This window comes from Aotus nancymaae, unplaced genomic scaffold, assembly GCF_030222135.1.
Source record: "Aotus nancymaae isolate 86718 unplaced genomic scaffold, 86718_ANA_hifiasm-v0.15.2.pri h1tg000022l_1, whole genome shotgun sequence".
NCBI lineage: Eukaryota > Metazoa > Chordata > Mammalia > Primates > Aotidae > Aotus > Aotus nancymaae.
This window is the reverse complement of record NW_026988435.1, coordinates 35,436,465-35,691,891: the sequence shown is the minus strand read 5'-3', so window position 1 is coordinate 35,691,891 and position 255,427 is coordinate 35,436,465. Positions and strand designations below refer to the sequence as shown.

The 255,427-nt window shown below is 44.2% G+C and overlaps 3 protein-coding genes and 1 non-coding gene across 9 annotated transcripts; 3 read left to right on the top strand and 1 right to left on the bottom strand.

The window, feature by feature from the left end:
* Positions 1 to 17,110: 17,110 nt before the first annotated feature.
* URB1 (URB1 ribosome biogenesis homolog) lies at positions 17,111 to 93,397 on the top strand. 5 transcript variants are annotated; one of them, XM_012446454.2, is made up of 39 exons: positions 17,111 to 17,326; positions 22,294 to 22,433; positions 23,179 to 23,330; positions 24,196 to 24,328; positions 29,173 to 29,269; positions 32,452 to 32,537; positions 33,977 to 34,102; positions 35,139 to 35,263; positions 39,406 to 39,601; positions 41,174 to 41,311; positions 44,550 to 44,723; positions 45,821 to 45,950; positions 46,669 to 46,785; positions 47,899 to 48,011; positions 50,203 to 50,322; positions 52,284 to 52,400; positions 52,855 to 52,993; positions 53,747 to 53,917; positions 54,930 to 55,123; positions 56,841 to 57,059; positions 57,953 to 58,132; positions 59,635 to 60,490; positions 61,905 to 62,106; positions 62,722 to 62,911; positions 65,868 to 65,926; positions 68,089 to 68,279; positions 69,435 to 69,545; positions 69,891 to 69,954; positions 72,992 to 73,163; positions 73,901 to 74,003; positions 82,041 to 82,201; positions 82,813 to 82,924; positions 84,848 to 84,954; positions 85,511 to 85,654; positions 86,770 to 86,879; positions 88,010 to 88,207; positions 89,468 to 89,709; positions 90,340 to 90,939; positions 92,288 to 93,397. In XM_012446454.2, exons 1-39 carry the CDS (start codon positions 17,185 to 17,187, stop codon positions 92,467 to 92,469), a joined length of 6,813 nt encoding a protein of 2,270 aa, XP_012301877.2. In that variant the 5' UTR covers positions 17,111 to 17,184; the 3' UTR covers positions 92,470 to 93,397. The 5 variants fall into 5 exon arrangements, with proteins under 5 accessions (XP_012301877.2, XP_012301872.2, XP_012301886.2 ...); XM_012446449.2 differs by having other exon boundaries at positions 54,927 to 55,123; XM_012446463.2 differs by lacking the exon at positions 41,174 to 41,311 and having other exon boundaries at positions 54,927 to 55,123.
* LOC135276426 (small nucleolar RNA SNORA42/SNORA80 family) lies at positions 30,360 to 30,495 on the top strand. Its single transcript, XR_010343968.1, has one exon. It is a non-coding gene; the product is annotated as a small nucleolar RNA SNORA42/SNORA80 family (small nucleolar RNA).
* MRAP (melanocortin 2 receptor accessory protein) lies at positions 92,434 to 117,554 on the bottom strand. Of its 2 annotated transcripts, XM_012446502.3 has the most exons (4): positions 117,101 to 117,534; positions 101,317 to 101,416; positions 95,287 to 95,992; positions 94,458 to 94,757 (listed from the first exon to the last, which is right to left on the bottom strand). In XM_012446502.3, the coding sequence occupies exons 1-3, from the start codon at positions 117,204 to 117,206 to the stop codon at positions 95,674 to 95,676; spliced, it is 525 nt and encodes a 174-aa protein (XP_012301925.2). In that variant the 5' UTR covers positions 117,207 to 117,534; the 3' UTR covers positions 94,458 to 94,757; positions 95,287 to 95,673. The 2 variants fall into 2 exon arrangements, with proteins under 2 accessions (XP_012301938.2, XP_012301925.2); XM_012446515.3 differs by lacking the exons at positions 94,458 to 94,757; positions 95,287 to 95,992 and adding an exon at positions 92,434 to 92,790 and having other exon boundaries at positions 117,101 to 117,554.
* Positions 117,555 to 135,188: 17,634 nt separating this feature from the next.
* On the top strand, positions 135,189 to 145,927 carry MIS18A (MIS18 kinetochore protein A). The gene is made up of 5 exons (XM_021669464.2): positions 135,189 to 135,531; positions 138,728 to 138,794; positions 142,850 to 142,972; positions 143,907 to 144,003; positions 144,603 to 145,927. Exons 1-5 carry the CDS (start codon positions 135,198 to 135,200, stop codon positions 144,681 to 144,683), a joined length of 702 nt encoding a protein of 233 aa, XP_021525139.2. The 5' UTR covers positions 135,189 to 135,197; the 3' UTR covers positions 144,684 to 145,927.
* The last annotated feature ends 109,500 nt before the right edge of the window (positions 145,928 to 255,427 follow it).

Here is a 255,427-nt window from a genome sequence, read left to right as displayed (position 1 = left end):
TTTCAAAATATCAGGCTAAATCTATACTGATTCTTTTCATTCCTGAATGTTTTCTTAAATATATATTCTCCCTTATCTTTTGTACATGCTATTTGTTTATACGTGAATCATTGTCTTTGTAAAAGAAGAATGCAGCATGTGCAAACTCTTAGAGGTTTCGAAGCCTTGTGAATGATTGAATTCAGATTCATAGGAGATTTTCAAGGCCGAGTGCAGTGGCTCACACCTGTAATCCCAACACTCTTAGGCCAAGGCGGGAGAATCACTTTAGATCAAGAGTTCAAGACCAGCCTGGCCAACATTGGGAAATCTCGTCTCTACAAAAAAATGCAAAAATTAGCCAGGAGTGGTGTCGCACACCTATATAGTCCCAGCTACTTGGGAGGCTGAGGAAGGAGAATCGCTTGAACCTGGTGGGTAGAGATTGCAGTGAGCCGAGATGGTGGCATTGCACTCCAGCTTGGATGACAGAGCAAGACTCCATCTCAAAAAAAAAAACAAAAACAAAAACAAAAAAACCCGCCATGGGGATTTTTCAGTGTGGGAATTCCCCAGTGTTCTAAGTGGTACACTCAGTTTCTGGAGTACGCCACGGTTTCCAGCCTGGAGGGAGCAGGCACCTTTTCCCCACCAAGGGAGGCAGGAAGGTACTGGTTTCAACAGAAGCCCTGAGATGCCAGTGACCTACTGCCTTCAGCAAATGCTACAGGGAGCCAGGCCAGCCTGAGCTCTACCCGGGAACAAAGAGCAGAAACTCCCACTCCTTCTCTCCACGCTCCTTATTGCTCCTCCCTTCTATCTGGGGACCAGGCACTCTTCCAACCCAGTGCTCTGCCATCATTAAGGAAAATGTGCTGAAGGAAGGAAACTTCCTAGAACGTTAGAAAGAAGCAGCTCTGGTTCTGCTAAGCCCAGCTCGCCTGGTCATGGTATAGGGCAGTGGTTATTGGTTTGGGCTCTGTGGTCAGAGATCAAAGATTCAAATCTCAGCTCTGCCATGACCAGCAGTTGTGTTGTGGATTGTGATGGAGTTTAGAGCTTAACGAGTCAGGCTGGGCGCAGTGGCTCACACCTGTTATCTCAGCATTTCGGGAGGCCAAGGCAGGTGGATCACCTGAGGTCAGGAGTTCGAGACCAGCCTGGCTAACATGGTGAAACCCATCTCTAATAAAAATATAAAAATTAGCCAGGCATGGTGGTGCACACCTGTAGTCCCAGCTACTCAGGAGGCTAAGGCAGGATAATTGCTTGAACCTAGTAGGCGGAAGTTGCAGTGAGCTGAGATCATGCCACTGTACTCCAGCCTGGGAGACAGAGGGAGACTCCGTCTCGAAAAAAAAAAAAAAAAAAAAAAAAAAGCCAGTCAGAGTAAAAGCTTCATACATGGGTAGCCATGACAATAAATGTAATCATTAAATAGACTTTGAGTATTATTTTTTATTTGGTATAAGACAGTGTTTGGTTTTAATTTATTTTTTTAAATTTTGTTTTGTTTGGTTTTTGAGACAGTCTCACTCACTCTGTCGCCCAGGCTCAAGTACAGTGGCACAATCACAGCTCACTGCTGTCCAGGCTTCTGGCCTCAAATGATCCTCCTGCCTCAGCCTCCTGAGTGACTGGGAACACAGGCATACACCACCACATCTGGCTAATTAAAAAAAAATTGTTTTAGTAGAGATGAGGTCTTATTATGTTGCCCAGGCTGATCTCAAACTCCTGAGCTCAAGTGATCCACCCACTTTGGCCTCTCAAAGTGCTGGGATTACAAGTGTGAGCCACCACGTTTGGTTTTAATTTGAACTCTTAGGAACATTTTGTGGTTCAATACACTTTGCCTTCTTAGACAATGGTGGAAACAGCTTCCAACTTGTTCCTCTGAGTGACAGCAGCCCTGATCTTCTAGTGTAGGGATCCCCAATCCTGGGCCATGGACCATACTGGTGAGAAAAGTGAGAGAAGCTTCATTTGTATTTACAGATGCTCCCCATGGCTCACATGACTGCCTGGCCTCTGCCTCCTGTCAGATGAGTGGCAGCAGTAGAGTCTCATAGGAGCGTGAGCCCTATTGTGAACTGCTCATGCGAGGGACCTAGGTTGCGCGCTCCTTATGAGACTCTAGGCTGGACGTGGTGGCTCACACCTGTAATCCCAGCACTTTGGGAGAAGGCTGAGGCGGACAAATCACAAGGTCAGGAATTTGAGACCAGCCTGCCCAATGTGGTGAAACCCAGTCTCTACCAAAAACACAAAAAAATTAGCTGAGCGTGGTGGTGCATGCCTGTAATCCTAACTACTCAGGAGGCTGAGGCAGAATTGCTTGAACCCAGGAGGCGGAGGTTGCAGTGAGCAGAGATCACGCCACTGCACTCCAGCCTGGGTGACAGAATGAAACTCCGTCTCAAAGAAAAAAAAAAAGGGGGAATTTAATACCCGATAATCTGTCACTGTCTCCCATCACCCCCAGATGAGACCATCTAGCTGCAGGAAAATAAGCTCAAGGCTCCCACTGATTCTACATAATAGTGAGTTGCATAATTATTTCATTATATAACACAATGTAATAGTAACAGAAATAAGTGCACAATAAACAGAATGCACTTGAATCATCCCCAAACCATCTCCATCTCCCCAGTCCCCATCTTTGGAAAAACTGTCTTCCACAAAATTGGTCTCCATGTCAGGCGTGGTGATTCACACCTGTAATCCCAGCACTTTGGGAGGCCAAGGTAGGTGGATCACCTGAGGTCAGGAGTTCAAGACCAGCCTGGGCTACATTGGGAAAACCTGTCTCTACTAAAAATACAAAATTAGCTGGGCAAGGTGGTATAGTCCTAGCTACTCCAGCTGAGGAAGGAGGAGAATTGCTTGATCCCAGGAGGCAGAGGTTGCAGTGAGCCTAGATTGTGTCACTGTACTCCAGCCTGGATGACAGAACAAAACTCCACCTCAAAAAAAATAAAAATAAAAATAAAAATAAAAATAATAAAAAGAGAGAGAGAGAAAGAAGGAAACTGGTCCTTGGTACCAAAAAGGGTGGGAACCGCTGCTCTAGTGGGACACTGGAATGGGCTTTTCCACCAGAATTTTCTGTTCTTCTTCCCGTGAACTGGAAGGACACTCTCCTCAACCCTGGTTTTTGAATACCCGCTTCCCTCCCCACCTCTGGCCCACTCGGGCCAGCCTTATCCCCTCATCCTCTCCCTCTGTTCAACAGCATCCCTGTCCCTGAGCCCTCTGTGACATACCTGAGTTTTAGGGGCCTGGATTTCCTCTGAAATCCCAGCCAAATCTGATTTGAGCTCTTCAGGTCCTCAAGGACCTGATACCACACACACACACACACACACACACACACACACACACACACACACATACCCGTGTGTGGTAAAATATATGTAACATAAAATTTACCATTTTAACCTTTTTTTTTTTTTTCGGGACAGAGTTTTACTCTGTTGCTTAGGCTAGAGTGCAGTTCCGTGATCTGGGCTCACTGCAGCCTCCACCTCCCAGGTTCAAGTGATTCTCCTGCCTCAGCCTCCTGAGTAGCTGGGATTACACATGCTGCCACCAGGCCTGGTTAATTTTTGTATTTTTAGTAGAGACAGGGTTTCACCATGTTGACCAGGCTGGTCTCGAACTCCTGACCTCAAGAGATTCACCTGCCTCAGCCTCCCAAAGTGCTGCTATTACAGGTGTGAGCCACTGCGCTTGGCCCATTTTAACCATTTTTAAGTGTACAGTTCAGTGGTATTAGGTATATTCGCATTCTTGTGCAGCCATCACCACCCTGTATCCATAGAACTCTTTTCATTTTGCTAAACTGAAGCTCTGCACCCATTACACACCAACTCCCCATCCCCACCTCTCCCCAGCCCTGGCAGCCACCATTCTACTTCTGTCTCTACAGATCTGACTTCTCTAGGTAGCTCGTATTAGTCGAATCATACAGGATTAATTGGCACATTTCACTTAACATCATGACCTCGGGTGCATCCCGGTTGTAGCATATGTCAGAATATCTTTCCTTCCTGAGGTTGAATGCTATCTTGTTGTATGTAGGTGCCCCATTAGCTCCTTTAGTGCCTTTCCTGGAAGGAAGAAAAGAGAGAGGTAATCATGGATATGCCTGGTCTGTTTCCCTCTGCTCAGCAGCAGTTTAAAAAACAAACAACAAATGAAAACCTCAGCAAACGTCTCAGAAGGGTGAGAGAGAGGTGGGAAGGCTGAGGACTGTTGCACAGGCAGGTGGCGGGGGAAGGAAAAGGCTGGAGCTTCAGGCCGTTGTGGGTTCCACACACCCAGCCCTTGAATGCCACTAGGAGCTGTCAGTGGTGCCCTCTGTAGGTGGGAATCTTAATTTATGTCTTAGGAGTCATGACTGTGGTCCATGAATTTCAAAAATATATTTTTATTATGGTGAAATATACGTAACATAAAATTTACCATATTAGCCATCTTAACTGTAAAGTTCAGTAACATTAAGTATGTTCACATGGTTGTGCAGCCACCATCAACATCCATCTCGAGAGCTCTTCATCTTCCAGAATTGAATCTCTGCACCCATTTAAACACCAACTCTCCACTCCTCCTTCTCCTAGCCCCTGGCAACCACCATTTCACTTTCTGTCTCTCTGAATTTGACTACTGTAGGTACCTCGTATAAGTGGAATTATACAGTATTTCTCCTTTGTGCCTAGCTTATTTCACTTAGCATAATGTTTTCAAGGTTGTGAGAATTGTATCCCTTTTAAGACTGAAAAATAGTCCATGGTACGTACATACCACATTTTGTGTATCCGTTCATCCGTTGATGGACACGGGTGGCTTCCACCTTTTGGCTGCCGTGATAATGCTGCTATGAACATGGATGTACAAAAGCTTTATGAGTTTTAAATGCTTGTTCTCAAAGCAAAGCTTAAGTCTACAGAAAAGAAAATGAATCAAAGTTCACAAAGGGAATTTAGAATTAATAAAAGTGAGCTCTGATTAAAGATACAGACCAGAGTTTCTCAATCTTTCTCAGTTCATGGCACCTTTAGTGTCTCAATAATTTTTCAAGTGTCCCAGGACAAAACCCAAACTCAAACCTGAACTGTTGTGTTTATTAAATAGCTATATCCAGGGCTGGGTGCGGTGGCTCACACCTGTAATCCCAGCACTTTGGGAGGCCAAGGCGGGTGGATCACGAGGTCAAGAGATCGAGACCATCCTGGTCAACATGGTGAAACCCCGTCTCTACTAAAAATACATAAAATTAGCTGGGCATGGTGGCGCGTACCTGTAATCCCAGCTACTCAGGAGGCTGAGGCAGGAGAATTGCCTGAACCCAGGAGGCGGAGGTTGCGGTGAGCCGAGATCGCGCCATTGTACTCCAGCCTGGGTAACAAGAGTGAAACTCCGTCTCAAAAAAAAAAAAAAAAAAAAAAAAAAGCTATATCCAAACAACCTAAGTATGTGTGTTCTAGTAATAAAGAAGCAGTTTACATATCTACGTAAATACATATAGATGGAAATAAAAATGTTTTTATTTATTTATTTTCACTTTTTGAAACAGAGTCTCCCTCTGTCTCCCAGACTGGAGTGCAACAGAATCTCTCTCTGCCTCCGGGGTTCAAGCAATTCTCCTGCCTCAGCCTCCCAAGTAGCTGGGACTATAGGTGCATGCCACCACACCCAGCTGATTTTTGTATTTTTGGTAGAGATGGGGTTTCACAATGTTGGCCAGGGTAGTCTTGAACTCCTGACCTCAGAAGATCCGCCCGCATTGGCCTCCAAAAGTGCTGGGATTAGAGGCATGAGCCACCATGCCCAGCCCTCCTTTATCCTTAAATAAGCACATATATTTACTAATGGGGTGTGTGTGCCTGCTGGACATGTCACTATTTCTTCAACGTTGAAATCAGATTGGACATCACGCTCTCATTTCCTGTCCTGTGTTGATTTTAGCTTGGTGCTTGCTTTTTTTTTTTTTTTTTTTTTTTTTGAGGCAGGGTCTTGCTTTGTTCCCCAGGCTAGAGTTCAGTGTCTTGATCAGTTCACTACAACCTTGAACTCCTGGACTCAAGCCATCCTCCTGCCTTAGCCTCCCAAAGTGCTGGGATTACAGGTGTGAGTCACCATGCCTGGCCTTGACTACACTTTTCATTTTGAAATGACTCTAGATTTGCAGAACATTTGAAAAAATTCCTTATACTTTCAGCCAGTTTCATGTAATGTTTTACATTTCTCTCAGTTGTATGGTACATTTGCTAACTAAGAAACCAGCATTGGGACGTTACCATGAACTAAAAGCCAGACTGTATTTTCTTGTGCTTTTCTAGTTTTTCCCTAGTGGCCTTTTTCTGCTCCAGGGTACAACTGTGCATTTCATCATCATGTCTTCCATCACATCTGGTCTGTGGTAGTGTTTCAGTTCTTCATTGATTTTATGACCTTGACAGTTTTAAAGGTCATGTACTTTTTAGACTGTCCCTCAGTTTAGGTTTGTCTGATGTTTTCATAATGAGATTATGAATTTTGGGAAGGATATACAGAGACAAAGCATCTTCATCATATCACATCAGGGGTACATAACAGTAACATGATTTATGTACATCTAGCAGCATATACATGACATTAACTCTGATCCCTTGGATAAGGCAGTGTTTGTCATGCTTCTCTATTATAAAGGTACCATTTTTCCCTTTTCATATTCCAGTCTTTAGAAGTAGGTCCTAAACCTACACTGGGGAAGTGGGCAGGAGTATGTGAATTAAGCTCCACCTCTTGAAGCAGGAAGTATCTATATGCATTATTTGGATTATTTTTGTAAGAAAGGTTTATCTCTTCTCCCCCATTTATTTACTTAACAATCAATTTATCTTTATTTTATTATTATTATTTCTTTTTCTCTTTTGAGATGGAGTTTCTGTCTTGTTGCCCAGGCTGGGGTGCAATGGCACAGTCTTGGCTCACTGCAACCTCTGCCTCCCGGGTTCAAGTGATTCTCCTGCCTCCCAAGTATCTGGGATTACAGGCATGCACCACCACGCCTTGCTAATTTTGTATTTTTAGTAGAGGTGGGGGTTTTTCCATGTTGGTCAGGCTGGTTTCGAACTCCCAACCTCAGCTAATCCTCCCACCTCGGCCTCCCAAAGTGCTGGGATTACAGGAGTGAACCACGTGCCCAGCCTATTATTATTATTCCTTTTAGAGATGGGGTCTTGCTAAACTGTTGCCCAGGCTGGACCCAAACTCCTGGGCTCTAGTGATCCTCCTGCCTCAGCCTCCCAAGATGCTAGGATTATAGGCATGAACCACCATGCCTGGTGATCATCATTTTTTATATCAGCATAGACTTATGTATATTTATTTAATACCCTAGGTTATAATCCAATGCTATATTATTCATTTTGTCACCAAAACTGTTCCATTGGGAGTTCTTTCAACTTGGTTCATGTGACTCTTTGACATAGTTCCATTCTTTTGTTTTTGAAGCATTTCTTACTTTCTGGTACCACAAGATGCTCTAGGCTCACCCTATGTGTTCCCTGTCCCAGAATGGCTGTCCTAGAATCAGCCATTTCTCTAAGGAGCCCTGGTTCTTTTTATTTTTATGGGTTTTTTTTGTTTTATTTTTTCCTTTTCCTTTTCTTTTCTTTTTTTTTCTGAGATGGAGTTTCACTCTGTCACCCAGGCTGCAGTGCTGTGGTGCAATCTCTGCTCACTGTGACCTCCACCTCCCAGGTTCAAGAAATTCTCCTGCCTCAGCCTCCTAAGTAGCTGGATTACAGGCACATGCCACCACACCCAGCTAATTTTTGTATTTTTGGATGGGTTTTTGCTGTGTTAGCCAGGCTGGTTTTGAACTCCTGACCTCAGTGATCCACCCACCTAGGCCTCCCAAAGTGTTGGGATTACAGGTGTAGGCCACCACACCCAGCCTGGTTTTTTATTTGATAATGGTATTAGAAACCAAGATCTGGGCATTGAGTGTGCTCATTGTTACTGCGGTGTGACCGCTTCTAGGCCCTACCAGTGAACAGAGCTAGGAAATATACACACGTGTACAAACCCAGGTAGAATATGTATCTACACTTATTTCTGTATCTATCCATCTCTACCTATATTAAACTAAACATGAAATCATGCTGATGTCTCCAACTCTAATCCAGTATCACAGGGTCCATTCTAGCCTTACCTCTTGCTTATATGTCACTGCCTTTCCCAACAGTGTGAAACCTGGCTCTCACCACCCTTTATCCATTTACTTATTTTTCAATTTCAGGATATGTAAAAAGAAGTTTCAGATTTGTTAACCTACACCTTCATTATGTAGGTCTGTTTTGGGGTATGTATTCCATTCCACTGGGCTATTTGTCTGTTCTTTCGCCACTGCCATTCTAATCTGACTATTGTAACGTTGAGATATGTCTTCATATATGAGGTAAGATCCCCTTTAGTTTTGTCAAGCTGACTTAGCTATTCCTGGATTGTTATTTTTCCATAAAAATATATATATATTTTAAATTTAATTTTTATTGGAATGATAATGGTTTATGGCTGATTTAGGAAAAATTAAAGTTTTACAGTGGGAAGACATTCCTCCATGAACATAGTATGTCTCTTTATTTAACCAAATATTATTTTATAATTTTGTCCTTAAAGCCATTGCATAGTCATTTTTAGTTCAATTCTGAGATAATTTATAGAGTTTTTTCTTTCTACATGGTGTTTTGTTTTCTACCATATATTTATTTATTTATTTTTATTTTTTTTATTTTTTGAGACAGGGTCTCCCTCTCTTGCCCTGGCTGGAGTGGAGTGGTGCAACCCAGCTCACTGCAGCCTCAGTCTTCTGGGCTCAAGCAATCCTCACATCTTGGCATCCTGACTAGTGTGCACCACCACAACCAGCTACTTAATTTTTTTTTTTTTTTTTTTTTTTGTAGAGACAAGGTCCCACTATGTTGCTCCTGAGCTTAAGCAAGTGATCCTCCCACCTCAGTCTCCCAAAGCACTGGGATTACAGGCATGAGTCACCACACCCAGCTTCTCCAACATATTTAAATTAGCTATTGCTAATGTAAAGGTAATGCTACCAATTTTGGTAACTGATTTTTATGTCTGACAACCTTTGCTAAACTCTTATTTAGTTTGTATTTCTGCTGAATTTTCTAATTAGATGACAGTTTCATCTCTTATTTCTTTGTCTTGCCTTATTTCACTAGCCACAACCTCTCATAATAGATAGTGGCATGGTGGACATCCCTGTATTTCCTGTTGTTCCTAGTCATAATTCAAGTGCATATGAAGTTTTCCCATTGTGCATGATGGTTGCTACAGGTTTTTGGTATATAATCTTTACCAAGTTAAGGAAAGTCCTTCTATTCTCAGTTTTATGTGAATTTAAAAAATCATAGACTGGCATTTTTTCAAATGTCTTTTTCCATCTATTAATGTGATGAGTTATATAAGAAAGATATTATTATCCTTATATTTTTTGTGTTTTTTTTTTCAAGTGCAGTTTTATATTCAGTTAGCTAATATTCTATTTACACATATTTACATCCATAACTGAAATTTTCATCATTTTCATACTTTGTATTACCCTTAGCTTGTTCTGTATTTAAGGTTAGATGAGCCTCATAAAAGATGTTGGGATAGTTTCTTTTTTATTTTGTGGAACAAACTGCACAAGGTGAGAATGATCTGTTTCTGAAAAGATGGTCAGAGCTTAACTGAAAAATTATCTTTCCTTGGGAAAGTGCTATGGTTTGAATGTTTGTGTCCTCCTCAAATTCATTATGTTGAAACGCCATCCCCAATGTGATATTACTTGGTGAAGGGCCTTTTGCGAGGTGATTCGTTCATGAGGGTGGAGCCCTTAGATGGAATTAGTGAGTGTCTTTATAACATAGGCCCAAGGGAGCTCTTTACCCCTTCTACCATATAAGGACAGAGCAGGAAGGCACCTTCTAGGAGCCAGGCCACCAGCCCTCTCCAGGCACGGAAACTGCTGACCATTGATGTTGGACTTTGTAGCTTCCACAGCGGTGAGAAATAGACTTCTGTTGTTTATAAACTACCCAGTTTACAGTATTCTGTTACAGGAACCAGAACAAAGAAAGGTTTATGATTTTCTTTGATGATTATTGATTTATTAAGTACCAGAAATCTTCTGGTACTTTTTGAGCCAATTTTGAGGTTATTACCCTTTTTTTTTCAGAAATTTGTCCATTTCTTTTTGTGTTAAAAGCTTTGGGTAGACAATTATTTATAATATTCTTTTATTATTTTATATATTTATTTTGAGATAGAGTCTCACTGTCAGCCAGGCTGGAGTGCAATGGCACGATCCCAACTCACCTCAACCTCCACCTCCCAAGTTCAAGTGATCCTCATGCCTCAGCCTCCAGAATTGCTGGGGTTATAGGCATGAGCCACCACGCCCGGCTAATTTTTGTATATTTAGTAGAGACAGGGTTTCGCCATGTTGGACAGGCTGGTCTCAAACTTCTGACCTCAAGTGATCTGCCTGCTTCAGCCTCCCAAAGTGCTGTTCTTTTATTATTTTATAGTTTATACTGTTCCTTCACTAATCTTCCCCTTTGCTTCTGTATTGTGTGTGTGTGTGTGTGTGTGTGTGTGTTTTGCATCTTTCTTTTAATCCTCACAATTCATCTTGCAACACGTTTGTTTGTCTGATCTAAAAAGCAGAAACAACCAGCTTTTGGGTTTTGAATATTCTTTAGTGTTTTTTTCATTCTCTTTGTAAAGAATTTTTGTTCTTATCTTTGTTTCTTTTTCTTTCTGATTTTTTTGGGTTGTTTCTATTGTACTTTTACAATTTCTTGATACAAACAATTTCTTGTTTTTTATTATTAGTTCATTTGTTTTCAATCTTTCTTGCTGAAAAAGTAATATTGTATAAAAAAGTACAATATTTATTTTTTATTATTAGTTGATTTGTTTTCAATCTTTCTTGCTTTCTAATACATGTATTTAAAGCAATAAATTTTATCGTAAGCACTGCATCCCACAGATTTTGTTATATAAAGGTTTTATCTCATTGCATTTGAAGTCTTTCATAATTTTCCTTATGCCTTACAAGGATTTAGTAGAAAATTCCCCCATCCCTTGCCAGATCTATGGGACTTAAAAAAAATAAAAACAACCTATCTTCTTATTATCAAAGTCCAGTTTTATTCCTTTATGGCCAGAAAATATGGTGTCTGTATGATGTTGGGATGTTTGGGAATTTTTAAGAATGTGGCCAATTTTCATGACCATTCCATATTTACTTAAAAAGAACATATATTCCCTGTTTGTGGGTATAAAGTTAACTTGCACTTTATTAATTTAAATACAGTGTTATTCAAATTTTTATTTCTTGATATTTGTCTAATGATTAAGACATTAGACCAGTTTACACAATAGCTTTGAAATTTGTCATTTGACCTTTTAATCTCTAAACTGGATATAGATTTTGGAGACATTTTGCTATTTTAAAAATAAGGCCATCAATCCAACAATGTAGTTTTTTTTGTTGTTGTTTTTGTTTTTTTTTAGACGGAGTTTCGCTCTTGTTACCCAGGCTGGAGTACAACGGCGCGATCTCGGCTCACCGCAACCTCCGCCTCCTGGGTTCAGGCAATTCTCCTGCCTCAGCCTCCTGAGTAGCTGGGATTAGAGGCACGCGCCACTATGCCCAGCTAATTTTTTGTATTTTTAGTAGAGACGGGGTTTCACCATGTTGACCAGGATGGTCTCGATCTCTTGACCTTGTGATCCACCCGCCTCGGCCTCCCAAAGTGACAATGTAGTATTTTTGAGGCATATGGCTCCTTCTCAGAATGAATACTTCTCAGAAAGGCATACTTCTCAGAATGAATCTGAAAGTATATTTTTAAAAATTGAAGCAGGTCCCCAAATTATAAAATATAGAATGATGGCTGAAATTCACAGGCAGATTTATGAAAAGTTTAGAAGCTCTTCTTCTCCTTTGACCAATGACCTGCCTCCTCACCCCAGCACCAGCATGACTAGATCACAACTACAAGAAATTCATCTGGGGGGTTGTGATTGCCTAGAGTTCTCTTTTAAAGTGTAAAACCATTCGTAGGTAGGCTGCAAATTGATATTATTCTACAACCACCTTATGGTGAATTTATCAAATTTCTTTTTTCTCTGATAGCTGGCTAAAAACACTTTTGTAAGGGAACAGGTTATAGAGGAGAAGCAGGGGCAAGAAGGGGAATTTAGCCTAGAGAGGGAGGTGAAAAAAAACAAATAATTCTGGAGGAGGCATTTCCCAGGAAGATTAGTTCTGGCAAAGTTGCAGCAGTGGGGACTTTGAAAGATGGGGGCAACAAGAAAGTGCTGTGGGGAGGGGCGAAGCGGGGAGGAGGCGGGTGAGTGGAGTGGACTTGGAAAGATTGAAGGAGACAAACTTCATCTATGTCATCATTCTTATCAAGATTGGCCTCTCTGGCCAGGTGCGGTGGCTCACCTGGGAGGCTGAGGCAGGTAGATCGCTTGAGCTCAGGAATTTGAGACCAGCCTGGTCAAAAAGGATGAAACCCCATTCCTACAACAATACAAAAATTAGCTGGGTGTTGTGGCATGTGACTGAGGTCCCATGTACTCAGGAGGCTGAGGTGGGAGGATGGTTTGAGCCCAGAAGCTCGAGGCTGCAATGAGCCAAGATTGTGCCACTGCACTCCAGCCTGAGTGACAGAGTGAGAACCTATCTCAAACAAACAAACAAAAAACCAACAAAAAAGATTAGCTTCACGCTTGTGGCCATTTTATTAAATATTGGGCAAGAGGAGAACATTTTCTACTTCTTCAGTTTTGCTTCAGAGGAGAAAAAAAGACAAGCTTGATGCTTTAGGTTTTTTTTCCCTCTGCTTTACTCTAATTTCTGTAAGAAGTGCATAGCAATGTAACCTGGATTACGCTAACATGATGTGTCCATCCATCAGATAATTCATTTAATTCTCACATGAACTTGCAACATCTCGTATCATCTTGGATTCTTGGTTACCTACTTTGTGGCTGAGGAATTTATCAGGTGCGTCATATTTTGAAAGATACTAGAAGTCCCTTGGGAGTAGGTATAGTGCGTTATACTTTTTTGGGGTCTATTACGGCTGGTTGTATAATGTAATGCCCACAGCGGATATTGGTGGATATTGGTGTTTTGTTGACTTGAACTGAGGAGAAGCTAGAGACTTACCTCTCTTTTCTAGACTGTGGACACTGTGTCCTTCACTGGGGTTTATAGTGACTGTCTTTGAAATAATGGTTCATTCTTTTCCTTGCTAAACAAGCAGATAATTGAACTGTCCTGATCTTGGTAAATGCCACACTAAAACATTTGTCACTAAAGAGATTCAAACTCACATCAGAAGACAGAAAGCAACTCTGCACCTCTCCTCTCTAGGATGTGATCATATCAACGAGCTTTTATCTAGATGAAATAGTATGGGGTAAACCAACAACTTCATCTTGTGTACAGTAATTTGTACTTCTCACATTCTGAGCGTCCATGATAAACATGCTTTAATATGAATTTGAACTTGATATGGATTCAGATTGAGCTTGTCATTTTACCTCTTTCCAGAACTTGAATTCAACTTATAAAATTAAAATGCTTAAGGAACAACACATACACCTAACAGGTGTGAATAAGAAATGTGTCCACTGGAGATGAACTGGCTGGCTTCTAGAGGGTGAATGCTTCCTGCGTCTAATTCACCATAATGCAGGGGTCAGTTCACATTTTGTAGTCTCAGAAACCTGCATCCAGGCTGGGCACAGTGGCTCACACCTATAATCTCAGCACTTTGGGAGGCCAAGGCGGGTGAATCACGAAGTCAGGAGCTTGAGACCAGCCTGGCCAAGATGGAAACCCCGTCTCTACTAAAAATACAAAAATTAGCCGAGCGCAGTGGCAGGTATTTGTAATCCCAGCTACTTGGGAGGCTGAAGCAGAAGAATCACTTGAACTGGGAAGCGGAAGTTGCAGTGAGCCGAGATCCTGCCACTGAACTCTAGCCTGGGCAACAGAGCAAGACTCTGTCTCAAAAAAAAAAGAAATCTGCATCTTGAGGCTTATTGACAGCATTCCAATAATCAACCTACCTTTTAGGATAGACAGACATTAACCAAGCTCAAAACCTGTGTCTATGTATTCGTAATTACAGGCATTTATTTACCAAAAAAATATTTAATGAACCCTGGTGTTTTTAGCCATGGGAATGAAGCACTGGACTGTTGTTTTGTACCGTTATCTGGTGCACATTTTAGCAAAATAATTTGACAAACAAATGAATATTTAGCATCACTAGTAGATGGTAACGGCAATCAAAGAAAATCAAGAAAGGTCAGGAGACAGAGAGTGAGGTAGAAAAAGGAAGAGTCACGTGAAGTGACAATCTGAGCCACTTGAGCTCTGGGCAAAGAGTTTCAAAGAGAGGGAACAAGTACACAAGGCACTTGGGTTGTTTTCCCTCAGCTTAGAATGTCCTAGAAGCAGTACCACATAGTCTCCGACAAACCAGAATGCTCCTGGAGGTGAATAATGCAAGGCTTCGATATGGAAAGCCAAGTCACTCTCCAGAGATTGGCGAGCCTCCTATCTGAACAAAGGGTTAACCCAGCATCAATGATTCATGGCATTTAGTCTATAGCATCCAGCTGTACTTCTGAGTCACACATGCCATCACACACATCTCTGGCTAAGGCTGTGATGGGCACTGCCAACTTCTGTTGCTTTGCTTTTAATTTGGGACTAGGATACACTGGGTGAGTCCTGGTTCCACCAGTTATTAGCTGGGTAATCCTGGGAAGTTCCTCCTGCCATCTAATTCTTTGTAAAGCAAACTGGCCCAGAGAGATGGTCATTTGCCCAAGGTCATACAGAAACCGAACTTAGGGCTTTTGACTGTTTCCTACCTCTCTCTGCTAACTCTTTGGTTGGGACCACCATGGCAGAAAACAAAGTTGCCTGTTAGCGACTAACCCGAGAAGAGGACCAGTGTGGGAAGTAGAAAAGTTCCTTTTTAAAGTTTCCTTTCTTGTTAAAGAATAAGTGTACTAATAACTTTGTTAAGCCCTATCCTATGTAGCTGTTAAACATGCCAGGCTTACAGGCACATAGTACATTCTTTGTCCTTGCACTTTAACCAAGATATCTGTGCTGGACGTGCTCACAGGCACGTCCCAGCTCTCCATTGCTTTTACCCGTTTAGAAAAGTTTTAAGTTATTCACCAGTCGGGTTTTAGTTTAGATTGTGAGGTCTGGCTCCAACCAACGGAGATCAGACACAGCACTAAAGACAACTGCAAACGTGTAAGGGATAAATTTGTTTTCCTTTGTTCATTGTACTCTCGTGGCACGATGGCTGGCGAAGGTACCCTTCATGCAGTCCAGGAAGTAAAAATTGCATTGCTGAAAGATCCTTTGTCTCAGTGCTAACTTTTCTTCGTAGCACCGAGCATCTATTTCCTACAACCAGTATAGATAATCAGTCAGAATTAAGTCTGTCTTCACTAATGAGTGTTGCCTTTTACAGGTGGCTTTTTGAGTATAACCCCCTCTCAATACTGCTGCATTAGCTCAAATCTGCTGGGGGGGACACCCTCTCTCTGACCTGCCTACAACATAGATACCTCCACAGGCACAATAATCTTGTCAAGAAAGAGGGCTCAGTGTCAACACAATATGCTTTTTCTATTAGAAACTCTGAAAGCCCAACAGTCCACAAAAGGTCACATCCTCAGATGTTCAAAACACATCTGCCTACAGAATATGAAACACTATTCTCTTAGACTAGAGGACCACCTGATGGAGAATATTAGTGATCACCAAGTTACTTATCTAATGAGCTGGTTCATGATTGATTTGGACACATACCCAAGTATCGATGAAGTCATATTAAAAAATGTACCAGCCTGTTTTTACTTATTTTTAATTTCATTTCAGAGCATTTAATGCGGTTCACAAGTCAATAACATCTTCCAAAAACACACTGTACTTTTTTCCACGTCAAAGCGGTTTTTCACACGTTGCATCATGTGCTGTTCATAGTAGCCCCAAGGACAGGATTGGGTTGGCTTTGCTGTCTCCATTTTAATGACGGGAACTTAGATGTGGAGGCCTTACGCTGTGCAGCAAGGGGTTTTACAGACGTTACTTCGTTTAGTCTTCTCCCTCACCCTCCAGGGCACAAAGAGCCCATCAGGCCGGGTTCGGTGGCTCACCTGTAATCCCAGCACTATAGGAGGCTGAGGCGGGTGGATCACCTGAGGTTAGGAGTTCGAGACCAGCCTGGTCAACATGGTAAAACCCCCGTCTCTACTAGAAATAAAAAATTAGCTAGGCGTGGTGGCACGCGCCTGTAGTCCCAGTCGCTCGGGAGGCTGAGGCAGAGAATCGCTTGAACCCGGGAGGCGGCAGTTGCAGTGAGCCGAGATCGCGCCACTGAACTCCAGCCCCTGCCCCCACCAAAAAGCCAATCAGTTTGAGGAAGCCTGGGGTGGAGGCAGTCTGGAGTGACATCCTACCAGACTAGTCGACCTGGTTCGGGCCGTGACAAAAGCTAGGGGTCGAAGTCAGGGGCACCCGCACAGCCAAGGCGAATCCACCTTCCCGGCAGTTATCGGAGACTCAAATTGGCAAAGTATCAAATCCTGTTGTGTGTGAAGCAAGCTCTTCAAGTGACACCGTCAGGGTGACCTCGGGTCAAGAACTAACTACTCATTGTGCTGCCCGGACGCGCCGGGGCCCGGGTCGTCGCGGTCCCAGGGCCAGGAGTGAAAGATCTGGGAGTTCTTCCAGTCAAGAGCCCCGGAGAGCGCCGCCGAGATCAGGAGCGCGCCCCAGTGGACCCCAAACCCCGCAGCCGGGCGGGGTGTCCGCTCCCCGAGCCAACCCGGACTGCCAACGCACCTGCAGACCCAGGACTCCGGCTCCCCGCCGGCCCGCCCCTTCCATAGGCCACGCCCCTTCCGCCGGTTCCTGCGCCACGCGGGCCCGCCTCTTCCGCCAGCCTTTTCCCCGAACCCCGCCTCTTCCGCCAGCCCCGCCCCTTCCTGCCCATTTGTGGGCCTGAAGCGCGTGTCTGCTGTGTGTGCCTGTGCTCCTGCCGGGTCCCCCAGGTGTGTCGTTTCGGTCTCGCTCCCGTCGTCTCTGCCATGGGGGTCCCCAAGAGGAAGGTCCGAGGCGGCCAGGACGGCGCTGCTTCCTCCGCGGGCGCAGCCAAGCGGGCCCGCAAAGAAGAGCTCACAGGCGTGCGGTTCAAGGCTCACTTGAAGGACCCACAGGGCCCCGGGCCTGGTGAGTGCGGGGCGGCGGGTGCAGGGTCGGCAGCACGGGCTGGCGAGGCGGCCTCCGTGTGCCAGGCACAGCCTCTCCTTTGCAGCTTTCGGGTCACCTAGGGTCAGTGCCAAGCCTCTGGCTTTGCAGAAAACTGGGGTCCAGGACTGCTCTGTACTTCCTTACCTTGGGCTGTCAGTGACGGCGAGAGAGCCCCGACTTGCTTGGTTGGGACCGTTTCATGTTACAACACATGTCCCTTGCCCAGGCAGCATCCCTCAGCGAGCTCTAAAACCTCTTTATTGCAGTTGTCAGGGACGTAAATGAAGTGTCCTTCTCTATTGAGTCCTTACTGAGTCAGCTCAGGACGGTTCATGAGACAGTTTGCTATTTCTTGGGTTGTCAGCACCGTTTTAAATAGCGTCCGTCCCCCACCACTCACACTGACTTGATAACTTGTAACAAGCTGCTGGAAGCCCCCACAACTACTTGTCAGTTGACCAGGAATGGTCCGGTGACTGAGATGGAGCCGCCTCTATAATTTAATTGCACTTTTTGTAAAGTGTGACCACCCTTCACGACTACTTGTAATCGTTTGGAAAGTAACATCGTTTGGGAAAAACGCAATTGAACTTGATGCCATGTGGATGCATTGCTCTAAAATAAAACAGTAGCAGCGTTTCTCCCAGGTTAAATACATTATTAAATTAACCACCACTATATCTTCGACTTCTAATTTTTGTCCCACAGATTTTTTTTTTTTTAACCAACAGGGTCTTGCTCTGTTGCCCAGGCTGAAGTGCAGTGGCATGATTATAGCTCACTTCAGCCTTGAACTTCTGGGCTTAAGCTGTCCTCTCACCTCAGCCTCCCAAGTAGCTGAGACTGCAGGTGCACACCACCATGCTCAGCTACGTTTTTTTTACTTTTTTTGTAGAGATGGAATCTCACTATGTTGTCCAGGCTGGCCTTGAACTCCCAGTCTCAAGCATTCCTCCCACCTTGTCTTCTCAAAGGGCTGGAATATAGGCATGAGCCACCACACCTGGCCTGTTTTTAAACTTTTGATACCTGTACTTACTAGTCACAGCTAGTAAGATGATACTTTAGCACAGAATTACATATTTCAGTATTCATTAAGTATTAGTAGAGGCTATTATTTGCTAGGGTAGAAATAAAGTGATGAATAAAAATCCCAGAAAGCCCCTGCCATCGTGGGGCTTACAAAGAGTCAAGTGGGGAAGGCCGATATCAGTCAGTAGAATCGCATACATACAGTTTCAAGCAAAGCTTTCCAAAGGAGAGGTACATGTTACCTGAGGGTGTTTAACAGGCCTGGAATGTGGTCTCACCCTCTGCCCGCCCCATACTTATTTTTACTATTATTAATAATAGGTTCAGCATTACTTCTTCAGAGGAAACCTTCCCAGCCCTCTAATCTAGATCGTGTTCCCTAGTTACAGCCCTCATTACACTCTTGATGTTTGCTTCATAGCACTTACTACAGGTGCTTTGTGTATTTAAGTGATTGCGGTAGGTGCTTAGTAAATATTCATGAAGTGAATATTGGTCTCTATTATTAGATTGTAAGCACCATGTGGGTTGAGGCCATTTCTGACTTGTTCACCAGCATGTCTCAGGCACCCCCTGTGACGCCTGGAGCACCTGGTAGGTGCCCACTAAATGGTGTATGGAAAGAAAGATGAACCCATAAAGGGATGGCAAATGTAACAGGCCAGCGATTTCTACCCTGTAATACCCTGGAATGCCAAGAGTTACATGCTAGAGTTTGGCTAATAATTCCTTAAAAAAGAGTAAGTAGTAACACTGTTCTTTCTGCGTAAACAGCCCTTGCTATCAGTTGCATCCTGTGTTTTCGTCTTCTTTTTTTTTTTTTTTTTTTTTGAGGCAGAGTCTTGCTCTATTGCCCAGGCTGGAGTGCAGTAGGGGGATCTCAGCTCACTGCAACCTCCACCTCCCAGGTTCAAGCAATTCTGCCTCAGCCTCGAGAGTAGCTGGGATTACAGGTGCATACCACCACACCCAGCCAATTTTTGTGTTATTAGCAGAGATGACCAACCATGTTGGTCAGACTGGTCTCGAACTCCACTCCTGACCTCATGATCCACTTACCTCAGCCTCCCGAAGTGCTGGGATTACAGGTGTGAGCCACCGCCCCCAGCCTACATTCTGTGTTTTCTTGAGGGACAGAGTAGGTATTATGCATGACTCCAGGGTGCCTGTGCTGATTGAGCTCCTGTGACCACAGCGACCTTGGCCAGAACACCCATGGCTCTTGTTCATAATCACCTCCAGACCACGCTGCAGACAGCAGCGATGGAGTCTGGCCCCAGTGCTCAGAGCGCCTGGCACAGCAGATGCCCTCGCTCGTGACTGTTAAAGGAATGACGGTGGTTGCTTCGGAAAATGTTGCAGCATAAAATGGATCTGAAAACACCTTGTGAGGCTGGCAGAGGCCGAATGTGACTGGATTTTCACTGCTGCTGCTGAGGACATCTGGGGGGCTTCTTATGTTTTGAGGGTTTTCCTTGCCATCAGTGCGATGCCGGGTACTTTATGTGTAAATTAGCCTTTTTATGCTTCATACATACCCTGTCAGGTACGTTCTGTTCTTGTTCCGTTATACAGGTGAGTTACCCAAAGCTCAGCGTTCAGTGCCTTATTCAGTACCCTGCAGCTAGTAAGTGGCCGAGTGGGGATGCATGCCCAGGAGTCTGGCCCCAGTTTATGTTCTCACTTGGTATGTCTTTGGCATAATCCTGCTCACGTGTCTCCAGGCAGATGTTGCTTAGCAGCATCAGGACTTGAATCTGAGACACCCGGAATTGCTGTCCAAGAGGAAGGATGTGTTGGTCTGCTCTGCTCAGCTAGTGGCGCTCACCGCCAGTGCCAAGCCTTGTTCTGAGCCTCATGCTTCAAGGGAACATAGAGAGTGATCTGAACACAAAAGGATCTCGAAACTGTAATTTCTGGAGAGAGGTTGAGGAAGTGTTTGGTCTTCAGAGGTGCCGACTAGGGTGATGGCAAAGAGGGATTAGATCCATTGCCTGTGGCCCCAAGGCAGAGGAGGAAGGACCCCTGGGGATGCCCGGGCACGCCCTAAAGCAGGCCACCCTGTTCTCACGTTTCTATGAAGACTATAATGTATTTCTTAAAGGTCATGGCCTTTTACATTTTACTATATTGATAACTACTAAGTGTGTTTTAATAGAAATATTTAGTCCCTTCCTCTGTTTTTTTCTAGTAAGGTAAAGTCCCCATTTCCCCAGAAGAGATGAAGGCCCCAATAAGACGTGTCACCTTTAGCTTATGCTCTCATGTGGCTTCCAGCCTACTGCCATGCCCTGCCTTCCTAGTTCTGAGAAGTATGGCCTAAGAGTAGAGCCAGAGAGAGGCAGTTTTGTAAAACAGGTTCTGCTGGAGAATTCTGTGGGCAGCAGGCACACAGGTGGCTCTCCGTTGGTAGGGTGGGGTTGTGGTGGGGGTTCAGATTCAGAGATCAGTGGTTGGGGAGGGAGGTTGTATAAGGGTAGTAGAATCCTCAGGCTGTTGAGAGATTTTTGAGCGGGGAACTTCTGGGGTGGCCTTATGGGGAAATACTTGAGTGGTGTTCCCCCACTTTGGGTTTTGAAGAACACTGATGTCAGCTGACGCGCTTGGCATGCTGACCGTGGACCAGGCACAGCACGGACACTCTGTGCCACTGCACTCACAGCAGCAGATGTCAGCTCCATGGCATGGGCAGAAATTGTCCGGCTTGTGAAGGGAGAACATAGGCTCTGGAACCAGACTGCCTGGATTGGAGTCCTGGCTCTGCCTCTTCGAAGCTGTGTACCTTTGGACAAGGGCCTGAGTCTCCTCATCTGTGAAATGCTAGTACCTAGAGAAAAACATACTGGTACCTAGGGTGGAGGGTTGCAGTGAGAATGAACTGATGTCATGTAAGTAAAACTCTTAGTAATGTTTCAGTACCATGTTCTGTATGGTTTTTCTTGTTATACCCATTCTATAGTTGAGGGAACAAAAGCTAGAAGGGGATCCAGGCGAGTCATTGCCAGAGTGAGTACTCAAACCTGGGAGTCACATTGGCTCTCAGTTTGTCACATTCCTGTATTGCCTTCATGGTGTCTAAGTGTGTTCGTAATGTCTGTATGGATTAATCTACTAGGGCGGCCATAACAATACTGTGCACTGGGTGGCTTAAACAGGAGAAATTTATTTTCTCACAGTTCTGAAGGCCACGTCCACGTCCATGATCAAGATGTTAGCCTAGTCACATCCTGGTAAGGGCACATCCTGGCTTGCAGACAGCTGCCCTCTTGCTGTGTCCCCACATGACCTTTCCTCTGCAGAGAGGGAGCTCTCTGATATCTCTTCCTTCTCTTATAAGAAAACCAATCCTATTAGACTAGGACCTCACCCTCATGAGCTCATTTAACCTGAATTATCTCCTTAAAGGCTTTATCCCCAAATACTGTCTTGTTAGGGCTTAGGGTTTCTTTCTTTCTCTTTTTTTCTTTCTTTTTTTTTTGAGTGCAGTGGCACAATCTTGGCTCACTGCAACCTCTGCCTCCCGGGTTCAAGCAGTTCTCCTGCCTCAGCCTCCCAAGTAGCTGGGACTACAGGTATGTGCCACCATGCCCGGCTAATTTTTGTATTTTTAGTAGAGATGGGGTTTCACCATGTTGGCCAAGCTGGTCTTGAATTCCTGATCTCAGGAGATCTACCCACCTCAACCTCCCAAAGTGCTTGGATTACAGGCGTGAACCACCATGCCCGGCCAGGCTTAGGGTTTCAACGTGAATTTTGGAGAGAAACAGTTAAGTTGGTAGCATTCACAGTAGTTTCTGTGCAGTGTAGGTGTACTGGGGAAGGCCACAGAACAGGGAAGGCAGGTTGCAGTGGTGGCTGTGATTGTTTCTAAGGAGACTGACCCTGTTAACATTTGAACATAACTTTTATTTCAGGCTTGGAAGCGTTTGTGTCTGCTGCCAAGAAGCTACCACGAGAAGACGTGTATGATGTTGTGGAAGGCTATATAAAGATTTCTGTTGAGTGTGCTGAAATTTTCCAGCTCCTGAGTGGAGAGAAACGACCTGAAAGTGAAGTATGTTGTTCCTTCCTGGCTTGATAGAGAAGAAAAGCTTGTTTTGCTGTAAAGTTTGTTGAGGAAAAATGTGATATGAATTTCCACGACCAACTTTCTGTAGAAAATGATGCTTTGTCCCTGTGCTGTAGGAATAGATTCGTTTTTGCCTCCATGACCTTTGAAAGCATTTTAGTGGAAAATTCTCACTTATTACTAACATTTGATGAGTGATACCAGAAGGAAGGATCATAAATTCCTAATCAAAATGTACTTGGTTTCAGTGTGGTTTATTTAAACAAAATGAAAGCAGATAAACACGTGGTGTCACAGACTCACAACACATAATGAATTGATGATTGTTTTCTGATTCCAAAGAGATTGAACATGGGGATATTTATGTAGCTGTTGATATCTCAGGGTTATTGCTATAAGGGTGTAGACCTGAATATCTGCAAAGCAATGAGGCCCAGCCATTAAGAGAATTTTCTTCTTTCATTTGGTTTTCTGTAATTGTAAACAAGCCATTCTTTTTCGCTAGACTGTGGAATTAGGGCTACCTGCAGAGCCTGGGTCCTGCAGGTCAGCCTGCCAAGCTGTCACCTTCCCGCCTGTGTCACCTTTGACTCAGGATCTGAGTGGGCCTCATCCTGCATGCTGAAGGCTTTAACCCTGCAAGTAACTATATCTAAGACAAAAGGAGCATATATGTGCAGGAAGAAAAGAAATGAGAGGATTCCTAAGCATTTCAGTTCTGTCTTTGCAGATGATATTAATATTTCAAGTTTTCGAGGCCATATTATTGCGGACAGCAAGTGATCTGTCACATTTTCATGTTGTGGGAACCAACATCGTGAAAAAGCTGGTGAACAACCACATGAAGCTCATCTGTGAGTCCCTGTATGCCTCGGGTTACAGGTAGGCTGGCTCCCTTCGCGCTTTTGGGTTTGGTCTGCATTCAGTCTCTGCGAGTGCATTTGGTCTTTACCTTTATGCCTAAGGAGAGCTGAGTTGTTTCCGCGGCCATGTTGACCGAATCTCTGCCCCCTTCCTGTGTGGACCGGTCCTGGCTGTCCCTGACTCTGCTCTTACCCTGTGAACCTCTTGTCCTGCCTGCTACTGTCCTTGCTGCTGTATCTGTTGACTGACTCCCTCTACTGGAATCCAAGGTGCCTGCGGCAGGGCCTTGCCTGTGTTATAAAATGCCACCTTCCCAGCAGCTAGAACAGGGCCTGGCATGTCGCAGCTGCTGAGAAAACCACAGAATCTGGATAACTGAAGAATGGAAAGACAGCCAAGAGCCTAGGTTCGGAGAGGCCTTTGTGAAGACGTCGTCCTCTGTGTCCTGCAGTCACAGGGACTGAGGTGGTCTGTTGATCACACAATGGCTTACTCCAGAGAGAAATTTCCATCTTCTTCATATTTTGTGTTTTATATTCTTAATGCTACTTAGTTTTAATTTTTAGCCTTATTTTGAATCTTTATGCTTTTTTTCCCCTTAAAAAAAGAGCATGTCTTCTTCCGTCCTTTTTCTGGTTTGGGGGTGGCAAATAACACAGCCAGCTTGCAGCGGGCTTGTGCTGAGGCGGCTCCGGGCTTCTGTGTTCCTCTTGCAGTGGGCTTTGTGCTGAGGCGGCTCTGGGCTTCTGTGTTCCTCTTGCAGTGGGCTTTGTGCTGAGGCAGCTCTGGGCTTCTGTGTTTCTCTTGCAGTGGGCTTTGTGCTGAGGCGGCTCCGGGCTTCTGTGTTCCACACATGTCCTATTTCCTCCGGTTCCCTGTGCAGGTTGGCTCGTGCCTGCCTGAGCCTGATGGCTGCCATGGTGACCCAGGGTCCGGAAGCTGCCAGGGACGTCTGCAGCCATTTTGATTTGAATAAAAAGACCTTGTACACCCTGGTGACCAAGAGGGATTCAAAGGTGAGGGGACCTGAGTGTCTGTGCTTTCCTTGAGTCTCCTTCCCTTGGAGGACTGTAGTGGTTTTTCCTCCTTTCTCTGGCCCTGATCCCCACACAGATGAAATGGGAGGTGTCTGTGCAGAAGGGTGTGTCTCAGCAGCCACAGGATCTGTCTGTGAGGACAGGACTCACTCCGGGCTGGTGATGGGCCAGCACCTGGCAGAGCTGAACACTGGGGAATTCTGAGGAAGCCTCTGGGGGCTCAGTGGCATGGGGCGTTCCTGGCTGTGAGGATGACAGCTTGTGGGTATCTCCTCTCCTGAGTAAACATACCCTCCATGTGCCCATGGTGCTGAAGCTTGTAGTGTGTTCCAGTCCTCTGCTCGCATTCTACCCACCTTGGAGAAAGCCCTTGAAGCTCTCAGCCAGTGATGTCCTCAAAGAAGACCTTTATGGCTTTTTAATAAGTGACTTTTGCCTCCCAGTTACAATCTCGTGATGGGTAAGGATTGGATTGTGCCCAAGAGAATGGGAGTGTGGATGGTTGGTTTTCAGGAAACCTGTGAAAGGAAAATTCCCCGGTGGCTTTTGAACTTTCACTTGGGTTTAGAAAGTTTCATGAAGAGCAGGCACAGTTTGAGGATTACTTGAGAGAGGGCATCCTCCGTCGTGGGTGCTGGGTACAGGTTGTCTGTCAAAGGGCCTCTTCTGGTTGCCATATCAGCTCCCCTGCTGGAGTTCAGTGCTGTGACAGCCCTGGCCAGAGTCTCACCCTCCTCCCGAACGTAAAGAACGGGTGACGGGTATCAGCCCATCTGCCTCGGTGGAGAACCACACTAGAATAATTCACTTCTCTAACCATGTACTGCTTTGTTCTGTCGGTATCCCTGGGAACTAAGAGTTTCTACATTGCCAGGAACTGGACTAAAGGGTTGATAATAGCAAATAGTTTTTACGGCTCTGTGAGATTGGCCCGGTGTTGAGGGTTTTACTGGAATTACAAATAAGATATTCTCTAAGGAAAAAAATTCCAGGTCTTAATGTCTCTTAGACATTAAGCTTAGACATTAGCTTTATCAATGTGTCAACAAATTCCATTCAATGAGTAATGGCTCCTGACATTTAAATACATTTCCAATAAAAAGAATGTGTGTGCTATTTGCACACTAGAGCAAATATCACGGTTCTTTGGTCTTACCTGGCAGTAAGCCTGGCAGTAATTATCCATCAGATGCCCTCCCCTCTTCACCCCATCTCTTTCGATCTCAGCCCTCCCAGGCATCTAAGTAAAATAGACTTCAGGAGCCCAGACAATGTGGGAAAGGCCGACTAGGGCTTCCCGTCCTGAACGCCAGCTGCAAGGCCACGCACGAGCTGTTTCGTCTCAGGGTCTCAGGGCGTGTTACTTTATCTCTCCAGGATCTGTAAAATGGGAGTTACAGTCAAGTTGAAAGTTTTTTTACTTTCGTTGTATAATCTATAATAAGTATCTTAGATACCGTATATGTTATAGGAAATGGAGTTGAGACATTACATTTAATAAGGAAGGGTTAAGAACATTCAAAAATAGAGCAGCATGAGGAAGCCTGTACCAGCCATCCAGAGTCCCCACCCCTCCACCTTTTCAGTTTGTTCTGGGGCAGTCAATTATAGCAAATCCCAGACATGAATCATATTTCACTATAAATATTTCAGCATGTACGCTAACAGAAAAAGACCTTTTAAAGAACAGAAACCACAGTACCATTATCACGCCTAATACATTAATAATTTCTCACTATCATCTGTTACTCAGTTTGGTCTCAGGTTTTTTCTGTCTCAAAAATGTTTTTACACCTTGTGGTTCAGATCAGGATCCAAACGAAGTCAACATGCTGCATTCGGCTGGTATGTTTCTTAAATATCTTTGATCCCTTTTGAGTCTCTTTTTTTCTCCCTCATGCCATCCCCTGCTTTTTTTTTTTAAATGCCATTTAGTTGTCAAAGTGCTGGCAGGGATTTTTTTTTTTTAATGAATATATGTTAATATTTTGAAGGAAATTGTTAAAGCCTCATGAAGAAGGAAGATTATAGATAATATTCATCCAGCCAAAGAAAGCATTGTTAAAATCCTGTGCCAAAGAGCAGTTTTACCAAATATGTTTTGGTCTATTTTAGACAGTGTTTTGCAGAACAAGCTCTGAAGAGTTCAGGACGTTTTCTTCCCGGGATGATAGCCCTGTGAGGTCCCAGGGTGGGAATGAAGAGTCGGCATGTGGTCCACTTGCAGTAGGAGTGGGATGGCTTTGTTGGAGTGGGCTTGGAGACGAAGGGTAGAGGCCCAGGAGGCCACGGCAATGGCCAGAGCCTAGAGCAAGCAGCTCCTGTGTCCTGGGGATCTTACCCAGTTCTTCCATCATGTCAGGGCAGGAAGTTTGGAGTTGTCTGAGACATAAAAGATGGAAGCCAGGAGGTGATAACCAAATCCCTTTTCATTTAGAAATTCATTGCTGGAGGGACCCACAGGAGGTCTAGTTCTGCTATATACTGGCGTGATAGAAAGCTCTAGAATGGCAGAAAACCTGGACCAGCATGCCAGGGCCCTGACTGCCAGTACTGTTACTTCAGTGGACCAAAAAATAAACACACAGGAACTTACCACTAGCAAGGAAAAGACAGAATTGAATTGAATTTTGCCAGGCAAGTTTTTTAGCGTTTTACCAGCATTCATTTGGAACACAAGGCATGTGGAGATCAAGAAAAGTAACTGCTTGAATTAGGTGACATGTTTATTTGAACAGTGAGGCACTGAGATAGCTTGGGAGCAGCTTAAGCTTCCTGGGACCAAGGACAACATCTTGGTTAACTTTGCACCCTCTTGGCCTGAGTTGACAGCATCTTGAACACAATGAGTGTTGTGTAAAACTGAATTGGTGGGTTAAGGCACTGGATCGTTGCTGACACTGTGAAAGTGCTGTACACTCTCAGCACCAGTGATCATTGTCTTCAAACTCCTTATTGTGATGAGACACACAGATAGGTCCTCAGAACACAGAGGATAGTTTGAAGCCGACAGTTTTGGAAGAAACCCACATTGGTGTAGTAAGATCTTGCTGAGATGCTATGTGACATGGACAGTGATAGACTCAATAAATGTAATGAGTGTGAGGCCTTGATCCACATAATAGAGAGCATGGGTTGGATAGCCTTCGTTTTCTCCAGGAGAAACACAGACCCAACAAAATGAGATGGAATTCATTCAAGATGTGCACAGAGACCTACTGGTACCAAGTATGGTCCTTGTACCCTCAGAAAAAGTGAAATGAAAATGGAAAATGCCACAGAATCCTGTGAAGAAGGAAGAGCTTCTCTGTAGTTGAACATAAGTAGCCTGTTTGTACAGTTATTTCTTATCTCAGTTCTGGTACTTAATTAGCTGTGTGACTGCCAGTGAATTTTTTTTTTTTGAAACAGAGTCTAGCTCTTGTCGCCCAGGCTGGAGTGCAGTGATGCAATCTCTGCTCACTGTAACCTCTGCCTCCCAGGCTCAAGCAATTCTCCTGTCTCAGCCTCCCAAGTTGCTGGGATTACAGGTGCCCACCACCACACCCAGCTAATTTTTCTACTTTTAGTAGATACGGGTTTTACCACGTTGGCCAGGCTATTTTCAAACTTGACCTCAAGTGATCTGCCCTCTTTGGCCTCCCCAAGTGTTGGGATTACAGGTGCGAGCCACCGTGCTTGGCTATATTTTTGAACCCTCAATTCTCTCATCTGTAAAGTAGGTGAGGTGTGGCATTTCCCCCTCAGGCTGTGATGAGAAGTAAATGCGATAACGGATGTGCAGCATTTGGTGTAGTGCTGGCACATAGCAAGTGCTCGATAAACGTTGTCCTCCTCTCTCATCATCACCACTGCTACTGCCACCACCTCTCCTGCTACTACTAAGTGGAACAGAACTATCTGGAAGGCAGAGATTACTCCTTAATTTTCCAAGGCATTTGGGACAATGATTTATTGTGATCTTAACTTATTTCTTGGCAGTGAATGAAGGTACCTGTGGAGTAACTGTAAAGTAGAGAATAGTGCTGGGTGTAAGCAATGGAGGATCTAGGTAGACCTGCTAGTTCTGGAATAGCTGAGGAGAGACTGGCATGACCACATGCCTTAGATGTGAAACAAGGAGTGATGTGACACAGCTTTGATTTAATGATACTAGGAGGGGAAACTGATCAGTGACTTCCCTAGAGACATTGGCTGCTGTCACGGCATTGGGGCCCTCCCTGGGTGTGCCCACTGCCCTGGGTGTGACTGATGCCTGCTGGCTACAACCCTGGGAAGGCCTAACAGGGTTGGTGACATGACAGCATCTGTGCTTTGGTTTGCGGTATAAGCTAATAAGTTATTTATAATATCCAATAAAAACCAGACATCACCACATTGATGTCTCATCAAAAGCAGTACCAGTCATTTCATCATCTCTGGATTTTCACAAACATAGGTTATTTTCATCAGCAAGTGGGAGGAGATGGATCTAGGCAGGCTGAGAGTCTTGCTGTTCACCAAAGTGGCCAGGAAACTAAAATTTATGTGTTTTAGTCAGGGAAGGGAACACAACGATTTTTTACCCATACTTTTGTGTTGAGAATAGGGCTTGAAAGAGAAGGAAGAGTAGAGAAGATTACCGGGGAAAGAGAATAGAAAAAACTATTTACTTTCGTAAAGAATGAGCATTGGTTGCAGACATGCATCCCCTGGTGACTGGGGACAAGGCTGGGGGACTGATGATGTTGGGACGGGAGGGGCGTGCGTGGCCACTGTGTTGCTGATTCCTTTGCCTCTATGTGAAATATGCATGTGACATGGAGGTCTCCTTTCTCCTCCAGGGAGTGCACGACGTTCGGCAGGCCTATGTTCAGTTTGCTCTCTCCTTTCTAATTGCGGGTGATGACAGCACTATAGTGCAAGTGTTGGAAGTGAAAGGTAGGTGTACTCCTTTGTCCCTTAGGAAAGCCCATTTGTTTTGAAAAACCTGCTGCAAACCATTTCTTCCAAGTTAGAAAAATGTCTGCAGCCTTTGCAGCTGCTCTGTATGCTGGATTGAAGCATGTGGGGCAGGAAGGCGGGTGAGGGGGTGCAAAGCTTTGGTCAGTACCATTTTGATATCACTGGTCAGAGTGAACAGAGGTGTTCCTGTTGTGCCGTCTGGAATGCTGAGCGATGCTGTAACAGAAGATAAATGCAGACCTTAGAGAGGCATCGAGCAAACAAAGGAGGCTTTATGGCTCTGGATTATACTCAGGCTCAGCCCTGGCTACCTGGCTTTCCTTGGGAACTGTTGTTTTAAAAAATAAAGTTAGTTTCTTTGGTGGCTTAGCCCTGTGTTATGAGAATATCAGTAACAGGGCTTCAGAGAATTCCAACTTGACCACCTTCTGGTGGCTGTTACCCTAGAGTGAGGCTTGGGATCATTTAATCTGTTAGGGCTCCTTGCATTTTACCAAGAGATTCAGTAAGATGATAAATGGCAGCACTTAGCTCAGCACATGGCAGTTGCTCAGTGAGATTCCCTGGAATCCTGACCTGTCTAGAGGTGAGGAGCAGTCCTATGTCCTGGCCAGAACTCTGGGAGTTATTGAGGAGGAGTAGCAGGGTGCAGTACCCTGTGTGGCTGGGTCTCCAGCACTTCTCCCTCCCAGGGTGGGAGATCTGAACTGCCCCAGGAACATGACTCTGGCACCATTTAGGAGAAGAGTGCGGTGGTCACCCTGTGTGTGGTCAGCCTGGTCTCTGCAGGCGCTCCATCACTGCTGTGGTAGAAGTGGTCTCTGCATGATGCCACAGACAGATTTTTTTTTTTCCTACTTGTTACCAGGAACTAGGTTCAGGATGTCTTGCTGCTGCCAGGGCCAGTCATTTCTTTAAAATCCCCCTGGGTCATTTCAGCTGTCTGGCCTTTTATTCAAGGAAGGGTGGTACCATTTACACTGTTGAAGGGGGCTGGAATGTACTACAGTTTAATGTTTCTGCTGGGAAGTTTGGCCGTACACATCAAAACGTTTAAGATGCTCATGCATGGGTTTGGATTTATGATGGGCCCGTCCCCCTGGGCCTCTCATAGTACCCCATGCCAGAGCAAACTGTAGCCCCAAACCATTGCCTGGCCTGAGTGCTCGTAGGCTGCTGGCACTGACGCGGGTTGCACATGGATAAGGAAGAAAAGATAAAAAAACTTAAGATCCTTGATCCAGCAGTTCCATGTCTAGTCAATTATCCCGGTGAAGTAATTAAGGATGTGAGTAGAGGTTTTGTTAGGGAATATTCTTTATATTAGCTAGAAATGGGACTTCTAACTGTCCACCAGTAAGGGATTAGCTGAGCAAATTGGAAACTGGTCATAAGATGGAATGCAGTGATTAGAAATATTATAGAGGCTGGCCGTGGTGGCTCACGCCTGTAATCCCAGCACTTTAGGAGGTGGAGGTGGGAGGGTTGCTTGAGCGAAGGAATTCTTGAGACCATCCTGGGCAACATAGTGAGATTCTGTTTCTACAAAAAAAAAAATACAAAAGTTAGCTGGGCATGTTGGTGTGTGTTGTCTTAGCTACTTGGGCGGCTGAGGTGGGAGAATTGCTTGAGCCTGGAGTGTCGAGGCTGTAGTAAGTCAAGATTGTGCTGCTGCATTCTAGCCTGGAGGACAGGGAGGCCTGGTCTCAAAAAGGAGAAAAAATGCTGTACTTAATGATTTCAGAGTTTTTAGTGATATATGATCAGCGTAAACTGAGTTATAAAACTATAAAGTACTATCTCATTTTACTCAAATAGAATAACATGAATACATCAGAAGGTTAGTAGTTAACTCAGGTGATGTTAACAGTGTTAACTTTTCGGTAGTGAGGCTTCGACTTATTCTTTTGGTTTGTCTGGTATTTTCTGATTTTTCCTTTTTCACAAATAATGAATTTGCTTTTGTAGAGATTCTGTGTGCACAGTAAGCGTGTGTGGAGCAAGGAAAATTGTCATTGCTTTGCTGCTTCTGCCCAGTGTCACCACTGCATTAATAATGCTACAGTGTCAAGCCCTGGTGGCTGTTTCCCTGGGGATTGAAAAGTAGGAAGAAAAAACAAAAAGTAAATAAACTAAATTACCCAAAATTCTAATACCAACCTGTAAAATGATGCTCATCTCTTTAAACGTATCTCAGCAAGTCTAAGCAAGAGAGAAATTTTATTAGTCTGTTATACTATACATTCTCTTTCAAATAGTATTTATTTAATTTTTTTGTTTGTTTGTTTTTTGAGATGGGATTTCGCTCTTGTTGCCCAGGCTGGAGTGCAATGGCACAATCTTGGCTCATTGCAACCTCCACCTCCTGGGTTCAAGCGATTCTCCTGCCTCAGCCTCCCAAGTAGCTGGGATTACAGGGATGTGCCACCATGCCCAGCTAATTTTGTATTTTAGTAGAGATGGGCTTTCTCCGTGTTGGTCAGGCTGGTCTTGAACTCCTGAACTCAGGTGATCTGCCTGCCTCGGCTTCCCAAAGTGCTGGGATTACAGGCGTGAGCGATTACCCCGGCCTTTAGTTAATTTTAATGTGAGAAAAAAGTAAAACTGAGCTAAAGACCTACTGAACTTCTTTAAAAGTTCTGTCATTGGTTCACCTTTAGGTGCTTTTGATTTCTTCTTTTTTCCTTTTTGTTTGTTTGGAGACAGGGTTTTGCTCTGTGCCTGGTTGGAGTGCAGTGGTGCGATCATGACTTACTGCAACCTCAAACTCCTGGGTACTGGTGATCTTGCCACCTCAACCTCCTAGGTAGCTAAGACTACTGTAAGACTGCAAGTGTGCACCACCATACACAGCTAATTTTTAAACTTTTTATAGAGATGGGGTCTTACTACACTGCCAAGGCTGGTCTTGAACTCCTGGCCTCAAGGAATCCTCCCACCTTGGCCTCCCAAAGTGCTGGGCTTACAGGCATGAGCCACTGTGCCTGGCTTCTTGATTTCTTATGTCACGGAAGTGGTTATTCCTACTGAGAACTTGTATAGTTAAAAAACTAAAAAGGTGAATAGCATTGTTTGCTGTACCAGTTAAACAGTAATATTCTCTCATTCTCATTTTCAAAATATTTTTGAATTTAATGCTTTGAAACTTTTACTTTCAGAATTTATTCCTTGCATTTTTAGCTCAGGGATAAAGGAAGATAGGATCTCTACCGTCAATATTTTGTTATCCACACTGAAAACAAAGGTATGTGCTTGGTAATCAATGTTTCTGTTGTCTGTTCTCCCTTGGGAGTCAGATACTGTCTGGTGTTTTACAGGACTGTATAACTACAGCATCTTATGTTACATAGATTGTCGTGTTGGTTGAGTGGAAAACTCTTTTTTAAGCAGAAACCTGTTCTTGTTGATGAGCATATGCCGGGACTAGCAGGTCAAAGAATAGCTGAAGCAGCCAGTGATGTCCAGACATGGCTGCTGTTTATTACAGCAGCAGAAAAGCTGCTGGTCAATGTTTCACAGCAACCCAAAGTAATAATTGTGAGCTGTAAACTTATAAATAATACTTCATTCACATATCTAGCAAAACGTTGTTTTGTGTCATGTTCCATATTCTGCCTTTTGCAAGCATCTGAGCAATATTGTAAAACTTGCTAAAAGGAAACACCTTAGATCATCAGTAAGAAACACTGGGGGCAATTTTGCCTTCTATGGGACATTTGGCAATCTCCGAAGACATTTTGTCATAACTGGGAAGGTACAACTGGTGCCTAGTGGATAGACATCAGGGATGCTGCCAGATGTCCTAATGCCCAGGATGGCCCCATAATTGTCTGGCCCCAAATGTCAATAGAGCTGAGATTGAGAAACCCTAATTTAAAGTAATGCAAATAATGACATACAGAATTTTTTTTTTTTTGCCTACTAAAATAGCATCGAATTTTAAAAACAGTGATGTTCAGTGCTAGCAGGGATGTTTTGAGTCAGATACTTTGTTGAGGAGGAAGTGTTGGATCCCCTGTGGAAGATAACCGTTCTGACAGGATGTGTCAAAGGTCTTAAATATATTCATGGACCCTGACGAGGGTTGCATCAGAACCGCTAGGGGAATGTATTTGAAATATATATACCTAGGCCACACCCCTAGGGATTCTGGGAGTAGGTTTGGGTGGAGCTGAGGATTTGTGCCACAATTCCACTTGGAGGAACCAGTGTCAAGTCCAAAGTCAGATGCAGTGAAGAATAGCCAGAATTTAGAAACAACTAATTGTAAACAGCAGGGGAATGGAATGGTTAAATAAGTTGTGGTTTACTCATAGGATAGAATGGTATTTAGTCCCCCAAAATGTTCTAAAGGGATTTTTAATGATGTGGAAAAGGCTTATGCTTCATAAGTAATCATACATGAATAAAAGGCAAAAAATAACTAATTCATACACACATACACCACATACACATGCATATTGTGTAGGTGTGGGTGGTGACAAAGGAAATATATCAAAATAGTAACTAAGTATGCTAGCATGGTTGGGAATATTGGTGAATTTCCCTTGATGTTTTTCCTTTTTTTAAACCACATTTTCTGCTAGTAGCATGCATTATTTTTATGATGATGAGAAAACAGTAAGCACCATTTAAAAAATAATTGAATTCCATGAACTTCGTTTGTTTTATTATTATTTTCAGGTAGTTCACAATAAAAATATCACAAAAACCCAGAAGGTGCGTTTCTTTACGGGGCAGTTATTGATCCACATAGCATCGCTGTACAACTGGAATGGGATTACCGATGTGAACCCAGAAGATGTCAAGGTGCAGTCAGTTTTCTCGTTGGAATTTGATCCTCAGGGTCGGGAGAGGGAGGATTCTCAATGCTGCAGCAGATGTGAAGTCCCCTCATTTGATCTGTTTCTTTTGCCCATCGTTATGTGGCTGTATTAATAAGATTTTTTTCCCCTGATTTCTTAACAGTCGCGCTAGTAAACTGTACTTTTTTTTTTTTTTAATTAGAGAACTATGATTTCCTTTGGCTGAGCCGTATCCTAGTTTTCCCTGCAGCACTTTCCTGTTAGACCTGCAGGGTCACCCCGGCCCTCTCTTCTCCTCTCGCTTCACCTCTGACTTCCCGTCCTTCCATTCTTTCATGTCCAGTTGGAGTTTCAAGGCTTGTTGTGTTTTTGTTTTTGTTCTAACTCAGGGTCCTGACTGTCTCGGAGCCTCACCTACTGGCATGTATAATTGATTTTGTTCTAGTTAACTCGTGCTAAATTAAAACAGCCGCCCTCACATTGACCCGCTGCCAGTGTATATTTTAATTTTCCTCAGGGTGTTACTGAACATGGACTTGGCCAGGGTAATAAAGGCACAGACTTCCTGTTAACATTACAATAACTCACCTCTCAAGAGCCTACTATTTTACTTCCTTTTATCTTGGAGACTTGCCCAGGCCCTCTTGTTTTGAACATGTTTTTGTATACTCCAGAACCAGCAAGCCTCAGAGGCTGGATCAAAACACTCCCAAATGTGGAATTTTATTCAAATGGACAAGAGACATTAGATCACTTTAAAGCTTTTACAAATACAGGTTTCAACACACCCCTCTTCAGAGTATTCTTTTATCTTGATTGTGTATCTTTTGTTGTTGCTGTTGTTTTCATTTATTGTTTGGGATGATACCAAGTGTTTAAAATGTTTTCTGTTTTCGTTTGTTGTTTGGAATGGTATCAGGTGTTTAAAATGTTTTCTCAGTTGTCATCAGGCAGTTGATATTGTCCTTGTTTTTATTCTGTATCTCTTACTAAAGTGTATGAGCTTGGAATTTTCATTGAATTTTTAAAAATCTTCATAGGTTTCTGCTGAAGAAGCAGGGAAAACCATGGTGCGGGAGCTCGTTCATAACTTCCTTATGGATCTTTGCTGTTCACTCAAGCATGGAATTAATTTTTATGATGCATCTTTGGGTACCTTTGGCAGGTAAAGTGTAACACTCTTGTGGACCCCAGGATGTGTGTGTTCCTCAGAAGTCATCACATACATGAGTGTCTAGTGGAACAGTAGTAGGTTAGGGCTAGAATTGTGGACGTTATCTAACTCATTTCAGGACTGAACAGTTGTAGACTTGGGGAACTTCTATTTGTTGCATGTCCTCAGGGCAGAGTTCTGAGAGTAGCTGTCTATTAACACTCAGGTAGATCATGGGCTATTTCTCCCAGAGAAGTACTGCAGGTGTTTACCTAAAGACAGTGTTTGTCGACTGGAGCTCAGAAAAGGCATCTGCCTTCCCAGAGAGGGCTGGGCCTGACATGGGCCTCACAGCCGTCCTGAGGCAGGTACCGTTGTTAGGCCAACTTTGCAGAGGAGGAAAGGGTTCCAGAGAGGTCAAGACACTTACCTGGTTAAATGGCAGAGCTGGCATTGGAATCCAGGAAGTCTGGCTCCAAACTGATACTAAACAGTCCTCCCTCTCCTCGACAGGCTGCCCATGAGTCAAGATTTCAAAATTGTTTTTTTATGTTTTGTTTTATATTTCACAATTGTGATAACATTTCATCAGTAAGGAAGCATAAAGTTCAAATCTACCAGTTTTGATTATATTTTTTGAGCCTATCTTTTTGTAGTCATATAATATAGGTCTATGTAATTTTTTTTAATAACAAAAATGCTTACTAGTGCTCATCCGTCTGCTTTTTTCTATTTGACAATAAAAATATTGGCTATGTTTTCTGGTCATTGTAAATGATTTATTTTTTACTCCTTGCTATTCTATTATAGCATTATATCACAAGGATTCAGGCGGTCTAATTTACTTCTAATTTCAGCCAGTCAGGAAATCAGGTGATTCCTTCAGAATGGAATAATATGGTGGGAACTTTTCTGCTTCTGATGTTGGACATGTTTTGATTCTGAGGTTACTGTGATTTCACTTGCCACCTCATTTCTTTTTTTCTTTCATCAGTAAGAATGAGCTCATTTTCCTCCTAAAACATAACAGCAGACTTCTATAGTTGAATAGAATATTACACTTGTGCTTAACACATGCACCGTTCCCCCCTTTTAAAGCATTTTTCCTCCATAACTAGGCCCATTAAGTAGATGATCATTTAATGAGCATATTGAATCAACTTGTGGGTATGGGTCTGTTTGCAGTAAGCTGCGATTTATGTGAATTTTGAAGCCATGGGCAAAAGACAAGTGTTTGTTAATAAGGGAAAGGAAGGAGATTTGTTTGTGGATGGTAGGGGAGAGCTTTGAGAGCACCCTGAATTGCATCATTTCCTGTTACCCAGTAGACATGCGGCTCACTCCTTATCTTATTCCGGTTCCTGTGCAGATGTCACCGCTTCAGGGAGGCCCTCCCCGGCAGCCCTTTCTGAAATAGCCCCTCCACTGTCCCTGTGCTTTTGCCTGGCTTAGGCTTCTGACTGTTCATTCATTTATTTGCCAATTTATTTATTTGCTTGTTCATTATCAGATTGGTAAGAAGTGGTAAGAACAGACGCTGGTCTGTTATAGGCCCCCAGTCCCTATGACAGTGCCAGGCACATAGAAGGTGTTCACTGAAAGCTGATGTTACTGCATAGGACAAGGATTGGCAAACTTTTTCTACAAAGGGCCAGATCATATTTTAGGCTTGGCATCCTATAATGTCTGTTGTGACTACTCAGTTGTGCCATCAGAGCATCCATAGATATAAATAAGCAGGCTTACCTGTGTCCCAATAAAGTTTACAGTGATAGGTATTGGGCCCCAGTTTCAGTCCCTGGTGGAGGTTAAGAGAGCAGACAGCTGGGTGTCAATCCTAACTTAGCTCTGAGACCTTCAGTGGGTTAGGCACCCCCCTTGCCTTCATTATCTCGTCTATAAAGTGAGAATAAAAGTAGTGCCTGTCGCAGAGAGGTGGGTGGTAACTGCCTAGAGCAGGGTCTGGCATGTATTGTGTGCTACGTAAATATCAGTGCTCTCCATTTTATTACATTGTTGATTAAAATAAAGTGTGTGTAGTATTTTTAGCACTCTTTGTAGATTTAATATCCTTTTCATTTGTCAGCACAAACTATATTTGTTTTGTTCATTACATTTTCATCTTAAAGGATATCTTCATATTCTTTTGTAAAAGATAGCTTTCTGATCAAAATTATACTTTCTAATTTGGTTTTTAAAAAACTTACTTTACGGGCCGGGCGCAGTGGCTCAAGCCTGTAAACCCAGCACTTTGGGAGGCCGAGGCGGGCGGATCACGAGGTCAAGAGATCGAGACCATCCTGGTCAACATGGTGAAACCCTGTCTCTACTAAAAATACAAAAAATTAGCTGGGCACGGTGGTGTGTGCCTGTAATTCCAGCTACTCAGGAGGCTGAGGCAGGAGAATTGCCTGAACCCGGGAGGCAGAGGTTGCGGTGAGCCGAGATCGCGCCATTGCACTCCAGCCTGGGTAACAAGAGTGAAACTCCGTCTCAAAAAAAAAAAAAAATTACTTTACTATATGTAAAGCCGTCATATAGCATTGTAGTTTTACTTAATGTATAAGGGGATACAAGACACTGGGGACCCTAGAAACCATCACTGTGGCATGCATGTGAGGCAGAGTCTGAGGGTTTTCTGGATGTTTTGACTTCCCAGGGTCAAGCAGATAGGAAAAGGTGTATTTTCTAAAAAGACTTGGAGGCAGGTGAAGCCTAGTGTCCTGGGGCTTTGGCTGTGTGGATCCTGGGGTTTTACTCCCTTTATGCAAGCTTTAGTCTCTGCAGACTTTCCTGCTGCTTACTTCTTTTTCTTCTGAGATGGAGTCTTGCTTTGTTGCTCAGGATGGAAGGTAGTGGCACAGTCATAGCTCACTACAGCTTCGAACTCCTGGGCTCACCTGCTTCTTTTATCTTCTCATACCTTTGAAAACTGTCCACTTTGAGAACTTTTCGATATTTTTCTACAGTAGATTTTTTTTCCCCATCCTTGCTTCTTTCAGCTGCTAAATGGAGATGAAGGAATTTGAAATAAGCTAGAAACAGGGAAGGCAGAAGGCCTCTGCAAAGACCTTGTGCTGTCTTGTCAGGTTTCTTGTCAAGAAATAATTTGATAGCACTCTGGAGCTGCAGCAACTCATGAGCACTTCATATAAAAAGAAACTTGATTGCCAGGTGTGGTGATGCATACCTCTAGTCCCAGCTACTCAGGAGGCTGAGGCTGGAGGATCACTTGAGCCCAGGAGTTCGAGGCTGCAGTGAGCTATGGTCACACCACTGCACTCTGGATGACAGAGCAAGACCCTGTCTCTAAATAAATAAATAAAAAATAAAAAATTTTAAAAGTTAAAACAAGTCCTCTTTTCGAGAGAAAAATGTCTTATCTGCATTTTTTTATATTCACACTCATATGTATTTACATAGTGCTTTTTTTTTTCCAGACAGAGCCTCACTCCGTTGCCCAGGCTGGAGTGCAGTGGTGCAATCTTGGCTCACTGCAACCTCCACCTTTCTGGTTCAAGCAATTATCCTGCCTCAGCTCCTTGAGTAGCTAGGATGATAGGCGGGGCCACCATACCTAGCTAATTTTTTTTGTATTTTTAGTAGAGACAGGGTTTCACCATGTCTCAGATGATCCTCCCGCCTTGACCTCCCAAAGGGCTGGGATTGCAGGTGTGAGTTACCGCATCCAGCCCTACATAGTGCTTTTTCACGTGTGGCTGGAGGAGGGATGTCAGTAAAATTTCAAAATGAAATTTGGGGCATGGATTCCTCCCTGCTGGTTTTGCCCTTTCTTTTCAGTAGCCTTGACTTCTAGGCAGACTGGTAGGTGGCTGAGGTAGAGAGAGAATGGTTTTCAACCTTTTCTTTAGAAGGAATTGAACTCAAGGGAAGGAGGTAGGAAAGAAGAACGGGATCAGGACAATCAGAGACTTTTTCAGCCACTGAGAAGTGGAGGATGAGAGGGAGGCCCTCAGTGGAGAGCTGGAACCCCACAGGCCAGGGAACTCCCACTTTATGTCCTGGGGAAAATTCCCCACGCTGTTACTGCTGTGTTCACTGAGGGCTATTCTGCAGAGCTGCCTGTCACCATGAACTCTCAGGATGCTTTGAACATTTTGTGCTGACCTCTCCTCTTGTCTCTTCTCTAACAGAGGTGGAAACCTGACACTCTTGCACTTCTTGCTGGGTTTGAAAACTGCAGCTGACGATAATCTGGTGGCTGACCTTGTGGTGAACATCCTCAAAGTGTGCCCGGACTTACTGAAGAAATACTTCAAGGAAGTAACGTTCTCCTTTATCCCACGAGTGAAGTCTACGTGGCTAAATAATATCAAACTACTAAACAAGGTAAAATAACATGATATTTAAAAGTCTGTTAGCTAGGCTGGGCATGGTGGCTCATGCCTGTAATCCCAGCACTTTGGGAGGCCAAGGCAGGCGGATCACCTGAGGTCAGCAGTTTGAGACCAGCCTAACCAACATGACGAAACCTGTCTCTACTAAAAATACAAAAATTAGCCGGGTGTGGTGGTGTGCACCTGTAATCCCAGCTACTTGGGAGGCTGAGGCAGGAAAATTGCTTGAACTTGGGAGGCAGAGGTTGTAGTAAACTGAGATCGCACCATTGCACTCCAGTCTGGGCGAGGGCACAGGGAGTTGGGGGACCAGCAGACATTCTGATCTGGTAAACTGTGCAACATGAAGACCTTTCAGGGATAAAAAGGGATATTTTAGATCATATAAATTTGGTGTCCTTATCTTCTATAGCATTTTGCCTTTCACTGAGCTGAATTTGAGGTTTGTTCCTTTAGAATCTTTTGAGCCCATTTATCTTGTTCATCAAGAATTTGCTCGGACTGAAATCTTGTTGAGTCTCAGCATAGTTAGACTGGACTTGATGAAATGCCTGATTATCTTTTCCCCATCTGGGCTCATCAGAAAATAACATGAAATGTCTGATTTGTAGGATGGTTTTTAAAGGTTGCTGTTTCGATTAGTTAGAACAACTTGAAATAAGCTATGAAGTGGTGTTCTGCTGGTTTAAGTAGATGTGTGTTACCTTCCTTTTGATCATGGTGTCATCATCTGCCCATTTACAAATGGAGGCACCTACTGTTTTTGGGCACTAATGCCTGACTCATTTGAACCCTCTGTCACTGATTTTTGGTTTGCCTAGTGGTAAAATACCTGGGATTGTTTCTTGTGCCTCTTCCTGGGCCTGGCATTATCTGTAAAACCAGTTTTTATTCTGCTTGAGTGCCTAGGTGCACAGTCTCCACATTTACCTTGGGATGAGGAGGATGTACTCCACCCCTCATTTTGGTACAGATAGTCCTGGGGCCAGCACCCCTGTTGGGAGCTGCATCTAATGCAGGGGAGGGGTGAGTGTGTGGTCTTCCTAGGCCCAGGTTTGAGTCCTTGCTTGGCTGCCTGCTAGCTATGTGGCCTTAGGGAAATTACCTAACCTCACTGAGATCCAGTTTTTTGACCTATGAATATATTTTTGTTTTCGTGTTAAGTGTCCCTATCCCAAAGGGTTATCAGGCAGCTTTGAGAAGATGGCTTCCTGACATCCCTTCCTGACATAATCTGTCAGGCGCCTGTCAAGTGCAGCAGGAACTGATAATACCATTGGTAGTTCTAGCAGTGATTTATTTGCCATCAGAGGTTTTAAGAGACTCTGCAGACCACAGGTCAAGTTCTGCTCTGAAGGTCCTTTCTCTGTTAACAGCCAGTCTCCTGGCCTGATTTGTCTTTGACAAGTAGATTTGGGGGTTAATCTTCCACTCAGCCTGTGGGGAGTCTGGGACCTTTATCACTATAATTATTTGATTGAATGGCTTCACCTTTGACGACAGCTAGTCTCAGGTTTGAAACTTACTTCCAGCACCAACTAAATCTCTTTTTTGCTTTTCCTAGATCTATGAGGCTCAGCCACAGATTTCCCGGGCATTTCAGACCAGAGAGTTTATACCCTTGCCTCGGCTCCTGGCAATGGTGATGGTGACCACCGTGCCCGTGGTGTGCAATAAGAGCATGTTCACCCAGGCATTAAACGTAAGCTCATGTGGTTGTCCCACTTCTGGAACTGTCTCCGGCTAAACTCACTGGCTGCGTGATGTGATTATTCTGAGAATACCGGCCTGGATGTATTTGATTGCATTTTGTCAGGAAGCCTCTGAGGCTTCCAGGACAGAGACTGTAATTTGAAATAGCTATGAGTGACAGGTCCACTGACGTGGGTAAGGACCTTGGAGCAGAGACACTTACATGTCCTTGGCCCTGCTTCATCACACAGCAGGGACCCCTGCATCCCTCCAAGCCTTTCTAGTCCTGCCTGAGGGTGGAAGAATGTCAGAATCAGGAGAAAGAAAGGTCATCATTAAAATCTCATTAGTTTAGAATTTCCAGACATGATAGGACTGAAATTCACCTAGCAGATTCTTTCTTTGATAGTTTAAGTGAATGGTGTTAAGATGCCTGGGGAACATATACTTTGAAGGCCAGCTGTTTTCAGGCGTTTTGGGGAGGACATGTTCTCTTTCAGGCGTTTTTGGGAGGATGCTGTTTTCAGGCATTTTTTGAGGACATTCATGGAAGAAATTGGTACTTAAATTTCACATCACTATTTATTATAAAGGTCCCCATGTCCCATCAGAAGCCACATTCGGAGGGGTTCACGTGTCTTTCACCACAGCATCACAGGCCTAGGTGAATGGCTGTGAGCTGTTGGCACACCTGGGTCCTGGGCCCTGCTAGCCCCTCCTAACCCCGGGTTGCCTGAGATACCTGGGGGAGTCCAGGTATTCGGAGGGGTGTCTTCATCCTTCTAAGCAGGCTGAGTTGTTGGTGGCTTCAGTAGGAGCAGGGTTGGCAGTGGTGGGTTGCACAGGCAGGGGTTGGCCCTGTGGTCGTGAGCACAGTCACTGTAAAGTGGGTGGACTCCTGAGGCCGTGTGGTGAGATTCACCATGTTCTGATACCCCTCTGCGGGTTTATGCTGAGCATGGGTGATGGTGTGAGGAGTAGAGAGGAAGCCTGTGTGGGAGTAGGTGGAAAGGTCTTGTGTTGTGTTTGTCAAATCATCATATGCAAAATTAGCACCTAGCTAGCTTGCCCAACTGTTTTAATTAATGTGGGAGGCATCTGTATTTCTCAAGGGACTTATAGGAAAACCAGATTGAAAGGATTAGTCTGATGAACCTCCCTTATTTTTTATTAAAAAAAAAATTTGTTTTTTGAGACAGGGTCTTGTTCTGTTGCCTAGGCTGGAATACAGTGGTGTGATCATAGCTCGTTGCAGCCTCAAGCTCTTGGACTCAAGTGTTCCTCCCACCTCAGCCTTCTGAGTAGTGGGGACTACAGGTGTGCACCACCACACCCAGCTAATTTTCTTATTTTTATTTTTTGTAGAGATAGGGTCTCGCTATGTTGCGCAGGCCAGTTTTGAACTCCTGGCCTCATGCAATTTTCCCACTTCCACCTCCCGAAGTGTTGGGATTACAGGTCTGAGCCGCCACACCCAGCCAGATGTGCCTCCTCTGTGGGCTGCGTTTGCTCTCCCTTCCAAGCTTGCTCCTGGTAGTCTGGGAGAGAAAAGCCTGTCTTCTCCTCCTCTCACAGTGTTGCTTCAAGACAAAGGGATGTGACCCTAGAGGGGTGTTCTGTCTCCTGCAGGGAGTGGCTCCAAGGAAGGAGTGTCAGAGGACACAGCCTCCTCTCCCCTGTGCAGGGCCAGGGCCACGGCCACTGAGCCCAGCCGTGCCTTCATTCCACAGGTGCCCTTTCTGAGACCCAAGACTGTGTTTTTATATAATTACGGATCTAGGGGCTGGAGTTAGATGATGTTTGTCTTGTTTCTTTCATTTCTTACGGTTTTATCTAAAAAACTTTTAATAGTATACATTTTAGAATCGGGAAGAGATGCTTTCGCCTGTTTCAGAAACGGGAAACGAGAAAGCGTTTGGAGGCAGGACCCCAGGCTGTTGGTTGAGCTTTGTGCCCTCAGCTTCTTGGGTGTGGTGTGCATGCTTTGTGTGGGGCCTGCGTTTGAATCGATTGTGGAGCCAGGCCGTTCTTGCCTTAAGATACTTCCTGTAGTCCTGATTGAGTATGCAGTGTACACAGAGTGAGGCCCCAGCTGACCGGAATGCTGGGGCTCTGGGGTGTTGTGGTTACTGAGCTAAAAGTCAACCAGGAGACCTCTTTGTTTCTACCTCACTGCCAGTCTGCAGTATCCCAGCCAGGGCTTCTCAGACTTCGGTGTCGGAGGGCTCTCCTGGGGATTGTATGAAATGCAGATTCTGTGTGCGTTGTCTGGGCTGGGCCCTGGGATTCTGCATTTCTCCTGAGTGCTGGGAGCTGCCATCACATGATGCTGCTGGGACTCTTTTCCTGTTGTTGGTAGTAGCACTGGTTCTTGAACCCTACCTAGTCTCTGCAGTGAGTGACTCTCCCAGCCATCATTCTTACTGGAAGTCAAGGCTCTGGATGTCACAGGCCTGTGATGTGGGTTACTAGCTCACTGAGCTTGGAGGTGGATTTTAATTCTAAAGTACCTGATGCATTCTTTTTGCCATCCTTCCACCTGATATTAATGTTTTTAATACTGGTGGAATCCTGGGCAACATAGCAAGACCCTGTCTTTACAAAAGAAAAAAAAATGGCTAGGCACAGTGGTTCACACTCATAATCCCAGTGCTTTGGGAGACTGAGGCAGGAGGATTGCTTGAGGCCAGGAGGTTGAGGCCAGCCTGGGCAACGTAGTGAGACTCATCTCTTAAAAACAAAAAAAAAAAGATTAGCCAGAAGTGGTAGGTGCCTGTAGTCCTGGCTACTTGGGAGGCTGAGGCGGGAGGATTACCTGAGCCCTGGAGCTTGAGGCTGTGGTGAGCTATGATCACACCACTGCACTCCAGCCTGGGAAACAGAGTAAGACCCTGACTCAAAATAAAAAAACAGTGGTGAAGTAGTGGGTTCTGGTGAGAGCTATTGTTAATAGAGAACATTCATGATAGCTGAGTGGTTGTCTCAAGGCTTACCAAAGAGCAGATGACAAAAATGAAACTACTGCTAGACTCTACCATTAGTGGGCGCTTTCCTGGCAATTGCGGATGTCAGGAGGGCGAGGTACCCAGGTCACCTCTTCTCACAGTGTAGAGACCAGCTGTTTCATGCAGCTTCCCCTGCGAGTCACCTGAGGAGGGGCAAATGCCAGCCAAGTCCATGGCCTAGCAAATCTGTGTCCACCAGTGTATCCTAGAGACATTTGTGCATTTAACTCTTTTTCTTCTCAGTTGGACAGCACGTCAGTGAGGCACACGGCCTTATCCCTTATTTCTGTCATTTTGAAGAGGGCATTAAAAACTATTGACCACTGCCTGAATAAAGAGGCGTGGCAGGAATCAGGCGTCTACACAGCGGTGATGATGGAAGAATTCGTGCAGCTCTTCAGAGAAGCCCTGAGCAAGGTAGGCTCTGGCCCAGGTTTGGGCTTTCCTTCCAGACCTCGCCAGGTGGAAAGGCCATTCTGGGAGCACAGTGGGCGGAAGTCAAGTGAGATGTCCTTGGAGCTGCAGGGTTAGGCCAGTGAGCAGTGTGGTAGCAGGGGTGCTGAGGGTCAGCTGAGAAGACCTACCGCTTGTGATTATAGGCAGTGATGTCACAGAGTGTGGTCCAAGAGTCCTTGTGCAGAGTAAGAATTTAGACCATATACATGTTCTCTCATGGGGGTTCTGGCTCTGGTGGGACCTCATGTTTAATTAGGAGCCATGGTGATGTTGTCGAGGGGTAGGCTGTGTCCTTACCCCTCACGCATGGCTGCAGGCACACACAGACTGCACTGTGGCCCAGTGAGAAGGGAGGCAGTGGCTCAGGAAGCCCCTCTTGCTTCCTATGGCTGAGGGCTAGGCTTCTGTAAACTGGCTGGCTGCTCTGAAAGCCCCAGTCACACAGGGGAGCTTTCCTGGAGCTGCTCCTGAGAAAGTGTTTCTTTGTTCCCTGTGTCTTTTGCTCAGGTGAATGAGGCTTAAAATGTTTGTTTGAATGATCAGAACTCGTCTGTTCACCAAATCCTTACTACATTTTTAGAAATTATACTGCAGAACACAGTCGGGTGCGGTGGCTCACCCCTGTAATCCCAGCACTTTGGGAGGCTGAGGTGGGTGTGACCAGCTTGGCCAACATGGTGAAACCCTATCTCTACTAAAAATACAAAAAATTAGCCGGGTGTGGTCGTGCATGCCTGTAGTCCCAGCTCCCCAGGAGGCTGAGCCACGAGAATCACTTGAACCTGGGAGGTGGAGGTTGCAGCGAACTGAGGTTGCCCCACTGCACTCCAGCCTGGGCAACAGAGTGAGACTCCATCTCAGAAAAAGAAAGAAATTATACTGCAGAACAGAGCTTACAGTAGACGTGGGCCTGTTTTCGCACCACTCTTCCGTCTCCTTACACACGCTCCCGTAGACTCACACCTCCCCCGTTTTTTGCATCTTGTTAGTATGTTCAGTTCATTTGTCTCCCTTTGTTGTTGAATACAACTAATTTTTTGCTTCTTTTTCCCTTTTAGATTTTGCCAGATCTGAACACTATTGTGTGGGTCTGGCAGTCACTTAAAAAGCAAGAGACCAAACAGGATGATGAGAAAGCGAAGAAAAGGAGTGCCGGGCCCCCAGCTGCCTGCGAGGCTCGCCAGTGCGGTGAGGGCTTGCCGGGGGTCAGGGGCTCTGCTGTTTGCAGGAGATGGAGCTGACACTGGCAGCCCAGGATAGCTACCATCCAGAGGGTCCTGGAGCAATTCTCATTTCAAGGCACCTCTGGCTGTGAATGTGTCTGTGTCTTTTTTTTGCTTAGGAAGAAGAATTGGAAGGGAACTGTAGATTGAATTTTAGTATCTGTTAGAAATGTGACCATCTTTATGCAAGCTCTGTGTCTCTGAAAACTTGAGTGTTAGGCGCCATGTACTCTGGCCTTTCCAGGGACAGCAGTGTGGGGGTGCTGTCTCTTGCTGTGCGGACAGAGCTCAGATCCTTGTTGGTCAGGCACTGGGCTTTGTACCTTATATCTGTATTGTATTCCATCCTTACAGCAGCTCTGCAAGGCCCTGCTGCATATCCCTAGTGCTCAGATGAGGACACGAAAGCAGAGGGAGATAGAGTGGCCGGAGCCTGTGCAAGGTCACAGCAGTGACATGAGGTTTTCACGCAGACCCTCTGAACAGTGTAAACATCTTTATTAACCTCTTCAGTACCTTAGATCCGGGTACTGAGCGGTCTGCCTGTAGCCTCGGTGTGCAGCATGCAGTTGGTTGCAATGTGGTGCCACAGCCGGTTCAGCTGCTCAAGGACAAAGAACCAGTATGTTGCCTAATTCAAGCTGTTTTCTTTTTCTTTCTTTCCTTTTCTTTTTTTGGTGCAGATGATGCGGAAACCATTCTTTTGAAAGCTGTTCTGCTCCAGGTCATATGCCTCTACCAGAAGGTGGTCCCCCACGTGGTCATGCAGTACAACTTTGACTTCAGCAAGCTCCTGAAAGGTGGGTTTTAAGGGCTTATAGACAAGCTGCCACCGTTCCTGCCAGTGTGGGTGGAGGAAGTGCCGATAAACCAGAGCAGAGCCCTGGAGCTAGGAATCAGGCAGGCTGGTGGATAGTTGGCTGCGTGCTCATCCATCAGCCTGAGAACTTTTACTTGCAGGAGTATTTTTTAAATAGCTGGTCTTCCTTATCAGATCAACACTTGGTAGCAGTGAGAACAGTGGAAGAAGCCAGCTGGTTTCCAAGCGCTGAGTGACCTGCATGGGTGGCCCACAAATCCGATCATGTGACATTAACTCTAAAGTCACTTTTCAAGGGAGCAGAGGTGCAGAGGGTATAGCAGAAACGAGAGTTCTACAGAAGGGACATCTGTTCATGCAGAGACACTTGACATAATGACTTCATCTTTGACCCCACTGAGTCAGGTTCAAACTCGGAAAAGTAACATGCTTGTCTGGTCATGTTTCCTGGATAGTAAAGTTTGTCTGATCCTCTATAATTGGGCCTACGGGAGAAGACTTGCAAAAATATCATTCTTGGAATTTATATAAGCTAGTGAAATACTCCTTTTCAAAAGCTGCAATTCACTTCTTAACCATTTGAAGGTGAAAGGTTCTCTTTGCTGTGGAAATATGAAATTTACTAGAATGTGGCCTTTTGGTATTAAGTAGCAAGGAAAAAACCCAAAGAGCAGGGTAGAGGAGTATGCAGTCTCAGGCGCAGGTGGCTGCAGTCTCTACCCACAAAATGCTTGCTGTCTGGGGAGCAAGGGAGAACGTTAGCGAGAGCCCACCCCTGGAGGGCTCATGGTGGGTGCGGTGATTCCAGTTGTATGGGGTCAGTGTCAGTGTGGGCTGTGGGGCAGGGGAGGGCTTCAGACAGTGGGATTTGGGCTTTTTGTTGAAAGATTTGGACAGACCAGGGCATGGGGGGACATCAGGTGAGATGTGCCATGTGAGGGTGAGCACAGGACAGAGAAATGGAACCCCGCATCCTCCTTTGTCTTTCTCCATGGTGAGTTCTGGTGAGTTCCTTGTTCTCTGGCCAGGGCAGCAGTTGCTGGGCACCCGCGTCCACGTGCCTTTTTTCAATTTGCCTCTTTTTCACCCATAGGCATCATCTCCGAGCAGGGCCTTCTAGAGGAGGTGCCTCCCATTCTGCAGCACCACATGCTGAAGGTGGCCCTGGAGCTGCCGGCTAACAAGTTTCTGTGGTTAAAGGCACAGGTAGGAAGCAGAGCTCCCGGTTTTCTGCCCTAAGCTAACCTGCTGGGCCTGGGGGCCTCTTGGCCTGATGAATCGCTAACTGGCTCAGAACCTGACAGGGCAAGATGGAAGAGGTTAACAGTTCTCATTTTAGAGAGACCCACAGCAGAGGTCCTGATTCATGACGAGGAGGCCTGGGAACCCGCTTGCTTTTGTAAAATAGGGTACTTAACATGGCCTTGCTGCAAATACATTGTTGCTGGGTCCAGAAAGTTTCATTTATCTCAACTCATTTTTACATTTTTCTCATGTTTTAAATAATACATTTTTCTCAATTTTAAATAATAAAACAAAATACGTTCCTTTTCCTTTGTCCTCATCCTCGAAGAACTAACAATGAGATGAGAATAGATACCAAGTCAGGAGAGGGTTGAGGCTGGTGGAAGAATCGGTAGTCATTGCCAGCATTTTTTTCTGGGTCTTTAATAAAATATCTTCTAGAATGTTTTGGAGAACATAATGTTAAATCATAAAGGGAAGCTCGGGATGTCACAGATAGTTACCCCAGGCTTAAGCACAGGTTGCTGCATCACTTGTGCAAAGAGAGGAGGGAACATGATCAAGCAAAATTAAGCATTGTCCAAGTGTTTCTCATAATCTGAGCTGATTTATTTTTCAATGACTTAGATCTTATATGGAAGCAATAGGATGGAAATGTATGTTGGCATTTTTACATGCGACATTTCCTGGAAGACTTAAGAATGCTGTGCCTCTGGGACTATGTGCCTCTCCCTCCAGTCCCCGTCCTGAGGCTCCCCTGTATAGCTGAGGATCATTCTTACTGAGAACTGACTTGCGTGCTGGGTAGGATACGGGTGCTTCATGCGGCTGCTTGGTTCATGCTGCTCAAAGATGAGGCAGCTCGGCACAGAGTGTCAGAACCTTCTCCTTTCCGTCAGTGGTGGGTCCAGGATGGGACCCAGGCGGTGCCATCTGGAACCCTGCTTGCCACCATTACACTGAGATGTGAGGTCACTGCCACCGATCCCAGGGAGGTGACAAGCTGGGCACTATTGATTGGTTTTCACTCCAGCTGAACTGGGCTCAAGGGATCTTGATAATTTAGTTGGAAAGTGAACAGAGGCACTCTAGCTGAACTGGGCTCAAGGGATCTTGATAATTTAGTTGGAAAGTGAAAGAGCTGGTATGAATTTATATCCTGTGCCCCACCTTATCCTTATCAGATACATCTGCTGGCTTTGCTTGAGCTAACCAGCACTTCACCATGTTCAGTGTTGTCCTCATTGCCAAGGGCTGCAGCGAGACACACGGGCTCAGCAGAGTTTGGGTTGGGGATCTGGAGCTCCACATACTTATTAAGACATGTGTTTATAGCCCAAAAGTCTTTTGAGGAGGATAAGTTATGCATAAGCAATCCATTCTATCAGCACTGGCATCCTGATGAAAGTAACAAGGACATCTTTTGATGGACTCAGATGGCCCTGAGGTCCCTCCCTCCCCACCATCCACCAGACAGCACAGCACCTGCCTTGGTTCCCAGTAAACAGCCAGGTACCTTCTCTGTGCCTCAGTTTCCACATATGTAAAGTAGGGTAACAACAATACCCACCTCATGGGGTGGGTATTGTGAGTCAGTGTAAGCTGGGCCCCTGGGATGGCACCGGCAGAGGAGCAGGGCTGCCAGAGGGGTAGGGCTGCCTGTGCTTACTCTTGCTACTCTTCCTGTCAAGCTGTGGTTAAAATGCGATGAGGTAAGGACCTGGCGGCATACTGTGTGTTCAGCAAGTGATGTCTCCTTTATGTTTTGTTTTTTGTTTCTGGAGATGAAGTCTCACTCTGTTGCGCAGTCTGGAGTGCAGTGGCGTCATCTGGGCTCACTGCAACCTCCGCCTCCTGGATTCAAGTGATTCTCCTGACTCAGCCTCCCAAGTAGCTGGGACTGCAGGCATGCGCCACCATGCCTAGCTAATTTTTGTATTTTTAGTAGAGGCAGGATTTCGCCATGTTGGCCAGGCTGGTCTCGAACTCCTGACCTTAGGTGATCCACCCGCTTTGGCCTCCCAAAGTGCTGAGATTACAGGTGTGAGCCACCATGCCTGGCCCCGTGTTATGTTTCTAATGTATAACCATATATTCAAATACTATGTGTAATTATATATATTAAAAATACATCATATTGTTTAAACTCTAGGAAGGCCCAGATGCAGAAATTATTGGAGGTGAACGATCAGTATTTTACTTACTAATGAAAATGTTTGTGACCAGTAGTCATTTACAGCTGAAGTCCTCAACCAAGCTTCTAATCATGAAGGTGAGCATTTTCTACAAGTTTCTAGCTCTGAAAAGCATTTTGTGTAGACTTTCATTATGGTAAGTGCTTAGTCAACAGTTGTTGAGTTCAGGAGGTATTGGGATTGTTTTTAGTTTTAAGGTAGAAGGTTTTATGGCAGTTTATTGTCTTACACTTAGCTACATTCCTGAGAGGCAGCCTGGTGAATTGGAAAAACTCTTTTATGGGGGGTAGGTCATTTCTAGCTTGTAGGCTCAACAAATACTGGATGTTGGCCTCTCGGGGAGGTGTTTATCAGGCAACGCCTCTTTCCTCTTTCTCAGTCTCCAGCCTTCTCCAGGACTTTCAGCCTTTTTGCTAGAATCCATCACCCAGAGCCCACGGGTCATCAAAGCAAGTGGAAGAGAATAGGAATTTATTTCCTTCTCTTTTTTGTCCTTGATACTCCTGTTTCCAGAGCTGTCAGGTCTTGTGATAGCAGTAGGACATCTAGTCTTCATTTCTGCTGTGCAGCAAACATCTCGGGGGATACACTATGTTTAGGGTATAGGTTTGACCTTTGACTTTCATTGAATTGCTGATAACCTTGCTGCACTTACAGCCTCTCCTGAGCTGCTTAAAGAATGTGGCTGTCTAAGTCTTAACCTCTGTAGGTTGCCATTTCCTTCCAGGTATGCAGCTGTGAACCTGACCCCAGCCAAATTCCATGGTCACTGACTGCAAATAGATGAAATTGGCACGGTCAGGCCTTTCTTCAGCCTATGCTGTTGCAGGGCTCTGTGCTGTGAGGCCTCTTAGACCCTGAGTTTTTGTTGTCAGACCATTTAGGGGAATCATTTCATCACTTCTACTCATTCAAGTCCTGCCTCATACCAGCTTCTGTTCTGTTGGAAATAGTGGATGCTTCTCCCTCAGGTCTGAGTCTTGAGGTCCATGTTGAAGTGATAGGATGTGACTGGCTCGTGATCTTGGAGAATTTCATACAGGCTGAGGGTTGAGTAGCTATGAGGGGTCAGGTTTTACGTATTTACCTGAGTCTTTGTGAAAATCCAGAGGTCTTTGGCTCCTAAGTAGTTCCCTTCTTTTTATTTAGGAAATGAGGATAAAGGATATGCAGCCACAAGAGAAGGGATTAGATTGTCTTGTTTGTTTGTTTGAAACAGGCTCTCGCCCTGTTACCCAGGCTGGAGTGCACTGGTACAATCATGGTTCACTGCCATCTTCACCTTCTGGGCCCAAGTGATCTTCCCACCTCAGCCTCCTGAGTAGCTAGGACCACATGTGCACACCACCACTAACCTGGCTAGTTTTTTAATTACTATTTTTTGTATAGACAGAGTCTCAACTATGTTGCCCCTGCTGATCTCAAGCTCCTGGGCTCAAGCAGTTCTCACACTTCAACTGCCTGAAGTGCTGAGATTATAGGCATGAGCCACTGCACCTGGCCAGATTATATTGTCTTTGAGAGAGAATAGAATGATTTCTTTTCCTTGTTTCCCTCAACAATAGGGATGTTATTTTGAAAGACTAACTTCCAGAGAAAAATGGGATGAAACTTTCACCCCCTGTGTGCTTCTTGGGCATGTTGCTGGAGCACAATAAAACTGCTTGAACTCCCACAGAAAGTGGGTTCTGTAGGCTGGGTGTGGTGGCTCATGCCTGTAATCCCAGCACTTTGGGAGGCCAGTGTGGGCAGATCACTTGAAGCTAGGAGTTTGATACCAACCTGGTCAATGTGGTGAGACTTTGTCTCTACTAAAAAATTGCAAAAATCAGCCAGATGTGTTGGCACATGCCTATAATCCCAGCTACTCAAGAGGCTGAGGCAGGAGAATTGCTTGAACCCGGGAGGCACAGGTTGCAGTGAGCTGAGATCATGCCATGCACTCCAGCCCAGGTGACAGAGTGAGGCCCTGTCTCAAAAAAAAAGAAAGCAAGTGGGTTCTGTTCTGACTTTTTCACTGGTGCCTCCTTCCTGGCAGATTCTGCGGGACACGGGGGTGTTTGAGCACACCTGGAAGGAGCTGGAACTCTGGCTGGAGCATTTAGAGAACACCGTGGAAGAAAACAAAGAGACTGTGATTCAGTTTCTGGAACGTGTAAGCACATATTCCCCATATAAAGGAGCATGCTCAGAGAAAATTATACTACTCCTTAGCATAATGGAGGCATTTTTGATGCACCAGCGCCAAAAGGCTTCTTGTCCTGGCTTACTTCCTAATTCTGGCTGAGATTTCAGAATCTGCTTAGTTTTAGAATCTGTAAAATAGGGATATGTTACAGCATGCTGTTTCATTTCCTTTTGGGAATTTGTTTTTGCATAGCGGAGTGGGAGTATACCGAAAGCGGTATTAAAAGCAGTGCTGTACTAAAAGGAGATATTTTTTTAGAATTCCACAACAAAAAGTTAAGACCCAACTTCATAGTGAAGCTATTCTGATTAAGGATTGAACATACTATCACTTCCCTTGATTTTGACCAGTGACATTTTCTGGCTTTTTCATTTCACCTGTGACCATCTGAATGTTTTCCACTTGACTCTTTAATGCCCAGATTTTATTGACATTGGTGGCGAATCCCTATTCATACACAGACAAAGCATCTGACTTTGTCCAAGAAGCGAGCACGCTGCAGGCCACCATGACGAAGCAAGAAGCCGATGACATGAGCATTCCCATCTCCCACATTGATGGTATGTTCTGACCTGTTCTGCGCTGCTCAGAGGTCTGAAGACCAAGCTGCAGTGACGTGTTAAGAGATAGAGAGCAAGAACTGCACTAATGCCCTGGGCCACGTGCACACAGTCCCTTTGCAGCAAAGACCAGCCTGCTCTGCAAATGAAATCTCCTACCTGTTCATACAATGGGAAACACTTGTTGTTTTATTTGTGTAGTATTTACTGTGTGCCATGTAGGGTTTTAAGCTCTTTATAAATCCTATCTCATGTAAATCTCATAAGCAACCCCAAGAGAGAAGGGTATTATTGTTCTCCTCATTTTATGTAGAGATAATGCGACTGGGGCACAGAGAGGTTTAGTATAAAGACTTGCTCAAGCTCAGACAGCTGCTACATAGCAAAGTCAGGATTTGAACCCTACTCTGGCTCTGGCCTGTGCTTTAACCCTCATGCTACTTTGCCTCTCAGATTTTGGTTTGTTTGCCTGAATATCTGGGCTAAAGTTCCTGCGCTTCTTGTGTCATATGAGGAAACTTCAACCTATTATCTCCTCAGCTGAATATCCTGCATTTTATCAGACAAAGATATTAAAGATTTCATAGGCAATGTCTTTGTCTGTTTAGGGTCAAACTATATTAAATACTCCCCCTGAGAGGATTTTGACTTTTTTCTTTTTGCGTGTATTCTGCTCCTGCCTCCCTGTGGGTATTTGCAGTGAAACCCTTCGGTGGCTGTCACATCAGCTGGATTCCCCTCTTTCTGTCTCAGATGTCCTCGACATGGTGGATGTCCTGGTGGAGGGCAGTGAAGGTTTGGATGAGGAAATCGGGTTCTCTCTAAATGAAGACATGATCCTGCTCACCTTTCCATTCAGTGCTGTGGTCCCCGCGGCCCTGGAAGCCAGAAATAAGTTGCTTCTGGGGACAGGCAATGAAGCAGGTACCTGTGTACAGTCAGGATGTGCTGGCTGCATCAGGCCAGCTGGTCTGTGCACAGTGGGAGGTTCTGGGGGCTCTGCAGCCAATTGCTGAGAACCCACAGCAACAAGAGGTCAGAGCCCCCAGAGTGATAGCCACCTAGCCAGCAGAGCAGTACAGGGGTAGGGATCTTGGGGCTGGCTAGGCTGTTGGGAAATTGGTCATTTCAGCATGAGTCTGAAATAATGTGTTTGCCTGGCTGCGCAGACAGCCTCTGTACCTGTGATGTTTTCTGTCAACATTTATTCTTGATACGTTGATGCAAAGGATGAATCGTTCATACTTGTTACATTTTCCAGACAACTTAGACCCAAGGAAGTGCTCACAGATTGTGATAGCGTAATTGGTTAGGAGAGCTCAGGCTTTGCTGCAGTAACAAATAAGCCCTGACTTGTCAGTGGTTTAATAAATAAAGGTCTGTTTCTAGACCTTCCTATGGTCGAGTACAGGCCAGGTGGCTCTTCTGGTTGGCTGTTCTCCAGGAATTTGGGCGGGGATCCAGGCTGCTCCCATTTTGTAGCTATGCCATCTCAACATGTGGCTTCCAAGATTACCATGGAAAGGGAAGAGAGGGTAGACAGTCAAGCAAGGGGTGTTATGGCCTGGAAGGGACTAAACCAGGCATGTGGTCCCAGCCTACCCACAAGAGAGGCTTGTTGCCAAGACAGAGGAAACGGATTGGCGAGCACCTGGCAAGTCCTGGTTTCAGGTGGCTTTTGCCTGGCCTCTTGCCTGAGTCTTCACTCCTGGGCCTCAGGAGTGGATGTCTGACTGAACGCTACATGTTTAATAAAGCAGATCCTAACATAGTCTCCAACAGTAGCACCTCCTTCCCTCTAGTTATGCATCCCCTCGTGGAGTTGCATGAATTTTTCTGGGTCTTGCATGTATGTGGGAGAAGGTGGTGTTGGTAGGTCATAGAAGGGTCTGCCCAGCCAGCCTCTTCCCACATGCATCTCATTCCTTTGCAGCAGAAAACATTGTGACATATCTGACAGCAGTGCTGACCGACCTCCTCCACACCCAGAGGGACCCTCTGGCTCTGTGTCTGCTGCTCCAGGCGTATGACAAGCTGGAGCCTCCATGCCCAGTGCCTTACTGCCACCAGCTCTCTCGGTTTAACAGATACTACAGCCTTTGGATCCCGGAGCAAGCCCGAGAGGCCTGGGTGAGCTGCAGCCACAGCTGTGGTTACTGCTTTCGTGCAGGGTTCTTTGTGGGTCACAGCTGGCTGGGCCACAGCTGTGCAGCTGGATAGCCATACAGCAGGGTGAAATTTCTTACCCTGAAGTCCCCTGCATAAGAGAGGAAGCTAAGTAGTATCCCTGGTGCTCAGCTGACATAGCTGAACACGTAAGACTCAGTGATGCAGCCAAGTTAAATTTCCCACTGGCTGCCTGATAATGATAATTGATTAATCCCTCTCTCAGCCTGGCGCAGGATGCTGCCTTTTCCTTTTTTCCTTACCTTGTTGTCTATGCGTGATTGTCTCCTGGCTCTCCTCTGCGGACCTTAGTAGGGCCCTAGGCAGACTGCTCAGCTGTCACACCTGGCCCCTCAGGGGCTCCATCAGTGTCTCTTCTGCTAAAGCTGGGGAAGGAAAGGAACAAAATGGATTTTCTTGTAATGGGATTCTGGCTCCAATGCAGAGTATTTACAGTGGTTTGTGGGGCAAGAAATGAACTTCATGGTATGCATTTTTGTGCGTTCATTTCATTTTAGCTGTATTCGAAAAAGCGGACAGCCTAGGCCCTCCTTGTCTTGTAATATTGGTAGCAACAGCCAACAGTGATCACATGCTTTCTGTGTGTTTTTTGGAGGCATGCCAGGTCATATATTAAGTGTACTACATGTATTTTTGGCTGTTTAATCCTCACCGCAACTCTAAAAGTTGGTCTGCCATCTTTAATACACAGGGAAACTGAGGCGCAGAGCGGTTCCAACACCAGTCGGTGGATTCAGGATTTGGCCCAGGCAGCTTGGCTCCAGAGCCCTCACCCATAAGGCTGTTGCCACCTTCCTCCCCACGTATGCCACACTGGTAGCCAGACATCAGCTTATGTGGGGGTGTTCAGAGCTCTGTTCTGCCCCTCATGATTGCTCAGAGTGGGTGTGTCCTTCTGTGGAGTAAGACTCAGCAGTGGTTCTCATCCTGTAGGGTGTACTGGAATTTCCCAGAGGACCCATTCAAACTGGACTGCTGGGTTCCAGCCACACAGTGTCTGACCCTGCAGATCTGGGTGGAGCCCGAGAATTTGCATTTCTCACATATTCCCCTGATGCTGCCGCAGGCCTGGGGACCACTGACAACCACCAAGTTTCAGGGCATGTTACAGCCTTGGGTGTTATTAGCCTATGGAAGTCAAATAGAGTTATAGCAACATAAGCCACATGGAATAAATAAAGAAGGCAGCTTGGTAGTTACGTTAGAAGAAATGAATAACTTCAGTTTGAGGCAGAAGGGCTCCTGAAATTTCTCTGTGTTCTGCCCATTTTCTGTCCTTCTAACAAGATATTTGACCCGTGGCTCCCTGGAAGGTCTTCCGAAGGCAGGCCACTCAGAGAGCGGACTCCTCTGTGGGTGGGTTGCCCCCTCACTAGTGATTCTTGTGATTCTCATCCTGCCTCTGTTGCACGTGGCTCCTGCCTGTGATTCGGGCCTTCACATGCGGCCAGCGGGAACGCTCTAGGAAAGTGTGCATGACATGGCACTGGAACTTACTTTACTGAAGTAGAATGCCCCATGGGCCCATATTTGTTAGTCCTAGCCCAGCCTGTGCTTCTTTGTGAAATGTCCCTTTGTTGTGTGTTACCCTTGCCTATGGCCGTTTTCATCTGTGGTGATGTGTCCTTCTCTTCCCCGGCCTTTCCGCTGTCTCCTTCAGCTGCTGCAGCCAGGGGGCAGCCCCCCACCCCCTGCCCTTCCCTCAGCCTCCTCCTTCACAGCCCTGCTGCAGACAGCCTATGAGAGCCAGACACTCCGGGACAAGGACATCCAGGCGCAGCTGCAGGCCACCATGCCACACCTCCCCATGCAGCAGGTCCTGCGCGCAACCAAACAGGTGCTGCTCTACCTGCGGAGCACCGTGGAGAACTTCGGCCAGGTCAGCACTGCCTCATCCTCCACGTGCTGCAGAGCCCTGCCACCAGAGCTCGGCCTTTTCTGAGTCAGGCCCCCAGCTCAGCACATTCTTGCTCCCTGGAGCCCACTGCAGAGGCATTTTAGTGCTGTTCTGCCCAGACCTCAGCTGCAAACTCTGCGTGTCCCTCAGCAGCTGCAGATGGGAGCCAGGTGCAGCCTGACTTTGTTTTCAGGGCAGCTCTGGTCAAGACAGGGTCCTTCCTACAGTAGACTGGGTTGGTGGCACTGCCGGGCCTTCTTTTCTTCTTTTTGTCGCCAAGCCTGGAGTGTACTGGTGCGTCATAGCTCACTGCAGCCTTGACCTCAGTGGACTCAAGCCACCCTCCCACCTCAACCTCCCGAGTAGCTGGGACTATGGGCATGCACCACCATGCCCACCTAAGTTTTGTGGTTTTTGTAGAGATGGGGTCTCGCCATGTTGCCCGGACTGGTCTCAAACTCCTGGACTCAAAGCGATCTGCCTGCCTCAGCCTTCCACGGTGCTGGGATTGCAGGTGTGAGCCACTGTGTCCGGCCCAGCCCTACCTCTTTCTTAAATTTATTAGTTCAGTAGTTGGCGCTTGAATTTCTGCTCTTGATGTGGTTGGAGGGTTTTTTGTTTAAGTTTTGAGGTGGGCCTGTCACTTTCAGTTTAATCAAAACAACCTTTGTGTTTCACCAAAGCTTAGGAAGACACATCTCTTATTTGAGAAATGGCATTGCGTTGACAGGTGTCTCACACACTCTGTGTGAGGAGTTGCCATCTCAGCCTGCCTCCCAAGTCTCCTGCTCTGAATACCCGGGCCGTGGAAGCCACTGCCTGGTGGCTGTGAGCCCTTCTCTTCCCTGCTGAGGCTCGTGCTCTCGTTCTCACAGCTGGGCAGAAGCGCGGGCTTGCCCCTCCTGCAGCTCTTCCTGGATCTCCTCAGGCGCCTGGTTGTCCACTGTGAGCAGCTGGATATCCAGAACCAGCAGAGATGCGAGGCTGCCCGGGCCGAAGCTGACCTCTTCCTGGACATGGAGTCTGTGGCCTCGCTGGAGTTGGCCAATGACCAGGTACCGCCACCCTCCTCCACAGGTCGCCTGTTAGCCTTTTCTCAGCGTCATGGATAGTGGCTTTCTCTCCACTTCTGATTCAAAACAAACATGCATCCATTGTGGAAAAATAGGGAAATGCAGAAACTCCAGCAGAGATCATAAAAACTTCTAGCTCCGCCGAGTGTGCGGTTTAATTTGGGTGTTTCTCTTTCCAGTTGCTTCTCTATGCAGACAGCTTCTCCCTGCAGACAGCTTTCTCTCACGCTGCACGAGGTGGGCCTGCTGAGAAACAGTAGCTGCAGCCCACGTTGAGTGGTAGCTGGGCAGCGGGTACTGCTTTCCACGGTAAATACACAGGAAATAGATCCTGCTCTGACAAGCAGTGGCCTTTCTCTCCTGTTAGGAGTCTTGGGGAGGAGGCTGTTTAATTGGGGCCAGGATGACTATTTCTCTCACAGTTTGCCGTGTAACCTGTTTTACTGGGTTCAGGAGGCAGACCTGTTTTTTGTTTCACAATCTAATTGAAATACACACTTTCTTCCTTTGAGCTCCGAGTTGCCTTTCTGGGAGGTATTTGCTTGGGTGGGACCACCTATTAGCCAGTCACCATGGGGCAAAGCATTCTTAATATGTAATCGTGCTTTGCTGTTTTTAACTGGCAGAGCTTGAGTGGAGACTGTGATAGGCTCCTCTTTCCTTCCCTTTAGAATAAATAAGTAAAGAAAATTCCTTCCTGTCTCTGAGAACTGGTAGAGCATCATTGGTGAAGAATCGGTTCAGCAGGGCTGTGAGGAACGACTGAATGAAATTATTCTCTAATCCAGCAAGGATGCTTAGCTGTGTTCTGTTCAATGTGTACTCAGTTGGCCAGGTCAGAACTAGTTTGGGGGTTTTGTGGGGTCACTCGAGGCCCAGCTCCTCCTGACCTGGAGACAGGATTGCTTTTAATTCAGGATTGCAGACACACAGTGGCTTAATGCCAGCCCACTTTTCCTGGACCCAAGGTCTCATCTAAACTGACATCACCCCACCCCAGCTGTAAGTAGACATCCTTGTCCCTCAACTGGATTTATTTAGGAGGGCAAGGCCGCTGAGGAGAAGCCAGCAGCCGATTGATCTTATGCACACGGTAGTGTTTCTGCACGGGCCGCCCCCAACAGCAAGTGACCATAGAGAGCACTTTTCCCATGCTGGAAATTCACCCAGGCTGGGTCCTTCAGACATGCACAGGCAAGTTTGGGTGGGGCATCAGCCAGGTCACAGTCCAGGCCTTCTGGGTCAGGTGGAGTGCCATCAGATGGGTATGGTACAATGGGATGACAGCTGTGGCTGGGCTTGGCCAGGATGCCATCGGCAACCCTGAGAGGGGCATGGAAATGTGGGCTTGAGAATGGAATGGGTTAGGAAAGGGGCCTTCTGCTCTCTGTCCCGCTAACAACAGTGAATACTTGTGTGTGGCAGCTACCCCTCTCTTAGCCCTGTGCCTTGCGTGACATCTTTGCCTCATCACTGCCTTTCAGACACTGGAGGAGGTGCTTATGGCTGTCCTCAGGCATCCCACCCTGGAGGGCTGGTTCCTGGCCCTGGAGCAGCAGGCCCTCCCGCCGCACACTCTCAGCCCTGTCGTCGTGAAGCTTCTGGCCACCCACTTTAGTGCAGGGGTCCTTCAGCTGCTGGTGGCGAGTGCCCCGATCCTCCGGAACATTGGGCAGCTCGGGCTCCTGGCCAGGTACTTGGAGGCCGTCACCCAGAGTGTGCTGAAGGAACTTCGGAGCAGGAGGGCAGGCCCGGCCACATCACCACTGAAGACCCCGCTACAGCTGGAGGCCCTGCAGGAGCTGCATCCGTACATGGGGGGTGCCCAGCTCCGTGAGGTCACCATGGCCCTACTGAGCCTGCCTGAGGCCCACCTGGTGACCCAGCAACCCACAAAATCCCCCAGGAAAGAAAGACACCTGAATGCTCTCGGGAAGACCCTGGTGCAGCTTCTGACCTGCAGCCCCCAGGATCAGCTGCAGAGTGGTGAGCTCCTGTGGTCCTCTGAGTACGTCAGAGGCCTGGGGGCTCTGCTGCCCATGCTGGTGGTGGACGAGCTGGACACCGTGCTCCTCCACACTCTGCAGAGAGACCCTGTGCTGGCCCCCACAGTCAGGGCGGATCTGCTTGACTACTGTCTGGCCCGGCGCACGCAGGCGGCCCTCAGCATCGCTGCCCTGCTTCTCCAGCAGAGCTGCACCCACCTGCTGTGGTTCGAGCGGTGGTGCCTGCAGGCTGGCCCAGGGCTCGGCCTCCAGGGAGACATGGACGACTTCCTCCCCCTCATCCATGTGTACCTCCAGTGCAGGATGCAGGGCCACTTCACACGCCCAGCAGGAGGTAAGGGAAAGACTAGCTTTGGGTAGCTGGAAGTCTTCAGTTGCGTGGGCTAAGAAGGTGAACTGCATGGCCATTTTTAAACCCTAGAACTTCACGTTCTGGTATGTGGGTTAGTTTCTAGTGTCTGACACAACTCTGAAGGTAGAGAAAGGTGGAGTAACTCTCCCCAATACCCTGTCTCCCTCCAGTCTTCCTACCTTGTGGCTTGAGGCACAGCCCCTCGTGCCCATCAGGTCTGAGTTCCCCCACATGCAGCTAAGGGGTGGGGTGCAGTAGCTGGGGTTATTTAGGGCTGTCCTGTTCTATTGAAGGAGTTCTGTGCGATTCCATCCCATGTCCGTCCTGGGTTCCCCACCCTCTGGGGAGATGTTGGTGAACTGAGGTTGAGTCAAGGCAGCTTGGGCTCTGCTCTCTCTTCTGTCTCCAGTCACTGGGATTCAGAGTTGAGGCACTTTTTCATTACCCCAAATTTAATATAATTCCATTTTGTTGAATGCATGAATGATTTTGACTCCCTGTTTTGCCTCTGTTGTGTGTAATTTTGTATCAGTGATGACAGAGGTTTTAAAAAGTGAGACAGCACCCTGCAGCCAGGAGTCTTCTAGTCAGTGGTGCTTGACATACCTCTCCTTGGGCACGTAGTCCATTTAACATTGCATAAAGGAATACCCAGGGCTGAGTAATTCATAAAGAAAAGAAGCTTGTTTGGCCCATGCTTCTGCAGGCTGTACAGGAACCATGGAGCTAGCATCTGCTTCCTGTGAGGGCCTCAGGCTGCTTCCACTCATGGTGGAAGACAAAGCGGAGCCAGCTCTGCAGAGATCACGTGGCCAGAGGGGAAGCAAGAGGCATAGGAGGTAGCAGGCTTTTTAACACCTGGCTCTTAGGGAACTAATAGAGTGAGCCAGAACTCACTCAATCTACTGCAGGAACTCCACCAAGCCATTCATGAGGGACCTGCCTCCATGACCCGAACACCTCTCATTAGACCCCACCTCCAACACTGGGGATCACATTTCATCATGAGATTTGGAGGGGCCAAACATCCAAACCATAGCAGCTACCCTCTCTATTCCATGGCTTTGAAGAATGAATCCCATATAAATTGAGAACATTGGCACTTATGGCCTTATCTTGAGCTTAGAAATAGGGGCTGTAGCCAGGGCCCCCCCGGGTTGAAGAGTCTATCCATCAAGAATGTTGACTGATGAGATGGGGAGGACCATTGAAGGAGACAGGTGTGCCAGTTTTCATGGTGTCAGTACTCCTGCCATGGCCAGTTTCAAGCCACCAGTGTGGCATCGTCAAAGTCACAGGATTGCTAAAATACAGCAGCCAGTTCCTATGAGCTGGTCCAAGCTGGCTCCAGCCCACCATTACATGTGATGATTTCTCCTTTGTGACTGTGCCCTAGTGTCCTCTGCTGTCATTCCTGTCTTGAGGAAGACCCTGTGGAGGCAGCTACAGAACAGGCTTCTGAGCACTGACAGTCCCCCAGCATCTGGGCTGTACCAGGAGATCCTGGCACAGCTGGTCCCGTTTGCTCGAGCCAAGGATCTCAGCGTCCTCATGGAACGCCTGCCCAGCTTGCTGCACACCCCAAACAGTCACAAGAGGTATGAAGGTTTGGGTTGGTTCTGGGATGTTCTCCTCTCAGCTCCACTTTTCTCTTTTTTAAATTCATGGAGTAAGTCAGTGAAAAACTGCTGCATTGCTATTGTGCCCTCTCTGTGATCAGGCAGTTCCTATGAGAACTCTTCTTCCAACCATCCTGCCTGGAGCTTGTACATCTCCACAAGTGGATGGCTGGGTCAGGTTTCCTGAGAGCCATGGATCTCAGCTGGGTGTGATTTTCTCCCAGGGGATGATGGACAATGTCTGACATCCTTTATTGTCACAACTAGGATGAGAGGGTGTTGCTTCTGGCTTCCAAAGGGTAGAATTATCTGTCCCAAAATGTCAATAGCACTGAGGTTGAGAAAATCCTGATTTAGACAAAATCTGGAAATACATATCCTTTTCTTGCCCTACTAATATTATTTCCCTTGTAAAAATTCTGATATATATTTGGCATTTGAATAAGAGTCCAGGGAAGCCTGTGGTTCCTGTGAGTGGGTAGTGTAGGGAGCAGAACTCAGCATCTATCCCATATGCCTCTTTGTGATACTGGATTGTATGTAAAGTCAGAGGATTTAAGCATGCTCTCTGTCTCTGACTGTCATCTCCTGCAGCAGGTGGATCGTGGCTGACTCCATTTCATCAGCTCTGGAAGGGTCGACAGAAGAGCTGTGTGCCTGGAGAAGGATCCTTTTGGAGTCCTGTGTGAAGTGGCTGATCGTGTCTTTCAGTGGTGGCCAGCAAGATGATGACAGTACTCAAGATCAGGAGAAGCAAATGCTGCTTAGATTAAATGAGTTGTTGGTAGGTGTCTTTTCTTAGAGATCTAGGTTAAATTTCTGTGGGTAAGAGTATGCTGGACTCTTAGATGCATTTCACACCAGGTGACATGAATATGGCACTGTACTCCTACAGTGCCAGAGGGGCTATGTCTGGGGCAGAGTGGCAGATGCCAGGTAAGCCCAGAATTGATGAACCATCTTTTATCAGGAATGGATGTTGGATTTTGTCAAATGTTTTTTTGCATCTAGAGATGTTATGTAATGTCTTGTTTTTTGATTAGTCTACTAATAAGATGAATTATATTAACAAATATTTGAATGTTAAACCAACCTTGCATTCCTGTGATAAACCTGCTTGATTCTGATGTATTATTTTTATATATTGTTTGATTTTTTGTTAAGAATTTTTGCATCTGTGTGCATGAGGGATGTTTGTAATTTTATTTTCCTATAATGTCTTCGGTCTTAAGGATTAGGTAATGCTGGCCTCATAGAACAAGTTGAGAAGAGTTTCACTGGGTAGAAAATTCTAGGTTGATAGTTTTTTCCTCTTTTAAGTATTTCAAACTTGTTGCTTTTCTGTCTTCTGGCCTGCTTTGCTTCCAGTAAGAAACCTGCCTTTCTTACCTTTGTTCCTCTGTGTGTTATGTCTTTTTTCTCTGACTGATTGTAGGAATTTTTTTTTTGGACATGGTTTAAAGCAGTTTGATAATGATGCACTTCAGGGTAGTTTTATTCAAGTTTCTTGTACTTTGGGTTCAGTGAGCTTGGGTTTATAGTTTTCACTAAATTTGGAAATATTTGGCCATTATTCCCCTCCACCCAGTGGGTAGCTTGATGATGGAGTGACAGACTGGGCTCTTTTAGAGGGTTGCCTCCCTCCTTCCCTGTCTTTTCTTTTGAGGTGAGTTTACATATTTTGAAATGTACAGAAATACGTGTATTTCATATATCTGTGTACCCCGCTCCTATCCAAGGAGATTTTCATCATCCCAGAAAGTTTCTTGCACATCTTCCCAAAATCCCCTTCCCTCCAAAGCAACTACTCCTTTGATTTCTGTCACCCTGAGGTTATTTTGCCTCTTCAAGACCTTTGTAGACTTGGAACTGTGCAGTATAATCATACAGTGTGTGCACTGTGGTGCGTTTCACTTCTTTCAGTTCAGTGATGCCTTCCAGATTCATCCATCTGGTGGGAATGAGTAGTTTCTTAGTTTTAGTTGCTGAGTCGGATTCCACTATATGATGTCCACCCTCCTCTACCACCCATAAAATTTAGAATTACAGAGTTTTGTGATCATAAGGCTGAAAGACATACTCATTGCAAGTATTAACACTGCAAAAAATAGAGAAGAAAATAAAAAAAAAAACTACCCAGAATCCATCTCATTATAAGTTTGGTGAATTTTCCTCTAGAGATCTTTTTATGTATCTCTGTGTGTATGATAAAATTATATGTAATCTTATATGTTAATGGAATATTATGCATGCTATGTATAGCCTGGTCTTTTGTTTGTTTTTAGCATAATACCATATTTAGAGATTTTTTTGTTCCCACCCAGTGACTGTGGACTTGCCATGACTTTGTTAGTGGTCAGTGGTAGATGGGCAGATGTATCATGACATATTTAACAGTTGTATGATGCTGGACCTGTGGATGGTTTTCTGGTTTTTATTATGATAACGAATGCTGTTATGAACATCTTTGCACGGTCCATTTCTGCACACTTGACCAGTTATGTCCAGCTTCAGGAAATGCTGGAGCAAAGAGAACATGTATTTAAAAATGTGATGAGCCAGGCATGGTGACACGTGCCTGTAGTTCCAGTTTCTCAGGAGGCTGAGGCAGGAGGATTGCTTGAGCCCAGAGGTTCTGAGCTATAGTGCACTATGCTTGTCGGGTTTCTTCACCAAGTTTGGCATCAGTATGGTGACCTCCTGGAGCAGGAGACAACCAGGTTGCCTAAGGAGGGGTGGACTGGCCTAGGTTGGAAACAGCAGGTCCAAACTCCTATGCTGATCAGTAGTGAATTGTGCCTATGAATAGCCATTGCACTCCAGGCTTAGCAACCTAGCAAGACCTAATCTCTTAAAAAAAAATGTGATGAGTGTGAGATGTGCCTCAGCTGATGACTGGTCCAGCTGCTCCTTGGATCTCCTTGTGATTTCTAGAACTGTGGCCTCCACTGCACAGCTAGCCTGGTGGGAGGCAGCAGCCTGCACATACAGCCTTTAGCTGGTCTCTCTGGAGCACAGACCTCTTCATGTCATCCAACCCTGTGTCCTGGGGGCTGGGTGAAGGTGTCACACTAGTGGTTTTCATTGACTATTTAATAAAAGGCTAATTACAAATCTGTTAGTGCTGTTTGAAATGGTAGGCAAAGGAAAAAAATAACAGGACTACTCAGGAAATTTCCTTTGACCATTTGATAACCATAATTCTGCTGATAAAATGTCAGTGCTACTAGCAGAGATAAGCAAACAATTTTTTTAAATTAAAAAAAAAAAACCCAAAACCTGCGTGCTTTTGTGGATTGTTTGGATGACTGTGTTTTGTATTTATTGAATGACTCTAAGTGTAATTCCATATTCTGCATTTTAGTTTTTGTTTTAAGATGAATCTTGGCTCTGCTCTCTGCTCCTGTAAGTTTGAGCTATCACATGCTTGTCAAGAATTGTGCAAACAAAAGTAACTGCTCAGTGATTTTTCCCATGTACATTAATAAATTTGTATGCCTATATTGAAAAAAAAAAAAGAATTGCACAAAGAGTCCGGAACAGAGGAGCTGCTGGGTAGAATCACAAGCGTTGGAGCAGGAGGGGACACCAGCGCTCCTCTTTTCAACCCTTTGCATGGGTTTTACAGAGGAAGAATCAGGCCCACGGAGGCAGTTTCCTTCCTGAAGGCTCTGCAGCCGGGGCCTTTTAGTATTTTGTAAATTGAGATGTTTCATGTGTATTTCTTATTTTATTCATAGCATGCACTTAATGAAGTTGATCCTGGTGATTGGCAGAAATTTGTGAAGACGGGACTCAAGTAAGTTGATTTTATTTTCTTGTGCCCTTTAGTAAAGGTGTGAATGTCGTTCATCATGCACAGCCTCTTTTATAGCTTGTTATTAGCATAATCCACGTGGTAGAGCGGATGTCAGCTCGTTTTTAGAAATAGATGTTGGAGAAGTTAGATGAGTTGCCTCTTGACACACAGGGTGCTTCTGATGATGAGAGAAGCAGTCTTTTTTTTTTTTTAAAGGACTATTTAAGAAATACAGAAATGTGCAGAGAATAATAGTAGCCCCCACATTTAATAAATGCTGGTAGTGTTCTGTGTTTGTCCAGTTTCTCATCCCTGTCTAACCAAAGGTCAACAGGCTTCTGAGGCTCTGCTTTGTCTTGTCAGTATGTTATTTTGTATTTCATACACTGAGTGTTGTTAAACAATATTATATAGAGTGTAACATTTTACATTAATGTATCATTCTTTATACATGCTTTTGTTAGCTGAGATGTATCTAATTTACCCATGTTGATACTTGTAGATCTAAGTCGTTCATTTTTACTGCTGTAGAATACTCGGTCTTCTGACTGTATTCCAGTTTATTTAGCCAGTCCTGTACTGACAAACATCTGGGCTGTTCTCCCTATTCTCCCCTTTACATCTCTCTTTTCCTCTCTCTCTGTCTCATTCTCTCATTCTCTCGCATTATAGTCTTGCGGTCTCTATCATGTCTCTTGGTGCACGGGCAACAGTTTCTTGGGGTGGACTGGGTACTTACTGGCTTCTAGTGTGGGTGCATCTTCAGTTATACTGCTCTCCAACGTTGTTGAGTAAATTTTTTGTTTTTGTTTTCGAGACTGAATTTCACTCTTGTTGCCCAGTTTGGAGTACAATGGTGTGATCTTGGCTCACTGCAACCTCCTTCTCCGGGTTCAAGTGATTCTCCTGCCTCAGCCTCCTGAGTAGTTGGGACCACAGGCACACACCACCACGGCTGGCTACTTTTTTGCATTTTTAGTAGAGACGGGGTTTCACCATGTTGCCCAGACTGGTCTGGAACTCCTGACCTCAAATAATCACCCACTTTGGCCTTCCAAAGTGTTGGGATTATAGGCATGAGCCACCACGCCCAGCCAAAGAATTTGAACTCGCAACATAGTGTGTGTGAGGGTTCATTTTCCCTCACATCCTCCCTGACACTTGAGACATTCCAACTCTTCAGTTTGGAGCAGTCATATAGTCATGAATTGTTTTCATTTCCCTGACCATCCCATGAACTTGAAACAGTCAGAGAAAAGTATTTCACACGAGAGGAGAGAGAGGAAGTGAGGGTGGGTCCTAGGTTAATGACAACTGTAGGTTACCATGATGGAATGATGACATTTCTTTCCATCTCAGGTTAAAGTTATTCATGTAGGACTGAAAAACACTTTTTTTTAGAGCATGTTGCTTTCCTTTCCTTGGTGGGTTTTGAAGGGATTTAGGACGTAGAAGGCTTCTGAACCATTTGATGGAAGTTCTAAGTAGAGGAGAGTGAAGAAGGAGGGAGGCCGGGCAAGGTGACCTGGGAGGCACTAAGTCGCCTCTTTCTCAGGCACAGCTGTTCTCATGCCTCCTGGCGTTTCCACTAAGCAGGAAGTTCGTCTAGTGTTTGAGTAGTAAAGAAAATAAATGCACTGCATCTCTCCTTTGTTTTCAGAAGCGCTCCCTGTGTCAGTGGACAGACAGGACCGTGATAGAGCCATGTAATGCCACATCAGTGGTAGAGCCTAGATGATGACTATAGGACATTCGCTCTAAAATTCTCAGCGGTGGCTCACACCGGTAATCCCTGCACTTTAGGAGGCTGAGGTGGGCGGATCACCTGAGGTCAGGAATTCAAGCCCAATCTGGCCAACATAGTGAAACCCCGTCTCTACCAAAAAATACAAAAATTAGCCAGGCATGGTGGTGCCTGCCTGTAATCCCAGGTACTCGGGAGGCTGAGGCAGGAGAATCACTTGAACCTGGGAGGCAGGGACTGCAGTGAGCTGAGATGGTGCCACTGCACTCCAGCCTGGGCGATAGAATGAATGAGACTCCATCTCAAAAATAAACAAACAAACAAATAAAATGCTGAGAAAAAGAATTTTTATTGTTACCTGTAAAATAAATTTTTCCCGTTTAGCAAAGTTCTTTTCCCTTTGACTCTCACGTCCTAGATTTCGGTACCAGGACCACACATTTTTAAAGACGCTCCTCACCGCCATACAGCTCCTGTACGGCCCAGAAAGCTCCGTACGCACGAAGCTCATCCAGCTCCCGGTGGTCCACATGATGCTCATGCAGCACTCGCTGTTTCTGCCAACTCTACTGAAGTCTGGAGAGGAGAGCCCAGACAGCAAAGTAAAAGGTGACCCTCTCACCCCAACCCTTTCATTCCAGATCCAGATTTCATCTCCTGATTTCTTTACACCAGCTGCACTGAAGCTCATCTCCCTTGGGCTCTCGGAGCTAAGGAAGCATCACCAAGACAGTCTCGGAATGTTTTAATTCTGTCAAATCCAGGGTCAAGAAATGTCTCTGCTAACTTGTGGTCAAACAGCAAATACAAACCTGCTTCCAAGGCCTTAACTGGCTTACAGAAGTTATGTTTGAGATCTTAGTGCTGTATCATGGGCTCGGGTTAAAATCTGGGATCAAGGGGAATTTAGGTGTGGGAGAAAAGTGGGGATGTCTGACCTGAGAGAAATTGATTAGCTGTATGAAATCTCTGCTTGGGAAGATTGAAACTTTTATCAAGGGGAAAAGGTTAGAACTTGCCTGTTGACACTTCAGTGCTAAAACACTTCAAAAGCCCAAGTGTAGGCTCCATCCCTAATTCAGTAAGTGCTCACTTTAGTGCTCACAGGTCAGATGTCAGAGAAGGTAATCTGAGGGTACCTGCCGTCTTGAAGCCACGCTCTGTTTAGACAGACAAAATTAACACCTGGAAGTATTAGCAATCACCACAGGGTCGGACTATAACAACCATTAGCTACATCGCTGGTATGGGTAGTAGAAAAACTAAAAAGGGCTCCACCCTTTAATTCAGGCAAGAGTAGACAGAGTAGAGGTTTTGGTAGCACAATCATGGGGAGAACATGCCTGGATTAAAAGTCTATTGGCTTAACATTTGGGAGGGGGAATGAGCGGGGACTGATATTCAGCCTTGTCAAAGGCCTAGGAAGAAAGGTGATTGTGGAGATGTCTTCATTGAAAAGGTGGGGGGCTGGGCGCGGTAGCTCATGCCTTTAATCCCAGCACTTTGAGATGCTAAGGAGGATCTCTTGAGCTAAGGAGTTCAAGACCAGCCTGGGCAACAAAGCACGACCCCATCTCAAAAAAAAAAAAAAAAGAAAATAACAACAGAAATAAGTGGGAAAGGGATTATTAGGTGGCAGTCCAAACACCAGTATTACTCAGAGGAGGAGATTTCAAGCATTTAAATGTTCCCTGGAAGGCTCTTTACTGGTATTCAGTGTGTCCACCCCAGCATGCCGTGTGTTTCAGGGTTGTTTTCTTGCAGAAGTGCTGGTGGACCTGATGTTGACAGTGGTGGAGATGTGCCCCTCTGTCTGTGAGAGCAGCCACTTTGCAGTGCTTCTTGGGGCCTATGGCGCCACTCTCAGCGTCCTAGGTGAGGGCGTGAGGGCTGGGTGGTTTGAGCAGGGGGAGGGAGTAAGGGCCAGGAGGTGTGAGCAGGGGGAGGGAGTGAGGGCCAGGGGGAGGGAGTGAGGGCCAGGGGGTGTGAGCAGGGGGAGGGAGTAAGGGCGGGGATGTTTTGGGGATAGGGAGTTAGGATCTGGGGGTGTGAGCAAGGGGGTTGTAAACAGGGGAAGGATATGAGGACCTGGTGGTGAGAGCAGGGTGAAGATGTGAGGACTGGGTCATTTGCACAGGGGAGGGTATGTGGGCAGGTGGTGTGAGCAGCAGGAGGGTGTCGGGTTCAGCTTTCTAAACCCATCCTGCGTTGACTTTGTAGACCAGAAGATTTTACTTCTGCTTCGAGCGTATGAGCAGAACAAGCTCAGCCTCATCAACTTCAGGTGAGTGTTGGGCTAGAGGTGGACTAGGCCTTGAGGTCACAGCCCCCTCTCCACGCAGTAAGCTTGAGATTCCTCTCATTTCATTTTGGTTCTCAGGGAAAGAGTGAGGCAGACAGCACTCCCCTGACTCACAGGCTTCCCCGTAGGCTGCTCTGGGGAAGCTTGGCCTCTTGCCATAAGGCACCTGGGCGGGCCGCTCCAGCTGACCGATGGGTGCCTGTCCGTCTGGAATTGCCCCAGGCTCACTTTTGGGTAGACTGTGGTGTTTCGTTTGGTTGATTTTTCTGAAAACTTTTCTCCTCATCCGTTACTTTAAGTAGACTGACTTATGCCATAGGGATTTCAGGGGAAGTGTCAGGGCCTAACTACATAAAATCTACTTTTTTGTCTGTGTGTGCGTGCGTGCGTATGTCTGTGTGTGTGTACACGTGTGCGTGCGTGCTTGCCTATATGTGTATGTGTGTGCATGGGTGCGTGTGTTTGTGCACACACACGCGAGAGTGTGTCTGTCTTTCCTGGGCTCCCAGTCTCTTGGTCAGACAGGCTTTGGTCCTGCAGGGCTGGGTGTGACACTTTTCCCTGTGGGCCCTGCCTCACCTCTGCAAGTGCCGCAGCTAAGCATTGGGATCCTCTTTGCTGCCCTAGAGCCTTCTTTTCTCCTTGCCATTTGGGACTAGCACCTGCACATCTGCTCAATGTGTATGTGTGTGTGTGTTCAGACAGGAGGTGGGCTGACTGGGCCAAGGAAGATCGTTCAGGAGAGCTCACAGGGAGGAGAAAACAATTTCTACTGCACAGTACTTTGTTTAAAGATAAGAGCTGGATCAGCTCAGAAGCTGTCTCCCCACCCCACTCCCCGCAAAAAAAAACAAAAGGGAAATTAAAACACTTTTTTCTGTCTCTTAAGAATGCCCAGGGCTTGCATAGAAACTCTTTTCCTTTCTCCTGCGCCAGCCTTGCTCTCGGCATCGGAGCTGGTGCTCTGTCAGTGACGTCCGTTCTGGAGTAGAACGGTCCTTTTTTTTTTTTTGGAGACAGAGTCTCACTCTGTTGCCCAGGCTGGAGTGCCGTGGTGCAATCTCAGCTCACTGCAACCTCTCCCTCCTGGGTTCAAGCAATTCTCCTGCCTTAGCCTCCTGAGTAGCTGGGACTACAGGCGTGTGCCACCACGCCCGGCTAATTTTTTGTATTTTTAGTAGAGACAGGGTTTCACCATGTTAGCCAGGATGATCTCGATCTCTTGACCTTGTGATCTGTCTGCTTCGGCCTCGGCCTCCGAAAGTGCTGGGATTACAGGTGTGAGCCACCATGCCCGGCGAACAGTCCTTATGTGAGGGAGAGGGGAGAACAAATCGCAGGCGGGTTTTACCACAGTGAGGCATTGTTCCAGCTGCCCATTTCTGCAGGAGAACACCCGCTAACACAGAGCAATGAAAGCCCAGCCAGGCTGCCCAGGGTGTCGCAGGTTAGGGCTGGTTGTGAAGGGAATCTAGTTTCAGCTCCCAGGGGAAGAGTGAATCAAGGATGTGCAGCTCACCGGCTCTGTGGCTCTAAGGGGCACAGAGCATTTCCGCAAACAAAGTAAACGTCCCATCCTTAGATGAGGGAGCAGGCCTGAGCTCGAGGAACTGTGCTGGGGACCCTGGACGCTCCGTGGTGGTTCTCCCGCCTGTCAGTGGTGGGCAGTCTGCTGAGTGTGCCTGGCACATGGGCTGCCTGCCTGCCAGAAACCGGGGTGAACAGGGAGCATCCCTGAAAGGATGATTCCTTTTCTAACATTAGTGACTGTTGTTGACTTGCACAGAAGTGAGTCTGGATTTAGAAGAATTTTGTTTAGAAGTATTTAGCACCATAGATGCTCCTTGAGTGCCTGGAGGCGCTGGGCTCAGTGCTCTCAGGAAAACCTACAGGAATGAGCCACAGTCTTCCTGTCTGCTGAAGGTATCAGACTGTCAGAAATTTAGCCCTTTTTAAAGTGGCAGCTGACTCATGCCCCATGGTGTAAACCAGCTCTTCCAGGAGCCCCAAGAGCCAGGCCCTGTGTGCCCGGGGATCGACAGGGAGTGCTTTGTGCCAGGGTTAGCATTTGGCCAGTCAGGGGGATTTAATTGAGGTGAGGTTGGCAGAGGGGCCTGAGGCAGCAGGAGGGGGAAACAGCATGCATGAGGTGGAAAATCAGGACATTTGGGGAAAGGGTGAGTGGGCCGGCTTATCGGGGTCATAGGATGTGTGCAGGGAAGCAGGCAATGGGAAGGCCTAATGGGTTGGCAGTGGAAGGTGGAAGTACCAGATGGAAGCATTTCCATTCCATCTGGGAGACAGCAGAGACTTGGTCCTCATCAGAGCTGGGCTTCAGGAGCAGCCGTGCAGTGGATAGGGAGAGGCAGGAGGATAGATTGGGGAAGCAGGAGGCTGGAGTTATTTTCTAGGAGGAAGGCAAGGTGGCCTCTGACAGCTGCGGTGGCATTTGTGGCGTGAAGGTTGTGTACAGCATACACATGGTGGACTTAGCTGAAAGGCCTGTGCAGACAGACCTGGTTCACTTGTGGCCACGTGTGAGCAGTGAGAGATCAGGATTCTGCCGCTGTGGTCTAGCATGGACTCAGGAGCCAGACTTCCTGAGTCTGGATCCCAGCCCTGCAGCATACCTTCTGGGCAAGTGACCAGCTGAGCAACTGCTTAATCCTCTCTGCACCTCTTTCCCCCATTTGCACAAGGGGGATGTTAATAGTACCCACCTTATGGAGTTGTTGTGTGGATTGAGTGAATTGATCTACGTGAAGGGCTGAGAACAGGGCCTGCACGTCGTAAGCTCTGTGTAGACGCTGGCTTCTGTCATCATAACCGACACTGTCACCCACCCTCAGCATCACCATCAGCACCACTCACTTCATAAGCTGTGATGGGATTGAGCGATGTAACACACCACATGCCCAGAACAGTGCCTGACAACTGCTACCTGTTGTGGTCATTACTGTGATTAATTCTGTTCCCGGCGGGGCCTGTGACCAGTCTCTTTTCCCTTTTCTGGCTCTAGGGTGCTGCTGTGGGGCCCAGCGGCCGTGGAGCATCACAAGACGTGCCGGAGCCTGGGCAAGTCGCTGTGGCAGCAGCCAAGTGTCGGGGACATCCTCCGCCTGCTGGACCGGGACCGGATGATGCAGACCATCCTGCACTTTCCTCAGAACCGGAGGCTGCTGCCCGCTGAGGTGCGGTTGCTACTGTTCTGTCCCTACCCAGCGCCCCCACCCCAGCCACAGGAGCTCCATCTGCACCCTCAGCTTCATTTTTCTTGTTGTTTACCTTTTTATTAAGTAAAAATCTTATCATATATAAAAGTACAGAGACCAGACCCTCATAAGCCACCACCCAGCTGCAACGATGGTCTGCACTGGCCCCACTTGTTCTGTTTATACCTCTCCCCTCCCCTGCCCCAAAAAGGTGATTTTGCAGCACATCCCAAGGACCTATCATTTCACGTGCAAGCACTGCTTTTTACAGAGCACTTTGTTTTATGCCCTGAAATATTCCAAATAATTTGAGGTCTGGCAATAGCAGGTAAACTGTTATGTCATACAGTTTGAGAATCTCTAATCTGAAAATCCCAAATCCGAAATGCTCCAAAATTTGAAGCTTTTTGAGTGCTAACATGAGATAGTGATACCCTTTGCTTTCCTGAGGTTCAGTGTACAGAGACTTTGTTTCATGCACAAAATTACCTTCAATTCCTATATAAAGTTACCTGCAGACTGTGTATATTATGGGCATATGAAATAGATGATTTGTGTGTTTAGACTTGGCTCCCATCCCCAAGATACCTCATTATGTATGAAAATATTCCAAAATCTGAAACTTCTGATCCCAAGTGTTTCAGATAAGGGATGCTCAACCTGCGTTACATTTGTGAGGTTGAGTCACACATTTTTGTTGGTTTTGGCTCTTTCAGGACGCACAGGAGCCGATTTTCAAAGACAAGAGCAGGGTGGAGCTTGATGGCCTCTACGACCCCTGCTTTCTCCTCCAGCTCTTCAGTGAGCTGACCAGGCCAGGTAACTTCAGCCTTCTCTGGGGTCAGGGCCTGCTATGCATGACTTCTCAGAGGTCAGGTCAATTATGGTAATTATTGCCATAATTACCAGATGAGGACCTGAATCTTGGAAATCATTCTTAAGGGATCTTCAGCCATCCTCTCGTCTGTTCATTCCAGTGGTTTTCAGCAAAGTCATAGTTAGTGTTTTGAACATACAGTGATTTAAAAAAAATGTAATTTTAAAATCTGGGAATGTCCGTTTGTCCTTGATGTTTTCCTAATTCCTAATGATGAGCATTTTCTGAATTTTTACTAGTTACTGGTCAAATGCCAACAGAAATGAGAAATGTGATTCCTGAAAAGGAGTCAGCCTGCTGAGGTTGCCTTTTTCTTCGCTTAAGTACGTTTTGGAAATTATAGTTTGTGTCTAGTAGCCTCAGAGTGGGAGTTTTTGTGGGTAAAGGGGTTGTGGGGAGAGAGGGAAACATGTCCATGTAACATGCATTGACAAACACTGAGATTGGTCTTCCCAGGCTGGTCAGGTCTGTTGGTTGAGACATTCTCACAGTGTATAGGGACAGCTCACTGTGGCTTGAATTTGCATTTTTCTAACGGCTAAGGATGTTGAATGTCCTGTGGCTTATTTGCTATCTGCACATCCTCTTTGGGGAAATGTCTGTTCATGCCTTTTGCCTATTTTCTAATGGGTTTTTTTGTTTTTTGAACTATTGAGTTTTGGGATTTTTTGTGTGTTTGTATTTCATTTTTTTTTTTAATTTAAACTGTTGAGTTTTGAGTGTTCTTTGTATATTCTAGATACTAGTCCTTGAAAGGATTTGTGGTTTACAAATATCTAACAATCTGTAGCTTATCTGTTAATTCTCTTAACAGGCTCTTTCACAGAGCAAAACCTTTTAATTTTGATGAATTATTGTATGTCAGTTTTTCCTTTATGGATCATGCTTTTGGCATCTAAGAACTCTGTCTACCCCTAGGTCCTGAGGAATTTGTCTTCTGTTTCTATCTAAAAGTTTCTAGTCTTACTCTTTACATTTAAGCCCGGGCTCTGTTTCGAGCTCATTCTTCTGTGAGGTGTGAGATTTGGGTCCTGGTTCATACTGCTTCGCCTGCTGTTGTCAGTTGTTACAGCCTCCGTGTGTTGAAAAGTCCATCTGGCCCCCTTGTGACTGCTGCCCAGGTGGGGATCCCAGCTGCCCACTGGGACTCCGCAGGTCTTTCCTGGTGGGGAGGGGTAAAAGTGGGGGCAGCCATGTCACTGCTGGGCATGCTGAAAGTCCTTGCTCTCTGCTAGGCTTCCTCTGACACCCCAGTTGGGGCAGAAGGAGTGTACTGTCACTGCCCAGGAGAAGAACACCCTGCCTCCCTACTTGGCATTCTCTGATGCCACCCCAACAGGGATTTGGGGCTCCTTCTTCCAGCCTGGCAGGAGTGGGAGTTTAGGCTCCACCTTTGCTGGCGGGGCTGGGAGTAGGGCACAGTGAAGTGTTTGGCTAAGTATCACCGTTACTTTCTCAAAGTTTTCTGTCTTAGGCAGGCTTTTTTCCATTCTTTTTTTGTCAGAGAGAACAGGCTTTTTTTGTTCCGGCTTTTGTGTGTGTGAGAGCCTGTCCATGTTTCCAGGTTGCTGACTTGGGCTCTAAGTCTAGGACAAATGAGGCAAGACCACAACCCAGGAACTCACTACCTTGTTCTTTGGGTCTCAAGGTCTCTGGCTGGTCTGCTTTCTTTCTACCTTTCAGAATCATCTTATGTTTGTTCTACGTATGATGTTCAGTATTTTTAGTTGTGCTTGATAGGAAGAATAGGAAAAAGTATGTCTACTCCGTCTTGTCAGAATTGGGAAATTTAAGTTAATTAATTTTTAACATTAGGTAATGCATTCATAGTTTGAAATTCAGCAGGTGCTGAAGGATATACAGGGAAAACCCCCTTCCTGCTCTACCTCTGGCCATGGTTTCCTCATTCTAGAGGGAGAACTGTTACAGTTCCTCTTGTTTTCCTAGATCTAGCTTGAGATTTCAGTGGGGTGTGCTGGGGGCGTGGAGACATGCATTTTGCTTTTGGGCTGGTTCACATGATCCCTGAATGAACTCCCAGACTTCATCACTGGGGAGATTTAGGTGCACTGGGGAGACCATGTTCCACTATTCATCCTGTTTTCCTCTTTTTTAAACTTGAAATTTTCTTTTTCTCTACAAATTCGCCCACTTCTGAGTAGATTTGCCAATCCTCTATCAGTGCCCTTTATATCCCTTTTAAAAAGATCAAAGAGGCTGGGATTTCTTAGAGATCTTCCCATCAATAGGCCTTTGTGTTGGCCCTAGCTCCCCTTGGTGAGCACTGTGCTCTGTTGCTGAAGCTGGATTTTGTTTGCAAGAGAGCAGGGGGAGTTCATACAAATGTCAGATTACGGTAATAGCAAATGGATATCTTAATTGCCCTGATGGCGATTTTTGGCAGCAGGCTAACGGTGGCAGATCTCCTAGTCTGTGGCTAGGAAGCTCTTCTGATTTCCCCTGTGCCTCGATGGTGCTGGTTAAGTCTGTTACTCATCAAACACGGAACTAAATTTTCTATACTCTAAAAATTGCAAGACTACTGGACATTTTAACTTTAGTGAATTATAGCAAATCATTTTGTCTATCCTCTGTCTCACAATAGGACTTTCAGGAGAAAAAGGCTTGGAAAATGTTTAATGGCAAAATCAAGATGTTAATTTTCATGAAATCTGGAGTACTGTGTGTTTTTTTTTTTCTTGGTCTCAGAGGACTTTTTTGAAGAGCTGTCATTAGTAAATGGTCTTTCAAATTAGGAAAATGTACCAGGTACCAGTTTCCTTTAAATTTCCAAATATATCCTATTTTAAGTTTTATTGGTTTAATACAGGTAGAAAAATTTGCAGAACTTGTCTCTCCCAATCTTGAAAAGGATTTGCAGTAGCCAAAAATTTACAAGAAAAATTCACATCAAAGTAGAACATTTCAAAAGGCGTAGAAGTGGAGAGGGAAATGGGTATACCAAAACGAAACAAACAAAAACCACGCTCTGAAAAGTAAGTTTCTTAGATGTTGCTCTGGGCGTCTTGTCATCCTGAACAAAAAATGGAGGCCTGCTTTTAAACAGATTTCATCGACTGCTGAAAGGAAGCACACCCATTCGTTGGAAGGGGCAAATTCCTGGCACTAAAATAGTTGAAGTGTGACACATAGAACAGTATACAAATTATATGTGCATGGTGTCAGTTCTGGTGCACATATCATTTGTATACTGGTGGTAACACCACCAGCCAGATTAGGGCATTAGAACAATGAGCAGCTTCTCAAGCCCCTTCTTCCCTAGAAGGGGCCAGCATCCTGTATTTGAACTTCACGTAAATGTCGATACACATGATGTCATCTTTTCTACCAAGCTGCATTTATCCCATGTGATGTTTATGAGAATCAGCTGTGCAGAGTGTAGTAGAAATTCTCAACTGTATATTTTTACTTCCTGCAGTGGCACCTGGGTCCACGTATTGCTAAACGAACTGCAATCCTAAATTGCACATATGATTAATTTTTATATGTGGCTGCCAGTCTTGAGAGTAATTGCAGTCTCATTGCTCCATTTTCAGCCCTTTGCTGAACATGGGAACCTGTTTTCTTAACCTTACTGTTTCCCTTCTTTGAGTCCTTGGCCAAGAAACGGCCAGCCAAGGCTGTTAGCAATGGCAGTGACAAATGCTTTTTCCACAGCAAACTCTTGTCCTCAACAGAACTGGGCTGAAATCTACAGCTTATAATTCACACATGCCACAAGGCAGTCAGAACAGGAATCTCCATTTGGAATTCTCTGAGCCTCATTACCGGACGACCAGCAGGTTCCTCTGACTCTTCTCACTGTGATGACTCTAGTCCAGTGGGGTGTCTCTGGGGGATATTATGGAAGAAGAGGTGTAAGGAAGATTTTTGATGCTCCAACAGCACAGTTGTGCTGCTACTGAAGACCACTAAAACTGAGGCACCTTTTTTTTAAGAGTCGGGGTCTCACTGTGTTGCCCAGGTTGGAGTGCAGTGGCGTGATCGTGGCTCACTGTATACCCAAACTCCTGTTCAAGCTATCCTTCTGCTTCAGCCTCCTGAGTAGCTAGGACTAAGTGTGCCATCACCATGCCTAGCTAATTTTTTTTTTTTTTTTTGGGAGAGACTATCTCTCTGTGTTGCCAGGGGAACTCCTGACCCCAAGTAATCCTCCCACCTCAGCCTTCCAAGTTGCTGGGGGATTGTAGGTGTGAGCCATTACACCCAGTTTTGGGACAGTTTTAATTTCAATCCTTGATAACTGTCCTGGTTAAGCCATTTTGATCTGAAGGTCTGTTAAGGCCAAGTTGCTATTCATGAGGTTCTTGAAACAAAGAGAAGGGCATTTGTAACTTTTTAAATAGCCTGTTATGTTTTCAACATCTTGAGGGCAGCTCTTTTCCATAAGTGTTACAAAGCCAAGATTTTCATAGAGTAGCAGAGACGAGCCCAAAACAGGAAATTGACTTTTCCTCATGGACACGTGGAAAAACCATTTGTCTTAGGATGTCAGTGATTGCTAAAAATATCCCAGCCAGCTGGAATTAGCTGCTTTTAGTGAGTATAAATTAAATGTTTAGACTGTTCTCTTTCCCAAATATATTCCATTTACCTGTATTTGTTGTGTAGTTATGTAGGTGTCTCTTAAACACATTAATCCCATCTTTTCTAAAACAATATAATTTTATCCAGCTTGGTGCTTTTAAAGCTTTTGGATTTCTTTTCCCCTCTTATCAAAAACAGTCACTTGTGAGAAATAAGAAAATTAGGCCGGGCATGGTGACTCATGCCTGTAATCCCAGCAGTATGATAGGCCAAGGTGGGCTCATCACTTGAGGTCAGGAGTTTGAGTCCAGCCTGGCCAACATAGCAAGACCCCATCTATACTAAAAATACTAAAATTAGCTGGGTGTGGTGGTGCATGCCTGTAGTACCCGCTACTCAGGAGGCTGAGGCACAAGACTTGCTTACATCTGGAAGGCAGAGGTTGCAGTAAGCCAAGATCATGCCACTGCATTCCAGCCTGGGTGACAAAGGAGGCTCTGTCTTAAAAAAAGAAAAAAATAGAAATAAGAGAGTTAGAAAATGTTCCTAAATTGCTATGCCCAAGAGTCATCTGACTATGCTCTTTTCATCCTTTCAATTTTAGTCTGTATCTTGATACTGAAAGTGGGTTTCTTGAAGGCAGCATGTACCTAGGTTCTGCTTTTTATCTAATCTGATCATCTCTACCTTTTAATTGGAGCGGATGCACCATTTATATTTAATGTGATTATTGATCTGACTCCATTTTATCTTTTTTGTTGACTTAGCTGTAACTTGTATATGTGTGTGAGTGCATGCGTGCATATTTTTACTGGTTACTTTAGTGTTTATAGTACACATCTTCAATCTATTATAGTTGATCTTCAAGTGAGATGATACCACTTCATGTATAGTATAAGAACCTGGTAACAGTATAGATCCATTTCCTTCTTTCTGGCTTTTCTGCTATTCTTATTATGCATTACACTTCAATTTGCCATAAACCCTACAATACTGTTCTTGTTTTAAATTGTCATTATTTTTAAAAGAAGTGTAAATATTTGATATTTGCCACATTGTGACCATTCCTTTGTGTAGATCTAGATTTCTATCTGGTGTCACTGTTTTTCTTCCTAAAATACTTCCTTTAAGAATTCTTATAGTTCAAGTCTACCGGTGACCAATTCTTTTATCCTTTTTGTGTCTGAAAAAGTCTTAACTTTTGAAGGATTTTGATGGGGTATAAAATTCAGAGTTGACAGTTTTTTTTCTTACAGTACTTTAAAGAAGTTGCTCCTCTAGTTTCTGAATTGGGTTGTTTCTGACAAGAAATCTGCCATTCTTCTTATCTTCATTCTTCTGTGTGCCATATGACTGCTCTTAAGATTTTTTAAATCACTGGTGTCAAACAGTTGGATCATGATGTGCTTTGGTGTGGTTTTCTTCTTTTATATATATGTTTTATTTGTAATAATGCTTGCATGATTTTCTTAATGTTTCATGTTAATGAGTATGTTGGCTTTCTAGGTTTATAGTTTTTTTGGTCAGATTTAGAAAAGTTCTGGCCATTATTTCCTCATATTTTTTCAGGGACCCCAATTACACATACCCCCAGGACACTAATGTTCTGTTCCTATTTTTTCTCTCTGTGTTTCAGCTTGGATAGTTTCTAATGCTGTCTTAAGTTCACTAATCCTTTTAGAAAGTGAAACTAGTGTCTAATCTCTGATAATCCCATCTCTATTAGTCCATTCTTGCCCTGGCATAAGGAACCTGAGACTGGATAATTTATTAAGAAAAGAGGTTTGATTGGCTCATGGTTTCATAGCCTGTACAGGAAGCATGGCAGGGAGGCCTCAGGAGACTTTCAATCATGGTGGAAGGCGAGGGGGAAGCAGGCACGTCTTATCTGGCTGGAGCAGGGGGAGGTGGGGCAGTGCCACATGCTTGTAAACAACCTGCTCTTGTGAGAACTCACTCACTCTCATGAGAACAGCAAGGGGGAAATCTGCCCCGCCATCTAGTCACCTCCCACTAGGGCCCCTGCCTCCAACATGGGGGTTTATAATTCGACATGAGATTTGGGTAGGGGCACAATTCCAAACCCTCTCACCATCCAATGCATTTTTCATCTCAAATATTGTAGTTTTCATCTCTAGAGCTTGGTTTTGGGTTTTTGTATCTTCTGTGTCCCTACTTAACATGCTTAATCTTTCCCTAACTTTTAAAAATGTCGTCAATGGACTATCTCTTTTTTTTGAGACAGAGTCTTGCTCTGTTGCCCAGGCTGGAGTGCAGTGGCACTATCTCGTTTCACTGCTTGCTCTGCCTCCCTGGTTCAAGGGATTCTCCTGCCTTAGCTTCCCAAGTGGCTGGGACTACAGGTGCCTGCCACCACACCCGGCTAATTTTTTGTATTTTTAGTAGAGATGGGTTTTCACCGTGTTAGCCAGGATGGTCTGGATCTCCTGACCTCGTGATCCGCCCACCTCAGCCTTCCAAAGTGCTAGGATTACAGGCGTGAACCACCGCTCCCAGCCACTGTCTCTTATTGATAGTATATTCCATGATCACTCATTTGGAGTAGTCATTTCAGTTGACTTGTGTTTGGTTCCCAATTAAGCCACAGGTCACTCAATCTGGAGAACATCATTGTGGATAATTATCATGATCAGATTAAGAATTAATCATTAAAGAGGGGTGAAGTATCCTCAGTTGTATTAGTGGAGAGCCCTCCAGGTTGCGGTAAGGCACATGCCCTCGTGTATCTGGCCTTCTCCATCTCAGTCTTCTCCTCTCCTGCAGTGATTGTCAGCTTCTCTAGGCCTCACAAATGGCAAATGGATATCAGGCAGCAGTCTCTCTGGACCGTAGCTTTTGCTTAAGCCTGGTGAACCACTCTTCTGTGAGGTGTGTGTTTATTTGAAGAAAGAGCTGGGTTGCACAGTGACTGTGAGTGAGTCCTTTGTGCGCTGGTTGGCATCAGCTGCATTTCCCTGTTTTCACTGTCATGTGTGCTGTCCTCAGTGATGTTTATTGACAGGCGCCCGCAGGGGAGGGCTGAGCAAGGTGGAAGCTGGGGGCAAGTTTTCTCCGCTGATTCCCAGTTGCGTTGCCTGGGCCCCTGGCATGCTGGGGTCTCCGCAGTAGGTCTCAGTGTCACCTCCATTCTCCTGGCTCATTGGATGTTTATGAGAGTAATGAAACTATCATGGTTGTGATGTATGAGCATTTTAGATCCTGAAGTTATGGTCATTATTGCCACATAAAGGAAGATTTTATTTTTTGTCTAACTTCAGCAGAAGTGAGGAGTTGGAGAGAGACTTGCATTCCTTTTATTTGGCACATGTAGTTGATACTGGTAAAACACAATAGAAAATTTAATTCTCCAAGTTAACAAGAATGATGAAATCATATTGTGTGTGCTTCATGCTGTATTTTATTTCCTGTAGAGTTTGTGGTGGATTGTCGAAAATTTTTGGATTCCAATGCTCTGGGCCTAACTGTCACAGCCCTCAGCAGCTATGACCCCCAGATGCGAGCCATAGCCTACCACGTCCTGGGAGCGTACTACTCGCACTTGGAGGGAGCACGGTTCCAAGAGCAGTCCCAAGTAAGTGGAAAGAGTGGATTCCTACGGTGGGGGTGGGCCTGGCCGGCTTCAGAAAGCTGGCTGTTCACTCGGTTCGGTAGAAGGATTTACTAAAGAACGCAGAGGTGGCATGTTGCTGGGAGATCTCTGCTGAAGAGCAAAAGTCTGTTCCCTTAGGAGGTGATGCTGGAGGTTGCCTTTGATCCACAACCCTCTGTGGAGGTTGAAAAAGTTTCTCCTTATAGGCTTTCTTGTATTGTGGGTAGACAAAATGATTTGACTTCTACTGAGTATTTCTTTGGTCTAAACTCAGTGGTTAAGGTGGCTGTTATCCATGACCACTGAACCTCAGAAACCTGTACCCCATGGTGCTGGAGGAACAAGAGCAGATTAGATTTTCAGGGCATGGTGCCAGACTTCTCTCTGCTGCTTGATGCCTAAAGTAAAAACGGAAAGCATTCCTGAGATGCTGGCAGGTAGTGTGTCTGCTCCTGTGAGCTTCGTCTTCGGCAGTCCCTGGGATGTGAGGAGAGGCACATCCTGCCGAGCCTCGGGTGAGCTGCACCGGGTAAGACCGACCATGGCTCTGAACACGCTTGTCTTACGTTTTCTTTTTCTGTTCTGTTTTCAAGCTGCTTTACCTGTTGGATGTAGTCCGGAATGGGATTCGAACTCAGGACATGAGACTCACTTTTACCTTGGCTCTCTTCATTGCCAAAGCAGCCGTGCAGATTTTGAAACCAGGTACCACTGACATAATGAGGTTGAAGGGAAATTGAAAAGTTGAGGCTGAGCAAGTCCACTTCTAGGTCACACATCTACTCAGGGCTGCTCGTGCTCATGATCGTGGAAGATGAGGACACATCGGCACTGGACAGTGCATGGGGGATGGTTGTGAGGAAGCTCTTCATGGACCCGTGTGGGGTGGAATCCAGAAAAAATGAGATGAAAAACAAAGTGCAGAACAGCATTTTTATAATGGAGGGAAATAGTATATATATTCATATTTGCTTGTAGTTACAGAAGACTGCGGTGAGAGCAAATAAAACTGATGTTAAAATGTGGGCTGATCACATCATAGGGATTGGAATCCAGGGGCTAAAAGCGTGGACACAGCCAGACCGTCCCGGACTTCCCCATGCCCATTTCTTCCTATCAGATGGGATGATGATAGGACCCACTGCTTCTAGGATTGCTGTGAGGGTGATGAGGATCACATACTTTTTTTGTTTTTTGGTTGTTTTGTTTTGAGACACGGTCTTGCTCTGTCACCCAGGCTGGAGTACAGTGATGTGAACTCAGCTTACAGCAGCCTCAACCTCCCAGACTCAGGTGATCCTCTCACCTCAGTCAGCCTCCCGAGTAGCTGGGACTACAGTGAATGGCTAATTTTTTATAGAGACAGGATTTCATTATGTTGCCCAGGCTGATCTCAAACTCCTGGGCTCAAGCGATCTGCCTGCCTCAGCTTCTCTAAGTGCTGGGATTACAGGTTATGAGCCACCACACCCGGCCCGGATCATGCACACGAGCACACGTGGAAGTGCCTGGCGTAGTAAAACCCATCAGTGATAGCTCCATCACCATCACCGCTGTTGATTCATGAATCATTGATTCGTGCTTAGGCTCATGGTCCTTAGCCAGAGAGCTTTTGGTGTGTGAGTACTGTAGATGTGTAACCCACGGTGTTAGAATAAGCCTCCTTTTTGTGACAGGAATGGGGTACCACTGCTAAGATAGTGTGACTAGAAGTTAGCTCATTCTGAGATTTTTCTGGGTTGAGAGAAAAATCATAGAAAGTTGGTACCATCAGGGACCACAGGGTGCTTTTAGTATAACATGGCTCTATTTCAGATGAGGAAACAGCCCCCCGACTCACCCTATTTCCACCCTACCCTCCACACTCACCTGAGGCTCCCAAGGTTAGGTAGCTTGTCCAAGGCCCCACAATTAGTTCATAATCAAGTTGCTATTAGAATTCAGATCTGTTTTTCATCCGCTCCCATTTCATTTTTATTCCATGGGTTTTACTTGCCTTGGAGATTTGGGAAGGAAAGAAAATAATTGGCAGAGACCATGATGTTTTCGGTCCTGGGTGTGGCCCTGTCCCACACCGGTGCACATGTCAGGGTGGAGCATGTGCAGGGCAGCAGTGGTCATGGGGGAGACTCATGGTAATCCAAGGGCAGAGGTGGTAGGGACTAGCATGTCTGTTATCTCTGCCTTAGTGCATTCCAGAGGCACTCAGTAGTGTCTGAGCCTCCCCTGCTATGACCGTTCCTTTCAGTGAGAAGCTAGAAGCAGGTGCAGCAGCTGGGTGTGGTGTCAGCCCAGATCTGTGGGATGTGTGAGCAAGTTCACCCTTCCCACCTGCTGGTTTGAGCCTGTGCTGTAGGACAGGAGCTGGGGAGGGGGAGGAACAAGGTCCCTGAAGGACTCAACATCCAGCAGTGGTTTCTGAGCCAGAAGAGCAAGCCTGTGTACAGTGTGGCACTGAGGTGTCTAGCTGTGTTCTCATTCTCAAGAGCCAGTCATCTGGGTCAGGATACGAAAGTTCCTGGGAGGGGATTTATGTCTGATGCCTACAACACCTGCTTCTCGGTGCTGCCAGGCCAGGGGCTGTCCTGCTGGGGCCTGCCGTGACTGACTGTGTGCCTGTGTTCTCAGAGGAGCACATGTACCTGAAGGTCAGCAACTTCCTGCTGTCGCACGAGTACTTGAACATGGACAAAGTGCCTGGCTTCTACCAGTTCTTCTACAGCTCCAACTTCGAGGTACGCTTCCAGAGTCCTCCAGGCCTTCCACAGGCCTCTGAATTACTTATGCAGCCGCCGTTGCTATTCGGACATTTTCCACACCAACACTGTGTGCCGCTCAGCCAACACGATTGTGCCGGCAGTGTGCGAGCGCTGAGGCCACGCAGGCCTGCATTTAGGGATGTCCCCGTGCTGTGAGCTCACTTCTACGAGGTGCCTCAAACCTTAAAAACTCTGCTGCAGAGTCCTGCATTTTATCCCATTCTCATCGTATTTTCTTGGTGAATCACTGGGTTAAATACTAAATTCCTCTATTAGATATTCATATTAAATATTCTTTTATAGAAGATCTATCTGACTTAAGTTCAGTGTTTAAACTTGACTTGATCGTCTATTTCTGACCTGAAGAAATGGAATCAAAGATGAGATCAAGGATTTTTTATAATCAGACGTGGAGGTCAGGGCTGCTGTGTTACAACCTTTGCCACCACTTAAAAATAGTGATGCTGGAACAGTTGTCAGATGAAAAGACTTTCACTCACTTAACAGTGGTTTTTTGTGTGCCTGGTTATAGCAAAAAACGGAGCAGGAGTGGGTGTTTGGCCTTCTGCGGCAGGGGATCCATGACAAGCACTGCTATGAGCTGTGTGCCCGGTGTGGCATCTTCCACATCATCCTGTCCTTCTTCTACAGCCCGCTGTGTGACGAGGCGGCGCAGGTACATGGTTCCGCAAGCTCGTTTGAGAGTAAGAGGCCTGTGCCCCTTCTTCAGGTTTTGTTTGGAAGTCAAGTCCATGTCAATTCTGTTCCCAGCCTGTTCCTGGCTCTCCCCTCCCCAGTTAGGGAAGGGGAGACACTGTTAGCGCCCGTCCTGTTCCCTGCATGTGGAGCAGGTGGAGTCACTCGAGGCTGCAGTGTTGAGACCCCTAGTGTCGTTTGTCCTCTGAACACTCTTTACTGAGGCCTCCTACGTATATATGGCCCTTGGCATATATACAAAGGCCATCAAGGGGGGATACTGATCAATCATGAGCCTTCGGAGTGGTCAAAAAATCTAGAGACCCCTTGTCAGTGACTGAGGTATTCTGAGGCACTTTCACCTACTACAGAAGTTGGGGGTCACAGAACTCATTTAGAAAGCAAGAGTTGTGTTGAAACAGACAGCCTCACCTAGCCAGTCAGGAACAGAGAGCTGGTGTGTGTGCCTTCTCAATATTACAGGCAGGTGGTAGAAGGAAATAGGAAAAGCCTTTGGTATTTTGATTGATTTCTATTTAGTCAGCTTTTGTTTCTCATATGTACAATGTGGGTAAATAGGGCTTTTCTTAAGAAGCCCATTTGAATAAACTGAATTTGAATGCGGTAGCTTTTTGTTTTTTATGGCATGTGAGACTTCTGAAGCACCTCATGAACAAATCAGGGGACAGTCCCATTTTTATGTCCTCTCTTCCAGGTGGTAAACATAGGGCTGTGTGGCTGGCGGCTGGCCTGGAGGTGGTCCCTCACCCGCTCCCTGTGCAGGCCGCTGCACGTCTGGGCCATTTGGTTTCTGTGGTGCAGCTTCGCTTGTGGGTTGTTCCCAGATGATGGATTAGCGGAAGTGAGGATCCCCTGGGCTCAGAGATTGCTGTGGAAGTCTCTGGCCTCTGGCTGTCACTTGTGGGGAAGGGTGCATTCATACGTGGCCACCGCTCTGACAGACTTAGCAAAGCAGGCCTCATTTGCAGCCACCGCCTGTAATGGCAGCATACCATCACATTTTTAAAACGGTTTGTTTAATCAAGTAAATTGGGTTTTCTGACTGAAGAGTAACTTCTTGTTTGGGGTTTTCAGAACTGGATTCTGGAAATTCTACAGAGTGCTGCCCAGGTTGCCAGATCTGCCTATGAAATCATACGAGACTATAGCCTTTTAACGTGGATTTTACACATCCTTGAAAGCAAGTAAGTCCCTTTTGCATGAGCGGTGTGTGTTAGGTGGGAAGGAAAGGAACGGAAGTGAGGATGTCTGCTGCCAGCTCTGTTGCTGGTTGGAAATGTCCAGTAGAATCCATGCTCTCTGAAATGCACTGTCCTCCAGTGCTGCCATATGCCTGGCAGTCCTGCTCCTGGCAGTGCCAAAATATCTTTCCTCCATTCACAGCTTTCCCTTGAGTGTCTCGTCTGCCATGGGACAGCAGACACCAGCTGCTGTTCACATCCGGCAGAGTCTCCGCCAGCCTGTCTGGCTGTGTTCTGCTCGGGTCAGACTCCTCCCCTGGTGTCCCAGCAGCCTTCTGTGCTCTGAAGTAGGGTCCTGTTCTCTAAGTCTTTAGCAACTGCAGCCCTCCGGTGGCAGGAGAGCAGGGCTGATGGGTTACAGGACTCTGCTGTCAGTGCAGGGTCTTGGTCCTCAGTGATGAGCCCGCGTTAGAGGAGCAGCACCAAGGGCTGCTGCTTGAATCTTGATGATTGACTGTGATTCATGATTCTCCTGCTGCTTGAGACTGTCTGCAGAGAGGAAGACCCTGTCACAGCAGACAGCACTTGGTGGGAGGGCTGTCTTACAAAGAGCTAACTACTATAATAAGCCTGAGAGAATGCAGGCCCTTTTGTGCATTTTTGAAAAGTATTTCCTGAAATTCCTCTAAAAGAAAGTAATATATCCAAGTACATCTGTAAACAAAAAAAAAAAGCGGGGGTAGGGGGAAGAAATAACGTCCAAAATCTAGAATGTGTCTTTGGACATCAACTTCAAGACTGTGTCAGGTTTACAAAAGGCATAATTAGCTAATGTCCCTGGCTATTAATTTCTTGTTTTAGGAACTGAGTTGTTGTCATGAACAGGACGGTTTTTATTTGTGTGCCTCAGTAGCTCCTGAATTTTTGGAAGGACTTAGGGCAATCTTCTGTTAGGAAGGAGCCTGGGTGCCTTATCCTGTGTCGAAGCTGCGTTTGTATAGCAAGCGCCCTGTTTTCACTCGGAGGCTGTGCTTATCTAGGGGGCTGAGCAGATAGGATTGTGGAGGGGGATAGTCTGATCCTGCAGAAAGGACAGGATGTGGCAGATTGAAGGCTGCTGTGCTTGATTTCAGATTTCTGGAGACTCCGCTGCTGTCTAACGTGATCTCCTTGCTGCACACACTGTGGGTGACCAACCTGGGGGACAAGGCAGCGGAGTGGGAGAGCCAGCGCCCTTGCCAGCCCAGCTCCCGGGAGCCCCCCAAACGGCTTGCCCTGCACCTGGTCAATGAGTTCCTTTATGTTCTCATCGTGCTCATGAAGCACCTGAGGTGAGTCCTGCCCCCGCCATGGGGGGCCTCCTGGCCTCTTGGTTGCTGTGTTGGTCTGCCACCTGCGGATGCCATGTCTCGGTCACAACTCCATGGCTGTCCTGGGGGACACTGGGCCGTGGCCTGCTGTGGATTGGGGCAGAGTACCATTGTCAGGTGTAGGGAGCATCAGAACATCTATTTTATTAGCTCTTTCTTTCCCCTTCAACTTTATAAGGCTTCTTATCAAGGCCCCAAGAACGTAACACACTTTTAAAAACCTAATATGCATCATATGAGGTCATTTTCAGCAGGCGAGTCATCTACCTTGATGTTGTGATTCAAACACATGAATAAAGTGATGTTTCTTAGATGTAAAATATTTCCTGTGACTCTCACATAATATGGGGTGTTCCCAAACTTGCCTCTACCTTCGTTAGCCTGTGAAGATTCATTGTCCGTGAATTTTCTTGAATATTTCGTATTTTCATTCGATTCCTTAGAGTCATGCTTTTGGTTTCCTTAGAAGAGCTAAACGTCCCTCCAGTTCTAGCATGCTACAGAAAACACACTGTGCACTCATTAGTTCTGATGTGGGAGCCAGGGTATGCTAACCGGAAGCAGAAGGTTGATAGCAAGTGGATTGTCACCTCAGAAGGAAAAATTTCTTGCTAAGGACTTTTGTTTTGTATAGTTCAAAACTAATTTGTGAAAGCTGTAGCGGATAGTCACGTTTCCCATGTAGGGCTGTCAGAAGACATGCTGGTGTCTAAGAACCAATTGCTATTTAAAATACTGGTTTAACGTTTACAGTTGTGTGGAACCGATGTTACAGGATTTCACTTCTTGGAATTCAGGGAGCTCTTTTTCCTCCTGGTGGCCATCGGTCAGGTTTTGGCCATAAGTGGTGACATTGTCCCAGGGCATCCCTGGGTTTTTCTCACTTCAGACTGGTGGTCTGTGAGGCCAGAGAAATTGGCAGGCCCAGAGTGGAGCCCTCGCAGGCTCTGGCACCCTGGCCCTCAAGCTGTCTGTTTGGCTACTCCGTTTAGCCAGGATTTCAGGAGGTCTGTGCCTCTGGGGTGCAGGTCAGACTCCAGGTCCCCTTTGTGACTTACTAAGTGGCTCATTTTTTCCTTTTCTGTGTCCTGGGGGCCCATGCTAGATGTCTGCTATGCAGGAAAACCTGGTTCCTGGAGAGACAGTGTGCACCTCTGGGTGTGTGATGTCGCCAGGCTGGGGAGGCAGCCTTGGCTGTCGGTAACATTGGCTCCCAAACAGGCCCACCTTGGCTCCCGCCCAGCTGACCAACTTCTTTGGGACACTTGACTCTGTGCTGAGGTACCGGGCCACCGTCATAAAGGCCTTCAAGGACATGAACAGATTCACCGTAAATGAGACAGTGCTTTCCACCAAGGACGTCCTTGTCCTCTTGCACAAGTGGAGCCTCATCGGGAGAGACCTCAAGCTCCAAGAAGACCTGAGAGCAGCCACTGAGAAGGGCCAAGCCCGGGAGCTCATGAGTGAGTGTCGGAACCCAGGACTGGCCCAGAGCAGCCAGCACCTCTCTGTTTCCCTCTCCCTCCCTCCCTCTCTCTCTTTCCCTATCTCTCTCTCTGTGTCTCAGCCACATTTCCAAAGTTAATGAGGCTCAGAGTTGGGGCACATCTGTCTCAGAGCCTGGAGAGGGAGCTGGGCAGCCCTGCCTTTGACTTTCAGCCTGGCTGCTTACTAGCTCTCTGTCTTTGGAGAAGTCACTTCACCTACCTTAGTATCAGAGTGCTCACCGGTAAAGAGGCTTGGGTGGCTGTGAGCTACTTGTCCCCACCTTATCCTGTAGTGCAGGGTTAAGGAATAGACTGGAGCCAGGCCTCCTCGACTGAAGCCTGATGCTGCCCTGATTCCCTGTGTTTAAAGAGGACGATAATGGCGCCTGCCTCATGGTGCGAGGATGAATGAGTTGGTTATGATAACAGTGATGACAGGCGCAGCGAAACATCGAGCACTCACCAGGCTCTTGACGCGGGAGCAGAGCCGGGTGCTCAGGACGTGCACACTGCCCCTCCTCTCCCCCGTTCACAGCTCCCCACATCTGGATCTGTGTGGGCAGGAGAGACCCCTGTCTCACTACCTTCTCTTTGTGCATTTTACAGAAATGCTCAAGGATAAGAACAAGCCTGTCATGCCAGCCCGAGCTAAAGGCCCACGGGGCCGAAAGAGGAGGCCTGGGGAGGCAGAGGAGATGGCCGACCCTGAGCTGATGGCGTCTACCTTGGAGACGTGCAAGGGCTTCCTGAGGTCCATCTTGACCTACTGGGGACCAGTGATCCCGGGTCCTGACCCCACTCAGGAGCCTGTGGACTCAGCCAGCCCCGAGAGCGCTGTACGCGGCCCCGTGTGCGCCGCTGCTTCCCTGGCGGTCAGTTGGGTGCTGCGGTCGGTGGCCGAGCATCCACTCAGCAGGGCACAGGCTGCAGGACTCGTTGGCTGGCTTCAGAGCCACATTTTGCCGCACCCTGTGGTCGTGGCTGACCTTGTTAGGGACAGTGCCGTGAGGAGCAGCATATTCAAGCTGTATAGCCAGCTGTGTGGGGCTGAGGGGCTGGCAGGGCCTGTGCAGGAGGTGGCCTGCCTGTTCAACATGGTCATGCTGCAGCTGGTGGCCGCCCAGGGCTGGGCAGGGAGCCCCTTCCACCCGGCCATGGAGGCCCTCTGCCTGTCTTCTCTGAGCGAGAAGGATGAAGCCACACGAGGTAAGCCTGGTTCTTTTGTTGGAGGCTGAAGAAATAGATGCAGGAGTGAGCTTGGGGGTAGGAGTGACTTCTGTGCTTGGAACGCCTAGGTTTCTGCAACCTTCCTCAGCTGGGTGTTGTGCCTGTTTAGGTGGCCCCTCACCACGGTTCTGGGGTTGCTGAGAGCTTGCCACTGGGCAGTGAATGTGGAGGGAAGGAGGTATTTGCTTTCGCTTGCAGGCGAAACCCTTGGTGCTGGTCACGTTGACGGTACAGAGAGGGCCCCCTCAGAACCTCGGCGTCCCTCCACCCTGCAGGGCGGTGGGCTTCTAACCATTGGCCACCTGATGAGTTCTGTTTCACATATGACTAGCTGTGTGTGTGTGCGTGTGCGTGTGCGTGTGTCCACGCATGTAGCCGCACCTGCGTACAGTGCACACGTGGAGTTTATGTACTTGGCAGTCTCTAGGAGCCTAACTGTGAACGAGTGAGTTGGACGAATGAATGAACAGCACAGGCTCCAGGGGGCTGTTAGAGAGCTCCAGGGAGGTGGGTGTGGCGACCCAGAGGGCTGTCCTCTCATGGAGGAATGTGGGGGTGCAGGGGAGGGAGGGCTCACAGCCTAGCGGGTAGACTCACCCGTAGCAGGGGTGACCTCGTCCTCTGGTCTGGCTGCAGTTGGGGAATTGAGTCTTTTTGCCTGCAAAGCTTTCTCCTCCTCCTCATTCATGCCGCTGAAGAAATTGTACGAAATGATTCTGGGAAATTCTTCTCAAACTTCAGTCTCATTCTTGGCATTGTCAGAACCAGGAAGAGGCTTGTCTTGTAACAGCTTTTTGAGGGGATACACACGTATTCGTCAGAAGAAAGATACATTTTTGCCAGGCATGGTAGCTCACACCTGTAATCATAGCACTTGGGGAAGTTGAGGTGGGCAGATCACTTGAGACCAGCCTGGGCAACATGGTGAAACGCTGTCTCTACAAAAAATTAGCTGGGCGTGGTGGCATGCGCCTGTAGTCCCAGCTACTCTGGAGGCTGAGGTGGGAGGATCGCTTGAGCCCAGGCAGTCGAGGCTGCAGTGAGCTGAGATCATGCTGCTGCACTCCAGTCTGGGTGACAGAGCGAGACCCTGTCTTTAAAAAAAAAAAAAGAAAAATGTTTAAGTGAATAAAAAAGATTAACACAAAAGTTAAGCAAAGGCAGAATGAGTTGTCGTCTCGGTCAGCTCGCTTGGGTTGCACGGGCTGGTGGCGCGGTTCATTTGGGCACTTGGCAAAGCCAGTACGTCGTGGGCAGGATGACCCACTGTGCATTTTCCAGCTGAGCATGTGTGCGTCCTAACGGCCTATCCCCTGCTCCTGTTCAGCCTCCACAGCATTCCTGGTGTCCCTCTACATAAAGGATGTCTGGCTGGGGGCCCAGCGGCCGGATACCCTCTTAACCCACATCCGGATGGTGTGTGAGGCCGCAGACAATGCCCTGAGCAGTGAAGAGGAGGCCATCGTGGTGCTGTGCAAGGACGTTGCCAGCACAGCCTCGGATGCTTGACTCTTTGCCGGCCGGCGCCTTATGCCCTGATGACCAGAGCCTCGAGCACAGCACCAGCTTATAAAAGTTTGGTTGACTCAAGGGTTTCCAGAGAAGGCACGGGAAGGACTTTATTGAACTGGCCGGTAAATGATAAACTTGGGCCTGTGTGCCCAGTGTCAGAGTTGCAGGGAGGGAATTTGGGGATTTCCAGGCCATGAGGCCCCTCCAGTGCCTCGTCAGGCCAGCCCTTCCTCTCTAGGGGCTTGGAGCTCATTCACAGGAAATAGCTTAAGTTGAGGCAGCACTTCTGAATGCTGAAGAAATTCATGCCTGTTAAAGCTGAAGTGTCAAAAGGTGTCAGATATTTTCTGATGAAAATGAAGAGAGATGTTGACGGTTTATTTTTCAGCCAGGCACGGTGGCTCATGCCTGTTATCCCAGCTCTTTGGGAGGCCAAGGTGGGTAGTTCACCTGAGGTTAGGAGTTTGAGACCAGCCTGACCAACTTGGTGAAACCTCATCTCTACTAAAAATACAAAAATTAGCCGGGTGTGGTGGTGCATGCCTGTAATCCCAGCTACTGGGGAGGCTGAGGCAGCAGAATCACTTGAACCTAGGAGGTGGAGGCTGCAGTGAGCCGAGATTGCACCACTGCACTCCAGCCTGCGTGACAGAGCAAGACTCCATCTCAAAAATATAAATAAATAAAATTTATTTTTCTATAAAAAGTCATAACAAAGTTTAGTATGACTTTTTGAATAAGTTAATTTCTGCTAGTGGTTGTTAATTACTTTATTAAATAAAAGTATGTTACACTGAATCCTTAAAGTATAAAAGTGCTTTGACCTCTGATTTGAGAAGACTGCCTGTAATTTTTAAAGCTATACTTCAAAGAGGGGGTTTTGAATTTTATAACTGCTTTAATAAATGTCTATTTTTGTAAGGTTTTTGTGTTTTTCTTTAATTGATGTTAAGAGGCTATTTTTGTTCTACAAGTGTTCTGCATTTGTTTTAAAGGTCAGAATTTTACTATTAATGATCATATATTAGTTGGTATTATAGCTGACAAAAATCATGAAATTTCGTGTTTTTCACAGTGAAGATTTCTGTCTGTTCCTTTCTAACTCTCTTGCACAGCTGGGGCTCGGGGTCTGTTCTGCAGCCTAGGACGTGGTGGTTTTGTTTGCTATATAGCATACAGAGCGCTGACTGTGCCTCGGTTTTGTCTGAAACAGTTACACTTTTCTTTTCCACCAGGATTCTTGACAATAGTTTCTGTTTTAGGTGACTTAGTGTTTTTTTGAGACGGAGTCTCAGTCTGTAGCCCAGGCTGGAGTGCGATGGCATGATCTCGGCTCACTGCAACCTCTGCCTCCCAGGTTCAAGCAATTCTCCTACCTCAGCCTCCAGAGTAGCTGGAGTTACAGGCACCCACAACCATACCCAGCTAATTTTTGTATTTTTAGTCGAGACGGGGTATCACCAAATTGGCCAGGCTGGTCTCGAACTTCTGACCTCAGATGATCCACTCGCCTTGGCCTCCCAAAGTGCTGGGATTACTGGCGTGAGCCACCCCACCCAGCTGGTGACTTAAAGTTTTAACCAAAGTGTGAGTAATGCTTATCAGCATACAGTCCCTTCACCACAAATAGGGCTTATTGTCTACAAAGCAAGGGTCAGTTGCCTCCCCCATCCCCTTTCCTACCCAAATAAACCTTACAACACTATTCTTTGAGACTATCCTGAAGTTGAAATTCCACATTTAGGTCCATGGACTCGGGCAAGCACTGCTCCAGCGAAGCCTTCTCTTCCTGGTTCCCCTGTATCTTTATCCACCTCTCCGCAGCATGCCTATGGGGACTCCTTTGGTTACAGGCACCTCCGCTCATTTATCCAGAGGGCATTGGCCGGAAAGACATTGTCTGGGGAATATCCCTGAACCCCATGCCTCTGGGGGCACGGGGTGGGGGGGGTGGGGGCAGCGAGCAGGCTGGGTGGATTTCACGGCTTCATCCCAGACTCCATGCCTGAGCTGCCTCCCAGGTTCTTAGGACCCAGCAAGTCAAATACATGCAACCTCAGGCAGCGACCAGGGCTCCAAAGCTGGGTCCCAGCTCAGTCAAGTGAGGACCCGTTTTCAGGAGCACACCCTCGTTTCCGCATCTCTGGAGCTCGTCAGTCCTGCTTTTCTCTGTTCTCCCTTCCAAGTCCACTGCCCTGACCTTGTCGGTGTATTTTCCAGTCACTTAGTTTGGAGGAAGGGAATCTCCTCCCATGGAGAATAGATTGTACATGGTCTTCACCTGACTTGAAATAGAAAATGCTAAATTATAAATATTGTAAGTGCTATGGTAAAAACAAAAAAACAAACAAAAAAAATGGGGGTGCAGTTATTTTAAAAATAAAACCCACCAACTCCCTCCCTACCTGAAAGCTGTAGGGGACACGTGGGTTTTCTGGGATTTGCAGTGTGATGCTGACTCCTCTCCAGGACCGAGGCTGCTGGGCACTAGAGGTCTAGATCCTTCAGGGACCCCACATCCACTGTCACATAGAGTCACATCCAGAAGGAGACCCTTGCTGCCAGCTTCCAGGGCTCTTCATGTTCTGTGACAGCATTTGGGCATAGGCCCTGCCTACCAGGTCTGGCTGCTGACAGCCATTGGCTGCCTGCCCTCCAGGGGAGACACTTCCTCAGGCTCTGTCTTTGAAAGGCTATGGGGAGGCTGAAGGTGCGACTCAGGTCCCCTGACTGCAGCGAGCTGACCTGGCGGGGCAGATGCCATCACATCTGGGGGAGCCCGAGGGTGTCGGTGGAGATTAGATGGGAACTTACCCAGCATCCTGACAAAGGTACAGACGGACCAGGCGAACTCAGGGCTGATAACACCTTGCACAGTAATAGTAAAGTGAAATGGTAAAGATTAGTAAGCAAACAGCCTTTCCTCTTGATTTGCATATATTTTATTTTCTTATTCCCTAAGCAAACGTAAGCCATAAGCAAGCAGGCTAAGTGTGCTCAATAAAAGCAACACCTGGGATGACCTCTGCGCTCGAGGGGCCACTGCAATCTGTCAGAGGCATAGGATGGCCCTGCTCTAGTTGCACTTGACCTAGGTGCCCTTTCTGCTACATGCAAACAGCCTTCAAGAAGAACGAAGACGTATGTGTCCAGGTTGGTTTGATTTCACCAGTTCACGTCTATGGCCCTGATTCACTGACATCAGTTCTGCAATTGAGAGGTCCTGTCTCCAGGGGTAGTCTCGCTGGGCTTGCTCCTGACGAGAGGATCCCCATCGAGGGTCATTTCCCAGAGGAGAGTGGGGTGGGTCTGGAAGACCCCCGGGGGCAAGGTGGAGGAGCTCTCTTGTCGTAGCGGCTGGTCAGAGCCAGTTATGCTCCCTGGCTCCACTGAGCGCACCAGAGCCTGTGAGGTCCCCAGGGGTTCCCTGCGGTAGCGGCACAGCAGGCACTTCTGGATGCAGAGGTGGACGTTGAGGCTGTGACTCCAGGGGCATGTTTGGTGGTGCTTGGGGCTGTTCCTGTGAACAGAGCAGAGTGGGAGGCAGGCATCAAAGTTGCTGCAGAACAGCCCATACCGCGGGGCTGGGGGTTTTCCTGCTACACCTGCCATCGGACAAGACCCCATAGAGAAGGCCACACAGGCAAATTCCTGAGAAGGGTGAACCAGCTCACAAAGGTGCCATTCTAGATAAATCTCAGAAGAGAGGAAGTGCTTTGTTGGGAACTAGGCCTCAGGTCTTTCCCTGGAGGCCACTTCTTTCTATATTCATTTAGGATCAGGCTGGGGGGCAGGCTGACCTCCCATCCAGCCTGTATCTGAGTGTAGCTCATTTTATATCCGTACCCCAAGCCGACTTGTATCATGGTGATACGATTTGGCTGTGTCCCCACATAAATCTCACCTTGAATTGTAATAATCCCCACGTGTCGTGGAGGTACCCAGTGGGAGGTAATTAAATCATGGGGCAGGTCTTTCCCTTGCTGTTTTCGTGATAGTGAATAAGTCTCGTGAGATCTGGCGGTTTTAGAAAGGGGAGTTTCCCTGCACACGCCCTCTTGGCTGCCACCATGTAAGACGTGGCTTTGCTCTTCTTTGCCTTCTGCCATGCTCGTGAGGCCTCTTCAGCCTTGTGGAACTGTAAGTCCATTAAACCTCTTTTATAAATTACCCAGCCTTAGGTATGTCTTTATTAGCAGCTGAGAACAGACTAATACACTTGGCTAGAAATGCGTCCTCCCTGGGTGGATTCTTCTGCTGGGGAGGTGCTGGGGCACTGGACGTGGCTGCCTGAGGTGAGCCCCTGCCATCACTTCCCGGCTGCCTTCAATGTCATCCATAAAATGGGACAATATTGTCTCACAGATATCCTCAGGATGAAATAAGGTGATGTATAAAATGACTTTAAATGTGGTTACTACGGTGACATGAATGAAGAGTACCAGGTGATAAGCCCGCTGGGCAGAGTTCCTCTTTTCAGATGGCACTCGTCTAAGAATGCCCTCCTTCCTTCCCTTCCTCATGGGAAGGTCAGCTCCTCAGGAAGCGACTCCTAAATCTTGCTAAGGATCCACTTTGCTGCCCTGAGCGTTCTAGGTCTGTTACTGAGTACCTTGAGAGCATTTTCTTTAGTAAGCCCTGTGTCTGGTCAGGATACACAATGTCATCAATTTGCCCCTGTGAATAGCCCAGAAGGCCTGTACCCCAACCCCAGGAGTTCGGCATGGAGGAGGCAGCCCCTGGGCTTGCCAGACCAGACTGGGGAACTTGGCATCAGGAGGATTACTGACAATCCTTGCACACTCCCCGGCACAGGGTGGCTGCAGGTCACCTCACAAGAGTAGAAAAGAAAGGTAACATCACCCAATTATCCCTCAGATGTGTCTCGGGTGTAAAAATGTGTTTAAAGTGGGCTGGGCATGGTGGCTCACGCCTGTAATCCTAACACTTTGGGAGGCCGAGGCAGGTGGATCACAAGGTCAGGAGATCGAGACCATCCTAGCTAACACAGTGAAACCTCGTCTCTACTAAAAATACAAAAAATTAGCCAGGCATGGTGGTGCATGCCTATGAAGTCCCAGCTACTCAGGAAGCTGAGGCAGGAGAATCGCTTGAACCTGGGAGGCAGAGGTTTCAGTGAGCCAAGATCGTACCACTGCACTCTAGCCTGGGCAACAGAGCGAGACTCCATCTCAAAAAAAAAAAAAGTGCTTAAATTGAATGTGATTTCTAGAAACTGAAAGAAAAGAATGGATTTCAGACTTCGTGCAGTGGCTCCCGCCTGTAATCCCAGCAGGGGAGGCCAAGGCAGGTGGATCACCTGAGGTCAGGAGTTCAAGATTGGCCTGGCCAACATGGTGAAACTCCATCTCTACTAAAAATACAAAAATTATCCAGGTGTCATGGCGGGTGCCTGTAATCCCAGCTAATTGGGAGGCTGAGGCAGGAGAATCGCTTGAACCTGGGTCTCAGAGGTTGCAGTGAGCCGAGATCGCGCCACTGCACTCCAGCCTGGGCGACAGAGCAAGACTCTGTCTCTGAAAAAAAAAAAAGCGAGAGTGAGAACGGATTTCTTTTTTGCTGTAAAGCTACCTTCCGTACGTGACCAACGGTGAGCAGAAATGGCCTGGCAAATGTAGCCCCGATGGGTGACGCAGGTGGGGGCGGGGAGGAGAATCAGAGGCCCCTTTGAGGTGACACAGGACTATGGTGTGGTTGTCCCCACAAAAACTCATGTGGATGCCTTGTCCCCAGTGTGGCAATACTGGGAGGTGGGGCCTTTAAGAGGTAATGAGTTCGTTCCAATGGATGAATCTCTTTTTCTCTAGACTGAATCAGGTAAGTTCCTTTTGCAAAACGAGGCCCTCACCAGAAGCTGAGCAGATGTTGGTGCCATGCTTCCTAGATTCTAAGCCTTCAGAACCACGAGCTAAATAAGCCTCTTTTTTATAAATCACCTAGTCTCAGATATTCTGTTACAGCAACAGAAAACACTACGGCACTGTGAATGCTCACGTCCACGGCTCCTTATAGGACCTGGTGTGGGAGGTATTCTGTTACAGCAACAGAGAACACTAAGGCACTGTGAATGCTCATGTCCACGGCTCCTCATAGGACCTGGTGTGGGAGGTATTCTGTTACAGCAACAGAGAACACTAAGGCACTGTGAATGCTCACGTCCACGGCTCCTTATAGGACCTGGTGTGGGAGGTATTCTGTTACAGCAACAGAGAACACTAAGGCACTGTGTGAATGCTCATGTCCACGGCTCCTCATAGGACCTGGTGTGGGAGGTATTCTGTTACAGCAACAGAGAACACTAAGGCACTGTGAATGCTCACGTCCACGGCTCGTCATAGGACCTGGTGTGGGAGGTATTCTGTTACAGCAACAGAGAACACTAAGGCACTGTGTGAATGCACGCGTCCACGGCTCCTCATAGGACCTGGTGTGGGAGGTATTCTGTTACAGCAACAGAGAACACTAAGGCACTGTGTGAATGCACGCGTCCACGGCTCCTCATAGGACCTGGTGTGGGAGGTATTCTGTTACAGCAACAGAGAACACTAAGGCACTGTGTGAATGCACGCGTCCACGGCTCCTCATAGGACCTGGTGTGGGACGCATTGGCTCAGGGCTCCAAGGTCCCTCAGCTCTTCCTCAGAGCAGTTCGGCTCATGTTTCTGCTGATCAGCTTCCCACACTTAGGGTTTCCAGTCCCCAAGACTTCTGTCTGTAATGGCTGTAATAGTCCACAATGGCACCCAGCCCTAGTCCTCTTCCTGGACCATTCAGGGCAGCCCCACAACCACCAGGTTTGTCTCTCAGCTTCTAGATTCCAAATTCCAAACACAAGAATCTGACTGGTCCCAGCCCTTTTGTGGGGCCACACATTGCCAAGGGCACGGGCCAGCCACTGGACAGGCCCTCTCTGGGTCAGCGATGACAAGATATAGGGTCCCTCCTAAGAACAGTCATTAGGAGAGCAGCAGCTGTGGGGGCCCTTTAGCCTAGAAGGGAACATTGGAGGTGGCAGCCAATCCTCTAACACAGAGGAATTAACAGAAAACAAGCTAGGTTCCAATAACTACTTAGAACCCTGGATTTCACCTCCAATTTAGTGGCAAACAGCAGGCATCCAATAACAGATGGTGACCATAGGTGCTTAAGGTAAGGATCTTTCTTTCTTTTTCTTTTGAGACAGTTTTGCTCTTCTTGCCCAAACTGGAGTGCAGTGGCGCAATCCCTGTTCACTGCAACCTCTGCCTCCTGGGTTCAAGTGATTCTTCTGCCTCAGCCTGTCAAGTAGCTGGGATTACAGGCGTGCACCACCACACCTGGCTAAAATTTTTTGATATTTTTAGTAAAGATGGGTTTTTGCCATGTTGGCCAGGCTGTTCTTAAACTCCTGACCTCAGGTGATCTGCCCACCTTGGCCTCCCAAAGTGCTGGGATTACAGGTGTGAGCCACCACGCCCGGCCAAAGGTGAGGCTCTGATGTTCCTGATGAGCTGGCCAGCAGGACTTAATACCCATGGTGTCATGCTGGCTTCATTTTCTTGAACAGCTGTACTGAGATATATTTTCATTTCATGAAGTTGACTCACTTAAAGAGCATAATTCAGTGGTCTTTAGCACATCCACAGAGTTGTGCAACCATCACCATTATCTAATTTTAGAACTTTTTTTTGGAGACAGGGTCTTGCAGTATCACCCAGGCTAGAGTGCAGTGGTGTGATCACAGCTCACTGCAGCCCTGACCTGCTAGGCTGTAGCAATCCTCCCGCCTTAGCCTCCCTAGTAGCTGGGACCACAGGTGCACACCACCATGCCCAGCTAATTTTATATATATTTTCATGGAGACAGGGTCTCAAACTCCTGGGCTCAAGTGATCCTCCTGCCTTGGCTTCCCAAGGTGCTGGGATTACAGGTGTAAGCCACTGTGCCTGGCTTAATTTTAGGACTTTTTTTTTGAGATGGAGTCTCACTCTGTTGCCCAGACTGGAGCACAGTGGTGCAATCTCAGCTCACTGCAACCTCTGCCTCCCAGGTTCCAGCGATTCTCCTGCCTCAGCCTCCTGAGTAGCTAGGATTACAAGTGTGTGCCACCATGCCTGGCTAATATTTGTATTTTTGTAGAGATGGGGTTTCACCAAGTTGGCTAGGCTGGTCTTGAACTCCTGGCCTCAAGTGATCCACCCACCTCAGCCTCCAAAAGTGCTGGGATTACAGGCATGAGCCACCATGCTCAGCTTAATTTTAGAACATTTTTATCATCCCCAAAAGAAACCCATCTGTAGTCATTTCCCATTCCCTGTTCTCCCCACCGCTTTAGGCAGCTGCTAATCTGCTTTCTCTCTCTGGATTTGCCTACTTTGGATGTTCTGTGTGAATGGAGTTCTGTCCGCAAGGGACGTAACAGTCCATAATGGCAGCCAACCCTAGTCCTCCTCCTGGACCACTCTGTGTCTGTCTTCTTTCACTTAGCATGATGTTTTTGAGGTTCATCCATGTTGTAGCACGGATCAGAACTCTGTCCCTTTTCATTGCTGAATACTATTCCGTTGTAGGGACAGAGGTCGAGCATCCCAAATCCGAAAATCTGAAATCCTGCAAAATCTGAAACTTACTGAGCACTGACATGACGCTCAAAGGAAATGCTCTCTGGAATATTTCAGATGCTTGGATTTGAGATGCTGAGCTAGTAGGTATAATGCACACATTTTTAAATCCCAAATCTGAAACACTTCTGGTCTCCAGCATTTTGGATGAGGGATGCTCGCCCTGCACCGTTAACTCACTGGACAGTGTCCGAGTTACCCACAGACCCACACCCCTTCTTACCTCATCTGCGGGGAGCCCGACCAGGACATGTAGAGCAGAATGAGGAAGAGGAGCATCACGAAAGCAGCCAGGCTCACCCAGAGTGCGATGACGATGGAATCTGCGGGAGGAGGAGATGCATCTCAGTGTCGGTTTGATGTTGACATCAGGCAACACCGAGGATTAGTAAGGAGTCCCGGGTATTGTGGAACGAGGGCCCTGAGTGTTTGGTCGTCCTCCAGCCTCTCAGCTGTTACCATGGGGAAGATCTTCCATTAACAATAACTTTGGGAAAGAACAGGGAAGGCAGGAAGTGTTTTATTCTCAAGGCAGCTGGCCACGGGGTCTGTTTAGGGTGATTGTCTATTAAGAGGAAACAGTGAATGGAATTGTGTGCCCGCCACCCCCATGCATCTGCTTGCCCGGCTCCTAGTGCTGCTCGGAGGAACAGTCCTGAAGGATGGGAGGGAGAAGAGAGGGCTGTGGGCGGCTCCATGTATCAGGAGGGACTCCTGTGCCCCGGGAGGGATGCAGCGCCTCCCAGGGGCCGTTGGTGGAACAGCTTCAGAGACCCCAAGAGTTGGACACTTTAAGGAGGATGTGCGCTGGGCTGCAGTGCTCAGGTGGAGAGGCCCTTTCTGCTCTACAGGAGTTAGGCTAGGTCTGCTCAGGCCTGGATCAGCGAAGTAGAAATAGTGAGTCTCTCTCTCAGGCAGAAAGTCTCAGCTCAGGCTGTGGCAGGAAGGAAAAAGCACTCTTGCCACCAGCTGATGGCTGTATTTGTGGCCTGAGGCTGGAGAGGGAAAGGGAAACCAGGAAACACACTTAGCCTCTCTGGGACCTAGGTAGAACCTGGCAGGCAGGAGGGGACCTGCGCCTTCTCCAGGCTCCAGTTCCAGAACGTTCGGCAAGTTGCTATGGAGCTACTTTTCAGTCTGACAGTTTTTCTTGGTGGTAGTCTGCAGCGGTGGGCAAAGGGCATCCGGCTCATAATTAGGGTCTGCAAGTGTCTTATCCCAGACCAACTGTGTGATGCCAAGATGCCCCAAGCTGGGTTATTCTAGACACCCACATGTGTGGCCAAAAGGGATTACTAGAGGATGATAGTTTAAGGAGAATTCACTGAGCACCTTCTGCGAGGGTCCGTTCAGGATTCAGAGGGGGCTAAACCAGCACTTCAGAAATTGCTTACTCTCCCCATTCACATGCAGTGTTCCACCCCCAGCCTCCTCCTCCTCTGAGCTTTTGCAGTGCTTCCAGCACTAATACTGTAAGCAAATGAATGAGAGAACATGCAAACCACTGAAAGAATGAATAGAGTGAGAGTAATCTACATACAGGCGGAGGTGGAGGCTCTGGGGTGAAGAGTGGTATTTGAGTAAAGGGTGTCAACTCTGCCCTCTACAACCCCTGACAGATAGAAGGAAAAACTGAGGACTCCTAAGAGTTGATCTTGGACCCTAAAATTTAACATTAAAAACAAGGCGTAGTGAGCTGGGCACAGTGGCCCATGCCTTTAACCCAACACTTTGGGAGGCCAAGATGGGAGGATTACTTTGAGCCCAGGAGTTTGAGACCAGCCTGGGCAACATAGCAAAACCCCCATCTCTACAAAAAAAAAAAGTTTTAAAATTACCTGGGCATGATGGTGTGTGCCTGCAGGCCTAACCACTCATGAGGCTGGGGCTGGAGGATCACTTGAGGCCAGGAGTTCAAGGCTGAAGTGAGCTATGATCATGCCACTGCACTCCACCCTGGGCCACAGAGCAAGACACTGTCTCAAAAATCAAAATCAGAGGCCAGGCACAGTGACTCATGCCTATAATCTCAGCACTTTGGGAGGCTAAGGTGGGCGGATCACCTGAGGTCAGGAGTTCGAGACCAGCCCCACCAACATGGAGAAACCCTGTCTCTATTAAAAAAAAAAAAAACAAAAAACAAAAAACAGAAACAAAAAATCCAAAACAGGGTATAATGTAAAGGCGCAGTACTTGCAAAAGAATCATGAGCATACACTGCCTTGTACTCATCAGCAACCTGGCATTTACACTCCATGGGGCTGGGACAGCAAAGCCCCCTAGGCTGGCTCTCTCGTCTCGTTGTCTCTGAGCTGAGAAACTCATGCAGTCCCCTAGAGCAGTGGAGCTGCTCCCCTGGAGCAGTGCCTTTTTAAAGGCACCTCTGGATTCCTGGGGAAAGGGAAATGAGGTTGGACTGTCTGTCCTAAGTTTAAGGACTTTTTTTTTTTATTTATTTTGAGTTATAGAGTCTTGCTCTGTCACCCAGCCTAGAGTGCATTGGCGCAATCTCAGCTCACTGCAACCTCTGCCTCCCGGGTTCAAGCAATTCTCCTGCCTGAGCCTCCCAAGTAGCTGGGATTACAGGCACACGCCATCACGCCCAACTAATTTTTGTATTTTTAGTAGAGATGGGTTTTCAGCATGTTAGCCAGGCTGGTCTCAATCTCCTGACCCCACGATCCACCTGCCTCAGCCTCCCAAAGTGCTGGGATTACAGGTGTGAGTCACTGCGTCCAGCCAGCTGAAGGGCTTTTGAAAGAAGCCTCTGACTCTCTCAGCCTTCCTTGCCCACTCCCTGTTCATTGTTCTGCTCTCCCCAAGAGTCACAATCTATTTTACAACCCTCACAGTGTAAAAATACATATGCTTTCTGAAAATGTGATTGGAAGTTATATTCTGTAGGGCTATTTTAGGTTTCTGCACACACTAACGCTCTTTTTCCTTCATAAAACAGTGCAGGGTTTGAGGTCTTACAGCACCTAAGTAAGTTCTGCCAGGGATCTAAGGGAACAGCTTCAAACTCAGTGCCTAAGAGGCCTCTTCTCCCAGACTGACACTTGTCTGTCGTCATCCTTAGATATTGAGCAAGAAATAAGATGACAGGTTTCACAGAACACAGTGTCTTCAGATAAGTGGGGTTTAAGTTTTGTCAGACCAAAAGGCAATCCTCAGCCGCTAGCCATTTTCTGTACTAAAATCACTTTCATCATGTTCTGTTGAAAAAAACAGGTAAGAGAATACAGTTCTTTTTCCTCTTTCTAAAGGTTCACTCAAGTGCTTGAAGGGAATATTTCACTCCAAGGCCAAGAGGTGTGACTCTCCAGTGCTGGAAGTGTTGAGACATCCTGGGCTGGTTTTCCCAACAGGGAGCCCCAGGCTGGGTTGACAGTGAAACTGATCCAGCCATAGAAACTCCACCTCCTCTCCTCTCCTTCCTTCTCCTCCCTGCCCATTCTTTCCTCCTTTCCTTCCCTCTCTCCTCTCTTCCCTCCTTCCTTTCTTTCCTTTCTACCATACTGGTAGAATGAGGGGAATTACTCATCAGCAGCGGAGTGACAAGGAATGGTTCTGGACAATGTGGCCAGGCTGCACTTCATCTTGGGGGATTCTCATCCTAACTTGGAGTTAACAAATTCATCCACTCTACGGGTTCCCTGCTTAGAGTAGGCACTTCTATTTTGTTAAATAAACGGTTTTAGCATTCCTCCATTCTTCATTCTACCAATGTTTGGGTTCAAGAGTTCTAGTAGAAAATCAAGATGTGGCTGGGTGTTGGTGCCTCATGCCTGTAATCCCAGCACTTTGGGAGGTCAAGACAAGAGGATAATTTGTGTTCAGGAGTTCGAGACCAGCCTGGTCAACCCAGGAGGTGGAGGCTGCAATAAGCCAAGATCGCAGCACTGCACTCCATCCTGGGTGACAGAGTGAGACTTAGTCTCAAAAAAATAAAAAATAAAAAGCTTTTTTCCTAATTAGGGAATAATAATGTGGTTAAGAACCCAGGATCTGGAGGTGGGTGTTTCCTGGCCAATCTCTAAATCTTCTCATTTGTAAACTGAGGATAGTAGTTCCTATATAATAGGTACTACTTGTATGGAATTATATATGTTAGGAGAATTAAAATATGTATATGTAATGCACATGACATCATTTCTTGTTCCATGTTTATGAAATGATGTATAAATAGAACTAAAATTGTTTCTGTTAAGAGGATTTGTGGCAAGTAATACCATTGCATCCTTCAAGCTCACCCAAATGTCAGATATAAGTACAGGGAATTATGGGGCAGGGTGGCTCATGCCTGTAATCTCAGCACTTTGGGAGGCCAAGGCGGGTGGATCACTGAGGTCAGGAGTTGGAGACCAGCCTGGTCAACACGGCAAAACCCTATCTCTGCTAAAAATACAAAAAAAAAAAAAAAATTAGTTGCGGTGGCTCATGCCTATAATCCAAGCTACTCAGGAGTCTGAGGCAGGAGAATCACTTGAACTTGGGAGTCACAGGTTGCGGTGAGCCGAGATTGAGCCACTGCACTCCAGCCTAGGTGACAAAGTGAGACTCCATCTCAAAAAAAAAGGAATTGTGGCATAGGTTACTAGTTGTCAACCCTAAGGTAAGCCCTTGTGTGCTTCCGTCGTAATAGAAACTTGCTTGTATCGGGACACATGGCCACCTGGGTTAAAGACTCCATTTTCTTGCCTCCTTTTCAGAGAACCATGTGACAAGGTTCTGACCAATGAGATATGAGTGGAGCCCTCACAGGACAGCCCTAGGAGCCTCCCTCCAGGGATTGCTAGACTTCTAGCACCGTGTGTCCTTTCTTATTCCCTTACTCCATGTTGCTGCCTGAACATGGATGTGATGGTCAGAGCATGGCTTGCAACATGAGGACGAGGGCGGCCATATCCCAGGGATGGCAGAGCAATGAGCTGGAAGAATGTGAGTTCCTAAGGACTCCATGGAGCTGCCTCCCTGTAGACTGAGAGAAACTAACTTCTGTTTCATCTGGTACTCTGTTAGTTGTAACCAATTTTTACCAAGTCAGCAAAGAAATTGCCATTCTCAGTAAATGTACCAGAACTTAAAATTCCAAGTAAAAGGTGACCTTCAAAATAATCATCCTCTCTCTACCATGGAGTCATATAATTCTTACTAAAACACACATATTGATCAAACACTTATAGGATTCTTCTTTTGGAATTACCTTCAAGGACTCACACATAGACACAATTCTGCTACATTGTGAGATATTTCATTTATGACATCCAGATGGTATCAATCAGCTTACCCATTTCATTTACCTCACTTGTTTCTGGGTGAATCATAACTATTTCCAAAAAGAATATTCATCCTCAAAACATATACAAATGTACCACAATAGATGTTTCACAGAATGTATCCTGGCCACCCGACGATGTCAGTTCAAGAAGTTGTTGAGCAATAGCAGAATCATTTAAGCGTAGCCCCTCCCCCTGGGGACCACCTTGATGGAAATTCATTCAGATGTACACATTCTGGTATTGTTTAAAAATTACTTTCACTACTTGTGTCGTGCCCATGGGACTGATCAATTGCGGAAGAATTTGAAGTTGCAGTTAAAGTTTAGGCCTGAAATTGATTGCTCTGAATGAGAGAAAAAGAGTTATGTGGAGTTGTTTTGTTCAATCTGTACTTTGAATTTTCTACATTTGTACAGATAAATTGATTGGTGATGTCTCTTTGTTCTCTTGCTTCCAATGTTCAGAGAAGCAGTTGAACAGTCCATCCTATTGAAGCAGCATGTCCGCAGAGGTCAGTGTGGACTATGACCAGTTCTCCCTAACCCAGAACTAAAGGGAAGGAGGTATGTTGACCTAAGAGGTAAATAATTGAGCATTAAAAAAGGCACTACTCAAGGGAAATCAGCCCATCCTGCTCTCTGAAAGGGAGAATTAAGCTGGTGTCTGGAGACTCACTATGTTGGAATAATCTGTATTGCCGCTAAGATTGGTTTTCTTCAAAGCTTAGCCTCAGTAAAAGGGCATAGGTGAAGATCAAATATGTCATTGTAAGGCTGGTTGCCTCACCGGGAGCTCGGACGCACACCCACTTAAAGAGCCCAGTATGCAAGCGGGGTCTTGTGATTCTAGCCAATGGCAGCCAAGTCTTTCTAGCCAATAGCAGCCAAGTCTTTCTAGCCAATAGCAGCCGAGTAATTCTAACCAATAGCAGCCAAGTCCTGTATGCAAACAAAGGCTTGTAACCTTACCCAATAGTAGTCCTGCTGTCCCACAACCAATCGAGCTCCTTCACTCCCTATAAAACCCCACGTCTGAGAGGAGTCTGTGCGACTTCTCCAGCCCCTTCTGTCGGACGGCAGAACCTCGCCCGGGAGCCTGAATAAACCCTTCATACTGGATCTTCTTGTGTTGGCCTCAGTTTCTTCCCTTTTAAACTCGGCAAGAACAAACCTTACGGTCATTAGTCAATTCAGGCGGGGCCTCAGGAAACAGATTTGCATTTTCCACCTTGACGACAGACCGTTGTGATTCTTAACTTTTCCTTGGAACAGTCAGAGGCCCTGTCTGAAAATCACAAGGGCAAAATCCCTGTCAAATGTCTGCAACAAAATCACACCAGACTTTGAGCAATCCCTGGGAAAGGGCAGCCCAGAGCCTTCAATTCAGCACTGACTGCTCCATATACAAATATATATAAATTCCTAGATGTTTCCAAATACCTGCCCAAACATGATGGGAAATATTCCAGCATATGTATGTATTAGTCTGTTTTCACATTACTGTAAAGAAAATATCCTCCCAAGTAGCTGGGATTACACGTGCCTGCCACCACATTAAAAAAAAAAAAAGAAATACCTGAGACCGGGTTATTTATAAAGAAAAGAGATTTCATTGGCTCCTGGTTCTGCAGGCTGTACAGGAAGCATGGCAGCTTCTGCTTCTGGGGAGGCCTCAGGAAACTTACAATCATGGCAGAAGGCAAAGGGGGAGCCAGCACTTTACATGCCAGAGCAAGAGAAAGAAAGAGGAGGTGCCACACACTTTTAAACAACCAGATTTCATACCTCACTATCATGAGAACAGCACCAAGGGGATGGTGCTAACCCATTGATGAGAACTCTGTCCCTGGATCCAATCACCCACTACCATTGCCCAACCTCCAGCACTGGGGATTACAATTCAACATGACATTTGGTGGGGACACAGATCCAAATCCTATCAGAGCATAAACACAAAAATCTTAAAATCCATCCTGCTTGTTAGGTTAATGCATGAGCCGTGGGTGTTCTTTGTATTTTGATTCCTCCTCTACTTAGAACAAGAGTTGAACCCAGACTGGCCTCACACATTTCAGCCAGCTGCCCAAATGGCATTCTAGTGAAAACGTGTGTGTGTGTGTGTGTGTGTGTAGATAGATGGAGTCTCACTCTGTTGCCAGGCTGGAGTACAGTGGCACGATCTCGGCTCACTGCACCTTCTGCCTCCCAGGTTCAAGTGATTCTCCTGCCTCAGTCTCCTGAGTAGCTGTGATTACAGGCACCTGCCACTGGAGTTTTGCCCTGTTGGCCATACTGCTTTTCAAACACCTGACCTCAAATGATCTGCCCCTATGGGCCTCCCAAAGTGCTAGGATTATAGGTTTGAGCCACTGCGCCCAGCCTAGTGAAAACACCTGAGCCAGAGCTTTGCCTTTTTACTCCCATCTCAAAGCATCCCTGGGCTCTGGGATCCACCCTCAGCTTCTTCCTGCCTTTGATGTGTATTACTGCAGAGAAGGTTTGCAGAACTAGGGTGTGATGTTTTTCTGATTTGTTTGACTGGGGAGGAGACCCAGGCTCCAAAGAACTGACCAGCTGAGAAAAAGTTGAATTCATCAGCAAGAAAGTCAGCAAACGTAAGTCACCTGCTTTCTGCGGTATGACCGCTGTCTGCCCTCACTTGACGCATGCTCACCTCACCCCACGCCCAAAGCCATGGAACAGCATCCCTGAGACTACCTGACACAGATTTTTGCTTTAGCCTGTTTTAGACTTTTTTTAAAAATCTGAATTCAAATACTGAGAACAAAAGTACACATAAAAGCTTCACTTAACACACAACAGTGGAAGAAGTTTTACTCTCCCCAAGGCCATTGTTTACCACAACAAAATCCTGGAAACATCTGTGTGTTCAAAGATACAAATTTCTATAACACCATGCAAAATTTTTGTGAAAGAATATTTAATGACATGAGAAAACAAACTATGAGGTCAGTATGAACAGAGTACAAAACACAGTGCAGTGAGATCCTATTATATATGATAATATATTAATATTAATACCTATATATTATATTAATAATGATATATGATATTATATTAATATCATGTATATAATGATTTATATATTAATTAATATAAGATATTAATAGTAGACTCTCTCTGGCTGCTTTAGCTGAAATCCAAGACTGAAATCCAATCCAAAGGTGCTGTTATGGTCAGAATGTTGTGTCCCCCAAAATTCATATGTTGAATCCCTAATTTCCACTGTGACAGTATTTGCAGGTGGGGCCTTATCTGATGAAATTTAGATGACATCATAAGAGTGGCACTCCCATGATGGGATTAGTGTCCTTCTAAGAAGAGGACAAGACGCAGAATTCATTTGCACCACCCTCACTGTGCCCACTGAGGAAAGGCCACGAAAAGACACAGCAAGAAGGCGGCCATCTGCAAGCCAGGAAGGGAGCCCTCGCCAGACACTGAATCTGCTGTCATCTTGATCTAGGACTTCCGGTCTCTGGAACTGTGTGAAAAGAAATTTCTGTTGTTCAAACCACCCATCTATGGTATTTTGTTACATTGGCTTGATCAGACTAAGGCAGGTGCCAACTACTTAAAGTCTGATTTTGTGATGCTTGGCTCTGAAGAATTTTTTTTAGAGATGGCAGACAAGACAGTGTGTGGAGTCTCCCACAACTCTCACTCTGTAAAAGAGGGTGGGAGGCTGCATTAGTCCATTCTTGCACTGCTATAATTACCCTAAGGCTGGGTAATTTATGAAGAAAAGAAGCTTAACTGGCTCACAGTTCTGCAGGCTGTACAGGAATCATGGCTGAGGAGTCCTCAGGAAACTTGTAGTCATGGCAGAAGGCGAAGGGGAAGCAGACATGTCTTCACGTGGCCAGAGCAGGAGGGAGCCGTGGGAGGTGTCACACATGTTTAAACAACCAGATCTCATGCGCAGTAACTCACTATCACAGGAGCAGCATCGAAGGGGAAATCTGCCCCCATGATCCAATCACCTCCCACCGGACACCACCCCCAACACTGGGGATTGCAGTTTGACATGAGATCTGAGTGGGAACACAGACCTACACTGTACCAGAGGCTCCTCCCCTGTCCTTGAGTCAGGCCAGAGTCTGGCATGTGCTCCAGAAAATCTCCAGAGCAAGAGGCTCAGCAGTTGGTGGCAGCAGAGTAGAGGGGGGTGCTGCCGTCCTGGTGTCAGAGGGAAAGCTGTGTGTAGTGCAAGACGCATTAGAGGGTCTTGGGGGAGGGTGGGATCAGAGCCTGGAGCTGGCTAAATGGATGGTGGAGTGACTTCAGGTGGGGTTTGAATGAGAACAGAGAGAGGAGCTGGCAGAGCAAATAAAGGAAAAGCTGGGGAAATAGGAAGCTTTAACCTTGAATGGAATTCAAGGATGGTTTGTTTTTAAACATTTTAAAAATGTATTTCATGGGACTGGACATTTGCTTTGGTAACTAAAGTAACTCCAACATTTCTTCAAATTTAAGAGTGAGTGGTGAAGCTGTGAGGCATGGAAAGAGCCAGTGCCACAAGTTACGTTTGTAAGGCAGTTGACAGAAAAACTAAAGCAGCCTTCTGAGTGCACTTGATACATCTTGCTCTTTCAGAGTACTGGTTCCGTACATTTATGCAGATTCATGAGAAAAAGGACTGGAAGAATATTATGGCAGTCTGGGCCTAATCAGGAGATAGAGACCATAGAGTAGGTTAAACAGGGAAGTTTAAGATGAAGAACTATTAAAGATGATATAAGGGTAACTGTAAGGCATAAAGGAATTCCAGACCTCATAAGGTTCCTTAGGGCTAAGGGAGAGTGCCCACGTGCATTAGTTGTTAGGGCTGCTATAACAAGGTACCACAAACTGAGTGACTTAAACAACAGAAAGCTCTGTCCTCAAGATTCTGAAGGTTGGAAGGCCAAGATCAAGGTGTCAGCAGGGTTGGTTTCTTCTGAGGCTTTCCTCCTTGACTTATAAATGTCCATCTTCTCTGTTTCTTCTTCCCTCTGTGTGCATCTGTTTCTTAACCTCTTCTAATAAGGACATCAGTCAGATTGGATCACAACCCACCCTCATAACCTCTGTAAAGGTCCTATCTCCAAATAGAGTCACATTCTGAGGGACTGGGGGTTGAGGCTTTTAGGAATTTTGGCCCTTGACACCAAGAAAAGGCAAACTTGGAAAGGGTTCAGATCTCTTTGGAGAGAGTGTGGTTTGGCCACCAGATCAGAGAGACTTCCTGGGCTGGCCTGGAACTGATGGACCAACAATGGACGACCTTCCAGAGTGCCGGTGGGAGCAAGTGGGGGTCTGGCCAGGAGGCAGTGAGTGCACCCCAGATCACAGGTGAATTGAATCATGGGGTGGTTTGCAGGGTGCAAAGGACTCTGGTTTCCCTGTCGAAATGGCTGCGAGAGGTTATTTCCCCACTGAGGCTGCAAGATGTCAGAGGAGCCATGCCCTGGCCAGTGACTGGAGCCAGTTCCACCAGATGTCCTCATATGGACCTCACTGCTGACCCCCCCCACCCAACCCTCCTGTCATGCCCCCAGAGCCCTCTCCTGAAAAAGCTGACACTGCTCACTTCCAAGGAGGAGTTCTGAATGGAACCCCATGGTTTATCTCAGAGCATTTTTTTTTTTTTTTTTTTTTTTTTGAGATGGAGTTTCGCTCCTGTTACGCAGGCTGGAGTGCAATGGCACAATCTCAGCTCACCGCAACCTCTGTCTCCTGGGTTCAGGCAATTCTCCTGCCTCAGCCTCCTGAGTAGCTGGGATTACAGGCATGCGCCACCATGCCCAGCTAATTTTTTTTTTTTGTATTAGTAGAGACGGGGTTTCACCATGTTGACCTGGATGGTCTCGATCTCTTGACCTCGTGATCCACCCGCCTAGGCCTCCCAAAGTGCTGGGATTACAGGCTTGAGCCACCGCGCCCGGCCTTCAGAGCATATTTTGAAGGGTGTGTTCAGAGCTGAAAGGCAATCATTGATAATGGACACAGACATCCATCATGAAAGTTAACAATCTGTGCAAGAGCTGCCTGTTTCACATCATTTGTTCATTCATTTAACAAAAAGTTATTGTCTGCCTAATATGTGTCGGGCACAGTTGAGCAGTGCATCCAGGTTCCTATTCCCTGGTTCACATATTCTGGTAAGTCTGCCCACTAGTCATTACAATGTCCTGGGAACAAGCCTGGAGGCATTGGAACCTGGACTATAAGCCGCTGCTCTGCAAATATTTAGCTGGGCACTCTCAAGCAAGTCACTTGGCTTCTCTGGGCCTGGTGCTCCATATGCTTCCATTTCCATATCTAAGACACCGTGGGTTGCTCACTCACTCACTGAAGTTGGCCTCTGCTTCCCAGACTGCCAACTGCTAAGGGTGGGATTCTTTTCAACTTGATATTTCCAACCCCAGCACATCGCACATAGTTTCAGCTGTCACCCGCCACCCTTACATTTTTCACCACTGGGATATTTTTAGCAAGCAAATTGGCTTTTGTTTTTTCCCCTGCTTACAATGTTAAATGACCCCCACAGCTGGCAGGAAGTCCTCTGAGGCTGGCCTGTGAGAACCTGGCCCCTATGTGGCCTGTAGCTCCTAACTTCATCACTCTTCCCAAAAACTTCCTCCCACAACTCTCACACTGTAAAAGAGGGTGGGAGGCTGCATTAGTCCGTTCTTGCACTGCTATAATTACCCATGTCATCCTGGTCCAGGAAGCATCTCTGCGTACGTGAGTGTAACTGTTCTCTACCTGGATGAGCCCTTTGTCTATCAGGCAAATTCCTGTAGATCCTCAGGCTCAGTTTCTCTGTATCTTCCCTGGGAAACCTTCTGTATTAGTCCGTTTTCACGCTGCTGATAAGGACATATCTGAGACTGCGTAATTTATAAAGAAAAAGAGGTTCAATGGACTCACAGTTCCTTCACGCGGCTGGCGAGGCCTCACAATTAAGGTGGGAGGTGAAAGGCATGTCTTACACGATGGCAGACAAGACAGAATGAGAGCCAAGTGAAAGGGGGAATCCCTCATCAAACCATCAGATCTCATGAGGCTTATTCACTACCGTGAGAACAGTATGGGGAAAACCGCCCCCACGATTCAATTATCTCCCACTGGGTCCTTCCCAAAACACGTAGAAATTACGGGAGTATAATTCAAGGTGAGATTTGGGTGGGGACACAGCCAAACCTTATCACCTTCCTTCACGTGCTGGGACCTGCCCCTCCTCAGACCTCTTACTTCTCCGTAAGGGTCTCCTTCAGTGTGCTTCACTAGCATCATTTGCAAAGCTGCAGCATAATACCACCAATAAAAAAATAGTTTGTTTATTTATTTATATTATTATTATTATTATTAAGATGTAGTTTCATTCTAGTTGCCCAGACTGGAGTGCAAAGGCGCGATCTCAGCTCACTGCAACCTCACTGACTCCCAGTTCAAGGGATTCTCCTACCTCAGCTTCCAGAGTAGCTGGGATTACATGCACATATTTTTAGTAGAGACAGGGTTTCTTCATGTTGGCCGGGCTGGTCTCGAACTCCTGATGTCAGGTGATCTGCCTGCTTTGGCCTCCCAATTACAGGAGTGAGCCACAGCACCAGCCCAAAATATATATAAATATATTTTTATTTTTATCTTTTTGAGATGGAGTATTGCTTCTGTTGCCCAGGCTGGAGTACAATTGCACCATCTCGGCTCACAGCAACCTCTGCCTCCTGCGTTCAAGCGATTCTCCTTCTTCAGCCTCCCAAGTAACTGGGATTACAGGCAGCCCCCATCACGCCCAGCTAATTTTTGTATTTTCAGTAGAGATGAGGTTCCTCCATGTTGGTCAGGCTGGTCTCAAACTCCCGACCTCAGGTGATCTGCCTGCCTCAGTCTCCCAAAGTGCTGGGATTACAGATGTGAGCCACTGCTCCTGCCAAGATATTTTTTTTAAGATAGATTTCCTTAGAGAGTTTAATTTGCCTGGGTCCCCAATAAGCTGGGTAATTTCCTCAAATTACAGATTTCATGGTTTTCATTGTCTGTATGAAGGTTCGGGAGAGAGTAATTATGTCTCTCCCCTAAGATATGTAACTTGAATAACTTTTTTTTTTTTGAGATGGAGTCTCTCTCTTTTGCCCAGGCTGGGATGCAGTGGCACGACCTTATCTCACTGCAACCTCTGTCTTCCAGGTTCAAGTGATTCTTGTGCCTCAGCCTCCTGAGTAGGTGAAACTACAGGTGCCTGCCACCATGCCTGGCTAATTTTTGTATTTTTAGTAGAGACGAGATTTCGCCATGATGCCCAGGTTGGCCTTAAACTCCTGAGCTCAGGCAATCCACCCGCCTCGGCCTCCCAAAGTGATAGGATTATAGGTGTGAGCCACCTCACCGGGCCTAATTTTTGTTAATTTAAAAAAGACTTTCTGAACACGAGCTGGCAATTTGTCCAGATGGATGTGTAGCCTGCAGTTCTGAACTTTTGGCCATATGTACCAGTGCGCTTTCATTTCAGCCCTGCCGCTTTCTCCCTGGATGTCCTCTTATCGTGAGTTGTACAGTATGTGCAAAAATCTGCATTTCATTTCAGGATTATCTGCCTCACATCAGAAAATACACACCAAACCAATTGTCCCCCTAAAAGCTACAGCACAGTTCTGGGGACATGGTACATGCCCAGCAAACACAGATGGGTGCCTACATTTGACTTCTAGAAGTTATAAATGACACTGGAACAGAAGGTCTACCTAAGAAAACATTCTAGATGGCTGTCCCCAAGGGTTCTAGTATACCTGGGCTTTGGCTCACTTTATTAAATAGCAGTATCTAGTTTTGAGCTGGTGTGTAACTTTCTTTCTTTTTTTTGAGACGGAGTCTCACTCTATCACCAGGCTAGAATACAGTGGCGCGATCTCAGCTCACTGCAACTTCCATTTTCTGGTTTCAAGTGATTCTCCTGCCTCAGCCTCCCGAGTAGCTGGGACTACAGGCAGCACCACTATGCCCGGCTAATTTTTTGTATTTTTAGTAGAGACGGGGTTCACCATGTTGGCCAGGATGGTCTCAATCTCTTGACCTCCTGATCTGCCCGCCTTGGCCTCCCAAAGTGCTGGGATTACAGGTGTGAGCCACCGCGCCTGGCTGTAACTATCTTTCTTTCATGTGAAAATCATCTCATTCCTTCAAATGACTGCATTTACTTTTTCTTTTTTCTTTTATTTTATTTTTGAGACAAGGTCTGGCTGTGTTGCCCAGGCTGGAGTGCAGTGGCACGATCTTATCTCACTGCAACCTCCGCCTCCTGGGTTCAAGCAATTCTCCAACCTCAGCCTCCTGAGTAGCTGGGATTACAGGTATGCGTCAACACACCCGGTTAATTTTTGTGTTTTTAGTAGAGACAGGGTTTCACCACGATGGCCAGGCTGGTCTCGAACTCCTGACCTCTAGTGATCCGCCCACCTGAGCCTTCCCTAAGTGCTGGGATTACAGGCATAAGCCACTGTGCCCAGCCTGCATTTATTTTTTTCTGTGCGTGTGTGCAGATGGGATCTCACTATGTTGCCCAGGCTGGCCTCAAACTCCTGGTCTTAAGCGATCCTCCCTCCTAGGCCTCCCGAGTTTTTGGGATTACAGGCGTGAGCCACTGCAGCCAGCCCTGTATTTACTGTTTGACAGACAGTATGTGATTATAGTGAGTGAAATACCCAAGGAACGCAAGACTTCTTACGGGCTTGGTAGTGCATGGGTTTCCAGGGCTGAGACCCAACCTTCCAGGATTTTGCTTTTGTTTTGCTCTCATGCTCACTTACTCATCTAATTTGTTATTGTGATCAAGTAGCTGGACTCCTCAGAGAAGAGTGTCCACATAGTGCCACGTTAGCCAAGAGATAAGGAATCCGAGGGCAGATGAGCAAAGAGAAGCAAACTCATGCTGGTTTGTCCTTGCTGAGACCATGAAGGTCAAACGTATGTTGGCATTTTAATAAAAATCATTAAATCCTGCATCTTAGGGATGGAGAGAATAACTCTCCCAAATAAAAATACAGACCATGGAAAAGGCAAATCTTTAATTTGAGGAAACTCGCTCAGCTTATAGGAACCCCAAACAAATTAAACAAGACATCTGTCCTTAAAAAAATATTCTGGCCAGGCGCGGTGGCTTACACCTGTAATTCCAGCACTTTGGGAAGCCAAGATGGGGGGATCACTTGAGGCCAAGAATTCCAGACCAGCCTGGGCAACCTAACATGACTCTATACAAAAGACACAAAATTAGCCAGGCATGGTGGCATGTGCCTGTAGTCCCAGTTACTTGGGAGGCTAAGGTAGGAGGATCACTCGGGCCAGGGAAGTTGAGGCTGCAGTGAGCTATGGTCACACCACTGCACTCCAGCCTAGGCAACAGAGCTAGACCCTATCTCAAAAATAAAATAAAATAAATGTAATATAATATATAATATAAAAAAATAAAAAATAAATGTTCTGTTTCCAAAGTGTCTTTGTGACTTAGCAGGTTAATTTCAGACTTATTACAGAAGTTAACAGATACAATTCCTCTCCCAGCTCCATTCATTTATATCTGTGAGTGAACTGGCCACACTGCTGCCTCCCTGTGATGTCTACTGGAGTTAATAAGTGAATGCAGAGAAAGCCGGGAGTGCCCAGTCATTTGGGCCGGCCCCCAGCCTCTGTCTGGCCGGCTCCTTCAGTTCAGACTTACATTTGTGAGCTTTCAGCTTCTTCTCGTCCACAGGAATGAGGTCCAGATAGTCCAGGTAGTATTCATAGCTGTAGTATGGGGCAGAGGCATTGGTCCCGTTGGCCATGTCTGTGGCACTGGACAGTCAGTGTCCGGGCCAGCAGCCTCGCCTCTGGAGCCAGGCGCCAAGCCCCTGGGAGGAGATTGCCTCACTAATGTCGGTCGGAATCGTCCAAGTGTGTCTGTGGGTCTCCAGACTCAAGGCCTGCCCACTTATCAGAGCTGTTTGACTGGAAGAAAGGTCAGGGGGGTGTGCCTCACATCTCCAGCGTCCAGCAGAGTCTCTCGTCCTGCCCCTTCTTGATAAAACTCCAAGGCAAACAGAGCAGAGAAGTGGGAGAACAGCTATCCAGGGCAGCTCTGGGATGCCTCTCTGTGTAAGGACAGGGAGCCGGGCAGGAAATAGATGCCCAGGGCCCCTTAGAAGATGCCCAATAGGACTAGGAAGACAATTGCTTTTTGCCTTAAGTACTTGAAAAGTTAAAAAACAAAACAAACAAAACGCAAGCCCAGCGGTGCCCTTGACTTACATTTCAGCAATTTTTGATGCTATTGAGCAACCACCAAACCGCTGGCTTAGATTCAGTATCTTAAGGCAGAAACAGAGTGATGTCAGTCCTGAACTTGTAAACCTCTGGCATGTCCTCACAGCCAGTTAATTAAAACCGGAAGAGAGCCCCTTGCCCCAACAAGATGCACCTCTCCGCTTTTATGTAAGCCCCCAAGAACCAGCCAGCGGGCTGCATTTCTTCAGACTCAAGGGGCTGTTTATCTGGACCACGACCCCATGTGGTTCGAGCTCTTGGGAAACAGAGTCCACTCAGCGCTTGGCTGACACCCCATGTGACGCAGATTCTTCTGGGTTTCTGTAGGGCTTGACTCCGAATAATACACCCTCTTCTAAGATCCTCTGACACGAACAAGAACATTCTAAACGTCTGGAATGTGCAGGGCCACATGTGAGAGGAACCCTAGAATTTAGCCTTTGAGAATTGGAAAGCCGAAACGCACAGCTTAGGGGGCCTTTCCCTCCAATATGCCCAGCTTTCTTGTGTTCTTGATTCAGGTCTATGCTGTTAGAACAAAGCTGGGTATTGACAGTGTAGACAGTCCACCCGGATAACTCGAGCCCCTCTGTTGGTTTTGCTGTGGTCTGCCATGCCTGAGGCATCCCTTGGGGGGCACTTTCAGGGCAATTCAGTTGACCAGAAGGGGAGGAATGAAGTTCTTGTGTTTCCAAAGTGAGGGGCAAAAAATCCACTTGAAAAGTGAAATAAAACCCCTGCTCCCTGTACACTCTACACTTCTGACACCAGATGTGGGAAGTGGAAAAAGTTCCTTTTCAAGATTTCCTTTCTTGTTAAAGAATAAGTGTGCTAGTAGCTTTTTGTTAAGCTCTCTCCTACGTAGCTGTTAGACATGCCGGGCTTGCAGGCACGTAGTACACTCTATGTCCTTGTACTTTAACCAAGATATCTGTGCTGGACGTGCTCACAGGCACGTCCCAGCTCTCCATTGCTTTTACCTGTTTAGAAAAGTTTTAAGTTGTTAGCCAATTGGGTTTTAGTTTAGATTGTGAGGTCTGGCTCCAGCCAATGGAGATCAGACACAGCAGTAAGGATGATGCCAAATGCGTAAGAAATAAAGTTGTGTGTTTCCCTTTGTTCTTCGTACTCTCGTGGCATGATGGCGACCAGGAGTACCCTTCCTCCAGTCCAGGGAGTAAAAATTGCGTTGCTGAAAGATCCTTTGTCTCAGTGCTGATTTTTCTTTGTGGCAGCGAGCATTTATTTCCAACATCTATTTCCAACACCAGACATGTGGGTTTTTCCATACAAAGCAATTTCCTATTCTTGGCAGCCACTGACTGGGTGTCCTACAATGTAACTCAACCCTGACATTATGTCATTTGCTAGAATGGCTCACACACATAACTCAGGACAGTGTACTTACTAGATGACTGGTTTGTCATAAAAGCATACAACTCGGGAACAGCCACGTGGAAGAGACACGGGGCAAGGTATGGGAAGGGGCATGGATCCAGCACCTCAAAGTAGTCAGATGTTTCTGTGTATACTGCTGTACATATACCTCCCAGATGTGTATAACACTGTGCAAATAACACCACTACTCTGGGCTGAATTGTGCTCCCCCAAAATTCGTAAGTTGAAGACTTCACCCTCAGTATCTCAGAACGTGACTGCATTTCAAGATGCGATCTTTAAAGAGATAATTAGGGTAAAAAGCCGGGATAATTGTTCCAATCCAAGATGACTGGTGTCTTGTAAGAAGAGGAGACTGGGATACCCCCAAGGCACAGAAAGATGGTGATGTGAAGACCTAGGGAGGAGATGCCCATTGACAATTGCAAGGGGTGTCAGAATGAAACCAGCCCCACTTGTTCCATCATCTTGGACTTCTAGCCTCCAGAATTGTGAGGAAATACATTTCTGATTTTCTCTTTTTTTTTCTTTCTTTGTCTCAGACAACTTTTTTTACATTGTGAATTACAGGCATGTGCCAACACGCTCAGCTCATTTTTGCATTTTTAGTAGAGACGGGGTTTCTCCATGTTGGCCAGGCTGGTCTTGAACTCCTGACCTCAAGGGATCTGCCTGTCCCGGCCTCCCAAAGTGCTGGGATTACAGGCATAAGCCACCATGCCTGGCCTATTTTTATTTTTCGTTTTTTGAGACAGAGTCTTGCTCTGTCACTCAGGATGGAGTGCAGTTATGCAATCTTGGCTCACTGCTACCTCTTCCTCCTGGATTCAAGCAATTCTCCTGGCTCAGCCTCCCTAGTAGCTGGGACTACAGGTGTGTGCTACCATGCCCAGCTAATTTTTATATTTTTAGTAGAGACGGGGTTTCACCATATTGGTCAGGCTTGTCTCGATCTCCTGACCTCAGGTGATCCACCCGCCTCGGCCTCCCAAAGTGCTGGGATTATAGGCATAAGCCACCGTGCCCAGCCTTTTTTTTTTTGAGATGGAGTCTTGCTCTGTCGTCCATGCTGGAGTGCAGTGGCACAATCTTGGCTCACTCCAACCTCCGCCTCCTGGGTTCAAGTGATTCTCCTGCCTCAGCCTCCCAAGTAGTTGAGATTACAGGCATGTGCCACCATGCCTGGCTAATTTTTCTGTTTTTAGTAGAGATAGCATTTCTCCATGTTGGCCAGGCTGGTCCTGAACTCCTGACCTCAGGAGATCCTCCTGCCTCGGCCTCCCAAAGTGCTGGGATTATAGGCCTGAGCCATCATGCCCAGCCACATTTCTTTTGCTTAAGACACCTACTGTGGGTCTTTGGAGTACTAGGGCAGACCAAGCAGACTAATACTGTGACAATGGGTAGCTAGTCAGGTATGAGCAAGGCAGGAGAGGGCTCCCCCAACATACACAATTGTTAACTGTCTCTCTAAAGTAATAATTGGTCACAGGTGGTGCCAGGGAAAGGCAGGCTCCCAATAGAGAGAAAACACCTAAAGCTGGTCAGCAGCTTCCTGATGGGATCTCAGGAGTTGGGCGAGTGGGCTCAAGCAGGCCACGTGCACAGCCCGCCCCTAGGGAAGAATCAGGGGAGAAATAAGGCAAGACCCCGGAAGTATGTCCACATGTAAAGCCCCAAGTCAAAAGGTCCCGCTGTGCACTTGATCTCTCCAGCTGCCAGCTTGGCCCCCTTCCATATATACTTCATTTGTTCCTGCTCTAAAGCTTTTAAATAAACTTTCATTCCTGTTCTAAAACTTGCTGTGGTCTCTTTTCCTGCCTTATGCCCCTTAGTTGAATTCTTCCTTCTGAGGAGGCAAGAATTGAAGTTGCTGCGGGCCCGTGTGAATTTGCTGCCAGTAGCGATAGCACTATCCATCATCTAGTTCTGGTTTCCTTGGATGGAGTACTATATTCAACAGTCGCAGAACACATATTATTTTTAAGTGTAATTTATGTGCTTTTTTGGTACTGTGATAAATATTTTCTGTTCGTGTCAAAAGTTATAAAATACACAGGAAGAAAATTAACTCGATGTGCAAGAGTAAAACCTGCAAGATGTTACTGAGAGAGATGAAATAAGGCCTAAAATATGGAGAGAGATACCAGCTTATGGTGTGAAAAATTTGATATTATTAAGATGTTAAATGGCCCCAAATTGATCACGTTCACTACAGTTCCAATCATCATCCCAGCGGTTTTACCCACTATAGAAATGGACATATTGATAAATAACATTTGGCTGAAATTTAAAACTTTTCTTTATCAAAAGAGATTACTAAGAAAATGAATAGGCAAGCCACATACTGGAAAGAAATAAAGTTTAAAATTAAGTATCTACTAAGAAATTTATACCTGGAATATATACATCAATAATTAAATGACGAATAGCCCAGTTAAAAACATGGCAGTGGACTTGAACAGATACTTTATAGGGAAAGATATGTGAATAGCCCATACACACATGAAAAATCTTCAAAGTCAACAGTCATCTGGGAGAGGCAAATAAAACAGGAGATACCGCCACAGAATGGGCAAGATTAAAAAGACCTTCCTATTTTCCAGTTGAGCATAATTTTATTACTTTGGAATTTTTACTTCCGTCTGACGAAATACTGATTATTAAGTTGAATTTATTTGTCTGATAGTAACCTTGATTTTAAAATATTCATGATGGATAAGCAGAGACTAACCAGAAAAAAAAAAATCCATGCGAGTACCCTAGTAGAAAAACAATTTTTAAAAAATGTTGCCCCTTTGACATTAGTAAGAAGTGATACTGCCATCAAGGTTAACTCTCTAAGATAGTAATGACATATTTATATTAATAAATACCTCAAAGACCTTGACTGCTAGCATTGTTTTTCTTCTCCCTTTAATTTGTAACCCAAAGCTTGAAGGTGAAAACGTTTTTTTCTAGGATGTTTTCTATTACGTTAGTGATCATCGCAACTACAGATTGAGTGGGGAGAGAAAGATAGAAAGCAGAGATCTAGAGAGGGAGATGGCACAAATGTTTACTGAACAATGACGTGGACAAGATGCTTTAGGTAATTCTCACAATACTGTGTCTCAGGTGGTGGGAAGCTCATTTTCCAGGCAGAGAGCTGGATACATTCAGATACAGCAGCCTGTAGGCCATGCTCTCCCTAGTACCCCTGAGATTTGCAAACTGGGTGTGTTCCTGTCCTATGGCTGCTGCAACACATTACTATAAACTTGGTGGCTTAAAGTAACACAGATCTGCCAGGCGCGGTGGCTCACGCCTGTAATCCCAGCACTTTGGGAGGCTGAGGCGGTGGATCACGAGGTCAAGAGCTCGAGATCAGCCTGACCAACATAGTGAAACCTTGTCTCTACTAAAAATACAAAAATTAGCTGGGTGTGGTGGCACACGTCTATAATCCCAGCTACTCAGGAGGCCGAGGCAGGAGAATCTCTTGAACCTGGGAGGCGGAGGTTGCGATGAGTCGAGATCATGACACTGCACTCCAGCCTGGGTGACAGAGCGAGACTCTGTCACCAAAAAATAAAGAAAAACAAAATTCCTTGGTTCATGGCCCCCACCACATTGCCGTTCTCCCCTGCTTTCCTTATCACATCACCTTTTCCCTCTCCTGTACTCAACTCTTTCTTCTTCCAAAGCTCCTCTTCTTATAAGGACGGTTGTGATTATACTGGGCCCATGCAGAGAATCAAGGGCCATCTCAAAATCCTTCATCACATCTGCAAAGTCCCTTTTGCCACATAAAGTAAAATTCACAGGCTTAGGGGATTAGAATGTAGATATTTTGGGGGGCCATTAATCAGCCTCTGCACTGGGCAAACAGTGTCACATCCTGGGAATATAAATCCTCAAAATAAACACACTTGTTTCTGGAGTGTTCATGTTCTTATTAAAGATTTTTGCTATAGAAGTTACATTTTAATGGCTAGGTTTGGTGGCTCATGCCTGTAATCCCAGCACTTTGAGAGGCCGGGCAGGTGAAATCACCTGAGGTCAAGAGTTTGAGACCAGCCGGACCAACATGGTGAAACCCTGTTTCTACTAAAAATACAAAAATTGTCAGGCATGGTGGTGTACACCTGTAATCCCAGCTACTACCGAGGCTGAGGCAGGAGAATCGCTTGAGCCTGGGAGGTGGAGGTTGCAGTGAGCCAAGATCGAACCACTGCACTCCAGCCTGGGTGACTCCATCTCAAAAAAAAGTTACATTTTAATACTGAAAAAAATATAGGTATATATCAGAGTATATGCAAAATTTGCATGACTTTTTAAAAAAGTCCAATTTTATTGTAGATAATTTCAACAATTGCAAAAGCAGTGAGAAAGCATAATGAATTCTCATGTGACCATCACTCAACTTCAACAATTTTTTTTTTTTTTTTTTGAGATGTAGTCTCTGTCGCCAGGCTGGAGTGCAGTGGTGCCATCTCGGCTCACTGCAACCTCCGCCTCCCAGGTTCAAGCAATTCTCATGCCTCAGCATCCCGAGTAGGTGGGATTACAGGCGCCCGCCACCACACCCAGCAAATTTTTTTGTGTTTTCTTAGTAGAGATTGGGTTTCACCATGCTGGCCAGAATGATCTCTAAACAGTTTTTATCAAATCATGGCCAAGGCCAATTTAGTTTCATCTGTACCCCTACCTACTCCTCCAACCCTGGATTACTGTGAAGCGAATTCAAAATATATCATTTCATCTGCAAACATTTCTGTACGTATCTCTGCAGGAGGGCTTTTTTGTTTTGTTTTGTTTTTTTGAGACGGAGTTTTGCTCTTGTTACCCAGGCTGGAGTGCAATGGCGCGATCTCGGCTCACCGCAACCTCCGCCTCCTGGGTTCAGGCAATTCTCCTGCCTCAGCCTCCTGAGTAGCTGGGATTACAAGCACGCGCCACCATGCCCAGCTAATTTTTTGTATTTTTAGTAGAGACGGGGTTTCACCATGTTGACCAGGATGGTCTCGATCTCTTGACATTGTGATCCACCCACCTCGGCCTCCCAAAGTGCTGGGGTTACAGGCGTGAGCCACCGTGCCCGGCCCCAGGAGGGCTTTTTTTACAAAAAACAAAACCATAATGCTATCATCCCACCTGAACATTGTTTAATTGAATAAACTATCTAGTCAATGTTCACATTTTCTTTATTTGTCTCATAATTTTTTTATAGTTAATTTGCTCAAATTGGGAGCAAGTAAGGGCCATGTGTTGCAATTGCGTGATGTGAGATATATCTCTGAAGTCTTGCTAAATTTACAGAGGTCCTCTCCTTCCTACTCTTTCTATATTTTTAAGAGCAGTTTTATGTTCATAGCAAAATTGAGAAAAAGGAACAGATTTTCTCTATACCTCTGGCCCACAGGCACGTATTGACCCCCCATTATCCATACGCTGCATCAGAGTGGTACATTTGTTACAACTGATGACCCAACAATGACACATCATTATTACCCAGAGTCCACAGTTTACATGAAGGTTCACTGTTGTACATTCTATGGGTTTGGGAAAATGTGTAATAACGTGTATCCACCATTATCATATCATACGAAGTAGTTCCACTGCCCTGAAAGTCTTTTATGCTACAACTATTTATCCCTGTCTAGAGTCTTCCAACAGTGAATAACAAGAAGCTTAAAAAAGTTGTTACACATTTCTGGGAGGCTGAGGTGGGTGAATCACAAGGTCAGGAGTTTGAGACCAGCCTGGTCAACGTGGTGAAACTCCGTCTCTACTAAAAATACAAAAATTAGCAAGGCATAGTGGTGCATGCCTGTAGTTTCAGCTACTCGGGAGGTTGAGGCAGGAGGATCACTTGAACCCAGGAGGCAGAGGTTGCAGTGAGCCAAGATTGCGCCATTGCACTCCAGCCTGGGTGACAGAGCAAGACGTTGTCTCAATAATAATAATAATAAAAGTTATTATGCATTTCTGAGGCTGGCGTGATGGCTCAAGGCTGTAATCCCAGCACGTTGGGAGGCTGAGGTGGGAGGATCACTTGAGGCCAGAAGTTCGAGACCAGCCTGGCCAACAGGGTGAAACCCTGTCTCTACTAAAATAATACAAAAATTAGCCAAGAATGGTGGTGTATGCCTGTAGTCCCAGTTACTTAGGAGGCTAAGGCAGGAGAATTGCTTGAACCCAAGAGTCGAAGTTTGCAGTAAGCCAAGATCGTGCCACTGCACTCCAGACTAGGTGATGGAGTGAGACTCTATCATTAAAAAAAACATTATGCATTTCTGAATTTAAATCTACATACATTTTGTACATTTCTTGCCCTAGAACAAGCTTGTCACAGGGCACATGTGGCCCAGGATGGCTTTGAGTGTGGCTCAACACAAATTCATAAACTTTCTTAAAACATCATAAGATTTGATTGCATTGTTTTTAGCTCATTAGCTATTGTCAGTATTTGTGTACTTTATGTGTGGCCCAAGACAATTATTCTTCTTCCAATGGGGCCCAGGGAAGCCAAAAGATTGGAAATCAATGGCAGAAATTTATTTATTTATTTTGGTACTTAGGATATATCTCATGAGAGATGTATAGTCAAGTTCGTGTTTTAAAATTACTCAAAATAGTTCTTCTCCACGCAGCTATGCCATCCACTGGATATATTCGATATCTAAATATTTAGAGATTCAGTTTTTTAAAAAGATATTGTTTTATAATTATGTCAAATAGTTACATGATTCCAAAGTCAATTATACAAGACAACGTGCAGTTGGAGATCCATAGTTCCTGTTCTCCCGTGTTCCTGCTACTTTCAGCTAAGTAGGCACTTAAAAAAAATGTTTTTGGTATATCCTTCAATTTTTAAAAATACAAGTAAATACATATGTATATTCATGTCTTCCCCTTACCTTTTTTTAGATGTGTATTAGCAAATTACATTTTTAAAAAACATTGTTTTATTTTTCTGAGACAGGGTCTTACTCCGTCATGCAGGTTGGAGTGCAGTGGCACAATCTTGGCTCCCTGTAACTTGGCTCACTGTAAGCTCTAGCAATCCTCCCACCTCAGCCTCCTGAGTAGCTGAGACTACAGGCATGTGCCACCATGCCAAGCTAACTTCTTTTGTATTTTTAGCACAGATAGGGTCTTGCCATGTCATCCAGGCTGGTGTTGAACTCCTGGACTCAAGCAATCCTCCCACCTTGGCTTCCCAAAGTGTTAGGATTACAGACATGAGCCACTGCACCCAGCCTGTCTTTTCTACTCAACTTTTTATTAAGTAAAAAGTTTATTCTTGTGACCCCCTCCATGGCATGCAAAGATGTCTCTTTCTTTTTCACAGGTACATAATGCTCCCATTGTGTGGATGTACCACAGCTTATCCAGTCACTTCCCAGTTGATGAATGTTTGGGTTGTTTTAGTCTTTTCTATTTCATGTAGTGCTTCAATGTCTTGTGTTCGTGTTTTACCATATTTTTGCCAGTGTACTTTTGGAATCTATTCTTAGATGTGAGGGGTGTGTGTGTGTGTGTGTGTGTGTGTGAGAGAGAGAGAGAGAGAGAGGGATACATATGTATGTAATTGTGTTAGATATTGCCAAATTCCTTTCCATACAGGTTATAATATCTTGAATTTTTATCAGCAATGTATGAAAGTGCCTGTTTTCTTGGGCAACAGTATGGACAACAGATTATGTTGTCAAACTTCTGGATTTTACCAAAGTGATAGGTGAGCTACTGGTTTTTAGTGTAGTTTAAAAATGAGCATGGCAGAGAACCTTTTCATAAATTAAATATTTGCTTTTCTTTTATAGTGACCTATCTTTCTACATTTTCTGTTGTAGCATATTTTCAAATAAGAAAAGCTTGTAAATGTAAAAGATGAAATTGTCAAGTTCAGTTATGTCTGAAAATGTCAATTATATCTGGATCACGATTTGCATGGGTATATAACTCTAGTCTGACAATCACATGCTCACTGAACTTTGAGCTTTCCGGCTTCTGAAATCAGGTTGCTGATGAGAAGTCTAATGTGATCTGACTCTTGCACCTTTTCCCTCTTCTTTGAAACTTTTAGAAATTTATCTTAAGGTTGGAGTTCTGATAATTTACAATGTTAAGCCTTGGTGTGAGATTATTTCATTTCTTGTGCCAGAAAATTAGTATGCTCTTCCAATCTGAAGATTCAGCTAACAGAATAAATTTACATTGGAAACATACTCTTCTCTTACATGATACTGGAATTCCTCAGAGTTAGCCCCCTTGAAAGATGTATTTTGAAAGCTACAAGGCCCTATCAAATATGTGGTGTTACAGTTCAGCAGTGTAGTGTGGCCACTGCACTTGGGGTCCAGAGACCTAGGTTCTGGACTGGAATCTGCATTTAGTCAAGATTCCCTTGGTAGTGACAGAAATCCAATTGTAAGTGGCTTAAACAGCAGTGGGGTTTAATGGGATCATGCCGTGGGGTGGGGCCGCGGAGCTGAAGGGGGAGCAGTGGGGTGTGCGTGCTGCTAGGACTCTCAGGCTCCACCTTGCATCTTGTCTCTCTTGGAGGGTCAGTGTCATGGCAGCCTGTTCCACGTGGCTAGGGACATGGTTGATGACAGCTCTGGAGTCATGATTCAAGAGGAAAGGGTGAGCAGAGGACCCTCCTTTGAAGTTTTGGCATGACAAGTTCCAGGGATGGACACAGACTGACTCTAGTTGAACTAGTTTCTGTGGCCAGGAAGGTGGCTGGTGGGAAAGACTGATCACCAGGGCTGGGGTGTCGCTTCCTCTGGGATAGGGCGGGAGTGAGTTAAGACCTTCAGGATGGGAGCCCACCACAGCCACACTGTTGGAGTGGTGAGAGGAGGTGCAGTACTCCTGAGAGGGGAAGGGTACCTGACATATATCAGCCCAGATGTCCATGAGTCTCTGCAACTAACTAGATCTGTGACCTCTGAAGCACTCCAGACCTCAGCTTTTCCACTTGTAGACTGAGACATGTGGATCATGACGTGTGGAATCTTTCCCAGATGAAATATATTATGACTTCGATGAAAATCATGTTCATTTCCTTATTCTTTCTTAACTTGCATGAGAACCAAATATCTCTGTTAAGAACTGGAAAATCGTGATTCCACACACTAACTAGGAGAGGGAAACAGGACTATTTAAAGAACACCCTGCCTCTGAGGATTTTTAAGAAGGTGAAGTATATTCCTGTAGTTATTGTTTCGCTCCCATAACGGAGCTATAAATATATATCCACACTTTTCCCACAGTGCATTTTATCCCCCTAAGGAGGGTTTGGATGGTGGCAGAAGGTCCCTCGGAGCTGAGTGCTCAGCATGACATTCTCTTGGGAAGGCAGCTTTGGGTGCCATTTGGTCCTTAGACATATTTCTACCAATAACTGGATCAGGCCAGGTGTGGTGGGTCATGTCTGTAATCCCAGCACTATGGAAGGCCGAAGTAGGGGGATCACTTGATTTGCAGACCAGCCTGGACAACATAGCCAGACGCTGTCTCTACAAAAAACACAAAAAGTTATCTAGGTATGGTGGCATGTGGCTGTAATCCCAGCTAGTCAGGAGACTGAGGCATGAGAATCACTGGAACCTGAAAGGCAGAAATTGCAGTGAGCTGAGATCGCACCACTACACTCCAGCCTGGGTGACAGAGTGAGACTATCTCAAAAAAAAAAGGAATTGGATCAATTCGTCCTCAGATGCAGCTGCAGCCAACTCTTTATGCACTAAAGGGGCCAGCTGACTGATTCCAGTGACCTGTCATCACATCATATTAGTGTAAGGAAGGGCATAAAATTAAAATATAGCCTGTGTTTGTATTCTGTAGCCATTCATTTTTTCTTTCTTTCTTTCTTTCTTTCTTTTTTTTTTTTGAGATGAAGTTTCACCCTTTCACCCAGGCTGGAGTGCAGTGGTGCAATCTTGGCTGACCTCCACTTGCTGCGTTCAAGCAATTCTCCTGCCTCAGCCTCCTGAGTAGCTGGAACTACAGGCACCTGCCACCACACTGGGCTAATTTTTGTATTTTTAGTAGAGATGGAGTTTCGCCATGTTGGCCGGGCTGGTCTCAAACTCCTCACCTCAGGTGATCCACCCGCCTTGGCCTCTAAAGTGCTGGTATTACAGGCGTGAGCCACTGCGCCCGGCCTGTAGCCATTAATTTCTGATTTTCCTCAATTGCCAGACCACTCTTAAAAGGCCATAATTCTCCCAAATTATCAAGATCTCACTTGTTTCTCCTCCTCTTTTTCCTTCTCTCTCCCAGTTATATTTTCTTGCCCTTCTCTCCCCTCTAGCGCTAGCCATTGACATAAATTAGATAATGAGTATTTGTTCGTAATTTACACTAACACTTCTAAATCAAGCCAAGCATTAGGGTTGAATCAGGTAGTTCAAGTAACCCATATGTTGTGCAAGAAAAGACTGCAGGTCAGAATCAAAACGGAACTCTCTTTCACATTTTGCCTTCCGCTATGCCTTTAGACCTTCTTCGGTGACGACGGTCTTCCTTGTGGCCCTGGATGAGCACAAGGGCAGTGTGCGTGGGATATCTTCCCATTCACTCTCCACCCTGCTCTCGACCATGGGGAACTTGTACGGATTACATCAATATGCTCTGTGTCCTGTGGATTCCCGCTGGACGTGGGCAATAAGGAGTTCTGTTGGGATTTACTCAGGGTAGTTGGCAAAATATTAAGGAAAATATTAGGGGAAGTTATAAGATATAGTCTCAAACCTTTTGGAAGCCTGAAAGGTTTTCCTTAACTTGTAATAATGGAACAGGCTGAAGGTAGCTGGGTCTTACCTTAGAGCATTAGGTCATAGGATGAAGATTAGGGATAACAGAAGCTTCCCCCAGTTAAGTCTGTTTACACCTTTTTCTCTGACTACTTGTTTACTCATGTAACCTTTGAGCCCGATGGCCCTCTGGTGGGGATGTGTTAACCAGGGATATTATCAATTAATGGGGTTTACTCTAGGTATCGGTACCTGAGCTTTAATCTTTGGAAGAACTACGCTCTTAACCATGTTTTATCCACAAGTGTGTTTACTCAAAGCCTTTGTTGTTAAATCCGTACTGAATAAACGTGAGGGAGAGTTAGTGCGGGGTTGGGTAGCTGCAATCGCCCTCTGAGAGCAGCTGATGACCTCCCTAGCCCACTTGTTCACTGTGTTTGAGTGCATTGATTCACCCATCATGGAGTCACGGTTTGCAGGACAGACTCCTGCAGGTGGTGATCAACGTCTCAGAGTTCCAGCAGGAAATTGGAGGGACAGAAGAGAGTGAGGTCAGAGAATGTAATCTCCTGCCTCCCTTCTTATGAGGTCACCCCAGCTTGCTGTGATTCTGGATGGAAGATGGTCATCTCAAGGTATTCTGCTCTTCACAACACTCCTTCTTTCTGGTAACCTCTCCCAGCATCCCTCTGGGTTGAGGAAGAGGTGATGTTGGCTTCAGAGCTGCTAACCTGGATTCCTGCACCATCCCTCATGGTTCTCTCCTACAAACCTTTGCGAAGAAACCCTCCCATACTAGCAGAATTTTAGTACCTCCCCTCTGTGTTTTTCTAAGGCCCTCTTAGGGAACAGACAATTCTGCAGGCACTTGCACCGAAAACAGAATCTCAGTGAAGAAATGGTAGCATCAGTCTAAGATACTAATCAACATAGCAATCTTCACTACAGGATGAGAACTGTTTTCCCTTTGCCCCAGGTAGGACATAGGCCACCCCAGCGCCCCTTGCCTCAGGTGGGGAAGGGGCTGGGGCTGGCCCCGCTCTCTTTCCCACCTCGCCTGCTCCCCGCGGTTTTCATTTCTGCCTAGCCTGAGTTGGGGGAGATGGGGGATAGCACAGTTTTCAGCCTGAGCTGGGGGAGATGGGGGATAGCACAGTTTTCAGCCTGAGCTGGGGGAGCTGGGGGATAGCACAGTTTTCACTTTGATATGGTTTGGCTGTGTCCCCACCCAAATCTCATCTTGAATTGTCATCTCCATGTGTTAGGGAGGGAGCTGGTGGGAGTAACTGGATCATGGGGCAGTTCCCCCAGGCTGTTCTCACGATAGTGAGTTCTCACGAGATCTGATAGTTTTAAAGTGTGGCATTTCCCCTCTGCTTGCTCTCTGTCTCTCCTGCTGCCACGTAAGCTGTGCTTTGCTTCCCCTTTGCCTTCCATCACAATTGTAAGTTTCCTGAGGCCTCCCTAGCCATGTAGAACTGTAAGTCAATTAAACCTCTTTCCTTCATAAATCATCCAGTCTCTTTATAAATTACTCAGTTCTTTATAGCAGCATGAGAACAGACTAATACACATTTGAACTTGTTCTAACTTCGTTTTGCACTCTTAGGTCAGGTCTAGTTAGAACTGATCTTCTCTCCTGGCCCCTTTGGGGACTCCCTGCACCTCCCAAATCCCAAGTGCATGTCCGCGACCCACTGGGCAAGGCCTCACCTCAGGCCGGCTCTCCCTCTGCCCTGGTTCTCCAGGAGTGCTGTTCATTCTTGACTCATCACTGGGGAGTCTTCGTGCTTCCAGGTTAGCTCTTTGGGCAGAAATTAAGACTCCAGGTGACATCCTGCCAGCAAAGTTTAGATCTGGCTGACAACCTACCTTGTTCAACTTTGTTGTGCTACCAAAACACATGCAGCTTGACCCACCTGCAGGTCACCCTTGTCCCCAAGTGCCTGGGAACCAACAGGTATATAAATGCTTCCTCAAAGTCTCTTGTCAGCCAAACTGAGGCAAGGAGGCAGATGCTCTCTTCTCTATTGCGGGGGAGCCCATCCCCAAAGAGATCCTTCCAGTGAAGTCACCTTGGTCACCATTTTCTTCTTTCCTTTATATTCCCAAAGTGTGTGAGAGGAGGTTTAAGAGAAGAGGAAATCAGCTAGACACGGTGGCCCATGCTTGTAATCCCAGCACTTTGTCAGGCCGAGGTGGGTGGATTACCTGAGGTCAGGAGTTCGAGACCAGTCTGTCTCTACTAAAAATACAAAAATTAGCCAGGCATGGAGGTGGGTGCCTGTAATCCCAGTTACTCGGGAGGCTGATGTAGGAGAATCGCTTGAACCTGGGAGGTGGAGGTTGCAGTGAGCCGAGATCCCGCCACTGCACTCCAGCCTGGGTGACAGAGTAAGACTCTATCAAAAAAAAAGCAGGAGGAATCATTTCTCCTATATCTACTCTGAAGATTCCTCTAGGAAGGAGGCCAATCTGTCTCACACACACTTTGGCATCTCATTTTTACCTCATCTTAGAGTCTCAGTGGAAACTTCAACTTTAACATACTGTAACAGATGATTACATACGTTTTTGGTTGCTAGTCAAAACAAAACAACAATTGAAACTGGCTTCCACAACAACTAGAACTGGTTGGCTCACACAACTGGAAGGGTCCAGAGGCTGGGTGATTCCCTTACTCAGACTGGACAAAATTGAACTTGACAAGGCCAAGTGTTTATTCTGAGCCAAGCCTTATTGCCATTGGAGCACCATGGGTAGCCATCCCTGCCCCAGACACTAGGGGAATAGTCATGGTCATCTGACCGATCGTGTTAAACTTCCAGGGACCCATTCCTGGAATCGGTGGTGACAGTGGTGGAGATGGACTCAACCTCCCCAACATCTCCTCGTTGTATAACTAGGAGGTATGATGAGAATGTAGTTCAGGAAGCAACCACAACCATGAAATACGAGATCATCTTATTCAAGCATCTCATTTTGTCCCCCCATAAATATGATGATTTTGTGGTTAGTTGAAATTTTGTTTTGTTTTTTTGAGACAAGATCTCGTTCTGTCACCCAGGCTGGAGTGCAAATAGCATGATCACAGCTTACCGGAGCCTCGACCTCTCAGGCTCAAGCCATCCTCCTACCTCAGCCTCACAAGCAGCTGGGACTACAAGTGTGCACCACCATGCCTAGCTAATTTTTAAATTTTTGTAGAGACAGGGTCTCTCTATGTTGCCCAGGTTGGTCTCAAACTCCTGGGCTCAAGTGACTCTTCGCCTCAGCCTCCCAAAGTGCTGGATTACAGGCATGAGCCACCATGGCTAGCCTTGTTTTTATATTCATAATATTAATACAAACACACTTGTGCCTATAGAGGAATTCATTTTGCATCAGCCAACTTCTCCATGAGGTGCAGGAGGCATCATGCCTAGGAACCATGATATTAAAGCCCATGAAAATGTTTCAATTTTTTTAATCAGAAGAAAAAAATGAACCTATAAGTCTAACAAAGTTTTATGGTATCATTTTAATATTGTCATCTTCATTTTAATATAATCATCTTCATAGCAATGCAACTATAAAATGAAATTTTTATTAACTGTTTTATGGAGGGAAGGGCTTACCAAGGCAAAAATACCTAGGGCTGCTGAAAGTCACCATGCAGCTCGGCCTTGTATTCCTTCTTTCCTGAGGCATCCTATCATAGAATTTAAGTATTGACATTAGGAACTCAAAGTCTGAGACAAGGAGATGATCCTTTGAATCCCAAAGTAACCAGCCACTTACTTAAACTCATGTGGATTTTATCAGAGTTGTACCAGAGATACTATACTTGAAAACAACAGTCCAGGAAGGTCAGCCCTGGCTCCACAAAAACAGAAGGGGCCAAGTATGGTGATGCATGCCTGTAGTACCAGCTGCTTAGGAGGCTGAGGCAGGAGGATGCTTGAGGCCAGGAGTTCGAGACCTGCCTGGGCAACATAGTGAGACACCATCTCTGAAAAAATAAAGAAAAGAAGAAAAAAGCAGAGGGTAGGAAGGGAATTCTAGGAGTGGAAAAAAAAAAGCCTAAACTATCTGAAGCATTTTCTTCCAGTAAGAAGCTAATTAACATGAGCATGGTGTGCTAGGGTTAACAAAGTATTTTCATCAATATTAGAAAACTTGATCCTCATTAACAACTTGGTGTAATACTGAAGAATCAGACTCAGGGAACACAAACAGCCTTTTCCGCAATTCCCTACATTATTACTGCCTTGTGGAGGGAGGGGTAAGTTAACCAGGACTACTGACTCCAAAGCCTTTGCTTTTTGCTAGTGGCCGTAAGGACTAAAATTGGAAGTACATTTATGTAAATAGTTTATGCAACTATGCCAAGTAGACAGTGACTTGGGGGACATCCAGAGTGTAGTGGGAACAGAGGTAGGTCCTTACAGGTAGCTTTCTTCCCAGGTATGCCGCCAGGCTGTCTGTAGTGCAGCTGGCTGGTGCCCCCGCCAGCTTTCCCTCCTGACCTGGGGTGTTTTAGGTAGAGGCTGGCTTTCCGGGGCAGCTGAGGAAATCTGTCCTTATCAGCAAGAAGGGATGCTTCTCCCTCGCAAGGACGAATGATTCCTTGATCCAAGCAGCAGGGGCGCTTTCAGGCTTTCCAGGGGGCACTGCTGCTTCCTCAACCTTTTCCTTGCAGTGACAGCCTAAGTGATCTGGGGCCGTCCCCTGGGTCTCATTCCAGGAATACCAATGTGCAAAAGGACCCTGTGATGAGGGGCACCTCTATCCCCTGCCTTCTCCACTTCATGGAAAGGAGGCCCCCAGGAGCAGTGGTCATCAAAAGTAGAGCTGCTTATACACAAATATAATCAGTCCACTTACAAAAAAGAAAAAGGGTGTTGGTCTGGCACAGTCACTTTGGGAGGCCGAGGCGGGACGATCGCTTAAGGCTAGGAGTTCGAGACCGGCAACATAGCAAGACTGCTCCTCACCCCCTAGAAAATGTGAGGCTGCCAATACTGACAGCATGGGCACGCCTAGGAACTTGTTAGAAATGCAGATTCTAGGGCTAACCCGCTACCTACTGAACCAGAGTCTGTGAAAGTGGTTCTTAGACACTCAAGCTTGCAACCTGTACTCAGTGGCGCTGCCCCTCCCACGGAAAGGGGTGAATAATCCTTAGTAAAACAAACAAACAGGTCTGCAGCGTCAATTTCGTCAAACTAGAAAGCGTGACGCAGGCGCAGTGACCGCCCGCCGTCCCGCCTCCCCTCAGGCATTTGCCCCTTCTCGGCCTCCACCACTGCGGCCTGCTCTGCGCATGCGCAGGGGCTTTTTTTTTTATTTCCCATGGCGCTCTGGGGCGCGGGTGATTTGTAGGTAATGGCGGGAGCTCGGTCACTGAGGTGTCGCACAGGATGCGCTGGCGGCTGTGAGTACGGCGACGAGGGCAAGTGCAGCGACTCCTCGCTGTTGAGCAAGAGGCTCTCCGAAGACTCGAGCCGCCACCAGCTGCTGCAGAAGTGGACGAGCATGTGGCGCTCCACAAGCGAGGACGCGTCGGTGGCCGACACGGAGAAGGCGCGGCTCGAGGAGGCGGCGGCGGCGGCGGAGGAGAGGCCGCTGGTGTTCCTGTGCTCCGGCTGCCGGCGGCCGCTGGGCGACTCGCTGAGCTGGGTGACCAGCCAGGAGGACGCCAACTGCATCCTACTGCGCTGTCAGTTGGGTCGGGCCGTGCAGGGGTTGGGGGTTGGGGGTTGGGGGTTGGGGGTTGGGGGGTTGGGGTCTCCTTCTTCCGGCTCTGCCGCGCCTGGGCGGCCCCGGAGGAGAAGGAGGCTCCTTGGGGTTGCTCAGGGACTTTAAGAGCAAAAAGCCTGAGAGTGTGAGCTGTCGCAGGAGGAGGGGAGGAGGGTCACTCTTCCACTTTGGCACTCGGGGGACATGTTGTTTTCTGTGGTCCCCGATCCCAGAAGAGCAGCGGTTGAATCAGCATCATCGTCAGCATTACTAAGAAACAAAGGGCAACAAGGAATAACATTTTTTGAAAGATCGTAAGAAAAGAGAGAAACAAATGGCTAACTAGATTGTAAGCCCTTGAGGTGTAGCCGGTACTACGACTCCCCACAGGAATTAGCGGGCTGTTGGTGTATCGGCGATCCCTCTACAGCCTCAAGTGTTAGAGCCGCAGAGCTGACAACACAGTGCTGTGGGGGAAGAAAGGGACGGAAACGTGCAATGAAAGCACCAACAATCTCATCAAAATGAGCGAGGAAGGAGGATGTAGCAAAAGAGTTGAGAAGAAGACGGGAATTTAGTTTCTAATCCTGGTTCTAGCAGTTACCTCTGTTTTTCCACTGGTCTCTCATTTTGCTGTTTTTGCAATATTTAGGGATAAAGTGATTCACTTATATTTTTTCTGAATTGATGTGAAAATGGCTGTTACTTTTGGATTGTGGTTTTTCAAGATGAAGTTTTTCCTGTCTTTGAATACTGTAAATGTTTCGATGGCAGAAATTCACCACCGTCTTATCGATGTTTCTGGAACGTTTTCCTCGGTGTAATACTGAGAATAAAGGAGCACATGAGTGTCCACTAGTTAACTGAAAGTTGAGATTAACTCTTTACACCTATTAAAACCGAGCCATGCAGATTTTTGATCCAGTAGGGGAAGCTCTTTGTTCGGATGAATTTACCTGATTTACATCTTTTTAAGAAATAACATATTTGGTGTTACATCTTTCATTTTATTTGTTCTTTGTTTCCATCGTGTTTATCTTTTGCCATATGGGTTCTTTGTTTTGCTTTACATATAGAAAGGATATTATTTTTGTTATTTAATTTTTATATTAGTAGTTTTTAAATTTAAAATATAGTTTAAAAATAGCAAACATAGTTTAAAATTTAAAGAACTATACATTTTTGATTTATCAGATCAGAGGGGATTTAACACCTTCTTGCCCCCCCCCCCCCCGTAAAGACAAACAAATGAACTCGGATTCATTTCCATTCCTTCCTTACCCAATTTGATAGTTTCATTGTTTTCATTTTGTCAAAGTTTATATATTTACATTCTGTATATTTACATTGTGTTTTGTAGCCATAATACAGCCTTTCTATTTTAATAGGGTTATTTAATAGTTTTTTTTTTTTTTTTTTTTTTTTTAATAGACATGGTTATAGTGGATTAACAGCCCACTGTTGCCCTGGCTGGAGTACAGTGGCACAATCATAGCTTACTGTAACCTTGAACTCCTGAGCTCAAACTTGTCTTCCTCACTCAGCTTCCCAAGTAGCTTGGGACTACAGACACCAACACCTGGCTAATTTTAAAATTTTTTGTAGAGACAGAGTCTTGCTATGCTGCTCATGCTGATCTCAAACTGTTGGCCCCAAGCAATCCCCTGCTTTGGCCTCCTAAAGTGCTGAGATTCAGATGTGAGCTACAGTATCCGATCCTTTAATGTTTATATAAATTTATTTCCCAACTCCACTAGTCTTTAACATAAGAAAGCTTTTTAATAGCTTTTTCATTCCTGAGTTGTTTGACTAATCATCATTAGTGCCCCTCTCCCCCACATCTCCAAGAAAATTTCAAGTTGATGGGCTTGAAAATATTTTCCTGTTTTTAATATGTGAATGCTAGCTTGGCTACAGGTACAATTCTTGGTCATGCTATTTGCCTTTGACAGTGCTGAGCAGCTGGTGCAAAAGCCTGGAGACTAGAATATGGTCAAAGAATAAAGATTTAGGGAGGAATTAAGGGGCCAGAAACTTGAGGGCCTTGTAGTCTGTTCTGAAGAATAGTAATCTGTTCTAGTGAGTAAACCATGATGCTAGCTTAGGCAGGGGAGTAATATGACCCTGCTTTTTCTTTGGAGAAAGCATTGAAGGAGGAACAAGTATAGAAGTGGGGAGGTCAGTGAAGAGCCAGGGCAGGAGTCCAGGCAAGAGGTGGTGCTGGTGGTTTGGGGGCTGGAGTGAGATTTGGGAGGTAGAATTGTTGGGATGATCAGTGGAGTAGATACGGGAAGCAGGATGAGGAGATGAAGAATCAAGGAAGACACCCTGGTTTCTGATTTCAGCAAGCAAGTAGATGGAGGTGGAGTTTACCAAGTTGAGATAGACTGTAGGAGGAGGTGAAATTAAGAGTCAATTCTGGCCATTTTAGGTCCGATGTCCCTTCTTCATTTTTCTTTCATCCTCTACCCTGTCCTTTAGTGTGTCCTAGACCTGGATTCTTTGAGAATGTTTGCTGCTGCCTCTGGAGTCCAGCTGTGACCTCTGTCCAAGTTATTGTCCAAGTAAAAGATGTGTGGCTGGGATCCTGAGGCCCCTCTCAGTTACTTTTAGAGAAATGGGTCCTGTGTTGGAAATCTGGAGATAGATGTGTTGGCTGTTTGCATCTTCCTAGGTTTGGAACCCAATTTCACTATCAGGCAGATAATTCTTTGCAGTCTGTGATGTGAGATTCTCATGTTTCCAAGTTTACTGTTGAATGAATTTTTCTCTCTAGTTTTAGCCATTTTATTAATGTTATTGGTTTTCAGGGAAAGGAAAGAAATAACCTTTTAACATTTTTCTTTAATTTTTATTTAAAAATTTTTTTGTAGAGATAGGGTCTTGTGTTGTCCAGGCTGATCTCCAGTTCCTGGCCCCAAGCAATCCTCTCACCTTGGCCTCTCTAACCGTTGGGATGACGGGTGTGAGCCACTGCGCCTGGTTGGAAATAACTCTTATTCTGCCATCTTTTACCAGAAGACCCCTAGTACATTTAGTTTTGAACCACTCGTGTGTGTTTGATTTTGGGCTTATTTTTTGTCCTCCAAGTTCTAAAAAGATGGATTAGAAATTCTCTAACTCTTTGCATGTATGTTATAACAAACCACGTTAATAACTTATTACTTTCTCTGTAGGTGTTTCCTGTAATGTTTCTGTGGATAAGGAACAGAAGCTATCCAAACGTGAGAAGGAAAATGGTTGGTGAGTAAAGCTGTATTTATATGAATATGTTAGAGAATTTTTTTTTTAATTAAAATCTTTAAAAGGTCATTACTAGTAGTAAGATTACTTGGGATAAAAGTTTTCATGATAGTGAAAGTCAGTCATTCACATGTCTCAGTTCTTTTTTTTTCTTTTTCTATATCCCATTTCAAAAAGGAGTACATCAATTCTTGAGTGGTTGTGGTCACCTTTAGATACTGAAAAATTAGAGTTTCTGGTTTTATAAAAGTGTATTCTGACACTCCCTTTTTGGATCTTTGGGCTTGGTGCTGAAGAAAATTGAAAATAAAAATAGAAAAAGAAGGCCGGGCACGGTGGCTCATGCCTGTAATCCCAGCACTTTGGGAGGCTGAGGCGGGCAGATCACTGGAGGTCAGAAGTTCGAGACCAGCCTGACCAATGTGGCAAAACCCTGTCTGTACTAAAAATTCAAAAATTAGCCTGGTGTGGTGGTGCGTGCCTGTAATCCCAACTACTCTGGAGGCTGAGACAGGAGAGTTGCTTGAACCTGGGAGGTGGAGGTTGCAGTGAGCCAAGATTGTGTCACTGCACTCACATTAGGTACTATGATTTCAACTTATACATTTAGCGGGAGACAGAAACTTAGTAGCTCCTAAAACCCTTTTAATTTCTTAAGTGATGGGGTGATAATAGTATTTTTTGTTATCATGTTTGGTCTTAGACCCCAGTTCTGATGCAAAAGCTTCTAAGATGCTTAGAATCTCTGGAGTGATGATAATGTCCTCTTGAATCCTAATGAGGTGACTGTGGCTGGGGGCTCCTAGGTAGCTTCAGGATGGGGGGCCAGAAAGACCAAGGCATGATTAGAGGGTTGGAAGTTTCAGCTGTTACCCCAACCTCTTCTCTCACCTCCGTGGAGGGGAGAGGGGCTAGAGATGATGAGCAATGATTTAATCAATCATGCCTATGTAATAAAACCCATAGGTTTTAGAGAACTTCCAGGTTTGTGAATATGAGATGCCAGGAGGGTGGTGTACCTAGAAAGGGCCTGGAAGCTCTGCGTCCCCGCTTCTGCAATCTTTGTCCTATGTATCTCATCCATAAAAGTAAAAAGAAAAAACCGAAACCAGTACAGATAGTTTGTGGATGTGACAAACTGTAGTGCTGGCATGTGGGCCATACAAATTAAGAAAACCCAGCCTTAGATCATTTCTCATTTTGTAGTTGAGGAAAGTAAGGCCCAGGGAGGTTAGAACTTTGCTAAGGTCACAGGAATAATTAGCAGGAAGAGCTAGGACAATGCTTGTTATCCCTCCTGACTTCTTTCAAAGTGCTCTTTCTTCACTTCCCAGCTCTAGCCATTTTGATGTCACCTTCATCATTTTTGCCCTGTTTGTGTACCAGCTACCAGCTGTGCTATTATGTACTTAATGTTTTGAATTAAATCGACTTAAAATTTTTATTTAAATTTTAAAAGGATTCTTTTTACTATCATAAACATATAACTTGCCATAACTAGAAAGCAACTGAAAATAATTACAGTGAAAACAAATGTGATTACTTCTAGCTGAGATTTTATTGCCTGGCTGGTTCTTTGCCTGAAGTCTGTTCTCTTACTATTAAAAGATTTGCAACTGTGAGACAAGTGTCAAAGACAGTCTAGCACCAAACCAAGACTTTCTTCTTTATAATCAGGATTGATAGAGAATCCACTCTCTTTGACTCAGAGCTAGTAATACTGTTTGTTTGTGTCACCTAAACCCATCGATTATGCTGCCTTCAGTTGTCTTGGACTTCACTAGGGCTGTGTGCGCCACACTCCCATATTGCTTTGGGATGCTTGTGAATTTTTCCATAAGCCCATCCTGCGGAATACCTGCCTGAGCCATTCTGCTGATGGTCAGCAAGAGCACTGTGGGCTTTAGAAATATGTTGTGAAGGTAGCAGTGCTGTTTCCTCTGTTCAGTCTGATTCTGTCCTTTGTTGAGGATCTTACAATCAAATTATTCTTTGTCTAAAATTACCTTAAGATTGTTGCCGGCCGGGCGCGGTGGCTCAAGCCTGTAATCCCAGCACTTTGGGAGGCCTAGGCGGGTGGATCATGAGGTCAAGAGATCGAGACCATCCTGGTCAACACAGTGAAACCCCGTCTCTACTAATACAAAAAAAATTAGCTGGGCATGGTGGCGCGTGCCTGTAATCCCAGCTACTCAGGAGGCTGAGGCAGGAGAATTGCCTGAACCCAGGAGGCGGAGGTTGCAGTGAGCCGAGATCGCGCCATTGCACTCCAGCCTGGGTAACAAGAGCGAAACTCCATCTCAAAAAAAAAAAAAAAATGTTGGCACTGCTTTCTCAATGTTCTTGTTCAAGGAGAAGGGTGAATTCTGGCCAAATTCTTGCCAACTGAAAGCAGAAAGATACTGGCTTAATAGTAGCTATCATCTCTTCATTGCTCTATAAGATGATTCTAGAAGTATGAATGGGTTTGTTCCTATTTTTGGTGGTATTTAGGTTGATTTTGATAACTCAGGATAGAACAGTCTTATCCATGGCTCAGTCTATTTGGGGAATTCGAACCTCTGGTTTCTCTAAGTGTCCTTTCTTGGCTGATGACACTTACATTAGATATTAGTTTGTAATCTTGGTAATGGTGTGAGGCAGTCTTATAATGGTAATGAGGTTTGATATTTAGCATGGAGGTTTGCTGGTTAACTGTGAGTAATATAGGTGGGATTTACCAGCATGCTTTTATATTTCTTATGTAAAAACTTATACAAGCTGTCTGGGTATGGTGGCTCATGCCTATAATCTCAGCACTTTGGGAGGCCAAGGTGAAGGATTGCTTGGGGCTAGGAGTTCGAGACCAGCTTGGGCAACATAGTGAGACTTTATACTATAAAACTAAAAAAAGTATGGAAACTTATAAAAGGCCATGGACACTTAATATGTAATCAGTGGCATATTACTAGTTGATCACATAATCAGTGAGCATTCATGATGTAGTCAGGTGGTACTCCATTTTGTTCTTTGTTTCATATGTTGCTGTAATAAATAACAGTGTCTCAGTATCTGTAAGTAAACAATGATGTAGTTTAAAATAGCTCCGTTTTGCTTGATAGGAATGGATATTTAGTGATTACAAGTGTTTCACCTACTGAGTAGGAGTTATAATACTTTTACAATAACATTTAAATCTCCAGTTATCACTTTGCTATGTGTTGGAATGGTAATTTTAGTATATTTATAGAATGATAAATTTGGATGGGTCAGTTCAGCAAGGCATTTGAGAGACACTGGATTCTAAGCCAGATTTTAAGGAGACATGAATAGGCTTTAGGGGAGGGTATATTCAAGTGTGTGGAACCTGAGTTGAGAGAGAATGAGAATGAAGGAAAAATTACATGGGCTGTCATCTAACTTCAGAGAGTCTGTTTTTATTAAGCCAAACAGTATTACTTTCCACTAGAGCAGAGTTTAGTAAACTGTGACCCATGGACCGGGCACCCATTTGTGAATACGAGTTTATTGGAACACAGATTATTCAGTTACGTATTGTCTACAGGTGCTTCCGTTTTACAGTGGCAGAGGTGAGTAGTGACAGACACCATATGGCTGGCACACCTAAAATATTTATTCTCTGCTTTGTTACATTTAGTTACCAAAAAATTCCTTGTCCCTTGCCTAATGTGTTAATGCCCCTTGGTGGGCTTTTTGGACAACATGACATTAAAAGGACATGTATAATCTTTTTGTGTATTTCCAAATTTTAGATTATTTTTCTTTTACCAGATAGAGGAATTTATATTCTAGAAAAACACCACCTCTGTATCCTCTCTTGTCACTTTTTTCTATGTCCCTTGTTTGATACTTAAGACATCGTGGTCTAGAGATGACTGTCTTTATATTTTTATTGTAAATATCTTACTATCATTTTTTCCTTTCTATATGTATGACCTGGTATGGTCAGAATAGCATACTTTAGAGACTGAAGTGTTTATGGATTTCAACAATGAGATTTTTATTATAATGAGTTGCTATTTTGTTTCCTAAAGCAAGACATTCCTTTATTGCAGCATCCTTGAGACTTTGTACTGCACGGGGTGCTCACTCAACCTTGGCTATGTGTACAGATGCACACCCAAGAATCTTGATTACAAGAGAGACTTGTTTTGCCTCAGTGTTGAAGCTGTCGAAAGGTAAGTGTGTTATATAAATGCTTACCTCACAACTGGTGTTTCAGAAAGTTAAGTTTGCAGAGAAATTGGTACAGAAGCTTCAGAACTAAATCAATACTGTTTGGTTAAATATATTTTCAAGTAATGTTTTTTTTTTTTTTTTTGAGATGGAGTTTCACTCTTGTTACCCAGGCTGAAGTGTAATGGCGCGATCTCGGCTCACCGCAACCTCCGCCTCCTGGGTTCAGGCAATTCTCCTGCCTCAGCCTCCGGAGTAGCTGGGATTACAGGCACGCGCCACTATGCCCAGCTAATTTTTTGTATTTTTAGTAGAGATGGGGTTTCACCATGTTGACCAGGATGGTCTCAATCTCTTGACCTCGTGATCCACCCGCCTCAACCTCCCAAAGTGCTGGGATTACAGGCTTGAGCCACCACGCCCGGCCCTTCAAGTAATGATTTCTGACAAGCCAGTAATTTTTTTTTTTTTTTTTGCTTTGACCTGCTTCTTTATTTGGTATTGGAAAAGTCAGACACTCTAAATTGTAGGAGAAAACACTGTGAGAAATGTTTTTGGAGTAAAAGTTACTCAGTTTTTTAAAAAAATTGAGTGTAATTTAGTATGATATTTTTATCCAGCCCCAGCTTTTTATTTTTATTTATTTAAAAACATATTTTTTTAAGATATGGAGTCTTGCTCTGTCACCCAGGCTGGAGTGCAGTGCTGTAATCATAGCTTTCTACACCTTCGAACTCCTGGATTCCAGTGATCCTCCTGCCTCGGCCTCCTAAATAGCTAGGGCTACAGGCATATTGCTTGGGGTCTTGCTGTGTTGCCTAGGCTAGTTTCAGATTCCTAACCTCAGACGATCCTTCTGTCTCACCTCCTGCATAGCTGGGAATATGTGTCTGCCACCACACCCAGCTTATATTTTAACCTTGTACTGTACTTCAGTTATGTTTTAGGGTCCTCTGAAAAGCAAATTGTGTCAGAAGATAAAGAGCTTTTTAATCTTGAAAGCAGAGTTGAAATAGAAAAGTCTCTAAAACAGGTAATTTTATTCTGTACATTTTACATCTTTGTATGAACAATTTATCAGTGAAGAAGTGCTCCCCTACAAATGATAATTCTCATAATGTCATCTGTTTTGCTCACTGTAAGAGTGTGCTTATTTCATTTCAGTTCTTAGTAAAGTTGATCTTTGGGGAACTCAAATGAAGCTAAAGCTTTATCAACAAAATAATAAGGAAGTCATTTCATGTCAAAATCAAAACTATATATTCCAACACTGCTAAGCCAGAAATACATTTTTGATTCAAATCAATATTTTGTTTGATTCAATTCTTGTGGTATAAATAGCCTTACTGTTGGATGTTAACATTTTCTCTCCTCATTGCCAGATAGGTGAGATGGTGATGACTGTGTGGAAGAGATACAGATTATAGGTTGAGAGCTGCTGTTGATAGAATTATGTTTTATTTTAAAAAATTTAATTTATGCCTCTGAGTAGTTTTGTTAAACACTGAGTATCTACCATGCAATGCATGACATATTTATTCAAAATTGCATTAAGTATATATTTTAATTATATTTAACCATGTATAATTTGTAATGATATTGATGTGTGTGTTTATTTTTTCAATTCAATAGATGGAAGATGTCTTGCAAGCATTACAAATGAAGCTGTGGGAGGTTGAATCAAAATTGTCCTTTGCCACTTGTAAAAGCTGAACTCTAGTCTGTGTCCTCCATTCTGCCCCCACCCTTCCCTTTATTTGTTAAATGAAGCAACATAGTGAGATGTTGTCGCTACCAAAAAAAAGAAAAAAGAAAAAAATAGCCAGGCATGTGAAAGGCTGAGGTGGGAGGATCACTTGAGTTTGGGAGGTCAAGGCTGCAGTGAGCCTTGATCATGCCAGAGTGAGACGTTGTCTCAAAAAAAAAGAAAAAAACGACCCCAAAATTGTAGAATTACTTTTATAGCTATTGTTGAAAAACACGTGCTTTGAATGAAGAGACCTTCCAAACAGGCTTCCTGTAAGCAACATGGCTATTTATTCACCTGGGTGCAGGTGGGCTAAGGGCGAAAAAGGCATTAGCAAAGGGCAGTGGGCTAGGAGTTGGTTCTATAGGTTTGGGCAGTTTTTTGGGGGGTGGGGGTGTTACAGAGTAAGTTCAGTTACAGTGGTGGGGTTGAGTGAGAGGTAGTTACATTATCATAAGAACAGTTAAGATGTCAGGGTTGGGTGAGAGGTGTTTACATTAACATAAGAACAGTTAAGATGGCAGGGTTGGGTGAGGGGCTTGTCCGGGGGAACAGGGACAATGGCGAACGCAGGCAGAGGGTGGGAGACTTCAGCCAGGCAAGCAGGACTTCAGACTTTTCAGGCTCCAGGCTTGCATATAGAGACCTGACAGCTATATTTTATGGTAAAGAAGTGACTGTTTCTCAAAATCCCATTTTAAAGCCGTTTTATGGTACTTGTTGGAATTGGGACTTGGGAGTTTCGATTTTGATAAGAAACTTCGAGGATTTTCTGAACTTTTCTTCTCTGTATCACATTTATTATTCTTTATTTACTATTTTTAAAAACTTTATTTTATCTTTAACACTTGGGACAATATTTATTATAAATGATAAGAAAATCTTAGAGGTTTTTCTACCCACAGTGTCAGTGAATCTTCTCTGAAAATTAGTGCTTAAAGTTCCCTGAAGAAATTGGTCGTAATTATCCATCAGAACTATTTGAAAACTTGCACAAGAGCAGTCGCATCTACGTAGTAGAATTTTACTTTTTCCTTCTTATGTACTACTATATGCTTAGAAAACCTGGAGGAATGCTTATCAAAGAGGAGTAGTCATCTCTCATGGTGGGATTCTGGGGGAATTTTTGGCTTTTCTGTTTTCTATAATGTAACACTTTTATAGTGAGTATGTATTTTTATAATTGAAGAGAATAAAGATTAAAACAAAGTGCTTTAAGATTGATTTTTACAAACTGAATAGTGGTATTTAACTGAGATCAGAAATTCTGGTGCTGTGAAGTATCACTGAGCATGGCTGTGGAAGGTCTGCTCAGGAATATAAAGGTAACCCCAAATTTGCCCAGGCCCTTTGTTTCTGTGTGTGAGTGTGGTCACGGAACAGTACTCATTAAGTATGAGTAACTCATTCAGCTTCTGCTCAGAAGTTCCCTGATTATTTGTGAGAATACTAAAGTTATCAGAGCAAAAGGTCCCAAGTCACCTGGACTGGATCATGCACGCAAGATTCTTGTGTTCTTTTTGAGAGATTGTCGACAACCTCAAAGTTGAGTGAGCCATCTAGGTGTCTCCTCTCAGACTCCTCTCTCATCAACAGACTGGTGCTGTGGAAGCAAATGTCAACACCCACTGGTGAAGTCCCAGGTGTCTGTCGTCTTAGGTGCTTTGGTGGCACCTTGTGTGAAAATTGACTCCAAACAGATGAGAGAATATTTTAGTCACAAGGCTCGGCTAACTCTCTGGTTGTGCAGGTTACAGAATATTCCAGCAAGCATTTTCAGATTCCATTCCAAAGCCATAGGCAGTTTGGCTCCCTGATTCTTTATACCCTGTTCGTGCTAGGAAAGGAAGAGCCTGTACAATATTTGTAGCCAATTCACACATCTTGAAAACTCATTTCACCCATGAAAAGTAATTTCTAATATCCTGGTGCTAATTAAGATTCTGTTATGGATCAGAAGATAAACGTAGCTCATGCCTTACGGGCTGCCTCTAGAGTGGGCCTTTGATTACCTTTCCTTCCCTGCCCGTGTATTCCTGTTAGAGTTCTTCACATGAAGTTAACAAACCACCCCTGGGGTGCAGATAGAAGCCAGCACACATTTGTATCACATGGTCTCCACTGAAGCATCTAAAAGTCAATCCAGGAAACACGGAGTTTCGTAAGACAGTCTTCAGCTTTGGCCTCAACCTGTGGCATCCCTGAAGGAGCGGCCTTGCCATCACAGTGAGAGAGGGACCCTGAGGGGTCCAGGTGGGAGTGCTGCATCCTGTCTGTGCTGCACAGTGACACTTGCAGGAAAGGGGACTTCTGTTCTGGGCCACCCCCTCTTGGGCCACCTGTTTCCCTGAAGCCTGGTGGCCTGGCTTTTCTGGCTTTGTGTGAGATCTCATCAGAACATTGTGTGTGTGTTTGTGTGTGTGTGTGTGTGTGTGTGTGTGTAACTTTTCTCGTATATTCACCTGCTAAAACTTACTACTTGAGGCAACAAGTTTTTGTTTCTTATAATTGGAAAACCCAACGTGTGGTCGTTTCTGGTAAGTGAGCCCTGGGAAAGCATTGCCTGTACGCAGTGAGGGTCCACAAGCAGGAGACGGATGTCCCAGCCCACACCACACGGGACCCAACGGAGGCTTCAGACAGATCTCCCCAGAAATTACTCCTTCAACCATTCCCCTAAAGGGCATTCCCTAGTTCTTTAGAGAGAAGATATGGCAGAACCTGTTATGCGGCCTTTAAAGATTGTTGTAAATGGGTATGTGTAGCACACTGTCCATGGTTTTCATCCCAGAGTGTGGGTGCTGTCCTTGGCAAGTTCTCCAGGCATGCTCATACATTTCCAACCTAAAGAGTCCACTCTAGGCATTGTTCTGTGTAGCATCGCTGCCTGAATGGCATGTGTCCTACCTGGATGATTCCAGTCAAACGTGGGACATTTAAAATGGTCAAGACCAGGGTTGTGACCCCTTGCAGAATCAGGTCTAGGTTTTCAATAGGAACTGATTGAACCAAGGAGCCAGGAGCAAAGCTTCACCCAGCTTGTTTTTGAGGGACGGTCTTGGGGGTAACAACCAGAAGTCCAGGGTCAAAGTCCCAGTTTAACTGCTTTATTTAACCATGTGATCAGGGGCAAATCATGTAATAATTTTGTGTCTCTGTTTTTGCATCTGTAAAATGAAAGTATAATAACCTGCCTTCTATGGGTCAAAGACGATCAAATTAGGTAATGCATATGACAGTACTTTGAAAGCAGTAAAAAAATTGTAAACATAAAGGGTAAAGATTTAGCCTTAAATAGAATCAATCTGATTCAGCCTTCTAGCCAGTCTGTTCATAAGATTCTATGGACATAAAAGAATCTGAAATGCTGTATATATTTTTCTAAACTATATAACATTATTGGCTTTTTTCCCCCAGTTGTAAACATTGTACAAAATTTGAAAAACAGAAAAAAGCACAAAGAAGAAAATAAAACACATAATCTTACAATTAATAATTACATTTTGGGGCCACCGTGCCCGGCCAAATTGTGTTTTATTTAAGAAAATTTATGCCTCTAAATAGTTTTCCTTACAGTCATTTTTACATGCAAATTTGGGATCATACTGGTCACATTATTTTGACTTAAAATATTTCCTAAAAAGTATAATTAAATATTATTTTATAACCTGAGTTTTAATGATAACTAGGATGAGAACCATATTTAAAAGCTTGTTTAAATGTGATTATATGGTATGAAATTCACACTATTTAGTGGTTTATTTAACAACTGAAGTTTACTAACCAAATAAAAGGGCGTGAGAGAAATCTTAGCGACATCTTTTTCTAGCTCCCGTGGTGTGCAGGGGAGAGCCAATTAAATTTTCAGGAATTTTGTCAGCTGGTCATTAAACTGTTGGTAGCTTGAAATTGGCCATGATGGGGATATTTACACCTGAGAAATCAGCAAGTGCTGAAAACATGAGGACTTCCCCCACCCCAGCTAGGTTTCCAGCAGATTGCAGTATTCCTTCTATACTGTTTGATTAAAGTTGAAAAGAGGAAGTGATTTGTCTTTTCAACACCCAGAGGAACAAGTTCTAACATCTTTTCATTTAGTACATCTAAAATGAAACTCATCTTTTTTTTTTTTTTTAAAGTTAGCCATGTCTAGAAACATGATTTTACTTATTTTGAGACAGAATCTCACACCATCACTCAGGCTGGAGTGCAGTGGCATGATCTGGACTCATTGCAATCTCCTCCTGGGTTCAAGCGATTCTTGTGCCTCAGCCTCCCGAGTAGCTTGGACTACAGGCACGTGCCACCACTCCTGTCTAATCTTGTATTTTTATAATAGTAGAGACAGGGTTTCACCATGTTGGCCAGGCTGGTCTCAAACTCCTGGCCTCAAGGGATTCCCCGGCCTTGGTCTCCCAAAATGCTGGGATTATAGGCATGAGCCACCACTCCCAGCCTGAAACTCATTCTAAGACTTTAGGGATTACAGTCACATTCTTCACCTCTCCTGGAGAAAACCCAAAATACCTGAAACAAATGACTTAAAATTTTATATAAGTAGATGATGTTATGTACATCTATTTTGTTCTCCCCAAATAGGATAAATAACTGGGCAGTTGCTTGCCAGTGAACAACCAGAGGCAGTTTGTTGGCAATCACTTTTGAACTGGGGGAGAATAACTTATTTTTTAATTGAATCTGACATATTTTGGGTATTGATCATTATTTTACTTTTTATTTTTTGAGACAGTCTCTCTGTCGCCTAGGCTGGAGTGCAGTGGCACGATCGCAACTCACTGCAACCTCTGCCTCCAGGGTTTAAGCAATTCTGTGCCTCAGCCGCCCGAGTAGCTGAGATTACAGGTGCCCGCCACCATGTCCAGCTAATTTTGGTATTTTTAGTAGAGACGGGGTTTCACCATCCACCCGCCTCAGCCTCCCAAGCTGCTGGGATTACAGGCATGAGCCACCGCGCCGGCCAATCATTAATTTTTTTAGTGAGATCTGAGTTCTGTCTGTAGGCTAATTCATTCATTATTTAGGCAGCTAAGCATGAGTGCAGTCAAGACCAGTCTATATAGCTGTAGTTTCTTTGGGATGGTCACACCTGTTTAAATCCCAGTGATAAGCTCAAAGGTAGAGGGGGAGGGGAGGGTGGGATGAGGAATTGATGTGCTGGGACCCAGAGTTTTATTGGCCTAAATGTGATTTCAAATAGGACTGGCCTCATTTCATTCAAGTTGGCTCTGTCGACCTCTGCTAATTAGCTTAACAAAATTAAATGAACTCTATAACACGTTTTTTCCCTGAACAATTACCAGCATGGTTTTTAGTTATTCTCTATCTAATTTTAAGGCAGAGTTGGACAAGGTGACCCTTCAAGAGCTCGTCAGTCTTCTAACTCACATAACCCTGAAAGGAAATGAGAAATGTTCAAAGGAGGGACGTGAGACTCCATGAACTAACTGCATGGATTTGAGGAAATGGGATAATTTTGGCCTCTTCATGATGTCACTTTCATGTTTCTCTCCATTAACCGTTGTCCACCCTTATGAGGAGCTGCGGGCTTGTAATTTTGGAGGCTTCTTGAGAACAGTAGAAATTTTGAGAAAGTAAGGTGCATGTTGGATTGCATAACATTTTCCAAACCAAAAAGAAGAGCATGTAGCCATTTTGAAGAGAAGTCTTAGGAAGCTTTTTCCCAAAATGGGACAGCTGCTTTTTGACTGTAACAGCTGCTTCCCTGGGGATGGCTTTTCTTTTATATGACAGCACTTAATGATCATTTAGGAGGTGCCCAGCACTGTGCTTGGGACTTCGTATATGTTACTACTTCATTCTCACAGACCCTCTTCCATAGGCAGCCTCATACCCATTTTACATGGGCAGAAACTGAGACTCAGAGACGTTAAATGGCCTGAAGTCCCATATGGCTGATAAACAGACCCAGTGCTTTCCTTCTGTGCATGCCCACCTCCTTGCCTCGCTCTGAGCTTGTTGTTTTAGCAGTAAAACACATAAAGGTACATTGCGTCAGTTAATACAGCATTAGCAATCTCAGTGTCTAGAAGGGTTTAGAAGTCCTGAGCTGCTCTATTCTTTTTCTTCTATAAAACACAGTGAACTCAGCATGAGTTCCCTCCTCTGCACTACCTTGAGATTCTCTGGCTACCAAATCCCCCAGCCTCTCTTCTGCCCAGAGGAGCTGGCTGGCCTCTGTTTCAAGCTCTCACCTCTTCCTGTGTCTTCTGGGCTCTGTCTTGTGCCACCTCCTCTGAGTAATTTATTTTACTTTATAGCAGTTATCATGGTTGGACATTATATTTTACATTTGTTAGTTTAATGTCTGTCCTACCATTGGAATGTTAGCTCCATGAGGGCAGGGATTCTGTCCGCCTCACGGTGTGGGCCAAAAAGAATGCAGCCCCGTAATACATGCTTATTTCATCTTTAATGTAATAAATTCATGTTGCTGTATCGAGTTCCTGTTTAGTCACATCTTCATCCTCTGTCCACTCTGTTAGTTCTTTATCTTGACCTTCAAGCATACTCAAGTCTCACCTTGGTGACAAAGAGCCCTCCTGTGGCCCAGGCACCTCACTGAACTGCTGTCAGTGACTCTGCCCACTCAGGACTTCAACTCTGGCTCATTGGTTGTCTGCTCCAGGCATTTTGCTGAAACTACTCTCTTGAAGGCCGCAAGTGAGTTCCTGCCAAGTGTTACTGTCTGTCTGAAATCCCTGAAATTTCCAACAATTGTAAATTGTCCTCTCCTTTAATATTTTCTTCTTGACTGCCTGCATTTGTGAGTGACTCATGATGAAGTATGCAGAGGCTGGATGCCATGGGGCCTGAGGTTTGCGGTAAAATATGTCAGTAAAGTTAACCACACAGCAAAAGGGATATCGTGGTCCTCATATTAATCTCTGCTGATTATTTATGAGTGGGTATGGGCGGGGGTTCATTGCATCTGCACTTCTGTGTGTTGTGTGGTTTATTTTAGAAGGAGTCTCACTCTGTTACCCAGGCTAGAGTGCAGTGGTGCCATCTCAGCTCACTGCAACCTCCACCTCTGGGTTCAAGTGATTCTCCTGCCTCAGCCTCCCAAGTAGCTGGGATTACAAGCACGTGGCACCACACCTGGCTAATTTTTGTATTTTTAGTAGGTATGGGGTTTCCCCATGTTGGCCAGACTGGTCTCGAACTTCTGACCTCAGGTGATCCTCCTGCCTTGGCCTCTGAAAGTGCTGGGACTACAGGCGTGAGTCACTGTACCTGGCCTGTATAGGTTTGGAAATTTTTATGAAACCAAAAACAAGTGTGCTGTCCTCCTTGGGCACTGATAGCGTCCGACCTGCCTGGTGACCTCCTGACTCCTTGCTGCTGCTTCGCTGGGGTTCACCTTCTTCCTGCTTCCTGGGCTCTGCCCTTGCCCTCATTTCTCTCTCTGCAGTCTCTCTTAGATACCTCTGCCCTGTCAGGATTTCATTCCTGTGTCTGTAATTCCCACAGCTCTCAATTGTCTCCCCTGGGCCCTGGTCCTGAGTTTCTAATGATCTGCAGACACCCCCTGAAGATGCCCTGCATATTCTCTGTGTCTCACACCTGAGCCTTTTCTATATATACAGTTCTTACTTGTCCTTCAAGGTCCTGCTTGAGTGCCGCTTCCTCCAGGAAGCCCTTGCTGATTTCTCAGCCAAATGTCATTTCTCCCACTTCATTATTCCTAAATGACTTCGGCATGTCCTGATCTTATTACTTAGATTTTGTATTCTAGTTTTGTGGGAACTGATCCTGGAATACTAGGATCGTGTTTTCCATTGTTGTGTTTTCCATTGATCCAACAAGTTGTGGGACCTTGTACACTGGAGGCAATTCATACTTTGTAGACCAGTTATGATGGTAAATGGAAAAATCTAAAAAAAAAAAATAAGCTGAGAAAAATGGTTATACCAAAGCACTCCAAATTGCTATTAGTATTTCAGAATTGACATATAAGAATAAAAAGAAAGTACCCCAAAATGCAGTGGTGCTGTGGGGCCAGAATAAAATGTTAACCAGCTAAATAGGAACTCAGGGGAAATTTACCAAATTGAGCTCATTTACATCTGTAATTACCCATCTGTGATCATTCTGCTTGTCTTCTGTCTTTCTCCTCCCACACCAGGTTAAAAATACTTTGTATGAAAGATTTTCTTCCTAATCAAATACTATGAATTCTTGGGACTGGGGGTGGGGTGGGGTGGGGTGTGAACGCCACTCTGACCCTGGAGACAAGATGCTGGAGTGGGTCTCAGTCGCTCTGTCTGGGTGCCAGGGAGAAGCCAGGCAGATCAGCATTAAGCCACCTTCAGACATGCACATCCCAAGAGGATACTTGGAGGCAGTGGCATTGAAAACCACCTGCTGTTTCCAGTGATCAAAAGAGAAACCTACAGCTTTCATGAATGCAGAATCCCAAAGACACAGTAGGATGCCAGCCTGGAATGGCTGCTTCCTGCAGTGAGAAGGTCGAGTAGGCTAGGAAAGTGTCAGGGAGAGGGCTGTCTCCTCCCAGGACATTCTTTCTGGCCAGACACGGTGGCTCATGCCTGTAATCCCAGCACTTTGGGAGGCTGAGGGGGGTGGATCACGAGGTCAGGAGATTGAGACCACCCCTGCCAACATGGTGAAACCCCGTCTCTCCTAAAGATACAAAAATTAGCTGGGCATGGTGGTGTGCACCTGTAATACCAGCTACTCAGGAGGCTGAGGCAGAGAATTGCTTGAACCAGGGAGTCGAAAGTTGCAGTGAGCCGAGATTGCACCACTGCTCTCCAGCCTGGCAACAGAGTGAGACTCCATCTTAATAAAGGGTGGGGGGCACTTTTCCTTAGGGGAAAATGATGACCTTGAGTTTGAAGATGCCCAAGAAAAGTGGCTCCCAGACTTCTCAGTGCTTCGGTGTCAGCAAGAATTGTAACCCCTGGGAGGCCAAGGCGAGGCAGGGGATGCTGTCCAGAGGCCTGCGGTCCTGGAGTAAGGACGCCTGATAGAGCAGCCCTGGCCCACCCTTCCCTCAAGCCCCTGGCCGCTCTCGGGGGCATTGCCTGGGGCTTCTCAGAAATGCAGGCCCTGCCTGGGTGCAGTGGCTCACACCTGAAATCCTAGCACTTTGGAAGGCCGAGGCAGGAGGATCGCTTGAGTCTAGTAGTTCAAGACCAGCCTGGAAGACATAGTGAGACCCTGTCTCTACAAAAAAATAAAAAATAAAAAGATGAGCCAGGTGTGGTAGCATGCGCCTGTAGTCCCAGCTACCCAGGAGGCTGAAGTGAGAGGACTGCTTGAGCCTGGGAAGTTGAGGCTGCAGTTAGCCATCATCTTGCCACTACACTCCAACCTGGGCAACAGGCCTATCTCTAAGTAAGTAAGGAAATAAATAAATAAAACGTAGACCTTCGCTCCTCGTCCAGGCCTGCTGAACCAACCTATGCTGCTTCAACAAGATGCTACATGGCCCCCAGGCACGTTCAAGTGTGACACAAGCTGGCTTAAGGGACAGTTCCTCCCAGCTTTCTTGAATAAAATGGCTCTTTTATATTGGTGTGATTACTGATTTTGCTGAGTACCGTAGTCATTTTTTCAGAGTCACTGACATGCTGTGAAGTAGGTTAGTATGACTCTCAGGCTGTGAGTTGGACTTTTTTGTTTTGTTTTCTCAATCAGGCCACAAGGGGCCGCATTTCACCATGTAAATATTCATCATGACCAACCTGTTCACAGCCACAGTGGCAAACTCAGTAGCTGCAGGAGCCCACGTCCGACAGGAAGGTTGCCTCGTTGCAACCTGACTTTATCCCTTCACTCTTGTAACCAAGATTCTTAATTCAAATGAAATAATAGTCAAAGCACCCCTGCCCCCGGTGCAGCCCCCATCAGACTGCTAACAGCTTTTTCGGTATTCGTCTTTAAAATTGTTGACGCTTACACTCCCCCAGCATTTTCCCCAAGGCACTAGCATTCTACACTGGAAGTTAATTAAGTTTTCTCTTTCAGTCATTTTCTGTTTTCATGACTCAGATTTATTACTAAATCCCCTCCACCAATGCTTTCTGTGTCCTTAATGCTGTGTCTGCCAGCTCAGTTTGGAGTTGCCAGCTGAGAGGTGTCAGTCTTCCGGAATAAGTACAGTTCTGATCACCTTGCTAATGTGTCTGACTCACATGAGACTTTGCAGGAATCCTCTATCTGTAATCACGATATAGATTCTTTTGGAAACATTAAGAAACAGTGCTCTCTTGTTATGGGTCAAGGCCTCCAAAGCACATTATTCGGATGATAACATTGTCCAAAGCTTTAAAGTGAATTCAGGCAATTACATTTTATGCCAGACTTCCATTTGCTGAAACAGATTTAAAAAAATACTCATGCATTAAGTGGTTATACTCCACAGAATGTAGCAGAGGCAAAGTGGTAGTTCTGTGAGGTTCCAGCACACAGGGAGGCCTGGAGTCTTGGGATCTGTGTCCTACTGAGTCTCTAACAACTGGAACAATTCACATCCCTGGTGTCCATCTCCCAGCCTCGGTTTCCTCATCTATAGAAAGAGGAGGTTGGATTAGAATGCTCTGTAGTTTTCCTTTTAAAAGTAATCAAAAAACAATCAGAAATATTTTGTTGTTTTAATTAAGTATTGATTTGAAATGGAAGCCTCAATTGATAGCTGATAGAGGCTCATCTGAGGCACCTGTAATCTGATGGACATTGACAATACTCTACCCATTAGAGAACCAAGACCACAAAAGCAGCTTAGAATAGAAGAGTCGCCCACATTCGCTGCTGCTGTGTAATGAACAGTGGTAGGTGGCTGGCAGGTGCATGTCTTGAAGATATTCTTGAATCAGTTCATGGAATTCTGAACTGGATTAAAACATGGGCATATGAACATTTTATTTAACAGCATCTCTGGCTGCCAACATTTCGTTAAGAATCTTAATTATTAAAATGTACTGGTGATTTCTTTTGCCATCACTTGAGTTGCTCTCAGTGAAAAAGACAGATGTCTTGCTGTAGTCATTTCACTTGCTCAAGTTCTCCTATCCTGTCTCCTCAATCGCTGTAACCCCCTTAGCGAAGCCACAACCAATCAAAACTTAAGTGAATCGGCTTTGGATGTCAGCCATAGAGCAGGCGAGCCAAGTCCCGTGATGCCAGCCACTGGACAGAGTTTCCAAGGCAACGGCTGCTCTGTTTCTCTCCACTCTGAAGGAAAACCTGGGAGAATCCAGTCCTGATGTGGCTCATAAGAGAGCCAGGGTGGGGGAAAACAATCTGTGAATGAGCAGACTTTGGTTCTAGCTGTTTTTTTTTTTCTCTCTGTAAGAATGAGTCTTATTCACATGCATTTTTCTCTAGATCTGAAATGAGGATTTGAATTGAACTTTTGAGATGGGTGGTTAAAAGAAAATATACACAGACCATCAGTCTGAGAAGCACTAGATGATCATCCAGATTAAGAAGTAATAAAGTCAGAATTCTCACAGGAACAAGAGATCGTTTTTGTCACTGAATACAAGAAAGGTTAGCATGAGCCAAGACGCAGAGGCCGAAAAAGGGGCAAAGGACAGTCCCCACTGAGAACAGCTCCCATCTTCAACGTTTTTCTGATCATTAGTAGGACTATAAAAATTACTGTCCAAACCAGAGCACGTTTGTGAGTGGAAGAGGGAACGTCTAATTATTAGGATGACTGATGTCCACCAGCCCGGGAAAGTGCACCCTACTTGGCATGCCTCTCCGTGGAAAGCCATTTGAGCAAAGGCGGCCTCAGCTACCGGAGTGTGAAAGCCACAAGGCTCAAGTGAGAGAGGAAGATGCCAAGTCACCCGATGAAACGGAGTCAGGTGGGAATGGAGTGGAGAGAGGAAAGAGATGTGGGCAGGTTTGACCAGAAACTCAGGGAAATCTGATAATAGATGAAGCAGAAATAGATGAAAAATCTTCAAGGCAGTGGTCGTCTCTGAGGGAACACAATTTGGGGTGGCCCAGTCAGTGGTTTTATGACTTTGTCTGGTAAAGAGTACAGTAATTCTCTTTAGGTTAGAGCAGCAATACACAAGGTTTCTGAGAGAACAATCCCAACACAATAGACATGAAAACAATGTTTAATAATGAATCTTGTGTTTCCTAAAGAAACTCACTAAAAGTAAACTAAAAGCTTGTAAAACATGTTTATGGTTATCCTCAAAGAAGTCAACTGTCCCAGCACTTTGGGAGGCCGAGGCGGGTGGATCACGAGGTCAAGAGATCGAGACCATCTTGGTCAACATGGTGAAACCCCGTCTCTACTAATACAAAAAATTAGCTGGGCACGGTGGCGCGTGCCTGTAATCCCAGCTACTCAGGAGGCTGAGGCAGGAGAATTGCCTGAACCCAGGAGGCGGAGATTGCGGTGAGCTGAGATCGCGCCATTGCGCTCCAGCCTGGGTATCAAGAGCGAAACTCCGTCTCAAAAAAAAAAAAAAAAAAAAAAAAAAAGAAGTCAACTGAGTTTAGCATTCACAGCCAGTTAGGGATGAGATAAAATAGATGGAAACGGCTGAACTTTTACACTATTACATGTACTTACCTTAGGTGTAAACACACGTTTGTTCTTTAACCAAATGGGGCTTCCTGCTGAAATAACCTTGAAACTTTAAAAAAGTGCCCAAGAATGCCGGGCGTGGTGGCTCACACCTGTAATCCTAGCACTTTGGGAGGTCAAGGTGGGCGAATTACTTTGAGGTCAGTATTTCAAGACCAGCCTGGCAAACATGGTGAAACCCCATCTCTACTAAAAAAAAATACAAAAATTAGGCGGGTGTTGTGACATGTGTCTGTAATCCCAGATACTCAGAAGGCTGAGGCAGGAGAATCATTTGAACCTGGGAGGTGGAGGTTGCAGTGAGCCAAGATTGCACCACTGCGTCCAGCCTGAGCAACAGAGCAAGACTCTGTCTCAAAAAAAAAAAAGTAGCCAGGAAATGTACTTTTACTGTAGAAAAATTAAAAGATTCTACAGAAAACTGAAATGAAGACAATAAAACCATCTATAATCCGACTATCCATAAGTAACCACTATTGACATCTTAGGGTATATCCTTCCACACAGTTTCCTATGCATTTTATTTATACATATAATTGTAAAAAGGACAGCTTGCTGTGCATATTCTATACTACTATATTATGAATAGTGTGCTACATCACCAAATATACTTTTGCAGCTTTGTTTGGATGACTGCATAACATTTCACAGTATTGAGAGTTCGTTTAACCAGACTCTCGGCATTATGTATGCGGCTGTTTTCAGACTTTTTGTACAACAAACAATGTAGTTTTGAACATCCAGGGAAATCTTTGTGCCATATAATGAATGAATCTGGATCGTGTGAATTTGGTGGGAGAACTGAGGCTGTTAAATCTGGGTCCAGATTAAGATGCAGTTGTGCAATGGGCACACAAGACGAATACAAGAAGAGATGGGTTCTAGGTCCGGCCCAGCATAGAACCCGGAGCATGTTACTTAACCTCTCTCTGATTGGTTTTCTTATTTATAACAACATGACAAAAATTACTGAAACCTTTAACTGGTTTACTGAAAGCATTAGAAATAGTAAAGGTGTGTGAAAAACCATTTACAGTTATAAAGCAGTTTACTTCTTTTTTTCTTTTTCCTCAAGACGGAGTTTTACTCTTGTCGCCCAGGCTAGAGTGCAGTAATGTGATCTTGGCTCACAGCAACCTCCACCTCCTGGGTTCAAGTGACTCTCCTGCTTCAGTCTCCCAAGTGGCTGGGATTACAGCCATGTGCCACCACACCTAGCTAATTTCTTTTTGTATTTTTAGAGACAGGATTTCACCATGTTGGCCAGGCTGGTCTCGAACTCCTGACCTCAGGTGATCCACCTGCCTCGGTCTCCCAAAGTGCTGGGATTACAGGCATGAGCCACCGTGCCCAGCCAAAGCAATTTACTTCTATAGGGATTTTTTTTCCAAAATACTGTTTAAAAAACTTATATTAAATCAACTAAAACTATTTCCAATTTTTTTACTTTCTCTAGGAATATGAGTTTTTATGAACCATTCGAATGTTGGGTATTTGGAAGCTGTGGTGCCTGAATGGGTGCTTCTGGGGAGAAGCTTCTAGGAGTGTTTTGGGCTAATCAGACAGTAGCCTGCCTTCTGAATTATGACAAACCAAAGGCAGAGGGAGCAAACGCTTTGCAAAGGGTTCCACTTGGTGGAGGGGAAGTAACGCTCACTGTGTGATCGCAGTGGGGGCAGGTTCCTCTACTCCCCCTCTCCTCTCCCTGGGGCTCCCATAAGCCCGGATAGGAGTCTGCTAAAGGCTGCTCCGAAAATGGGGTGATCTGGGCATGATGCTGTCCAGCCGCAGAGACAGAGGCCAGCTTGCTGTCAGAGATAAAAATGGCTGTTGGAAGTGGAGTCTAGAGAAAAATATTTTAATAAAGAATCCTGGGAATTTCAGCCACCCTTGGGAGCAGGCCTAATGGGGGGTGGGGGACAGGCGAGTAGGGAACATGAATGGAAACCTTGCAGCCCGAATGAGCTCCAAAGGGACAGTCCTCAGCTGGAAATTGTGCATGCCCACTGCGTACCTGTCACTCATCAACAGGATGCAGAGCATTGGGAGAAATGCCTTTGACCACACACAAAGCATGGTAGAGCCTTCCTTCCCTCCCACGCTCGTCCACAGGCCATCCCTGCACAACTCTGATGCTGGTGGTCATGGTGGGGGCACCATCCGCATGGTGTTCTGTGGAGTGACCCCCTAAAGCACATCCTACCCCTCCGTCCTCTCCCAGCTGGAGAGGTGACAAAGACAGCTCCCCTAAAGCACATCCTACCCCTTCATCCTTTCCTAGCTGGAGAGGTCCTGAGAACAGCTCCCCTTCCTTAGTTCTCCTAAGCCTAGGAGGGATCTGGGCATAGAGTAGATGCTCAATGTGTGCTCATCAAATGGATGCGTAAGTAGCCCCAGACCCAGAGGTGGGAGATCTCCGCACCACCTGTCTGCCAACAATGCAGGAATTTCACAATCATTCTTTGGGATCCCAAAACAAAATAATTTGTATTCTCACCCATGAAGGAAGACGTCTTTGGTTAGGAAAAAATAGATACATCTAAATTTATAGAGACAACACTTGAGTTTTCTGAAAGGCATGTTGTAAAGCTGACATTTTTCTTTCCTGGTTAGGCCCCCAAACTTGAACTTGGTGTGTTAAGAGCTCATCTTAGTTAGGGAGAAAGGAAGGGATTCTTCTGGCAGCGGCTATGCTGGAGCCTAGAGGATGAGAGTACACTCAGTCTGCTGGAGCAGAGATGAACAAATGCTGCATTAGAAGAATATTTTTTTTGTTTTTGCTTTGCTGTAGATATCTCCCTTGCAGTTATCCAGTGCTGACCAAGTAAATGTACTAATGCATACATTTCTTCTTCCTTTTCCCCTTCCTCTTCTTCTTCCTCTTTCTTCTCTCTTCCTCTTCTTTCCCCTTCCCTTCCCTCTCCCCTTCCCTCCCCTCCCCTCCTCTCCCTCCCTCCTTCCCTCCCTTCCATCTTCCTTCCTGCCTTCTTCCTCCTCCTCCTCCTTTTTTTTTTTTTTTTTTTGAAACAGGATCTCATTCTGTTGCCCAGACTAGAGTGTAGTGTTGTGATCTTAGTTCACTGCGGTGTCGAACTCCTGGGCTCAAGATCCTTCTGCCTCACCCTCTGAGTAGCTGGCACTACAGGCACATGCCACTATGCCCAGCTAATTTTTAATTTTCTTTTTGTAGAGAGGGTTTTGCTGTGTTGACTAGGCTGGTAATTTTCTAAAACTATACTGATAAAAATGTGGAAGAAGAAGAAGAGTGCTACTTGTAAGACATAATTTTAGTTGCTATTAAAGCCCAGAGGACTGTAGCATCTGAAAAATATGAGAGACGGAATTATATTATGGATCATAAACACAAACACATGAATATTTCTGAGAGACATGAATCCCCTGTTCTCTTAGACAGTCCCCCACCTTTGGCAATTAGAGTCTGGCAAAAGACATCAGTTTGGAGTTAATAGCTGACTTTTTGGTTGCCTTCAAATATGAAGTTTGTATTTTCATTTGGTGATTCATCTTCTCATTGTTGACAAATCATAAAGGGAGGGACATGTTTTATTTGGATTCATTCTCTTAAGTTACAAGTTCAAGAAGAGACACGCACAAGTTCTCTTTGGGGGCTGACGAGGTTAAAGGTCACACCCCATCTGAGCTTCCTAGACTCTGGCATGGGGTTCTTGGGTGGTGGGAGAGAGATACATGAGAGTTTCTTAAGAGAAGGGGTGGTTAGTGATTTAAGGATTTGGGGTTAACCAAACTGAAGAGGGGGAGTTTGGGAGAAAGGGAGCGATAATCAGAGATAGAGAGCTGGGAGGTGGGAGAGGGAAGGAGAAAGGGAAAACGAAAGAGAGAAGGAGAGAGAGACTGGGTGTTGAATTCCTCCGAAAATACTGTTTTCTCAAGGCTACTTTCATGCAGGTCAGAGAAAGAATCACTGAGATTTTTCTGTTACCTGTTTTATTAGTCTGTTCACATGCTGCTTTAAAGAACTGCCCAAGACGTGTAAATTATAAAAGAAAAAGGTCTAATTGACTTATAGTTCTTTAGGGCTTGGGAGGCCTCAGGAAACTTACAATCATGGCAGAAAGGGAAGGAAACAGGTCCTTCTTCACATGGTGGCAGGAAGGAGAAGAATGAGAGCCAAGCGAAGGGGGAAACACCTTATAAAACCATCAGATCTTGTGAGAACTCACTCTATTATGAGAATAGCATGGAGGTAACCACTCCCATGATTCAATTACCTCCTACTGGGTTCTTTCACCACATGTACAAATTATGGGAACTACCATTCAAGATGCGATTTGGGTGGGGACACAGCCAAGTCATATCACCTGTTAAGAGACAGCCTTCGAGGAATCTGTTTAAAAGCCTTCCTTCCCCTCTGCCACATCCAGGGCTCATGATGCTATTGGGTTTTCTCATGGGAAATAGGTGAGAGGAAGGATGGACGCTGTCCAAGGGTTTTGCCAGAATGGCCTGGCCAAGGGCGGCTGGATAGCTAGAGATAAATGAGATTTTACACACACCTGTCCAATCCACCTATGAGAAGTGAGAAGCAAGGCTCCTTCTGGAAGGTCTGAGAGTTCCTCTGGACACCAGCCTAGGGAGCCAGAGCTGGAGAAGAAAGTGGAGGCAGCTGCACTGTGGGCTGTAGGGGGCAGGCTGTGTTCAAGCCCTTTGGGAACTGAGAAACAACTTGGGGATGGGAGAGAGATGTGAAGTCCCATAGTCACTCAGGTTGGGGCTCAGAGTCCTGGCAATCTGGGGCTCAGAGTCACTCAGGTTGGGGCTCAGAGTCCTGGATCATGGGTGAGGGTCACCTTGCTGGGATCACAGCTGCTTGTAAGGGAAAATGGAACTTGCTGGTTGCATCCATGTATTTATAAAGATAAATGATTATCTTTAGGGTTTTTTGTTTTTTAATTGGGCCAGGGGAGTTGGTTAGTATAGAATTTCTGTATTATTTAAAATCTCTTTTGCAAGTGTGTCTTTTATAATTAGGAAAAACCCATTTCCAAGATTTCCAATTTGGAGAAAAAAGGGGCAAGAATCAAGGTTGAACTGGGTTCAATTGGGGGCTGGTGCCACCCACACTGCTGGCTGGCTCATGAGCTGGGCATAGTACCAGGGAGGGAATATTGAGTCCCAGGTTAGGAGATAGCACTTTCTTTCTGCCTGCTCCTTTCTCTCAGGGGGCAGTTGTGTCCTAAGCCTTGGTTTTCTCCTCTGTGAAATGGGAGTGCCAAGAATCCATCCCTCACTGAGTGGTTGAGAGGGTTTCCCTGAAAACACCCCTGATAAAGTTTGGATGTTTGTCCCCTGCAATGCTCATGTTGCTATGTGACCCCCAATGTTGGAGGTAGGGGCTGGGGGGATGTGTTTGGGGCATGGGGTGGATCTCTCATGAATGACTAGGTGCCCTCCCCATGATACTGAGTTTTTGGCTCTATTAGTTCACGGGAGAGCTGGTTGTTTAAGAGCTCCCTCTCGCCCTTCTCCCATGTGGGAAGCTTCCTGAGGTTCTGACCAGAAGCAGATGCTGGTGCCATGTCTCTTTTCTTTATGCGTTTCCCAGCCTCAGGCATTCCTTTATAGCAGCACAAAATGGACTAACACAGCCCCAGAAAAATTACTTTGGAAATTGCCATGTAAATGTCAGCGACTCTAGTTCTGGAATATAATTTTGGTGTGTTTTTTCCCCTGCTGAGGCTGGAATATCCATGGCTCCTCCCCAAAGTCTTCATAGCTAATTATGGCTACGTGTAATAGAAACACACACAGTGTAGATGAGTGCCTGCACAGCGTGCTCGCTGCACCTGCACTCTTTCCCCACCCGCCATCCTGTGTCAGAGGGTGGAAGACGAGGAGGCACGGGCCACACCTCTGTACTGAGGGCTCCGCATAGGGGGTTTCTTGGTGGGGAAAAGCACCCCACACTCACTCCTCTAGTCTGTCAAATGTCAGAGAATAATGCATTGCTCTCTCATTGCTCTGTGATGTTGTGTTAAGAGGCCCGTGCCCCCTCCCAAGCTTGAAGCATCCACGTTGAAGTACAAGATGGCAGGGCCAGATCAACCATCTCTCTCTGCCAGGGAGCCTCAGAGTCTCGTTCAGCCTGGGAAGTTTAATGACAGCTATGCAAGTGCTCTTAGGTTTATTTTGGGGCCTTTCCAAAGCAACGGGGGAAAAGTAATTTTATTTTTATAAAGAAGAGAAAAATACTCTAAAAGCCCTTGCCAGTGGAGCCCTTTCTTCATTTTTCTCCCCAGCTTCTGGCTTCCGCTAAAGTCCTGAGCCTTGAAAAAAGACGAGTTTACTGTTCCTAACAAAGGGTGGTTTATGTCCTTTTGCTACAAGACAAAAGGGGGAGGGGAGGAAGTTCAGATCTTTCTTTCTGGAGACTGTGAAGTTCCACTGGGGAAGTAGCTGCCCTGGTCTGCAGGTTAAATAAACATGGAACAGATGGGAAGAGTTAGAGGGAACTTGTGAATTCAGTGAGACCAGACTATCTTGGTGTTACTGAGTGAAGCAAAGGGTTCCATTGAAAGCCTGGGTTAAGTTCTCTGGCCTCATTAGGTCTGAATAGAGAAGGGCAGCGAGATGAATGAATTCCTGACACTGGTTTTATTTATTTGTGGCTCCAATTGTGTGAAAAGGCAGCATATTTATCTATGTTTTAGTCTGAAGATGGAACATATGCCTGTGGACTCCATTCCATTTAACAAACTTTTATTGAGCACCTACTATATGCCTGACTCCTAGCTGAGCACTGCAGGGGGACACGGAAGAAATGTAGCATCCAGGACAGCGTAGAGAGAGGAAGAAGCTTGAGTGCAGATCCCTAGTTCCACCATTTTGTGACCTTGGACCAGCTACTTAATATCCTTGAATCTCCGTTTTTTGGTCTATAAGATGGGGCAGTAAGACCTCAGGGAGAAATTACACTGTACGAAGTGACACGTGCCAATGTCACGTTGGGTTGCAAGTAACAAAACCCACTTCAAACATAACCAAGAAAGGGGTTCCTGGAAGGGTGTTGGGGGGTCTCTCCTGGATTTTACTAGAAAGTCTAGCCTGGGAGCCACAGGGAGGACAGAGAAGCCCAGAGCTGTTCTGGAGCTCTCAGCAGCGAGGAGGAGTATCTGCACCCCGAAGTCTCTGCTAACAGCTCTCTCCTGTGGTGCTCTCTGTGCCACTCTCCATTCCGGCTCTTCACATGGAGTCTGTTTGGGTCAGTCCACTCTGGCCAGAGGGGCAGGCTCCCAGCCTGGAAGCCTGAGGAGGATGGGGACTGGGTGCCCAGATGAGTCTTCTGGGCTGTCCCAACAAAATACTGCAGACTGAGGGGCTTAAACAGCTAGGCTTTGTTTATACACAGTCCTGTAGCTTGGAAGCCCAAGATCGAGGCGTGAGCAGGGTTGGTTTCTCCTGAGGCATCTCTCATCGGCTTGCAGACAGCCGCCTTCTCCCTGTGTCTTCACACATTTTTCCTCCATGTATGGGTCTGTGTCTTAATCTCCTCTTTTTTTTTTTTTTTGAGATGGAATCTCGCTCTGTTACCCAGGCTGGAGTGCAGCGGTGCGATCTCGGCTCACTGCAACCTCTGCCTCCCAGGTTCAAGCAATTCTCTCGCCTCAGCTTCCCAAGTAGATGGAACTACAGGCACATGCCGTCACACCCGACTAATTTGTTTTGTATTTTAGTAGAGAAAGGATTTCACCGTGTTGCCCAGGCTAGTCACAAACTCATGAGTTCAGGCAATCCACCCGCCTTGGCCTCCCAAAGTGCTGGAGTTACAGGCGTGAGCCACCATGCCCGGCCTCCTCTTTTTATAAGGACAGCGGTCAGATCAGGGCCTACCCTAACGGCCTCATTTTAACTTAGTTACCTCTTTAATAACGCTACATCCAAATATGGTTACTTTAGGAGATCCAGGGGTTAGGACTTTAACATATGAATTTTTTTGTGGCCCACAATCTGACCCATAACGATGTCCTTCGACAGCTTGTTAGAAAGACATTCCCAAAGGTGCCACTCTAGCCGCGTCCCTAGCCCAGTGACAGTAACATAGCAGGCTCAAATTTTGGTACTCTTTTCTTCTCTCTGCAAAGCACTAGCTCTCTGTCACTAAGGAACTCATTTTCCCCAAGGGAGATACTGCCTGAAGCTGTGAAACAAATCCCAAGCCACGGGATGGGTGTAGACTTGGGACTCCAGAGTTTGTGGTCCTGGCCCGCACTGTGCCACTGCCTACCAAGTGGGTAAGAGATGTTACCTTTTGGGTCAGTTTCTTGTGGATGAAACGGGGTGGGGTAGGTAGTGGCAAGTAGACCCAGTGATCCCATGATTGAGTGAGTCCAAGCCTTGCCTTGGTTAAGGGCAGAGCGCCAATGTGAGGGGTAAATAATTGGTGTTGGCGAGAGTTTCTGGGAAAGGCTTCGTGCTTGCTCAAAATGGAGTGTTTCCCATAATCTTTGTTTGGGTTGGAGCCAGTCATCATCTATGACTGACTGAATTTTTCTGGTCAGAAGCAACTCATCTCTTTTTCTTCTGACAATAACATAAAAAGTTCTGCGCTTCAGAGCCAAAGCAGCACATATTTTGGGGAAAAGTCTCCAAGAAGAGCGCTTTCTGCTCATTTCCCTCCATCATCGCCCTGTCTGCCCCAGCTCCCACTCCGGCAGACACTGCTGGGGGCTTGGCAGAGCTGTGATTGCTGCTCTTGAGATTCTGAAGGCCGGTGACTGATGAAAGAGAAGGCGCTGGAAAGGGTCTGTCAGGACTCCAGTGACAAAGTGAAGGATTTAGGACAAGAGTCAGATAAGACAATCAAAGAGAAGGAAGATGCCCTCCACTGTGAGTTCTGGAGTGGAAAGTTTCTCAGGGAGTTCCCACAAAGACACTGTCCTCAGTTTCCTGTGTGCTTCAAGGAATCTTAGGGCTTTTCCTTAATACATGGAAACTTTTCTTGAGATTTGAGGGGCTCCATAAATCATACCCTCTCTTCCCTGCCAGATTCCTAAACCAAGACAAAAGGAGAGGAGAATGTGCCTCGGGGGCACAGCAGTGGGTTTCCTAACAAAAAGCAGAGCCTCAGAGGCTGGCAGAACTAACGGTTACGGGGGACACACCGAATGGCACACGGAGTACCAGGTCTACACCTGGCTGGTTCTAAAAGACAAGCAGGAGCAGCGGCTGCGCTCTGCTGGCCCAGCTTCTCTTTCCAGCAAGTGAGGGGTGAGGAGAGATTTGTATACATGTCCCCGCCCAAATCTCTCGTTGAAATGTAATCCCCAGTGTTGAAGGTAGAGGCTGGTGGGAGGTGATTGGATTCGGGTTTCTCATGAATGGTTTAGCACCATCCCCTGGATACTGTCCTCACCATAGTGAATCAGTTTGTGAGATCTGGTTGTTAAAAGGGTGTAGCAGCCAGGTGAGGCGGCTCACGTCTGTAATCCCAGCACTTTGCGAGGCCAAGGCGGGTGGATCAAGAGGTCAAGAGATCAAGACCATCCTGGCCAACATAGTGAAACCCCATCTCTACTAAAATGCAAAAATTAGCTGGGCGTGGTGACACTTACCTGTAGTCCCAGCTACTCAGGAGGCTGAGGCAGGAGAATCGCATCACTTGAACCGGGGAGGCAGAGGTTGCAGTGAGCTGAGTGCCACTGCACTCCGGTCTGGGCAACAGAGCAAGATCCTGTCTCAACAAAACAACAACAACAAAGGTGTAGCACCTCCCCCTCCATCTCTTGCTCATGCTCTGGCCCTGTGCCTGCTTCCCCTTTGCCTTCTACCATGGTTATGAGCTTCCCGAGGCCACTCCAGAAGCCGAGCAGATGCCAGCATCACATTTCCTGTAAAGCCTGAAGAACTGTGAGCCAATTAAACCTCTTTTCTTTACAAATTACCAAGTCTCAGGTATTTCTTTATAGCAATGCAAAAATGGTCTAATACAGGTGGCCAGGGGCAGAGGGAGGCTGAGTGTCAGGTGAATGGATGTCCTGCCTCATGAAAGGAAAGATCAGGAGCAGGAGGAAAAGCTTCCCACCTAGCATAGTCAGGGGTGAGGTCTTTACTGAAGGTTTGGAAGGACAGAGGACGGGCGCACACTGCTTGACACGGATGGCTTAATGTTGAGTATTAGCCACTGGCCTCCTGTCTTGGAAGTCCTTTGGCCTGGCCACCAGGAACTGTTCCCTGGCCGCCTCCTTCCCAGCTGCAGATGCCTCTGGTGTTGCTAAAGCCTTCCCTCCTGGAAGGTGCTTCTCCTGAATTCCTCTTATGATGCAGACAGGATTTTGACTCTTTGTCCCTCTGGTGGACATCTAAGGAACATTAAAGGGCTCAACTTCACACACAATCATCTGTCTACGTTGGCATCTTGGAAGAGCTAGCAGAGATGTTGACATTTCAGGGTTTCCATTCTCTTTCCTTCATCTGTGTAGGTGGAAGGGAACACTTCAAATATTTATCTTCCCAGTGCGATGAATGATACCCACTAGAAGGCAGAAGTGTCACCATCGGTTTGGTTTCAGGAGCATTCTTTTCATTTATTGTAGGGCCCAGCCTACCATAATGCAGGAAGTGGTCTTCCAAACATTTAATAGGGTCATGAAATCAATGGCGTGAGCCTTCACAAGTAGGTCAATGACCAACTAATCCATTAAGATTTTACTGTTGAGAACGATATGCATTATGGAACTAACAATTGATTTTCCAAATGAAATCCAGATTTCAACTCCATTTATTGAATAGTGAACAGTCCATTTTTTCCTCACACGTTTAAATTGCTGCCTAAACTCGTTACTGAATATGTACATTGCTCTGTTTTTGGACTTTATTTTATGTCAGTGGATCTATTTGTCTATTAAAATTATGGCCACTTTATAGTTATAATATTTCGATGTTTCCTATATAAAATCCTTCCATCATTGTGCGTTTTTCAAACAATCCTTAGCTTCATGTATAGATTTTTACTTACCATGGATTGGTTGGTTGATTTCTGAGATAGAGTCTCACTCCATTGCCCAGACTCAAGTGCAATGGCTCAGTCATAGCTCACTGCAGCCTCCACCTCCCAGGCTCAAGCAGTCCTCCCACCTCAGCCTCCCAAGTAGCTGGGATTACAGGTGTGCACCACCACAAAAAACCTGGCTACTTTTTTGACTTTTTGTAAAGATGAGGTTTCACGATGTTACCCAGGCTGATCTCAAATTCCTGGGCTCAAGCGATCCTCCCACCTTGGCCTTCCAAAATGTGATTACAAGCATGAGCCACCACGCCTGGCCCCCACTGATTTTATAAAAGTCAGCTTTCTGTGGCATATTTTACATAGGATCAAATTAGTGAAAAATGTAATGTACAATTTGATGAGTTTGACGCATATATACCCTCACGTAACCACCTCACAATTACCATGTAGTATATTTACATTACCTACAAAAAAAAAAAAATCCCTTATGCCTTTTTGCAGTCAGTTTTCCCCCCCAGCCCTGGCCCTGGGCAATTCTTCTGTCACTATGGGTTTTCCTTTTCTAGGACATTATATGAAGGAAATCATCCTGTATGTAGTCTTTTCTGTCTGACTTTCCTTCACTTAGCAGAATGCTTTTGAGATCATCATGTTATTGCAGGAATCACCAGGCTGTACCTTTTTATTGCTGGTAGTGATCCAGCACCAGCAATCCAACAAATTGCAGTATGGATATACAATTTGTTAACCCGCTGATGATGGATATCTGGGTGGTTTCCAGTTTTATAATTTTTTTTATTTTTTTGAGTCAGAGTCTCACTGTGTCGCCCAGGCTGGAGTGCAGTGGCACAATCTTGGCTCACTGTGGTTCATGGCTGCTCACTAGCTAATTTTTGTATTTTCAGTAGAGACAGAATTTCACCATGTTGGCCAGGCTGGTCTCGAACTTCTGACCTCAGGTGGTCTGCCCGCCTTGGCCTCCCAAAGTGCTGGGATTGCAGGTGTGCGCCACTGCACCTGGCCTTGTCATAAATAAAACTTCTAATGAATATCTGCAGACAAATTTTTGAGTGGGCACAGGCTCACATTTCAAAACACCTTGAGTAAGATTGCTGGGTCATATGGTAAGTCTGTGTTTAACTTTATAAGAAATGTTTAGATGTTCCAGTTTCTCTGCATCCTCACCAGCACTTGTTACTGTCAGGTTTTAAAATTTATCTATTCTGATAGGTGTGCAGTGGTGCCTCATGATCCTTTTCATTTGCATCTGCCTAATGACTATGATAAACATCTTCTTCATGTGCTTGTCACCTATATATACCATTCGGTAATGCGTCTATTCAAGTGTTTTGACCGTTATTTAAAAACTGGGTTATCTGTTTTCTTACTGCTGCACTTTGGTAGTTCTTTTTATATTCTGGATCCAATTCCTCTGTTAGGTATTTTAAAAATATTTCCTCCCAGTCCGTAGCTTGTCTTTTTATTCTCTTAAGTTTTCACTGAGCAAAAGTTTTCGATTTTGATAAAGTTCAATTGAGCAACTTTATCTTTTTTGGTGTCATATCTACAAACTCTTTGCCTAACCCCAGCTCACAAAGATTTTCTCCTATATTTGCTTCTGAAAAGTTTAAAGTTTTGCATTTAGGTTTGTGATCTATTTTGAATTTTATTTTTTGTATGTGAAGTTTATTTATTTTGCCTCTGGATGTCCAATAGGTCCATACCATTTGTTGGAAAGCTATTCTTCCAGTGACTTGCTTTTCACCTTTGTCAAGAATCAATTGGTTCTATCCGTGCGAGTCTATTTCCAGGTGTCTCTTTTGTTCTGCCAATACCACACTGTCTTGGGGAGGTAGATAAATAGTTCACTCATTTGCTATGACTCTGACTACACATTTACTGAAAGAAGTGTTTTAAAACATTACCAGGTCAACCTGGCCCCACTGTGTCTGGATGTTTACTACCCCTGTCCATCCATCAGAGTCCCACAGCACTGGGAGCTTGTGGAGGGAAGGGATAGTGACATTCTTTTTGATAAGCCCAGCACAGGACCTGCCACATAGCAGGTGCTCAGTCATATTTGTGGGAAAAAAATGACTAATGATTCACTGGCTAGATATTGTCTACATTCAAGAAGATAGACAAGAAGTCACATTTAGAAGGAGGCTTTTAATCACAGAGTGACCATTTCACAAACGTGGAGCAGAGACGTTTTTGCTGTGCTGCAGCACTCAGAAACTGTCTTTTTTTTTTTTTAAGTATAGTCTAACTCAGATGAAGAAAATATATCTATGGGCTATGACCCTTTTCCCCAACCAAAATGAAATAATTCTATTAAATGCCATGGAAAAAATGACATATATACATATATACATTTGAGGCGGAGTCTTGTTCTGTTGCCAGGCTAGAGTACAGTGGTGTAATCTTGGCTCACTGCAACTTCTGCCTCCCAGATTCAAGCGATTCTTCTGCCTCAGCCTCCTGAGTAGCTGGGACCGCAGGCATGTGCCACCACGCCTAGCTAATTTTTGTATTTTTAGTAGAGATGGGTTTTCACCACGTTGGCCAGGATGGTCTCGATCTCTTGACCTGGTAATCCCGCTTTGGCCTCCCTAATTGCTGCAGTTATAGGCGTGAGCCACTGTGCCCGGCCAACATATATTTATACCTAAGATTATCCATTTTATTCAATAAAAGAATGTGAATGAGGAAACAGGCACTGCCTTTGACCTTCCAAAATGGCCATATCCAGGCATCGTTGAGAAGTGACAGGCCATGGAGCCTTATCATCCTTCATCCTGAAGTGGATTCGGTTTGTATTGGAAAATTCAGTCACTCTCAGTCTGCTTCTTGACGCTGTAAAAAGCCTTTCTGGTAAGAAATTAATTGTCATGAGAGCAACACAGAAGAATTTCTTTGAATCTTCTGTGGGACAAGAAAATAGCTTGATAAGGCAGGTTTCCGTAATGGTGCTCTTTATAGTGAAATGTTACCTGCTTTGCCTCTGAGCTGTTAAGGGTTGACATGCGTGTCTTTTATTATACCTGTCAGGGGAGGAAAGACTGTCAGAAACCCAGCCTGAGAAGCCCTAGTTCCTTCTCTGATGTTTAATTTCTCACATCTCTGCTTCAGACAGTCTGGTCTAGCAGACAGGCAACAAGACTGGGGAAGCTGGCTCCAGGTCTTCCTAAATTCTCAGGGACTCCATGTTCCTTCTCTAAGGAAAGAGAAATTGGATGTAGCCCATCATCCTGCTGCACCATCTTCACTGATACAGAATCATAAGAATGATGATGCTTCAGATGCCAGTTGGTGTCACATCCTTGCCAGTTGGCTCTCTTATTTTTTTCTTTTTTTTTTAACTGTCAGCTAGACATTTTGCTTCTTCAAATAAAGCAGTACTCCGCTGGAATGTTGCTTGGATTTTAATTGTGTTTTCTTTGGATGGAGAAGAATTTGAAGTTCTGCTTTCGTAATAACCACCCCAAATGATTTACTTAAATTGAAAGTGAACAGTCAGTTACATGTTTAGTTTTCAGTCATGACATTGGATATGAAAGTTATGAAAAGGTAAGTGCCATCTATGTTGACTTTGAAAAAATATACATATAAGAATCTCTATGGCCTCTCCAAAACACTGAAAGCCAAATACAGTCTTAACATTTAAATGTGAATTTGAGGAATAGGGCCACATTTTAACAGCTTGACAGGCCTCAGTTTCAGCTGCTCTCTTTAAAGAGAAATTTCTAAATATTTAACCAGCATCTGTCAAGTCTTCCAGAAGTGAGCCATGAATGAGACTTCCTGTATTATGAGGATTGTAGTGACTGCTAGAAAAATAAACTGCAAATAAATGAATTCAAGGGAGAGGGATGCAAATATACTCTGCAGTAAGAGATCACAGAGAAGGGACTGCTAGATGAGTTTCCCTGAGTAGGTTCTTTAAAAACAGAACCAAAACCCACATCTTTTGGGCATCAGTGTTTGTGGCAGTTCATTACAGACACAGATGTTTGTGTACAAAGACCAGGGCGTTATGTATAGATACGAGTAAGTGTAGCAACATATATTGTTTGTTTTTTTTTTGAGACAGAATCTTGCTCTGTTGCCCAGGCTGTGGAGCGATCTCGGCTCACTGCAACCTCCGCCTCCCGGGTTTGAGCAATTCTCCTGCCTCAATGCGCAAGTCTTATTTAATCCTGACAACATTGTTGTGGGCTATTATTATCACCGTCCTATAGATAGAGAAGAAACCAAGGCTGGCTGTGTCCCTTGATTTTGCCCAGGGTCACTGTCTTAGTTTATTTTGGCTGCTATAAGAAAACACCACCAACTGGGTGGCTTATAAACAACTGAAATTTAGTTCTTACCGTTCTGGAGGCTGGGAAGTCCAAGGTCAAGGCCCTATAGATTCGGCATCTGGTGGCAGCTGCTCTTGGTTTTTAGATGGCGCCTTCTTGCTGGGTACTCATGTGGCAGAAGGGACAACTCTCCCCTCTTCATCTCCTTATAGGGACACTAATCTAATCCCATTCGTGAGGGCTTCACCTTCATGACCTAATCACCTCCCAAAGATCCCACATTCCAGTATCACCATGTTGGGGATTAGGTTTTAACATATGAATTTAAGGAACACAAAGGTTCAGTTCATACAGTCACATAATTGATCAGTGTTGGTTCTGTCTCCAGAGCTTTGCAGCACCACGACATTGACATCACCGTGTCCTCCGTAGACCTGGGCTACTTACTTGTACATGATTCCCAACAACTCGAATGCAATTCTGCTTTAAGGATGCCTACTTACTTAGTTATAACTTGTTTTGTTTCAACAGTACCCAGAAGAAACAGATGTCTGTGGTTCAAGAAAGGTGATTGGGAATAACCCAGCAGCCCCTTTCAGTCAACAGCAGGGTATATTTCTTTGAAACCACCAAAGATTTTCTCCTTAAGAAAATGCCCTTGGCATGTAATTAATGTGCCAATCCTGTGGTGCTTTTCCTCCTCAGAGGGCTAAATAGAGCTTGAGCTTTCTTTATTTAAAAGCAGCAACAGAAAATACCAAACCTAAGGGTGGAACTCAAGCTGAGCTTTTTCCCCCGTTCTGTTTTCTTTCTTGTGGCTCTTCTGTGGCCAGAATATTATAAAAGCCTCCTGTGGCTCACAGTCAGTCAAAGAATCCATTTTTCTTCCAAGGCGGCTTGCACATACCTGTCTGCCATGGCCCCTTCGTAGGAAACCTTTCATGGTAAGAATCTTATAAATAACAAAGAGCAGCACAAGAAAGCCTTTGGTGATAGAAATTCTTTTCCCACTTCAGCTTTCTGCTCAACATTTCTGGGTGAAAATGATTGGGATTTTATTTTCTGTCAAACCTTGTCAGTATCAGCTAGGCTCCGAAGAATTTTTAGTCCATCTGGAAGGTTGTTTCTGGGAATGGAAAATTGCATAAATGCTTTCGACTTTAAGTTCAGGTAAAGTATCCTTCCCCTTGTCCCTAGCTCCTGCCTCCCCACCAGAAAACTAATCCCTAATAATAATAATACTCGGTATTTGTGCTGGGAATTAGCTTCTCAAGGTCGGACAGAAAGCAAATGTAGAGAAGTGATACCTTGGGGTTGAAAAAGCTTGACTTCTTTAAAATAGTTCTTCCCTGAATCCATTATTGAAGGATGACATCTGTATGTTAAGAAGAAAGAAAGTCACTTGTAATCCTATTGCACAGGTATAAATGCTGTTAATATTTTGCCAAGATTTTTTTTTTCCCAGTGCACATACATAATTTTTTTTGTTAGATGGGATCTATATCTCTTATGTAAAACTAAGAAAGGTATTTTTCCCCCCCAAGAAACAAATCCTCACAGTGTGAGGTTGGAATGATTATTTAGACACTTTGGCAAACATCAAATTGTACATTGAAACAGGAATTTCTCATGTCTTTTTTCCTCTATTCATGATTCCCAAAAATCGCCACTCCTTCTTCTTGGCAGCAACAGGCAGAGGAAAGAAGGCTTTTGACTTGCAGAAGTCACTAGGGTGGTACAGTCACAAAGATGCGAGGACTTGGGACCCACAGATCTCTGAGGAAGAGAGAGGTGACATAGACCACACAAACAAGGGCATATAGGTGATGGTATTGGGGGTTGATTGAGGAAAAGGCAAAGGGATAACAGAGAGGGAATGGTGATAATGGGGAAAACCAGTATGGCAGAGACAGAGTTTCATCTGTCCCTGTGCATTGTCTAGCACTTGCAGCAGGGTAGGGTCATGGGGCAAGTTATGATTAAAGTGGGTAGAAGGAACATAAATTATTTCCAGACTGAAGTAAAGAAGAGCTGGTGTATGACCCTATAGCTGTCTCATCCCCTGCTGTAGGACCTGGGGAAGCCTCACATTAAAAATGGTGTATCCTGGATCCCTGAGAGACTTCATGGACTTGTAGTATGAATGTGTGGAACAAACCTAAGTTGTATAAAGCCACTGAGATTTGGAGGTTGTTGTTACTGCAACATAACCTATCCTATCCTAACTAATTTAGCCATGTAGATTCTCATAAGTATAAGAAATTTGCCTTCTTTGTCTTGCTTGTGGCTAGACATGGGCAAAGTGACATAGGGCTTGAGGTGAAATCTATTATGGGGCTTTAGAAAATGACTTTTCTGCCTTAGAAGAAGAGATGAGTGGGGAGACACTGCCCTTCTCCCTTCTTCCTTTGCCAGATGCTGTCATATTATACAGATATGGTACTTGGGGCTGTGGCAGCCTCCTTGTGACCACAGAGGGAGACATCACTGACATAAGGATTACAGGGAAGAAAGATGAAGAGCATCTGGGTCCTTAATGACACCGTAGAGCTGCTGAACCAAGCCTGGAGCTTCCCTGCCTCTATACTTCTGATTGGGTCTGTTAAGACCATCCTTAGCATTTTAGCTACTTCTGGTTGGTCCCTCCCCTACTCACAGTCAGAGTATCCTAGCTGTCCATCTAATAGTTAACAATAGAATAACTAAAATGATCATCTTTCCTCATTACCAGAAATATAATTTTACAGTTTTGCAATTTGTAAAAATGCTAAACTCATAAAATATATTTAGGGGCAGGGCTTCCTCCCCAAAGAATCTTATTTTATAAAAGGACTCATTACAATTGTTTCAAATACCAGTAATCCATGTGCATTTCGGTGATCAATTATGAAGTAAAAACATTAGGAATCATCTGTAATTTGATTATCAACTCCAAGTGAAGCTTAAATAATTTCTTTAATGTTACTAAAATTATTAAGGCTTAGCCCATTGTAAGTGTTCAGTGAAAGGCAGCCATCGGTACTATTGAGCTATGGCAATTGGTTGCATTTTTTGAACATTGACTCCACTGTGGATTCACTGGCTGGCGGACGTGGCACTGTACCTGTCAGGCTAGGTTGAGTTATGCTTTGCTGACACATCAGCGACCTGGCAACCTCAGGGGCTCGCGGTCGCATCAAGGTTTATTTCTCACTCGTGCTACATGCCCCTCTCAGGTCAGCTGGGATCTGCCCACATCATCTGCAGTTCCAAAGCTGCTGGAACAGCCTGTCTGGAACATTGCTGCTCTTGTGGCAAAGAGAAGAAAGAGACCATGAATCATGGGCTGGCCTTCATAGCTTTCTCCTGAAAGCAACACATGTCACTTCTGCCCACATCTCATTGGCTGAAGCAAGTGGATTGGAGGCGGGTGCCAGGGTCGATGTGGGGGTTGCACCTTGAGGGGAAAGTAGAATTTGGGGGAACAGTAATACAATCCAGCAGAGGCAATGAATTGGGGTTTCTGAGACCTTCAAGTCAGCCCAGTTTCCCTAAGGAGATATCATTCCTCTCAAACCATTGCCTGCATTCCTGATATCTCATTGCCCTGCCAAGTGCACCCCGTATCCATTCTCTTTTCACTCATAGCAACAGAACAGTCAGTTTGTAGCTGGACTCATAGCTCCCAAGTTAAACCCTCCATTGGCGAGCCTCCCTTGCAGCTAGGTGTGGCTGTGTATTTAACTTTTGGGTGAATGGAAATAGCCCTAAGATGATGTGTGATCCAGGTCATGCCCTTAACAGGAAAAGGGGCATATCCTCTCCTTTACCTGTTCCCACTCGCTGCTGGCTGAAGTCCAGATGCAACGATGAGCCAGGCGTGATGCTCTGGAGATGGCAAAGCAACATGGGGAGGAATCGTACCCTTCAAGAGCTGTGCCGTTGAGTTGCCACACTAGCCTGGACTTCTACATAAGACCAAAATAGGTAAATAGATTTTGATTTTTTTTTTGACCAGTGTTATTTTGGGTTTCTGTTTCATCAGCCTTACATACACAATTCCTGTCCAAGTACACTCTTTTTTTATTTTAAATAAAACACAGCTGGCATTAAACAATAGCAGGGAAAAAAAGGCCAGGTTATATTTAGTAATAAAAATGCCCAACTGAGTTATAGTTCCCTGATGCCACTTGCAGGGGTGCTCTTGAGACACTGCGCCTGCGTCTTCACCAGAACACTCTTCAAAGGGAGTGAGAAATAGACAGAACTGCTCCTGGAAGTAAGAGCTGTCCCTCTTTACCTTCTTCCCCTTTTCCCATTTTGTCCTGCAGATGTCCCTCCCATGGAAAAGCTTGTTCTCCATGGTGGGCTGAGGATGGGCAGTCCAGTGATGGATGATGGTGGGCAGGTCTCAAACTGTGCCTGAGCATGGTGTCTCCACAGATAATTTGCAGGCCGTACACTCTCCTTGGCCTTTGCAGGGGCTGGTGACTAAATAGGCTTCTAGCTTCTTTGTTGATGTTTCCTTTTTTGCTGCAACAATTTCTCCTATTTGTTAGTATTGTTCCTAGTAGAGATGTCAAATAGGTTTCACCCCATGTGTCAACACATATATTGGTAGTGGCTGCATGAGTCACTGTTGGGTTCCCTGAAGCAGAACCTCAGGCAGGGATTCAGATGCACTGGGTTTATTGAGAGGGACTCTTTGGAGAAGGGGAGTGAGGGAAGCCAGATAGGGCAGGGGAAGGAGCTGTGTAGGGATGTGGTCTCAGCTGCAGCCCAACTTGAGCTTAATCCCATGCAGGGCTCTAGAGCATAAATCATACCTCAGAGTCACACCCACTTTGAGGCAAGAGAGCTGGACTTCATTGGTCAATTATTGGTTGCCAGTTGCCTCAGGTGAAGCTTCTCCAATTTCGCTGAAGGTAATTCTCTGGAGGCAGGGGCAGCTGTGAAATGGGTGCTGATAAAAGGGACCTGGGAGTTATACCAACAGCATCTACTCCTCTGCATTCATGCTCAGGGAATGAGTGTTGTGATCAGTTAGCTATGTCTGCCATGGGCATGGGCACCATCTCTATGGAGACCCATGCTGGGAGGAGAGGAGAAGAAAGAATGAAATAGGTGCTCCTCTGTCTCACGAGCTCTGGTAAAACATTTGCTGAGGAAAAGTATAAAAATTATGGAAGAACATTTGCATTACTGTTTACTGTTAGTCTGTTCTTATGTCACTATAAAGGAATACTCAAGCCTGGGTAATTTATAAAGAAAAGAAGTTTCATCTTGGCTCATGGTTTTGCAGGCTGTACAGGAAGTGTGGTGCCAGCATCTGCTGGGCTTCTGGTGAGGCCTCAGGAAGCTTCCAATCATGGCAGAACCTGCATGTCACATGATGAGAGAGGGAGCCATACGGTCTCAGATGCCTTTGAAGTTCACTCACGTGAACTGAGTGAGAACACACTCATCACCAAGGATAGTGCTAAGCCAGTCATGAGGGATCCATCCCCATGACACAATACCTCCCACCAGACCCCACCTCCAACATTGGGGATTACATTTCAACATGAGATTTGAAGGGAACAAACCTCCACACTACATCATGGCCCAAACATTGCCTTATAAATTGAGAGCTGGGACTGCCACTTTCCTAAGGACTCAGAAGCAGAGCTTGGTGGTAAGAACCTTTGGTTGCAAGCAACAGATTTCATTGCTGGGTAATTTTAGCATGTCAGGCATTAGGACTATGGGAAGAACATCGAGGGAGCTCATGGGATTAAACAAAGACCGTAAGGCTGAGCAGGAAGTGGGGCCACTCCTGCATCCTCAGCATCAGGACCACTTTCTAGGGTGGGGCCAGAACCCTCTGCTCCAACCACCTCTGGTCTCTCTGATTCTTTCTTTTTAATCAACTTGTAATGTTAGAATAGTTTCAGTTTACTGGAAGGTTGCAAGAATATTAGAAAGAGTCCCTGTACTATTTTCCCTTTTGTTAACACTGCTATGGTACATTTGCCACAAATAATGAACGGATGTTGACATACTGTTATTACCTAAATTCCACAGTTTACTCAATTTCCTTAGTTTGTATTTAATGTTATTTTGCTGCCCCAGGAGCCCATCCAGGGCACTGCATTACATTTAGTAGGCATATCTCCTGAGGCTTCTCTAGGCAGATTTTCTCAGGCTTTCCTTATTTTTGATGATCGGAAGTTTTGAGGAGTATTGGTGAGATGTTTGTAGAATATCCTTCACTTTGTGTTTCCCCTTTAATTTTTAAATTTTGACTCAGCTCGAGTCTGGTGTCTTCCTCCTTGGATCAATTTGCCATGGCCAGGGGCAGAGTGGGAGAACAACCCATGGTTGGGGTGGGGGTCATTGTGAACCTTAGTCATCCTATTTTGTTCCTATAAGCCTGGTGATGGAATCAGGGTCGCCTGCCTGCAAGATAAGATGACCCCAGTTACAGCTCCCAGGAGGATGATTCCATATGCCCACAATGGTAGCATAAGAAGTGGCACAAAATTTGATGCCCAAGGTTAAGCAATTGTAGAGAAGAAACCTGAGTAATTCTGACCAGAATCAAAGCCGCAGCTGCTACATACTTTATTCTCTGTGCTTCAGCTTAAAACAGGACAGTATGCCTGAAGTTCCTTGTTCATTGCTTGTCATTTTGATTATAGTATCACTGCACATAGCAATTTTTTTTTCTGTCAACAAAGTGGCAAACCTTCAAACTAGTTTCTTATCATTACAAGATACAATTAATTTGCGATTTCTTTTGTTTCTCTCCCCATCCCAACCCTGAAGATTACAGAACAACTGATGTGCAAGACCCTTGGTTAAAAACAACTGCTGCTGAGAACAATTCAGAAATGCGATTCATTTCTAAATAGGTCATTTACATAGCAAAGAGCGGTGGGCTCACTGAACTGAGCTGAACTCATTGACTCATGCCTCTACTCAGAAAACAAAGAATCCATCCAGGAAAGCAATTAAACGCCGGCCTATTTAAAGAAACCTGTTGCTCTTTTGTAAACCGGACAATTATTTGTTTGCCCAGTATATAAAGGTTAAGTGAACTTAGACTACTGCCTTTCATGTTTTCAAATAGAAAAAATTTCACTGTGTATGTCAAAGCTGGACCAGAAAAAATGATCATTTTCAGGTTTGTAGTGATTGTCTATCTCTGCTCACTCTAGTACCCTGTAGAGAGCACCTAAAATCTACTCTCTTAGGAAGCTTCCAGTATACAATATAAGATTATCTCACTAGTCTTCATGTTGTACATTAGGTCTCTAGATTTTATTCATCCTGCCTATTTGCAACTTTGTTTCCTTTGACCTGGATCTCCTCATTTCTTCCCTCTCCTTCCACCCCTGGTAACCACAGTTTTAAGTCTTTGTTTCTATGTATTTGACTCTTCAAAAGTTTCCTCATATAAGTGACATCATGCAGCATTTTTCTTTCTGTGTTTGGTTATTTTCACATAGCATGATGTCCTCCAAGTTCATGTATGTTGTCACAAAAATGAATAATATTCGTCTTTTTTAAAGGCTGAATAATATTCAATTATGTATATATATATATATATACACACAATGGATATTATTCTATATACAATGGATATTATTCAGCCTTAAAAATGGTGTATACTATAAAGATATATATATCTTTATATATGTACTATAAAGTATAAAGATTTATATATGTAATATAAAGATATATAATGTATATCTATGCATACCACATATATATATTGTGGTATGAGCATACATATATATCTATATCCATATCTATAGATATATCTATCTATCTATATATCTATGAATGGATAAATAAATTGTGGTATGCAGATATATCTATATATCTATATGTATCTATAGATATATATATCTAGACATATAGATCTTCATGGTATATTTGTTCAGATCCTAGATATATCTAGATATATAGATGTAACTATAGCTATATAGAGATAGATACAGATATACACATTTATGTGCATACCACAGTTTCTTTATCCATTCATCTGTTGACAGACACTTAGCTTGTTTCCTTATCTTGGTTGTTGTGAACAATGCAGCAGTGAACATGGGTGTGCAGATATCTCTACAAGATGTTGATTTCATTTCCTTTTGGAATATACCCAGTACAAAGATTGCTGAGTCATAGGGTAACTCTTAGGTTTAACATTTTGAGGCATCGAGGCATTGCTAGACTCTTTTTCTTTCTTTTTTTAAAATGTATAAAATTTTTATTTGTCAATACATTTTGATAAAGCTGTTTTTATTTATTTATTTAAAAAAATTATTTATTATACTTTAAGTTCTGGGATACATGTGCGGATCATGCAGGTTTGTTACATAGGTATATATGTGCCATGGTGGTGGTTTGCTGCATCCATCTCCCCGTCATCTACATTAGGTATTTCTCCTAATGCTATCCCTCCTCAATGCCCCTACCCCCTGCTATTCCTCCCCTAGGCCCCCACCCCCCAGGCCCTGGTGTGTGATGTTCCCCTCCCATATGTTCCCATTGTTCAACACCCACTTATGAGTGAAAACATGAGGCGTTTGGTTTTCTGTTCTTCTGTCAGTTTGCTAAGAATGATGGTTTCCAGTTTCATCCATGTCCCTGCAAAGGACATGGACTCATCCTTTTTTATGACTGCATAGTATTCCATGGTGTATACGTGCCACATTTTCTTTAACCAGTCTATCATTGATGGGCATTTGGGTTGGTTCCAAATCTTTGCTATTGTGAACAGTGCCTCAATAAACATACATGTGCAAACAGCTGCTCCAGTTAGCAGTCCCACCAGCAGCATGTGAGAGTTCAAATTTCTCCACATCCTTGCCAACACTTATTATCTTTCAGATTCTAGCCATCATAGTGGGTGTGTAGTGATAGCTCATTGTGGTTTTGACTGGTGTTTCCCTGATGGCTAGTGATGTTGAGTATCTTTTCATGTGTTTATTGACCATTTGTATTATCTTCATTGTATATTTGTTCAGATCCTATGTCCAATTTGTAATAGATTATTTGTCTTTTTATTATTGTGTTTTAACAATTCTTTATATCCTAGATACAAGTCTTTATCAGATATGTTATTTGCAAATCTCTTTCCCCTGTTTTGTGGGTTGTCTTTTTCTTTCTCTTTTTTTGAGACAGGGTCTCACTGTATTGCCCAGGCTAGAGTGCAGTGGTGCGATCTTGGCTCACTGCAACCTCTGCCTCCCAGGTTCAAGCAGTTCTCCTGCCTCAGCTTTCTGAGTAGCTGAGACTACAGATGTGTGGCACCATGCCTGGCTAATTTTTTTATTTTTTGTTAGAGATGGGTTTTCACTGTGTTGGCCAGGCTGGTCTCAAACTCCTGGCCTCAAGTGATCTGCCCACCTCAACCTCCTGAAGTGCTGGGATTACAGACATGAACCACTGCGTCCAGCCTGTGGATTGTCTTTTGATGAAGTGACTTCATCACTCTCTTGATGAAGTCCTTTAAAGCACAAATTATTTTAATTTTGATGCAGTTATATATGTATATTTTTGGTTTTGTTTTTTGTGCTTTTGATATATATCTAAGAAACCATTGCTAATTCAAATTCACAACAACTCACCCCTGTGTTTTCTTGTAAGAGTTTTAATTCTTACATGTAGGTCTTTGATCCATTTTGAGTTCATTTTTGTATATGGCGTGAAATAGGAGTCCAACTTCATTCTTTTGCATGATGATACCCAGTTGTTCCATCATAATTTGTTGAAAAGAATGTTCTTCCTCCATTGAATTAACTTGGCTCCCTTGCTGAGAATCAGTTGAGGGTAAATGTGAGGGCAGATATGAACACAACCGACCATTTGGTCAGATTACTCCCTTCCATGCAGTTACTGCCCTTTATTTAGCCTGCGTGATGGCAGTGATACCAACACTGTTAACAGGGACAGTCCCTTGTTTGGGCTTTCAGTCCCTTATTTGTCCTGGAAGCCAGACTCTGTGTAAAATACATTATTTGGATTATCTCATAATTTCCAAAAATATTGTTAATCTATTTTACAAATGAGGATATTAAGACCCAGGGAGAGGCCGGATGTGGTGGCCCACGCCTGTAATCCCAGCACTTTGGGAGGCCGAGGTGGGTGGATCACGAGGTCAAGAGATCGAGACCATCCTGGTCAACAGGGTGAAACCCCGTCTGTACTAAAAATACAAAAAATTAACTGGGCACGGTGGCACGTGCCTGTAATCCCAGCTACTCAGGAGGCTGAGGCAGGAGAATTGCCCGAACCCAGGAGGCGGAGGTTGCGGTGAGCCGAGATCGCGCCATTACACTCCTTAGGATTTGAAACTCCGTCTCAAAAAAAAAAAAAAAAAAAAAAAAAGACCCAGGGAGATTAAGTAGCTTGCCTGAATTTGGTGGTGAAAGAATGGCAGATTCTTCTGATGCTAGTCAGGAGTATAGTACATTTTGGTATATTAGAAAATATGAAAATTTAGGGAAAAACGAGTTACACTGTAATATATAGAGTAAATAGCCATCCAAAAATAATAATTTAGTTCTTATTTAAAAGAGATAAAGGAAGACTCTCAGTCCTTTACCCTTTGGCAGACCTGCCTGGAACTTTGGAAGTACTTGATAGCATCCATCAGGAAATGGTCAGACGACTTGAGTTTTGAATGCAATTGTTGATGCTGTCAGATAGACTGGAGAATCAATGGAAAATTTCAGAGCATTCTTTTTCTTTGCATTATCAGCTAGTTGTAAATGTTGTACTTGGTTGAAAGACACAATAGAACCAAGTGATGAACAAGAAAGGATAATTTAATAAAGGAATGAAAGCAGAACTTTAAGAAAATACTGATGTTTAGGAAATAAAAAGGGGCTGATAATAGCAATTAATAATTGTGAAATCTGGGCCTCTTAAAATCAGTTCTAAAACAGAAGATTAAATACATATTGATCTGCTGATGGGCAAAGGTAAGGTTCAAAAACAAAGAATTGACCAATATGTATTATGTAAATAAAGCTCTTCTCTGTGATGTGAATAAACGCAGGCTCATAACTAGTGCCAGTGAGATGCTGAATTGATTCTGTATTTGGCAAAGATGCAGGACCATGTCTGTCTTCAGTCACCTTCAGAAAGGCTGTCTTGCTGCAAAGAGATGCCATGTAACACTTGAAGTTCTTGTTGCAACTGGTCCTCTTACTTTACTAGTGCAGTGAGTATAACTGCAACAGGCTTTGAAGTGCAAAGCCTTCTTTCAGTTACACATTTATTAAAAACCACCATGCTTTCGCAAAATCCAAGAACTCTAATGGGAAGGATTTTACATTAACAGGGCCACAAAACCCCGGATTGCCCCAGATTCTTGCCCCTCTTACTTGTTTGCCTGGCACCTGCTGCAGATGCAGACTATCTAATTGAACTTTAGACATAGCACTTGGTTCAAGTGACTATGTCCTTGAAGAACTTTCCTACTGACTTAATCTTAGGTGAATATTTCCATTCTCTTATTTATCTCATTTGCTTTTTGACATGTGGCCAGTTAACACAGGTTCTATAAGAATCCCAAGGGACTAAGAAACATAGTAATTAAGAAATACTTTGGGAATTTAGAGAGCAGTATTTCAAATCAGTGAAGAAAGGATACATTTAATACATAACATTAGAATTAGTGGCAGCCACTTGGAAAAAAATAAAACTAGATTGCTTGTGCTGAAATAAAAGAAAATAAAAGACTTAAATACTTAAAAATGAAAACTGGAAGCATACATAGATGATTTGCTTTTCATAATATTGGCGCAGAGGAGTATTGCTAGCTTAACAATGTTAAGTCTTCCAATCTATGAACACATTATGTCTTTCATTTATTTAGCCTTCCTTAATTTCTTTCAACAGTATTTTAAAATTTTCAGTGTACAAGTCTAGCACTTCTTTTGTTAAATTTACTCTTAAGCATTTTATTCTTTTTTATTATAAATGGAATTGCTTTTAAATTTCATTCTCAGATTATTCATTGTGGTGTATAAAAATATAACTGAGTTTTGTATGTTAATCTTGTGTACTGCAACCTTGCTGAATCCGTTTATTAGCTGGAATAGGCATGTGTGTGTGTATTCCTTAGGATTTTCTATATACGAAATCATGTCATCTGTCAATAGGGACAGTTTTACTTCTTCTGTTTCGATCTGGATGCCTTTTATTTCTCTTTCTTGCCTATTTCCCTGGCTAGAATCTCCCACTAAATGTTGAATAGAAGTGCAGAGAGTGGATGTCCTTTCTTTATTCCTGATCTTATGGCGAAAGCACTGCCTTTCACCATTAAAGATGATGTTAACTTTTTTCGTATATTTCCTTTATGAGGTTGAGGAAATTCCCCTCTATTACTAGTTTGTTAAGTGTTTTTATCATGAAAGGATGTTGATTTTATCAAATGCTTTCCGTGTCTACTGAGATGACCATGTGGTTTTGTTCTTTATTAATATGACTTACTGATTTTTGTATGTTGAATCCACATTGCATTTCTGGGATAAATCTCATTTGGTCACAGTGTACACATCTTTTCATATGTTGCTGGATTTGGTTTACTAGTGTTATGTTGAGAAGTTTGCATATACGTACAAGAAGTATTATTAGTATGTCATTTTCTTCTCTTGTGATGTCTTTGATTTGAGTATGAGAGTAATACTAGCTTCATAGAATGAATTGGGAGATGTCCTCTCTCTTCTATTTTTTGGAAGAGTTTGTGAAGGATTGATATCAAATATTCTTTAAACTTTTGGTAGAATTCACCAGTGAAGCCGTCTGGGCCTAACCTTTTCTTTGTTACGTTTTTGCTTACTAATTCAGTATCTGTGGTTTTTTGTTTGTTTTTTTTTTATAATTTTGTCCAGACTTTGTTCCTTTTTGAATCAGTTTGGGTTGTTTTATCTTTCTAAGAATATATTTGTTTCATCTAAGTTATCTGATTTTTTTGGTATACAATTGTCCATTGTTTTTTCTTATAATCCTGTTTTTTTTCTGTAAGGTCAGTAGCAATGTTCCCTATATCAAATTGGATATAAAATAACTATATCCAATTTTAGTTATTTGAATCCTTTCCTCTTTTCTTGTTCAGTTTTGGAGAATGTTTGTCAAACTTTGTTGATCTTATCAAATTCCACTTTATGGTTTTATTGATTTCTTTTTATTATTTTCTATTCTCTATTTCGTTTATTTTGTCTCTAATATTTATTATTTCCTTCCCTTTTCTGCTTTGGGTTTAGTTCTTTTTCTAGTTTCTTAAGGCAGCCAGTGGTTATTGATTTGAGATCATTCTACTTTGTAAATATAGACACTTACAACTATAAATTTCCCGATAAGCACTGCTTTATTTACATCTCATAGATATGTTGTTTTTGTTTTAATTCATCTCAATTTCCAATTTCTCTCGTGATTTATTTTTTAGCCACTGATTTTTTTAGAATTGTGTTGTTTTCCTATTTGTGAATTTTCTAAATTTTCTTCTGTGATTGATTTCTAATTTCATTTCATTGTGGTTGGAGAACATATTTTGTGTATTTTTAATCAATTTAAACTTATTGAAACTTGTCTTATGGCAGTATAGTTTATCCTAGTAAATATTTCATGTGTGCTTAAGAAAAGTATGTATTCTGAAGTGTTCTATAGAGGTCTGTTAGGTCTAGTTGGTTCACAGTACTGTTCAAGTCTTCTGCATTCTTGTTGATCTTCTGTCTGTTTTTCTGTATATTATTGAAAGCGGGTTTAAAGTCTCCCACTATTATTGCTGACTTGTCTATTTATTCTTTCGTATCTGCTCATTTTGTCAATTTTTGCTTTATGTATTTTAAGGCCCTGTTTCTAGTTCCTTCTATGTTTATAATTGTTGTTTCTTTTTGATAGATGGATACTTTTATGGTTATAAAATGTCCTTCTTTGTCTCTAGTAACAACATTTGTGTAAAGTTCATTTTGTCTAATATTAGTATAGCCACTCTGGCTTTCTTTTGTATGAATGGTGTGTTTTCCTATCCTTTTATTTTTAACCTATTTATGTCATTAAGTTTAAAATGTGTCTTTTGTAGACAACATATAGTTGAATAATGCGTTATTTTGGTGAAAAATTTTTTTTATGATTCTTTATGTTCTGGGATACATGTGCAGAACATGCAGGTTTGTTACATAGGTATACATGTGCCACGGTGGTTTGCTGTACCCATCAGCCCATCATCTGCATTAGGTATTTCTCCTAATACTATCCCTTGTCTTGCCCCCAACCCCCTAAACAGGCCCCAGTGTGTGATGTTCCCCTCCCTGTGCTCATGTGTTCTCATTGTTCGACTCCCACTTGTAAGTGAGAACATGCAGTGTTTGGTTTTCTGTTCCTGTGTTAGTTCACTGAGAATGATGGTTTCCAGCTTCCTCCAGTTCCTGCAAAGAACAAGAACTCATCCTTTTTTTATGACTTCCCTTGGCTTGGGGAGGGAGTTCTTCGACCCCTTGCACTTTCTGGCTGAGGCAATGCCCCACCCTGCTTCTGTTCACCCTCCATGGTCTACACCCACTGTCTAACCAGTCCCAATGAGATGAACTGGATGCCTCACAGGGAAATGCAGAAATCACCTGCATTGGTCTCATTGGGAACTGCGGACCGAAGCTATTCCTATTCAGCCATCTTGCCAGCCCCTGAGCAATGCATTTTTAAGAATTCGTTCTGCCAATCTGTGTCTTTTGGTTGGAATGTTAATCCATTTATGTTTAATGTAATTGCTGATAACTTTTTTTTTTTTTGAGATGGAGTCTGGCTCTGTCACCCAGGCTAGAGTGCAGTGGCGGGATCTCAGCTCACTGCAACTCTGCCTCCCAGGGTCAAGTGATTCTCTTGCCTCTGCCTCCATAGAAGCTGGGATTATAGGTACACACCACCACACCTGGCTATTTTTTTTTTTTTTTTTTTTTTTTTTTTGTATTTTTAGTAGAGATGGGTTTCACCATGTTGGCCAGGCTAGTCTTGAACTCCTGACTTCAGGTGATCCGCCCACCTCAACCTCCCAAAGTGGCTGATAATACTTATTTCTACCATTTTGATATTAGTTTTCTGTATGTCTGATAACTTTTTTGTTCTTCTATTCCTCCACCACTGCCTTCTTTTATGTTAAACCACCATGTTCTAGTGTACCACTTCATTCCTTTGCTGCTTCTTTTACAATATTTAGTTTTTTCTTAGTTGTTGCCCTACAGATTACATTTAACATCTTAATTTATGACGATCAAGCTAGGATTTATAACACCTAACTTAAAAAGGCATACAAAACTCTATTATAGTTTTATTTCCTCTCTGCTCCTTTGTGCTTTTATTATACAAATTGCGTATTTATATCATGTTTACTTGTTAACACAGGCTTATAATTATTGCTTCATGCAGTTGTCTTTTAAATCATGAGAAAAAAAGAGTAAAACACAAAAAAGAACACATTTATCGTGTCTTTCATCCTTGCCTATGTAGTTATCTTTACCAGCGGTTTTTATTTCTTCATGTGGTTGCTTCTTCATGAGTTGATGTTTAGTGTCTTATCATTTCAGCTGGAAGAATTCCCTTTAGTAAGGATTCCCTTTAGTAAGTATTCCCTTTAGTAAGGATTCCCTTTAGTATTTCTTGTAGTTTAGGTGCAAGTGACAGATTTTTTCATCATTTGTTTATCTTGATGTCTTAATTTCACCTTCATGTTTAAGGATAGTTTTGCTGAATGTAAAATTATTGGTTGGTAGTCTTTTTTTTCCTTCAGAATTTTGAATATGTCACCCTTTGCCTCCCCGATTCCACTGGATTCTGATAAGAAAGCTAACCTTCTTGAGGGTCTGTTATACGTGATGGATCCCTGCTGTCTTGCTGCTCTCAAGATTTTCTATTTATCTAATATCTAGTTTTCCTTCGGAACAGTTTTTCTTGACTGCTTCTTTCAGCCTGTGTGGGTCATACTTTTTGTTTCTTTGTATGTCTTATAATTTTTTATTATTGTTATTAAAAACTGGAACTTTTACATAACATAGTGTGACAACTCTGGAAATCATATCTTCACCCACCTCCAGGGTTTGTTCTTGTTGTTTGTTTTGTAAATGTTTGTTTAGTGATTTTTCTGAACTAATTATGTAAAGTCTGTCTTCTTTGTCATAGGTGGCCACTGAAGGCTCTGCTCATTTGGCTTAGTGGTATGCTAATAAGTAGTCAAATATTTCTTAAGTATGTGGAACCAACAAGTCTTCCAATTTTTGCTGAGAGGTTCTGTATGTGTATTGGAGGCACACCTTTAACATTCAGCCTAGCAGTTAACAACTCTGCCTTAGCCTTTACTTCCTGCTTCCACAGAGCTTCAAAGTCAGCCAGCCCTTCTCAGGTCTTTCTTGGGCATGATACAGCCCTGGGCATGCCCACTGTCCTATCCATATATGTGGCATTTTAGATTAACAGCAATATGTCAGAGCTTTTAAAATTTCCCTAGGCTTGGAGCGGTGGCTCACACCTGTAATCCCGGCACTTTGGGAGGCTGAGGCAGGCAGATCATGAGGTCAGAAGGTTGAGACCAGCCTGGCCAATATGATGAAACCCCATCTCTACCAAAAATACAAAAATTAGCCAGGTATAGTGGTGCTTGCCTGTAGTCCCAGCTACTCGGGAGGCTGAGGCAGAAGAATTGCTTGAACCTGGGAGGAGGAGTTTGCAGTGAGCCAAGGTCGTGCCACTGCACTCCAGCCTGGGTGACAGAGTGAGACTCTGTCTCAAAAAAGAAAAATCTCTTTGTGAACAAGACATTCTCCAGCTTTTCCTTTTAAGCTCTTTGTTTGGCCTATTGTTTGCTTGCCCCAACTGCTATCTACTGCCTCTGGCAGTCATGATGCTTTGTTTTAGACAAATATCCTCTGAAGAAAAGGCTTTTTGCACTGGAAGAGCTGTGCTCACATCACATAAAGACAGCTTTGTTGGTGGGGTCTTCTGGGAAAATAGACAGGCAGAATGATGACAGTTCTTTGGGAATGGAACTTTGAGGGGCTCCAGTACTGTTCTTCTCCTCCAGTGGCTGTCAGACTAGGTTTTTGAGGTTTTCACTGTGACTATGGATGCTGGTTTTCTACAGTACTGCAAACCTGGGGGTGGGGGTAAGACATGGGAATAGGCAAATTAAAATACCATGAAGCTCTCTATTTTTACCAAGATTCAGCCATTGTTACTGATTGTTGCAAGCCTTTGGTTAATTTCTAAATTTCTGAAAAATTCGATTCTGGCTTTTGTCTTTTTTGCCAATGTTTTTGTTGCTTTTATGGACGAGAGGAGTTTTAGAGGTCTTTGGTCCACCATGTCCACTAACATCCCCCACAATATCCTCTTATGGTGATGGCACCACAGAGCATTAGAGGTTCATCTTCGAATTTTAGACCTTTTCGTCACGGTCTACATTTTTGTGTTCTAGCCTGCAAACTTTTTGTTTTCATAGAACAACAAACAGTGGGAAAAACCTCCCACCAAAACCATTTATACTAAAATGTGCCTCTCAGTTTTTGATTCAGGTATTCTAAGTCACTCTAATTGTAGAACCAGACTATCTTATACCAGAGAAACAAGTGACTAATGACTGATTGGATTAATCCAGGAAAGCTCCTCCTGGTCCTCTCCAGGACAAAATTATGAGTAAAGGGTCAAGAAAGAAAGGCAGCAGCTATCTTTATGTTTCAACAAAAAGAAGATACCTACATTCAGCCTGCCTCTGCTTGTCCTCTAGAGCTCCCTCTGAGATGGACACCAGCTTGGCATTTGATTTCAGCTGAGGTGACATATCCCGACTGTCCCTGGCTTCCTTTAAGTTCTAATCTCTTCCCTAGTGGACATCAGCACGTGGAGATAACCCACTTACCTCACATTCCTACCCCTTGGCTGACCAAGGCCTGTTGTCTGATAAATCAGCCTTGCTGGCAAGCCGCAATCTTTTCTGTTTAGCGACAGCCAGTGGAGATGCTTTTAACAGAGGGTCACAGCCGGAGATCTCTCCCAAATGTTTCCCCACAGTGCTACCCCTGTAAATTTTGGTGGAAAAACAATTTGGCTCAGACAAGGCGAGTACAGGGGGACAGGAAGTGTGAGAGGGAGAGAGGGCAAGTCTGGGCTGGCTGCTGACTGGCCCTTGCTGTGACCCTTATTTGCAGTGTCTCTTCTGGAGGCTTTTAAACCACATTAGTCTCTGTCTGTCCCTGCCTTGATGAACAATGCCAGAACAGCCAAGCGCTCTCCTGCTTAGCCTCACCAGGTGGCCTGAGCCCATGAGATGTCAACGTTCACAGGCCTGGATGCAGCTTGGCTTGCTTATGTCCTCATCCATTGCCCTCCCTCTCGCAGAGTCTCGATTGTGTCCCCTTGGCTCCCGGAGACTCAGCTTGGAGTCTCCAACCAGTGGAAACTCTGTCCAACCAGTGGTCTTGACTCACACTGGAATCACCTGGGGGAATCTACCCTGGGCCAGTTAAGCCAGAGGCTCCGGGGCTGGGGGTTGTAATCACTGGGCAGGTGAGTGGCTTCTTAGCTTGGTACAGTGAGTGAGTGGCAGGGCAAGGGCCAGACCGCAGGCATGCTCACCCCTAGCCCAGATATCCTTGTTCTGTAACTAGCATTACCGATGTCAGTACTGTGATTTCTGTATTCTTTTTCCCAGTCTGGACTCTGGAGACTGTCAAGGGCTTATTTCTAAATATGGTAATGAGAGTTGTGTACTTCTTTGCAAGATTTTTAAAAGTGTAATGGAAATTATGCCTTAAACTGTGATTAGAACATATAGGCTACTACTTACTAAATGTAGATGGTTTAGAAGACAAAAAACTTTTAAAAACCAAGAGCTCATGGAAGAAAAATAATAACAAGATCATCACTGGTCAACTATATATATATGTGTGTGTGTGTGTATGTGTGTGTGTGTGTGTGTGTGTATAAAAGTTTGGGAAGTGCAGCAAAAAACTTCCCTGACTGGGGCCTTACAACCCGTCTGAATCCCAGCTCTCGCCTCCCCACGGTTCTTGCCAAAGGAAGTGACTTTGTCAGAATTTTCTGGGTCCAACACACGCGCTAGGTGAGTCCCCAACAACTACCAAGATGTGGAGCTCTGAGTCAACCTCCCGAGGAATGTAGTGGAAACTCTCATGTCCCATCTCAAAATGGGGGTTTCTGGCCTCCAAGGTGGACCTGATAGCTATGCTCCTCAGAGAAGGGAGGTGGGATGTGAGGTCAGGGGCATGGGCACCATGGGAGCGAGGGAGCACAGCCTTTAATGGAGCAATCCCCCCACTGGGGAGCCCTGACTGGTGGCTATCAGGCTTACCAGAGTGTCTACTTCTGTTTCCTAGGGGACAGGGGAAATGGGAATGAAGAAAGAACAGGAGTATTTACTCCCATGCCCCCTGAGGTAGACTCAGTAATGAACCCCAAAAGATATTCAGTCCTAGAATTCCCAGAATCTGTCAATTATCCTGGTTTACCCAAGATCCCAATGTAACCACAAGGATCTTGATAAGAGGGAGTCAGGAGGGTCAGAGTCAGAGAGGAAGAGATGTGACCACAGAAGCAGAGGTCAGAGTGATGTGGCCACAAGCCAAGGAATGCAGGGAGCCTCTTATCCCCTAGAGATTCCAGAAAGAACCAGACTTGCTGACACCTTGACATTAGCCTCATGAGACTGATTTTGGACTTCTGACCCTGAGAACATTAGAAGAGTTCCTGGTAATAGTCTTTATAAGCTGTTTATAGCTAATTTCTTTTCCAGTTAAAAAAATTAATAATATGATCCACACTTTGAAAGGTAGAAAAGGGTACACAATGCAGAAAGACTCTCCTCCCCCATCTCCCAGCCACTGACTTTTCCTCCCTAGAAGGAACTGTAGTTAATCAGTTTCTTGTGGATATTTCCAGAGGTATTCTGTGCATAAACAAGCATATATGCACATAAGTGTACACTTTGTGCAAAGAGTAGCATATTATACACAGTATTTTGCACTTTCTTTTTTTACTTTATTATCATGGAGTGAATTCTATATCAGAATGTACAGTGCTGATTCTTCATTTTAATGGCAGTATTAATTTCCTTTGTGTCTATGTGTTGTTATTCATACAATCAGCCATTTAGTGATGGACATTTGGGTTGCTTCCAGTCTCTTTTTAGTTCAAACAATATTTCAGTGAACATCCTAGCAACGTTTTATTTTGTATACATATAAGACTATCTACAGGATTAAACCCCAGAAGGGGGATGGCCACAGGGCATGTGCATTTTCTTATTTGGATAGATGTAGCTGAGTTTCCCACCTTAGAGGTTGTACCAATTCACACTCCCAGCAGCAATGTCTGAAAGTAGCTGTTCCCCAGCCCCAGTTATTTGATTTGATCTTCTCTACAAGCTTGATAGGTGCATTAACCTGTTCTCATGCTACTAATAAAGACATACCTGAGACTGGGTAATTTATAAAGGAAAGGTTTAAAGGACTCACAGTTCCACATGGCTGGGGAGGCCTCACACTCATGGCAGGAGACCAAGGTAGAGTGAAGGGACCTCTTAGATGGTGATGAGCAAGAGGGCTTGTGCAGGGGAACTCTCATTTATAAAAATCAGCTCTCATGAGACGTATTCACTACCATGAGAACAGTACGGGGGAAACTGCCCCCATGATCCAATGATCTCCACCTAGCCCCGCCCTTGTCATGTGGGAATTATTACAATTCAAGGTGACATTTGGGTGGGGACACAGCCAAACCATATCAATAGGTGAAACCTTGGAGACCTGATGAACTCCTGAAACGGAAGCTGGAGGATCACCAGCATCCAAGCCCGGAAGGACGCCTGTCCTGTGTCCTCAGTCACTGCATACCTGAGCAGCACCCCTACTTCCCCCTTCACCTTCAGCCCTCCTGGAGGTGCAGTTGCAAGAGTCTGACTTCTCCAGCTTCTTCTTTGACGGCATTCTTCACGGTTAGATCAAATGTAGACCCTTGCAGCTGAGAATGCAAAGTCTGGGGCATTCAGGGACAGGATGGAGGCAGTGAGCTGCTGTAGGTTCCTGCCAGCTCCGAGAAGTAGGAGGGCGAAGGCATGACTGCGTTTTCAGGACACATTAAAGTCATGCCTTCTGATTGCGCTGCATTTGACACTCATCAAATTCTCCTGGTAATCTGAATAACAGCTTTACATAAGAGAAAGCCATCCAGTTATTTAAATAAAAAGCTTACTGGGTTGCTTTGATGTAAGCCTTTCCTCTCTGACTTAACTTACCTGTCTTGCCTCTCTCCAGCAGTTTTATTTCACAGATAGCATCATCAACCCATACTCACTGCTGATAAAAAGGCATTGTTAATTTTAGACTTTCTGTCATACCAAAAACTTCTATTTATCATATAGTTCTTCAAATGCATTCATTACATCAAAATTAGAGTGCTGAGGGAGAGATGGGGTATGGGCCTGGGGAGAGGCCTGAGAGAGGAGGAAATAAAGTCTGGGGTTTTAGATATTTAATCTCTGAAAAATGCGAAGTTATTCTCTCAATCAAGATGGGGATAAAATAATATAATCTGGGCCGTGCCCTTTGTATGCAGTATTCTGGTCATTTTCTTTTCCTTCTATTTTTGCCATTGCAGCTTGCATGACTATGAAGTCCATCATGGAAACGTCTGGCCTAATGGTCAGCAAGAGAAACCAGAAACTACCAATGAGAAGTTTCTAATCTCTAGTTCAAAAACAGAGCTTCTCCTAAGACTTCCACCAGGGGTTAGTGATTTGCCTAGGATTTCTCTCAATTTGTAACTCGGTGGTGGCAGGGAGGACACTGAGCTAATCTGTCTTTTGGCATCTTGTAAACAGAATCATAGGGAGGTGATAGCCATCTTCTGAAACAGAGTCTTTCATAGGAGATGGTGTCTGAGGTGACAGTTAAATAATATAGCTGGCAGGGATGCGTGTAATTTCCCAACCGAAATTCAAAAGAGAAAGACAAGAGAGACATGATTTGGTGGAACTGTTGAATGTTTCCTCTTTCCTCCTTTCTCTAATTAGTACTCCTCCTCGGCCAGACATGGTGGTTCATGCCTGTAATCCCATCATGTTGAGGAGGCCAAGGTGGGTGGATCACCTGAGGTCAGGCATTCGAGTCCAGCCTGACCAACATGGTGAAACCTCGTCTCTACTAAAAATACAAAAATTAGCCAGGCATAGCGGTGCATGCCTGTAATCCCAGCTACTTGGGAGGCTGAGACAGGAGAATTGCTTGAACCTGGGAGGCAGAGTTTGCAATGAGCTCATATCATGACGCTGCACTCCAGCTTAAGTGATGGAGCGAGACTCTATCTGAAAAAAAAAATCCTGACCATTGGTTGGCTTGTGTGGATTGGTGACTGGCTTTGCACAGAGCTATTAAGAGGACCTGAGAATTACTTGGGAGACAGACTCAGGAAAGTTGTTGTTTCTTTTTTTCCTCAGGATTTATTTTATTAATGGAAGTGAAGAAAATTGGCTGAGTAGGAGATGAGAATAAATCCCACACTCACGGTTTTCTCAGAAGGGAGGCAAGAATGGTGAAGTGACAAAAAGACAGCAAATTGCATGTGAATTTAAAAGTCACCTTTATAGGAATAGCCGCCTTTTAATGCCTCTATTAATGAGTGGGTCACACTGTTCATCTTGTCCCTTACAGTTATGAAACTGTTAACGCCGAGTTGTCAGCGCAAACATTCCTGCTCCCCTTACACGGTTTCAAGTGAACAATGAATTTAAATTTCAAGGGACCTTTGTGCTCATGACATCATAAAGTCAATGTTCAATATGCAGATGGGGAACGATGGGGAGGAGGCACATTCAAATATGCTGATCTCATCTGATGGGCACTGTCAGCCTGAAGCCTTTCTGGACTATTGAAAATGCATGAGGACACGTGAGGCAACTCACAGAATAAGCATAAATGGCTACTAGAGATGAAGAGTTTAGCTTCTCTAGGTATCCAAGTGTGCAAACCAAATAATTTTCAATACTGATGAGATATAAGGATAATAATATAGTATTATTAATAATGACAACACCATGGTGCCTACTGTAAGCTAGAGCCTTTTAAAATACAGCTGTACAAATACAACTCATTTAATCCTCACAATAATTCTATGAGATGGAGTATTTTTTTTTTTTTTTTTTGAGACAGAGTCTTGCTCTGTCACCAGGCTGGAGGACAGTGGCACAATCCCTTCTCACTGCAACTTCTGTTTTCCGGTTTCAAGCAATTCTCCTGCCTCAGCCTCCCGAGTAGCTGTGACAACAGGCACGCACCACCACGCCCGGCTAATTTTTTGTACTTTTAGTAGAGATGAGGTTTCACCATGTTGGCCAGGATGGTCTTGATCTCTTGACCTCGTGATTCACCCACTTCCGCCTCCCAAAGTGCTGGGATTACAGGCGTGAGCCACCGCGCCCGGCCGGGATGGAGATTATTACTATTCCCATTGTAAGCATGAAGAAACAGGCATGAAGGTTAAGTGACTTGCCTAAGGTCACACAGCTAAGCAGTGAGTGCCAGCACCTCTCTGTGAAGCCACTCAGCAGAGACTTTGCAGAGAAGCTGTCTGGGGAAAGCGTCACTGTCTCTGGTAGTGAAAGGAACACTTGGATGTTCATCAAGAGAGTCCAACAACTCTGTTAATCCTGCTGTGTTCTTGGCCTTGACCACCACATTATACAATTTCTCTGAGTTTTGATTTCTGTATTAGTCCATTCTCCTGCTGCTATAAAGACATACCCAAGACTGGGTAATTTATAAAGGAAAGAGGTTTAATTGACTCACAGTTCCACAGGGCTGGGAAGGCCTCAGGAAACTTACAATCATGGTGGAAGGGAAAGCAAATATGTCCTTCTTCATGTACTGGCAGGAAGGAGAAGAATGAGCAAAAGACGGAAAAGCCCCTTAAAAAAAAATCAGATCGGCTGGTCGCGGTGGCTCACGCCTGTAATCCCAGCACTTTGGGAGGTCGAGGCAGGCAGACACGAGGTCAAGAGATCGAGACCATCCTGGCCAACATGGTGAAAACCCGTCTCTACTAAAAAAATACAAAAATTAGTTGAGCATGGTGGCGCGTGCCTGTAGTCCCAGCTACTCTGGCGGCTGAGGCAGGAGAATTGCTTGAACCCGGGAGGCGGAGATTGCAGTGAGCCGAGATAGCGCCACTGCACTCCAGCCTGGCTCCTGGCAACAGAGTGAGACTGTCTCAAAAAAAAAAAAAAAGAAAAGAAAAGAAAAGAAAAAAGACATCAGATCTCATGAGAACTCATTCACTATTATGAAAATAGCATGATTCAACTGCCTCCCAGTGGGTCCTTCCCACCACACATGGGGATTATGGGAACTAAATTCAAGATGAGATTTGGGTGGGAACACAGCACAACCATATCGATTTCTTTACCTGAACAATGGGGATAGTGTTACTAGGTTGGTGCAAAAGCAATTGTGGTTTTTGCCAGTTTTAGTGGCAGAGAGCACAGTTACTTTTGCACCAACCAAATGCTTCACAGATAATTGGAAAAATTAAACATAATAATTTGGGCTTGTAGGAACCCTCTTCTAACTCTAGAATCTTAGATAAGATGGCGGAACCAAAGTTCAGCCGCCTGCTTTTCTGGGACTGTGTTCATTAAGCAAGTGAGCCTGTGTGCTTGAGGAAGAAAGATCTCAAAGGGTCCATTTAACCTGTCAAAATCACTAGACTAAATAAACTTTGGCAAATTGTTTCTAAAATGCTTTAACATGCGCTAAGCTTTTTGAAAGAGCAGTTTCTGTCTATTTCTAGAAACGTATCCAGTTTTAACATGCCACGATTCTTTTTTTTTTTTCAGAATTTATTATTATCTGGGGGATTTCATTAAAAGTAAGTAACTCTTAAAGCCACACCATAATAAATGAATTTTCTTTTAGGTGAATTCCCTACATAAATAAAATGCCTCCTTCTAGATAGAGAGCTACTGCAAGAACTTTGCTTTCAAGTACCTGCTTTTTGGTCTCAGAAGAGAATCTGACCAGTAACTGTGCCATTTCTAGCCATTTTAAACAAAGAAGGTTTGCTCACTGTTTGGTGCTGTCTTCTCCATTGTAAGGGACACCTGGTGATGAGAAATGCAAGCACGAGGCTCAGCCTACTCAGCGAAACTCCATGTAGTTATAATTTATGTGCCACCTGCTATCAACAAGGCTTGGAGGTGACATAGGATGACGTACACATTTATGCTGAGTGGTTGAAGAGAAACTAGAAGGCCAAAGCTCCTGTAAATCGGTGGTTCTGAAATTTTGGAGGCCACAGCACTTTTGAGAACCTGATAAAAGGCTAAGGAGATGCTCTTTCCCAAGAAATGCACTGTATTTGTCCATTCTCATATTGCTATAAAGAAATAGCCAAGACTGGGTAATTTATAAAGAAAAGAGGTTTAATTGGCTCACGGTTCTGTAGGCTGTACGGGAAGCATGGTGTTGGCATCTTCTTAGATGCTGGGAAAGCCTCAGGAAACTTACAATCATGGTGGAAGGCAAAGGGGGAGCAGGCATCTCATGAGGCCAATGCAGCAGCAAGGGCGAGAGAGTGGAGAGGCCCCACATACCTTTAAACAACCAGATCTCACAACTCACTCAGTATTCTGAGATCTGAGCCAAGGGGATGGTTCTAAGTCATTCATGAGAAATCCACCCACGTGGTCCAGTCACCTCCCACCGGGCCCCACCTTCAACCCTGGGGATTAGAATTCAACATGAGATATGGTGGAGACACAGATCCAAACCATGTCATGCACATTCACATGTCCACCAAAATGTTTGTCTGCAATTTGTGGAGTCCCCAAGTTAAGAGTCTCAGAGAGAGAGAGAGAGAGAGAGAGAGAGAAAGAGAGAGAGAGAGAGGGAGAGAGGAGAAAAGAAACACCCTAAACCTTGACTAATGGGACCTGTGTTTATGCCTAAATTTGGTCCTGGACTTTGAGGTCCACGCAGGACTGGCTACATATTTTGCAGGATCCAGTGCCAAATGAAAATGCAGGGTCTCTTATTCAAATGTTATTAAGAATTTCCAGACAGCAATACCAAGCATTAAACATTAAACCAAGTTTGGGCATAGGGTCCTATGCCACTGCATGGATCCCTTGCTCATGAAGTGGACCCTGGGCCTAGGAGACCAAGAGGCACATTGGGCTCTCTGGTCTGTTTTTGAAAGCACAGCCTTGTAAAAATGTAATATCCTGCATTAATCAATGTTTGGCAAACTTAGTATCATAATTTTTAAAGTTTCAACACGACCTTTATATTTATGGTGGATAAGCCAAAAAAAAAAAGAAAAAGAAAAGAAGAAACCAAAAACTTCCAACAAAAGCCAGTCTGTTTCCCTCTTTATGCCAAGGTTGAACTGTTAGCAAGAGAGACAGCAGCCCCTCCACTGCAGACAGCTGCAGGCAAATTAGCAGAAAATGCATGATTTGGCAACATGCCAGATATCCTGGCACGCGGCTGTACCAGGCCAGCTGGACTGCAGTACCTGAGGTACATCACCTTTAAAATCTGATGCTTATGAAATGTGACCCCTTTGTCAGTTTTATATTTATCAGGGTATCACATGCACATGGTATAAAAAAATTTAACATTTCCCAACAACTTATGTAAAAAACATCTGCCCTTGACCCACCATCCTCTTCCTTTATCCTTTTTTTCCAGGACATTCAACCCTTTGCTGTTTCTTCTGGTATTTACCATTATCTTTCTAGATGAGATGCTTATCCACAATTTTTGGATTTATCCATTTTCCTCATTATCTGTTGACTTCCTGAAGCAGACATTTGTTACTTACAGAAGCTTGATATTTTTTGAACATGCCTTGTATTCTGGTAATTTCCTGAGTTCCCAAGATAGAAGTCATAAAAAATGTGTCATTACATTACAGCTGGGGTACAGGCATGGAATTCAGACATCATCAATCAGATGCCCCTCATGAGGAAAAAGAGGCATGCAGGGGAAGGAATCTTCTGGCAGCCGTGGCGGTGCACGGTCTGGCGTTTGTGATGCTGAACAGGCAGAGCCTCTGGTACATGGTCCCAGGCATCAGTGGTGTGATGTGTCAGGAGTGGTGTGGGTGCTGGGCACTAGAGACGGCAGAGCATTCACTGAGCAGCTGCAGTGTGGCTGGGCATTGTTCCTTGAGATTCTGGAGAGTGACCTGATCTCCTTTAATAATCTCTTTCCTGCTTTCGCCAGCCAGGGGAAAGTCTGCTGTTTGCAACTCAGAACCTTGACTTTCACACTTGGTAGATGAAGCTGCGGCTCTCTCACCCTTCTGCCCATCTCCCGTTATGGTGCCATCATTACTTTTGGCTAAATCAGTCTTCAGTGTTTAAATTATTATGACCATGTGAATGTTGTTTAGTGCTGAACTGAGTTGGGTATTATGTGTAACAGGATGTTAAAATCGGATGCTTTTCCCCTCAATTTAAGCTAAAACTCCAAGACAAGAGATGCTGATGAGTCCATTTCAAAGTGAGGAATGAGGCCGCCAAGCAGGACTTGCAATGGAGAATCCAATAGTGAGATTCTGCCCGTAGCTGACCACCAAGCTCCAGCCTATAAAAAGAGACTGTAGAAGTCTAGGGAGTTGGAGATTAGGTGAGTCCTTTTGGAGAGAGCTGTCAGAGTGCTGAGAATCTTAACACCAACCACCCTCACCCAATATATACCCTAACACACATGGAAGAGATGGGAAATACTTTTCCCTCACCCCCAGCCTAGGGAAAGGAGTTTCCAGGGGTCCCTGATGCAAGTCTCCAGGAGCTTGTGGAGACCAATTAGGTGGTGCCTGAATCACACTTAAAAAAATCTAAACATGAGACTGAGTCAGATGGGGACCACCCAAGAGGGGTCATCTGAATTCTAAGCGCTTGGGCTGGAGGTCCTGGTGACTACAGTGGGTGGGGGAACCACTGGATTCCCAGGAGCTGAAGGGAAAACAAGGAGTGGCCAGCCAGGGAAAGGCATTGGTCAGTATCAAGAGAATTACAGGTGAGAAAACCCCAAGAATGATTGGAATGGGGGGTTTCCCCAAACCCCCTATCCAGCCCAGAAGCAGCTTGGCCGTCTTATGGCAAATCTGATCTTTCTTGCTCCCTTGAACCTTACTTCTCCTTTCCCCCATCCTGAAGGGGCCAGAACCCTTGCTTAACAAGGCTGAGAGTAGAGAGCAGAAAATGCAAGGCTGAGAGTAGAGAGCAGAAAATGCAAGGCTGAGTTGCCAAACCCCACAGGCAGCCAACCGGCCCAGAACGGACAGTCAGAGAAGGTGGAGCTCTAAATTTAAGTAACATAGATATCATTAGATAAGTCTGGATATTTTAACACTGAAGCAAGTCATTTTTTCTTATTTTAGATGACCAAGAAGCTTTGAAATTACTTAATAGAGACCCTCCCCACCCCCAACACATTGGATTTGTCTTGGATGTTTTTCAAATGTTGAGGTTGTGCAGGATGGATTTAAGTAGGGGTGGGGGAAAAAGACGAGAATGGGGTTTGTTTTCATTGCAGGTGCTCTATCTGCAATGTGATCCCAGAAACTAGGAGTGAGGGAGCAGAGAGAACAAGCTAGATAAGAAGGACAAGCTCTTATAAGGGTGTAGTTAGTAAAGTCACCGAGGTAGGCAAAAGTGGCTCAGTCTTGCCAGGACTTTGGCAGAGTATGCAGAGTACTTCCTAGAATCTGCCATCCAGGGAATGGGAGGCTGTGCCATTTCTCCTTCAACTCCAGTGCTTCATTGTTGGCAGTTATACTCTAGGGTTGTTGTTTTAAATTACATGTTTGTCTGTTTGTTTGAGCCAGAGTCTCGTCCTGTCACCCAGGCTGGAGTACAGTGGCGTGATCTTGGTTCACTGCAACCTCCACCTCCAGGTTCAAGTGATTCTCCCAACTCGGCATCCTGAGTAACTGGGACAACAGATGCCTGCCACCATGCCTGACTAATTTTTGTATTTTTAGTGGAGATGGGGTTTTTCTATGTTGGCTAGGCCGGTCTCAAACTTCTGACCTCATGTGATCTGTCTACCTAGGCCTCACAAAGTGCTGGGATGACAGGTGTGAGCCACCGTTTCTGGCCTAAATTACATGTCAAATTATAACTTTCAATGTAGCAATTACAGGTTTCTATTTCCTTTTTTGTACCTTTGGATTTTTTCCCCAGTTAATAATTGCTTCCTTTTTTTCATTTGCTTCATTTTCTATGAACTCTAATTGCTCCATCAGCATTTTGTTATTTTACAAATGTGCAATATGTCCTTTAACTCATTTGATTCGTAACCTCTTCCTGCTGACCTCTCTTCTAGGGCTTCTTTACACCTTCAGCAGGACTAGTTGTTCTTGTCCTGCCCTTTACTTGCTTCCTGAGACTTTCCTGTGCCTCTCTCTCATACAGGAATGAATCTATGAGTCCAAGGATTGGGCCTATGTCTTTTGTTATTAGCTTTCCCATTCTTCAAAAAATTTGCTGGGCTGGGCACAGTGGCTCACACTTGTAATCCTAGCACTTTGAGAGGCCAAGGAGGGCAGATTGCTTGAGGCCAGGAGTCCAAGACCAGCCTGGGAAACATGGTGAAAACTTGTTTCTACAAAAAAATACAAAAACTTAGCTGAGCATGGTGGCATGTTCCAGTAGTCCCAACTACTTAGGAGGCTGAGGTGGGAGGATCACTTGAACTTGAAAGTTAAAGGCAGTAAGCTGTGATCGTGCCCCTGCACTCTAGCCTAGGTGACAAAGCGAGATCCTATCTAAAAAAAAAAATTGCCTTTTAAAAAATGTTTTTATTCCATCTTCACATTTGATTGATAGTTTAGTTGCATATAGACTGCTAGGTGGAAAAATGTTTGGATGATATTGAGAAGTAAGGTACCATTCTAAGTTTCATTCCTTAGCATGTAAACTGATTTCCCCATCACTCTCTAAAAACTGTAATGTCTTTTCTTTATCTCTGGGGTTCTGAAATTTCATCATGACTTGTACTAAGCTCTTAGTGGCCCTTTCAGTTTAGAAACCGATTTCCTTAAGTTTTAGGGGAAATGTCTTGCATTTTTTTTAGATAATTTTTTCTTCTTTATTTTCTCTATTCCTTCTTTCTGGAGCTCCTCTTAGTAGGATATTTGACCTTATAGAGTGATCCTCATTTTTTTTCCGTCTTTTCTGTTTCATATTTCTAGTCTCTTTGTTCTACTTTCTGGAAGAGTTTCTTAATTTTTTTCGTCTTTATTTGGGGGGGTACTTTTAAAACTTTCTATTACATTAAAAATTTTTAAGAAAACAGTATGGTGATTTCTTGAAAATTTAAAAATAGAATTACCATATTGCCCAGCAGTTCCACTTCTGGGCATATACCAAAAATATTTGAAAGCAGAGTCTTAAAGAAATATTTGTACAGTCAAGTTCATAGCAGCATTATTCATGCTAGCCAAAAGGTAGAAACAACCAAAGTGTCCATTAGTGGGTGAATGGATAAGTAAACTGTGGTATATACATATGATGGATTATTAATTCAGCCTTAAAAGGAAGAAAATTCTGACACATGCTAGAACATGGATGAACCTTGAAGACATTGTACTAAGTGATATGAGTGTGTCATAAAAAGACCAATTCTGTCTGATTTCACTTACGTGATGTCTCCAGAGTTGTTAAATTGATAGACATAGAAAGTTGAATGATTTTTGCCAAGGGGGGACGTGGAGTGGGGAATTACTGTTTAATCAGTACAAAGTTTCAGATTTGCAAGATGGAAGTGTTCTGGAGCTAGCAGGTGGTGGTAATGGTTGTACAACAATGTGAATGTACTTGATACCCTTGTATGCTTAGAAATGGTTTAGATGGTACATTTTATGTTATGTGTATTTTGATTACAAAAATTTCCAAGAGCTCTTTTCTAATTGTTTTACATAGTATCTTGTGCTTGTTTCATAAATTCAAAATCTTCTCATCTTTCATAGTAATGATTTGCTCCCTCTGAAGTTAAAAACAAATTTCTAGAACTCAGGGTTTCTTTTTTTCTTTTCTTATCTTTTTTTTATTTTTTTGAGGCAAGGTCATGGTCTCTCACCCAGGTTGGAGTGCAGTGCCATGGTCATGGCTTACTGCAGCCTCAACCTCCCAGGCTCAAGTGATCCTCCCACCTCAGCCTCCCAAGTGACTGGGACTACAGGCATGCACCACCAGGCCCAGCTAATTTTTAAATTTTTTGTGAAGACAGGGTCTCACCATGTTTCCTGGCTGATCTCAAACTCCTGGGCTCAAGTGATCTGCCTTCCTTGGTCTCCCAAAGGTGCTGAGATTACAGGTATGAGCCACTGCATCTGGCTTCAGGGTTTCTTTATTCCTGATTTGTATGTTGGGGTATTTGTCTTTAATTTTGATGGCCTTCCTTGAATATCAGTTAATATTCAGCTTTCCATTTATATTTAAGAAAAATAATGCAAAGTTAAATGGACATTTCCTGTGTTGCAAGGATTTTTTTAAATTTAAATTTTATTTATTTATTTAGAGACAGGGTCTCGCTCTGTCACCCAGGCTGGAGTGCAATGGCATGATCATAGCTCACTGCAACCTTGAACTCCCAGGCTCAAGCGATTCTTCCGCCTCAGCCTCCCAAGTAGCCTGGACTACAGGGGGCGTGCCTGGGTAATATCTAAATTTTTTGTAGAGACAGGGTCTCACTATGTTGCTCAGGCTGGTCTCAAACTCTTGGCTTCAGGTGATCTTCCTGCCGTGGCCTCCCAAAGTGTTGAGATTATAGGCATGAGCTACTGTGCCTGGCCTGCAAGGAACTTTTTGATGGGTAGATGTCACTGTAGCATTGGGGGACAACTGAGGATCCCAAAATGTCAATACTGGAGGTATTTATTTTGGGGCTTTTGGAATCTGAAGAGGAAAGTTTCTTAAATTGCCTTGGTTTGAGTGTAAGTAGGGGATGAGTATAAGGATTCCACTTGTCTGTAAACAGACTTTCAGTGTATTCTGTTTTTTTTTCATCTGGTTCTTCTGCTTATCCTCTGTCTCAGGGTGGGCTCCGACGTTGGAGGTGAGGCCTGGTGGAACGTGTTTGGGTTATAGGGGCGCATCTCCATGAGTGGCTTCGTGGCCTCCCAGCAGCAATGAGTTCATGTGAGCTCTCCTTTTTTAAAAGAATCTGATACCTGTCCCCTTTCTTTCTTCCTCCCTCTCTCGCTATGCCTGCTTCTCCTTCACCTTCCACCACAATTGTAAACATCCTGAGGCCTCACCAGGAGCAGATGCCGGCGCCATGTGTCCTGCACAGCCCGCAGAACTCTAAGCCAAAATATACCTCTTTTCTTTATAAGTTGCCCAGCCTCTGCTATTCCTTTATAGCAAGGCCAAAGGGACTAATAGGCACAGCTAGGTTGACTTCTTCCTCTGGTTCTCCTGCCTCCTGAGAGTTATCAAAAGATAATTAGGAGAGTTTTAATTAGTAGATAATTAGGAGTGCTCTAAGTGTGCAGTAACCTGCGTTTTTAACATTTTTCAGAATAAGGAACGTGGTTGAGGAATAGAACTACATTGTGTGTCCTTAATTTTTAAAGAAAAAGCCCTGATATAAAGTATTCTGCTCCATTAGCAGAGTTGGGTTCAGAAGCTAGTGAGACCTTGAATATTGGGACCAGGTACAACCAAACCCATAATTGATCTAGAATGTTCTGCACTTTATGAAGACACACTTGTTCTCTTAGGCCAGGGGTCAGCAAACTACTCCCTGGGAGCTAAACTAGTGCCATGTCTTTTGGCTTATAGGTCTGCGGGCTGTGCAGGAGATCTAGCGCCTTTTTTGCAAATAAAGTTTTATTGGCATATGGCCATGCCTACTTGTTTACATAATGTCTGTGGCTGCTTCTGTGCTACAGTGAGATAGTTGACTAGTTGTGACGGAAGCAGTATGGCCTGTGAAGGCTATGTATTTATTGGCTGGACCTTTACAGGAAAAGTTTGCTGACCTCTGCCTTAGGCAACTGTCAAGTATCCCACTCAAACCTGCCTCTTCAGGAAACTCCTACTTTAGCCTGAACTCATGCCCACTTTGCTGCAAATCCCAATCCAACCAATTCCAATTCCTGAAACACACTTTTGTAACCTTAATGTGCATATGAATCAACTGACAATCAGTGCTTAGAAATACAGGTTGTGACTCGGTACCTCCGGGATGGTGCCCAAAATTGTATTTCTTTTCTTTTCTTTTTTTTTTTTTTTTGAGACAGAGCCTTGCTCTGTTGCCCAGGCTGGAGTGCAGTGGTGTGATCTCAGCTCACTGCAACCTCTGCTTCCTGGGTTCAAGGGATTCTCCTGCCTTAGCCTCCAGAGTGGCTTCACAGCTCTTCACAGCTGGTATTACGGCATGTGCCACCACACCTGGCTAATTTTTATATGTTTAGTAGAGATGGAGTTTCGCCATGTTGGATAGGCTGGTCTCAATCTCCTGACCTCAGGTGATATGCCTGCCTCAGCCTCTCAAAGTACTGGGGTTACAGGCGTGACCCACCGCGCCCAGCCCCAAGACTGTATTTCTAACGAGCTGCTGGGGTGTGCTGTGGTCTGAGGCCACACTCTTTTTTTGTTCCTTCTCATTAAAAAAAATTATTTTCTGTTTTCAAGGCAAAATGTTTAATGATTTTTTTCAACCCAAGTGTAACAGGATTCGAATGGAAGAAGTAAGAGGGAGCATTTAAACAAAGGTGTCTCCAACTTCCATTCCAGTTGGTCCTGAACAAGGAAGGCAAGTCAGTCCTTTTCTATAGCACAACGGTATAAATTGGGGCTCCCATCCTGGAAATCTTCTACACCCTACCCTAAAATATCGAAACCCATTAAAACACAGATACAGGCTTTTACAAACATTGGTTAAATATGAAAATCCATATAAAACATGTTCCTGTTGGGAATTTTTCCCATACCATGGGCTCAACTGGTTAAAACTCCTTATCATCCCAGGCTAATAACATATGGACTAAAGGCACCTTTTCAATTCTTGGTAAATTCTTCTATAGCAAGCATCATTGCTCCAAGAATCTCTCAACTACATTCAAAGCTGGGTCTTCAGCCTCTTCGCCCTCTGGGGCCTCCAGAGCCTTTGGGAGACAGGGCCACTGGGGGCAGCAGCCAGGGCCTCCGCTGGGACAAACCCTCACTCTTCCACCGTGAGTGTCCCTACTGGGCTCCTCCGGAGAAGAAGCCATGGGCAGAACCGGGCAGACTGCCCAGTGCTTTGGGCCCGGGGCTGCGGCATCTGGGGGGAGCTGGTGGCAGCATGGACCCTGCCTTCTCTGCGCTAACAGGTCCCAGCTCTCTGCCAAAGGAGTCGCTGGTGAATCCTTATTCTCATTTTTGTTACACACCCGGGGAGGACCACACTTTGAGGAACAAGGTTCTAGAAGACTAACTTTTTCAGGAAAAGCAATTTCTTTTTTAAAATTTATTTTTAATTCTTTTATTTTTCTTCTCATTCAATGCCTTTGATAGAAGGGCAACTTCTCATCACTGTAGCTCACTGTGTGGCACTGCCTGGCAAAACTGCTCCCTCTCAGGTCCTCTTCCTTCTCTTACCCATATGTGTATATGCACGTGCCCACCCTCCTAAATACAGAAATCACAGCCTCCCTTTGTTGATGAATTCTGGTCTTTGATCTGAGAAGCAACTTTAAGAGTTAAAGAGCTGTGAAGCCCACAGCAGGAGAGATGCCAGAACTCTAATTAGTCTCCCTTTTTATATTTAGTTTGCTATTAGATAATGCTCGACACCTGTTCACTAGACAGATCTGTTTTTCATCTGTTTCGCTTTCTTGGATGTGTGGTTGCACAGACATGTTGCACTGCATGAGTAATAGAATAAAAGCCAAATAAAATAGCCCTTTCTTTGGAATTAGATGCACAAGGCACTAAAAACAACTGAAGCCTATTCGGGGCCAACCATGAGAAAACAGCTCTGTGTCTGGAATTAGCCCTCCTAGAATTCAGGTGTGGATTGTTTGATCTTTCCTTGATTTAAAGCTCCAGTGGGTCTTTGAAACATGCTTCCCACCCTCACAATGAAAAGGGAGGAAGTTACAAGGAAACTTTTCCTCTGCTGTGCTTTAATCATAGAGCAGGCAGACGGTCTCTACAGAAATGATCTAAATATTTCTAATTTTGATTTGATTATTTCATTAGTGCATAGTTGCTCAAAATATTCAGTTTCAGCCTTAGGGATCCTAAGACCTTTTCCCAGATGCTACAAGCGAACCAGAAATATTGAATCCATTAAGAAACCTTTCTTCTTGGGTCCATGGGCTTATTATCTGCTTGGTGTGGCTGAAACTGATGGTCAGATGCGGAGATTCAAATCCGTGTATCATGCAAGACCCATAGATGGGCAGTGAATGCTAAATGTCAGCCCCACACGGGTGGGCAGAAAATAGACAGCAAAACCGCAGACAGCTACAGCTCTGAGGATAATTAATGTGATAGCATGACATAAGGAACTACCAAAGGGTAATGTCTTTTTGACCTAATAAGGACAGACATTGTGAAGATGGTACTTGGCTTCAAAATTTACTTCTTTCCAGAAACTCTCCTGATGGATCGGAACTTAACCTCGGAACTACTCGGTAGGTTATACTCAGTTTATGGGACTGTCTTTACCATGTAATAAACCTGTATTAGTTCATTTCATACAATAGATTCTGTTATTCTCAATGAGTCTTTTTTTTTATCCTACTGTCCTGAGGTTAAGATATTAATGACAGGCTTGTACATTGGGAAAACTGTAAACTTTCTGTCTGTGTGTACTACATCTTACACAAACACATGTGTACAATGGACTTTAAGCTTAGATTGTGTGTTAGTTATGGCTCCCCAGAGAAACAGAACCAATAAGATGTCTGTCTTTCTATCAATCTACCTAACTACCTATCAATAAATTATCTATCTATCTAATCTATCTCTCTATTAATTGTCGATCCATCTCTAAGGAAATTTGTTATAAGACATTAGCTTGGCCAGGCCTGGTGGCTCACGCCTGTAATCCCAGCACTTTGGTAGGACGAGGCAGGCAGATCATTTGATGTCAGGAGATCAAGACCAGCCTGGCCAATATGATGAAATCCTCTCTCTACAAAAATACAAACATTAGCCAGGTACAGTGGCATGCACCTGTAGTCCCAGCTACTTGGGAGGCTGAGGCAGGATAATTGCTTGAACCTGGGAGGCAGAGGTTGCAGTGAGCTGAGGTTGTGCCACTGCACTCCAGCCTGGGCAACAGAGAGACTCCATCTCAAAAAAAGAAAAAAAAAAAAGACATTAGCTCACTCAATTATGGAAGTTGAGAAGCCCCAGGATCTGCAGGCAGCAAGCTGGGAATGCAGGAAGGCTGAGATCTAAGTCTTAAGACCTAAGGAGCAGTAGAGCCGATGGTGTGAGTTCCAGTCTGAAGACTGAAGAGAACCAAATGTCCCAGCTTGAAGATAGCCAGGGAGAGAGAGCAAATTGTCCTTTTTCCAGTCTTTTTTTTCCATTCGGTCCTTCAACAGATTGGACGAGGACCATCCACATGGAGGAGGCAATCTGCTTTACTCGGTCTACCAGTTCAAATGGTAATCCCCTCTAAAACACTCTCACAGACACGCCCAGTTAGTGTTTTGCCAAGTATCTGGACATCCCTATGGCCCAGTCAAACTGACACATAAAAGTAACCATCACAGATAGACAAGATTTTTTTTTTTTTTTTTTTTTTTTGAGATGTAGTCTTACTCTCTCACCCAGGCTGTAGTGCAGTGGTACGATCTCGGCTCACTGCAACCTCCTCCAACCAGGTTCAAGCGATCTTCCCATCTCAGCCTCCTGAGTAGCTAGGACTACAGTGCACACCACCATGCCCAGCTAACTTTTGTATTTTTAGTAGAGACAAGTTTTCATCATGTTGGCCAGGCTGGTCTCAAACTCCTGACTTCAAGTGATCCACCTGCCTCCAGCTCCCAAAGTGCTAAGATTACAGGCGTAAGCCACGGCGCCTGGCTCAGATAGACTAGAATTTTGAGGCACCTGCCTCCCACCGCCATTCCTCCAGGCTGCTCTGGAGCACGGAGCTCATAATTAAAAATAAATAAACATACTCACAATATCCCCTGTGCAAAGAGAGGATCTACCTTGAGAAAGTTGTCAGAAAGTTCCAGAAAGGACCCTGATTGGTCTGGTTCAGAGGTCAAGTGCCTATCCCTGAAAAACTCACTAGGTCTTCAGGAGGGGACTTCCCACTGGCTAGCATGAGGCACCAGCCAGCCCCTGTGGTGAGGGAAGCAGAGCTCCTGCCTTGGGACATGGAAGCCACTGGAATTTAAGGGCCTCAGAATTCAGGAGGTATGCAAACTTGGTCTGAGAACTTGCATTTTAATTTCAACTATCCTCTCTAACTGAAATCGAGCATTTTTTTGAATGACCCACATAGGCCATACAGTTTAGTAGTATTAATAGTGCCTGTGACTTTGAAACCGATAGAAGTTAAAGACATTTTGTATCACATTACAGTTAAGACAGGCATCTCAAAATATTTCTTGAGCTCATCACCATGTTAAAAGTACAGTAATTATGAGGCCTGCATATGACAGTTTAAAATCTTTCTGGTAACTGTCTTTCAGTAGAATTGGTGCATTTTGTAACGCTCTGTGTTTTAGTTTATGAATTTTATTTCTTTATTTAAATTTGTTTAAACAGGTTTAGGGTTACAAGTGCAGTTGTGTTATGTGGATATGTTGTGTGCTGGAGAAGTCTGGGCTTTTAGTGCAGCCATCACCCAAATAGTGTGCGTTGCACCTAATAGATGGTATCTCATCCCTCACCCCCTCCCACCCTCGCACCTTTGGAGTTTCCAGTGAGTTTTTCCACTCTGTATGTCTGTGTGTACCCATTGTTTAGCTCTCACTTATAAGTGACAAGTTGTGGGTTTTGACTTTCTGTTTATTCTAAGTCATGGCACTAGGAATAATGACTTTCTATTCCACCCATGTTGTTACAAGACATGATTCCATTCTTTTTTATGGCTGAGTAGTATTCCATGGCATCCATATCTATATCTGTCTACCTACTATATATATATCATATATATATATTCTCTCCAGCCAATATATATAATATATAGGTGATATATATATATGATACATATATTGGCTGGAGAGAATATATATACACATATACTGGCTGGAGAGAATATATATATATATATTTTCTCTCCAGCCAATATATGTATATTCATATTGGCTGGAGAGTGGGGTCATGAGAAAAGTGGGGTCATGAGAGAACCCGGAATCCACAGCACCTGGCCTGGATTTATTTTCTTAAAATTATTTATGCAATTCCAGAGCTGGTTATGGTTGTAGCATGATCAGATCTATCCATCTATCCATGTATCTTTTCTATCATCTATCGTCAATTTATTATATCAAGCACAAATTGCTTGAACTTTGGTAAAATGGAACGAGGTAATTTCTCTTTGGGCTGAAGCGTGTGAGTTTCTGTTTACACTGCTGGCTCAGGATCTACCTGTGCAGTTCTGACTGTAATCTGCCACGGCAGGAAGTACCACGGACACAGCCCTTTGTCCATGAACTCTTCAGGATTTGGGAAGCCTTTTCTCCTTACGGTTAAGGACAGGACTGTCCCTGGAAAACAGCACCAGGAGCCCAGGGCCTGCCCTCCTCATGCCCTTGCCTCTTGCTGCCCTGCCTGTCCCTGGCAGTGGCTCAGGGGACAGAGCAGCGAGGGAATTGCTTCAGCTCATGTTAAAATAAAACACAACGAAATGAAAATGTGAGGCAGATTCTGGGCATGGAACCTTTGCTGTCTAACCTCATTTTTCATGATCAAGAAACGAAAGTGTTGACCCTCTGTTTTCTCATGCACCCACAGGCAGCCTTTGATGTTGATTTTAATCTGATTTAATCAGGCAAACAAGAGATAGGGATAACAGTCAACCTCAAGCTGGGGACGCAGTTATCTGCTCAGTGACATCTCATAGCTCCTAGAGGCAGCCGTCACAAAGACCCCCAGAGCTCCTTAGGTGGGCCACATGGGTGACTGCTCCCACCTTGTGAGTGGTTGCCCCTATGAGTGGATTGTTCAGCGGAGCTTGGGTGTTTGGCTAAAAGAGGGAGTTTGGAGGCACCTGAGATGGAGTGGGGCAGTGGGGAGAAGTGAGGCGTTGATATTCCTGCCGTGATCCCCTCTGCTCCCTGCTGATGGACAGCCTGATGCCTCTTGGAGGGCAGGGCCAGGGCAGGAGGCTGAGGGAGATGAATCCACAAGCAACCACATGAGACTGTAGCACAGCCAGATGCTGGAGTTGGAAAGGGGGCTAGTCTCTGACCTCCCCCTACGACGTCAGTGTGGCTTTGTGGCCTGGAGGTCCTGGGCTCTCCAGCAGAATTTGCCGAGCTCCTGGAGTGTGGGAGGTGGGGGACAGATGGAAAGGAGGACCCATGTGGAAGCCAGGAGGGAGACCTGAGTGACATCGTTCCTAAGCAGAGGGGAGACGCAGCCACCCGAGGAGATCCCAGGGCAGGGTTGGGGTGGGGCTGTGGTTCTGCAGTCGGGCTGGAGGGCCTGGCGTGAGGGTCCCTATGACAGCATTTGCACAGATATCCACAGGGCAGATGCCAGACTGTTTGTCCGGTCCTGGGCTACCTATGGGAACAGAGGGGACTCCACTGGAATGTGTACTTCCTAGGATGGGGGCAGAGGTGGAGGAAGGTATATATGACACATCTGACTCCGTTTTGCATATTCAATATGCCTGGCAGTGGCAGACAGACATCGAGGTATCCAGGAGCAGGAGGAGGTAGAATTAATGAATGCAGACTTCCCAGGTCGGGCTGAACTGGAACAGAGAGTGGGGTGCATCTGGGCACATGAGTCCACTGAGTCCAGAAAGCAGGATACAAGCTCGATTCAGTCAGCGCCATGACTGACGGCATCGGCATTTGGTGAGATATCTTCCCTTCCTTCCAGTGGGTTTTATTCTACTCTGTCTCCAAATATTTCCGTCACCTTAGAATGAAGGAGAAAGAGCGTGGGTAAAAGGGGGTGAGGGGAGATCGTTTTTTGTAATCTTTTCATAGAAATGGGGTCTTGCTATGTTTCCTAGGCTGGTCTTGAACTCTTGGGCTCAAGCAATCCTGCCACCTCAGCCTCCCAAGTGGTTGGGATTACAGGTGTGAGCCACTGTGCCCAGCCAAGGGCAGGAGTTGTTTTTCTTTTTTTTTTTTTTTCCACACAGAGTTTTGCTCTTGTCGCCCAGGCTGGAGTGTAGTGGCATGATCTCGGCTCACTGCAACCTTCACCTCCTGGCGATTCTCCTGCCTCAGCCTCCCGAGTAGCTGGGATTACAGGTGCTCACCACCACACCCGGCTAATTTTTTGTGTTTTTAGTAGAGATGGGGTTTTGCCATGTTGGGCAGGCTGGTCTCAGGGCAGGACTTTTATGCTGAAAATTTATACAGTAAATTTCTGTACTTTCATAGAGAAAAGATATCGTAGGGGCGCTGGAAATTTATAGTGCACATTAAGGTGTCCATTCTTGCATTATCCCCTGGGCATTTATTTGATGAGCTCCTACTATATGCCAGGTTCTGGCTAGAGTGTAGCCGTGAACAAGAGATGGTTCCTGCCCTCCAAGAGCTGAGAGCCTGCTGGGCCAAACTCAGGATACACACCCAAAATATAATCCACCTGGTTCCTTCTTTCTGCACATCTTCTGTTTCACTTTCAGGGAAAGCCGTGTGCCTCCTAGGATGGGGGCAGAGGTGGGGGAAGGTATGTATGACACATCTGACTCCGTTTTGCATATTCGATACGACTGGCAGTGGCAGACAGACATCGAGGTGTCCAGGAGCAGGAGGAGGTAGAATTAATGAATGCAGACTTCCCAGGTTGGGCTGAACTGTCGTCAGTCTAAAGATTATTGAAAACTCCTCTCATAGCTTCTCTGCCTACTTGTCTCCCACATGCAGGGAGGCCACAGTCGTCAAACAGTCACATGCCATCTGCTCCTTAGTCTCCTTTGCTAGGTCCCATGGTTAGCTCACTTGACAGGAGCGACAGGACCTCGCCCTCTTCTGAGACAGTGTGCTTCATTGCTGTGGAAGTTTAGGTTCTAGAAAAATTAGACATGCGGGTTTAATACATGGGTGTCTTGTTTGGTGTTTTTAAAAAATGTGTCCTTATGGCTGGAGACCACGGGCTTGTACTAGCTCCCATCAATTGCCTGTGAAATTTTGTGGGTAGGTGGGCGTATGCATTTGAGGGAACTGTGTACTTCATCAGATTCTCAGGGGTGTCTATCAGGAATGCTCACTACCACTTCTCAAAACACAAACAAAGGTTTGGAACCATCTAATCATCGAGCATCTTCCATTTCTTATTTTTCTCTGTAGAACAGAGGTGGGTGGCACCTTTAGCTCCAGAGGGCTTGTGCAATACCCTTGCATGCAACTGGTATGATCATGCCATGATAAGGGAAGCAGGAAAAAGGGGAAGAGAGAGAGAGAGAGAGAGAGAGAGAGAGACAGACAGACAGACAGAGAGAGGATGCTGCAGTTGCTGTTTGCATTTCAGGAGAGGAAGAAAGTGAAAATAAAGTAGTAGAAAAAATCAATTTCACTATGTCACGACCCTTGGGGGGCTATTTGAAAATAACTGAGTTTTCTGTGGCACATGGTTATGTTCTTCTGTAATTTTCACATTTGCTGGTGGATCCTTAGACCTTTGTAGACTAAGACTCAAGGGCTGGGTGGAGGAGAAAGCGAGGGTGGTTCCTTGTGTATTTGTTGGGTAACTGCTCAGGGCCGGGTCCTGTGCTGGAAGCACAAAGAGGAAAAGACGTCTCTCCAGGTATCCTAGAGTCGGTGTGGAGAGAAATACATACAGATAACTAAGAATGGTGTGGAAGGGCAGTGACCAGTTGGAGGCAGAGGATGACAGGAAGCACAAAGAAAGCGTCTCCTGCAGCCTGTGGTGATCTAGGAGGACCTCCTGCAGGTGGCAGTATTGAGTATTGGAGCTGCATCCTAAAGGACACCTGTGAGCCAAGGGAACTGAGTCTCCGGGTGGGAAAGACAGAGAGCACTGCATGACAAAAGGTAAAGGGATGAGAGAAACAGCAAGGTGCAGAATCTAGATCATAGCGAAGTATAAAGCATGAAGCATGGCGGGGAGTAGTGGTGCACACCTGTAATCCCAGCACCTTGATAGACCAAGGCAGGTGGATTGCTTGAGCCCACAAGTTTGAGACCAGCCTGGGCAACATGGTGAAACCCCTTCTCAACAAAAATTATAAAAATTAACCAGGCGTGGTGGTGCATACCTGTGGTTCCAGCTACTCTGGAGGCTGATGTGGGAGGGTCATCTGAGGCCAGGAGGTCAAGGCTGCAGTGAGCCATGATCATGCCACTGCACTCCAGCCTGAGTGACAGAGTGAGACTCTTTTTCAAAAATTAAATAAAGAAAATAAAAAATAAAATGAAGTATGAGGCAGGGAGTTCCCAGGCACAAGGCAGGGGAGTCGGGCAAGGACCACGTCGTGAAGGCTTGAATGCCTGTTCCTGTCTCTGTTCTGATGCTCCTGCACACGGAGCCATGGTGGCTCCTCACACAGTCTGCTTCTCCATGGCCGCTTCCACTCTTCCATGAGGTGACAGCTGGGGGAGTTTATCCAGAAGTGCCACTGTGGGTGGTATTTTAAGGGGTCCTGTAGACATCCCAACCACAGAGAAACACAACCTTGAGAAAATTTCTGCTTCCTTCTTTGAACACATCTTGACCTTTATAAAAATCCTTTGATTGGGAACTGACATCCATTGATTTAGTGGCCTCTGCTGGGAGACAGTTCTCCACGGGTCTCTTGTGTTTTTGCACATCAGTGAACAGAGGCACTCACTGCCTTGTTCTACACTCTCTTTTCATGGGTGTGTGTCCAGTGGACACCCTATCTCTGATCATCTCAGGCTACAGGAGACACCTTTCTTTGCGCTTCCTGCCATCCTCTGTGCCCACCCTGTCACTGCCCTTCCACACTGCTCTTAGTTATCTGCGTGCACTTCTCTCCACACCAGTCTCTGGGACACCTGGAGTAACGTCTTTTCCTCTTTCTGCTCCCAGCATAGGACCCAGCCTTGAGCACTTACCCAACAAGTATTCACTAAGGGAACAACCCTCACTTTCTCTTCCACCCAGCGCTTGATGTCATGAGTCTGAGTTTACGAAGGACTAAAGACAGAGTTAGTGTCTTTCTCCAGGGCAAAAACCAGCCATGTTTACTACCCACTAGGAAAGATTTGGGTTCCCTAGATCCAGGGTTCCTCTCTTTCAATGGAACTGGCTGTGTGTGCAGGTGTCATCTGACCTTCCTTGTGTCACTCTGTGGGAACTGAGCTTGGAGAATCCATACAAAAGCTGATATTCTGGCTACTGCCAATGCTGTGAGTAATAAAGTCCTTTGTCTCTGACCCTGGTGTCTTGTGTCTTCTGCCAACATGCATGAAACTTGGCTGGCTCTCTTAGTTTCTGCTGCAATGCAGAATACCACAGATTGGGTGACTTAAACAACAGACATGTATTTGTCTCAGCTCTGGAGGTTGCAAGTCCAAGATCAAGGTGGCAGCATGGTTGGTTCCTGGTGAGGGCCCTTTTCCTGGCTTGCAGATGGCCACCTTCTTGCTGTGTCTTAGCATAATGGAGTGAGAGAGAAAGGGATGGGGTGGTGGGGGGGGCAGGGGGAGAGAGAGAGAGAGAGGGAGAGGGAGAGGGAGAGAGAGAGAGATAGAAAGGGAGCTCTTTGGTTTCTCTTCTTGTGAAGACCCTGATCCCATCGTGGGGGCCCGATCCTCATGACCTCATCTAAACCTAATCACCTCCCAAAGGCCCCATGTCCAAATATCACCATGCTGGGGTTGGGACTTCCACATATGAATTCTGCGGCATTCAGTCCATAATGCCGGCTAACCTGTTAGCATACAAATAGGGTAAAACCTCAGATCCTTTATAATTCTGGACAACTTCCTCAATTCCTCTGAGGAAGAAGGGATTTCCTCACCCTCTACCACTTTATGCTTCTTCCTGTTAGAGTTCAGATCCTATTATGTAGATTTATCATGTGAGGGTCTCATCTTCTGGTCTGTCAGCTTTGGCCTTAAAGGGATGGACTTATGTTCCTAGAACACATCCTATTATGGGGCACACAGTGGATGCTCAGTAAATGTGTGTCCAATCCATCTAGGCAGAAAACATGTATATTGTTTCTAGAAAGAGATGGTAACCAAGAGGTGAATTCCCCCATCCCTCTGGACCCAAGATGACTAACTGGCTTCATGCAGGTGAACTCCAAACCCAAGGTCACCTGCTAAAAACGCTATTCACTCCGCTTTCTGCAGACTTTGGTGCTGAATCATCCACAATCAGCCTGCCACCCTCCTGGCCCTTGAATTGATTTCAAAATATGACACTGGCAGGAGGCAAATGTCCCAAGTTCAAGCTCCAGGAAAATAAAAATAAGTAAATAAAAATTCAACACCAGATGGCCTGAAAGGACAGAGCTGGAGTGGAGGATTAACTGGCTGGTAATAAAAGCTGTCATTACAGAGTGTCATCGTTGGCGGCTTATTTATTAGCCCTTCCCTTTAGATACCAAATGTCAAATGTGTTAATGTGCAGAAACCAAGCCTTCCCCTCCCAGCTGCACTGGTGTCAGGCTGCCAGCTCCATTGTCCCCTTCTCAGGACCTGCCAGGAGTTTAGCATTCACATGTCATGTTATGCAGACCATATTGCACTTAAAAAAGGCCAGATGAGGCCAACTCAGCCTAATAATAATCTACTGTCAATCATTCAACTGCATTGTGCAGGAAACTACTTTTCCCCGAACCTTTGTTCTCGGTTAGAATGGGCTCTCTCTGAGCTCTCTGCACCAGCCAGGAGCATATGGTTTACTTTGCCAACCATTGCCTTGAATCAAAGAGGTATTTCTACCCATTCAGTGCTCATGGAGGCTTAGGGGAGGGCAAAACAGCTGTAATGAGAACCATTTTGCTCATGTGAATGGTACTTTGTTCAAAGACTGGCCTTCTTGCTCTTAATTTCTTTCTCTCTCTCACACTTGCTCTCTCTCTTTCACCCCCCCTCCGCCCCCAGTTAGTTGTAGATGTGTCACTCTCTTCTTTATTTTATCTGCAACTAAAGCATAAAGTCGAACCTCAAGTAACAAAATACCATATTACATAATTAAAAGCAAAGCTGAATCTGATGTCAGAGTTTGAAGATCGTTCCCACTGTTAAATAAGTCGGGCTAACAAGTGTTTCCTGAGCGCCTACCTTGGACACAGCACCTATGCTACTAGGGAGAAGAAAAGCTCATAAGGCCTGTTCTTAAGGAGCTGGCAAGCTCACGGCACAGGCGAAGCTAGCGGGCCTGTGTTCTGTGTCTGCGGTATTCTTCTATTTTACTCACGAGTCAAGGCAAAGTTATTTGGTACAGGATAGACACATTGTCAGAGAACAGAGTCTCTGAAAATCTCCTGAGTCGTGATCATTTCCCCATCTGTCAGGTAGCATTCAAAGTGTCAGGAGTTAAAAAGGACCATGCCAGTGTGGCCTTGATGCCACAATTCGGACCTTCACATTGTCCAGGGTTGAGATGAGAAGGTGGGAAGCCCCCTGTGCATTGTCAGGAGCAAATTCAACAGCCACCCAGAGCTTACCTTGAGAAAGACCCTGGGCAGGTGCTGCAGAGGGTAAGCATGATAATGAGGCTGAAGGGAATGCACCTGTCCTCAGGTGTAACTTACCAGGGAAGCAAAATGTCAACAGGTGAGACTGCTGCACCAGAATGCAGAATGAAGTTACTGGAAATAGGATGTGGCAGTGCACGGTTGCCAAGTGGTGAGTAGAGCCAGGGACTGTGAGTTCAGAGGGAGGGGAGGTGGCAGGGGCCCAGGGAGGATTCAGGTGATATCAGACGTTAGGAGGGTATTGAAGGTGGGTGAGAACCAGACAGAGCGAGAGGTGAAGGCGCTCCTGGGAGGGAGGAATGAGAGGAGCAAGACCCAGAGGCAGCAAAGTTCCAGGGATGTTGGTGTGTGAAAGGGCCCCATCAAGAGTTCTTCTCCTCAGTGGGGTTCTACACTAATTGAGAATGAATCGAAAGGAATATCACACATGGGAGTCCAAAACCACGATCACTTTTATTACTGAGAAATCTGATTTTGGAGGACGCATGCCACAGTGACAGGGAAGGGGGCTCCCGACAGCATCCCAGGTAGTCTGGAAGCACCACAGACCTTCCCATGGGAGCATCACAAGCCTCCCTGGGGGAGCACTGCCTCTGGAAACATGACCTGGAGAGCCCCATGGGTTGCTCAGCTCCCAAGGTAAGGAGGGAAGAGAAAAACGCTGGGTTGGGAGTGCCCTGTTCCTTCTCCCAAACTAACCCATCAGATAAGTCCCTCCTGGGGAGGAGTGAGTGAAGGGGAGGGGGACCAGGTGTTTATGGAAACTGCCCCAGGTGGAAACCAGCTGTAGGGGAGATGGGATCGCCTTTAGTAAGCATTCTGGGAGCAGTGGAGAGGCCACATTTGAATGGGTAAGGTTAAATGGGGACTACGTGAAGAGTCTCTTGATTGACAGAGAGGGGCTGGGGTGCTGGAGGCAATGGGAGCCAAGGAAAATTTTCAGAAATGCTTTAAGCAGCCTTTGAGGGAGTTGAATCTATGACAGACATGTGAAGTGGATTTACCTGGAGAAGGGAAGGTATGAGAAAGGCTGGTGGGAGCCGGCCCTGAGCTAAGACTGTAAGTGCCCCAGCTAGGGAGTTGGCTGCGGCGGCCGAGAGCCACAGAGGAGGCAGAATCACCAGGACCTTGTGGCTGGTAGTGAGGGACAAGGAGAGAGAGGCAATGAGCAGTCGGGGTTTTGTGCCCAGAGGACTCAGAGCAGGATGCTACGGGGACAGCAACTAAGGTGTCAGCAGAGGGAGCCCAACCTGTGGTGGGCGGGGACGAGCGCGCATTTGTGCATTTCAAGCACAGAGAGCAAGTGGGACATCTGTTGGTCCTCCGGGACTGGGACACAGGAGGTTGCTGTGCAAGTGAAAAAGGGCGCAGGAACCAGAAGGAGGTGGGTAGGTGTCACATGTCAGGGACATTGGGTCAGATGAGGACAGATTGGAAACCATTAAGGGTGATAATTGGGATGTCTCAGATGACCTTTCCACAGCCCATGTAAGAAAGAACGGAGATTGTGAAAAAATTTCAAATGTCCTATTTCCTAAAGAGGAGTCCATGTAACCTGGGTCTGGCATTTTCTATTCAGTTTGGTGGCAGAATTATAAGTGAGTCAGAAGATGACATTTGGACATTTTGTTTGTCGCTTCCTCTTTTATCTTCTCAGTATGGAAGCGAGATCCTGGTTTGTCGCCCCTCCTGATGATGTGTTTGAAAATGCCCTGCCTCGCGCCTCAGCCTGTGAGTAGGCGACTAAACAAGCAAACCGTGTCTGGAGGCCAGGAGCAGAATCTACAGAATTTCTAGACCCGGGATGATAAGCCGATGACATCCCAGTCATGCCCAGGTGGCAGCTGTGATGCTGGGGGCTTTCTGAAGTGGGTGTTTTGACACAGCCACTATAATGGGAGTCAGGGAGAGGGTAAAGCTGAATGGGTGGAGACAGAGTAGGGGTTTAGAGATCGACTCGAAAATCCCTGAGACTTGTATATAATTTGGTAATTTGAAAAACCCAAACGAATGTCCCTCCCTTAAATACAGTCTCCTTAGGCAGGGCGCAGTGGCTCACACCTGTAATCCCAGCACTTTGGAAGTCTGAGGCCAGTGGATCACCTGAAGTCAGGAGTTTGAGATGAGCCTGGCCAACCTGGTGAAACCCCATCTCTACTAAAAATACAAAAATTAGCTGGGCGTGGTTGTGGGCACCTGTAATCTCTGCTATTCGGGAGGCTGAGGCAGGAGAATTGCTTGAACCTGTGAGGTGGAGGTTGCAGTGAGCTGAGATGGCGCTATTGCACTCCAGCCTGGGTGACAAGAGTGAAACTCTTTCTCAAAAAAAAAAAAAAAAAAAAAATCAACCCCTTTAAGGATGATATCAACAGATGCTGTGCGTGCTGCCCAAGCCTAAAACATCTTTGATATTGTCCGTGAGGAGCTGCATTCAGACATGGTGCACTTTCTCTGGTAACCTTAGTGGTGGACCACTTTCTTCCATAAAGGGTAGATTTAGGTTTTGGACAACAGCAAAGAGCCTTTCAGAGGCAAATCTCTATAAATGGTTTTTGAGACTTGAAGTGAAGCGAACTGTGTCATCCTGATGGATCTGGAAATATTGTTTTGGATCTAAAACAAGGTGTGTTAGCAGCTGGGATCCAATTTCCTTCTGAGACTCCTTCACTGGCTCTGAAAAGCAGTTTCTAAGGAGAAGGGCCAAAAGTGATCACAGCATGTCAGTGAGGACAGCCACTCCTGAGGAGGAGGTTGTTTTGGAAAGGGACACGTCTCACGTGAGAGGAACTGGATGGTTCTGAAAAGTCATTCATACAAGGTTGTGCTAATAAATCATATATTATACTTGTTGCATGTGGGAAAAGACACGTGCAAAATCTATTATGGTTTTGGGAAATTAGCATGATGTTTTCAGTGTAGCTGTTGGCAAAAGAAATTGCACATTTGCTTGATGACATGTTACTAAAACAGACTACATAGCTGTTGTTGTCTGGGTACTTCATGTATGTGTATTCAGTGGATGCTTACCTCATGGTGAGGACTTTAACAGTTGTAGTGTTAATATCAGAAGTCCATGATAGGCACTAATTTATACCTTTGTTGAAATATGACATTGGTTCAATGGACTAGGAAGTTGGTGTGTGTGAGTACAGGTGTGCGGGTCAGGGTGGATGGGGGAAGAGATACTAAGACAGAAGCAGCTCCTGCTCCTGAATCAGTTTTTCTAATTCTTGCTTTCCTATAATTCATCTTTCATACTGATAAACCCTTTGATCATTGTGAGAAACTAATCCCCAGGAGAAATGGGGCTGAAGTGCTATTTCGCCATTTGGGAATGTAGGAAAATTTTGGAGCATCCCCTTCAAGAAAGTCAAGGGTCTACTAAAGTGTACATCTTTGTACGTTTCTCCCTCTTTCAAAAATACAGTAACTACCTGCATTCACTTTTCGAGAACAGAATAGCAAAATTGGTTGGGATCTTGGAGCTATTGACCTTTATTTTTGGCTATGGAAAACTAAACCAGGGCTCTCTGAAGTCACCTGCCCCACCCAGCTTCACGCCGTGGGTTTTTGCTGAAGCTGGGCTCCAGGCTTGTAGATTTCCAGGCACTCTTTATTGCACCCTGTTCTTATGTGAATCTCTTGGCACCCTAGGGCTGTCTGCTTTAATAGCTTCAGCTGTGGAAAGCTAAGTGTGGGCCCTGCTTATGACGAGCCCACCTGAGGCTCACCTGCCACTGCAGGCGGGGATGCGGCAGAGCAGCCGGGAATGATGAAATGGACATTGTCTACAGAGCAGAAAAGGAGGCAGAACCTGCTTTCAGTACAGTTTTAAAGAGCCATGTACAGTTGGCCTCATTTAAAAGCCAGTGCTTTTGTGTGTGTGTGTCTGGAGTGGGGAGGGTGTTTTAGGTACCCTCTTAGAACTTAAAATGGGAACATTCCTAAATCAATATTTCCTGCCAGATAAATTGTGAAATGTCGACCACGGGAGTCAAGTGCATGGTGCCTCTGCTACTGCTCCCCATATGGAGCCATGGCAGACATTGCCAATGGATCACAGTTCACTGTTCCTTTCAGATGGGCACAAGAGTGACCGTGGAATTCTCAGCAGACAGCTGCTATCAATCAGAATTGATGGATAGGATGCCAGTCCTCATTTGCTGTTTGCTCTAAGGAAGCTGGTCATAGGCTATGATTTGAAATAGCAACAACGATGGTGATAAGAATAACTACTAACATTTACTGAGTCCTCACTATGTACCAGACCCTTGGTAACCATTTTGCTGGTATTATCTCATTTATTTTCATGGCGACTTTATAAACACGTACGAATATTCTCATTTTACAAAAGGAACCTAAGGCAGGGAGAGGGTAAGTGGTCAGTGTAAGATCATGGACTTGCAGGTAGAAGACCCCAGCTTAGCTACCTTCTGAGGTCACGCTTAATCACTCTGCCCCCTTTGCTCCCCCTTGACACTGGCAAGTGGCATAACGAACAAGCACATGTCTCAGACCCAGATGTGCACAGAGATCTCCCAGGCCGTTTGCTGCCCTCATTCCTGTTTCTTTGTCCCTTCTTTGCCTGGTCTCCTCCGGCCTGCCATCTATCATCAAGACCATATGCCTCTCTACTCTTTGGCTCCAGGGCCTGGGGTTCCCATTATCTGGGCACTGTGTGCCAGCAGCAGCAGGGCGGCTGGTTTCCCTGGCTCAAGAGTCAGTGCCACTTCTGACCTTACCTCCAAAACTCATGCTGGTAAGCAGTGTGCGTGGTAGAAGCCTCACTTCTCTTTCTCCTTCTCACTGGCATGTGCTCTCACTCAAAGTAAGATAGTGTTATTATTTCATTATTCCCCATGTATTAGTGAGGGTTCCCTAGAGAAACAGAACCAACAGAGCATATTAATGTCTATATCTGTATCTACAATGAGAAGTTATTGGCTCATGCAATTATGGAGGCTGAAGAGTCCTACGATCTGCTGCCTGCGAGCTGTAGGCCCAGGAGAGTCAGGGACACAGTGCAAAAACCTGGGAACTGAGGAGCTGTGGTGTAGGTTCCAGTCTGACTCTGAAGGCCTGAGAACCAGGAGTGCTGACGGCAGGAAAAAACAGATGTTCTAGCTCAGGCAGTCAGCCAGAGTTAATTCAACCTTTCTCTGCTGTTTTTGTTCTACTCAGGCCTTTGGTGATTTGAATGATGCCTGCTCACATTGGGGATGGCCATCTGCTTGATTCTATCCACCAGTTCAAATGTTAATCTCTCCTGGAAACACCCTTCCAGACACACCCAGAAATAATATCTAACCAGCTATCTGGGCATCCTATGGCCCAATCAAGTTGACATACAAAATTAACCATCACATTCCCTTCTCCCAGTCAGCTGTTGGGAGGAATTGACAGATCTCAGCTCCCTCTTCAGAAAGTGTTATAGACCCCTGCTCTAAGACCCAATGTCCAGAAGAGCCTCAACTAATGCAAATGTGTTATTCACTACCCATCAGTAGGTCAGAAGGGAGTAGTTCACTGGATAGGCTTGTAGGGAGAAGGTCCTTAAGAATTAAAGTCTGAGAAACACCATGTGTTGGCAAGGATATGGAGCACCAGGATTCCACCATACGTTGTGGTTGGTAGTGCAATCAGTAAACCACTTCGGTGAGCTCTTTGGTGATATCTAGGAAAGTGAACAATGTCCACACTCTATGATCAACAAATTTCACTCACTGGCATTTTTCCTGGAGAAACTGACATATGTGCACAAGAACATTGATTGCATCTGTGAAAGTGAAAATTAGAAACAGCAATTCATTCGCAAGATCATGGAGAAGAGGGCTGTGAGAGAGAGGGAGTGTGGAGCTTTGATGGAGGGAAGGAGAAAGGATGGTTAGGTATAGACAGAGAGCAGGGTGTGTAGCAGAGGGAAGCCTTGGGAAATGAAGGTGGCATGATGGGGCCTGGCAGCAGAGGCCTTAGGAGCTGGGCTGTTGTCCTGTTTTTTTTGGATGAAGAGGGCTTTGGCTTCAGTAGAAGCAGAATCCCACCTTGGCTGACTTCTGAAATTGATCCACAGAAGACCATGCTGTATTTTCAGTGTAGGTGCACCTGTCTAAAACCAAAGAGCTGGCCCAGGTGAGTCTGTACGTGAAGCTTCTTGAGAAGGGGATATGTCTTATTAATTCCCCTGAATACATTTTGCTTACTTGGCTGAATTAGAGATTTCCGAAGTCTTTACATTGATAAGCCAGTTCTGGGTTTCTTTGAAACACACCCCCGTTCAATAGGCTGTTGGCTATATCTGCTGTATCATTGACTCTCAAGTACAGTATTCTACTTGTGTTCCTGAAGAAAGAGCTGACAGAAAGCCTAGGCTAAGGACTAATCTTGGAAATTAGGAGATGCGGATTTCAATCCTAACTCCGTTGCTGGAACTTTGTATGCCCAGTTTTGTGAGAACACCCCAACCTCCACCCGACTCACACTCCTCCTTATTGCTGTTTTTATCCCACATTCCTTAGTGAGTGACATTGTCTGAACTTGAGAAAGCCATTTGACCCAACAATGGGCTATTCCTCTTTTATCTAACAGAAAGCCTTAAGCTTGCACTTCCTTTTCAAGAAAATTGGTGATATCGATGTCTGGAGAGAAACTTGTAGTACAGAGCAGGTGAAACACTGATAAGATAGAAGAAAAATGAGTGCACGGGTGATCTGGCAGTAAAGTGAGGGAAATCCTTCAAGGTTAGGTGCGAATCTAGGAGCGCACATCAGTGCTGCAGCTGACAGTTTCCCTGGGGTCATCTGCAGGCTCCTGGAAGACTGGAGTGTAGATGTGTGTATATGTGCATTTGTGTGCTTGAAGGAGGACAGAGGAAGTGATCCTGGCCCACACAAAGTGTGAGGATGAATTAGAGACTGCTCACCCCCACTAAACCTGAGACTTCTCCCAAAGAAAGCCAAGAAACCCAAGTAGGAAGCCTGTCTCACCGAAGTAAAAAGTGAAGATTCTTGGTGATCTTGGCCTTTGCTTTGAGTAAAGGGGAAAAGAAAAAGTCTAGAGAGTTCCCAATTTCAAGTTCTTATGTGAGTTTGGAACTGAAATCCAGTAACACCACACTGAGATACATAGTCCAGATACTAGAATCGGCAAAGAGAAATATAAGATATATATGTTTTATGTATTTTAAAATAAATAAAAAGAGTATTGAAAGTAAAATTAAGGGACAAGACACTATAATAAAGAACCAGGAAGATTAATAAAATTCTGACTATAAACAGTAACTGGGATTAGGAACTCAAATGATTGGTTGGGTGAAACAACAGATGAAGCAGCTGAAGATAGACGCTGAGAAATTACTGAACGTGCAGCAGAGAGAAATAAAGGATAAAAAAAGGAAGATAAGTTAAGGGACACAGAGGGCAGATCGAAAAGGTTTTATGTGAGTTTAATCAAAAGGAGAGACTAGAGAGAATGATGGAGAGGCATTATTTGAAGAGATAATGGATTAGAATTTTCCCTAAATAATGAAAGATATGAATTAACAAACTCAACATGCTCAATGTTTAGAATCAAACAGGATAAGGAAAGACTACCTTGTACTTAGTCAAAGACCAAGACAGAGAAGATTTTAAAAGAGAAAAGATAGATTACCTATGAAGGAATGACAATTCGATTGATAGCAGGCTTCTCAAAATCAGTAAGACAACATTAAGATACTCTATCTTCAAAATGCTAAAGAAATCATTGTAAACCTAGAATTGGAGAGCTAGCTTGAGATAGTAAGTAGACATTTATTAGTAACTTTAGAAAATATACTTCAGGAAGAAAAGAAATGAATCCAGAAGAAAATCTGAAGTGCAAGAAGAAATAGAGAAAAACAAAAATGTAAATATGTGAATAAATCTAAGAAAACAATGACTATATAAAAATAAAGAGAGCAGTAATGTGTAATTTCTTCTACAAAAATATCTTGGGGTTTTTTTTTTTTTTTTTGACTCTGCATTTCCATGTAAATTTTGGAATAGCGTTTTTAATTTCCAGGAATAATTTTTTTTTTTTTTTTTTAGCTGGAAATGAGGTGCTGTCTATAATCTCAGCAGCACCTTGGGAGGCAGAAATATGAGGATTGCTTGAGCCCAGGAGTTTGAGACCAGCCTGAGCAACATAGTGAGACCTTGTCTGTACAAAAAATAAACAAAATTAGCCTTGTACAGTGGCGTGCACGTGTGATCTCAGCTAGCTACTCAGGACACTGAGGAGGGACACTCTCTTGAGCCCTTAAGATCAAGACTGACGTGAGCCATGACCGTTCCACTCTTCTCCAGCCTGGGCATCAGAGCGAGAGCCTGTATCAAAAAAAAAAAGAAAGAAAGAAAAAGCCAGGATTTTTATTGGGATTACATTGAATCTATAGATCAATTTGGAGATAATTGACATCTTTATAATACTGAGTCTTTCCATTCATGAACATCATCTCTCCCTTAACTTACTAATAATTATTAATTAATAATGTTAGCAATATTAGTTTTGTAGTTTCTGTGTAGAAAAATTTTCTTTGGGTTTATTCTAACAATTTTGATTTTCCATGCTATCGTAAATGCTGTTTTTAAAATTTCGTTTTCTAATTGTTCATTCCGTGTATATAAAATACAATTGATTTTTAAATTGACCTTATATTCAATGACCTTGCTAAAATTACTTAACAGTCTGCAAGTTCTTTGGAGTTTTATACATACAACCATGTTGTGATTATGTTGTGTGGGGAATAATGACGTTTTATTTCCTACTTTCCAATACTTGCATTTTTTTCCTGCCTTTTTTCAGTGGCTGGGATTTCTAGTACAATATAGTTCTAGTGAACCAGGCGTTCTTGCTTTATGCTTGATCTCAGATGGAAAGTTTTCAGTAATTCATCATCAGTGTCATATATGATGTAGGTTTTTTTAAAAAAAAGACACTATTATTAGATTGAGAAAGTTATTTTCTATTCCTACTTTGCTAAAGGCTTTATCATGAATAGATATGAAATTTTATTGGGTGCTTTTCGGCATTTATTAAGATGGTCAAATAATTTAACTTATTTATTATGTTATGGTAAACTCATTAACTGATTTTTAATTTTTAAACAGGCATCATCTATCTGGAATAAACCCACTTGATCAGGAAGGATTCTCCTTTTTATTTATCGATGGATCTGACTCGCTAATATTTTATTTAGGATTTTTGCATCTGCTTTCATGAGAGATATTTTCCTGAAAATTTTTCTCTCTCTCTTTTTCTGTCTCTCTTTTATTACCCACAGCTCATCCCATTCAATGTAATTTTCTCTTCTTGTAATGTCCTCATCAAGTTTTGGTATCCATAGTATTTTATCCTAATAAATTGGTTTTGTATGAATATCCTCTTTTTCTATTCTCTGGGTTAGTTTTGTGTAATATCTGTGCTATTCTTTCAATTGTACTGGTGTTTCTGAAGGATCAGATTTCGCCTCATTGATACTCAGTTGTTATACTTTTGTCTTCTATGTTGTTAACTTTTGCTTTTGTCTTTATTATTGCCTTCCTTCCACTTTCTTTTGCTTTATTTTCCTGCTCTTTTACAACTTCTTGAGATGGATCTTTAGACAACTGATTTTTCAACCTTTCTTATTTGCTAATATATACACTTTTAAAGCTATAAATTTCCCCTCTGAGGACAGCCTTAGCTGTAACTCACAAGTTTTGATAGGTCATGCTTACATGATCATTCATTTAAAAATGGAATTAAAAAAATGAACAATATAGATTACAAATATTTGAAGATTTCCTAGTGATTTTTAACTATCGTTGTACACCACATAATAATATTTTGGTCAATGATGCTTTGCCTATACGGTGGTGGCTCCATAAGATTATAATGGAACTGAAAAAAATCCTATCACCTAGTGATGTCATAGCCATTGTAACATCATAGCTCAATGAATGACATGCTGGTGTAAACAAACCTATTGTGCTGCCAGTCGTATAAAAGTGCGGCACATACAATTACATGTAGTACATAATACTCGATAATGATAATAAATGACTGCTATTAGTTTATGTATTTACTATATTATACTTTTAGCTATTTTAGAGTGTACTTGTTCTACTCGTAAAAAAAAGTTAACTGTGAAACAGCCTCTGGCGTGTCTTTCAGGAGGTATTCCAGAAAACAGCATTGTTATCACAGGACATGTCAGCTCCATGCATGTTATTGTGTGGAGACTTGCTGGTGGGAGGAGATGTGGAGGTGGAAGACGGGGGTTAATGATCCTACTCTGTGTGGACCTAGGCTAATGGGTGTGCTTGTGTCTTAGTTTTTAACAAAAAGTTTAAAATAAAGAATTAAAAATAGAAAGGGATACGAAATAAGAATATAAAGAAAGAAAATATTTTTGTACAACTGTACAATGTGTTTGTGTTTTAAGCTAAGTGTTATTATGAAAGAGCCAAAAAGTTTAAAAAAATTTAAAAGTTTATAAAGTAAAACAGTTACGGTAAGTGAAGGTTAATTTATTCTTGAGGAAATAGAATATATTTTTATAAATTTGTGTGGCCTAAGTGTACAAATGTTGGTAAAGTCTACAGTAGCAGCTAGGCGCGGTGAGTCACGCCTGTAATCCCAGCACTTTGGGAGGGCGAGGCGGGTGGATCACGAGGTCAGGAGTTTGAAACCAGCCTGATCAACACGGTGAGACCCTCTACTAAAAATACAAAACTTAGCCGGGTGTGGTGGCACATGCCTGTAATCCCAGCTACTCGAGAGGCTGAGGCAGGAGAATCACTTGAACCCAGGAGGCAGAGGTTGCAGTGAGCCAAGATCATGCACTGCACTCCAGCCTGGGTGACAGAGTGAGATTCTGTCTCAAAAAAAAAGTCTACAGTAGAGTACAACGTCTGCGACCTCCACATTCACTCCCCACTCATACACTGATTCACTCAGAGTGATTCCTAGTCTTGCAAGCTCCGTTGTAAGTGCCGTATTTGGGTGTACCATTTTGATACCTTTATTATCGTTTTTATTTACCTCTCTATGTTTGGGTATATTTAAATACACAAATACTTTCCATTGTGTTACAGTTGCCTACAATATTCAGTCTGGTAACATGCTATACAGGTTTGTAGCCTGGAAGCAGTAGACGGTACCATGTAGTCTAGGTGTGTAGTAGGTTCTACCATCTAGAGTTGTGTACACTCTATGACGTTTGCCCAGTAACAAACTTGTGCCACTGCATGCTTCTCAGAATGTATCCCTGTTGTTAAGCAATGCATGACTGTATTTATTTCTAGCTTAATTCCATAGTGTTTAGAAAATTTTACTCTGAGTGATTTCAGTTCTATATTTGAGACTTGTATTATGGCCAGGTCTATTTAATAAATATCTTATGCGTCCTTGAGAAGGGAATGTATATTCGATGTCATGGAATATTATGTTCTCAGTATGTCACTTGCAAAGTTGTTTAATCATATTCAAATTTTCATCATCCTTACTGTCGTTCTCTGCTTGTTTTATTAGTTACTGAGGATGGTGTGTTAATGACTCTTACTATGATTGGATTTGTTTACTATTTCTTTTAGCTCTTTCAATTTTTGTTTTACATAGTTTGAAGCTGTGTTATTAAACACATGTAAGTTTTGTTGTATCTTCCCGGGAAATTGACCTCTTATTCATTGAAAAATGTTCATCTTTTTTTCCCCTCAACTTTTATTTTAAGTTCTGGGGTACATGTGCAGGATATGCAGGTTTGTTACACAGGTAAACGTGTGCCATGGGTAATGTTCATCATAGCTCTAGCAATGCTTCTTGCCTGAAAGTCTACCTTGTTTGAGAGCTATGTCAGCATTCTTTTGATTAGTGCTTGCATAGTATATATTTTTCATTTTTTTACTTTCAACTTTTATATATAGGGCACTTTGTAAGCAGGATGCATGCTTTAAAAATGCAGTTTGACAATTTTTGCTATTAAAAATTACTTTAAAAGTAATATTTTATTAACATATAATGCACATACTGTAAAATTTACCACTTCAAAGTATAAAACTCAGTGGTTTTAGTATATCTGCAGAGTTTTGCAACCATCACAATTACCTAATTTTAGATCATTTTCATTACTACTCCCAAAAGAAACCCCACATCTGTTAGCAGTCACTCTTCATTACCCCCACTCCCTAGCCCCTAGTAAACGCTGATGTATTTTTTCGTTTCCATGGATTTGCCTACTCTGTATATTTCCTATAAAGAGAATCATGCAATATTTAGTCTTTTGTGACTGGCTTCTTCTACCCAGTGTTTTTAAGGTTCGTCATCAATGCTTCCTTCATTTTACTGCCAAATCGTATTCCAGAGTATGTATATAACACCTTTTGTTCATTCATTCATTCATTGATGGACATTTGGGTTGTTTCTACTTTTTGGCTATCATAAAAAATGCTGCTAGGAACATTCAAATACAAGTTTTTGTGTGAAAATGTATTTTCATTTCTCTTGGGTATATTTGTAGGGGTGAAACTGCTGGGTCATGTAGTAACTCTATGTTTAACATTTTGAGGAACTGCCAAACAGTTTTCCAAAGTTACCGCACCATGTTATAATCCTACCAGCATTGCATGAGGATTCCAAATCCTCCACATTTTTGTCCACATTTGTTATGGTTGATCTTGATTCTAGCTATTCTAATAAGTGTGAAGTGGTATCTTACTGTGGTTTTGATTTGCATTTCCTTAATGACAAGTATATTGAGCATTCGTTCATATGATGGTTGCTTTCATTCTATAAGTTGCCTTTTCATTTTCTTGACTGTCTTCTTTGAAGCACCAAAGACTTTAGTTTTCATGAAGTATAATTTATCTTTTTTTATTATGCTTTTGGATAAAAAAGCACTGCCTGACCTAAAGTCACAAAGATTTACCCCAATGTTTTCTCCTAACAGTTTTATAGTTTTAACTCCCACAATTAGGTTGATGATCCATTTTGAGTTAGTTTTCGCTATAGTGTGAGGTTGGAATCTAAATTCTTTTGTCTTTATATGGATATCCAGTTTTCCCAATACCTTTTGTTGAAAAGACAGTTTCCCTATTGGATTGTCTTAGACTCTTATCAAAAATAAATTGGTCATAAATATGAAGGTTTATTTTTGAACTCCCAATTCTATTCCTTTGATATTTTGGTCTATCCTTATGCCAGTACCATGCTGTATTATTGTTAAGTTTTGAGGCTGGGATTTGTAAGTGCTCTAACTTTGTTCTTTTTAAAGATTGTTTTGGTTATTCTGGGTCCTTTGCATTTCCGTATGAATTTTAGGATCATCTTGTTAGTCTCTGTTTAAAAAAAAAAAGAACAGGAAAAAGAAAAGGGAAAAAAGGCTGCTTGGATTTTGATAGCGATTGCTTTGAATCTATATACCAATTTGGTTTTTAAAAATTGTGTATCTTTAGGGTGTACAACATGATGTTTTGATATACATAGTGAAGTGTTACTATAGTCAAGTGGAATATTATTCACAGTTTCTTTATCCATTCGTCTGTTGACAGACACTTAGGATGTTTCCCTATCTTGGCTATTGTGAATGATGCTGCAATGAACATGGGAGCATGACTATCTCTATGAGGTGCTGATTTTGTTTCCTTTGGGTATGTGCCCAGACGAAGGATTCTTGGGTCCTATGATAGATCTATTTTTAATTTTTAGAAGAATCTACATACTATTTTCCATAAAGGCTGCAGCAATTTATATTCCTATTAACAGAGTACAAAGGTTTCATTTTCTCTACACCCTCACCAACACTTGTTATCATGTGTCTTTTTGGTAATAGCCATCCTAAAACGTGTGAGGTAATATCTCCTTGTGGCTTTAATTTGCATTTCTCTGTTGATTAGTGAAGTTGAGTGCCTTTTCATATACCTATTGGCCATTTTTGTCACCTCTTCAGAGAAATGGCTATTCAGGTTCTTTGCCCGTTTTAAAATAAGCTTGTTTTCTTGCTATTAAGTTCCATCAACCAATATGGGGGGGTCTTGTGCTTCTAGTAGTATGAAGTTTTCTGATATATGAACATGGGATATCTTTGCATGTTTTTAGGTCTTCTTTTACTTGTTTCAACAAAGTTTTATGGTTGTCAGTTTGCAAATCTTGTACAATCATGTGCTGTATAACAATGTTTCAGTCAGTGGTGGACTGCATGTATGACAGTGATACCGTACGTTTGTAATACTGTATATTTCCTGTTTTGTCTAGTAAGTTCAATATCTGGGCTTACTTAGGGATAGTTTCTGTTGATTGTGTTTCCTATATATAGGCTATACTTTCCTATTTCTTTGCATATCTCATAATTTTTTGGGAATACTGGACATTAAAAATAATAGAATTCAGCCACTCTGGAAGTCAGATTCTTCCCTGTTCTTCAAGTTTTCTTGTTGTTGTTTGTCTAGTGACTTTCCTGGACTTATTCTGTAAAGTTTTATTCTTTGTTGTGTGTGACCTCTGAAGATTCTACTTGAGTAACCTAATGTTCATATAATTATTAGACAGAGGAAACCTCTCAAATGCCTTGAACCAGTATATCTTTCATTTTATGTTGAGGGGCTCTGTGTGTGTGTGTTGGGGTACATCTTCAGGGTTCCAGTGGCTTACTGTTCTGCCTTTGCCTTCATTTCCTGCTTGTACAGAACTTCAAGGTTAGACACAGGTAAGAGATTAGGGCTTTCTCAGTTATTTCTGGGCATGCATGAAACCCCAGCCATGAGCATGGCCTTCTGGATTTCTCGAAGCTCCCTATTGATGTCTCACTTTCCACATTTTCCTTTTGAGCTTTCTGCCAGCCTCTCATTTGACCCAACTAGTTTTGCCACTTGAGGCAGCAGTGATGTTAATTAATTGGCACTGATGATTTTGACAAATGCCGACTGAGTGAGCTCTGAGTCAGGTCAAATAAAGAGGGGCTTTATGAATGGGGCTTTTCCAAGGAGTTGCTAGAAGGGTCATATAGTGACAACTCTCTGGGAATGGTTTTCTTTGCGGGGGAGTTTCAACCCTGTTATGTCTCTTCTAGTGGCTGCTAGGCTGCTGTTTTCAACAGCTACTGTGCTTGTGAGGCTGCTGGTTTTTAAGCTGAAAGGTGGGCGGTGCGGTGGGGGAGGTGAGACCAGGGCAAGTTAAAAAACCACCAAGATTGTTATCCTTACTAATATTCAGCTATTTTTCTTGAGCAAATTCTCCTCATATTGGTTAGCCTTTGGGTAATTTCCAGAGTTCAGAAATAGGTGAATTTGAGCAATTTTGCTTCTGTTGTTCTCTGTGCTTGTATGGAAGAGTGGAATTTTGAAGGGCTGCATTAATCCAGAAGTGCCTTACCAACCTTTGGTTTTTAATTGAAGTATGTAGATTGTTTACACTGATTAAATTACTGACATTCATTCACCATCCATATGATGGGTACATGTCCATCATTCTACTAGTTATATTCCGTTTGCTGCATATATCTTATTTTCCTTTTCCCCTCATTTTATGCTTTAAAAAGATTGTTTTAGTGTTTTTCCCAATGCGAGCTTATTAGTTACATATATTTTTTATTTCTTTTTCAGTGATCACTTTAAATACCACAACTGTCATTTTAGAGACTATTATTAATTAGTACTTTTGCCCTTCCCAGATAATGCTAAGACCTTAGAAACTTTGACTCTATTTCCCCCTTTTCTACCCTTTATAATGCATTTTTATTGTACAATGTAAGAAACTGCACAACACATTATTATTTCATCTAGTCAATATAAAATTTAGTTTCAGCGATGTATTTACCATTCCTGTTCCTTTTAATTCCTTTACATATTTCTGTCTACCTAAATAAGTTCATGGTTTAATGTAATCTCCTGGTAGACATTAGAAAACATTCTCTATTTCTTTCTCATTTTTATTGGATATTGTTTCTGGATGTAGATTTCTCTGTTGACATTTATTTTCTTTTAGTACTTTGAAGATGATGTATGTCTTTGTCTACTTGGGCTGGTATAACAGAATATCACAAATTGGGTGGCTTAAAAAACAGACATTTAATTCTCAGTTCTGAAGGCCAGCAAGTATAAGATCGAGATGCAGGCCAATGTGGTTCCTGGTTGGAGCCCTCCTTTTCACTTGCAGATGGCTGCCTTTTTGCTGTCTCCTTGTGTGGTGGAGAGGGATTGATCATCTCTGTTATGTCTCTTCATATAAGGGCACTAACCCCATTTGTAAGGGCTTCACTTTCATGATCTAATTGCCTCTCAAAGACCCCACCTCCAAACATCATTCATTGGGAACTAGGACTTCACCATGAGAATTTTGAGGGAACAAAATCATTCAGTCCATAACAACATCCTATTGTCTTCTGTATCCATTATTTTTGTTGAGCTGTTAGTCTTACGTTTGCCCCTTGGAAAGTAATTTATGTATTTTCCTCAGGCAGTTAAACAGACTTTTTTCTTATCTTTGGCTTCTTGCAGTTTAATATTATGTGCCAAGGTATGATTTTATTTTGCTTATTCTGCTTAGAGTTTGTAATACTTCTTGAATCTGTGGTTTGATGTCTTTAATTCATTTGGAAAAATCCTTGACCATTATTTCTGCATCTATTGTTACAATTACATGGATGTCAACTCTTTCACCATGTGCTACATGTCCCTTATGCTGTTTTTAATTTTTTATTCATTTTGCTCTCTATGCCCCAGTAAGGATATTTTCTGCTGACCTATCTTGCAGTTCACCAATCCTCATTTTGCTATGTTAAATCTACTATTAGCCTCATGTTATGTTTCTAATTTCAGTTTTGTAATTTTTAGTTTTATAATTTCCATTGTGTTTAAAAAATAAATTCCAGTTATCTGGGGAAAACTTCCATCTGGTTATCTAATTTCTCAATGTATTAATTATATTTGTTTTAAAATCTGTGTCAGATCATTTCAGTATATAGGAATCTTTAAGTCTATTCTCCAGTTGTTCTTTTTGTCCTGTTTTTAGGTATATCTGATAATTTTCATTTGAATGCTGGACCTCCAGAAAACATTCACCCTATACTCTGGCAGACAACAGAAGAGAAGAACATCTCAGTCCAATCAGAGACTGAGAAAAGTCAAGACTGATTTGTGGTCTTTGTTAAGCTCAGCTTAAGAACTTGGACATTTCTTTAAATATTTTTTCTTTTAGATTCAGGGGATAAATGTGTAGGTTTATTACATGAATATATTGCATGATGCTGATGTTTGAGTTATTATTGAGCCCATCATCCAAATAGTGAACTACTAACCAATAGGTAGTTTGTCAGCCCTTGCCTCTCTTCCTCTCTCCCCTCTCTTGGAGTCCCCAGTGTCTATTGTTCATGTGTACCCAATGTTTAGCTTTCACTTATTATGTGGTATTTGGTTTCTGTTCCTGCATTAATTTTCTTAGGATAATGGCCTCCAGTTGCATCCATAATGCTGCAAAGGACATTTTATTTTATTCTTTTTTATGGCTGCATAGTATTCCATGGTGCATATGTACCACATTTTCTTTATTCAATCCACCATTGATAGGCACCTAGGTTGATTTCATGTGTTTTCTATTATGAATAGTGCTGTGATAAACATTTACTTATAGAAATCTTTTTTACAGAATGATTTGTTTTTCTTTAGTTATGTACCCAGTAATGGGATTGTTGGGTTGAATGGTAGTTCTGGTCTTAGCTCTTTGAGAATTCTCCAAACTGCTTTCCACAGGGACTGAAATAATTTACATTTCCATCAACAGTTGCATAAGTGTCCACTTTTCTCCTCAACCTTGGCAATATCTATTATTTTTTGACTTTTCAGTAATAGCCATTCTAACTAGTGTGAGATATATCTCATTGTGGTTTTGATTTGCATTTTTCTAATGATTAGTGATATTGAGCATTTTTTCATATTTCTTGGCCATTTATATGTCTTCTTTCCTTTTTTAAACTGAGTGCCTTTATAAAAGACTTTGCTCACTTTTTAATGAGTTTATTTCTTTTTTTCTTGTTGATTTGTTTAAATTCTTTATAGATTCTGGATATTAGTCTTTTGTTGGATGCATAGTTTTCTCCCATTCTGTAGGTTGTCTGTTTACTCTGTTGATAGTTTCTTTTGCTGTGTAGAAGTTTTTTGTTTGATTAGGTCCAAATTGTCAATTTTGTTGTTGTTGCATTTGCTTTTGAGGACTCAGTTATTCATTCCTTGACTAGGCCAATGTCCAGAAGAGTATTTCCTATGTTTTCTTCTATAATTTTCATTGTTTGAAGTCTTACATTTAAGTCTTTAATCCATCTCGAGTTAATTTTTGTATATGGTGAGGGATAGCAATTCAGCTTCATTTTTCTACGTAGAGTTAACCAGTTTTCCCAGCAGCATTTATTGAATGGGATGTTCTTTCTCCATTGGTTATTTTTGTCAACTTTGTTGATCATTTGGTTGTAGGTGTATAGCTTTATTTCTGGGTTCTATATTTTGTTCCATTTGTTTATGTGTCTATTTTTGTCCCAGTACCATGCTGTTTGGTTATTATAGCCTCGTAGTATAGTTTGAAGTTGGGTAATGTGATGCCTCCAGTTTTGTTCTTTTTGCTTCGAATTGCTTAGGGTCATTTTTGATTCCACAGAATTTTAGATTTTTTTTTTTTTTTCATAATTCTGTGAAAAATGTCATTGCTAATTTGATAGGAATTGCATTGAATCTATAGGTTATTTTGGGAGTGCGGACATTCTAATGATATTGATGCTTTCGATGCATGATCATGGAATATTTCCATTTGTTTGTGTCATCTGTGATTTCTTTCAACAGTGTTTTGTAGCTCTCCTTGTATAGACCTTTTACTTCCTTGGTTACATGTATTCCTAGATATTTTATATTTTTTGTGGCTATTGTAAAAATGGGATTGCATTCTTGATTTGATTCTTAGCTTGAATGTTATTGGTGCATAGACATGCTACTGATTTTTGTACACTTATTTTGTATTCTGAAGCTTTACTGAAATAGTTTATCAGGTCTAGGAGTCTTTTAATGGAATTATTAGGGCTTTTTAGGTATAGAATCATATCATCAGAGAAGAGAGATAACTTGTCTTCCTCTTTTCCTGTTTGGATGCCTTTTATTTCTTTGTCTTGCCTGATTGCTCTGGCTAGGACTTTTAGTACTGTGTTGAATAGGGGTAGTGAGACTGGACATCTTTGTCTCATTCCAGTTTTTTGGGGAAATGTTTTCATCTTGTACCCATTCAGTATGATGTTGGCTGTGGGAGAACTAGGAAGTTTCTTACGGCTCTTTCTCTTTGGTGAGTCCTGAAGTTGAATTTTAATTTCTTGGCACTGTGAAACAATTGAAAGCTTTGCTCTATTTTTCAGCTGTTTCTGCTTGATTTCTCAGCATCTTTCCTGCTAGGAAGAAAATGCACCTCCAAATTGTTCCAATCTCTGCCTGTTACCCAGCTTCAAAGTTGCTTCCACATTTTCAGGTATCTTTACAGCAGCACCCTACTCTACCAGTACCAATTTACTGTATTAGTTTGTTCTCACCTGCTAATAAAGACATACCCAAGACTAGATAATTTAGAAAGGGTAGAGGTTTAACTGACTCACACTTCCACATGGCTGGGGAGGCCTCATGATCATGGCAGAAGATGAAGGAAGAGCAAAGGGGTGTGTTACATGGTGGCAGGCAAGAGAGAGCTTGTGCAGGGGAACTCGCATTTATAAAACCATCAGATCTCCTGAGACTTATTCACTACCACAAGAACAGTATGGGGGAAACTGCCCCCATGATTTAATTATCTCTACCAGGCCCTGCCCTTGACATGTGGGAGATTTACAATTACAATTCAAGGTGAGATTTGGGTAGGAACACAGCCAAACCATATCACCCACTAAAAAGTTACTCAATCACAGCTGGGGGTAAAAGTCTGCATGTATTTATTTTTAATAGACTTTAATTTTTCAAGAAGTTTTAGGTGAATAGCAAAATTGAGCAGAAAGTACAGAGAGTTTTCATATAGCCTTTGCTCAACCCATGCAGATCCCCCTCCACTATCAGCATCCTCCACCACAATCACATTTGTTGAAATTTGTGAAACTTCATTAACACATCATTATCAGCCCAAATCCATAGTTTATTTTGGGTTCTCTCTTCTTATTGTACATTCTATGGGTTTTTGATAAACTGCATTTATCTAGGTAGAAGGAATGAGATCTAGTGTTTGGTAGCACAATAGGGTGACTCTAGTTAATAACTTATTATATATTTCAAAATAGCTAAGAGTAGAATGTGCCTAATACAAAGAAATGCTTCAGGTGCTGGATATCCCAACTACCCTGATTTGATCATTATGCCTTGCATGCTTGTATCAAAATATCACATGTACCCCGTAAATCTGTACCACTATTATGTATCCATAATGATTAAAAATTTAAAAAATTTTTAAATTTATTTTGAAAAAAATTTAGATTGATATAAAATTGCAAAGTTAGCATGGTGAATTTCCATCAGTCCTTCACCCAGCCTCCCCTAATGTTAGCATCTTATATTATCATGGTACATTAAAAAAAACTAAAAGACATGACATTGGCATTTTACTATTACATAAACTCCTGACTTTATTAGAATTTCACTAATTGTTCATTAATATATTTTATCCTTTTCAGGATCCAATCCAGGACCCACATTGCCTTTAGTTGTCATGTCTCCTTTGGTTTCCCTGATCTGGGTTTCCTGATCTGGACAGTTTCTCAGGCTTTCCTTTATTTAATGACATTGAGTTTTGAGGATTTTTGATTATTTTGTGGACTATCTCTCAATTTTGGGCTTTCTGATGTTTTTCATGTGTGGATACTGGGGCTATGTTTTTGTTTAGAAAAAAATATCACTAAAGTGAAATGTCTTTCTATTTCATATGACAGTATGCATCGTATTAAGGGATACATACTGTCAACAGGTCTTACTAGTGCTGATGTTAACCTTCATCACTCAGTCAAGGCAGGAATTGAAAGTTTTCTCCACTGTAAAGTGACCCTTCCCCACTTCCGTATTCTCTTCTTTGGAGGCAAGTCATGAAGATCCACCCAGTTTCAAGCAGAGGGAGGTAGAACTAGGCTCCATCTCTTGAAGGGGAGTATCTACATAATTATTTGGAATTCTTTTTTAAGAAAGAGTTATTTTTTCTCCCTTATTTACATATTTATTTAATTAGATGAATAAATTTATATCAGTATGGATTCACATATAATGATCTTATGCTTTGGGTTGCAATTTAGTATCACGTTATTTAATTAATTAATTTATTTAGTTCTCAAATTGTTACAGCTTTGGCCACTGGGAGCTCTTTTAGTTGGGCTGTTGTGTCCTTTTGACCTGCCTCCATCCTTCTGTTTTTTGAGCACTTCCTTTCTTGACATGACATGATACTCCAGGCTCATTTTGCATTTTCCCTTTCCCAGCCCTAGAATCAAACATTTCTCCAGTGCTCTGGTTTCTTTTGTTAGAGAATGGTATTTAGAAGCCAATGTCTGGTGCTGGTGTGCTTGCTGCTACCAGGATTATGTGATACATTTGTAACACAATTTATCACAGTCTGCATGCCATCCTGAGATTCCATGACCTCCTGGTTGATTTTTTAAATGTTTGCCTACATTGATCTTCATTCTTTGTGAGATACATTTCAATGGCATTTGAAAGTGCATAGAAGCATGTATCCATCACCATAGTACCATGTAGAACCCTATATTCACCTAAAAATTGTCCTGTGCATCTCTTTTGTAGTTGTCCAGCCTGCCCCTCACGCCCTGGCAACTCTGATAATGTTTTCTGCATTTAGTTCCAGTCCTAACATCTCTACCTGGTTTGTCGACCTTGGAGTGGTCAGGGATGACCAGGATGGGATTTTAATATCAGCTTTGTAGGAGTGAGCAGTTGATAAGGCCTGTTCACTAGATTATAAGTTATTTGTCTTATTTATCATTGTAGCTACAGAATAGCAGTTGGCATGAAGTAGGTGAGCACTAAAAAGATATTTTTTAATGTATAAAATCCCAACAAGGGCCCAGTGTAGTATAGACATGTGACCATTGAAAGTGTGCTTCTTTGCTACTTAGCATCTCCTTTCTTCCATGGAGCTCTCACCATTCAAACATGACAGATTTGGTAAAATATTAGTTAGGCTGAGTCTTCCTTGCCTCCATTCAGTCATCTTTGTATAATTCCAATGGTTTGGGGTTTTTTCTTTTTTTTTTTCTTTTATTTTTCTTTCTTTCTTTCTTTTTAAACCAGTTTGTAGCTGGTGTTCATGAAGAACAGTGAGTACCTAGAACTGTGCCACTGATTAAAGGAAATCCTAAGAAGGAGCATTTCTTTACAGAGCTGTGCCATGCCATTCTTTGGGCCCTCTGCCGGAAAAAGTAGAATCAAGTCTCATATAATGCCTTTGTAATTGTATCCTCTAGTATTATAGATATAGGACAGTACCATATCATACCTCTGTGAATGTAAAATATCTTGTACCTGCTTTATGATAAGTTGTAGTGACCATGTTTTATCAGAGCTGTTTTTAATGATGTTATTCTAGAATGTTTTCTTTCCAGATGATGATTCAGAAGCTAATTTTAAAAAGTGGTACCAGATATCACAACAGTAACAGAACTTTGCAATTTTCTGGGGTTGTGTTTTTTACCTCCCCACCCCTTGTTTTTTAATGGAGTATGCTGGATGTCTCTATAATTTTGTTCAGATGACTGCAGAACCTGGAAAAGCTGTTGCTACTATTGATGCATAGTATACTGCTATTATTGGTCTTTTTGCATAAATATGTATGTATATAGGCACACACACACACACACACACATATATAATTTGAATTTTTGGAAACTTTAGCTGTGCTATCACCTTTGGAAAAAGTATCCCAGTTTACTGTGTTGAGTTGGCATTGTACAGAAATTAACAGCCATATTGGTCTAGAAACATTAAACTTAATTTTTTTCCCATTTGTACAGTAGTTTTCCATTTGTACACTGTATTATCTACATAGGTAGATAGTACCCATGGTCTTATCTACATGGGTTTGATTACAGAAACTAATACAGTATTCTGTAAATAATGAAAAAAAAAAGTGTGCTTCTTGAAAGGTTTGGGAATTCCTGAGTATGCTAACGCCAGTAATTGAATATAGCTACAGGGTGGACTGGCTATCCTAATACTAGCTCTGCAATTCTCTCTATCCCCCATCTCCCAGCTTCCCAGCACCTGATTAAAATCTGTGCAAGATGCTTTATATTCCCTACCTTGTTGACCGTTGCTACGGTTTGGATATGGTTTGTTTGGGCTCACCAAATCTCATGTTAAAATTTGACACCAATGTGAGATGTGGGGCCTAGTGGGAGATGTTTGTATCATGGGGGTGGATCCCTCAAGAATGGCTTGGTGCAGTCCTCACATGGTAATGAATGAGTTCTTACTCTTAGTTCTCACAAGTACTGGTTGTTGAAAAGAGCCTGGCTCCCCCCCACTCTTTCTTGCCTCTTCTCTCATCATGTAATGACTGTTCATCTTCCACCATGAGTGGAAGCTTCGTGAGGCCTCACCAGAAACAAATGCTGACCCCATGTTTCTTGCACACCTCTTTCCACCCAGCCTCAGGTATCCCTTTATAGCAACACAAACAAATGAAGACAACCACCATGTTACTTCAATCACAAAAAACTGCCTCCTTTAGACCTCTAGATTTTAATCCAGAAATCTTTTTTTTTTTTTTTAACCTAGAAATGTCCTGCCACTCAACTTTCCATTAATGCAATAGTGGCCAACAAGAACCTTGGGGAAGCAATAGATGTGGCTTCTCCAGTCATGCAAATGCTGAGATGAAACAATCTGAGAGGAAGGACATCAGTTCCTCCAGTCACATCTAGTATGTGACCTGTAGGAGGGGATTTCCCACTGTTCTTGGCTCCTGTGTCAGAGGAAAAGCAGAGCAGTCACTTTGTAGATGCCGATGTAGAAAGGAAGTGCAAGGTCGTAACCTTGTCCTGGGTTGACCTGCCAAACTTGGGGCCACCAGGCTCCTAAGCACTAGGTGTGAGGGTTAGTTTCCCAGTGCTGTGAGCATGACTCTTTCTCTGATTGTTTTCTAAAGTGATGGAAAAGAACCAGAAGGGGTAATGGAAGATGTGAGATTCACGATACAGGAGGATTCAGCAGGAAAATTGGGCAATTTGCTTGTAAATGAATCTGTAGCCTCAGGGATGTATCTACCCAGCAAAATATGAAGTGGAAATTTGGCAAACATGATCATTAATTATCTAATTTGGCTGTTTATTCCAATCAAGCTAATTGGTTAACTGCCAGGTTTCCACTCCACTTTGAATTACTCAGGGACAGCAAAAGGGAAACCGGGAGGGGATTAAACCATGCATCCCATTCTTCTATACATAGCTGATGAGAATTTGTGGAATAGATATTTGGCCTTTACGGTAGTTTCTGATGGGACTTTTCCTGTATTTTCTTTGCAAAATGACAGAAGAGGCTCCGCTGGATTTCCGGCTCATTAACTCGCTTAGATACTGAGATTAAGCCAATTCTTCACTCTAAGGTCCTTGATGGTATTCGTTCATGGATCCAGCAAGACGCATTTAATAGCAAGATGGAAAACTCCTGGAGAGATTGGCCATGTGCCCCTGCCTTTGGAGGAGAAGGGAGTGTGGAGGCAGTATTCAGTTCATTTCCAGGAGCTTTATGTTCCTGCGTGGAAGATTGTTATATACTCTTCCATATTTGTTCATTGACTTGTTCATTCATTCACTCATTTATTGAACACTGGTGATGTGCTAGGCACTCTACTAGACATGGTAGATATAAAGGTGAATAGGAAAATATCCTTTCCCAGAGAAGTTCCATGTCTGATTAGAAAGTGAGAGTTCTCCAAGAACAATGTCACTATGGTATGATCAGTACAATAATAGTGGCATGTACCATGAACTAAGGTGTACAGAGTTGGGAGGATGAAGTCCACTTGTTTGGATCAAAGGTTTGTTTCATAGAATTAGGAGTTGAAACTGATGGGTGAAATATAAATAAGATCCCCTGTCTCCTACAGAGGGGTAAGAGATGGGAGAGGAAAGGTATTTTAAGAATGGCAACAGCATTTACAAAGATCCATGAAGCAGTGTGCCCATTAGGGTAGTGGCCAGGGGCTTACCATACGTGGAGTAGGAGTATAGTTAGGAAAGTGGGAGGTGAGGGTGGCAAAGTTTCATTGGCAGTGTCGGAGAGGCTTTGGAGAGTTTTGATGGGGAAGAAATCACTTGGTCACCTTTGAGAGCTCACTGCAATGGTAATGGTATGGGCAGAAACTCTAGAGGCAGCCACAGTTGGTTCAAACCCCAGGCCACTTTTTCTCTGTGTAGCCTTGCAGAAGATGCCCTGGATAACCCTAAGCTTCATGAAAATAGGATAATAATGTATTCCTTGAAATGTTGTTGAGAGAATTAGAAACAATGTATATTATGTTAACTAGGACAGTGTCTAGAAGCTGTTGCTATAATTATTGTGAGGTTAATATAATCCACTGGAAAGTAGAGAGTTTCTGAGTCAGAGTCCTGGGTTCTGATCTAGTTTTGCCTCTAATGAGCAAGGTGTCTTTTGACACATTTCTTAAACTTTCTGAATTCATTTTCTTAGAGATAAATATTCATTTACTCAAAAAATGTTCATCAAATACTTCTGGCTGGGTGTGGTAGCTCATGCCTGTAATCCCAACACTTTGGGAGGCCGAGGTGGGCGAATCACCTGAGGTCAGGCATTCGAGACCAGCCTGGACAACATGGCAAAATCCCATCTCTACTAAAAATACAAAAGTTAGCTGGGTGTGCTGGTGGGCACCTGCAATCCCAGCTACTTGGGAGGCTGAGACAGGAGAATCTCTTGAACCCGGGAGGTGGAGGTTGCAGTGAGCTGAGATCAAGCCACTGCACTCCAGCCTGGGTGACAGAGTGAAACTCCATCTAAAAAACAAAAAACAGACAAGCAAAAACAAACAAACAAGCAAACAAACTTCCAAGTGCAGCCCTGTGTTGCCTAAGTAAATAGTTTCCCCCTAAACCCATAACCCTAGTCTGATTTGAGAAAAATAGTAGTCAAATCTCAACTGAGGGACATTTTATAAAATACTAACCAGTACTCTTCAGAACTGTCAATGTCACCAAAAACAAAAGACAGTCTGAGAAATTGTCACAGCCAAAAAGAGACTAAGGAGACGCAACAATGAAATGTAATTTGTATCCTGGATGGGATTCTTGAAGAAGAGAGGATATTAGATAAAAACCAAGGAAATCTAACTAAAGTATGAACTTCAATAATAATGTATCAATATTGATGCATTAATTATAATGAATGTACTTGTGAAAGAAAAATAAATCTTGGGGTCCCAAAATCACTAAGCTAAAGGGAAAAGTCAAGCAGGGAACTGCTGAGGGCAAACCTGCCTCCCATTTTATTCAAAATCACCCCTTGGCTTAGGTAAATGCATATCTGACTGCCGCTTTTGGAGAGGCTAATCAGAAACTCAAAAGAATGCAACTGTCTGGCGGGCGGTGGCTCACACCTGTAATCCCAGCACTTTAGGAGGCTGAGGCAAGCAGATCACCTGAGGTCAGAAGTTTGAGACCAGCCTGACCAACATGGAGAAACCCTGTTTCTACTAAACATATAAAAATTAGCTGGGTGTGGTGGCGCATGCCGGTAGTCTCAGCTGCTTGGAAGACTGAGGCAGCAGAATCACTTGAACCCGGGAGGTGGAGGTTGCAGTGAGCTGAGATCACACCACTGTATTCGAGCCTGGGTGACAGATCAAGACTCTGTCTCAAAAAAAGAAAGAAAGAAAGAAAGAAAGTAATGACAAAAACTGCAAATACTTTTGCACCAACCTAATATGACATTCACTTCAGGAATTAGACCTTACGTAATGATAAGAGGGATTGGGGAGGTGAAGGTAGTTAGGGAGAGTTAGAGGGCTAGAGATGAAGTCATTAAGCATTCTTCCTGAAGCACTGGTGTTAAGTGGACAAGTTGGAGCTTTCAGGAGAAATGTGATAGACCAGTACATCCAGCCACCGAGTAGGACCATGCAGTGGGGACACGTTGATGGGAGGCCGCTGCCTGAGCACAACCACCACTCTGTGGGTCTGCCACCAAGAGTCTGCTGGTGGCCGCACGGCTGCTGTTGGTTGGTGGATCTATAGTCAGGAGGATGTGCTGGGCATGGAGCAGCGGGGAGCAAGGCCAAGCTGGGATCCCTGGCGCCTTCGTGTCACTGTTTCTGCATGTGACCATGATGCCTGCAAATATGATGTTGCTTCACTTCTGCCTCCCAGATCTTTTCTAGTTCCCCATTTGGCCAATTTTAACCCAGAACCATACATAGAAGAGGATTCTGGGAGTGAAATTTCCAACTCAACCAAGTTGTCAATAGGACAATCTAACAGTCTACACCAAGTTTGCCCAACCTGTGGCCTGAGGTCTGCATGTAGCCCAGGACTACTTTAAAGGTGGCCCAACACAAATTTGTAAACGTTCTTAAAATATCATGAGATTTTTTTCTGCAATTTTTACTTATTTATTTATTTATTTTGAAATGGAGTCTTGCTCTGTCTCCCAAGCTGGAGTGCAGTGGCGTGATCTCGGCTTACTGCAACTTCCGTCTCCTGGGTTCAAGTGATTCTCCTGCCTCAGCCTCTTGAGTAGCTGGGATTACGGGCACCTGTGGGCTAATTTTTAGTTGAGATGGGATTTCACTATGTTGGCCAGACTGGTCTCGAACTCCTGACCTCATGATCCGCCCACTTTGACCTTGCAAAGTGCTGGGATTACAGGTGTGAGCCACCGTGCCTGGCCTGCAAACCACCTAGCATGATGCGCAGCTATCCTTGAACACCAAAACATGTCATCCTCTCCCCAAAAGAGGATACATCAAGTTTCTTCTTATCCATTTTTGTGTGATGCTCATTCCTCTTCTAGCTGAGTCCCTTTTTGAAATTACTAATCATGATGACATTCTTTGTTTTCTTCAACTGGCCACATGGTCATGGCTGACACTTACCACTTACTTCTTCCCCTACCCAGTCCGTATTCTCTTTGTTCTTAGCAAGCTCTTCAGCAGTCATGCTTTTCATCATTCCCGAAAGCTCGGTGCCACTGGCAGTCCCATCTGAACTGGCTTGTTGAGTTTCCTGCTAACCTTTATCACAGGACTTGGGAGTGCTAAGAGATGTCCAAGAGGATCTGCTATAGTTCAGACACGCTCATCTGCCCTCATGTGAGGTCGCCTTCCTGTTTCCACTTGAGAGTCAGGATTGAGCACCCCAGTCAGTGCAATAACCTCTTTCTCCTTCTGTTGGTACATGGCATGAGAAACACAAAGGGGCCAGGTGGCAGACTCAGCTTCCAGTTTAATAGAACCACTGTCGTGTCATCCTCTGTCAGAATCAAAGACCTCTAGACAAGCAGAACCCAAAATCATGGGGACAAAAAGCAAAAACTTTGCTCGTGAATTATTAAGGGAGTGGTAAGAGAAATGACTCCCTTTTCCACCCCTTGATTCCCAGACATTTTAATTTGGGCTTTGAGAGAAACAGCACCCTATATGAAGTTAGAGCAAGTATCACATTCTGGAGGCCCATAAATATTGCCACCCAGCTGACACTACAACTGAGTCTTCAAAAAGCTGTGCCATCATTCTTCCAGGCCAGCTGCTTTAGGATGATTGTTAGACTTGGGCATTCTATGAGTATGAGTCCATTGTGACACTTCATGTCATATGCTATGTCATCATGCTATGATGAGCCCTCCCATCAGCAGCAATGCTATGTGGAGTATCATGGCACTAAATAAAGCACTCTGTGAGCCTAGAGATGGTTTTAGCAGAAAGTTTGCAGGCAAGAAAAATAAATCCATATACAGAATAAGTGTCTATTTTGGTGAGACCAAAGTGCTATCTCTGCCATATGGAAGTGATAGAATGTAAAAAATATGCTACCATGTGCCTGGCTGATTCCCTTGGGAATGATGACTTATCAGGAGCTCATTGCTGATCTCTGCAGTTGGCTGGTTGGGCACCCAGCAGTGGCTGTAGGTGGATCAGCCTTGATAAGCAAAAGCCCATACTGTTGAGCCCATGTATAGTCTCTAACCCTGCTACCATGTTCACTTTGTTCATTAGTCCATTGGACAAAGACAGGGAAAGGTGGCAAAGAGACTGATGTCTACAGAATGGGGCATCTTGTCTATTAAGATCTTCCCAGGTAAGTTTGCTCTTTTGCAAGCATTCGTGTGGCACACAAATATCTTTGTCCTCTGTGACCATTCAGAGGAGCCTATCCACACAGCCACATATCTCTTCCCCAGATCTTCTTGTCACTAATTTCCCAATTGTATTTCAAGTCCCTGACCATCTGGCCAAAGCATTTGCCATTGCCCATAAGCCAATATGCATAAGTATCTCCATAAGTATCTCTGGCCACTTCTCCTTCTAGGCAAAATGAACAACAGGTACGTTGCTTGAATTCTTGCCAACTGAGAGAATTTCTGTTTACCCCGTCCTTCAGTGGCAATGAGTGTTGCAGCTATCCTTTTTTGGTACCAGTATATTGTGTAGAACCATCTGGAAACCAAGCCCAAGTTGTTTCTTCTTCAGTCACTACATCTGACTCTAAGCCTTCAGGGAGTAATGGTTACTGCTTCCTTTCCATGTCAGAAATATCACGGACTTCCCTTTCGTGTTCAACTTTAAATGGAACTCACATAGGGAAGGAGGGATGTAGTTCCCAGTTATGGGGTTGATAATATTTAGACAGATATTTGTCATTGCTGACACTCTTTATTCCTTCTTAAGGATCTGATTTTCCAGTTTTTCTTATTTCTCCTCAACTTATAATTTTTCTTTTATTTCTGGTAGTGTCACTCTGTTAGCACATTCTATTTTCTTTTTATCTAAAAATAGCTTTATTTCACCTTCGTTTTCGAAGAATAGTTTCACTGAATGGTTGGCAGGTGAATTTTCTTTCAGCATTTTAAAGATGTTATTCCACTATCTTCTGTCTTCTGGCCTCTAGAGTTTTTAATAAGAAGTCAAAAATCATTCAAATCTTTGTCTCCTACATGTATTATATCATCTTTCTTTGGCTTCTTTTAAGGTTTTCCCTTTTATTTTTATTTTCAGCACTTAGCTATGATGTCCCTAGGCATGGTTTTCTTCATATTTATTCACATTTACCTTTCTTGGGGTTTTCTGAGTTTCTTCAATTTGTAAATTTATGTCTTTCACAAAATTTGGGAAAATTTCATCCATTATTTATTACAATTTTTTTCTGTGCCAATCTCTCTTATCTCCTTTTGAGGCTCCAAATGCATATATGTTAAACTTTTTAAACTGGTTCCTGAGACTATTATTTTTCTCTCCCTTTTTTTTAAAGATTAAATAATTTCTATGGATCTATCTTCAAGTTTACTGACTCTTTCCTGTATCATTCCCATTTTGCTCTCAAGCACATCCAGTAAATTTTCAATTTCAGACGTTGTGTTTTTCAGTTCTAGAATTTATATTTGGATCTTTTTATAGATTATATTTCTCTGCTTAGATTTCCTATTTTTTCATTCATTGCAAGTATATTTTCCTTAAGTCAATGAATATGGCTCAAAGGTGCTTTAAAACCCAAGTCTGCAAATTTCACCATCTGGTTTCTTTATTGATTGTCTCTCAAGAATGGGTAATATTTCCTTGGCTATTCACATGTTGAATAGTTTTTTATTGTACCCTGCATATTACAAAGTTTATATTGTAGAATTCTGGATTCTGTTATATTCTTTCACAGAGAGTTTGTTTTTGCTTTCTTTGGTATAGCATTAATTAACTCAGTTGAACTAAAACTGCAAACTAAACTTGAATGCTTCCAAGCCCAGGAATTGTCGTTCCCGATATAGCTCTTAAATTACGTGGCATTAATAGGTTTAAGTGTGGATCTTGCTTCTGCTGTAAGCTTCTCAAAGGCAGTGACTGGGTCTTATTTTTGTGTCCTCCAAATCTTGCTTATTCTCAGCACACAATGTACCTGCCATAGTGCTGAATGCATGAATAAGCTAATGAACCATGTAATTCAGGAAACATCCTCCAAACAAGATTCAGGAACCAGGAGGGAAAAGATGGAAGTCTACTGTATATAATAGCTTCCACCTTCCTTTACTTCAGTGTAATTTTTACTTGTTACTCCACTAACAAGAATCTGGGCCTCAACCACATGTAATTTTTAATATTTGTGCCCTGATATATTATTTCCATCTGAGTACACATTATAGCAAAATCCCACTAAAATAAAATAACTAAAATAGCAGATGATGATTGTTCAACTGTTACTTCAGCTGCATTTCTATAACGTGAAAGTAATTCAAAAAGTATAAAATTGAAGCAAATGGAAGTCTATAAGATAACCCTACTTTATTTATTCATTCAATAAACATTTGAGCACCTCTGCTGTCATAGGTGCCAGATTCCAGAAATATGGAAATTAATACAATAATAAGCAGATGGACAAATCTCTGGCCTTAAGGAACTCAAAATTTCTCCAGAAAACATTAACTCTAGGAGAGTTTTTTCTATATTGCAGTCATCTCAAGTACTGCTCTCCCTTTTTTTTTTTTTTTTTTTTTGCCTTGGCCTATACAGTATGTGCCACCAATTCTTATTTTATGTGTCTCACTCTTTAAAAGATTAAATCAATTTAATTTAAAAGAAAAGATTATATCACAGATTGGATAAGCTAGTTATGCTCTTCAATCACATTAAAATAAATGCATAATTATTAAAGTACAAAATGACTAAATGCAAAATATCAAGTATTACATGTTCTGTGCTCTGACATACACTGCTTAAGCATGTTAAATGTTAGAGGTGTTCGTAAAGTGCAAATAGTGTAAAGGAAATCTAAAAGGAATTCTTAATCCTGTTTGTGTGTGTGTGTGTTTTTTTTTTTTAAAGAAAAAGGAAGAAAGAGAGAAAGAAAAAAAAAAACAGAATGAAGAAGAGGAAGAAAAAGGAAGAGAAAGAGGGAGAGAGAACGGGAATATTGCTTTATTGCCCAGGCTAGAATGCAGTCTAAAAATGAGAATTGAAAACCTCTTTTATGCCAATAATTGTGCTTAACAATGGAGACAGGAAGGAATAAGGGAAGAAAATAACAAACAAGCAGCCAACCAATATTTCATTTAAACCTATGAAATGCTATGCAATTATTGAGGAGTGATTTACTTCCAATTATGTAGTCACTTTTGGAATAGGTGTGATATGGTACTGATAAGAATGTATGTTTTGTATATTTGAAGTGGAGAGTTCTATAAATGTTTATTAAGTTTACTTGTTCCGGGTCTGAATTCAAGTCCTGGATATCCTTGTTAATTTTCTATCTCGTTGATCAGTCTAATATTGACAATGTGATGTTACAGTCTCCCACTATTATTATGTGAGAGGCTAAGTCTCTTTATAAGTCATTAAGAACTTGTCTTATGTATCTGGGTGCTCCTGTATTGGGTGTGTGTATATATAGGATCATTAGCTCTTCTTGTTGCATTGATGCTTTTACCATTATGTAATGTCCTTCTTTGCCTCTTTTGATCTTTGTTGCTTTAAGGTCTATTTTATCAGAGGTGAGAATTGCAACTCCTGCTTTTTATTTATTTATTTATGTTTGCTCTCCGTTTGGTTGGTAAATCTTCCTCTGTCCCTTTGAGTCTTTGCGTATCGTTGCGTGTGAGATGGGTCTGGATACAGCGTACCGATGGGTTTTGGCTTTTTATCCAGTTAATAATATATATGAGTTTAATACTGCCATTTGATGGTAGCTGGATATATTTTTGGAAAGGCTGATACTGGTTGTTCGTTTATATGTGTAGTACTTCTTTCAGAATCTTCTGCAAAGCAGGCCTGGTGATGGTAAAATCTCTAAGTACTTGCTTGCTTGCAAAAGATTTATTTTTCCTTCACTTTTGAAGCTCAGTTTGGCTGGATATGAAATTCTGGGTTGAAAGTTCTTTTCTTTAAGGATGTTGAATATTGGCCTCCACTCTTTTCTGGCTCATAGGGTTTCTGCTGAGAGATCTGCTGTTAGTCTGATAGGTTTCCCTTTGTGGGTAACCTGACCTTTCTCTCTAGCTGCTCTTAGTATTTTCTCCTTCATTTCAACCCTAGTGAATCTGACAATTATGTGCCTTGGGGTTGGTCTTCTTGAGGAATATCTTTGTGGTGTTCTTTGTATTACCTGGAGTTGAATATTGTCCTGTCTTACTAGGTTGGGAAAGTTTTCCTGAATAATCTCCTGAAGAGTATTTTCCAACTTGGATTCATTCTCTTCGTCACATTTGGGTACACCTATCAAACGTAGATTAGGTCTCTTCATGTAGTACCGTATTTCTTGGAGACTTTGCTCATTCTTTTTTATCCTTTTTTCTCTAATCTTGACTTCTTGTTTTATTTCATTAAGTTGGTCTTCGAACTCTGATATCCTTTCTTCTGCTTGATCAATTCTACTGTTAAAACTTGTGCGTTCTTCGCGAAGTTCTCATGTTGTGTTTTTCAGCTCCATTAATTCACCTATATTCCTCTCCAAATTGTCTATTCTTGTTAGCATTTCATCAAACCTTTTTTCAAAGTTCTTAGTTTCTTTGCATTGGGTTAGAACAAGTTCTGTTAATTCACAGAAGTTTCTTATCATCTACCTTCTGAAGTCTACTTCTGTTAATGGAACGCACTCGTTCTCCATCAGGGCTTGTTCCATTGCTGATGAGGAACTGTGATCACCTGTAGAGGGAGAGGCATTCTAATTTTGGGTATTCTCAGCCTTTTTACTCTGATTTCTTCCCATCATTGTAAATTTATCCACCTGTCATCTTTGTGATTTCCGACTTTCAAATTAGGTTTCTGAGTGGACGTCGAACTTGTTGATTCCCAGCACCGAAATCTGAGCAATCCACTGTGCCGGCCAAAACAGCGGCGTCAAGATTGATCGTGCTTCTCTGCCTGGGAATCAGCCAAAAGGGGACCCAGTCCCGCTCACTCTGCACCAAGAACTGCCACGCTGAGGCGCCAGCAAAACCGCCGTGCCGGCCACAAGAGTCGTGCTAGCGACCCACGGGGCTCCTCCGCTGGGAATCTCCTGGTCCGTGAGCAACAAAAATTCGTCTGAAAGTGTGACGTCCTCTCGTTCTCTGCACTTTCACTAGGAGCTACTATCCCGAGCTGCTAGTGGTCAGCCATCTTGGATCTGTTTGTGTTTTTAATGAAGACTTTGCAAAAATGTCTCCTTAAGGGGAAAGACAGTATTCCCTTTATCATTGGGTTCTCTATGGTGGACAGAATAACGCATCCCCACAAGTGTCCAGTCCATGTCCTAATCACGGGAATGTGTTAGATTACATGGCAAAGGGAAATTAAATTGCAGATGGAATGAAAATTGCTAATTATCTGGCTTTAAAGAGATTGTGCTGGATTATCTAGGTGGACCAAATGCTTTTAGACTAGGGTTTGGACAAGGGTTTTTAGAAGTAGAAGAGGGAGGCAGTGAGAGAGTGATGTGGTATGTGAAGGCCCCTATTGCTGTTACTGGCTTTGAAGATGGAGGATGAGGCCAGGAGCCAAGGAAAGTATGGTCTCTAGAAGCTGGAAAAGGCAAGAAAACCAGTTCTCCCCTAGAGCCTCCAGCAAGTTATGCAGTCCTGCTGACACTTTGATTTTAGCCTGGACTCATGCTGGACTACAGAAGGATAAGCTAATAAATTTGTGGGTTTTTTTTAAACCATTAAGTTTGTTATAGTATCCATAGAAAACCAAAACACCCCTGCAGTGCCCGATACCTCATAGTCACTGGCTAAAAATAAACCAAACTGAATGAGCGCTCCCCTCTAGGTTCTCTGAGGCCAAAACCCCTGTCTTTTCCTCTCCTGTAGCTCTAGTGTCTACTGCAGCTGAGAAAAGGTAGTATCTTTTCCTCACCATCAAGGGGGTGCTTGGCTGACACCCTCATAACAAAAGACAAATTAACAAGATAAAAGCATAGCAAATTTACTTAACCAAGCTTTTCCGTGACATGAGAGCCTTCAGAAGTGAACAGTTATGCCAGGTGGGGTGGTTCAAGCCTATAATCCCAACACTCTGGGAAGATCACTTGAGGCTAGGAGTTTGAGACCAGCCAGGGCAACACATTGAGATCCCATCTCTAAAAAAAATTTTTTTAAATTAGCTGGGTGAGACAGCACGCACCTATAGTCTCAGCTATTCGGGAGGTTGAGGCAGGAGGATCGCTTGAGTCCAGGAGTCGAGGCTGCAGTGAGCTATGATCACACCATTGCACTCCAGCCTGGGTGACAGAGTGAAACCCTGTTTCCTAAAGGCTTAAAAAAAAATGAGGCTGGGCGCAGTGGCTCAAGCCTGTAATCCCAGCACTTGGCGCGGTGGCTCAAGCCTGTAATCCCAGCACTTTGAGAGGCTGAGGTGGGCGGATCACGAGGTCAAGAGATCACGACCATCCTGGCCAACATGGTGAAACCTCATCTCTACTAAAAATACAAAAAAAATTAGCTGGACGTGGTGTGCGCCTGTAGTCCCAGCTACGTCGGAGGCTGAGGCAGGAGAATTGCTTGAACCTGGGAGGCGGAGGTTGCGGTGAGCTATCACCACTGCACTCCAGCCTGGTGCCTGGTGACAGAACGAGACTCTGTCTCAAAAAAAAAAAAAAAAAGAATAAGTAAAGACCCAGGGAAAGCTATATTTTTATGTTTATCTTTCATGAAGAATGGACAGTTATGTAGAAGTATGACCAGACAAAAGAGTTATGACCTAATAATAATAAATTGAAAGGAATTAGTGTGGCCTGTTTGTTCAAATTCTTCTTGGCCTCTCTGTAGCATTCCTCTCCTCCGGGTATAGGGCAGGACACCTGTCACATAGGGTCTTGTGACCTACTTTCAGAAGAGGTAGGTGAGAGAATTCCTTTATGGCCAGCTCTCACACAGAAAGGTGAAAAAAGGCCAGAGAATGACCTTTCTGCTTCTGCTGTTTCCTTAACTTCCAAGATGCCATGTTTTGGGGTATTATATTTCTGAGCCCCAACCCCACCATCACACTGAGCATGGAGTTCAATAACTATTTTGAGTGCATTTTGAATGAAGGCACTATTTGAATTGTGTTACCAGGCATGGGCAGAGGCATAGAAATGGGTCAAGGAAGGGCTTTAGATCCGGGAGCTGTTTGGGCAAGGACAAGGCTGTTCATGGTTTGTTTAGAGAAATGAATTATCATCTGGAAGAAGACAGTGTGCTCAGGAAGCATGATGATAACGATTCCGGGGCAGCAACAGGGAGCAGACCACACAACGAAGGGCCTTGTGTGCCATGCCAAGGAGTGTGGGTTTGGGTCCCAAGGTCCCCAGGAGTCATGTGTCAATCTTCTGTGTGGCATGAAAGGGGAGACCACCTTGGCTTTTTTGTAAGTCGAGTTCTCCTATCATCCGCTGGAATCTTGGATTCCTGGAACCAGGATCCTTGCCATCCACACAGATGTTTCAGGAGAAGGCCTGACCTTGTTGGGCTTGGTTCTTGGGCTGGGGTCAAGTGTTGCACATTAGGAACGGCCAGACAGAGGGAGCCAGCGTCCCGAGCAGCCTGGTGACTTGCAGACTCCCTTGAGCTCCTTCCTTGCAAGAGTCGACAAGCTGTCAGGATTTCCGTCATAAACCCCACGCTCCATGTGTTTGCAATATGGCCACAGAGATGCACAGGGGAGTGGGGTCTGGGGTGTGAGGGCTTAGTTCTGGAGTCATTGCTTCCTCTCTTTTCCTGTGCATTTGTGAGAGTGCTTATTTTGCTTTCTTAAAGTTATGGCGTGGAATAAAGGGACAGTAATGAGTTCCAGATGCTTTTAT

Coding starts and splice junctions, on each gene's coding strand:
- URB1 (XM_012446449.2), top strand. CDS start 17,185: ATGGGGGTCCCCAAGAGGAAGGTCCGAGGCGGCCAGGACGGCGCTGCT. Junction 22,434..23,178: donor AGAAACGACCTGAAAGTGAA/GTATGTTGTTCC, acceptor CTGTCTTTGCAG/ATGATATTAATATTTCAAGT. Junction 29,270..32,451: donor GCAAGTGTTGGAAGTGAAAG/GTAGGTGTACTC, acceptor TTTTACTTTCAG/AATTTATTCCTTGCATTTTT.
- MRAP (XM_012446502.3), bottom strand. CDS start 117,206: ATGGCCAACGGGACCAATGCCTCTGCCCCATACTACAGCTATGAATAC. Junction 101,417..117,100: donor GAAGCTGAAAGCTCACAAAT/GTAAGTCTGAAC, acceptor CTCCTCCCGCAG/ATTCCATCGTCATCGCACTC. Junction 95,993..101,316: donor TCGGGCTCCCCGCAGATGAG/GTAAGAAGGGGT, acceptor CTCTGTTCACAG/GAACAGCCCCAAGCACCACC.
- MIS18A (XM_021669464.2), top strand. CDS start 135,198: ATGGCGGGAGCTCGGTCACTGAGGTGTCGCACAGGATGCGCTGGCGGC. Junction 135,532..138,727: donor CAACTGCATCCTACTGCGCT/GTCAGTTGGGTC, acceptor CTTTCTCTGTAG/GTGTTTCCTGTAATGTTTCT. Junction 142,973..143,906: donor AGTGTTGAAGCTGTCGAAAG/GTAAGTGTGTTA, acceptor ACTGTACTTCAG/TTATGTTTTAGGGTCCTCTG.